This window comes from Phaethon aethereus (assembly GCF_964289735.1).
Source record: "Phaethon aethereus genome assembly, chromosome: 19".
In the NCBI taxonomy this organism is placed as follows: Eukaryota; Metazoa; Chordata; class Aves; order Phaethontiformes; family Phaethontidae; genus Phaethon; species Phaethon aethereus.
The window spans coordinates 8,381,524-8,620,501 of record NC_138595.1 but is presented as its reverse complement, the minus strand read 5'-3'; the positions used below and the strand labels follow the sequence as shown (position 1 = coordinate 8,620,501).

General features: G+C 46.8%; 9 protein-coding genes across 10 annotated transcripts; 6 read left to right on the top strand and 3 right to left on the bottom strand.

Annotated features, from left to right (window-relative positions):
* Positions 1–332: 332 nt before the first annotated feature.
* Positions 333–12,643, top strand: P2RX1 (purinergic receptor P2X 1; the record flags this gene model as incomplete). Its single annotated transcript, XM_082008377.1, has 12 exons — positions 333–1,086; positions 4,415–4,562; positions 5,085–5,156; positions 5,616–5,685; positions 6,247–6,343; positions 7,062–7,142; positions 8,715–8,856; positions 9,904–10,034; positions 10,703–10,793; positions 11,242–11,307; positions 11,969–12,061; positions 12,599–12,643. Exons 1-12 carry the CDS (start codon positions 950–952, stop codon positions 12,641–12,643), a joined length of 1,173 nt encoding a protein of 390 aa, XP_081864503.1. The 5' UTR covers positions 333–949.
* Positions 12,644–67,535: 54,892 nt separating this feature from the next.
* Positions 67,536–127,415, top strand: CAMKK1 (calcium/calmodulin dependent protein kinase kinase 1; the record flags this gene model as incomplete). Its single annotated transcript, XM_082008511.1, has 15 exons — positions 67,536–67,991; positions 77,897–77,944; positions 79,395–79,448; positions 87,143–87,194; positions 87,762–87,895; positions 88,492–88,528; positions 90,938–90,959; positions 92,907–92,995; positions 108,740–108,939; positions 109,650–109,703; positions 111,314–111,387; positions 115,835–115,922; positions 118,567–118,695; positions 119,745–119,848; positions 126,907–127,415. 15 exons carry the CDS (start codon positions 67,536–67,538, stop codon positions 126,977–126,979), a joined length of 1,614 nt encoding a protein of 537 aa, XP_081864637.1. The 3' UTR covers positions 126,980–127,415.
* A 14,306-nt stretch (positions 127,416–141,721) lies between these two features.
* On the bottom strand, positions 141,722–142,354 carry MIS12 (MIS12 kinetochore complex component; the record flags this gene model as incomplete). Its single annotated transcript, XM_082008476.1, has 1 exon — positions 141,722–142,354. The coding sequence occupies one exon, from the start codon at positions 142,352–142,354 to the stop codon at positions 141,722–141,724; it is 633 nt and encodes a 210-aa protein (XP_081864602.1).
* Positions 142,355–142,774: 420 nt separating this feature from the next.
* DERL2 (derlin 2) lies at positions 142,775–148,874 on the top strand. 2 transcript variants are annotated; one of them, XM_082008461.1, is made up of 7 exons: positions 142,775–142,953; positions 143,555–143,620; positions 143,901–143,974; positions 144,440–144,533; positions 145,063–145,258; positions 145,811–145,901; positions 147,924–148,874. In XM_082008461.1, exons 1-7 carry the CDS (start codon positions 142,864–142,866, stop codon positions 148,027–148,029), a joined length of 717 nt encoding a protein of 238 aa, XP_081864587.1. In that variant the 5' UTR covers positions 142,775–142,863; the 3' UTR covers positions 148,030–148,874. The 2 variants fall into 2 exon arrangements, with proteins under 2 accessions (XP_081864587.1, XP_081864586.1); XM_082008460.1 differs by having other exon boundaries at positions 142,775–142,956.
* A 1,353-nt stretch (positions 148,875–150,227) lies between these two features.
* Positions 150,228–160,925, top strand: DHX33 (DEAH-box helicase 33; the record flags this gene model as incomplete). The annotated part of the gene is made up of 12 exons (XM_082008785.1): positions 150,228–150,632; positions 152,499–152,659; positions 153,373–153,600; positions 154,333–154,503; positions 155,438–155,623; positions 156,357–156,468; positions 156,831–156,990; positions 157,426–157,514; positions 158,064–158,191; positions 158,757–158,960; positions 159,770–159,856; positions 160,617–160,925. The coding sequence occupies exons 1-12, from the start codon at positions 150,353–150,355 to the stop codon at positions 160,923–160,925; spliced, it is 2,115 nt and encodes a 704-aa protein (XP_081864911.1). The 5' UTR covers positions 150,228–150,352.
* A 3,204-nt stretch (positions 160,926–164,129) lies between these two features.
* C1QBP (complement C1q binding protein) lies at positions 164,130–169,010 on the top strand (the record flags this gene model as incomplete). The annotated part of the gene is made up of 6 exons (XM_082008694.1): positions 164,130–164,382; positions 164,616–164,766; positions 165,203–165,290; positions 166,308–166,403; positions 167,280–167,402; positions 168,665–169,010. The coding sequence occupies 6 exons, from the start codon at positions 164,130–164,132 to the stop codon at positions 168,812–168,814; spliced, it is 861 nt and encodes a 286-aa protein (XP_081864820.1). The 3' UTR covers positions 168,815–169,010.
* Positions 169,011–169,874: 864 nt separating this feature from the next.
* On the bottom strand, positions 169,875–172,736 carry RPAIN (RPA interacting protein; the record flags this gene model as incomplete). Its single annotated transcript, XM_082008608.1, has 7 exons — positions 169,875–169,904; positions 170,459–170,593; positions 170,704–170,767; positions 170,989–171,103; positions 171,591–171,654; positions 172,225–172,413; positions 172,659–172,736. The coding sequence occupies 7 exons, from the start codon at positions 172,734–172,736 to the stop codon at positions 169,875–169,877; spliced, it is 675 nt and encodes a 224-aa protein (XP_081864734.1).
* A 136-nt stretch (positions 172,737–172,872) lies between these two features.
* Positions 172,873–185,123, top strand: NUP88 (nucleoporin 88; the record flags this gene model as incomplete). Its single annotated transcript, XM_082008594.1, has 17 exons — positions 172,873–173,109; positions 173,992–174,161; positions 174,624–174,749; positions 174,969–175,055; positions 176,088–176,264; positions 177,331–177,514; positions 177,967–178,117; positions 178,826–178,924; positions 179,076–179,166; positions 180,131–180,232; positions 181,961–182,119; positions 182,557–182,682; positions 183,216–183,281; positions 183,504–183,584; positions 183,927–184,053; positions 184,408–184,526; positions 184,902–185,123. The coding sequence occupies 17 exons, from the start codon at positions 172,873–172,875 to the stop codon at positions 184,963–184,965; spliced, it is 2,166 nt and encodes a 721-aa protein (XP_081864720.1). The 3' UTR covers positions 184,966–185,123.
* A 4,199-nt stretch (positions 185,124–189,322) lies between these two features.
* RABEP1 (rabaptin, RAB GTPase binding effector protein 1) lies at positions 189,323–238,637 on the bottom strand (the record flags this gene model as incomplete). The annotated part of the gene is made up of 18 exons (XM_082008640.1): positions 189,323–189,424; positions 191,550–191,666; positions 192,462–192,560; positions 193,416–193,471; positions 193,765–193,954; positions 194,705–194,845; positions 196,294–196,392; positions 197,662–197,778; positions 198,467–198,571; positions 200,760–201,227; positions 203,867–203,992; positions 204,972–205,150; positions 205,926–206,061; positions 209,001–209,120; positions 215,220–215,380; positions 216,630–216,833; positions 218,951–219,079; positions 238,604–238,637. The coding sequence occupies 18 exons, from the start codon at positions 238,635–238,637 to the stop codon at positions 189,323–189,325; spliced, it is 2,583 nt and encodes an 860-aa protein (XP_081864766.1).
* Between the last annotated feature and the right edge of the window lie 341 nt (positions 238,638–238,978).

The window sequence follows — 238,978 nt, the reverse complement described above, 5'->3', positions numbered from 1 at the left end:
CGGGTCCCGCGTTCCAGTCCGGCACGTACAAATCCAGCCCCTTCCCGGCCACGGTCGCTTCGGGCGGCGCCTGCGCCACGCTGCCCAGCGCCCCTCGCTGTGACCCCGCTCGCCCGCCCGGCCCCGCTCACCGCCGCGGCTGGCGGGAAACGCAGGAAACGCTGGAAATGCTGGAAATGCTGGAAACGCTTCGAAACGCGCCCAGCCCGGCCCCGTGCAAGCGCTGGGAACCGGCCAAGCCCCAGCGGGGCAGCCTCACCGTGGGAGGGGACCAAGCTGGGTGCCCGGCTGCCCCGTGGGTCGGCTCCGAATTGTTGGGCCGGGGTTTCTGTGCCCCCACCCTTCCCTTTCATGACCCTTTTTCTGGGGCAGCCTTTGGGGGACAGAGCAGGACACGGGTTAGGGACCCAAACGGGAGTCCCACAGCCTGAGGTGGCTGCTGGGGCAGGATAGATGATACCCCAGCCCCAGTTCCTCAGATCCTCTCCCGGGACCCCCACCATCTCCTCCATCCCGCCGTCGTCCCCAGGGATGCCTCGTGGTCCCTGCTCGCCCCGAGCCCTGCCCGCAGCCCCTCCGTCCCCAGGGAGGGTCCCTGCCCGGGCGAGGGTGCATCCCTCGCGGGCAGGCGGCTCCGTCCCGGTGGCACGTGGGCTCGGCAGCGGGGTGGCCCGGCTCCCTCCCGCACCCCGTCCCACCCCCGGACCATGTAGGGCACCGGCTGCTCCCAGCCCAGGGCTTATAGGAAGAGGAAACCCCGTCCCCGCGCAGAGGAGGAAACCCGACAGCCCAGATGCGCGCAGAGCGACGCCGATAGCGTTTTTCTTTTCTTTTTTTTCCTCCTCTCTGCAAACAGAGGAGTCGCTCGAGCGGCAGCGGGCACGGCCCAACCCACGGCACGGCGAGCAGCGGGGCCGGCGGGAGGCTGCGGCACAGCCCGGGCGCAGCCATGGGGCAGAAGTGCATGGAGAAGGTGTCCTCCTTCCTCTTCGAGTATGATACCCCCCGGATGGTGCTGGTGAGGAACAAGAAGGTGGGACTGACCTTCCGGCTGATCCAGCTCATCGTCCTGGCGTACATCATCGGGTAAGGCTCCTTGGCGCCTGCTTCCCCCCGAATTAACGCTTTGCCACCAGGTTAAAAAGCAGTGGAGACGAAGGGGCTCATATATCCCCTATATCCCGACGCGGGGGGGTTATTGCATCGCATGCAGCGCATCCCCCTGGCCACGGCCACTCCTGCGCTGGCCGGTGCCCCACCATGGGTCTTCCAGGCAGCCGCCCGGTCCCCGTGTCCTGCCCAGACGCCGCTGCGTGTGCGGGCTGGAGGCTCATCCCTTCCCAGCACCGCTCCGCACGCTGGGGCCTCGGCTCCTCGCTGAGCCGCATCCAAATCCCGCTCGAGCTGCTGGACAGTGGCCTGAGAATCTGTTGATATTTTTATTTTCATTTTTATTAAATAAGAGGCAGCTGGGGCCAGCGCGGTGATTTGTGAGACCCAAGCGGCTCGAGACAGGACCATAAATCTCCCCGTCCACCGCCCCGCCGGGGAGGCAGGGCCAGCCCGGCGGCTGGGGCCGGGACGGAGCCTCGCTCCAAATCCCTGGTCTGCGTTGCCTGTGGGAGGCAGCTCCGCGAGCAGCCACAGCGCGAGGGCAGCTGCTTAAAAAAGGCAACGAGCGGAGCAGGCGGGCTCAGAGCCGTGCAAGGCTGCGTGTCCTCGGGTGCCCTGGGGCTGCCGCTCCTGCCACGGCAGCTCGGCCCCCGTCCCCTCCGCCGGGTACCGTGTGCCGTGCCGCGGACGCGGCGGTTGGCACCAGCGCAAAGACCTCTGCCGTGCCCCCACGGCTGCTGGGAGCTCAGCCCTTGAAAGAGGGACCAGCACCCTTCCGTCGGGAAGGGCCCCACGGCGGGAGGTTTGCAGGGAGAGGGGGTGTCTGGCCAAGAACTGGAAAAAATGGGTGTTTTGGGGCTGCAGGGTGCCTAGTGCAGCCCAAAGGAGAGGCAGGAGGGCTCAGGGCAAGGGAGTAGCTGTGGGGAGCAGCAGTGCCCATCCCGGCTTTTAGCCCAGACCCCCTGGAAAGGGGGAAGAGCTTCCCAAGGGGTCATGGTGGGACTCCCACCCTTCGGCTCACCAGGGTGATCATCATCCCAAACTGCTGCCAAGCCAAGGTCTCAAGGATGCTCTGCTGCAGAGCGTTTTGCACTGGCCCAGACCGGCGTTACTGGGAGCAGCGCTGGCTCGCCCAAGGGCTCCAGCAAACCTGTCGGGGCAGCCGCTCCTGCGGACGGGGACCCGGCAGAGGCGCTCGCTCAGAGCGGGACTTCCTAAGGAGACGTGGCTTTAGCAACCCCGCTAGAACGGGGCAGGAGGCAGCAAAAAGAGAACCAGCTTGGGGGTGACAGCCAGGGGCGGAGGGGAGGAGGTTGGCTTAAAGTTCACAGAATCACAGAATCACTAGGCTGGAAAGGACCTTCAAGATCTTCAAGTTGCTGTAAGCCCTAAGTTTTTGCTCTTTTGGTGAGGTCGGGCTCTGCTAGCAAGGGGCTGCCTGTGAGTGTGGCTGCCCTTACTCCCACCGGCCATTGGCATTCCCCCTCTGCCTGCAGCCTCCGGCTCCCTGCCTGCACTCCCTGCCCACGATGCCTGAGATTTCCTCTTCCTTGAAAGCACGTGTGGCAGGCAGATAATAGTTTATTTGCAATTACCCCGGCTTTGGTCCCCCTCGGCAGCAGGCGTGGGATGCCGGTGGGGACGCGTGCCGACCCACGGCTGTGCTGGAGGGATGCGTGGCAGTGCCACCAGCGCAGAGGAGGGGCGTGGGGCTGACCCCACCGCGATGCCCGACGTCACCCTTGGGGAGCAGCTCTTCTTTTTGCTGATACACTGAGATAAGGCGATATCGCTGCTGGCCAGGCGATGCCGGGCGCTCCCCGGCTGGGCATCGCTCTCTGCCTTTTGTTTCCCGAAAACCTCGCGTGCGAGGCTGAGCCGCAGGGTGGGGCCGGTGAGGGAAGAGGGCTTGGGGAGTGACACCAGGGGACTTCTGCCGCCTGGGCAGGGCTCGATGCGGCATTTACAGCACGCTGGGAAAATGATGCCTTGTTTGCCGTGACCACGGCTCAGCGGCGGGGTGGGGGCCGCATCCTGCCCTGCCACGGAGAGGCTGTGTCCCAGCGGGGCACCCAGCCCTGCGTGTCCGCAGTCACCTCTGCCGGGGAGGGATGAGGTGGCAGCGGCAGAGGCTGCGCTGGAGGCAGGTTTAGGGAAACACTCCACCATGCGAGGAGTGCCCCAGGAAGGGCATCCAGGAAGGTGTCCAGTGTAACCAGTGCAACCCAGTACGGCCCTCTGCCTCAGAGAAGAGGTTGGAGCCGGGGGTCCCACCTGGGGTGGCAGCAGTGCTGAATTTCTGCTCCCATCCCCAGGCACAGGGGCAGATGCCATCCCTGTGGTCCCCTCACCTCCTGCCCAGGGATGCCAATGGGTCCGCCAGCCAAAAAGCGCTGTCCCCAAGAGGTCCCCATACGGTCCAGCGCCGGGGCTTCCCCCACTTTCCCCCGTGCCCGTTGGTCGGGTGCCCAAGTTGGGGCTGACATGCTGGGCTGGTGTCACAGGCCACCCCACAGACGACGTGCTGCCGCCGTCGTGGCCAGCAGGACCGGTGCCCATGGCGGTGGGGACAAAAACCAGATCGCTCCTTTTTTAGCGCCGGGAACGCTGTGGGCCACCGGGAGCGCTACCCGAAATGGTTGCTCGCCCTTGTTTATAGTCTCCCTAAGTCAGAGTTAATCCAGCGGCAGCTTGTTTATGTCATAGGTTATATAGCGGCAGGAGCCGGCCCTAACGGCTGCGCAATGGGCTGGGAAACGCGGGGAGAGCCCCGGGGCAGCCGCAGCAGCGTCCCCCACCCGGCTCCTGCAGCCCTCTTGCACCCAGGGCCATGGCTCTGCCCTCCCCTTTGCTGGATGGGGAAGGGTGGCCCTGGATGTGAGCCGTGTCCAGGCTTTGCCCTGTCTTGGCCCAGGAGGCACTGATTTTTGGAAAGATCAGGAGGGGTTGGGTGGGTCGCTGAGCCCAGCAAGCTGCAAACCTGCCGCAGGCTTTAATCCCAAATGGCCGATGGCCACCTTGCTCCACCTGCCTTCACATACCCCAACCGCAACATGTGTCCCGGTCCCCAAAATAAACCATTCTGCTGTGGAAGCCAGGTCCCGCAGCTACCGCGTGCCTCGGGCAAAGGGTGGTAGAGCTCAGCAACACGTCCCTCATCCAGCTAGAGGAAATTTGGCAAAAAAAGGCCCAGGTAAGACTTGGTAGAAGAAGCCTCAGTCTACAGCAACGTGCTGGGACTTGGGACTCCTGCGGCTGAGCGCCGGTGGCCAAGCTCACCCCACCACCTTTCCCTGTCCAGATGGGTTTTCCTCTACGAGAAGGGCTACCAGTCTCAGGACAGCATTGTCAGCTCGGTCTCGGTGAAGATGAAAGGCCTGACGCTGACCAACGAGAGTGTCCTGGGCCCTCACATCTGGGACGTGGTGGACTATGTTTTCCCACCGCAGGTAAGGAGGCTGGGTAGGTGGGTTATGGGGGTTGCTTTTGTCCCGGCAGCCGCTGTTGCCCATGTGCCGGGGTGCAGAGGGGCTCCTCGGTGTAGGCTTTGCACGGGGCTAACCATGAGATGGTGTCCCCGTGGTGGAAAGCAGGTTGCTCCTGCCACACGTATCACCCTCGGGGAGCATTCGGTGCTTGGGACCCGCCATGGTTGAGGGGGCACGTTTGAGGCTGCCTCCAAAATGATCAAGGCTCCTCCGGTGCCTCCAGATGAGCATCTCGGGCAGCAAGGGGGGTCCTCCGCTGTCCCGGGGGCTGGTGGCACTGCAGCCCCCCAGGGCCACCACCAGCTTCCTGAGCTGCGGCAGAGCAGGGCGGGGGACCCAAAGCTAGGGAGAAAGGTGCCGTCTGCCTGGACATGCCCCGGGGGTTTGGGTGCCCTACCCCTCGTCCCAGGGAGAGGCTTCTCACGGAGCCTCCATCAGAGAGCGCCGTGCCGACTCGTGAGCTCGCTGGCTGTGTCTCCACAGGGGCACAGCTCGTTTGTGGTGATGACCAACTTCATCGTCACCCCTGGACAGAAACAAGGAACCTGCCCAGAGGTAAATGCACCGGCTTCCTTCAGCGGCCTCAGCTTCTGCAGTTTAGGGAGGTTGTGGTGGTGGCTCTGGGGAAGGAGTTTTCCTGACATTGGGAGGTTTAGTAAAAGCCTGAGCCTGGCCCCGAATTTTCGGTCCTGACTCGCAAGTGCTACGTGAAGGCTTTTATTCTGCTGAAAAACGGCCAGCATCCATTTAAGTTTTCTTCCCCTTGAGATGATCAAGCAGAGCAAACTCGAGGCTTAAATAAAAGCATCTGCCTGGAGTTTAAAAAATAAATCCCCCCTTTTTCCTGCTGAATCTGGACGTCCTTGGTTGGGAAGTGGAGTACAGACGAGGCTCTGGCTGCGGCTGAGCGGCGTTTCCCCCGCGGAAAATGCTGCCTGGTGAGGCAGGAGGGACGGAGGGACCGAAAGCGCAGGGTGTGATGCTGAGAGGCGGCTGCCTGCTTTCTCCAAACAGCTGCCGGACGCCGGGCTCTGCATGCAGGACAGCGACTGCAGCAAAAGGAAACGCAGCCGCCAAGGACAAGGTACGTATGGCACGGGGCCCCGAGGCTCCGGCACCGGCGTTTCTGGTGAGACACGTTGAGCAGAGCGTGCTCCCGCGACGCGGCATGGCAGGGGTGTCTGGCAGGGGGACCTGTCCCCCTGCTGGTCCCCGTCCACCCGCTGACAGCGTTTGGGAAAAGCCTCTGACATGCCGGGTGAGAGTCCCACCTGGGCTGGTCCTGCTTTCCTCTTCTGAAAGATATCTGAGCTCTGCAAAAAGCTCTGCCAACAAAAGGCTAATCAAGACCAAACCATTTCCCCCAAACTGCTACCCTTCTAACAGCTCGGCATTTTCTGAGGTGTATTTTAGCAAGAAAAATGCCCAATTGTTCCCGGTACAATAGTGCAAGAGAAGCCACTGCCCCGAGTTGAGAGGCCACAATTAATTACCCTTTTTATAAAGGGGCACCAAAGCCCTGAGTATTTTGTGCCTTGGATGTCTGTGGCAGGACCGAAGCTCCAACCCAGTCCCATCCATCTCAGCGTGAGGCTGGAATTTCCCGGTATCCAGGGGTGTGAGTAGCTGTCTCTCTTCCCCGTAGGGCTCATGACGGGCAAGTGTGTGCACTTCAACAGCTCTGTGAAGACCTGCGAGATCTTTGCCTGGTGCCCCGTGGAAGTCGATGACCATGTGCCCAGGTAAGGAATGACGCTGTTGTCCCCTTTTCCACCCCGATCCCACCCCAGCTGCACCAGCAGCACTCGGTGTAGGGCAGAGCAAGCCAGGGCTCTGCGAGTCACTGCCAGGACAGCCTGGGTCAATGCAGACCCCGTGGCTGTACACGCTGCCCGGCGTCCCAAGGGGGTTTGTGCCTCTCCTGCTGTGGTTTGCTCCTCGCCTTGCTGGCAGCTTGCCCCATCTGTGCTGGGTGCTCTGTGCATGGACCCATTGGTCCCGTTTGCCTTCGGAGTAAAGTTGTGCTCTGTCCATGACGTGTCCTCCACCTCCAGCCTCCACGGGCCACTGCGAAGCACCTCCTGGTAGGTGCAAAGTCCTTTTCTTCCTTGCCTCCCGTCCTCACAGGGGGGCCACAGGGACAGCCATGGGTCCACCAAGGAGCCCAGGGAAGCATGCAAGCCCTTGAGCTCTCTTCCAGCCACCTCACTGTGCTTTTGGGGTTTCTCAGCTGAAATCCCAGCACCTAATTCCCTGTCTGTCCCCTAACAGGCACTTCCATCCTTCACTGGGACTTTTCTGAACCTTGTTGGGCTCTTTCATGTAGAAAGGGAATGGATGAGATCACCAGTTTTTCTGGGTCCTGCTCATCCCAGTTTGGGTGAATCTCCACCAAATGGGGCTTTCCCTAGAGGCTAGAGAGTTGAGTGATGGACATAGGTCAACACTTGTGTTTTTCAGCCCTGCCCTGTTGTCAGAAGCGGAGAAATTCACCTTGTTCATCAAGAACAGCATCACCTTCCCCAGGTTCAAGGTGTCCAGGTAAGGGGAGGTTTGGGAGGATGGCTTCTGCTTGGTTCCCCCAGCCATGTCCCTCAGGGGAAACCCGTGGGTGTAGCTGGATGCTTGATATAGAGGATGCTGTCCCTCATCAGCGAGCCCAGGACCACTCTGACTGCTGCACTGATCGCCAGATTAGCTGATAGGAATCGAGATGTTTCCCTCCCAAATCTGTCCCACCTCAGCTGGTAGCTGTGGTTACAGGAAAGAAGGTTTCTGGAATTAATGTCCCCTGAGTTACCCTCACATGATGCACATGAAAATTCAGTTTCTCTGATTCTTCATTTTTCTTCTCCCTTTTCCTCCCTGAAGATAACAGTAAAATACTACATGGAACAGTGGGGTGCAAGCAAGCTGAGCGGAGCGGAGGTCCCTCTTAAATCGTGGTTCCCACTTGTTTCTGCAAGGGGTTATAGGGTCGTCCCCTTCCAGGCAGCGCTGGAAACGGTGCTGCTGGCGGAAGGTGCACGCGTAAGAGGATTTGTGATGACCCTGATCATGTATCTGATTTGGAACAAATTCACAGAAGCTATTTGTGCTGAAGGTGGCGGATTCTCCCCGAGCCGTCCGCGTCCCTGTGCTGTAGCCAAGGTTAAATGCCCTGGCAGCCGGCACCCTTGGCAAAGTCTCGAGCAGACCTCGCGCTGCACCCCGAGAGCTGGCTGGGAGAGGGGACCCCCCCGCAGCAGGGAGGGGTGGCAACCCGGGCGGGGGCGGCAGGAGAGGGGACACGGTGGGGGGAGCAGGGCCGGGGAGGTGAGGACAGGCCGGCTGCTGGCTGGCGGCTGCCGCAGGGGCTGAGCCGGAGCCAGCGGGGCCGTGGGGAAACTTCCTGCCTTTGATCACTGCTGCTAATTAACTGCTGAGCAAAAACGATGGGACGGGGTTGAGCAAGGCATCAGTCTTACAAAACCATCCGGGCCAGGGAGACTTCGCAGAAGGACTGTTTTTGGGTGAAAGAGCAAAAGCGTTGTCTTTTCCTTTCCACCCTTTCTGGAGGAGATAGCAAATTTGGCTAAATGTAACAGCTACGGGATACCCTGTCCATGAGCTGTCCCGGCCGAAAACTGTTGGTGCAGGGAGCACTGCCCGGCAGAGCCCGTGGACGAGCCGACGGGCGAACGGGAGAGGCCGCGGGGAGGGACGGTGGAGGCCACGGGAGGGTTTGCGAAGCCGAGAAGTGAGGGAGGGTGTTGCTGGAAGAGGCGAGGACAGGCAGACGTGTGCTGGGTTTGGGCCGCAGGCAAAGCAGCGAGCCCAAGGCCGGGGGGGAGAACATCTGCAGGGGAGGAAGCAGCAGCCAGGCCGCCGCCATGGCGGGAGCTTCAGGGGAAATGAGCTGCTGATGGGGTGGGAGAAACCAGGCAGGGCCGGAGGAAAGGGCCCACTCTCCAAGTGTGGAGTCTGATGAGCACGCCGGGGAGGAGGACGAGGCCCTGAGCTTTGACATTATCCAGCTTTATGCAATAGGTTGGACCAGGGCCCTCCAGAGGTCCTTTCCCACCCAAATGATTGGGTTATTCAGACTCTTTCTTGCTCTCGTTTCATTCACAGGCGCAACTTGGTTGAGGGCGTTACCAAACAGTACCTGAGGAAATGCACCTATCACAAAGTCACCGATTCCTTATGCCCCGTGTTTGACCTGGGATACATAGTGAAGGAATCAGGTCAAAATTTTACCTTCCTGGCTGTTAAGGTACTTGGATTTCAAACGCTGCTTCTTGCTGACATGGAGAGGGGGACACCGGCAGAGCAATCATCCCCAAGCCCTTGAGACACAGGGGATCTGTTTTCTCCAGGACTCGCGAGGCAGTGTCAGAATTAGCTCTTAAAAATTATGAGTTTCCTTGGACACGGCCTAATATTTAAGCTTTTCTTGGAAAGTCCCCCGTAAGATTGACAAGATTTGACCGTAAACTGACCGTAAACCCAGGGCTCAGTTTGTTTTAATTTGTGCAATGAATAACTGGAGCCGAGTGACCGAATCCCATCCGACTGAGCTCGGAAACCTCAGCTGGATGGTCAAATACTGGCCACTGCACAGTGCAAACCGCAGCCTCTCCCCAGGCTCGGAGATGCAGCCTTGCCCAGCGCTTCTCAGGGTGGTACGCGAGAGTATCTGCCGTTTCCGCGCTGTAGAACCTTAAACTAACTTTGCCAGGCATGAAATAAAATCAGAGGCTCGCGTATGTTAAAGGAGCAAAAAGAGGAGCCTCCGGGGCGCAGCTGGTTACAACCTGGGGCGAGCTCTGGAGGGACTGCTGCATTTCCTAGAGGGTGGCCACTGCTCTCAGAGGAGGTTTTCTTCTGATTTTCATGGGTTCATTTCACTCTCCTCTATGACCGTGTTAAATCGTCTTTGATTTTCCCTGTGACATTAGTGGTTTGGTGCTGTTAAGCCACAGGAGAGGTGAATCTCCTGGGCAAGGGAAGGGAATCTCGGGCAAGGGAAGGCTGTCCCTCAGGGACCGTGAGAGATCCGCAGTGGGCACTGTTTCTCAGGACCACCAAGAGGGCATGAATTTAGTTGCGTATCCAGCAGCCAGAGCAGAAGCAAGCGCCTCCACACAGGTTGATGTATAGGGCACAGAGCCGAGGCTGTGGCAGTGGTGGGGTCCACGTACCCTGGAAAGCCAGGGCACCTCATAGCGTTGAGAAAGGCCACGTATGAGGAGGGAAAGCATTTCTCTGTGTGGGCCAGGTCCAAGGAGGGGCAACCTCGTGACTCCCCTCTCGGCTGCAGGGTGGAGTGGTGGGCATCACCATAGACTGGAACTGCGACCTCGACTGGCCCATCCGGTACTGCAGACCCATTTACCAGTTCCACGGCCTTTACAATGATGACAGTAACGTTTCGCCAGGCTTCAACTTCAGGTAAGGAGAACCCTGTTAACTCTCCAGGCAGATTTCAGGGGTGACATCTTTCAGGATCCTACAGCACTCAAGGGATGGTGGAAGACCAGGGACTGTTCTCCAAAATACTGTGTACCTTTGCAGTGACAGACAGCAGTGCTGTCTTTAGAATGGCATGAGAAAAGTGATAACCCATCCCTTGGCCTCAAAATTACCCCATTGCCTTTCCCTGTACGTCTCCTCCCCCTTGCAGACCCTCCTGCTCAGCTGAGCGCTCGGGAAGCCCTTCGAAAGACTGGAGATGGTGCGGGGCCATCTTACGTGTTCCCACAGCGCGAAGCGTTCTGCCACAGCATGGCAGTTAGGCGTGAGCTGCTGCTCTGCGTGAAGCTGCCACCAGCGCTGCACTAACACCCACTGTCACGTAGCTCTGGGGGTCACCAGGCACCAGCACACGCAGGAGCTTTCACTTCAGCTTGCAGGCAGGGAAACTGAGGCACAGAGGGGAGAGGTGCCAACAGCCCAGCTCCTTCGAGGGGGCTAAGGAGAGGGTCGGGAGCAGCTCTGTGACAGCACATTCCCAGATCTTTGTCCCGCTCTGCAGCCCACCAAGATCCCGATGCTGTTGGGTTGCAGGGGGCTGTTAGACCCCCTGGCAGGCCATTAATGCTCACCATCCAATCGGACAGATATGCCAAATACTACAAAGACGATGGGACGGAAAAGAGGACTCTCTACAAGGTGTTTGGGATCCGGTTTGACATTTTGGTGAATGGCAAGGTAAGGGTGGCCAGGTGCTGGGTTTGTCCCAAAAAAACGTCGTGATGAGTGGGGGGGGGAACTGTGGAAAGTCAAAACCTTTTATTGATATTTCCAAAAGCTGAACATTTGCATTTTTCTATTTTGTCTTTTCCCTCTGGGAGAGAAGGCTTTCCTCATTGTGTTCCCACTGGCAATATTTAGAGGGTATACTTTTTTTTACATTAAAAATACAGGAAGCAAAGTAGTTTCAATTCATGTCAGCCTAAAACCAACCTACCATACTTTTTGGTTTGACCAATGAGCTTAAAACCAGCTCTTAGCCAGCTCCTGTTTCTCTCTGTGCTGTGGTTGCGGTTTGGGTTGCTGCAAGGCACTTTAGCTGAGCCCCACCTACCTATGGCATCCTTTTTTTTTTTGCCCCTGGGCTGATTGTAACATGTCATCTATTTTCTCCAATTTTATTCAGGCAGGCAAATTTGACATCATCCCGACCATGACCACAATTGGCTCTGGAATTGGTATTTTTGGCGTGGTAAGTTCAGGTATTTCCAGCCTCTATATGGAGACTCTCGAATTATTCTTCCTCGCCTGTGACATCTGTGGGGAAGTGGCCTTGAGCTGCAGTGAAATACTGGTTCCTGCTCAGGCAACAGGGGATGGGCAAAAGGGGGAAAGGAGGTGCTCTCCTGCCTCGGTAGCTCAGGAGAAGATTCCTGCTGGCCACCAGCTGATGTGAATCCTGCTAGCGGGAGCCTCTGCCCAGCTGAGTGAGGGGAAGGCAGGCTTTCGTGGCAGGGCCATGTCTTGGTATCTTGATAGTTTCAAGTCAGAGCTGGTATTGAGGGGGTTTTGGAGGTGATGGACAGTATTTCGTGCATGACAGAAAACCAGCAACCTATTTTGTTATGGTCTTTAAAGACTTGGGCATGACCCAAAGGGTGTTGTGCTCTGCGTATACCTAAAGTACAAACACTCAATTTGTGTTGACTTAAATTGCCCAGTATTGAACCCAGCGCGCTTCACTTCTGTTCTAAGTGGGCATTCCGGGGCTGTATCTTCTTTAGCAGCTGCCATGTTGTGGGCTGAAGCAGAAGTGACCCTAATTTGTGGGGCAAACTGAAACAAGCTGGAAGTAAAGGTGGCACAGGCAAGCTGGGAGGGCAGCCCCAACCCTAACTGCACTTTGATTTAAGGCTTCTGTCCTCTGCGACCTGCTCCTGCTGCATTTTCTCCAAGGACGGGACTATTACAAGCAGAAGAAATTCAAATATGCTGAACAGGAGCCTGTAAGTAACAGCGAGTCCCTCCCCTGCGGAGGCTCTCGCGGGTGCGTGAGTGTGGATGTGTGCATGAGTAATGATGCTGCAACACAAACAACATTTATACTGAGGAGCAACCAGGCGCCTTCCTGAGCTAGTGGGGATCCTGAGCCCTTGGCACTGTCAGAGTCTGGGATCCATGAATTTCCTCTCCAAAATTACAGAGACCTTCTGTGTGACTCACTGTTAAGAGCTTTATTCCCTCCCTTTATCCCCAGACATTCCAATACCTGGTAACGCTTGCATTGCTTTAAGGGAAGCAGGGGCAGACCAGTGCGTTAGCAAACTGGAAAATGTCCCCTTTTCTGCTTTCTGATAACATCTCCATGACCATGGGGTGTTTTGTGGCCTTTCATAGGACACAAAAACAGCTCCCCTCAAATTAATCTGAAAATATGCTTATACATTGGGGGTTAGAAGTTGCTGTTCAGCCACATTTTTCTCTGGCGTTAGGAAGGGGGAGGTCTGTAAAAGAATCATTGTTTTCTCTCATTTAACCCCCAGTCGAAGTCACATAAGAAGGAAAAGGAGCTGGACAACACTCAGTGAGAGGTGAGTGGTGTTTCCCCAGCCCTGCTAGTGTACGGCTGGCAGGGGTGAGGGCTATGGGTCCCGGGGCTATCCCAAAGCGGCAGGGCTCCAGGGAAGCATGGAGGAGACCCGAGCTGTGCGCTGTGATGTCCAGCCTGTGGTCAGCTGGGTGCAGGATGTGGGACTGACGTTGCGTCTTCAATGGCAGCATTGCTTGGAGAGGGGCAAGACACCAGAAGTCACTGTGCTCCTCTCTCTCGGCAGAATCCACACTGACCGACAAACCTGCACCCTCTCCCTCCTCCTCTCCTACAACACGGTTGTCATGCCCTGTCACCGCCTGCACTCGCCCCACGGCCAGCAGGAGCAGTGCCCGGCTGGGGGGAACACGGCACCCCACAGCTGGGACAGGGTCCGGCCGGCCCGGCGCCCTGCCTCCGGTGCGACACGCGGAGGTGCTGCGGGTGGATTAAGCTCAGGGACCCTCGGGGCCCTCCACCCATCCTGCTGCAGGGCCTGGGGCCTGCCGCCTTTGCAGGCACTGCCGGAGGGCTCCCGCTGCACCCAGCCCGGTGTGCCGGGGCCGTGCCCGGGCATCCCACACCTTGACGGCCCTGGGGAGAGCATCGTCGCCTCTGCTTCCCCAGAGACACCCTCGGGCAGCTCCAAATTGAGGAGAGGGGGAGAGAAGGAGAGCTGGCAAGAACCATGCCCAGTCCCTCAGCATGGGAGAAAGATGGTTATTTTGTTAAGGATGTATTTTATTAAAAAAAAAAATAAACCTTTAGTTTTTCTACTACATCCCTTTGCGGTGCCCATGCTTGCCCCCCGAGGCGCAGGGTACGCAGCACTTTTCGGCGCTGGGGTGGCTTTGTGCATGCCAAGCAATCCTGGAAGTCGGGCTGGAGCATGGGGCCTCTGCGACAGGCTCAGTGCGGGCTCCCCCGGCTCTGCCTTCCCGTGCAGGGCCCCTGGGCCTCCGGCCACGAGCAGGGGCTGTTACCAGGGCTGTCACTTGGGTTTCCTCCTCAGGCAGGCTGGCTGGCGGAGAGCGCTGGCACGCGGCCGGCCATCGAGCACGGCTGCCCTGTGCCAGCTCTGTATCCTGCTGCCCACGCTGGCCAGCACTGGCCGGTCAGAATTGACCTTCTTGGCAGTAGCCTCACAAAACCAACTCTTTGCACCCAGGAACAAAACTTCCCCTCTCCACTAGAAGATTTGCACTACTCGGCGTGTGCCGTTGGACGTCGTGATCTACGCCTGAGCCCCACATCGCTACGAGCAGCCCCTGCCCTGTGCTGCTGGCCCTGTTCAGTTCTCCGGGACGCTTGTATTAAAGACGCAGAGAGAGGGCGAGGGAAAGCTCCCTGGTCTCTGCAGGAGTTAGTCCCTTCTCAGCGGGCGCCGAGGGCACGGGGCCGGTGGCATCCCCACGCAAGGCGCGCTCCGCTGCGGCGCGAAGGGCTGCACAGTCACTGTCTGGTGCAACGGTGCAGCTCTCCAGCGAGCTGCGACCAGCAGAGGGGACTGGAAGACCATTTCCACACAGACGTGCCTGGGGGAAATGCAGTTGCCAAAGATTAGAAGCGAGAGCGTTCGGGCAACCTTTCGCAGCCAGTTAAACTGGGTCCATCTCCAGTCATAACTTAAAACAACCAGCGCGAGGGTGCAGGTGGAGCAGGGGGCTGTTTCTGCCTGCTTAATCTTTCAGGCTGCTTGTAATGCAAAGCCCCTATTCTTTCCTAGGAGTTATTAAAAGGCAGAATAGGAAATTAGGAAAAATGCTACTTGTAAATGATCCCCTGTAAGTGCTATTCAAAACCTCTGAGCTGGGATGCCTAAAAGCCCCAAGACTGCTTTAAAAATCATGGGAAGGTTTACTTTCATCTCCTTGCTCGTCTTTTAAAATGCACAATCTTCGGGAATCCTTTTCTTTGCTTTTCATTCACCAACCGTTTCTGCACCCAGCAGAATGGGATAATGTAATTGTGATCCTTTCACCAAAACAAGCTCCTTCTCTAAGCCAGGGCCCCCAGGGCCCATGGCTTTCAGGTGGGTGCCATGCAGAGCGATAACCGTCTGGAGGAAACTAAGCACATTTCCTCCAGATTTTAACATACACTTCTCCCCTCGGCGGTATAAAAAGGCAGGGAAAGCTCACGGCAATTGTTTCGGTCCCTCCTTTTGCCCGAGGAGCTGGAGCTGGTGCTCAGGGGTGGGAGAGCGAGGAGAAAGGGCTGGTCTGGGAGCCTGCGTTGGCGTAGATGCCCTATTTCAGCATTGCAGCTCCCAGCCCGTTCTCCTGGTGCCTTCTAGTTCGCTAAAATTCATGCAAGCTTACTGAATGCAGGATAGTACGCAACAGTTAAGAGTCCGCACATCTAAAGCACTGAAAAATGGAAATAATGACAGGTTTAAGGCTTGTCCTGAGAAAGGCTGCACCCTGCAGTGTCCTGGTGTTGCTATGGAGGTCTCCCACTGCAAGTCCCAGCGGGGAGGTGTGGGTGACCAGCAGGACCATACTCCTGTCCTCGTGGTTTGACTTGATCTTCCTCTTAGGGTCAGGGAAGAATTTCCTGTACTTGGCATCCGTTGTGGCCAGAAAGCAACTGTATTTGGAGTTGTAAAAACGCGGCCAGCGTGTCCTGCTGCTCTCTGACCTCTGAGCAGCGAGCCAAAGCATCACAGGCACCCAAAGAGGTTTGGTCATTGTGCAAAGACCCCTTCAATGACAGTTGGCTGTGTTGCTTCCTATTTACATGGCAATTGAGAGTTGGGTTGTTGTTTGTTGTTTTTTTTTAACATTCCTTGTTTAATTGTGTTTTGGTTTTTACATGTTATTTAACTAATAGAAAAATACTAATAGAAAAGGAACCGTCAGCAAATCAAACACCGCCTCCAGTCCTTTCAGCTAGAAAACACACAAGAAAGAATACGTATTCTCCAGCTAATCCCTAATCGTTACAAACAGCGCTAACAAGCCTGTGTATGCGATGTTGTCGGTACGGTGCTCTAAGGGTCTAACAGAGGACTCTCGCACCGATCACGGGTGTTAGATGAAGAGAGCGAGCCATGAGTGCAGGGTTACTATTTCCATTTCACAGCAAGGGAAACCAAGGTGCAAGCAAATAATTTCTGAACGTGCATGCACATGTGGTGAGCAGATTTTGCCTCTGACCAATTATCATTATCTGTGAAGGTTACCAGGTTGGACCTGGTACAAATATATCTTTTCAACCCCTCAGGCATGGTTACTCTGAAAGAAATCAAGTGGCACAGATATTCCAGAAGAGCAATTGCAGAAAAACTGGTTCGGCAATAATTATGCTGGTTAGCGGTGCTGCAGAGATGAGGAATTATATTTCAACCTCTGCAGAGCTGGCAACATTTAATCATTACGTTTGCGCACAATTCCCAGCACAGTGAGGCCCTGAATTCCACCTGGTGCTTCCAGACACTATAACAATGCAAATTAAAAATGAGTAACACTAAAGAAAGAAATAGCTCCTTCCTGTGCAATCTCTCCTATCTCTAATCCCACTCATTCTCTGGCACAGCAGACTCCCTTTTTAATTTTTAACCCAGTCCTCCACTTAGGACACTCATGGATTTTTCCCTAAAAAAGCACCTGCCTTTCTGGTTACACTAATTCCCTTTCTCTTTTGATGTGAGAGCGTGTTTTCAGTCGGATAAATCCTCTGGCTGACACACAGTAAAGGACTGACAGGAACACTTCTGTCCTACCAGCTCTAAAGGATGCTTTTATTTCCTTCTGTCCCAAAAACGTGCATTCTTGGGCCAGATTTTGCTGGGTGGCAAAAGGACCCTCTCTGCCATTAGAGCACTAGACATCTGCAGCTCAGCCTGCAGTCATATTCCCGGTGACAGAACGGTTGTTACAGCTCATTTTTGCCGCTGCCAGCTCTGTATTAATTATGCCACGCTCTTTTCTTTTGTTTTCTTTGGTGAAGTGCTCTCTCCTTCTGTTACATGTTTCTAATTGCTTTGTTGCCTTATTTGAGAAAGCGCCAAAGTCAAAAGTGTGCAGATGGATTCTCCATATAGCAACTGCGCAGTCAACCGATGGGCTCTTTAGCAGGGGTGAATCAGGATCGTTCCACCTAACAGAGCTCTGCCTACCGGTACCAAGCACGGATCCTGCTCAGCTTTATGGGACCACGAAGAGATTTGGCCCAAGCTGTTCTTAAAAGAAATGATGGCTTCAACTCTTGTTTTATCTAAACATACTCGTGAAATGCCTGGGAAATGTAAAGTCTCCGTCCCATGACTGTAACTCAAGGGCAAGTTAAATAAACACCCTCCCAGTCCTCGCACCCAGAAAACATGTGGGAAATTACAGTTACAAACCAACTACACCCAACCATTATTGAAGAGAAATGCCAAAGTCTTATTTCAATGTTGTTATAGCCATCATGGTCCAAGCATCAGAGAGACATTATGTGGGACTCTGGTCGTTGCTGCTTTGCAGCGTAATCACCTGTGTATTATGAAAAGGGAAACTAAGGCATGTGATTTGAGGTTGGGTTTTTTTTGTTTTCTGGAAGAAATAGCAGCTTGTGACTGAGACTAGCTAACCAGGTTATTTCATTAGGTCAAGTGCTAGCAGCCTTTGCCAGAGGCAATAGTTTCAATCCTGATGCTGGTGCTAAAATTGTGCTTCAGACGTCACTGGTGATTTAAATTGCTTGATGCTGAAGGAGACAGGTCTTTAGGGGACAATCCTCAGCACTTTCCAAACAGTCAGCATCTTCTAGGCATCTGGAAGCCAAACGTGAACCAGCCCAAATGACTTCTGAAACCCTTGAAAATACTTCTCAGCAGTAATTATGGCAAGAGGAGCAGGAGGCTGAAAGTTTTACTCGCTGCTCAGGAGAAGCTAAGTTGTCTCCGGAAAAGCAAGGCTCTACTTGACTGAATTGAAAGCCCCTGTGGGACCCATATTGACCCTGTGGGTCAATATTTTATCTTCTATATGTTACAGTCTTTCAGAGCATCTTTTGCACCTTGGAGCCACAGGAACACAGTCTCTCCACAGGCACAGCCCCATTCCTGGGTCCTGGGCACTTAGACCCAGGCATCCGAGAAGGAGGTTGCTGGGACCTTCACTGCTCAGGGCTGAGAGGAGGCTTTGCTTGTGCTCATGGGCACGTCTGTCTTTTCCTGAGGGTCCACCATGGCCAACAGACAGCCCAAGAGCTCAGGCTGGTGGCTGTCATGAGATGATGTCTAATTGATATCTAATTGATATCTAATCAGAGATGGTTATCTAATATTTGGAGCTACTGGAAGAAGGCAACAAGTCTGGAAGCATGAACTCAAGGTGATGAGGCTCTCTGCTGTCCTGTTGCAAGGAACCAGGGAACTGCTAGAGAGACACTGGCCAAATCCCTACTCCTAAATGCCCTGATTTTTACCCAAATGAAGCTCTACTGCCTTGCGCAGGGACTGAACATGGGCTGGAAGGGAGAGATCCCAGAAAACCCGGGTGTGTGAGATGCTGGAAACCATTTATGCTAGGCTTTGCTGTCAAAAATAAACACGAGCATTTTCTTGCCTTCTTATGTGTCACAAAGGCTTTCTGCATGGAAAAAGAAATTTTAAAGTATTTCCAGCTGCTGGTGGTTTATCCAAGGGTAGGGAAATGCTGTCCCAACTGTCGTCCTCCAGAAACCATGCGCCCTCAATGCATCACATATTTTTGTTTTGGTTTCTATGCTCTGGCTGCTGCAGGAAGGAATTGTGTCTACCTGAAGCACAAAACTGCACCAAATAACATTTAAAGACCTGAGACCACGGAAGCACTGTCAGAACTATAAATAAAATACATTGAAAGGGGCTAACTGACAAATCGCCAATAATAAAATCTAGAAAACACATTTGTTGGTCACTCTAAAACATGGCGGGCTCTGCCACCCTCCCGTTGGTTCACATCACACTGCTGTTCACCTTCTCTGCTCCAGTGTTCCCTGTTCATGGAGGATCTTTGCTGGATGTTCTTTCTGATGAGCTGTAAGAACAATGTTTAGAACCATACAAGTACCAGATTTTTATCTTGCTGGTTAAAGAAAAAAACCCACCTTTTTTTGTTTTCTTCCTTGCAAAATAAATAAGGGGACAGAGTATGCTGTGGTCATATAATTGGATCCATTACTTTATTAGCCAATTTAAAGATTAACAGCAGGCAAATAAGGTCTCAAAAGTTTCAAGCGAAATTCAAAACATTTTAGTTCAAAGTATTTTTGACTGAAAATTCGCAAACAGAATGGACAAATATTTTAGGTGGAAGTGAAAGGGCGTTAGCCCTGGATAAACCTGTTAATCTGTAGAGAGCTGCTCAGCTGCATATGACCAAGCAGGGTGAAAAAGCACATTTCTGCAGGAAACGTAAGACGTGGATGCACGTGGTAAATTCCAGCAGGGAATGCCTGGTTGTAAGACGCATACCCACAGAATGAGTAAGTGAAAAAGTTCACGGTCTTCGCAAGGCTTACAGACGACTTTGCTGTTTTAATGATTGGTGTCTCTTAATTACATTTCAATACTTCTCTAAACACAGTGACAACCCGAGCAAGGCTTTTTTGGGGGCGGGAAACAAAACTGATAGTAAATCACAAGCTGCATTGTTATATATGTTGAGTTGTTTTGAGATGCGAAACCCATGTAAAGAAATACATTTGTTTCCAAAGTAGAGGGTTATTTGAGACCCACTGGAAGTTGGCGCAGGCATTTCTATCCACTTGCTGTCACAGCGGGAAGGAGCAGCAGCCTGCAGTGGGTTGAGTCAGGATGTGGATTTAATCCAACTCTTGCTCCCCAGCTAAAGCCAAGATCCCCCGGTGGGGACCCTGACCGCAAGCGCGGCCACAGCGGAGCCCAGCGAGCCCGGCCGCGAGTCACTTGTCACAAAATCAACATCCTCACGAATCCCACAGGGAACACACTTCACGGCTGCGTGCGGGGCTGCAGTGGGAACCCCTCGACCCAGGGGCATGGCCAACCGTGAGCCAAGTAGGTAAAAGAGAGCTGAGGGGAAAAAGTAAAAGCCAAACCATGAGTCATGAAACAGAGAGAGCATTTGCTTGTAGGAATTCCTTGCATGATGGCAGTGGAATTAGTTGATGTGCGACGTTTCTCCCCATTGCCATAAGACTTCAGAAAACGCTTGTGCATACGGTCAGGTTTGTCCATTAGAGACAGAGCCTGGATGAGAGGACACCCGTCCATGCGGAGGGCGAGCAGGTGCCCCCGCGCCAGCACCCCAGAGAACAAGGCCACCCTGCCCCGGGAGGCGTGCTCTCACCACCGCCTCCTTGGTGCCGGGGAGAACACGGGCACAGTGTTTTGGCACAGGGAAAACCACCGGCGCCCACAGCCTGATTGCCCGTGACCCAGGGAGCGGCCATCTTGCTGCCTGTCCCCACGCCATCAGGGTCCCCCACACGGTGTCCCTCATGCCCCAATCCTCTGCTTGGGACACCCCCCCGGGCCCAGCGGACCCTCCACTCCCCGCCCTGCCAGCACCACTTTGCCTGGTTATATTGGCAAAAATCCCCGTGTTTTCACCCAAGAGCCTGCCCCCAGCCCAGGTGTGCTTCTGGTTGGACACCACACGGCCACACGCCCCCGAAAAAGGGGGCTTTTGCCTCAAAACTTCGACTGTGCCTGGCAGGGCCGGGACAGGCCGGGGCCGCCTCACGCTCCCGGCCACACGGCGGCCGCCGGGCAGCGACCAACGGCCGCCGCGCGGGCCGCGGGAGGCGCGGCCGCCGCCAGCCAATGGGAGCAGGCGCGCGGGCAGTTATTTACACCCCGGGGAGGCGGGGGGGAAGGCTCAGGCCTCGCGCGGCCAATGGGGGGCGGGCGGCCGCGGGGGCGGTGCGCGCTGATAGGGCGCGGGCCGGGGAGTTTCGCCGGGCGCTGCAAACAGAGGCACGTTGGGGCCGGGAGCAGCCGCCGAGCACAGGTGAGCGCGGGGCTCGCGCCCCTCCGCGGGGCTCCCGTGCGGGACGTTGCCGCCGCCGGGCGGCGTGAGGGGCCGCGCGCCCCGACTGAGGGGCCGCCTAGGCCGCGCTGCCCGCCCCGCGGGTCGCCCGCCTTCAGCCCCGCCTGGGGCGGTGGCCCCTCCGCGACCTGAGGCAGGTGAGGCGCGGAGGGACACGCGCGGTTTTTTCTCCGTGGGCGGCGTCCCGGCGGCTGTTGAGGGGGTACGGCGGGCAGGGCGCGGGTGGGATCCGAGCTCCGGGTGTCGGAGGTGCGCACCGGCCGAGGGGCAGGTCGCCGGTGCGGGTGGGTTCGCCCAGGCCGGCGTGCTCGGGCAGCCGCCTCAGCCCCCCGGGCTGCGGGGAGCCGCTCGCCGCCGACGTAGCGGGGCCGGGGCTGCGCTGGGCCGCCGCGGCTCCAGAGCTTTTCCTTCTACCAAACACAGAAATAAATGGTGGAAAAAAAGAAAAAATCCTTTCAAAACCAGGGATTTTGAGCAGTTTTCCCGTCGCACCAGTCATCTCTCTCCCATTTCTCCAGGGAGGGAGGGGGCAGAGGAGAAGGTCAGAAGCGTGATGAGCTCCATGCAGGTCTGTTGCTGCTTCCTACTGCTCCTTGCTGGCCTTGGATCAGCCTGAGCTCTCAGAGTTTGGGTCTTCTCATGGGTCAGTGCTTTGGTCTGAGCTGTCCTGCCCTGGCAGTGTCTCAGAGCACACACCTTGCAGGCAGGCAGGCGTGAAGAGGGTCTTACCCTCCGCTCTCTGCTTACCTTGGCACCGAGGGAAAATAAACTGCAGGTCTCAAAGGCCTGTATGCTGTGAACTAGGAAAACTGCTGATCTGGCAGGGATATCACTTTCTTCAGCTGCTCTGATGAAGCTGAAATTACCCTTCTGTTGTAGTTGTAACTTAATGGAAAAGGTTTTGTTTAATAGGAAACTGTTGCTTTTCTACTTAGAACAGTCTGTGATTCCAACTAAAGTGTACAGCGCCACTTCCCATAATGTGTTAATTCCTCCCTGTGAGGCATCCCTGGCAGCTTCAATTTGTTCTGGTGTTTGACATGGGATGGCTTTGAAGTGTTTCTTTTGAAACTGGATAAGGCAAGCGGAGAGCTGTTATCTCAGTTTCTTCAAGAGGAAAAACTGAAGCCAGCGTGCTGGGGCCGTGCTCCAGCACGTCCCTGTGCATGGCGCAGCTCGCTGCGCTGCACCCTGTGCTCAGGCTGGGGTGTGTGGTGTGAATAGGATTAATCTATGGCATAGCAATAAATTGCTTCTCCCTTGGCTTTTGCCTGTAGAAGGCCAGATCTTAGCAACCAGGAGTGTAAGCACCAGCCTCTTATCATTCCAGTGAGGAGTTCAGGCACGTTATTGTTTGATACGGTATGAAGGCTGGGCTTTAAGTCACAGTAGGTTCTGGGCTGCTGGGTCCTGATACTTTTCTTTTTGAGGCAAGCTGTGTTCACTGGCATGAAGTGCCTTCAGTCTGGAACTGTCTCCAGCTATTTCTTCTTCTTGCTTTGGCGTCAGAGCTGGCATGCTTGGAGTTGGACATGTGTGAGTGTATATGGTCCCAGGACAGCTGCTGGCCCAGAGAGGGTGGGCAGAGCTTTTCATCTAGCCTCTTCTGGAGCTGAGCTTCAAGGGGACTTCATCTGTCCCAGCATTGCCCCAGGGAGCGCTGAGGTTTCACATTGCTTCACACAGTCTGTTGGTGCTTTACTTCTGCCATGGCTTTCAGAGCCTGTTGTTAATTAAACCCTAATGTCTTTGCCCAATACAATTGTTCTTGCACTAACCAGACTTTCAAGGCCCAGCTTTCTTTTGCTGGAAGGGGGTTGTGAGATTTCTCTTCCCTTATGGGCTCTTGTGAGGTGGCTAGAGTGGGAAGCTCATCAGCCTGTGGCAGAGGAGGTGTTTGGAAGGATAGTGCAGCAGTGTTCTGTTTGCTGGAGGAAGAAGGGCTGCTTAGGTAGCAGTCACCACAAGAGCTTACGTGGTTTAGACCTTGGCTGGGTTTGAGGAGGTGGCACTATGCTGAGTGTGTCACTCTGTACTTCAGCCAAGGGTCTGCTTGCCAGAGTACAGCATCTCTTCTTGCTGGTGTTTGTTCCCTGAAGTTACTGAAGGGTGTATTAACCCAGTTGTTCGTGCCAGCCTCTCTTGAACTGTGGAAAGAACAGTGCTGTCTGAAAGCCAAGCCTTCTGTGAAGTGTCAGTGCTGACCTTAGAAGAGCCTTTATAGGGTCATTGCTGCCCTGGAGTGGGGGAAGGAGGCACTTCTTTTTTTAAGAGGCTTCAGGAAAAGGCTGAGGTTGCTGGATGGCTTCTGTAGACTATTAGCAGGGTGGTTTGGGTCTCCAGAGGACATATCTGCCTGGCTGAGGGCCAGAGAGGATACATCTGATGTAAATCAGGGCATGCCAAGCTAGTGGAGGGGAAGGGATGGGTGTTGGTGGGCAGCTCAGTGTGAGGATTTTGTCTGTGCTGGAGTTGTGGAAGGCAGTTTGTTTGATAACATCTGAAATCAATATGTGCAATTACTCTGCCTTGGGAAGATGCCTGGAGAGAGCATACCCCGTATTGCCCAAAAGTGCGGCGGGTGATGGGCAGCTGGAGTGCCTGTGGATCTGTTCAGCAGCTCAAAGCCCTGACAAACACTGGGTGTAGGGAGGCATAGGCTCTGTGTACATGGAGGTTGTGCTGGGCTTTGGGAGTCTGAGGATGCTGAGCACAGTGTTGGGGAAAATGGTTTGTGTGAGATCAGCAGCAGAGCGCAGCTTTGGGCAGTATTAGGCTGTAATAGGAGTTCTCCTGACACCTGGGTGTGAAGGAGGGTGGGCAAACAAAGCTTCTGGGTGGGTTTTGACCCACCTTTAACTCAGGGTGTGGGGACACGTCTTTCTGCACAGTCTCTGGCAGATGCTTGCTGCTAGTCAGCCCTGCCACTGTTGCTGAAGTTCGGCAGTTGGAGAAGATGGGAAGCTGCGCCAGTCCCTTTGCTGAGAACCAGTGAGGAGTTGAGTTACTCCTTTGTCTTTTGGATGAAAGCGAGGCCTGAGCTGTCAGTGTGAAAACCAAGTATGCACTTGGTATGAGATAAAATGTTATTGGCTTATGCCTTAAAAAGTAAGAAAGCAGACACCTCTGAGGAATACTAGGTATAAAGTTACCCTTATCAAAATTCTTCCTCTTATGTCTTTCCCTTCATGGTCTCTTCTGCTCTGATCTTCAGTCCTTTATTTTTGGCACAGGATGTCACTTGCTTTGAGAAGCAAGCATCCAACATGCAGGGAGGTGACCCAGTCATCAGAAAAGTGGTTGAAGAAATGAGTGTGGGTAGCTGGCTGTAAAAGCAGTGGGGATGATTGAAGTGTACAGAAGCAATTGTTGACACAATGCAGTCATTGTGGCAGATCTGAAGGTTAGTTAGTGATGCTTGTGATAGATAAATCATCAAAGCATTGGGTACAGCAGATAAATGAATGATATCAAATAATGTCATGTCGTCCAGCATGTTGTTTTAATTAAGACAGTGGTTAAGCTCAGCATGGTTGGAGAAAAATGTCTGAAATCTTCTAAACAGAAGAAGTCCTGATAATTGATAAATTGGGGTAGGATGCTAATCTGAAAGATAACAGTGGGAAGAAGCTGCAGTGACTTTATGGATGTGTAGGAGGATGGCTGCTGATTTGTGGTGGCGGGTGAGGTGTAAGTATATGTGCATGTTTCCAGCTCTTCAGAAACTCAGATGTTTCTCAGGCTTGTGTAGTTGGCCACAGGTGGTGGCTTTAAGGGTTGAGTCCTTAATCACAGAAAAACATGCTCAGTTAGGGACATCTGTACCAGACCAGGATGTTGCAGGTTCCTTTGGAGGATGTTGCAGAATTGTCAAGAAATGGAACTGCTCAGGCCCTGGGCAGCAGCCCTGCACTAGCAAGTGTGGTGTGCCTCAGACCCAGAGCTGCCTGCCCTACAGATGGGGGCCCTTGGAGTTGGTCTGGATGAGAAGCAGCACCTGGTGACAGGCACAGGGGAGAAGGGATGAAACCAGAGATGTGGTGAAACAGGGAGGTCTCCTGTGGGCTCCTAGAGAAGACTTGTGCCTTACTTCGAGGGTTGTTATGAATTAGTAAGTGTAGCATCTTTTTTCCAGACTCAAACATCAGGGCTATCAAAAAAATCCATCTGAAATCTGATTCAACCTTTCCTATTTTCCTAGTTTCCAGCTATGTGTTGCTTTCCAGTCTATATGTTTCCTGCACCAACATGGTCATTTTACAGACTTCATCATCAATGATGGAGTGCAGTCAAGTACTGCATACCTTGCAGTTCTAACTTGTTTAGGAACTTGCAGTCTGGATTTGTCGGTCGCTTTTCCTACTGGGTTAAGTCTTTACAAACACTTTCCTGTTCTATTGCAGTCTTCAGGTTTTTTTTGTGTGATATGGACAGAAACAGAGGAAGAAGCGTAAATATTTGTCAAAGTGTCAAGTATATGACATTGGAGAATTTTTTTTTATTGCTTTCATGTGCTTGTGTCCCTGGATGGGGAAGTTCTCCTGAAAGGTCAAAACCTTTTGAGGACGTGGCTTCTCAGCGGGCTGAGGCTTGTAGCTGAAAGGCAAGGCTGTCCCATGGCAGCTGGGAGCTTCTTATCCCAGAAACTTGCTGACTTAGGGAGTGGACCTGGCTGAATATGAACCCTTGTATTTTATTTTTTGATGGCACCCAGTACATGAACTGAGTCATGACTTGTGGATAAAGGTGTGGTTTGTTGAGGACTTGTTTCTCTTGGGTTGCTGCCCTGGGCAGGCATCATTTTAGGGTGAGTACCTCTGTGGATCTTTTTGCCAGAAGCCACATGGGATTAATTTAGCCTGTTTGGGTGGTTTCAGTGTTTCTGCACATTGGTGGCTGTGTTCAGGGAAGGCTGTGGAATGTGATTAATTCTTCACTATTGTTCAGAGTTTATGGTAAAATTGTTAGCTAGTTAACAGTGACTGCTCTAATTATTCTGGTGTGAGTGTAAACAGTGAGGCTGTGATGTGCCACTGTCTGCTGGAGCAGCGCTCGAATGTACATCTTTCTGAGATAGAGGCATCCTTCCCTTTTTTCTTGTTTCCATCCTGTATTCTCTGCAGAGCAGCCATGTGTATGTCTTGGACTAGCAGGAAAGCCATGGAAGCCCAGCCTTCCTTTCTGCTGATGCTGGTGCCAAGTGGCAACTGCTCCCCTGAGGCTGGTAGAGCCAAATTCATTTGCCTCACTTTTTTTTTTCAGAGGGATCTGTATTAAGCCATCAGGAGCAGAGCGCTGTGTGCCAAGGTGAAGGGAAGAGAGAAGCTCCCTGAAACCTGCAGTTCCTGTGCAATATCCCATGAAAGCTTCTGGGGTATGCTGATTGCTTTTCTTAGCCAAGGGGCTTCCATAATTGTGTGACCTTGTGAGGACAAAGCATTAATGACACATTTTGGATGGCTGTTAGGCCCTTATTCTGATGGGGAAACTGTGGAGGGCAAGGCTCCTGACTTTGCGCAGCTGTGCAGGTAACATTTTCTTCAACCTTAGAAGAAGAAATCCTTCCCTCTAGTGTTCTCACTTTACATGGATTTCTGCTATGGCTGTTGAACTCTAAGCATGCTAAGTGGAAGCAAGTCCTACAAACCCACAGGGCTTTCAATTGGAGAAGGATTGAATGAGTTCTTCAACAAAGATGACTCATTAAGTTGTTGCATCTGACTACAGATTTCCTTGGTAACCTGGAGCTTCAATGCAGATAGACCCAAACATTGAGTGCTTAGCTTGGGTGTTAAACTAGGAGCAGATGTGAGGGTCTTGGCAGGGGTGGGAAAGGGAGGAATAAAGTACTGTGAAAGCCCAGGCAGAATAACACCTTCTGAGGATGTGTTAGTGTTGGATTTGTGACTGTGGTGAAGGTGTGAATCGGTGGTACTAAGGGGTGTGAGATCATCATACTCTAGTGACTTGGACTTCAGTGCCTACATTTGACAGTTTGATATTGTATTGGCACAGCACTCTGCAGTCAGATGCTGCTGTCCTCCTTCTGGTGGCTTGTGTTTCTCAGCTGTCCCTGTGCTGTAGAGATTATTCACAATTTCATCGTGCAGTCTTGTGAGTGCAGCAAAGTTTGGACCAGCGACCCCATAGTTTCTTTGTTTTGCCTTGCTTTTGTACGGTGTACGTATTAATTACTATCTTGCTGTTGATCTCTTGTAGTCATGACAAAGACATTATCATGGGTGTCTGTCTCTTCTTCCCTGCTCCCACTCTAGGCAGTAGTTCAAGTTTCTATTCTGTAGAATAGAAGTGAGTCCTAAAAACACAAAAGAGCTGGTGATAATAGGATTTTTTTGCACACAGGTAGCATGGGCACAGCCTCATGAAGCCCACAGTTGCAGGCTGTCACATCAACAGTAGATAAAACTGAAGGAACCGGGCAGCAGCAGGGAAAAAAGTGCCAGCACAGCTTTGCAGAGTACTCTGTGCATGCATACCTACCTGAGGCTGGCTTTCATTACCAGCTCCCATGCTGTTCTTCTGCTGCATCCAGCTCTGTCAAGTCACTCTCCACTAGCTCCTGCCTTTGTGCTGCCTCACCATGGTACTGGCAACATGCAGGCATCACTGGAGCTCTTCTCCTGCCTCTGTACCTCCTTGTGCGCTAGATGCGGCTGATGGTCTTAGTCTGATCTGCTGCTCTGATGTGGGCTCTTGAAGAGAAACTGGGATGCTCAAAGGGACCCTTGCTAGAAGAGGATTTGTAACTGTTGCTTCATGCTGGGTGTCTGCTACCAGACCCTCCCTTCCCCTCATACAACCCCAGCACATGGGGCCTTGCCTGTTTGTGGATGAGAAGCTGGAAGATGTGTGAGCTGCCTCCTTGTTAGGAGCCTGGGATGGATGTGATCTGAGGATGAATCACAGCTCCTTTTGGGAAGGAGGCTTCCTTGCTGTGGCAGGTGAAAAGTGATTGATGGTAACATGAAGGAAAAAGGATGAATTTGCCCTTCAGGGGAGTTGAGTGCTGCCTTGGAAAAGTGTGTTCTGCTGCTTCTGAGCTTCCCTCCTTGTCTTTACGAATGGTTACAGATAAGTGTGGAAAAACTGAGGGGAGGAGAGAGAACTGGGTTTGGGTACTGGTCATATAGAAAGTGATAGCCCTGTGCCAAAGAAATCAAGATACTTGAAAGGCAGCAGGACCTGGTGCAGTGTTCCTGTGACAAAAATTATTACAGTCCACATGCATAAGCCATCCACTTAGACAAGTCAAGTCTTAATTTTGACGCTAGCATCTGCTTCTGGTAATGCTGCCTGGGTAGTGCTGTTCTGTGATATTATTTATGCTGGAACCAAGGGTTTGGGTCTGCTTGTGCTAGCAGCGTGCCTGCCTCAAGTGGTAGTATGAGGACAGAAGATACATCAACTGACTTCTTACTGATGAGATGCTTTGATGCTGAAGTCTGGATTGACCCTTCTATATAGCTGTCAGGTAGCTTGACTGACAAAGGTTAATAACATCTGCGGCTCCCAGCTCAGCGAGGCAGAGTGTAAAACAGGCCTGAGATGAGGGTTTTTTGCCTTGCTGTGTCAGCACCTCATCCCCAGGCTGAGATGGGCCTGGGGAAGTGGAAGATGTCTGAGTGCAGCTTGTCAGGCCAACCCTTGCTGAGTGCAGAGGGAACAGAAACGTGTGCTGTGTGTGCAGGGTGCGATTTGTTGGAATGGTGAAAACGAGGTCCTCTGTCTCAGCTTGTCTAATGTGCACAGCACTGGCAGAGTGAAGGCTGAAGAAGTGTGAACATCTGAGGAAAGAAGCAGAAGGAAGAGTTATGCAAGCTTGAGAGTACCTTCCTCTGCAGTGCTGTCAGCTCAGTCCAGACTGCTCAAAGGTGTGATGTAGGCTTTGCCTGCCTTTGTCCTGTAGTAGTGGTCATGAACTTCAGGGCTCTCAGCTGCCAAATCAGGCCATGTTACTGTGTGCTTACAAGTTGGAGAGATCAGGCATCTCTTCCAGCACGTTTCCATACTCTAATGAGGCTTCTGCTTTTCTGTTCTCATAGTATTGATGTGAGCAGTGCTTGTAATTTGCCTTGAAGCAATAGTAAATAGGCATGGTTTACTCATAGTATTTGCTGGGAGTCCATTCCTTAATGCCAGATAGATTGATTGAAGTCAGACTGCAGAATGGAACTGGTGTTTTTTTGTTAACTTTCAGAATCTGCTGTATCCAAGAAGGCAAGAAGCGGCTATGCTGCACCCGAATGCCACTGTATCTAACAGTCTGTCATCCAGAATTATTATAACAGATGCAAAAAGGCAATATAAAATTATGCCCCACTTGTGGGAATCAGTTCTTCTGTGGCATGTCGTCCTAGCCACCAAATGATGAGCAAAACCAGTACAGCTTTTCCCATGCTCTTCCAAACGCCCGTCTGCTTGCCTCATAGTTTCTTGTGTTAAGAGCATAAACTTCACAGGAGGGACCAGTGTTTTCTCTGTACAGCATCAGGCAGAGGTGATAACTGAGTCTGAAGTGCCACGGCAATGGAAAATAAGCCTCTAGATCCGAGTCAGAGGACTGCAGATGCTCTGGGGATGCAAGGCCAAAGAGCTGTTTGTTAGCTGAAGCCTCAGATTTGCCTCCAGGGTAGCATGTTGCTGGGCTGCCTTTGGCTTAGTGCCTGCCTGGCTTTCCTGGGGAAGCCCCCTCCCTTCATTCCCAGAGAGGCCCCTGGCCCTTGCAGCTCTCAGGGCTGAGGCTGCTTGCCCTTGCTTGCTGCTCGCAGTGGGTGCACCAGCCTCCTGCTAATGGCATGGCTGCAGTGCCAAGGTGTTTTTTATCCAGCTCACAGCAAAAACTCAAACACCTGGATTCATTGAGAGTGTCTTGTGGTTACTGCAAAGTGCTGACAGTCTCATTCCATTAAGATCGTGTGGAGGAAAGGAAACCTTCCGGAGTCTTTAATATTCCATGCTCTTTAGGTATGAATACATATTTCACTGGCCTGAAACATTCTCCTGCTGTGAAATCCACTCCAGTCTCTTAGACAATCAGTCTCCTTCCTTCCCTCTTTCCTCCCGTGCCCCAACTTTTATTAACCCAGAAACATGCTGACACTTCACCATCAGACTGGTTTCTAGCATGTTTGGAAGCTTTGCAGTGTCTTTGCAAGTTGTCAGTGTAACTGCATGCAAGAGAAGAGGATGAGGGCTCAGAGCTGTTCATCTCCTGGGGAGTTTCTCTTCCTGGCTGATGGCTTTCTGCAAAAGCATCTGACAGCTCTGTCCATGTGTATCTGTTCCCCTCTGAAGGAAGGGTGTGGGATTGGGGAGTCGGTGAAGAAAGATATTTCATCCTTGTAGTTTAATAAATTTATTTTGGCAGTGCTCCCTCCTGTAGAGAATCCCTGTCCCACCATGCAAGTGTACTGATCCGAGCCTCTTTGAAGCTGTCTGTTCCACTGGCATGACCTGTGGATCACTTGGTGCCTCTGCAGTTCTCGTTCTATTTTCTTGGCCAGAAGCCTGTGACTCAGACTAAGCCCCTTCCTGCTCCACTCCCCAGGAGGCTGAGCTGTCTGTCTAACACTCTCTCATGAAAAAGTTGTTTTGTTCACTGGTGGCATTTCTGCAGTCCCCTGATTTGGTGGCAGGAGTGGCTCCAGAGGGACAGCAAGCCTGAGTGAAGCCCCTGTGCTTTTCAGGAGCCGGTACAGGTGACCACACTCCTGCCAGCAGCTGAAGGCAGCTTGCTTGTACCTGGACAGTTAGTACCTTGAATCAAAGTCATCCCAGCCACTCCTCACTTGCTGACATTGAGAAGCACCATGGTCCTTGACCTCCTCTGAACCCTTGTGCAGCCCTGATATCTCCCAAGCTGAGCACTGCTGACTGTTGGGAAGTCCTGTGTCCAGGCTGAGGCACTTGTGGTCAGCCAGCTCTGAGGCAAATGGCATGTCTGCTTGCCTCATGTCTTCCAACCTCACAGGCCCTGACGCTTCCTGCCCTGCACAGCCGTATCCTCTGGCTAGACAGTCCTATAGAGACTCACCAGAGCCAAAGGCTTTGTGGGGATCAACTGAGCAGCTCCTGGAGGCAGGCAGGAAGCCAAGAGCTTGAGCACAGGCTGCGGAGCAGGAGGGGGAGTGGAGAAGCCTGCCCAAAAGGGACTCTGAAGATGTTCCAAAGTCACTGTTACACCTGAAGAGCCACAGCAGCACTCGCTTGGGAACCTGACCTGCAAAAGCTGGAGCCTTAAAGAACATGACAGGGAAAGGAGTGAAATAACCCTCTGTCATGGTGAAGACCTGGGCTATAAGGCCTTGGGAATCCACATCCTCCTGGCCTTGTTCCTGTGCAAAGCTGGGGCTGTTGGGAACACAGTGGCTGCCACTGTGGCCAGCTGAAACTGGTCAAGGAGTAAGTGTGACACCAGCAAAATTCCAGAAGCAAACCAGTCTTCTGATTGCTGGGTCACTTATTCAGAAACAGAGCTGGGTGCTCTGTGGGCTTGTCTGTGGGAGATGTCTGTCTCTGGCAAAGCATAAACCACAGCCTTGCTGTTCTTTGTCCTAGTCCCATTCCCCATACCGAAACCGCCACAAGCTGTGATTGTAGTAGAAGGGATGACCCAAAGCCTTCTGAAACTTTGGGCCCTTTACTTCAGACTCCTCTGAAAACTGCAACTGAAATACCTCCCAGGCATCTGAGGGTGATGTTGATGAAACAAAGTTCCTAGCATTAAAACCAGCTGGACTGCAGCTGCACCTTCATGTATGGAGCTGGAAGCTGTTGGGCTTGCCACACCCCTCTCAGATGCTGGGGAGCAGCTAGCTGTTCCTTCCCCCGGTGCCAGGCAGGTCCTGCATCTGGCTCTGAAGTGTATTGAACCAAACCTGCTCTGATTAGGGTGGACAGAGGTGCTCTCCTGTCAAAACTGCTTGTTCTAGCTACAATTTTGAATGCTTGGAAACTTGTCACTTTTCTAGCCTTTCAGGCCCACCTCCCAGAGAACACGGGAGTTGCAAGTATTCAGACATATAATAAGAATGATGTAATTAAACCCCTTAATTTTATTTTTCTTGTTTGAGTTTTTTAATTCTTTTGATTTAAAGGGTGGTAGTAGCTAATTGGATTCTGGGCCAGACTTGTATAGGCAGCTGGGGGGAAGGGACTGCAAATGAGCCTAGCCAGGAAATTGCACATTTAAATATAGTTCTTGGTAGGGTCAGCAAAACACCCAAGGGACAAATTAAGAATGAAATTTCTGCTGTAATGTGTTCATTTAGCTGCAGACATCTTAAGGGAAAGGAAAAAGAAGCTTGGGAGTGAGGGGAGCAAATTGAAGGGTAGGTTTCCCTTCTGCAGTGCATTTGTGCACTGCTGCAGGTCTCTCCCAGGCAGTAGCATCCTGCTTGGTACTCCCATGGGTTCTGACCAGTTTCCCTGAACTGGTATGCTGGGAAGGTGATTTGAGTTGGTGGCAGGAGGTGGATTCAGCCTGAATAAAGGGAATTCAAGGGAGTGAAGCACCCTTTGGAAATCTGCGCCTTGTTTTTCCTGTTGGGACCTGTGGCCCTTTCAGCAGAAGGACAAGGCTGTTGTCCCTGCTGTGGACCTTGGTGAGGAAAGCAATGTGCAAAGCAGCCAAAGCCCAGGATGCAGGACACGGAGCACATCTGGAGTAAACCCTAGATGAAAGCCAGCACCGCTTCTGAGTTGGACTAGTGTGGACATTGGTTTTACAGCCTTGTTTGTGCCTTGATTCCTCCACGGCTGGTGAGATGTGCAGCAGAGCTCACTTACTCCTTGGTGGCACTTTAAGAACAGCCTGAATTAGTCCTTTGGCAATTCTAATTTCTCCTTAAGGCTAAGATAAAGAAATACTGCTGGTGATGGGAGATGCAGAATAGCCCCTTGTTGTGTGTTTCCCAGGACCTCAGACCCAGCCCTCCATCCTCTCCCTTTTGTTTTGACTGTCTCCCAGGGGAAGGCCATGTGCTCAGGGAGGCAGAGCTTGTCAGGAATGAGGCCTGATCCTACATCTTTCCTCTCTATGAAGGCCTGCAGAGTCGTTGGCTGTTCAGTCTAACTAGAATAAGATTTTACAAAAGCTGTACACCCATGAAGGGGCAATGGGGAGGTCATCATCCCACCTTGCCTGCAGCTCTTGAGCGTTCTCTGTATCATGCTCTCTGGGCAAGTTTCACAGAGACAAATTAAGAGCTCTGTGTGCAGCCAGAGCATGGTATTTGGGTGCCTTCAAGACATGCTGGAGGCCTGTAACTGGGTGACTTTCACCTTGTCATTTATAAATGGCATACAGAAATACCTTGGGATGACAGAGAAATGGTTGAAAACTTTAACTTGGAAGGCTCCAAGCCTGGAAGACAAATGAAGCATTAAGGAACGAGTGAAATGTTATGTTTTTTTATTGGGAGTGTGATTCATCTACTGAGTGGTCAGTGTGTCACAGATGCTGTTATATTGTATGAGCATTTTGAAAAATCACACCTCAAATGGTAACCCTGTCATTTGGTAGGGTTTTCCTTGCTGCTGCTTGCTAAACAGACACATTAGGCTTGTTTGTGCAGGTGTCAGTTGGGGCTAGACTTTCAATGGAGTTCAGCACCCACTTAAAGACACTGGCCTTTTGGGGATAATTTCTTAAGCTCTCTTTAATGCCTGCTTTGATTATAAGCTCTTTGAGCCAAAACTTGCCTTCCAGTGTGCCTTACAGCATTAAGCACAGTGGGGCAGTGAGCTCTATATTAATTGGTGCTGTTGCCGGGCTATTGAAAAGTTGTAATAACCTGGCCAAATTTTCAAGTGCTGGTCTAGGCTCTCTGCCCGGATGTCAAAAAGGGAAAGCTAATTACAGTGTGAGCCAAGGAGAACAGGCAGGCCTGAAGGAAATTTTGTTAAGGTTCTCCTCAGGCCCCAGGTCAGCCCATGTCAAATCACAGCTGCATCAGCCTTTAAATTTCTTTCTCCTTCAGTTAAATTACCACCAAGTAATTTCGTGCAAGTGTAACCATCTTTTATAGCAAGAGAATGAATACCGGCTCTTTTCTCTAAACCTGAATAATGGAGGTTGGGTTGGTATTGCTGAAGCAAATAGAAGAGGACAGTTTCTTCCCTTGCCCTTCTGTCTTGCTCTGTAACACTGTACAAAGTATTTGTGTTGGTTTCCTGCTGACCCTGTGTTGGGGTCTGCCATGGCACGGTGAATGTGTGTGTGTCGGGTTTATCCTTTCTAATACCATACGAGATGGGTGTTGGCGGTGCCTGAACTTCCCCGCATGGCCAGCAGGTATGGTACAAATAGTGCTTTCTGTGCAGCGCCTGTCACGTTGCAGAGCTTGATTCCCTCCAGTGTTGTGGAGGCTGAAAAAATAAATAGCTTCAAAATGGTGGTAGAGAGATCTGGAGATGTGCTCTCAGGGCTCCCTGAGAGACTGCTTGAAGCTGGGAGGTGCTGTCAGGAGGACAAACTCTAAACTTTTCCTGATTATCATTACTATTTTTAAGCTCTTAATTTCTGCACCAGCACCCCTCCAAGTGTCTGCTACTTGGCCCCTGTTGGAGACAGAAATCAGGACAAGGTGGATATGTGGCCTGACTCAATATGGCTTTTCCTATAAACAATCTGCTAGTTTGTTTTCTAGAAGCTCTTGACCTACATCTCAAGCTTAGTGCTGGTTGAGGAAGAAAGTGCAGTCATGAATTCATAATGCACATGAGTGCAGAGTTTCATTGGTATCTCTTGTAGGCCCTTCTCAAGGTGGGAGGTCTTGGTGTCAGCTGGGGCCAGGAGGTGACACTAGAACCAAGTATATCGGAGTCTACTTAAAAAAACTGGTTTCCTTCTGAAACCAGACCCTGTGCGAAAGACAAACCAGACATCTGCTGTGTATCTCTGTCAGTCCTGTCTCCCACCTTGTCACCTGTCAGCTTCTGGAGCCTTTGTCCTTCTGGACTCAAGAGTCTTGCAGTGGTTAAGTCTTCAAAAATTAAAGTTTTCATGGAAATGCATGGCTGGGTAGAGGGAGAAGATGCTATGGTGAGGGAAAGATGAGGGGCTCCAGTCATTAGCTCTGCTTCTACTAGGACAGGGTGACTTAATGCTGCTTCTCTCATCTTCAGTCTCTTTCTTGCCATCCTTATAGCACCATTCTTTCCCTTTGCCTGCCCACAGTGCTTGGTCCTGAAGGATCCTTGTCCTGTGACCATTTCTGAGGCTGAGCAGGGACTGCTCTGGTACGGGGCTGTGCTGCTTGGGGGGCAGTGCTAGTCAAAACTTGGGTCATTTTGGAGGAGCAGTGGGGCAGCCATGCTGGGATATGTGGAGACCGAGCCTCAGAGGTGCTGCATGCTCTCTGTGATGGAGCAGAGAGCTTGGGGAGAGTGGTGTGTTGGAGGTCCAGGATGCAGGTAGCTTGCCTGACTGCAATTTAGTACAGAAACCTGAACCCTAAGACGACACCTTAGAAGCCTTCACAGGACTGCCAGCAAGGCTAACTTGGTGGTGCCGCATGGCCGTGCTGCTGCTACACCAGTTCAGTTGTTAGTTTTCATCCTCTAGGATGGTCCATCTCGGACTGTGGTCCCAAGCCTTTCTGAGACCATTTTTCCCATTAAAAGTTCATATGGGGAATAACTATGCAACAGAGATCCTACAGTCTTCAGCTGGACACAGCTCCCCAGGAAAAAGAATTTGTGGTACTTCTTTAACACTTCATCATCCTCCAGCAGTCCATGGGCAGTATTGAACCCATATTGTGCAGAGGGAGGAAGATGCTGTGTTTTGAGGTCAGGGTGAACTGAACAGTGTCAGATCTAGGCACGAATTTATCTCAGTGTCTTGGATCACACACCACTGAAGGAGTCAGTGGGGTGTTTGCATATGTGTAAGGAGTGGGCAAATGCAATTTGACTTGGGTGCTGGCTAATAAAGAGTGTAGTAGGGAAATAAAATCCTTTGAGGAGACTTAATAACTGGGGAGAAAATTGTGAAGTACTTCAGAATATTAACCAATGGCTGAATGCATCTAATTAGCTTAATGAAGCTGGGTGGTTGGGTTCTTTTTTAATCAAACAGATGGGAAAAACATTATGCACAAAAAAAGAGATCCGAATACAATGAACACATTTAATTAGCAAATAAAAGACAGAGAAGGATTTTGTTTTTCAACTTGATAAGTGAGAGATTCTTCTTCACTGAATGCTTAAAAAGAGCCTTAAATGTTTCTTGGAAGTCTCAGATTGTAAGAGTTATTATTTGCAGTGGGTGTTTGAGATGCGAGTCAGCCTGGGGCTGGCCGCACCCGCGGGGAGGAGGGGGCCACTGGTGGCAGCAGTGCCTCGCCAGCCCCAGCACTGCTACAACGCCGTGGAGCTTCGGTGGCTGCTGCTGTGGGTTGGATTCCCCAAGGACAGACTCAGTAGCAGTAATACTGCTTAACCCACTGCTCCAAAGCCTTTTACCTAAGTGTTTATGTGTGATCACCCCTATTTTGCAGAAGGGCAAAGCAAGGAAGCAGTAGCCTGAGTTTAAGCAGGGTGTAAGTTCAGGGTCAAACATACGGTGCTGGTCAAAGTGCCCTCTGTTCAGAACACCTGCAGAGCATTCCCTGATGGCCTGTGCTTGCGTTGTCAGTGTTTACAGTTTCTGCAGCCACCCATCTGTAATGCTGCTGGCCCTGGGCAAAGAGATCCATTCCTGCCACTGACTTCCTGGCCTTGCTGCAGTGCTGGCTCCCATCCCTGTCAGTGACCATTACAACATACGTGCTCTTCTGCTAATCTGCCTAAGCAGTTTTCCTGTGCCATGGAAACCTGGTGCAAATCAATTCCTTGCCTCTCCAGACAGGAGACTCCTCTCCATATCAACCTGAAGTGCTTATGTAGGTGTGTAATGTAGATCTGTAGTATCTTTGAGTCTTGCCAAGGCTGGGAACTTTTGCTCCAGTCTAACGTTATAAGCTGAACAAGCCATTTTGATATTAAGCCTATAATAATAATAACACCTTGTAGCTAAAGTGTATGTTTTTTTCCATTGGTGGATTACTCAGCTTTGTTCTTTTGAGGCAGTGTTTAACAAAAGCAGAGACTTTCCCAGACTATATTTAATTAAACAGAGCTCAGAGATCTCTTCCACTACATTTCAAGACTGTGACTATATTGCTTTACAGTCTCATCTCTGGGGCAATTAGAAATGGAGCTTCTGCTCTGCCTGCGCACAGGCCAGGCGGGTCGCTGTCTCCTGCCCAGATGTGCCCCATGGTGTGCTAATCCTGGAGGCCCTCACGTATTTAGGGAGTCACAGGCTCCAGCTGCTCTTTAGTATGATAGGGAATATGGCACTTGGGGCAGCCTCTGAATCTGGGCTGGATGTGGCCCATTCAAGTGGCAGCTCAACTAACATGGTTTTACATTGCAACTAGGATTTGGGGTCCTCGTTTCTACCTGTCTTATTTTTGTGGCTAATGTAGGTATAGGAGCATTTGGAGTACGATGGCTTGGTTATCAACAGTTAGATGCAAAGTGAAGACTTTAATTTGGAGGCTCCTTATTTCTGTCTTAGGTGATATCTGTAAGCAGATGGTGATATGCTCTGGTTTTGCTTATTGTTGCAGATTATTTGCCAGATAATTTTTCTGACTAATCCTTTGGCCTGTAGACTGTTTAAAATCCTGGAGTCAGGTTTCTGGTAAAAACACTTGTGTTTGCAAATTTTAAAATCTGTTCCTGTGCCTGCTTGCTGATGTCACTGTGAGCAGGAGACTTTTCTCTGGTGGCAGATACCCTCCACTCCGTGGGAGAGGGGCAACTCCTAAAGCAGAACCTCCTTCCCAGCAGCAGGATGGGAAGTAGCACCTTCATGCCTGGTTTTGGGTTTATTTTATTTTGCAGCATGGTATGGCTGAAGTCCAAACTTCAGCATCAGTACTATCATGCTGACCTCCCCTGAGGTGGCATTGCTGTTTCATGTGGTGTGGTGAGGAGGCAGTCCTGCTGACATAGAGTTTGTGTTTTTGCAGGTGCTGCACAACTTCACCTGTGCAGAGCAGCAATTGGGTGATTTACCTGGGCAGGAGATGGGTAGCAGCACTGATGGGGGCACTGCATCCACCAGCACAGATTTTCCTCTGCTGAAAGGCTGTATGTTTTGGGTTTTTTTAATTATTATTTTTTTGTTCCCCCTCATCTCTTGACACCTCTCCCTTTAAAAAAAAAAAAAGCTCATGGATGTCTCTGGAGAGCTGTCTATGGCAAGTACTTGACTGATTTATTCTAGTATTTTAACATTTACTGGATTTACATAACAGCCAAACAATCTGTTTCAGGAGTTTAATATAAACCCAACTCTAGTGAGTCACATCCATGTTAGCAGTAAAGCAAAGAGAGGCAGCTGAGGGAGTGAGGAGGTGACTTTTTCTACGTTTCTGCAGGGGAATATCTGGCTGCCTGAAATATTTCTGACACCTCATAGCTGAGTGACGCTGCCAGTTCTCCTCTGCCATCAGGGAGTTCTTCTGAAACTTTGAAAGAGCTGTGGATGCGTCACATCAGTGCTCCCCTTGGTGGCTTTTCCAGAGGTACCCAGGCAGTGCTGTGTGCACCTGGCGCGCCGCAGCCTTGTGGTGTGTGCGGTACCTGTACCTGGTGTGTGCGTGTTTGAAAGAGGAGTGTAACTGTGAGATAAAGCCTGTAGTGATTCGCTGCTTGTTTTTTCAGTTAAACATGTAGCCCTTGCTCGTGGCAGGACTTCGTGGGCCAGGTTCTCAAGGCGTGCAGATCAGCACAGCAGCAAGCAGGCTGCTGATGTGTACCAGTAGGCATCCCTGCTTGCCTCCTGGGGTCTGGCAGCACTGACCCATGTGCGGGGTTTGGGGGCTGGAGTGGGTTTGAGCCCAGCCAGGTGAGAGCTGGCCCTGTGCAGTCACGGCAAGACAGCAGAGCAGTCGGGTTTTCCCTGCCCAGGCATGAGCCAGGTGAGCAGGGTTTGTTCCTTGGGGATGCCAGGAGTGAGATCCGTAGGATGGTTAACAGCAGAGGGTTCTCTAAGCGTGGTGTGTAACCTGCTGCTTCAGGTCCTATCCAGACAGAGTAACTTTGGGACTCCCTCAGTTGTCTCGTACCGTTGTATGAATGCAGCAAACCTCTGGAGCACCTCTGTTGTGGGCAGCCTGGCCCTCCCTGCTCTGGAGGCTCTGTTACCTGTGTAATGGTGGGGTTGGAATGTGGTCAAGCAAAAATGGGTCTACAACTTGAGTTGTCCTTTAGGAAAATCCAGAGCAAGAGACAGCAGGAATGGAATAGCCAGGTTTGCATTTGTATTGCTGCCTGTGTTAAAGGTTGGCTGTTCAGCTAAGCAAGTGCTTCTCTTGCTGCAGCTTGCTTATTTGAATTCTTGTCTTTAGAATTGAAAATAAATGCTGGCTGATGAGATCTATTACAGCACTAATTTTAGAGCATGTCAAACACTAGGAAATTGTTTTCAGCCTTCAGTCTCATTTCTCCTTTATTTCCTGTCTCCATTTGTGGAAATTGCCTTTGTCATTTTTCTACATGCCCAGTCATGTCCCGCTTATTGGCATCTTAAGGCATTCTCCTTCCAGCCCTCTCTTCTGATACTTCTTCGTTCAGCCACTTGACACTGCTGTTACAAAAGCACTCTCTGGGGCCGCAGGCAGCCGTGTTGGCACGCAGCAGGCCGTGAGCACTCGGCCGGCTGGTGTGAGATGCCGGCAGAGCCGCCTGCAAGGCTGTGGGTAACAGGGGAGGCAGCATCAGAGTGGAATTCCTTATCCTTGGGTACTCAGGGCTTTATAAGCCTTTCCAGCCCCACCCCAGCCTGCTTTCTTGATGAGCAAGAGGGAAAATATGAATTTCCCTCTAGTCTGCTGAAGAGTTTAAGGAAGCAGTCCCAAAGCGTCAGTGTTTGTCCTTGGCACTAACGGAAACCTGAGTTGTTGCTCAAGAGGATGGAGCAGGCAATGAGTTAGGATTTGAAAGGCTTGATCAATGCTGGAGGGATCAGCAGTGTGCAAAATCTAGTTTTTTAAAACATGATTGCTTTTCATCAGCTGGAAGCTCGCACTGGTTTGAGAAGAGCCTGGATGCTTAACTGGTTGTCTCCTTTGAAACCTTTAAGGTTACTGCAGACACCAGTGCTTCCTCTAGCACTGCTCCTTGCTCGTAGTGTTTATCAGAGTCTGACTGAGCTCCAGATTAATGTTGGTGGCGAAAGTCCAATGGTTTAACCCCATGCAGTTTTCAGAGGCTCCCTGGAATACGTGTTTCATGGGTTTGGCAACCAGACGTCCCTGATGGCAGCTGCTGTGTGACCATTAGCAGACAGATTGCTGAAAGACTTGGTGACTGTCCTGGAGGTGTGTTGTGGTTTAGCCTCAGCTGGCAACTAAGCCCTGCGCAACCACTCACTCCCCCATGGTGCGATGGGGGAGAGAATCGGAAGAGTAAAAGTGAGAAAACTCACCGTTTGAGATAAAGACAGTTTAATAGGTCAAGCAAAAGCCACGCACAAGCAGAGCAAACCAGGGAATTCATTTACTGCTCCCCATGGGCAGGCAGGTGTTCAGCCATCTCCAGGGAAGCAGGGCTCCATCACGGGTAATGGTTTCTTGGGAAGACAGATGCCATCACTCCAAATGTCCCTCTGCTCTTTCCTCCTTCATCCCAGCTTTATATACTGAGCATGACATCATATGGTATGGAATATCTCTTTGGCCAGCCTGGGTCAGCTGTCCCAGCTGTGTCCCCTCCCAGCTTCCCGTGTACTCCCAGCCTTCTCGCTGGCAGACTAGCATGAGAAGCTGGACTGTCCTTGACTGCTTAGCAACAACTCAAAACATCAGCGCATTATCAACATTTTCTCATCCCAGATCCAAAACACAGCCTCACACTAGCTTCTGTGAAGAAAATTAACTCTAGCCCAGCTGAAACCAGGACAAGGGGCCTTTGAAAATCTTCCCTCTACTGCCCCTGGCTCCCTCACCCTTCTCTTGTTTGGAGACCCCAGTCTGCTGGCAGTGGCCGTATCCCTCAAAAAGACCCGTGTCTTGCCCTGACTTCTTGTGCTGGAGACCAGTGGAAAAACTCCTTACTCCTAGTGATTACCATTTCATGCCTTCCCCGGGTGCGCTCCGAGCCCTGCGGCTGTTCGAGGTGTCAGCACGCGAATGTCTTCATAGTTAGCCTCTGTGAACGTGGCGGAGATAAACTCTTTACTGAACTAAATGCGGTAACAGCTAATCCCTTGGAAACAGTCACCTGGGCCCTGCGCAATGAAAAGAGGCTTTGCTGCTCTGATTAACAGCACTGGCAAGAACATTAACTCACTTTTCTTTGGAAATGATAAAGCACCTCTCCAGGAGAGTTTAAGGGATTAGGTACCAGCTGGAATATTAAGGTAGGTTTTTTTTGCACCTTCCTTCTAGATATGTACCTTAAAAGCCCAGTCAGCTCTGATGGGATGGGTGATTATGGCTGAGCGTGCCCATGCCGTGTTAAAGAGCCTCGATGCGGCCCAGAGGCCAGTGTCCCCCAAGCAGCTTCCCGAGGATGACTGCAGTGGTGCGCAGCTTTTGGCACTGGCTGCCCGCACTGGGGTGTTTTGCAGGGCACCAAGGCTTGGTATTGTAAATTAAGCCCTGTCAGACTGGCCAGCCCCCACCTCAAGGGCTGACACTCATTTAAGCCTTGCTAGGAAACAAATGGCACTGACCTTTTCCAGACCCTTCTTTAGCAAATGCCAAAGACTGAGGAGAGCATGATGCTATTCCAGCTGTTTTGACAACTCCACTTTCCTTTTTTTGGGGGAGATTTGCACCAATTTCTTTATTAATCACAGTGCTTTGTCTCAAAAGCCTGAACTAAAAATTCCATCTTGTACTTCAGCAAAGGCCACTTTGGGCTGTATTTTTTAAGCTGGGCTTTTATCTTGGTGCTGGTTTCCATGAGGCTGCACACCCAAGCTTTGCCGTGGCCGGAATGCAGCCTGACCAGTGAAGGGACACTGATGAAGGCTGTTGACCAGCAGCCTGGCTGTCTGAAGAGACTAAAACAGGTATATAAAATTTGCCTCTAAAATTATGTAAAATCGAGAAAAGATTAAACACTTGTGTTAAGTATTTGTTGTTCAGAGCAGGTTTGAGTGCTCAAAATGTTTCCAAAATCCTGTTACCTTTCAACCTGTGTTTCTCCTACTGAAGTTTCTATTTTAAGTAAATAGCACAGAGTTAGCTCAGAAAAGAAAAGATAACAAGTGTCACTGTTCAAAGCATGCTTTGCTGGTTAGATATTTATGGCAGACATTCAGGAAATGAGCAAACACTCAAAAGTATATGTATTATTTATTATTGTAGCTGATTAATTACCCTTTTGGTTGGTGTTACAGCTCTGTATACTCTTCACCAAGCAGTGCTCCAGCAATGTATACGCTGGCATTTGTCCCAGCTAAACATTGCAGGAGATGAAAGTTCCACTATTGATTTATGGAAGTTAGGAATTTGGGCAGTGGAAGATGACAGCGTGGCACTTAGTGCAAGCACCAGTGGAAATGAGTGAGATCTGCAAGTGGATGGGACCGGTGAGACACTTGGTAATATCACAGTCCTCCCAGCACTGGGATGAGATGTTGCTGGCCCTGTTTTGGGGACAGGCAGCAAGGTGGGGTTAACGTGTCTGACTTTGTGTGATGAACTGATGACAGTCAGGAGTAAAACTTGGCTCCCAAGCATCGGGCTGCTGGCAGGGACTTGAGCTCCCTGCTGCTACAGTGGCAATTCTTCATCTAGACTGGAGTGGAGAAGTACAGAGTAATGGCTTGAAAAAAGGAGGTGACTCTTACCTGTCCCAGCCGTGCAACTGGTTCTGATTCCCTGGGCTTGCAGAGCATGCTATGCCGCAATCTGCTGGCTCCACCTCCTCCCTGGACCCATCATTACATGTTGCTATATGTAAGACTGTGCACCACCATCTCTCTCCCTGCCCAGGTTGCTGGGCTGTGACTGGAAAACCTCTTTAATTCATGTGAAGAAGCCCACCCAAAGCACTGGCTGAGCAAAGCACAGATCCCATCCGGTCATTCCCTAAGCAATACATGCTCTTAAGCATTTGCTTAGCTTTAACAAGACCTAAGCAAATGAGGCATGTGTTGAGGTAGTTATTTAGTTCTAATCTGCACATCTGGAAGAATAATACAATAAAATCACAGTGGAAAGGATGGTGGGACTCCCTGTGCCTTCAGCAAAGGACGTGCGATGCTCAGTTTCAATGGGAAGAATCCCCTTCCTCTTGCTATTGCCGGTGTAGCTAAAGGTGGGCCCTTTCCTCCAGTGTCGGCCATCCCTGCATGGATACACACGTTTAACCCTTCTGCAAAAAAAGTTTGCAAATGCTGCTATCAGAAAAGTTCCTTAATCAAATTACTTCTGCAGGAGAGGAGTGAGGGGGCCTGGAGAGGAATGAAAGAGTCATAAGAGAGATGTAGGAAAATGCTTTTTGTAGAATGAGTAAGTTTTGGTGCAGAGGTGGCAGCGTCGTATTTAATTCTAATTTGGGGATTTTGGGGGGGAATACATGATTGACACCCAGTGAGGGGTGGCAGGATGTTGCTTCTCAGTAGGCTGTCATTCCCGCGTTCCATTTACCTGTCAGCACTCCCGCGGAGACTTCTCTCTTTAGATGCCATTAACCCATTTCCCACAACACCTCCCTGCAACTTCTCCTGGGAGCCCGTAGCACATGAGGGGCCTCATCCAGTCCCCACAGCTGCAGGGATTCACTTTGGAGTTGTGCTATGGCTTGTTTTTCTTGGCTGTACCTTTGCTGCACTGGTGAGCAGGAGCCTTCCTGCTGCAAGTCCATCTGTGGCTTGCCACTGACAGGCCAAGTGCAGCGCTGCCCAGCCCTGAGCTGGCTGATGCCCTCTCAGCTCCAGGCTTGCTGCTGCCTATGCAATGTGGTTTTACTTATCTTGCATACGGGCATTCCTAGCTCTCCCCTCTCCCTGATGTGGCTGTGGCCTCCCTGAGGAAGGACTAGCTCTTGTTGTACGTGGGTTTGGTGCCTGGCCTGCAGCAGCGCCGGTACCCTGCTCGGCATCGTGCCCAGACCCTGCTGGGTCAGAGGAAGCGATGCTGGCACTGGGGCTCTTTTCTCTCCCATACTGGCCTTGCTCAGGAGAGGAAGGACTGGTAATCCTATCCTTATAAAAAGGGCCATTAAGAATTTTGTTTTGCTGCACTATAAATTTCAGCCAAACTCTTCCTCTTGGCCCTGTCCTGTGAATTAAGAGTGTGTATGTTAAATGCTGTGAGCCTGAGCAGAGTCTCACTGCAAAGTAAACCGAGAGTGTGGGACTTAGGTGGGTCTTTTGTTACTGCTGTACAGGGCTTATGCTAATAACAGCAGAGATTGAACCCAATCCCTGATGAGCTTTCCAAGAGTCTGATTAATCTGTTTAACAATGGATCTGAGTTTTTGTTTTGATCTTTTTCATGAGAGTTAAATTTTTGTCCCTTTCATAGTAGCTGTGGATCATGTAAGCACAGCAGTATTGCTTTCCTAATTGGCTTCAGGTTTATCTGTACCTATTATGTTAAGGGTTTACAAGAGCACCTGTCACCATGGTATCAGAATGCTTCCTACGCCAAAAATGCTTGATAAAAACATACATATACATGCATACACTTTTTTGGTCTGTTGGAAAGTGCGAAGACATTCTGCGGGAAGACCATGGTTTTATATGATTGTAATCCCCAAATAGTTAGCTTTGCAAATAGCTCTTTTCTGCTCGTGCTGGTATTATGGCTGTGGTCCATGTGCCATTGAAGAGAGACAGACATCTTTCCGATGAGCTTTGGAGCAGACACTGTGCAAGCAGAATTTTGCATTTCTGTTGTTTATGGTTCATACTGTGGGGACAGCAGGGCAGGGTCCTATCATGCTGGTGCTGTACAAAGATGGAGTCGGTGACCCTGACTCAAAAATGTATTTTTGAGACCCTGACTCAAAAATGTATTCTCTAAAGGTCATGATATAGCAATGGGAGGAGAGAAGGGTGGGGAAGCAGGGGAAAGAGTACAATTTTTTAGCCGGTCAGACTAGTGCCTCCCCGGGAAAGCCACAAGTGCTCTGGCTGGCTTTGCTGAAAAACACAGCAGCAGCATGGGGAAGCAAGATATTTAAAGTGAAGATGCAGATGTTGAAAGTAACAGGATTTAAAGGCCGCATGGCACAAAATACAATGCAGCATAGAGCTGGAGGAACCAGGCTATGCAACATGCACTCGGAGAAATGTTCCACTATTTATAGCAAAAGCTTCTTCCTCTCTTGATTTCACCTCTTCTTGAATGCACTCAGTGATTGCTTTTCATGTATGAATGCTTGTAAAAATGGAGCTCCCTAAACAGATGTGAAATGTTTATATGAGTTAATGACTTCAGAGAGCTCTGGTTGTTTAAAAACAGAGCAGTGATGAAGTTGCCTTGGCTGCAGTTGGCAGTCCTCCATGGAGCAGATCTGGTGCCGGTGGGGGGACAGCGCAGTGGCGGTGGCATACAGCTCCATCCTTGGGGAGCTTTGTCTTTACTGACTTTACTAATGTGCTTAATGCGGGGTGGGAAAGAGTCTTCCCAGGGGATGAGAAATCTGTGTGAAGTGCTAGTCTCTCTGGGATTTGCACTGTCACAGAGCAGAGGGTGAATGAAATATCAACAGTGATTTCCAGTTGGAGCAGGATGAAACGCTTAGCCTGAAACCAGGGGCTTGTAATGGGTGGGTCTTTATAAAGTGTTTTATTCTGAGTGTTTTCCTACTGCTGCTTTTCTTCCTCCAGTCTTTCCTGGTAGCTGAATACAAAGGGGAGAGCTGTGTCAGTGTGGTGCTGGTTACCCCGGCGGCAGGTCTGTCTTGCCTGCAGGTTGGATGCAAACAGCTGAGGGAGTATTTCCAGGGGCGAGACTGTCCTTATGTCTCTGCAGCAGACTTGCAGAGAAAGGGATTAAGGATAAGAGTAAGCTCCTTTCTGCCTACCTCTCTTTCCCCAAGGTACAGCTGTTTGTCTGCTGAGAGGATCTGGCTGTCTTTGGGTTCACTTTTCACCAGCGCCAGAGGCGTAAGTGCCAAGTGCTGCAGTGGCGTGCTGGTCTGTAGTCCTCTGGCAGCCAGCGAGTGCCTTATGTGATGCCTGAGAGGCGGCTGGTGGTGTCTTGCTGTCTCGTCGGTGCCTGGGAAAGTGGCTTGGACAGAGACAGACACACCAGCGGTTATCCCAGCAGGGAGCAGACAGATCTCATGACGTTGTAACTGTAGCAGGAGAGCTGTTAATTACCCTTTATTTTGAAGGATGCCTTTTGTGTGGGATAGGGGACGTGTTTGCAGCAGTGTGAAGTGGATTCACAGTGGAACTGCTGTGTGCCCTTCTTGGAAGGCTGTCGGATTTTCCTCCCTCCTGGAGACTTCGTTTGTGCAACTGGTTAACGATCACCACGGAGAGCAATAGATGATGATGTGCTGGTGGGATCTGAGCTGTTCACTTAAATTTATGTGCACTTGTGCCTCTAAAGGTGTGTGTAAGTGCATGTACCATCCTGGCAGCAACTGGGCTGTGGTCACAGCTGAGCTGTCAGTCCCAGGGCCCTCCATCCAAACCCTTCAGAGGTGTGTGTCAACCCATCTGCAGCTTTAGTAGTGTTTGCTTTAATGATGCTGAAAACCGGCTTATCCCTTGCTAATCTTGCACCTGCAGGCGGCAGTTGTGAGTCTTTGTGTAGATTTTTTTTTTAGCCTTTTCATCCTTCCTCATCAATGCTGGCAGCTGGTGCTTCTGCTTCGTGGTAATTTTGGCTAAGTTATAACATCCATTTCTTTCTGGGCTGTTTCTTTGGGTGTAAACCTCTCTATCGTCAGGCCAGCCTGTTGTCTGGGCTCTCTTCAAGGGAAGAACACCCTGCTACCCGAGGTGTCGTTTTCCATGTTAGGGAGATTATTTCAGTCGTGAAGTTGAAGTTCTTGGAGGGAAGGGGAGTATAGAAAGGTGGCCAGGAGGCATGGGCAGACATGGTCTAATGTTTCAGCTGAGGAAGATCACTGCCACACTCTGGCACTGCAGTGGTGCCAATCTGAAGGACTGACTATCTTTATGGGATTAAGTCCCTCTATGCCTTGACAAAGAGGGTGGCCAAACCCTGGCCCAGGTTGCCCAGAGAGGTGGTAGATGCCCCATCCCTGGAAACATACTAGGTCAGGTTGAACTGGGCTCTGAGCAACCTCATCTAGGTGCAGATGTCCTTGCTCACTGCAGATGACCTAAAAAGGTCCCTTCCAACCAAAGATTCTGTGATTCTATGTGACCTCAGTTTACAAGAGGTTGAACTGTGATCACTGGAATTAGTGCAAAGGGGTGCAAAGTCTTCCTCTGTGCCAAAGGGAATAATGAAGGCAGAGCGGCCTCAGCTCTGTGGAGGAAAGCAGGCAGGCGTTTGCAACTGTTACATCTCTAGTGCAGCTTTCTCGTGAGAAATCTCTATTCTTTTATATTTGTTTATGTAAAGGCAAATGCTCACCGGGGCGACCAGTTAGGTTAAAACTCTGGCTGCGTTCTGTTGCAAGACTGCAGAACAGATTGAACAGACTAATCATTTCTGGGAGTGCCCAGTGCTGGGCATGCTACTGCTGCTTTGCTTGTGGCTGCATGATGGAGCACAGTGGTGTGAGGGGCCGTCAGAGGAGAGACCAGACCTGCTGACTCATGACCTCACCTGGGTTTTAGGAAGAGGGCAGAAGGACAGTCAGCCATAGACGTGCTGTTGGATCTTAAACTAGCATTCCAAGGGCATCAAGGTATCTGTTGGGGTTTCTGAAGAAGTATTCATGGGAATTACATCTGTTCCCCAATGCTGTATTTCCCTGCCTGTGAATGTATTGCATAGGATGTTGGTGAAGGTGAGTGCATTTGTTTTGCAGAGTGCTCATACTCCTCCAGAATGGAGAGATATTTAAGTACCATAAGTGTTTTAACTTAATGCTTTTGCAGCTTCATATAAGAGTTTTTGTGAGAGTAACAGAAGGGTGTTGAAAGAGTTTGGCTACAGTCCTGCCACCTGCCTGCGCTGAACCCCGCTGGCTCTGGAGCTGGGCTCTGCCTGTCCCTGCTGCCAGGAGCAGGGCTTGTGTTTGCATTTGTGGGGATGCTGAGCTGCAGGAGCGGCTGGTGCCAGCAGCTTGTACATGCTTAACCCAAGCGTTAGCTGAGGTTGGAGGCGTCTCCAAAGTTGACTTTCAGAACACTTTAAATGCAAACTTGTGATGTGGTTTTCCTCTGCTGTTTCAGCACAGGGTTCCCTATTAGTGCTTTTAGCATGACAAGATCAGCAGCAATTAGACTGGCGTCAGAAACGGGAGCCCCTTCCTGACCTTGGAGTGCTGCTGCATTAACATATAAAATGGAAAAGTGATGTAGGTAATGAAATGATTTGGCCATGGATTGAATGAGACTTCTAGAGTCAATGTGCTTACTCATCAGATGACTCACATCTTAGTCACTTTTAGAATAAGTGCTTCTCTTTTTGGGTGCTTCCAGAATGGCATGGGTAGCAATGAGCTTAAAATTTCTACCTCCCCCTTTGGTAATTTTTTAAAAAGTATCTAAAAAAAGATGATTGTGGGAGGAACGATCATACAGTCAAATCAAGGCCTTTGGAAAGAACATGATGGGATATTTTATCGGATGGAAGAGGAAACATCTCTATCTGGCAAGTGAGCTGCACCTGAGGTACTTAGTCTAAATTTTACAGCACTGCGAGACTTTAATTTTGCTCTTTGCTTCCTGGTCAGGCAGGGTGATCTCACGCTTCAATTCTGACTTCTCAAGTTTTGTTCTCAGGGTACTTGAGTGATTCCATGTTGTGGGTAGGTGCAATTCTGAGCCTATTCTCAAATTCCTGTGCCACCAGCAGTGCATAAAAGCATTGTTAGATGGAAGCTGGCCCCTCAAACACTAGCAAGATTGCTGTGCAAATAAAACCCTGCTGTTCTGAACTTTTTAATATGTAAATATATTTTTCATCACCAAAATATTGAAGAAGTTGACTTGAAACCTGATTGTGCAGAAATGTGTACATGTTTAAGCAAGTGTGAATAGCATATCTGAGAACCAGGGGAAACAAGGAAAAATTACTTTGTAATCCACTACCAGCTTTATATAGATAGCAAATAAACTGGGATTTTTTTTCCTTCCTAATCTCTTTCTCCTCCTTTCTAATCTCGGTCATCTTGCAACAAATATAATGTAGGCTTATTCTTGATCTAATTAGGTTCACGATGAATCAGGTGAGCTCAGAGTGACATGGCATGGTCTCTGCTTCTTACCTGGGCCCTATGGCTGGGCAGCAGCCAAAGTTGGGAGAGCTGTGCAGGGAGTGACATGGGGCATTGCCGCTGGCTTAGGCATGGTCTTTGCTATGCTGGATGTGGTTAAACTCTCATCGGAGCTTCAAATGTTGAAAATGGGTATGCACTGAGGGTACTGTCAATAACAGATCTGGAAGCATGACTCCAGCACAGACCTTTTGATGTCTGTCATGAATGATGGTATAGTGTTGTGATAAGAGTAATTCTGGCATCATTTTTTATCAAGGGTATATTCAGTTATAGGGAGCATACAAAGTTAAATGAAGTAGCCAGAGGTTGGGAATCAGAAATTTGGGATTGTCTTACTGAGCATTGCGGAGCTGTCTGGGTGACCCTGAGCAAGAGTGTCTCTTCCTAACTCCTCTCTATAAATGTTCTCTTGGCCCTTGGTGAATAAGCACCATCTGTAAAACACGGGTAGGTCACAGCAGGTGACAGATACATTTCGATGGGAAATTCTCATTTACATAGTATTAGGCTACAATTTCAAAAACAGGAAGCTAAAGAATAGGGTTTTATTGTTAAACAGAACTGGTGAAAGGAAAGCCAAAAATTTTTTTACGAGCATCCTTTGCCAGGTACTAGAGAATAATTCACAGGCTCATAGGATTTAGGGTCTCTATAATTGTCTATGCTAAGTCTCCTGGGTAACAAGCTGGAGGATTTTACCAGCAGTCCCTTTTGGAGAATTCAAATCAAGAGGACTTCCTCAAGAAGTTTTCTAGTTTGTTTTGCCTCTTAATTGCAGAAGTTTCTTTGTGTTCTCTGTTTTAAAATGTAACTAATTTGGCTATAAGCTCTTCCAAAGGGATAGAATGGGAAGGAGAGGCGGTGGGGTGGCTCTGTATGTTAGGGAGTGTTTTGATTGCATAGAAATCGAAGATTGTGAAGACCAAGTAGAGTGCTTGTGGGTAAGGATGAGGGGGAAGGCCAATGAGGCAGACATCCTGCTGGGAGTCTGTTACAGGCCACCCAACCAGGACGAAGAGACGGATGAGACATTCTATAAGCGACTGGCGGAGGTCTCGCATTCGCTGGCCCTTGTTCTTGTGGGGGACTTCAACCTACCGGACATCTGCTGGAAGTATAACAAGGCAGAGAGGAAACAGTCTAGGAGGTTCCTGGAGTGTGTGGAGGATAACTTCCTGATGCAGCTGGTGAGTGAGCCCACCAGGGGAGGTGCCTTGCTGGACCTGCTGTTTACAAACAGAGAAGGACTGGTGAGAGATGTGGTGGTCGGAGGCCATCTTGGGCTTAGCGACCATGACATGATAGAATTCTCAGTTGTGAGTGAAGTAAGGAGACAACTCAGCAAAACTGCTATCATGGACTTCCGGAGGGCAGACTTTGGCCTGTTCAGGTCACTGGTTGAGAGAGTCCCTTGGGAGACAGTCCTGAAGGACAAAGGGGTCCAGGAAGGCTGGACAGTCTTCAAGAAGGAAATCTTAAAGGCGCAGGAGCAGGCGGTCCCCATGTGCTGTAAGAAGAGCTGGCGGGGAAGGCGACTGGCCTGGCTGAACAGGGAGATTTTGCTGGGACTCAGGGAAAAGAGGAGAGTTTATCACCTCTGGAAGAAGGGGAAGGCAACTCATGAAGAGTACAAAGATCTCGTTAGGTCAAGCAGGGACAAAATTAGAAAGGCAAAAGCCCAGCTAGAGCTCAGTCTGGCCACAGTCGTAAAGGATAATAAAAAATGTTTTTACAAATATATTAACAACAAAAAGAGAGGCAAGGAGAATCTCCATCCCCTACTGGATATGGCGGGGAACATTGTCTCCAAGGACGAGGACAAGGCTGAGGTACTTAATGCCTTCTTCGCCTCAGTCTTTAATAGCCACTCCAGGTATCCACAGGATATTCAGCCCCCTGAGCTGGAAGACGGGGATGGAGAGCACAATGTACTCCTCATAATCCAGGAGGAAGCAGTCAAGGACATGCTAAGCCACCTGGACACCCACAAGTCTATGGGGCCTGATGGGATCCACCCGAGAGTACTGAGAGAGCTGGCGGAGGAGCTTGCCAAGCCACTCTCCATCGTTTATCAGCAGTCCTGGTTAACAGGGGAGGTCCCAGAAGACTGGAGGCTTGCCGATGTGACACCCGTCTACAAGAAAGGCCGGAAGGAGGATCCTGGGAACTACAGGCCTGTCAGCCTGACCTCTGTTCCAGGGAAGATTATGGAGCGGTTGGTTTTGAGAGTGCTCACAGGGCATCTGCAGAACAGCCAAAGGATCAGGCCCAGCCAGCATGGGTTCATGAAAGGCAGGTCCTGCTTGACCAACCTGATCTCCTTCTATGACCAGGTGACCCGCCTAGTGGATGAGGGAAAGACTGTGGACGTTGTCTACCTGGACTTTAGTAAAGCCTTTGACAGCGTCTCCCACAGCATTCTCCTGGAGAAACTGGCGGCTCGAGGCTTAGACGGGTTTACTCTTCGCTGGGTGAGGAACTGGCTGGATGGCCGAGCCCAGAGAGTTGTGGTGAATGGCGTTAAATCCGGCTGGCGGCCGGTCACGAGTGGTGTTCCCCAGGGCTCGGTTCTGGGACCAGTCTTGTTCAATATCTTTATAGATGATCTGGATGAGGGAATTGAGTGCTCCCTCAGTAAGTTTGCAGATGACACCAAGCTGAGTGGGAGTGTTGATCTGCTGGAGGGTAGGAGGGCTCTGCAGAGGGATCTGGACAGGCTGGATCGATGGGCAGAGGCCAACTGTATGAGGTTTAATAAGGCCAAGTGCAGGGTCCTGCACTTTGGCCACAACAACCCCATGCAACGCTACAGGCTTGGGGAGGAGTGGCTAGAGAGCAGCCCGGCGGAAAGGGACCTGGGGGTGCTGGTTGACAGCCGGCTGAATATGAGCCGGCAGTGTGCCCAGGTGGCCAAGAAGGCCAACAGCGTCCTGGCCTGTATCAGGAATAGTGTGGCCAGCAGGAGCAGGGAAGTGATTGTGCCCCTGTACTCGGCACTGGTGAGGCCGCACCTTGAATACTGTGTTCAGTTTTGGGCCCCTCACTACAAGAAGGATGTTGAGGTGCTGGAGCGTGTCCAGAGAAGGGCAACGAAGCTGGTGAGGGGTCTGGAGCACAAGTCTTATGAGGAGCGGCTGAGGGAACTGGGGTTGTTTAGTCTGGAGAAGAGGAGGCTGAGGGGAGACCTTATCGCTCTCTACAACTACCTGAAAGGGGGTTGTGGCGATGAGGGTGTTGGTCTCTTCTCCCAAGTAACTAGTGATAGGACAAGAGGAAATGGCCTCAAGTTGCGCCAGGGGAGGTTTAGACTGGATATTAGGAAAAATTTCTTCACTGAGAGGGTGGTCAGGCATTGGAACAGGCTGCCCAGGGAGGTGGTGGAGTCGCCATCTCTGGAAGTGTTCAAAAAACGTGTGGATGTGGCACTTCAGGACATGGTTTAGGGGACATGGTGGTTTTGGATTAATGGTTGGACTTGATGATCTTAAAGGTCCTTTCCAACCTAGTGATTCTGTGATTCTGTAATTTACAAGACTGTTGCTAAACCTCATAGGCAAAGGAATTATACTAATACATGATAATAATAAAGGCAAATGTTACTAATTTGGTGGTGTTACTGTACAGAAGATATTCCAGATGAGGTTAGTTCATGTGCAGAGAATGCAGACAAAGCTGCCTCCAAGTACGTTACCTTTGTGGGCTTATTTGTACTTCTGCTTGGTGTTTGGTTGATATTGGGTGTTTCCGGCATCCCTTTCCAAATGAACACGTGTGTGTGTGTGCCTTCCAGACATCAACAAGAAACTAGGAAAGCATGGGAGATTACCATACTCCCTGCGGCCCCATGCACCTCTCATGGGCTTGAGCGGCCACAAAGCCATGGTGGTTTAGGGCCGGGGAGGGACAATGTGAGAGTAACTGAGCAGGGGCTGCATCCAGGAGTGATCCTGGAGCATCTTCAGCCTATGGTGGGAGCAGCGATTTTGGAAGCCTCAATCTGCGCATAGCTGATATGCACAACCGGGTGAGACCTTCCCGCGGCCTTCTGCCACCCCATGGCTGGATTGCATCCTCACTCCCCATATCTCACATGCAGGCAGCTGCAAACTTGTCCGGACCGAGCCCAGCCCTGCCTCCGTAGTGTGTGTGGAGCCTGGGGGCTGATGGGGAGTGCTGGTACCACGGCGGAGGTGCTGCAGTGCTCTCTGCTCGCTTGCCACACAGAGCTCAAGCTGTTTGTGTGTAGCAGCTTGTGCAGGTGGAAGGAAGAAAGCTGGATGGAGGTGGACCCCATCTAAGAGGATGAATGCAATGGGAATTATTTCTGATGCTTCCTTGATGTGAGCCCTACTAGTCTAGACAGAGCTGTAAGTGCAAATGTGGAAGAAAATGCTGTTGTCATCCTCTCCTACTGGGAAAGGATCCCTGGGATGGCTCCAGGGTAACTGGGCAGCTCTCTTGTTTAGACACATGTGAAACACATTCACCCAGACACTCGCATGAGTATTTCCACATTTTTGAGGCTGAGATTTTCAGAGTTGTTCACACTTCAGCACGTGACTGTTGTCCCTTCTGATGTCCTGAGACCACAGTTAAAGTTCAAATATGTGCTTAAGGGTTTTGCTGAAGTGGAGCAAACATCTCCATCGCAGAGAGCAGCAGTATATTGGGAAACTCCGTGGCTGCATACAGACTAATTGTTCTAAGATGCATCCTGGAAGGTGCGGAGCACCCTGGCTGGGAGCCAGCAAGGCTTTTAAACACATGCTTCACTTTTTTTTTTAATGTTGTTACCAGTTTTATTCTTTCTTTTCCTCTGGCAACTAGAGAAAGATATTTGAGTAGCCAGAGCAGTGGAATTCATCTGCCAATGATATCCTGACTTGTACCACAGGGGTGTCTCGTGGGACATGGGATGGCTGATGAGAGCAGGTATTGCTACTGGTGCCCAAGTCAGTTGGCTTCAGATTTTTCTCCTCTTCATTCTCCTGCTGGGCATGGGGCAGGCCAGGCTGCATGAGCAGTGCTTAAACTATATTTGTAGACCACATCCCACATTTCCCCATGTCTTTGCTTGCTATGAAACTGCATAGATCATATTTCCTCCCCCCCTTTCCTGTTAGGCTATATTTATCTTTCCCCCTGCCTTGAAAATTTTGTCACCAAATTGCCAAATTCAAGTTGTGTTTGGAAGTGGCATCATCTGCAGTGAAGCCCAGGGCAGGGAACAGCCTAAAAACCCTCTGGGGTTTGCTGGCTTCTAACCACTATGGGGTTTTCAGGACATTGTTCTTCAGCTTTGCCTGCTGTGTGCAGGAGAATGGTGCTATGGCCCCAGTTGGAAACTGGGAAAGAGGCTTTGATTCTGAGCTGGCCTGTGTGTGCTGCCGTCGATACCAGCTGTGCCTCTTCTGTCCCTGTGTCTTCAGCTGGGGAGGAACTCCTGTAGCTCAGCTTGCCTCTCGGGGACTGGGACAGGGCTGGGGCAGGTGAAGCAAGAAAAAATCCTGCGCTGCCATCAAAACTGTACCTCCCTCAGCAGAGGACATCTCCTTGCCAGCAGCCTTACTCCCCAGTCCTCCTCCTACACCTGCTGCCTTAATAGCCAACACCGTGCCTTTTTCTTCTCTTCGTGTTGCAGCTCTGCAGAGGTGATAGCTGAAGGATGGGTTTACATCATTTCTCATTGTCCTGGTTTCAGCCAGGATAGAGCTGGTTTTCCTCACAGAAGCTAGTGTGAGACTGTGTTTTGGATTTGGGATGAGGAACTGTTGATAATGTGCTGATGTTTTGGGTTGTTGCTGAGCCGTCAAGGACAGTCCAGCTTCTTGTGCTGGCCTGCCAGCGAGCAGGCTGGGGGTGCCCGGGGAGCTGGGGGGGGACACAGCCGGGACAGCTGACCCAGACTGGCCAAAGAGATATTCCCTACCATACGACGTCATGCCCAGTACGTAAACTGGAGTTGGCCGGGGGGGCGGAAATCGCTGCTCGGGGACGGGCTGTCGATCACGGGGTGGTGAGCAATTTCTGTATTGGGCATCACTTGTTCTTATACATTCCTTTGTTGGTATTATCATTATTGTTCCCTTCTTTCTTTCTGTCCTATTAAACCGTGTTTATCTCAACCCACGAGGTTTTTCCTAATTCTCTCCCCCGTCCCGCTGTGGGAGGGAGAGTGAGCGAGCGGCTGCGTGGTGCTTAGTTGCCGGCTGGGGCTAAACCACGACACTCATGCTTCAGAAAGGGTCCAGCTGGTTGAGTACGGCATGCAGTACTTGTCCTGAGCCACGGAGAATGGGGGAACTGCTTTGGTGTCCTAGGGCAGCGTGGCACCCCGACTGTGGCTGCCGCTCAGCCCCAGGCTTGCTGTGCACAGCCAGGATAGCTGGGGTGTAAATCAGGTGCCACAAGGGTGGCATTTTCACACTTGTTTTTCCAAGTAAAGCTGCACCTAGAAACTTTTGTTGGTATTTTGGTGCTACAAAGCCTTTTTCATGCTCTGACAAATGCTGAGATTATCATCAGCCTCAATTTCTGGAACAGCATTGCAGTGACTCAAAAGAACAGCTTTCTCCCCAGCAGCCTTTGCCTAGTGATTTGCTCTCCAGTCATTGACCTTGGGGCTTTAAAAGTGCATTTTGGCTTAAAGAGCTAAAGCTTAAGATGTCAAAGGAATTGGGAAGCCTGCTACCTTTTAAATTTCCAAGCAGCGTGGATTATGTGTGCACAGACAAGGGTAATTGTAGGGGCGGTTTACCTGACTCTCTATCTGACTCCCGAGGGATCTCTGTAGCTCATCTCCCCGGAGCCTGTTCCCTCCCTGCCACCACCTTTGATTTTGTGCAGGTTAACTGAGGCTGTGTTTTAATGTCCTGGGGTTTCTAAAGATGTGAGGATTATCAGAAGATGGGAGTTATCTATGTGGAAATACAGCAAATACTTTTGAGCTCTGAATTTGAAGTCCATTTGTCTTACAGTTTTCACTGCTTTTTGTCTTGCCCTGTGTAGTTCTTCTGTGCTTTGCCTCTCGCCTTGGGCTATTGCAGATTCGCAGAGTTGATGAAGACCTTCAGCCCATGGGCACTTAGAGATTGGTGCTGGGATCCTTTCCCTGGTTAAAACTCTTTTCAGAGATCACCTTGAATAGGAATCTCCACCCATATTTGAACTGCTGGAAAGAAGAAAGCCTGTTGTGTTCTGTGCTGTATGCTTTTGTTGTAGATTGGCAGTCCTGGGATGCTGGAAATTAATGTTTATAAAATACCGGAAAGACTTTTCACTGCAGCTGGCTTACAGAACTGAGCAACTCAATATATCCCCTGAAATACCTCCAGATCTCTGAAAGGCAGCTGAAAGGTTTTTCCTTATCTGGGAGGAAGATAAACCTCTAAGACCAACACATATAAATGCAGACTTGTTCTGCCTGGTGGCTTGTTCAGTTTGTTGTGGATGCTTTTTAAACAACACTAACTTTAGTGCTGGTCTGTGCTGTGAGATCTGAGGCTGGCAAAGGTATCTGATGCTGAATTACTTTGTTGTACTGGTGATCTGCACGTGTGTTTTCCCAGATCCCACTTTGCTGTGTGGGATAAACTGTACCAGCATTGTTTCACAGTGATTGCTTTTCTGTCATATGAATTTTTATGTATTGTGCAGCAATAGGAAATCTGAGGATCACCTCAAAAAACAGAGTTAGCCATGGCAGTTGGTATGGAAGGTGCTGATGGGTGCAGGGGAAGAGGCAGGCAGGACTGGGAAATACACTGGTGAAATAAATTGAGGAGGAGGAGGAAAGAAACGGCCCGGAAATGGGCAGGCTGCCTGCTGGGTGCTGCTGTGCAGCTGTGGGCTGAGACAGCACTGCTGAAGGAGCAGCGTATCTGCACAATTTCAGGTTGCTTCTTCCCTCCTCCTTAATTTGTTTATTTACTAGTGTATATCATAGGCTCTGCTGAGGAAGCAGAACCCTGCTCAGACTCGCAGGGCCTTGCTGCAGAATGTATCCCAGAAATTCAGGAGTTTGAGTAGAAAAACAGGGCCTCAACAACAGGCCCTGGGTTGAGTTGGCAGCGTTCATGGTTGGGAAGCCCCTTGGTTGACTTGTAACCTGTTGATGCAGAGTGCTGAAAGCAATGACACTTAACCTGTTTGTTACAAGACTTCTGTAAACTCATCCTGGCAGGAGGAGGGAGTTGTGTTTTCCTCTCTGCTCCTCCTCTCTTTTGAATCCAGTTGGGCAGAGGAGCCCTTGGAGGTGTGAGGTGTGGCAGACATTGGCAGCAGTAGGGCATGGGGCTGAAGGAGGTCTTCTCCACCTCTAGAGTACCCCACCTCCTTCTCCAATACTCCACTGTGTACGTGCCTGATGGGGAGAGACGGTAAAGAAGATGGAGCCAGATTTGTCTCAGTGGTGCCAGGGAACAGACAAGAGGCAATGGGCACAAACTGAAATATAGGAAACTCCATTTAAAAAGAAAAAAAACACCTTTTTTTTTCCTTTTTACTGTGTAGCAGGCAGTTGAAGGGAGACTGCCATGCTTGATCAAAATTGCCTCAGAAAGGGAGTAGGCAGGCTGTTCCTTGTGGTCAGTGGAAGGTGGGGGCAGCCATATACGCTGTGGGGTCTTTGTGGCTTCTCGTCTCCGGTTCAATGTGTGCCAGCACCTACTGCAGGCTCCTCGTCACACTCTGGTGCAGGAGGGAGCACATAGCCCCACCAGGGAGCAATCCCAGAAGAACGCCTGTTGCTTACACTTGTTTTCTGCTCTTCAGGGTCACAGATTGGTGTGCGAGAGCTGGTTTGCCTAGTTGGCAGGCTCCCCTGCTTTCCTGAAGCTTTTGCTGCAGGCTGGGCTTACCAGGCTTAAAAGACAGACCTTACACTAAAACCAGAGGGCAAATGCCACGTGCTCTGTCTGTTCATGCAAATCTGTGCATGTGCTCACTGCTGTGCATTGTGTTTTAGTTCTATTTCTCTCATATACCCGTTTCTTTCTCTCCATGCCACAAGAGATGCTTTCCATAGGCTGCTTGCTAGTGCCCTGGGCCTGTTTTGATATGATGTGTCCCGCTTTCCCGCACGATTGCCCAAATTGCACGCAATTGCAATCGTTTAGAGACAGATTTGATTTGAGTGTTCAATTCTGCTCCCATGAGATCAGAGGGGATTTGGCCATTGGGAGGGTTAGACCTTGCCCTTGCAGACTAAAATGCCATTCAACTCCTCTTGAATTCTTCATTTTGGTTTGTTCATCATTGTATGTTCTGCGACAATTTTGAGGTGGTATTATAGACTGCAGCAGAAGATGGCTCATCTGAGACAAATCCCTTTGCCTTAGAACAATTCAAAAGCTTTTTTCTTTAACTTGCCATTTACCTTCCCATGGTACAGGCTGGGGGGTAGGAGGGCTCTGCAGAGGGACCTGGACAGGCTGGATCGATGGGCAGAGGCCAACTGTATGAGGTTTAATAAGGCCAAGTGCAGGGTCCTGCACTTTGGCCACAACAACCCCATGCAACGCTACAGGCTTGGGGAGGAGTGGCTGGAAAGCAGCCCGGCGGAAAGGGACCTGGGGGTGCTGGTTGACAGCCGGCTGAACATGAGCCGGCAGTGTGCCCAGGTGGCCAAGAAGGCCAACAGCATCCTGGCCTGTATCAGGAATAGTGTGGCCAGCAGGAGTAGGGAAGTGATTGTGCCCCTGTACTCGGCACTGGTGAGGCCGCACCTTGAATACTGTGTTCAGTTTTGGGCCCCTCACTACAAGAAGGATGTTGAGGTGCTGGAGCGTGTCCAGAGAAGGGCAACGAAGCTGGTGAGGAGTCTGGAGCACAAGTCTTAGGAGGAGCGGCTGAGGGAACTGGGGTTGTTTAGTCTGGAGAAGAGGAGGCTGAGAGGAGACCTTATCGCTCTCTACAACTACCTGAAAGGGGGTTGTGGCGATGAGGGTGTTGGTCTCTTCTCCCAAGTAACTAGTGATAGGACAAGAGGAAATGGCCTCAAGTTGCGCCAGGGGAGGTTTAGATTGGATATTAGGAAAAATTTCTTCACTGAGAGAGTGGTCAGGCATTGGAACAGGCTGCCCAGGGAGGTGGTGGAGTCGCCATCTCTGGAAGTGTTCAAAAAACGTGTGGATGTGGCGCTTCAGGACATGGTTTAGGGGACATGGTGGCGCTGGATTAATGGTTGGACTTGATGATCTTGAAGGTCCTTTCCAACCTAGTGATTCTGTGATTCTGTGATTTGAAAAGTCTGAAAAAAGGGGGAAAAAAAAAAAAAAGGAATGAAGACCCTAAATATTAAAGACTCCTTAATTCTGAGGTAGTTATTTTGATCATGAATCAATGGGGTCTGGCTACTGCCATGCTTGTTAATATTTTACAAATAATCTAAGCCTTTCAAACTTCTGTAATCTGACATTCTCAGTTATTTTCTTTTTTTGAAGCACCCCCTCGCCAGCTGTTTAAACGCCACCTCCAGAAAGCTGTGCTCCCTGCCAGTGCTGCCCGCTCTCCTGGGAATCATGCTGCCTCTCAGTTCAGCAAGTGACAGAACCCATGACCCTTCTTGTCCTCTTCCTCCTCCTCTTCCCAGCTCAGGTTCAGCCCCAGGAGTCTGCTCCCTTTGCTGCACAAATTCTGCACTGACCCTACAGGGAGCCTTTCTGTGTGAGTTGATATTGCTCATGCCCACCTGTACAACTCCAAGCTGTAAAAGCATGTGCACTCACAGTTGGTGGTCAGAAGGCTGCTTTTCCACTGGATTACGGGGTTCAGCTTTCTCTGTGCAAGTTGCACCTGGGAAATTTCGTGCATTCTTGACAGGTTTTGGAAGAGGAGGTTGGGGTGTGCAGGCTCTGAGGTCCGGGTCAGCATCATCTGAGTGCCAGATGGGAGCATGCACAGGAGCAGCTTTGGAAACAGGGATCTCCTCCTGCGTTTTTTGTTCTCCTCTGACATCAAACAGTGGTTCAGATGTTCAGCCTGTGTGTGCTTATTAACAAGCTTGATTCCTTTGTATTGCGGTCCCTAGGGTCGCTTGGAGGTAGGGCAAACCATCCAACGTGGCTGGGGACATGCTGGGACATCCTGTGTGTGGTCACGCAGCATGACTAGACTCAGTGCTTTCTGCCCACAGAGGCCTCCTCCATCTTCCCATCCTTCCCTGCCGCACTGTCAGGGGCCAGTGTCAGGGGATTTTGTGTCGCTTGTCACAAGGGCAAATGGGATTTGTTATAATCTGAGCTCAGGTTGTCTGCAGGGATGGTGTGGACATGTGGAGTTGGGTGTTGGGATGTGCTGGGTTTGTGGTTACTACCGGCATGTTGCAGAGAAGGTGAGTAGAAGCACATAGCATTGCTGCAAGCAAAACTTGTGGGGTATGTGGGCTGAGTGTCTCTCATTGACCATTCCCCATGCTTTCCCAGATGTAACTTGCAAAATGAAAGCACCTCCAATACTCATATACTGATAAACAGCTTTAAAAGACTAAAGCAGAAGCAAATATCATCCAGCATCAGGGTGTGATGTCCACAAGTCTCACTGAACCTCTCTGCTATAAAACATGACAGCCAAACCTGCCACATGAAAGTAGTTTGTAGCCAGGGCTTGAGTACAAAGGAGCACAACTCCTTTTAGATTAATTGGTGTTGTCCCCACCAGAGCCATGCTTGACATGTGCCAACATAGCTGCATCCAGTTGAATAATGTTCTGGCAGGGCTCCCGTGTCACCGGCATTGTCTGGAGTGTTTAATGCTAGTATCGCTCTCGCTTAAATAGATTTGGCACTCCTCAATGTTTTCTTGTTACAGGAATTTCCTTAAGTAGAAACTTTTTCTTCAGAGTAATTTTTGGTTGATTATTGGTTATATATGCAATTAGTGTAATTGCATCTGATTATGCAAATGTATTTAATCATATAATTAGTACATGGAGGGATGAAATATAATGCAATTGGGAAATCTTTTGTAAAACTTCCTGAGCTCAGTACTCTGCACAAGGTGGTTGTTATCTCTTGTGTTGTAGGCTGATAGACTGGAGATTTCAATTCAGCATCCTGGCTAGTTTCAAAACATATTTACAACATGCTGTTAGTTGCTCTTAAAAGTAGTTACATGGTCTTTGTGGTGTGAAGGTGTTTAACTTCTGGTTTTTTACATGATAATATCAGGGGCTCACTACCGAGCTCAGCCCTGCTGCCTCACATCTGCATCCATCCCTTACACCCAGGGACGTGAGAGCATCAGTCCTGCATCGACCCAAAGCCTAGATCTTGTCTTCAGCTGGGGTTTCTCATGGGGAAGAGGGGGAGAGCAGGACAAGCATGGAGTGACTGGCCCTTGGAGTGCTTGTTGCCCATAGCTCAGGGGCTGAAACTGGCCCCGAAATCCCTTTTGAAAACACCCTGCTTGAGGACGAGGAGGTAGAAATGGTGCATTTTCCAGATTGTGGCCTGGAGATGTTTGGTTGTCATTCAAGAAATCTGGCAGGAGCCGGGGCCTGAACCTGCTTTTCAAATTTGTCACGCAGTGCTTGAGTTGCAAAAATACTGTTCCTTGTCATTCAGCGGTTACTTTTAAAGCTGTGCTAGCAGCTTCGCAGAAGTAATCAAAGCGCCTCGCTTTTATGATCTAATTTTCAGCTGTGGCACAACAGCCGGGCTCACCGCCAAGAACTGTGTAGACAAGAGGGGAAAAAGACTAGGGTGATTATAGCAGGATTGAGTGATTTCTCAGCGAGACACAATTGTCTGTGCTCTGCAACAAGAGCTTCGTAAGCTGCAGGATAAAGCAAGTGTATGACGTGTATGCAAAAAGCACAAACAATATATTCTTATTTATTATTTGGGTTATGTTAATGACTCCTGGTTCTACTTGGGAATCTGTACCAAAAGTGATTACCCTCTTCCCAGTGAGAACACAGTCCAAATGGTCGGTCTGGTGTACATCTGTCTTGATTATCTCTGCAAGAGCTGCAGGGATTTGCTTTCTTTTTGGCTTCACAGAGCTGCAGCTTCTCATCATTCTTTGCTGCTTGGTTTGGGCTGCCTTTCAGCCAGTGGATGTCTGAAAGTGATTTTCATAGATACCAAGAAGCTCGTATGCTTCTCTGATGCCGGATTCTTCGCAGCAGTAATGTGAGTGGAGGCGGGCAGGAGGCAACCTCATCTTCAGGTGCCCTGCTTGGTGTGCTGGGCATGAGCAGAGCTGAAATGAAGGCCAAGATGTTCTGAGTTGAATTGCTGCATCAAAAATGAGCTCTGTGGCTGCTCTCTCACCATAGCAATGAGACCCATAAGTGGCTGGCTCCTTAGAACTGAAGAGCCGTGTGTTGCAAACCACTTTGTGCTTGTGGGGCTCATTGCAGCTCAGATGTTGCTAGAGTGCATGGCTGCGGGACATAAGTCCCCCTTAAGCTTCTCCAGACTGAAGGTGTTGGAGTGAGCTGGCTGGACTTTGGGCAAGTGCCTTCCCTATCTATAAAAAGTTGATGGGATCAGGGTGGGGAGCATGGAAATATCTCTCCCATGTCAGGGTAATGGACTAATGCCAAGTGCCTGGGGAAATCCTGCAGACTGGACTGCAGAACAGGGAGCACAGGAGACACTCCAGGATGGAAATAGTCATAAGCTGTATTGCTTGGTGTGGGGAGACAGCTCGGGCTCTGGAAGGGACTTGCTGACCTAATATTTCAAAAATGTCATTTGAGGAGCTGTTCAGGACTTGGCAGCCCAGCCCAGGACTTGCTGCTCTCTCCTTAAAGGGAGTTTCTGGCGCTGGTCGACAGCAGTCAGAGCAGATTCTTCATCCTGGCTGTGCCGCTGTGGGGGAACATCTGAAGGAAACACAACACAAGCACAAGGTGATAGAAGAGAGGGCTGGATGTGCAGCCCAGCTGTGCCCCAAGGCAGGACTGAGTTCCTTAGCTGAGGGATGCTGGTGATGGAGATGACATCCCCTCTGCAGGCAGCCTGTCCTGGTTGTGGCTAGCGGCACCATGTCAAAAACTTGGCCTGATTTCTGACCTTGCTAGTGTATATTAAAGTGGTAGACTAAAGCCTTCTGTGATCTTTGGGACCTCTCTTTGTGAGAGTGCCTGAGGGTCTTTTGTGTGGTCAAGAGGCACCTAATGGATGTGGCCTTCAAACAGGGTTTCAGTGTGACATCCCTGCCGGTCCCCGTGCTGCCACGGAGGATGCCATCCGCAGGCATTTGAAGAAGTCTCCATCTCTGAGCAGCAGCAAAATTGCTGCCTGAACGCTTTCCATGCAAATGCTCATTGTAGTTGTTACTCGCTGTGACTTATTTTACTGCAGGGGCCCTTGGTGCCTCAGCGCAGGGCAGTGTGTTCTCAGAGGCAGAAAGGGGAAGCGGGGTGAGGTGGGCTGAGGGCAGCGTCTTTCCTCTTAACCTAGGAACGGTGGCAGGCGAAGCTGTAAAGTCACTTTTCTGGGTAGCTTGTAGCAAAATCGGGAAACGAAGCTGGATATACTGAGACCCAGGGCCTTTTAGCCTCCCCATCCTTTCTCATAGGAATGTTTCTAGTTAGCCAAATGGATGGACCAAGCAGTAAACTAGATTTACAATTTTTTATTTTTAAAACAATGCTTTGAAATACTTTATTGAGCAGTGAAATTAATTGCATTCGTTCATCTCCTGCTCCCACGTACAATACAGAGAGATTTTCTCCAGAATCATATTCCTTTCAAAAGGTTTTTTTATACTATGGTCTACTCAGCGCCTGTCTGGGAAACATGTGCAGCAATTTGATAAATATATTGCAAAAAACACCATTGAAGTGGCAGTCTGCCTGCAGCAGAGGAAGAACTACAGGGAAAAATGGTGAATAAGATATGTGTAAGTATATTAATTTTGCTCATATAAGCTTGTTTGCAGTGTTAGTTTGTGTCTGCAGCATAATCCTCTGATCTACAGCAGGTGTTTAGTGTTGGGGTATTGGGCTGGTGACTGTGTGAAGAGCATCAGGCCCAAAGCTGCGCAGGAGCTTGTAGAAGGTAGTGGTGGTGTCTCTGTTTTGCTGGGATTTCCCATCACAAGCTGCGCTTGCGTCACAGGCTGACCAACTGCAAATCCACCATTGATTTCTGCAAGGCAAAATCAATAATTGCCTTTTGTACTGAGTTTATGCACAGTGAGACTGATCTGAGTGTAACTGATTTGCTTATTCAGAAACCATTGCTTTCCAATACACTTTTGGAGGATTTATCAGTAAAAAAGAATCCTTCAAAACAACAGAACCTAAAACAAAGCCCAGCTCTACAGATGAACAATTATTTTTTCCTAAGTCTTGCTGGATTTTTCAGCATACTTTTAGCAGCACTGTATTATTTGTTGTGATGCTGTATGGGTCTGTTTGTTTTGATTGGATGAACTGATTTATGGGCTTTGTCTTAAGTTTATTTAAGTTGTTAATTAGATGAAGATTTATTTTGCAGCCTGAGCTGTGGGTTAGAGCTGTGCAAGCATGCTTCTGCTTTTGAGGGGCTGTCACCTGGGGTGCCTGATCTGGGCAGTGAAGAGCTGTGCGGGCGGCTAACACAAGCATTGCTGTTTGTCGAGACCTGGCCACTGTTCCCAGCACTTCTGGTTGCTTTTCCTGTTGTCTGAGCAGTGTGAGATGCCCAAGTGTTCAATCCAGGTGGGTGATTTGTGGGTTCAATCCAAGTGGGCTTTCATGGCCAGCCGCAGAGCAACATGCACAGATGCTTACCTCCCCTCGCTCCTGAATGTGGGGAAAACCTTGTGGCAGGAGGAGGGAAGAAGGTGGGGGAGCTGCAGACTTCAGTGGTGGGTTGATTTTCCCCCTGATGCTCCCTAGGAGTGAGGTGAGCTGTGAACTATCTAGAAGCTAAAGCTGCTGCAAGGAAAGACCTTGGGTTTGTTTCTCTTTAGGCAGAAGAGCAAAGCCAGGCTTTTAACGCGGGGTAGAATCGGAGGTTTCCTCCTATTCTTTGTGCAAGCTGGATTAAATGGTGAAACCATTTTTACTCCCTCTCTTCATTTAAAATCGTTTCCTTGATTGAAGGGAACATGCAGGCTGGAGCTTTGGACTGTGAGGAGAGCCGCAGCTCAGCCCTGGCAGCACAGAGGGTGGCTGCTGACAGCAGAGATGAGGACCGGTGCTTTCCTGGCCATGCAGAGCAGCCCTGGGAAGCTGCTGCCCTGCAGGCAGGGCTGGAGGTTGGTCTGTGCTTCCCAGGGGCCGAGGTGCTGACCTTCACCCAAAGCCAAGCACGCAGGCATCCCATGAGGAGTCCTCATGAGTGTCTGGTCAGGAAATGTGCTGCTCCGCAGGCTCTAGAGTGCAAGGAAAGCCTCTTCAGAGATAGCAGGGTGGTAGCAGGCTTGCAGTTTCCCTGACTTGATGCTTCTAGGTCAGCTCAGAAGCTTTCCAAGTACAAACCTCACATGAATGTTTTGCAGACAGTAAGCCCTCTGCGGGCTTCCCACAAATCCATTTTGAAGGACCGGATCATTGCTGAGGCAGTGCAGGGCTGCAGCTGGCTTTCTAGCTCGCAGCTTTGGGGGCTTGGGGGAGCAGGGAGGTCTAGCAGAGAGGAGGCTCGTGCTGCTTTGCCTGTGGGTTTGTGGGACCATGTGCAGTAGGTGCTGGACCGAACCCTGCACCCCTTCCCTTGCTGCTGCGAGCCACCCCCAGCGCCTGCATCCTGCCTCTGAATGGTATTTGTGCTTTGGGATTGAAGGGTTTAAATATAGTTTTAATAGAAGCTTTTAAAGCTGATCTAACAGTTTCATTACTGTTTTGAGTGAGTGACACTTCTGTCAATTTGTTTCAAACAAGCCTGCAGAAAAGCAGGGAAAAGGGGAAAAATTGTACCTGGGGGAAGGAGGGGAAGAATGTGAGCAGCAGGCTGCAGGGAGGAACGTGTTAAATTTGGATGTTCCCTTTCTGTGACACCGAGTGCCCAGTGTGTGTCCCCCGTGATTGGCACACGACCGAGGGCGAAGCCTCCTATCCAGATCTTCCTCTAGATTCCTTACTGATATAAAAGATTGCTTGAACTTGGCTGCTGTGCTTCTGCAGAGGACTTGGGAGGCTGTCTCTCTTTGCAGCAGAGTTCAACTGTAGCATGTTTAACTGAGCATTGTTGGGCAGCTTCGAGCCAGGCTCAACCTTTGCTCTGTGTCCCTCTATGAGGGTGTCGTGTATTCCCAGGCTGATGCTGGATGGGGCTTTTTGAACTTGCTTACCCCCACCCTTCCTCATGTAAATTAAATGTAGCCAGTGTGAAAACAGGGTGATGCAAGTGTCACCTGGCTTGCAGGGATTTTTATATATAACCTGCTTTGCATGTAGAGAACCAAAGGTTGCAACATTTCAGAGTTAAGCCTGCACTGAAATTCACTGGATGCTGTGCAGGATGCTGTGACTAAAACTAAGTTCTCCCCTGCTGTCCCCAGAAACTGGGCAGAGGGATGAGATGGTGCACCCTGCAGCACTGCATCTTCAGAGGTGATTAAGGGATGACAGCCATGTGCTGCAGAGGATCATTTCCTATTCTGGACTGTGGTGGAAGACTGAAATCTGTTTTAAATTGAGACTGAAATTAGCATCCAGGAAACAGTGATTTTTATTCAGCAGTTTTAGCTTTGTATTGCATTTTTGTGTCCTGTAGGTCTCTTCCAAAGGAAAAGACAATTCCCACATGCTGGTAATCATTAAGCGTTGTTGATTTGCAACTCAACATAGCTTTTATTTATGGTGGGCAGCATGTTTGCACACAGGCTGCAACTGTGGGGGGCCGGGGTGACCCTGGAACCAGGCTTGCTTTTAAGTTCTGCCTTTGCTGTTGACTATGTTGCAAATAACTGAGAGCGTGGAAGTCACCAACCCTGGCTTGGCTTCCAGGCCGCTCTGTGACACTCTAGGGCCCTACAGGGCAACAGAGAGACTTCCGAGGAGCCCTAAATGGCTATGGATTTGTTGTTATGCACATTGGGTTTGGATTCATACCAGAAGCTCTTGTACCCTATAAATAAGAATTCAAGAAGTCAAAAGTTTGACTCTTTACCCTTGGCTTGTTAAGAAGCTGTACTTCTCCCTTTATTGTAAGCTCTGGTTGACTGTTGGTCTAGCTGCAGAAGGAGAAATTCTCTTTAGCTGTGTCACTTGTTGCACATCAGATTAAAATCTCATCTTTATCTCTTTCATATCTAGCTCGATGCTTGGGTTTGCCTTTCCTTCTAAGTGTTTGCAACTTGTTTACAGCCTGCCAGTGTTTTGCCTTTTGCTTTCTTTTATGTTGGAAGAAGCCAGAGATGGGTGTCTTGGTTATGTTTGTATTGAGTGAACATTATTATTCAGTTTACCTCTGTTTGTGTTTCCTTTTAGGTATTTTGTGGAGAGATTCCTTCATGCCACATGCTGTCTGTGAGTGCTAGCATCGCAGCTCTCTGCAGTGCCATCTGAGACCATACAAGCTGGACACAGTGATGGGGGACTCTCCAACAAATGCTATGGATGGAGGCATAGACACGTGCTGCAAGGACACGCAGACTGAACTGTCAGAGCGGGTAGCAGCCATAGATGTGGCTGTTGGCCCAGGCAGAAGTGACCAAAATGGTGAAGACGGCACTGAAGAAAATGACACAGTCTTTTCTGATAACGTACAAGACATCCAAAGAAATGGAGTCAACAGTGACGTGGGAATGAATGAATTTCTGCCTTCCCAACAGTCAGAAGATACTCACTGGAGACACGTTCCCAAGAGACCTCTCACTAGACCCCTCCTATCAAGTAGGAAGTTGTCTCTTCAGGAAAGATCATCAGGAGGTTGTTTGGCTTCTAGCAACACTCCAGGTTATGGTCCTTATGCCACAGGGCCATCGCCACGTATAATGAGGAGACCAACGATAGAGTCCAATCGAGTCTCCATATCAGATTCTGAGGTAGGCATGTTCTCCCCCATAATTGTGGTGTCGAGGTAAGGTAAGTCTTTCTTAACTGGTAATGGGAGTCTTTGTTCTTTTGTGCTAATAGATCTGAAAGCACGGTTTTTCCTAAGGGGGGAAAAAAATCCCTGAAAGCAGGGGTTGTATTAGCTTGGAATGGCTGAGCACCTTTGCATCCATTCCCAGACTTCTGCTGGGTGTAGTGCTGGTCCTGACATGGGCTCCTTTGGCCCCCCACCTGCCTGGGATAGTCCCGTTGGGGGGCTGGGACCCATGTTGCGTAGTGGTAGCATGCAGAAGGCCTGTCAGGCTGTTCAGAGAAATGGCTGTGGCCAAATGGCTTTGCTGTAGTGTCCCTGCTGTATGTGCCCTTTGGGAGTTTATCAGTCACAGCAGCTTTGCTGCTGGTATTTTATGGATTTAAGCTTCTGGAGATTATGTATCTCCTATTGTGTTTTGCCATTATTGAAGGCATGATTTAATTTTATAAAGAGCTTAAATGCACTGGTGTTTCCTACTCCTGTAAGGATTTCCCTTTGTCTTTAAAGCATGTATAACAGCAGTGGTAATGGAGGGCCATGACCCCACATCCTTCAGAGGAGTGTCTCTGGGTGTCTGCAGCAGTTCCTGCTCCTCCATCTTGCAGCTGCTCTCCCAGTACCGGACCTGGGCTCAGACGTGTCCCAGAGGTGTGACACGCTGTTAGTGGTCAAGTGTATTGAAGGAAGCAGCTGCTGGTTGCAATTCCATGTGTTGTGCTGGGTGAGGAACCTGTCCCCTTCTGCTGTCTCGAGGAAGGACATGGAGGAAAGCATCTGCAGGTGCAGCTTTTCTTTCCAGCCTTTCTTTCCTGCCAGCCTGCATGCCATGGCATGCTGTCACAGGGAGCAGAGAGAGGGGCTGCTCGGACCACGCTGCCTGGTGGTGTGCCGAAGATGCTGAGCCTGCAGCAGTGCCTATGGGAGAGGGGCGTGCATATCAAACCGAGACTTCACAGGGCTTTCTCTGAAAGCCAGGCGTGATGGAGGTGTGGTGTAAATGAAGCCAAAATGTTTTGTAAAATGTTACTGGCTAGGGAAGGATTTTAAGTAGGGAATGGGCTGTCTGGAGTATTGGAGAGGGAATGTCATCTTTGTGGGGCTGGCAGCTGGTTTGGGAAAAAATATAGGCTCGCACCTGAATTATTCCCCCAAGCCCAGGCTGTGTGTTTCCTGAGATTATCTGCTATTTGTGGAGGAAACCCTCCGAAGTTTTCCTTGCCTCGCCATTTCTCTTCAGATGCTCACCCACTGAATTCACCTCTGCTGCTGTGCCTGGGCACTGAAGAGGGACAGAGACAGCAGCTTGGGGGCTCATGAGCAGTGCCCATCTACTCTTCCTCACCCAGTTGATGAGGAACATGTTGCTGAACATGGCTCTGCCAGTGCCACTGTGACAATATGTTGCTCTTGGGCACTGTGCTGCTCCCAGCTACGATGCCCAAATCCTGCAGTGGTCCCGCCCTGTGTCATAAGGGACCAAAATCACGGGAGTTTAGATTTTTGCCAGGGTGGGTCTAAGTGACCTGGAGCATAACATGTGTGTGGCTTGGTGTTTCCCTCCTGAAAAGTGGGTGTTTTCCCCTTGCACATTTGAGAGGACGGGTGCTGTGCATGAGCAAATCAGCTGTTGTCCTCTAGGAAATTTTGCAAGTCACTTGAGCTGTGAGATGGGTCCTGGCATCCCGGGCCAGTAAGAGCCTATCTGCAGAAGGTGCACTGCAGGGGTTGCAGCTGCTTTGACAGCAGCCGTATGCTTTAATAAGGGAGATGTGGAGGGAGGGGAGCCAGTCCTTGGAAGCAGACGTGACTCGTGTGCCAGCTCTCCCATCCTGCAGTACTTTGTGTCAGGAGTGAGGCTTGTCTGAAATCTGTTTCAGAGTAACTGCAGTCGAGTGTGACTAGCACAATCCCATCTGCAAGCAAATTCAAAATACTCCAGTCCTCTTCCACAGCATCTGCATCCTGGGGAGCAATAGTTACTGCCTTAGGGTAGGAAATGCTTAGTTTGAAATGCAGATGTGGAGCCCTTCATTTCCCTGCTCCTGCAGCAATTCTTTATGCAGTACTGCGTTTTTAATGGTCACTTTGATATAACTATTTAAAGCCCTGCTCTGGTGCAGCCCAGATGCTTAACAAAGCTGTGCTCATTGGAAACCATCATTCATATTAATCCTGCTGCGGTAGGAGGGGGAAGGGAGCCCAGGCAAGAGCTGTACGTGTTCGGAGGTGGGCGCTCGCCCGCGCAGTGGTGCTCTTGAGAGCTGTGCTTCATCTTCCTAGCTTATAGGGACAGTATATGGATCCTGTAAGGAATAGCAAAAGGTCTAGGAAGATGCTTGTTTATAGGATAAAGTTTGAGGCTGGCCACTGAATAATGAGCAATAAGTGTTAGGTGTGTGACAGCGAGGTGAGGATGCAGCCTGTACGCAGTCCAGCTCCAGCGTCCTGCGTTATGACCTACCGGTTGCTGCTAAGTGGTTGTTGCATTTATGGCTGTGAGAGGCACTGACAGTCCAAATCTGAGCTATATGGCTAACCAAGATACAGCAGGGAACTCGGAAGAGAAATGGAGCGGAGAGCTTCTGCTCTTACGTGCATGTGCTCAGGACGTTTGCTGTAAGCAATTAGCAGAGCCTTGCATGTGGGTGGGGAAGACTGAGCAGAGACAGGAGGTAGGGGCAGGGCTTCCAAGGCGTACGGGGGACCCCATGTTGAGGCTTTTGGTCCTATGTGGGATAAAATAACCCTGTGATGAGAAAGATGATTGTGGTGTTCTTAGCAGCAGCTGCTGTTGTGTTTTCTGTTGATCGTTTTGATATGCAGAGCCTCATTGAGCAGGGAGGCTGGTAGGTCACTCAAGATCCAGCTCACTGGTCACGGCATTGCCCCTGGTCTCCCTGCAAATGACTCTTTGACACGTCTTGTTCTAGGCAAGCTCCGCATTTGTAGTCGAGTCAATGTCCCTCACCTGCTTAAAGCCATCTTGGAGTTGCTCCTTTCTTCTTGCATTGAGTATCCGGCATCATCAGTCAGTGCCTTTCAGGAGGCAGGACACCCATCGCTCCAGCTCATGGCTGCTGCCGGGTGAATTACAGTCTGTGCAAAAATGAAGATGAAGCTCATGCGCATTTGGGCTTTATCAGTGGCACATGTGCAGGTGCCATCCATCAGGAGCAGAGATGGATGGCACAGCTGCGTGTCAAAATTTCCCGTGTTATGCCGATAGCCATCTAGGATTGAATCTGCTTTCTCTCCAGCGATAACAGGAGTGGCAGCTCACTGCCTTGCTGTCAGCGGTTCTGTATCCTTCCCTGATCTGGAGAAATAATGGAGAGATGTGCTATGGGGAGACAGAATATGGGGATACAGCAGAGGGGAATTTTCTGTTGTTCTTTGCTGAATTATGGAAGAACCACGTGTTCAGTGAGAGAGACGCTGCTGAGCTTTTTAATGCTGGTTTAATACTTGTGCACAGGCTGGGAGGAAAACTTAGGGATCAGAGGGCCAAGAGCTGAAGCTGAGCATGACACTGCAGGAGGATTCACCCAGTGCTGTGCGCGGGCAGCGAATTGGGCTGTCCCGTCCCCGGGACAGATACTACAAATGCCTGCTTTCCTGAGTGGGATTTCTTGGCTTTGTTATTTAGGAAGATGGTGGCTCCTGAGCTGGCAGGGCTGCAGCAGAGCCATGACTTGTTGTCTTGCAGGGAGGCAGTTCCAGATCAACCGAGCAGAGCCACCAATTAGCTAATTGCCCTGGGATAAAGAGTTGGCAGCTGCTGGTGTCTTGCAGCTGCTGCTGACAAGTCTGGATCTGCAGTATTAACTCTGCAAGAGAAGTAACCCATTCTGCTCACGTTACTGTGTACTTGATTAACCTGATCTGTCATATCTCTATCAAAATTGATCGGTAATTTAAAAAATTTCCTGCTTGTTCCCCTGCTTTCTTAGATTATTCATGGACTATGGCCTGGGAAGTCCTTTCAGCACTGACTTCTCTGATAGGAGTGCCCACTATACTGGTGGGATTTCTGCTGCCTTTGCTGCCCATCAGTCCCTCTAACAAGGGAATGGCTTTGCCTTTAGCTGTGGCACAGAAGTGCTTAAGCTGAAGCTTAAGGGAAGATAACTCTGCAGAGCTGAGGCACAGGCCCCAGAGTTTACGTCGCTGGCCCCCATTGCTTCTGTTCATGTGATGTTCCCAGCTCCTGCTTGGTGCTGGCAACACGGCGAGAGGAGAGGGTTTTCCTGGGGCTGCTAAAAGCAGATCTGCTTTGCTGCACAGATGATGCTCTGGTGCTTATATGTACCAGGGCAAGACTCTCTGAACATGTTTGTACAGACTGGTGGGTGTCTTGTCCCCATGTTTGACAGAGCTCGTCCCACCTAAAATGGCAGGGCTTGTATCTGTGGAAGGGTAGAGGTGCTGCTTGTTGGAAAGTGGCATTTGAAGATGCAATGCTGTTTGTTGGGTTTTTTAATTTATTCTGCCATCCCAAACCAACCTCCAAGCCAAGAAAAGTCTTACTTGGGGAGTGACTAGAAGAAGAATAAAAGATGTCTTTTACCAGACTTTGTCCCCAGACCTGCCAGCACAGTTTTATACTTTCTCTTCTACAGTCTCTTTTGGCTGAATTGTCCTTTGTTTCACACGTTCCCTTTCTCTCCCTGCATCCACCCACTCCCTGGCATCCCGGTGGCTCTAGCCCCAGCATCCTGTGGTCTCTCCACCCTCTGGGATCAGCAGGAGGTCGTTCCAGCCCCCTGCTGCCTGGGCGGCCCCACACGTAGTGGCAGCGGGCTGGGGCTGTGTGTGTTTTAGCAGGAGTGGAGAACATGAGTCAGGCCACCCCTCGTTGGTGCTGCTGCTGGCCTGAGCATGCAGGGAGGAGGACGAGCTGACAAAGGGAATTTTCCTACACTTGATGTCCATGGCTTATCCCAGAGGCATGCAAAATAAATCACTTCTTTGTCCTTTCTTTCCTTGGCTTTCCACATCTTTATCGTAGGCCTCCTGCTTGTTCGGCCAATTGGTTTGAAGCAATTGGTGACAGGAGCTGTGAGAGGCAGTGCTTCAGTGCCGGGCTAATCCAGGTCTCTTACTTGTCCGGTCTATGGGAGCTGCCCAATTTTCTTCATAAGGTCGTGATTTGCTTGCCCTGCACAAAGGTAAACCCAGGTGGGGACCAAGGCAGTGGCAGAGACGAAGCTCCTAAGCAGCGTGGGCTAGAGAGCTTTGCCTTCCAGCTCCACGAGTCCCCCAAACTAGTTTCTTCTAGAGGTCTTACTGTGGTGCTCAAGCTAGATCTTGTTTTCCAAGTATCTTTGATCTTTTCATTTCTTCAAAGAAGATTCCCCCACAGGCACTGCTAACTTCTTTTCCTTGGGTTAATTAACCTTTATTTAAAGTTGTATTTCCAACTTAATAAGGGCAAGGTTTGAGAGCAGGAGAAAGCCCAGAGCTGCAGTTGCAGAGGGGCTGGAAAGGGGCTGCCTTTGTCCCACCAGTCCCAGTCCCCTTTTATTCTCCTAGTCACTCTCCCAGTGATACCCTGCGGGTGCCCGGGCTCCTGCATCCAGCTTCGGGGTCTTGAGTGGGTGAGCCCAGACAGCAGTGCTGAGTCTCGGTGTTGCACTTTCTGCCCAGCCGTGGCCAGTGCTCGTGCCAGCAGCCAGTCATAGTGCTGGGCTTCCAGTATTGCACTTGTTTTTGGATGTTGTTAAAAATCTGTTTATTTTTCTGACCTCCATGAGCACTGGGCTTCCTGTGTTTCCTTCTCTGTCCCTGAACAACTTTCTAATTTGTATTCATTGCTGCCCTAATACCCCTTTTCTGGCTTTTATTTTCATTTTGTCTGTTTTTAGAACTGCTCTCACTTCCCCTTCAAGAAAGGATGAGTTTAAACCAGTGTTGTCTTCATTACTGGCTTTTAGTTCCCAATTTTCTTTCCCATGCTTTTCTTTAAAGTGTATCTCTGAATTGCTGAAACTTATAATTCTTTTCAGATCGGTGAATTTGGCTTCTCTTAGGGGGCAAAATTCTCCATTATATATGTGTGTAGGTAGGCAGTGTGGTTGTTTTCAGAAATGTCTTACTTTGGAAACCAGCTCTGGCTCTTCCTTCCCATCCCCGTGTCCCCCCTGGACAGCAAAGGCTCAATTCTCAATTTCTCAGGGTTTCTATCACCCAGTGGTGGCAGCAGTGGATTTACGGAATTGGGCCTGGACTCTGGATGTCCCTGTACTTTCATGATTTTTTGATCAATTTTTGTTTTCTGTGGCATTGATTTCCTCCCCTTGTCTCTCCTTAAGTAATACCTTGGATATGTTAACAAATGGGTCATCTTGTTTTTTAAGGCAGAACAATTATTGCACACTTGGACAGACAGAGCGGTCTAATTTGCTGAAAGCTTTTCATTAAAGGATCTCATTAAGGTTCTTGCTCTGTTTGTGTTTATCAGCAGTTACAAATACATTGGCGTGATGAAATCAAGAGAATTGTACAATGTTATCTTTAAGAAACACTTGGCCCAGAGATAGGTGTTTCTCTCCGATAAAGGAGTAGTACAATTATCCCACTTCCTGCAGGAGAACCAAATAATAGAACAACCATGCCAGTCTGCAGTGACATGTGGCAGGAGTCGCTTGAGCTGTGAATTATGGTCTTCTGGCAATGGGGAAAAAAAAGGTAGAAAGCACCTATAATCTGGTTTGATTTTTGCTACGCTCAGCTCAAGTGCTCGAAGCATCACAGAAGCTAAGACAATAGTGCTTCTATAGTACTTATCTGAGCGGAGAGCGATGGAGGTGTGGATCAGGTAGGGATGCAGCGATAGCGAGTGTGAACTCTTGGAGGCTGTGCTGCAGACCCTGTCATTGCCTTTCCCTTGGACCCTCTCTGGGTGTTCCCATCCCAGTATTTATCCACCCTTTTCAAAAAAACATCCCCCAAAGGTGGGTGTCTTGGCATTGCTCACAAGCTCCGTTTAGCAGCAGTGAAAGACCAGAGAGATGCTTCAGGAGATCAGTCTGGTGCAGGATGAGAGTGGTAATTTCTAGCCAGAGGTAAGAGGGATGGTGGGAAGGTGATGCTCAGGGTCGAAGGAATTGGTGCCTCGGACACACGGACAAGGCATAGTCCCTCCTCAGTTGCACTATGTGCTTTGTAAGGGGGTTTGCCCAGCTGGGTGGACTACATCCCACCCAAAGGACTCTGCTCCTTCAGGAAGGAGGGAAGAAATGCCGCTGTGGCTCCCTCGTGTTGGCAACAAGCAGCAGTGAACTTGGTGCTTTAGAGATGCCACCTTGACTTGAAACAAGGTACTGAGTGCAGACCAAAGAGTATATGGCTACATGTAAAAGCCTGTATTTACTCGTGCAAGTAATCCCCACTTGGGGGAGGAGGCCTGATAGCAGGACCAGGTCATTGCATGCTTGTTTGAAGAGCAGGAGATACTGAGGTCGTTGGAGGCTTTCTCAGTGGGGTAGCCGCTTTGCCTGCCTGTCTCAGCCACACTCTTGAGCATTTCCCTATCTCTGCTGCACTGCGGTTTTGCACAGGACAAGGCGAGGGGTGTGAAGCCGAGCACGGGTAAACGCAGGGCAGGAGACATCAACAGAAAACTGTTCCAGCTTAATTCGTGAAAATCACCGCGATGCAAAGCGCAGCCTCGGGCTGGGAAGTGAATCTGCTGGCCTGGGGTTTTCAGGGGAATTTGTCCTCCACGTGCCCATACCCTGGGCTCCTATGTGCTGACCTCTCCTTTGGGGAGGAGAGTCCTTTCTATAAAATTCAATGGCATTTTTCTTTTCCGTGTAGTTCACTGGTCTTCTGTTTTACATCTTGGCCTTTGCTGGGTCATGGTCTCTCCTCTCTTGTCGCTCCTAGTTCTGATGGATTGGTTTTTGACTTTGGAAAGATACGTGCTTTGCTAGCAGCAGAGTTAATACACTTCTACGGTCCTATTACTCACAGTTGGCTCTTCTTCCCTGTCAGGGAAAAATCTTCCTTCACTGGAAACAAAATCGAGATTTAAATAATACCTTGTATTCCTGGGAAGCCACTGCTTGCAAGCTTAAAAAGTCATTAGTTCCCCATTCCTTTATTCTCCTGCACTGTGATGATTGTTTGCATTAGGAGTGTTTTCTGGTTGGTGATGAGAAAAAGTCAAAATTATCTGCTGCATCCATGCTTTAATGCATCCTGAGAGACAGAGGAGTGTGGCTTTCAGTGAGGATGGTGCACAGGGATGGGGCCATGGCACCCCCTGTTCTTACAAAGAGTGAAGGCATCTGGCACTGGCTTTGCTGTCCTGGCACTGCTTCTGTAGATTGCAGGACTATGTTGAGGTTTGTGGAAAGACTAACCTACCTGCCTGCATGTTTGATATCAGCTTTGGTCCCAAAGAATTGCCTGGTGCAGAGGTTGGAAGTGAATTTCCAGCCTGCATTTAGTGCTTTGGCAACCTCAGGGAGAAAGAATGTGTTTTAAAATGCTGCGTGGGGAAGTGTGTCCCATCTAAGGCTCAGTCCACACTATATGTGGTGGTTGGAAACTTCCCCCCTTCTCTCACATCACTGCGTTTGGGGCCATCCCCTCCCCTGAAACACAGTTAAGTGCTATCTGTTAAGTCAGGACCAAGGCAAAAGCCACTGCAGCCTACCCTCCCCAGTGCTGGCGCTGCAGAGGTCCCCACAAGAGCACTTGGACTCTTTGCCAAGAGCTTTGCCCTGCAGCGAGCTGTGTGCTGTCCTCCTACGGACCCCTTTGCAGTGGCTGAGCCGGGCAGGTCCCCTGGGTGTTCCTGGGGAGCCACAGGGAGAGCTCGGTGTGGGCAGCGCATGGTGCCCACCCTGCACTCGTGGTCTTGAGCCTCCCGGGCTTCTGTGGCTTCTGGGATTTTTTTCCTGGAATTAGTGAGGGTGGAGGGGTCATCTCTGGGTGAAATGCAGCTGTGGAGGTTTTGCTGCTGCGGTGTTTTCTGTTAGGTAGTATGATGCTAAAGGAAGTGGTGGACTTAACGTCAGATGGCTGCACAGCTCCTCTGTTCTCCCTTGGCTTTCAGCAGTTGGCACCTAGGGCCACTGTCACTCTCTGCATGGCTCCCGGTCTGTCAAGTAACTCAGCACCCCATCATTACACCCTTGTCACAGCTTGCTGGGGGGGCTGCATCCACCACCCTTCCACCCCTGTGGGTTTCATCTCTGTGTAGCTTGCAGACAGATCAGGCCTGCTTAGGGGTGATTTATTTTGGTAAATACTGTGTTGGCTGAAGGGAATCCATTATTGTTTGTGTTGCATTGCAAAGGAGCTCAGCTCTGTGTCCTCCTCAAAGAGCAGCCTGTGATCCAGGTGAGGGTTCCCCTGGGTGCAGCCCCAGTCTTCGTGCACAGCCCGCAGAGGGTCCCTGTCTTTGCCAGGCTCATGTTGGGATGGGTATGGGCTCATGCCGCAACCCTGGGTCTTGCGTGGGTGCCTGGGTGCTGGGAGCTGCCGGCCCATGAGAGCCCCATGAGCTGGGGATGGGTGTTTTTCTGCTTGGTATTGAACACAGTCCAATGTAGATGGTTAATGTAAAGAGGCGGGGAGCTGCTGTCAGGCTCACAAGGACCTGGAGCGATGCTGGGGAACGAGGGTGGAGGGGCCTCAGGCATTATGCCAGCACAGCCAGAGTCAGAATTCAGCCCATAATTGCTTTGCCTTGGGCTGCCAAAAAAATTCAGTGCTTGTAGTGTAATATATACTGGTTTAAATAAGATTTAGTCTTTCATTATTCAGCACTCTGCCTCTACTTGATGCTGATTCAAACTCTGTCATTTCCTTTTACCAATACTCTAATTATGTTCTCCTTTTGATCTGCAGGACTGTGTGCAATTAAACCAGTACAAGCTGCAGAGCGAAATAGGCAAGGTACGTTACTGGAGCTCCTGTTTGTCGCAAACGACCTGCATGCACAGAAGCAAGTACAAGTGGAAAGACTGTGCTATCCTGAGACTCCTTGCAACTTGTGTTTGGTTTGGGTTGGGTTTTTTGTCTTATTAGTTTGAGCAAGTTTTGTTCAAGGTCAAAGTGGAGCTACCTCCTCTGGAATCTGAATTTATTTTCCTTCCCTCTGAAAGTGGTTAAGCTGGCTCCCTTCCAAGGTGTTTGCTTGCCAAATATAACACTAAGAGCCTTTGATGCGTTAATGCAGCTCAACAAGGGAAGAAAACCAAAAAAAGATCAGGGCAGGTGTTTGGTCCCCATCAGGACTAGTTTAAGTTTTTATGCCCCTGAAAGAGATGCTAATTTAGTTCTAGTCCATGTTTAAAAGCTGCAGAATGATTCAGAAGAGATTCCTCCAAAGTTATTTAGAGGTCTGGGCTGGTGAGCAGTTCAGACACCTGCACATTTGGACATCTGCCACCATTGCAGATGGGTCCATGAGTGACAGTGCTGTCTGGAAACTGTACCTACCTTTGCAGTTGGAACATTGCAGTCAGAAGATGCTGCACCCTGAGCTGCCGGGACCTTCACCAAAAGTTTCATTAGCCCAAACTTCTCTCTGAAGCAAGAGGCCTGTGCCGTGGGAGGAGGCACCCTTACCACCTGCACAGCAGGCTGTGTGTTTGGCTGCTGGCAGTCAGGGTGTAAGGCTGGAGATACCACTGCTGGTGGTACAGTAGATGTCATCTGAAACTCACACACAGCTTCAGACCCACTTATGGCTTTTGTCATTGGCTTAAGTATGATTTAAGGAGAGTGTGAGGCTGCCTATCTGGTGGATTTGCCCCTGCTGCCTCCTTCCCTGTGGGTCACAGTGGGCAAATAGGCACCCAGAGGTTGACAGAAGGTCTGCTGGACCTGCAGCAGACCAAGATCAGTCAGGTGGCTTGTCGGTCTCCTCTGAGATTAGGACCTTCATTCCAGCTCTCAGTGAAGTCAAGAGAAATGTTTTGAAGCCTGTAGTGTTCATCCCACTCATTCAACAGGCATCTGTCAGGGATACCTTGCCATGGTGTCATGTCTCGCTTGCATAAAATGTATAGTGCTGCCACAGAACTGTGAAAAAACAGTGATTTGGATGGAGTTTGCATTCAGGCTGTCACTGGAGCTGTGGATACAGCAGCAATCCAGGTCTGCATCTGCCTGGACAACGTCCAGTTGGTGGAAAGCAGGCAGCTGGTCCTCACTGAAGTCCATTTGCTATCAAGACATGGAGAGGTTTTGTGCTGGAAATGGTCTTGTGCAGAAATACACAAGACCTAGGGCTCTGAAGGTTTTTTTCTCCCCTGTGTAAGGCCACAATCTACCAGCCCTGAGCAGCAAGGACACAAGGTGAAGCTGCTGAACTGACTGTGCAATTTGTGTTTATTTTTAGGGTTCCTACGGTGTTGTGAAACTGGCCTACAACGAGAACGATGACAAGTATTATGTAAGTGTCTTTCTTCTCCGCTCCTTGTTGCTGCTGCTCCTCATTCCCCTTTGCTCCCATGAGAGCTAGGTCCCCTCTGCCTTGCTGCTTTTAGCATATGCATTTCTGATTTGGGTAGCCTGCAAGGAATTGAACCTCCCTGCTGGGCATGGAGCTGCTGCCTGCATGCCTGCGTGTGTGCAGTGCCAAATGGGAGGGAAATCGGGTGGGCTGCCTTATATAACAGGCGGGGATCTTGGAGGCAGACTGCAGGAGTGTATTGCTGATATGTCTTGACATTTTCTAGCTATGAAGCAGGTCACCTGAAATTAGAGGCGTGTGGGTGGTGGTATGCAGCACCTGCTGTGCATTGGAAGAATAGACTGGAACTAGCAGGTGTGTTTTGCAAGGAAATGGGCATTTATCAGAAAGGCACTGAACAGTGTGGCCCAGCTGGGCAGTGCCTGGCTCCCCAGCATTTAACCCCCTTGCGGGATGCCTCTCTGTACACCAAAAGGGACCTCATTGTCAGGTCGTAAGGTGTAGGGTGCAGGGCAGAAGGCAAACCTTGGCTTTTAAATCTTTTGCTGAGCTGAAGCCAGAGTTGGAGGGTTTCAGGTTTAAAAAGGCTGCTTATGCTGAAGGCTCCTTGTCTGTCCATCCCCTTTCAGAGGCAGGTAAATCCTAACCACCTCAGCTGGGATTCCTGCAAAATCTGTCTACAGATGTGCTCATGTCCTGTTTTCTTTGGGCTGAGCGCGTGAGCTGGACAGGTGGCAAAAGGAAAGCTGGCTTGCTGTGTGTGGCTGTGCCTGAAGGCTTATGGAAACAGATTTCGGCAGTTTCTGGTGGATCCCAGGACAGGTATCTGCAGAGCAGATCTGGGTGATTGCAGTGCTGTTGAACCCAAACTCTGCTGCCCTTGACGCAGCCCTGCCGGTCTGTCCTTGCGCTTCAGCTGCTCCATACTGTGTTTGGTGAGAGGGGTCCTGCTTTCGCTGCCGCCATGGAGTGGCCTCATGTGGGTGAAAATGGGACTGTCAAAGCACCTGGGCAGACTTGTGTGCTGCTCCTTGTCCCAGTGCATAGAGCTGTTGGCCTTTGTACAAAGGGGAATAAGAATATGCTGTGGAGATGTAAAGCATGCTCATTCCCCGCTACTCCCCAGCTAGCTTTTCCTCCCTGACTCTTGGATTTCCAAGTGACATGCCAGGTTGGAGAGGTTGGGTGTGAATTGTATGCCTGTTAGTATTTGTTAGCCGTTCCATGCTTCCAGCAGGCATGAAATTGCAGAAGAGTCTTTAAATGAAGGATGGAAGACATGAGACAGAAATCTGGACAAGGTGCCCTGGAGCTGGCCAAGCAAAGGAACCACAATTCTTTCCATCTGCTGTCCTTTCCAAACTGACTCACCCACCGCTGCAGAGCGGTTGCTGTTTCCAATGGCCCCCTTTCTCTGCTGCCCTCTGAGTCCTCCCTCCCGTGCCCTGCAGCAGGATGGTTTTGTTGAACGATGGTGTCAGCCGTGGCTTCCGTGATCCATCTGTCCCGCCAGCATAGGCAGTGCCAGGACCAGCGGCACAGCGTGGGAACACATCACATCACACATTTCCAGCTGAAAACTTTTTTGCTTTGAAAATTGTCATCTTTACATTTTGGCACTGCCCTTTTGTTCTGGGAATCTTGATGCTGTGCTGTGGGCTGCCCAGAGTGGGCAGGGCAGTTGTCACAGCTCAGCAGGAGAGAGCTAGGTTTAGGATAGCATTGCCTGCTGCGTTCTTGTCCGTGTTTTGGATGTAGGTTAACGCTCTGGATGTAGATTCAGCTGGTCAAATCAAAGCCAAAAGTGAAAGCCTGCGTCCAGGTTAGCCTGGTGTGTGGTGGTTAATCCCCACTTAATCTCCACTTCTTTTTCTAATCTAAGCAAACGCTTTAAAGCTACTGCAGCCCAAGAATGGCTCCCATGCCTGGGCACTGTTTCAGCCTCGCTACCTGAAGAGGGACGGGGTGTGCAGACCCTCTGACCACCGGCATTGCAGGGACATGCTCTTTGGTTTGCTCGATCCCCCTTTTGCGGGGGTTAAGGCAGGGTATGAACCAGATCTCAGCTGGGACCCTGGGGCTGTGAAGGCGATCCTGGGAGGTGCATGGAGTGCTACAGCAGATGGAGAGATGGGACCAGAGCAAGAGCATAGGCAGTGTCTGCCTGTGTTTCATCGCAGTGGATGTCAGCATACGGGAGAGGAGAGGGCAGATGGCTGTGCTGCTGCCAAAACACTGTGATGCTAAAAGCCTGTGTTTCATGTACTTGCTACACTTTCGGCTGGGGCAGCGGGAGCTTTCCCCCTTCCCCAGCTGCAGTCACATGCAGACAAGCTGTCACCCCTAACCCTTCCAGGTGCCCCTGCTTGTGTTTTCCAGGAGGACAAGCCATGATCGAGACACCTCCACTTTTCCAAGGCATTAAAACAGCGCAGGAGCTGGCAGACTTTTTAAAGCTTCAGAGAAATTGTAACCAACTGCATAACTGGCTAATGGTTGCTTAGCTCCCCGTGCCTCCCAGTGTGTCTGACCCACGTGTTCTCCCAGCGCTGAGATAACTTCCATGCTGCTCTGCTTACCGTTCCCGTCCAAGGCTGCATTGCAGCAATGCACCCTGACCCCCTGGGTTTATTTTTCCACAGATTTAGCTCTGGAGGGTTGTTTTTCTCTCAGTAGCGAAAAGCAATAACAGATAATTGGAGGAAATCAGCCCTTGGTTGGCCTTTAGTGAGCAGCCCCTAATAACCGATTCACATGTGCAGTGTTTTAGCATGAGGCCAGGGTGTTGCTGCCTGCTTTATTTTCTTCAAGCTAGTGTGCTGCAATAAAAAGGAGCAAAAGTTTAAAGAGAGAAAAAAATTTTTGTTTTGGAGTATAATTTAGAGAGTGACTCCTGATTCTTGCTGAGGCATGGGGCCCTTTGCTAGCTCTCTTGGAAAAGGCAGAGTTTATATGTACCGGGAACTGAACCTAGCTCCTGACAAAGCAAAAGGAAAGATTTCTATTGCTTTTAATGAGTTTTGGATCTGGCCTAGAATTAGGAAAAGCTCTCAAGGAAAAAGCTGATCACCACATTTAGGAAAAATGTAGATGAGTTTTATTTACTTTGTGGGTTTTTTCACCTTCCATTAAAGATGAGAGAGTGCTTCCAAGAGCTTTATCCTTCATTGCTGTGAACAACCACAGTGCCGCGGAGGGCTGTGAAAGTGTGCTGGCTTACGTCAGCAGATGCAAGGTATGTATTAGACCAAGGAAATTGAACTTTCAGCACCAAATATGTGAGCCAGTGCTCCCTCCAAGGAGGAGACCCCATTGGGATGGGCTGGCTCCCAGAGGAGAGGTCCCTGTCCTGTGCTCGGTCCCTGCTGCTGCTAGGCCACGTGAAGTTGTTACAGCAGCATCCGCGAGGCTCTGCCAAGGAACCCTTTACAGCTGGAAAGGTTTCAGTGTCTCAGTTTACAGGAGATGCTTTGACAGTGACTAGGGGGAAAAAAAGAAGAAAAGCCAAGCTCTGTGAAAAAGCAGAAAATAAAAAGCAAAGGCAAATGTGTCCAGGCAGAGATCTAGTTTGGAGTAATTGTGCTGATGGAATTTGATTCTGTGATGCCTCAGGTCATGTCTCCTTCCTATTTTCAATCTCTAAATCAGCTTGCAAAGAAAAGTGGTTATGATACTTCTGGACAAAAGCAACAGCATTGTAGGTAGTCAATGGATTTCTCTTTTTTTTTTTAATCTGGTTTCTAAGAAACAAGATTTATGTGATTGTGCTCTCTGCCTCTGTACCTAACAACCTTTGCATGGAGGGCTGTTTTTTACCACCCCTCAATAATGGGGGGAAATTCCTTCCAAGTTTTTGAAAAGACATGGCTGAACAAAGTGATGCTGCTGAGAAGGTGGCCAGCAGCACACCTTGAACTTTCTAGCCCCTGAAGAACTCACTTTGGTTGCCATCCAGGAGGGAAGGGAAGGAATGGCTCCCATGTTTCTCATCTTCTTGCTCACTTAACAGCTACTGAACTGCTGCCAGCTGCACTCCAGTGCAGTGAGGACCAGGGACATGATCTCTGGTTTGCTTTAACACCCCGTGCTGTTCAGCAGTGGGGTTGTGAGGAGCTGGGTCACCTGGGGTAAGAGCAGGAGCCTTCGGGAGATGGCTGGAGGCAGGCAAGCACAGCTGTTCTGGGAAGGCATCCCAGCTGCGGTGCTGCCAGCCCGGGGTGTCGTGGCGTGGATGGGGCACAGCCTGTCAATGTAATTCTGCTGCCAACATGACAAGTGGTGTCTGGAACAAAAGGTGACAGAGGCAGAAGCAGGATTTTAGGGGCATGGCAGCTAAACCTGTCTGGTTTAGGCTTTTCTCTCTGTGCATAGCACTCCTCTCTCCTAGCACAGCTTCCCTCTTAGCCACTTTCTCTGAGGGATGTTGTTGTTCAGACAGAACGGGTGAGGACGGGCTGGAAATGCTCTCTGGTCTGCTCAGCACTACCACAGGGTGCTGTCACACACTAGCAGACGATTTAGGTAGTGACCTTTGAGCAACACTCCACTCCCCTGCAAGCTGCAGGTAGGGACTATGCACAGGTATTCTGCCCTTGCAATGCAAGCCTCAGCAAATAAAATGACATCTTAAGGGCTGTGAGAGCATCACAAGGGGTAGATGATAAGTTCCCTTGGCTCAACTGATTTTATCACCTTTCCCTCCCTGAAATAATGGCCATTTTGCTGTTGTCATTACCAGTAACAGGATGCAGGCTGGAGGTCTCGCTGTTGTGAAAGCTGCTGTATACCAGGCATCCCTCCTCTCTGTAAACCTGGGATCTCCTTTCCCTCAGGCATCCTCACAAAGCAGCTTCGCTGTGGCTTCCAGCTGCAAGGTTGCTAGGAGGAGTGCAGTAAACTTTAGATAGTAAATGTACATCAAAGGAAAGCACAGGGTTCCTGCTGCCTCTCAAGGGAAAATGTCACGACCCATGTCCACATGTGAATAGCCGGAAGGAAGGTGGGTGCAAAGGCATGTGTGGAGGAAATCTCCTAGGGTCCCTCTTTTCCTGAGGAAACTGAAGCAATGCTTGCCAGTGCAAAGCGAAAATCTCTTGGCTTGGCTCTGAGCTGGTTCTTTATCAGAAAGACATTATCTGGGTAATTAGCTCTGCTTGTGAGTACAAATGTCTTTGGCTCTTTCATGCGTGTGAGCCTGGAAGGAGAGGTTTGCTGAAGCATCCCTGTGTTGCTCCTGTTACGCGCAGCTGCAATTCAGGGAGGAAGTGTTGTCCTGCCAGCTTGTGCTGTAATTAAAGTGAGGCTTCACTGCCATGTGCTCTCGTCTCTGCTCTTGTGATAATTAAGTGGCTCTAGCCCATTGCATGATGAAGTTTGCTCTTTGTCCCCCGTTTGAGTTTGAAAGCGCAGTGGGACAGGTCCTCTTTTCCGATCCAGCCCTGCTTGTGTAGTAGCAGATACTGGTACTTTGAAGTTGATATAAACATGTCCTGGTGCTTCTGCCACAGCAGTAGAGCTGGTTTACAGTCAGCTCACCTATGACACAGTAACCCCCACTCATCTCCCCATCGCCCCTCACAGCATCCTTCAAGGAGTTTGGGTGACAGCAGTAGCTCTTGTTCCCTTTGTTTGTGTCCCCGGGAGCAATTCTTGTCTTTGCTATTGTTCCTCTCTGTACCTTCCTGCTCCCTCCAGCTGCTCCCCAGAGCCTGCCCTGGGACGGACTAGCCTGAATCAGGCACGGCTGGTGGCAATGGCTCAGTTCCTCAGGCTGGGTTCCCCAAGCATTCATGCAACTTGAGAGCTTTCAGCAGCAAATTGCATCTTCTATTTCTTCTTTTTCTAAAGCTCCTTACCAGAAGGCAGGGAGGACTCAAGGTGGGATTGGAGCAAGAGGAGCCTTTTCCTCCTGGGCTGGCAATGGCTGAAAGAGAAATAGGTGTACCAATTGCTTTGATTTTTTTCCCATAAATTTTCATTATGAAGAGATAAAAATGGGGAGTGTGGGAGGTTCTTCAGTCTTGGTCCTGGCCATCCTTGGAGGTGGTTGCACACATCTTGGATCCTCTTTCAGTAGACCATGAATCATTTGGCTGCCTGTATTGGACACAGCACTGTGCTAAGTAAAAGATAAGCATTTCTGAGTCTGTCTCTCAGCACTGTTATTTCCAACAGTTGGCTCAGGAGCTGTCAGGCAGGATTGAGAACTACACAGTGTCTCTTCTCAATTACACGGGTGCAAATCCAGAGGATTTCATTGGATCAGTACCAAAAATAACAATCCTTTCAGTGAGCCACGATCCTGGCTGCAACAGGAACACTGACAGGAGGTGGGGATCCTGGGGCATGCAGTGGCATTGGTGCCAGGGAAAACAGCTCAGGAAGGAGCTCACCAAAATGGTTTTGGTGACCTGTTCCTGGAGTACGTGTTAAAAAGAGGTAGCGTGCAGAGAGCCTGCCTCCATGGTATTAATGCAAAATTCCTTGACATTTGACTGTATCCTGCAGGAGTCCTTGGTTAACTATATTTTGCAGGGATCACTCCAGTGTGAATTACAAATTTGGATGCTTAATTAGTAGGTGTAACTACCTATTCTAGGGAAAGGAGCAAGTGACCATCCCAGCTCCTGGGAGTGTAGACTATTTTCTTAAGCAAATTGTACCATGAGCTGGTTTCTCATGAAATATTTATCTGCTGGGCCAGTTGGGGCTGTTTGAGTGGCCCTCAAAAAGGTTATTAACACACAGAGCAGATGGAGTTGCAGAGACTGTTTTATTAAATATCGATTGCCTTTTGCCACCATGCTAATGCCAACTGGATGGCAGTAAAAATTACCCTAACTCCCTCCCATGCCTCAGCTGCCTGGGTTCACAATGGTATCAGCATACAATCGGGTATGAGAAGGGAGGGAAGCCCTTGGCAAAAACCCATTTCCCTCCCTGTGCCTTCCCCGTGCTCCTGCACAGAGCTGGCTTTGCCATTTCTGATCTTGCGGGGATGGATGCCTACGAAGTATCTTGTTCCTGGTCTTGGGTATGGTGCTGGATCACACTACAGGTGCGCTGTATTGTTCTGGCAGCATGGAAGAGGTTTATGGGGCAAAAATAGTCTCTGGGAATACAAAAGGCTTCCCCAGGCAGTGCAGAGCTGGTGGAAGGGCTGTGTTCTCACCCCATTCCAGGTCTGTGATGTAGGTTGCAAGGGTGTTAGCTGTATGGCTGTGACATTCCAGCTCTTTTGCTTCCTAGACCCTCTGGCAAAGCAAAACATAAGGTGGAGCATCCTTGAAGTGGCTGACTTGCAGCATGGCCGTAGCATCATCAAAACCAGCAGGTACATAAAGGTCAGCTAGAGGAACCCACCTCTTCCCTCAAGCTCCTGCCCCAAATGCAGAAATTTGGCTCCTTTTTCTTTGTCCAATTTAAAATAAATCAAAACCATTTGTTTTTTCATGGGAGAAAGATGAATGAAACAAATGGTTAGCAGTGCTTTTGGGAAGGCCTTGGTCAACATCTGTGTGTGTCTGTTGTGGCCACCGCTAACCAGAAGACTTCTCCTCTAGGTTGAGGAACAGACCTGAGCCAGTCCCTGATGCCCAGCATACTCCCGGGTCACACCAATGAACACTTTGGCTCTTGTTCACTTTTAACACTGCTTTTTCTTCTTCCTTCAGGCTATGAAAGTCCTCTCCAAAAAGAAGCTCTTGAAGCAGTATGGATTTCCACGTGGGTATCTCTCATTTGGACGTCTGCCTGTTGTCCTCAGCCAGGCAAATCCCTCTGTAGAGATGTCTGCAAAGACTGCAGAACTTGGCCTCATTTGAAAGCTGCCCAAGTAGTTGGGGGTTGGTTAAAATGCATGGTAGTAAAAGGGCAGGCACAACCACAGAGAAATTCAATGCACTTGGTAATTAGGTTCTTGGCTTTGATTTTCTGAGTCTCTTTGAAGTGCTGATTCTTCCATGTTCACCATCTATGAAGCCTACTTAAGTGCTGGAAGTTAGGCCCTCCCCTCCTCCCAGGGGCTCTTCTACCCCCTCAGATAGCACCTGGCTCCAGTGGCTGGGCCATGGAACCTGGCAAACAGACCAGGCTGGGAAGTTGGGAGGAGGTGGTCTGAATGGGGCTTGGAAATCTCAGTTCCAGGTGGAGACTGTAATGCTTTGGGATGACACCAAGGTGATGAGACCTTCCAGAATAGCTGGAGGTATCTGCAGAGGGGCCAAGCTGCTCACTCTTGCATGCCAGGTGCTGCTGAAAAATGAGTTTTTGATCATGTTATCACACTTGCAGGTAGGCCTCCTCCCAGAGGGTCGAAAGCATCCTCTGGAGAGCAGCCAAAACCCATGGCACCACTGGACAGAGTCTATCAGGAAATAGCCATCTTAAAGAAATTGGACCATGTCAACATCGTTAAGCTGATAGAGGTAAGCGGCTTTTCCACCTTCACCTACACTGAAACAAGTCTGGTTTGTATTGCAACGACAGGATCTTTCTTCGACTGCTCCTACTTCAGCCAAAATTGGTTTAAAAGAGTTGTGCAGAAATTTAGGCTGGTGATTCCAAGAAGATCATACCAATTACATATGACAAACTGGCATACTTACCCTGGGCTTTGGGCAGGTGCCCAAGAGAAGGCAGCTAGCTCTGCTGGTAGAAATAGCATCCAGCTTTGACCAGTGAAACTTGCATGTAGACAAGCCTGGGAAGATGCACAAGTGCAAGGCTTCAGTGCCATTTTCATTATTGTCTGACACCAGATTAGGATAAGCTGTGCCTTTATGGTTAGCTGTTTCTCCAAATACAGGCAGAAGCCCAGATCTTTCAGGAGATAGGAAAACCTGTGTCCTTCGAACACCTTCTCTCTGCAGAAATCTCTGAATATTAGCCTAAGTCATTCTCAGTGCTCTGCAGCTCAGCACAGTGTCCAGGGAGTACTAAAATGTTACTTGGTTAAAAATCTCTTTTTATTCCATTTTTGTCTTTTTCCACTTTCCTCTTATTTCTCTGTTATCAATTACAGGTCCTTGATGATCCTACAGAGGACAATTTGTACATGGGTATGTGAGTCATATATGCTAACAGAACCATCTGGGCTTAGACCTAGTGATGCGAGTCACATGTGCCAGGGCTCGGGGTCAATACCAGGAGGCAATTTTTACCAACTTCAGCAGACTTATGTTTTTCAGCAGACTTATTTTTTGGGATGGGAGGGCCCCTTGCAGTAGGGTAAAGCAGCCTCATGTCTTAGTACAGCTGTGCACATCTCCTTGCCTTGAGGACACTGAAGAGACATGACAGCAGCTCTGCCCTCCCCTGTGTATGTGTCAGTTCCAGTCCTAGAGCCAGGAGAGAAGGGAAGGGTGCAGGATGGTTTCTCATCCTCCTGGTATGAGGTTGGTCTCTCCAGACTCGTCCTGTAGGCTGTGGATAGCGGTAGTGACTCTGGAAAGCAGTCTTGTCTCAGGGTGTTCCCTCTGACCCCTGCAGAGACACTGACCACCCTGCTGAGCCTTGGGACCTCTTAAGACAGCAGCACTCCTGCCTTTGGCCTCTGAGCCCAGACCCTGCTGTGGGGTGCTCAGGTGGGAGGCCATAGCTGACTGTGTTTATGCGGAGGGCAGGGAGTTTCCATCCATTTTGCTTTCCTCTTCCCCAAACCTTGGAAGTGCCAGACACAGCCTAACCCCCATTTGGGCAAAACCTGGAGGCACTGGCCTGAGGCACTGAGATACCTTCCGAGATGGGCCAGAAGAGGGGGATGTCTAACCTGTTGCATCTCTGTTTCCCCGTGATGCTTCCTGATGAGACAGGCTCAAAGGCTGCTTCTCATGAAATAATTACGGGATGCTTTTGAAGCTGCCTGTGAAAGAGGGCTCGACCGTGCGAATGAAGCTCTTTGCTTTTGAAAGGCCACTTTTCCCTTTTGGCTGAAGGCCCAGTGGCTCTCAGTAGCTGCACGTGTGGTGGGGAGGGGAGTTGAGGCTGTTGTTTAAAGGCCTGAACTCCTGGAGATGGAAAGAAGGGGAGAGATGAGATAGGAAGTTTTTCTTTTTTTTTTTTTTTTTTTTTTGTTGAATGAAAATGAATTCATAAAGTTGAAAAAGCAAATGAAAAGAAAAAACCCACAAAACAAAGCTTTCCCTGTGGAGCGAGATAACAGTCCCAGACACGGCAGTAATAACAGCAGGACAAGTGGGAAATCTCTTTGCCCCACTGGGGCTCTGGGGGAGGTTGCACTGGTCCCTGGGCAGGTAGCTGTGGCTGTGTTGTCTGTGCCCCATCTCCTCTTTGCTCCCCTTTGCTCTGCCTCAGATCCTGCGAGCGGTACAGGCAGAGCGATACAGGCAAATCAAGCTCCTGCCTCTGTGGTTCCCTCGGCAGCAAGGGGAAGCTGTGGGTGCTCAGCGCTGCTCAGGATTGAGCCTTCTGCAAGTGGGTTTCCTCCCTCCTGCTGCTGACCCAGCCGATGATAACAGCCCCTTTCTCCTTCCAAAAATGCCCCCCACTACAAAGCAAAACTAGAGAAGGTGGAGTTTGCTCTTAGCTAATTACTGCTGGCATTAAGTGCTGCTGTGAGCACTCTCTGCTGCGTGCTCATTGGGAAGAAAGCAGGGGATGGAGGATGCCAATAGAAATTGAGCAACCTGCAATGGCGCAAGATGCTTGAATAATGAAATGCTGCCACAAGCTGCAGCCTGGACAGCAAGATGAGCCAGTGCACGCTGGCTTGTTGCGTTTGTACCTTCAGCTGGTCTAATGTCACAGCTGCAAGCAGGGCTGCCTGGTGCTTTGGGGAGGGCAATCTGCTTGGATTTCTTGGGAGGTGCAAGAAATCCCTTAGTAATTTGTGAGGAAAGAGCTTTCCTAGTAGATAAAGGCAGATCCTTCTACTGTTTGCAGAACAGGTCAGACAGGATCAGAAAAACACATTGCCACTAACTCCCTAATCGGACACAAAACCTTATGTGCTCTACAAACCTCAACTCGCACCAACAAATCCTCTCCAATTGCTCTTGCCAGGAAGTGTTTACCACTGACAGCCAGGTAGCTGTGCTGCTGATTGACACAGCAGAAATGGAGCAATATGTTCGTACAGCATCTTGTTCGGTATCAGCAATTTAGCAGAAATATCACACCACACACCTTCCCTTGAATATATTGAATAAGATGGGGCTCAAATCAGCAAGGGCTGACACTAGGAGCAGCAGAAATGTGGTTGATAAATTAGCACCCGCTGTCTCTCTGCGTAGAGCTCATGGGAGGTGGGGATATTTGTCTTTGCTGAAGAGATGGATATTTTCATGTTGCATCCTCTGGTGCCCTTGTCATGGGTGAGGGAAGAGAAGTGAGCGGAGATAAATTGATTTTGCAGATATGGGAATGGATGTGTTTTTGTAGATGCTAAAAAACCAAGTAAGCCCAGTCTCCTCTTCTGATTCTGATGGTTTGATTTCGTTTTCTTGCAGTGTTTGACCTCCTGAGGAAAGGGTAAGTAATCCTCCCGGGATTCCTTGTGTCAAAATTTTTGGTGTTCAGTATTAGCTTCCTAGGTGAAATGGAGGCTTGACATGTACAGTGGGGCAAACTGTTGTCTACAGGCAAGCACAGAGGAGGCAAAATCCAGCTGTAGTTGCCTTTGCACTGTTACAGCCTGGGATGATGTGGTGAATAGTAATGGGCCTGGGAGGACGTGTCCTGGTTTGATCTGGAAAACAAATTTGATGGCAATTCCCCATCAGGTGCCTGGAAGAAAAGGTTTTGATAGGAATACTCTGCTGGAGTAACAGCCACGTCATGGCTTCCTCTGGCACAAGGGGTGTGTGGTTGCATCAACATTTACTTGCCATTCGCTGCCTTATTTTGCCCTGAGCACTAACATATTGTGGGAGGCTGTTTTGTTGTCTCACTTTTCCATAGCAGGAGAAGCGATAAGGTGGTAGGAGTCTCCTCACTGCTTTTTGCTACTCCTGTGCTGATTCTGCAAGCTGTGTGGAGTCACAGCAAGGTCGGGACAGCTGTGCCCAGGATGGGGGAAGATTCCCAAAGGGCTTAGTTTTCCCTCTGGTCCCATGAACAAGCCTCTTGCAGGCTGCCAGCTCCAGCCGGTTGCTGGTGAGAAGCTCCCCAGTCTCCCTGGTGACCAGGCTGATGACTATCTTGTACGTGAGCGGGGGGAGGAAAAAAAGCTCCAGTAATCAGCTGTGGCTGGGGAACGTGCAGCCTGTCTGCCTCTAGCAGAAGGCAATTAGACTCCATTAGTGGCTCTGCCAGTCCTGCTGCTCACACTATTTCTCCCTGGTTTCAGCAGCAGAAAATTGTGCATGAAGAGGGAGGGAAGGCAGTGGCAGAAAAATGCAAATGGGAGATGAAGGTCATCGATCAGATGGCAGCAAGGGAGAAGAGATAAATGATGCAGGAAGGATTTGCTTCTGGGTGCTGAGGGGAAGAGCTGCAGAGCCTGGTTTTGGTGTCTCAGCCAGGGTTTGGCTTGCAAGGATGGTGTCTCAGGAGCACTCACTTAAATCCAGCTCAAGCTAGTGGGCGTATGTCCAAATGCAAGGTCAAGCTGCCAAGCACGAGCAAGATTAACCCCCAGTGCAGTGAAGTCCTTAGCTCCTCCTACTCAACTGTTGGGGAACAGAAGATGCTGAGAAGCTCTTACGGCCTCTTTGCCCTCAGCTTTCAGCAGGCACAGGCAGAAGAGGGACTTTTACAGGATACTGTGCATGTGCATCTCTCAGCAGTGGCGGCATGCAAAGGAAAGGAGAGGAGAAGCTGACCAGGTAACCTTGGCTGTAAAGGGCTGAATGGCTGAGTTCTGGTGGTGGCTGCTTTGAAAATCTATTTATCAGTTTAGCACCATGCACTGGAAATATTCCCACTTAACCTTTGAGCCAGTGGTTTATGTGTAGATTCTGCCTTGGTTTAGACTAGTTGCACACTGATGTTGCTTCAGGACTGAGCCCCAGCAGGCATGAAATCCAGTGTATAGCAGCAGGCACTCTGTCCCCTCTACTGTCTGGTACCCCCTGGTGATGCTGGTGCTCACAGCCATGAGCAGCTTTAGGAGGAAACCAAAGGCCAGATCCAGTTTTGTTCTTTCACGACACTTTTCTCGTTAGGACTCTCAGTGAATAGTGTTTGACTTATTTTGTGCAGACAGCAGCAGTTAATCCTGATGTTGACAAGGGCTCTGTGGCTCATACTGGCTCAGGGACTGTGCAAAGCCACCTGTCACCACTAGCCAAGTTCACTAACCTAGACGTCACCAGGTCCAGAAAGGATGGCTACGCCATCTTGTGTCACAGTACCCAGAACCTCTTGGGAGCCTGGCCCTCAGTCCTGGGGACATGGTGATGGAGAAGGTGAAACTCCTCCATCAGGGAGTGTTACTGCCATTTTGCAAAGTACTTAGCTACTACCTCTTCCTAACAGGCCTGTCATGGAGGTACCAAGTGACCAGCCCTTCAGTGAGGAGCAGGCTCGGCTCTACTTTCGAGACATCGTCTTGGGCATTGAGTACTGTGAGTACCACCAGCACTGACAGCAGCTTTGCAGAGTGTGTGCGTCAGCCTTCTGCTCAGCTGGGGAGAAGCCTCTTGACTCTGGTGGGATGTCAGTTGAGCGAGTGAGGTCCCCTCTAATTGCATGTGATGAGGTTTGCAGTTGGTGGTGGCCCCACTCAGCTCAGACTTACTCAGGCAGTACCACAGATGCCAGGAGCAGGTGTTCCTTAGAAAGGATGTTAGGAAAATAGAGGCTTCCTTTTTTTCTTACGTTTATCTCTTTGGAGAGTGCCTTTGAAGGCAATAGCAGAGCCAGAAAATGGTCGTTTGCAGTGACACGGACTGAATCAGTTAGCTTCAGCTGGAACAGATTGCTGTGTCTATCTTAGCAGGGCGAGCGCCAGCCATGAGGAGAGCTGGCGAGCGGCATGGGGAGGATGTCTGTCCTTGTACGCTCCCTCTGCACAGCATCAGTCTGAGTGATTCCTCGTCACTGCTGTGCCCTCCCAGGGAGGTGGCTCAAGTGTGTTCCCAGGCTCTGTCTGAAGACTCCAGCAGCAGTGTTCTTCTTTGTAGCCTATTTGATTATCACCACCTTTTTTTAGTAAGTCTTCTCCCAGTGTGGATGAGGCCAGATTCTTTGCTGAATGCCTGTCCTGAAGAGTACAAGGAGGCCATGATAGGTCTGTAAAGGACAGCAGAGATTTTTCTGGCCCTGTGTAGTTGACAAGTCCCTGCTGGCATGAACCTGGCAGGGGTGGGAGAAGAGGAGTCCCTGAATTGAAGATATGAAGTAGAGCTGGTATCTTGTGAGCGTGGGCCCCGAGGAGCAGCTGGCTGGTGTTTCCCCTCATGGACTCTCAGCAGAGCTGGCATGTCCATGTAACCTCTTGCTTTCTGCAGCGGGGGATCTGAGGCTGTCAGATGGTGCGTTTTGCTCACTACAGATCTGCAGACCTTGTGCTGCAGGCTTCATGGCTGGGCTTCTCTTCTGACCTGCGCCAGCAGTGGGAGGATACCCATGAAATTACTGGTTGTTTTCTTTTCTAGAAGACAGACCTCTGAAAGTAGCAAGCACAGTAGAGCTGGGCATTTATGGGTGCAGGACATGTCTGTACAGTGCAGGGGGGTGTGGGTCGGAAAGCCTGGTGCTTTGATGTGGTGTGGTGCTGGTAGCTGGTATTACTGCCATGCTGTGTCTGCATTACACAGCCCTTTCCCACTCCTCCTGAGCCTCCTACCAGCATTGTGACCGATTCCCTGCTGCTTGCTCACCTTAGGTCCCTTTATCCTCAGCTCTGCTGCTTGCACTGGAGCAGTTCATGCACAGGGTGCTGCCAGGGACCCACGTAGCATGGTCTCGTATGTGGGAGATACCCATGAGTCGGCTGGTCTGCAGTTACTGCTTCTGTACCAGCTGGGAACATTGTCAAACTGCTGGTGAGCTGTGTTTGTGTCTGTGCCTGTTTGATTCTGCTGTCCTCCTTGTAGACAGCCTTCCACAGAGGTCAGTGATCTCGTCGTTGACTGCTTTCTCTGCACACTGAGGCACTAAAGAATTGGCCATGGTTGGACGGCTGAATATGTAGAGTCGATACAGCTTTTGCAGAGGCAATTCATGCCTCACAGCTCTGTTAGTTTTCCAGAGAAGACAACACACACGTAGATAAGGTGATCCTGTTACTACATTGTTTTGATTGCCAAAAAGCTTTTGATTAGATCCATTAACAGTAGCTCGTAAGTCTCTTTGGTTGAATGGCCTCTTGTTGATTAGTAACTAGACAATTGGGAAAGTAGGAGTATAGCTTTCACACTGGAGAATGCAAATTAAACAGGAATCCATAACGTGGCCTGGGATGTTCAATATATTGCTACATTACTAGAAGAAGGATAGAGTACAATAAGAGAGATTGGCGATGACATGGTTATTCAGGATAGTCATTGTTAGAATTGACTGCAAAGACTGCCAGGAAGATGCCATGATAGCAAGTGACAGCGTGATAAAATGGCAGATAAAAATTCATGTTGCTGACTGCAGGGTTATGCATGAGGGGGAGAAACAACACTAAAAATACGTACATCGTGACAGGTGCTAAATTAGCTGTTCTCACTCAAGCTTCATTCTGGATAGTTCTCTTGAAAATGCCAGCCCATTACTTAGTGACATTCAACAAAGCTAACAAGATTTGAGGAATTATTGGGAATTAAATAAAGAAAACAGAAAATGTCATTATACAGTTATAGGGATCTGTAAGAGCTCTTTGGTACAGGTGTGGAGTATCTTCAATATTTTCTGCAACTCAGCTCAGCCTGTCTTAAAAACAGCTCTCTAGAACTGAAAAAGGCCCCAGAAGGGTGATGGAACATCTTATGTACAGAGGTAAGACCAAAGCTCTTCAGATTTGCGAATTATCATGGGAGGGGGTGATATGACAGAGGCTTATAAAATCCTAAGCGTTAGGGAAGTGATGAACAGAGAATGAATCTTCTCTCTCTCTAAAAACACAAGGACTAAGGGGTAGCAAATAAAATAATCAGGTGGCCAGTTTAAACAAGAAGGAATTACTCTTTCATGTAGTGTGTAATTAAACAATGAAATTCAGTGTTAGGGGAGATAGCAGGTGCCAGAACTAAATGGGCTCCGAGTGATTAGACAGATCTGTAGAAGAAAAGAGCATCAAGGGCGAGCAGATCTGAGGGTACAGGCAGAAGTTTGCCATCAGGCTGCCTAAAGCAGGGAGTGTGTGTACTGGACGTGTTACATCTCTCTGCCTGATGCTTTTTCCCAAGGTATTGACCCCGGCAGGAGATGGGGTGCTGGAGTAGGTGGGCCTTCAGTTTGGCTTCTCTTCCATCCTCGTCTCTCCTCCAGCAGCTTGTCCACATTGTCCTTGAGGTCATCACTGTGCTGACCTGAGGTAGCTGCGCTGTGCTGGGTCCTCTGAGACTGATCTAGGTTAGCTGGGCATCTCTCAGGCATGGCAACCTTTTATAAACCTGGCTTTGGCAGCACAAACACACGGTTTTGGTGGCAAATCTGAAGGCAGGGCAGCCAGCAGAGCAAGGGACAAGGACACTCGAGCAAGTGATTATCACCCCCAGTCAATGAGCAGTGATAAAGTCAGACATGTGCAAGACAGGGTCATGTCACCCTCCCTGTTTAGTCCAACGTGAGATTTTCCCAGCTGTTTTAATCTTAGGAAATAAATACCTGCTTCTTTCACAAACCACAGGGAATTGTTTCAAATGTGCTTTCAAAAAGCCAACGTGTAGCTGCATCAAACTCAAAAGTAACATTCCATGCTGCCGTAGTGCTTTGAGCCATGTCTGCCTTAATTTCACTGATCTCCGGTGGCCCTTGCAAGCTCAGAAGCTCCTCACTTCTACAAGGCCTTTGTGGAAGACTCACCTGGTTTCAAATACCTGCAGAGAACAAGTGCCTGAGCGTGACTGACCTTGCTGAGGCAGAGGAAGGTGGTTTGCAGTGTCCTGGCCCATCTCCACATTGAAATGCAACACCGTCTCAATTTTTTTGTCTAAAACCAGTGAGTGGGAATAAAATCAATGTTTGCAAGTCTGTGACAGCTTCCAGGTGCTGCCAAGATCAGTGAGGTCACCCCAGGAAGTTGGTGGAAATGTAGATATGAATGGGAAGCTCAAGACTCTTTTTCAGTAGAGTTTGAAGGATGAAGACTGCAGCTTTTTATATTCTCATTAGCATTCATACTATAGCAGAACCTGTATGCCTCAGCTGGGAGATCCAAGCTCTGCTGTGCTGGATGCTGCTGGCGTAACAGTTCCTGCTCAGAGGAAACTTTGAGTTTAGAAGATAGTAAAAATAATTTTAAAAAAGTAGTAAAGTGTGGATAGTCCTAGGCAGAGGGAATGAAACTGGGCAATAAATTATAGGATGCCCAAGTACTCCCAGCAACAGGAACAATAGGATGCTTTATTTTGTGCTATTGAGTAACCACTTATTTTATTAGCAAATGAAAGTTAAAAATGGTGTTCTCTCAGAACTGTTGGGTAAATGCATGGCAATTATTATGTAATTACAGAGGAAAAGCATGGCATTTGTGCACACTGAAGGAAGAATGTTGCCAGGCAATCTAGAGTTTGCAAGGTAATTTTAATGTAAGCAGACATAATTGTTATGTAATTTGGGAGACTCAATAACTATGCAGCTGCTTGAAGCTCACAGTCATCAAAGCAGCAAATGCATCATTGCTGGTTGGGTTTTATTAAATTAGAAGTTGCAAACTGGATTCCTGTTGGAGCCTGCAAGGTGTTAATCCAGGCCACTGTGCTGCCCTCCATGCAAACAGTCTGTGTTGAGTGGGGAGGGGGCTGCAGGAGCCAAGCTGGTGGGAAATGTGGGCTGACGTTTTAAATCACCGGTGGTGGCACACAGTCCACGGCTGCTGCGTGTCCGTGGGAACTGAACTCCACTGGTTATTCATGATGCTTCCCTGGGGCGGAGGCCTCCTGCGAGAGGGCTGGCTCTGGGGAGATGCGTTTGGAGGGAGGCAGCGGTCAGTGTGATGAGAACAGAAACATCCCATGCTGGGTGGGAAGCCTGGCTTAGGCACAGTGGAAGGCAGGGACAGATGCCCTAGGGAGAGCAGAGAGCTCTCCCATCCAGGCAAGGGCACAGTGCCGCCTTGCTTTGTCGGCTGCTTTTGGCTGGGTCTTGGGTTTAGTATGTTTAATACCAGGACGTGCACTTTGATACACGCAAGGTCTCGGCCTTGTTCACTGATCAACGAAGAAACAGGCAGGTTCAAGGTCTGAGAGCCGGGGAGATCTGCCCTTAGTAGAGTATTACTTCCTCTGGCCCCCAAACTGCTGGGAAAATATTTTAAGCTTAAGCGTGGTAATATTACTTGTTCACCTGTTCTATTTTCTTATGCCTGTCTTAGACCTGAGCTCTGTTGTGTCAGGAGTTATGTAAGCACATGTAAACTTTAATTCCCATCCTGGTGAAATGGGCCCTGCAAAGGAAAGTGCTTTTGCTCCTGCTTGCAAGACTTCCCTAACACTAACGGCATTGCACACACACCCTCGTGAACTGGGGAGGCAGGTTGTCTGTGTGTTGTAAGTACCACTGAGTGGTGATTTCAGAACGTACTTAAGTGCTTTGGATGGAAAAGTTTTGCTGGAATATTTATGTCATTAACTAAAGCATGTGTTTAAGCGTCTCTGTGAATTGAGGATATGTGCAATTACCTCCCTTTCTACTTGTAACTTCCCTCTAGTAGTGCTTATCTGGGGTTATTTAAGGTTCGGTCTCCCTTCTAGTAAGGCAAACATTGCTTTCCCAATGATACTCAGCAGAAATAGATGCGCTGGGTAGAGAATAGTTGCTGAAGGAGTTAGCAGCTGCGGCAGGAGTCATCCCGAAAGCCAGGAGGTGGGTACAGCACTCCCTTGCAGAGCCAGGCAGCGGCAGGTCAGCCCAGGGTGCCTCGCAGCCAGGACCCGCCAGCAGTGCCAGCCAGGCGGGCATCCAGCCATGCACCCTGCAGCATGCCTTCCAGCACCCTGAGGTCAGTGGCTCAGGCATTTCCTTGACCAAAGGTTGTGTCTTTATCTAATAGCTTCTGATATTGTTCCATTAATTTGTCCAATTCCTTTTTAAACTTGTGTAAATCTTCATCTCATACTTACTGTGAGGAGCAGTTCCCATTCAGGGTTGAGTCTGATCCTGCAGGTTTCAGCTGATGCCAGGAGTGACTTAGGAACGATCATGCCCTCTCTGTGCCACCCCGGTTTATAGACTTCAATCACATCTTACTCTAGGGGTGGCTTTTCAAGGCTGCAGTGTCCTTGTCTGTACCAAGTGTCCTTCTGTGCCTTTGACCATCCGTTAGAAAAAGCTAGCAGTCCTGGAGCCCCCCCCAAGCCTTATTACTTGAGGGCACAACAGTATTTCAGAGTTGTCTTCTACAGTGGCTGAAAATACTTACTGCAGGAATTAACATATCCCTCCCTCCAGCAAAGCCTACAGGTTTTCTGTGTAAAGACAGATATTCTGATGTTTTAATTCAGATATCCTGGGTATGGTGATACCTGAATACAAGTTTGGCTTCTTGAAGGCAGTAGAATTTCCTTCTGGATTGACTTAGCGGTGACTTACATTTAATAACTGCACAGTAAATGGTTTTGCTGAATGAAGGTGAATTTGATGTCATGCCAGTTTGCTTTGGCAGATGAACAGTGGAGACTAGTACCAGGTGAAGCATGTAATGTGAGGATTTTCCTCCAGTGTCAGGCTGCTGTCTGCTGGCCAGGAATGTTTTACTTATTGTGAGCAGATGTTTGGTTCAACACAAGAAGTAAATGACTTACGTCTCTCACCACTGGAGAAGAGTTTATGTGGGAGCCACAGGAGAGGTGAGAGAGAAGCGTACTACATCAAAAGTTGTGAGGGATATGCCAGGCAGGTATCCCAGTTTGGTTAAAACTTGGGACACAAGCAGCTTCATCTTTTAGGAGCCTAATTAAGGAAGAAGAAACAGCAAACAAAAAGTCTGTCTAAGGAGGTAGCCTGGCTGTGACACTAGCCAGGAGCAGGCACATAGTGCAGAACATGCACGCAAGCTTGACCCAAGGGAAAACCCTGCTGACTTGCACAGTTAAGATGAAGCACAGCGGCTGTCCCTTCTGCTGTTTAGCTGCGAGCTCAGTGTTTTATCTGGCTCATGAGAAGCTGAAACAATGGCTGTCAGTGTGGCTGAAAGGAAGAAAAAACATTATTTCCTGCATTCTCTGTAGAAAGTGCACAATTCCCCTACTGCAACTGTGTCTAGAGAAACTAAGGGTGTCAATTCTGGTCCCCTCCTCAAAGGAATGCTTGTCTCATCTGTATGAGCTATTGGGTCAAAGGAAGGGTCATGACACGCAGCTAAAAGCTGTTGGGAAGTTACCTTTCCAGCAGCAGTTCTCTGCAGGGCACCTGTATGAATGCCTGTGATGCTCTGGAGCCCTGTGCGCTAAGCCTGGAGCAATAGCGAAGTGCCTGATATGCAGATCAAAGCTGGCTTTTCTGAGATAAGACTTAATCTACTTTGATCATCAATATGTGAGTGTAGTTTCCATTAACTTAAAATTTAAGCAAACAAATCAACAGCTGTGTCAACAAGGGCTTGTCTATTCAGAGGACTGTCTACTGCAACGTAAGTCTGGGGCAGGTGCTTTCAGGCGTCAGTGGTGTAGATGGGTTTGATCGGCTTTGGCACTTGGTGGAGGTGAGTTCCTCAGATGTCATGTTGGCATGGGCCAGCAGAGCTGGGAGGTCAGACTGTGATTGAGCTGCTGCATGTTCTCCTGTGAGTCCCAGCAAGCTACTTGATCCATCTGTGCTTCTGTTTTGTGTGGAATGGAGACATGCTCCTTCCTGGCTCCTGCCTCTTGCCTGCACAAGTTCAGAGCCCCTCAAAACAGAGCATGTTGAGGTGGGGGCTTTCAACTGCAACTACAGCTGCAAGGTGCTGTGGATTATAAATGACAACCATCAGGAGAAGAGGGGCTGGCTTGTGTTTTATCACTTGCAGATCTCTATTAAGATGATTAAAAAAGACCGAACAAAAAACCTTTCATGTAGCTGCAAGCATTGCTGGTACTGATCGATGAGGACTTTGTGTAAGATTGAAAGCAATTAGCTGGTAGAGCAGATCAGAGATGTGCTAGAGCCTCTTAAGAAAGATCAGGCAGTTTGATTGTTGTTGTTTGATGCAGTTACGTAAGTGATTGTGCTTGGGGTTAGATGCATCCATGGCACAGACTGTGCAGGTTGTTTTGGCAGTACTTGCTGCCTGTACCCTGCTCCCCACTTTCCCAGTGCTTCCTTGAACATTGGCATGTGTGTAGCTGTGGCAGGAAGCTCTGCATGTCCTCTGTGACTGGTGAAATATGATGTGTGCACATGGGCAGGAGGGCATGTGTAGAAAGGCAGCCTTTGGCAAGACTACCTCTCCTTCCTCTTCCCCGTTGCTTCCTACCAGCAGTATCCCATACCTTATCCCTTCTGCCAGGAGCATGATGGGCAACCAGGTGCTGAAGCTGGAGCACTAATGGAAGCTGAACTCTTCCAAAGGGCTGGGCAATGCTGGCGTGTTGGGATCCCACTTTGTAAAACTTGGGCTTAAGCAACATATTCAAGTGGCAGAGGTTTGATGGACGCAGCAAGAGAGTGGCAAAGTAGTGAATAGAGCTGAGACAATTGGAGCTGGGAGCCTGGCCCCAGCTGCTACGTGAAACCCCTGCAGGGAGCTGAGCGTGGGGAGGAAGGTGTCCCCCTTGCACAGCCCACTTAGATCCATGTCCTCCAGCTCTTTCTCAGCAGAGCACTGCGGACAAGTACAGAGGCTCGCGTCAAAGAGCAGCCCTCTGGTTTAAGCTCTGGATGGTGGTGCAGCAGTTTCCTTAGGAGGGTGTTAAATCATTTCTTTGCTACAGGGGTGATGTGAGAGTAATACTAAGCAGACTCTGCAGTAGCACCATATGGATTGCTTTTGTCCTTGAATGGGAATAGGATTCTGTTTTTAATCAAGTATAATTCAGCATCGGCCTCAGTAAATAGCAGGATGTGTCAGTGCATTGCAAAGTTTTATATGTATAATTTTTAAATGAGCTTTTAGCAAGTTGGTATTAACCTGCTGGAGCTCTGAGGTTTCCAGAAGGGAATGCAGTGAAAGGCCCGGGAATGCAGTGAAAGGCCCCTTTTTTAAAAGGGCCAAGGAACAATCTCTCTTTTTCTAGCACTCCTATCTCTGCTCCCTCTTGGTCTTCACTGGCTGTTAATCTAGACAGGCAGTTCCCAGGCATTTGCTTCTGAATGAAAAGGAAAGCCTATTTAGTCTCCGAATAGCCTGCGGTATCTGGGAATGAGGAGCATTTGTCAAATGTGTTGTATGTTGCGAAAAAGCTGCCTCATCCCACTGAAGGCAGTAGAGGGACTGAACAGAAAGAAATGATGTCCTCAGCGGGGCTCTGCTAACGAGCAGCGATGGAGCAGGGAGGCAGAGCAGCAGGAGACCTGCAGAGAGCCCAGGCTGTGTGCTTGTGTGCACAGGCGGGAGTCAGCTGGCCCAGCAGCAGAAATCCTCCCCAAAATCTGCCCCTTTCTCCAGCCCCATCTACTGTACCACAGCTATGGAGGATTCACCCTTGCCTGAATGCTGCTTTGCAATATGAGTGCTGCAAGGATCTCTAAGCCACAGCACAGTTTACAGCCGTGATGCTCCAGGACCTCAGCCCTGCCCCATACCTTGCCAGGGTACAGCCAAGCAGTGAATCACAGAATCACAGAATGGTAGGGGTTGGAAGGGACCTCTGAAGATCATCTGGTCCAACCCCTATGCCAAGGCAGGATCACCTAGGGCAGGTTGCACAGGAACGCATCCAGTTGGGTTTTGAAGGTCTCCAGAGAAGGAGACTCCACAAGCTCTCTGGGCAGCCTGTTCCAGTGCTCCATCACCCTCACAGTAAAGAAGTTTTTCCTCATGTTGAGGTGGAACTTGCTGTGCTTCAGTTTGTGCCCATTGCCCCTCATCCTGTCACGGGGCACTACTGAAAAGAGACTGGCTCCATCCTCCTGACGGCCACGAGGTGAGATCCTCTCAGGGGCAATGTGCGTGCTAACAGCGGTGAGATACGTGGAGTACTGGCTTTCTGCAAGAGTTTCATTTTGTAATCATTGAAGTTATTTGGCTCTGACTATTGCAAGTTTGGTTCTGCAGGGACGCTGACTGTAGTTCAGAGGCACGTAAGCCTCTGCTTTCCTTTAATACCATTCCCACATCACCCGCTGGCTTTTCACAGAAATGATGTTCAGGGTGTGCCAAAGCAGTGTCCTAAACGGGCATGCTTTGTGACCTGGAAGTACAACCTAGCTGCTCATTCCCTGGGCAGTCAGCACCCAGAGTGTTTGCAAACTTGGAGGCGTTTGGATGACAGAGTACCACCAGGCAGCTGTGACAGCCTCTTGGCATTAAAGACACGCTGTCTACTTGTCTAGGGCCATGGTGAGAAACCATATTTGTGGTGCTGATGAAGTTAAGGGAGAAGTGGGTGCAGACTGCCTGAAATTGCTGAAAGGATGTGAGTAATCTAGGTGTGCAGCTGGAGAGGCTTTCAGGCAATCTGTCCTGGGACAAGGTCTGTCCTAAGGACGAACTGCAAGGTCACAGGCAGCTTTTCATGAAGCTGTGGGTGCTTTTTTTCTGCCCCTGTTGGAGAAGGTGTGAAAGCAGGAGAAAGAGGCAGCTCCAGCATGGCACGCCCTGCATCCTCATTTCTCTGAGAAACTCTGGTTTACTCCGTTTTATACATAAACACCAAATAATTGTAACCATGCTGCTAATACCAACTGTGTTAAAACACATTGTAATGAAGGAACAAAACAAAGCCCTGAAAAGCCAGATTTTCTAGGAGACCTTTTATTTTGGGTGGTTGTTTCATACAGGCTCGAATTTGAACACCCAATATGGGTTCATCCCAGTCACTATAAGGCAGGAGGTGCAGTGTACCTGCTAGAGGCTCTGTCTGAAGTCGAGAGGGACAGAAGAAGGCAGTCCTTTCCCAACTGTTGCTCACACCCCCAGTGCCGTGAATCCTCCTCTGAGGCTGTGTCTCTTCACCATATAGCATGAGCCTTCAGCAGGCTTTTCTTAGGTGCCTGCACTCCATGCACTGTCAGGAGACAGTCTGGACTTTTAGGCACGATTTCCCTTGTTTCTGAGCACCCCGGGGCTCCAGGGTTTGACTAAATCCACCTTCGGACGTGCCTGGTCAGCCTTTCTAGCATCAGTTGTGATGAAAATGTGCCTTCACCTGTCATACCGGCTTCGTTCATGGGGTGGCTGTGAGATTTAGCAAACGGGTATTTCTAATGTGCTTTGAGATCTTTGCCTAGACAATGCTCTAGAAATCCATGGGGTTGTTATTCAGATGCAAATAGGCCTGAAATACTGTTACCTTTCCATGGAAGTGAAGGATGGGTTTAATAAAACCGAATTTAATGGAGTGCTGCAGAATCAGACTTTCTCCAGAGGGCTCTGTAATATCTTACATGGTTTCATTTTCATTAGGAAGAGGTATTGATCTATTCTTTGAATCGGGTCTGTCAGCACAGAAAGTGCAGAGCATCTTGGAGTCCAGGGAAGTTGTTCCAGGGAGCTGCTGACCTCTGTTTTTAAGAGCAAAATCCTCTCCAGACAAAAGCAACATGTGGAGCCGTTTCGTCAGTTTGCCAAAGAAGCTTCAGTAAAGTGCTCTGCTTTGGCCAGCTCAGCATCAATTTTAACCTTGGGAGGGATGCAGTCGGGTACATCCCATACAGAGGGATGCATGGGAATGAGTGTTTTTTGGCTGTTGATGTCCCCCGTGTGTGTGGCATGTCGGGCCTGGGAGGGGAGCACTGATGGGTTGGTCCTTCCCAAGGCTGCGTGCATCCAGCAGCCGCATCCCGTGACCTGGACGGCGTGGATCTCAGGGCAGTCTCACTGGGGCTGACGTCTGCCTGCTTTGTGACTGATTCTGTAACATCAGAAGCAAACAACCCAACACCGTGTTGTGGCCAGTCTCTTTGAGCAGGACACAGAGTAGCTGAAAGTTTCCTGTGGCAGGCACGGACTCAGCTTAGGAGTTCCCAGTTCCTCATGGAGGGAGCTAAGGGGAGGTCATGGGTTGGTTTAAAAGAAAAATAATCCCCAAACCCTCATGGAGCAAGTTTAGGTGCAGCAATAAAGATGCAGTTATTTTGGTTATGTTTCTTTAAAGCACATTTGGGGTTTTATTCAGACATTGAAAGTGCTTTTCCTTCTCTACTGTGCCTGACACAGCCCGACTCCTGTTTGCTAGCAGCTGTCCTTAGTCCCAAGGACAGGATGAGTGTTTTGTTTCTGGGACCTCTGGTCCTGACTTCCAGTGATATTGAATAGCACTCCTAACGGAGCTGCCTTTCGTACGTGCTACTCTTATGTCTGCAGAGGGAAGAAACTTGCTCCCAGGCGCTTCGGGCTGGTGAAATTAGAGACTTCATTTGTGCTGGTGATTGTGTTTGACTGTGGCTGTCACGTACTCCTCTTGGGTGCCTCTGTGGGTTGTGTGCTCCTTGTGCCGTTGTGCCTTCTGTACAGTCATTAGCAGTCTGGGGGTATCATTAGTGGTAGGCTTTTATTTCTGAGATGCTTAGCTCTCCCTCTGGAGTTCTGCAGGGATAACATCTTTTCCTCTGCATGTTGTGCTGGAAATGCAGATCATGCTGGTTTAACAAGTACCTTTCCTGCAAGAGAGCTCTGTCCCTGGGCTCCTTTTGCCGTGTGTGGCAGCAATGCTTGTGTCACTGCAAGCACGTCCTGCTGCTTGGCCAGTCAGCCTTTGGCCAGCCCTGCTGAATTAATTGCTGCTTGCTGTTCTCTCTCCAATGCATTATCTGCAAGAGATCTGGACTTGCAGCAGAAGTTAGTGGGTTGGAAAGTTTTTATGCATTTAGTGGTGTTGATATCCTGCAGATGAGCAGTCCTGCTTACTTTCTGCAGCTGTGAAACAAGCCAGTTTGGTTTTTTCTGCCTACAAGCAGACTTAGGAATGAATTTTGGGGAGTCTTCTTTCTGCAGCCCTGTGTTGTACTGAACTGTACCAGCGGTAAGGCTCAGTGCAGGAGAGGATAAGACCGTGCACTTTGAAGCCGGAAGCCCGTTTTGGATAGCTGTGATGCCCATAGCAGCTGGCAGACTGAGACTTTAAGAATTGTGTTTCTTCAGAGCAGAAAAGGTATTTCAGGTTGCCTTCATCAGTTTGGCAGCTCTGCACCAAATCGTTTCTTGGCGGACATGAGGTCTTGCTCTTACAATTTTTATAGCTGTGATGGAGCCTTGTTCATTTACACCAGCTGATGCTCAGAGTACAATTGCTGTCCCCATCCTTCTCCCTTCATGGCTATTGCCTCTGCACAAAGCAGCTAGGCAGGGGAGAGGCTTTGTACATAGCGTAAGTCTTTGGAGCCAACTGGCACAAGACTTTCATTACTGTCACCCAAACAGCATGGCAAAGCAACGTGACGCGTGGGTTGGACACTACTCCCTAGCACCACCACTCCTGACCTGGCCAGCCACTTCCCCTCTGTGCCCATCTCCTTCCCATCCCAGTTTGCTGTTATTTAAATCATGTGCCAGGTTTGCAGAAGCGCCTGGCTGACACTGCATTGCGAAGCCCTGGGACATGTCAGGCTCACTTCTGAAAGCGCAGCCTGTGCTCCTCTGCCCCACAGGCACTTGTGCTAATTTTCTTTTCTGAGCAGTTGAAGTCAGAGACTGTCACTGTCCCCAGTTGCTCACGTCAAGCACGTGGATGTTCTGGTCTGGGAGGTGCAAATGTTTGTTGACCTTAGTGTTTGATGGTTTTGATTTTTGCAAAGGATGTGTTTCTTATTTCTTTTTTCAACATTCATATTGCTCCTGTGCCGAACAGCCAGCAGTGCCCAGGCCTGCTGGGTACCAGGCTGAGACGGGCACTGAACAAACAGAGCATCTGGCAAATGGCCTGTGTTTTTCCTCTACTTTATTAGATTGCACAAAGACAGGGAATGTGTTTTACAAGATAAATAGTTATTTGATATGGGAATTGGTTTGTGGGTTTTTGTGTTGTTTTTTTTTTTTACTTTCCTGTATGGAAGAAATAATAAAAAGCCTAGAGTAAGCCTAGAGTACCTGCTTGCCTAGGGTAACTCCCTCAATTTTCAGACTCCAGGGATGTACTTGTATGGCCCATGTATTTGTGGCTGTTTTTTTTTTTTGAGGCATTGGGAATCTTAGCCCTGTGGTATCAGGCATGATACCAGACACCTGCATAAAAGGCAGCTTATCTCCTGAAGGAAAACTTCACTGCTCCCCTCACTGGTTTTTTGCTCTCCCCATATTACCATAATGAAATGTCAGCTTGCCACCAGCTCTGCTGTGGAGCAGATGTCTCCTCGTAATTACTGTTGTTGCAGGGTTTTCAGTGTTTATCCTGACTGTCTAGCCAGGCTGTTATAGCGTTAACTGGGTCACATCACAGCGCAGCCACACAGTTGCTGCACATCTGGAAGAGGATGTACGTGTCGGTACGATCCAGCAAGTTTTTGTCTGCTGGGTCTCCAGATCAACTCTTTAATGTGCCAAGAAAGCATCGCCCAGCAGTGCTTTAAACTAAGCAGAGGTCCTTGCAGAAAAAGTATCTGCAAGTGTGACTTCCCTTCCCCAGACATGGCCTGCTGGAAACCTGGCTTGAAAAGAGCAGGACAGTTATGTGAAGTTTGCTCTTTCTTGGTCCTAAAACACAAGCTGGGTTGCTCCGTGAGGCAGGCTGCTTTTGTGGCAGTGTGTTGACCAGGTTTGTAAAGCGAGAAGGGATTAGACCAGCATTTCCTCCCACCCAGTTGCATATTTCCTAGGAGATATGAGAAGTGCTCATGGGGAGGTATAAAACCAAACATGCTCTGTTTGCAAGAAGGAAATGTGAAAATGGTGGTTGGGGCTGGGGGAAGAGGGAGGACCAGGGGTCCTGTTCCCCTGGGAAGGGCAGTAAAGACTTAGAAGATTTCCTTTCCTGTTCAGTAAAGTCTCTTGGGGTGATTTTCTGTTCCGAAAGTTGTTTTTTATTTAAAAATTTGTTCTCCAAGTTTCTGAGAAGCCAGCCACTTCCTGCTGCTGCTTCACTCAGTTGTCCAGAAATTGCTTTCTTGCAGCTGCAATATTGCCTCCCAGATAGCTTTTATTGAGTGTGATTTTTTTTTTTTTTTTTTTGGTGGTGCTGTTTTCAGTGCATCTCAGCCATCAAGCTCTTTGCAAGGGTTTCTTTCATTTTGAATGTACAAGCAATTCAGGTGGTACCTGTAGTTGGCCTTGTGGAGCCAGGACAGAGCTGGAGTCTTTGCTGCAGCCTCACGGGGCAAAAGGCCACATGTAGGGACAGCCTTAGCTCTGAAGGGCTGCGTGGCAGAGGTTTCGCCACGGCTCTGGGTGCCGAGAGTGGTCAGAGTGGCTGGCAGCTTTGTGTGGTGGTGGAGTTTGGGGTGATGCAAAACAAGTTGAGGTCATTTCTCTATTTGTGGGCAGGGGTGCTGGCACCAACCAGCTGGTGATTGCTTCATGGTCAAAGGCATCTTTGAGTTGGAAATACCCACTGATTTCTGAGCTGTTGGCTGGCCTTAGTGCTTGGCTGCTAGTTGTCTTTATTTTGCCTAAATATCTCCTTTGGGCCTGTTTCATTCTGCCTGTGGTTCTGCCCCTTTTGGTTAGCTTTATGGCACTGCAGTTTCAAAATAAACAAATTAAAAATGAACCTCTTTCTTTGGATGCCATAAGTCTTTAATACAGCAAGCTGCCCAACCCATCAGGTGGTTCAGTTGAGACCAAGCAAATCTGCAAGATTTGAGTGATTTCCTTCTCTAACAGCTCTTCTTGGTCCCGATGGTTGGTCTGTTTCTGGATTCATGTCTGTTCTTTGCATATTTACTGGTGATGGATGTATTCCAGAGTGTTGTGCTCTGTATATCCCAGTGAGGCACCGAAAAGGAATGGCTATAGGAAGTGGCACTTCTACTGCGTTATATTGCATATCCAGCAGCAGCCTTGAGTGGGATGCCCGAGTTTGCACCTTTATTTTCATCTTCCTGAAAAGGTTTCTCCTGGGTGGGTTGGCTACTGTGGCAGACTATGCTCCTTATTTTTATATATATATATATATATATATATAGTATGTATGTATTTTTTTTAGTGCACTACCAGAAGATCATTCACCGGGACATCAAGCCTTCTAACTTACTCTTAGGAGATGATGGGCACGTCAAAATCGCTGATTTTGGAGTCAGCAATCAATTTGAAGGGAATGATGCCCAGCTTTCCAGCACAGCAGGAACACCAGCCTTCATGGCACCAGAAGCCATTTCAGACACTGGTAAAAGTTTTAGTGGAAAGGTAGGTCTTTGCTCAGTCTTCAGAGACCCTCAGGCATGGCACAAAGGGCAGCATCACACCTGCATCCTTTGCATGTTGTCCACCCAGGAATTATGGTGCAAATTGGGGTTGTTATTAAGTAAAACCGAAGCTCTAATTCTGTGTTCAGTCCGGGCAAAACTCACATTGGTTGTTCTGTGCAGCGGGTAGACAGACTCCTGCAGAACTCTGCCCAGACAGGAGCCATGCTAGAGCCCTTTCCTTGCCCAAAGGGAAGGGAGAAAACTCCTGATGCCCTTCCAAAATAATGAAGAGGCACAGGGCACTGCTGGATGCCAAGGTCCTGTCTTGATCCTCTGAAGGCGAGGGGCACTGTGAAGTGCTGTGATGCAGATGGTGGAGATAGGGCCTCATGTGGGTTTTTTGCCTGGAAGAAGACTTTTGAGGTTTAGCTCCTTTTTGATTCAGCTCTGAATGGTGTTGTCTCCTGTAAGAAGGGGCTGCTTGCTGGTCACTGCGCTCTACAGCAGGGACAAGGGTGGGAGTGTCTGGCCCAGCACAGTCCTTATTCCCCAGGCATGCTACAGATGCCTTTAGGAGCCCAACTTCAGAGAGACTCTGCACAATAAAATAGAAAATGTTAAATGCATACAAACAATGTTCTGTGAGTCAGTGGGAAAATCCAGCTCTGCGTTGCATTTCATTTACTGCCTGCGCTTGCTTTCTTTCAGGCACTTGATGTATGGGCCATGGGAATTACCCTGTACTGCTTTGTTTACGGGAAGGTAAGCTGGCTTTCAGATGCTGGAGCCCTGTATGGCTCGCCTGGCTTTTGAATCATTCCTTTCCAAATAAAGGCAAATATTAGAAACAAGACCTACCTTCTGCAGCTCCTGTTTTCCCAAGTCACCCTGCGGATGAGAAGGGGCTGACATTGTGATCTGTGGAAAGGAACGTTTCTAGAGTTGGTCTCGGTACTCAGAGCAGCATCAGTAGTACCAGCCACACTTTGTCAGGGGGTTATCCATATTGCCTGTATTTAGAAACAAGCCAGATGCAGCTTGGAGAGAGGCATAGATTTGATCCCAAACCACTGTGGCACTTTAGCGATCCAGATTACAGAAAGCTTTGACTGCTAGAGCTGAGTTGGCCAGAGGGAGGCCACTTTAGCAGAGCCAGCTCTTCTGTAAACTCCATATTCTGTCATGGCTTTTCCCCCTCCTGTGCCCAGAAGGCCCTTGTCCCACCCATGCTCTCCCAGGGCGAGCAGGTGCATGTGGTCTGTGTGTGCAGATACGTTACCTGAACCTCCTGTCCAAGCATGGACCACTGCAGCCCTGCTGGGGAGTGACATTTTATGCTCCCACATAGGCATAAGGCATCCAGCTCAGGGGTAAGAAGTGGCTGGGGGAGATGGCAGAGGCAGAACTAGCTCCATTGCTGGTGTGATCTCACTGAGCTAAGTCAGGATGGAAGGTATTTGCTGACCTGTGTCTATAATATGTCTTATTTGGGCCAAATCCTCAAGTGAAAGGGTATAACCTTAATTTTATATTCTGGTATAACCTCACAGTAGTAGTAATATTACTTCCCTCTGTGGCAAGCATTGGAGGAAGGGAGGAGAGGATATAAAGCCAAGCCCAAGGACATGTTTGTCTCTTCCACGTGATCCTGTACAGTAAATATTGCACACTTTGTACATATTTTATATTTCATAATTTAATCTGGCAAGGCAGGCTGAGACAGAGCCTGCCAGCAGCACACAACGCACTAAAACAAGTGTACCTGCTCCTTCAGTTTTGATGCAGATACTCATAGGGCCTGTGAATACGCAGCTCCTGCATCCCCCACAGTATCACCGCAGTTCAGTTAAGCACCTGCCAGTCCTGCCTGCCCTGCCAGGTACGAAGAACCAGAATCTGGATCTAAATGAATCCAGTGTAAAAAGTTGTGCTGGAGAAAAATATGCTTTGAATCCAGAAATGTGAATTTAAAGTGGAAACCCAAGTGTTTTAATAGTAGTATCTAGCTCCAAATGATGCTTGTCACAGAGACTTCAAAGCAGTGATACAAGCCAGCTGGTACCAGTATCTCCATTTTGCAGGTAGAAGTGGAGCAAAGAAAAGGAAAATGAGTAGTTCATGGTCACCTGGTAGGCTGGATGGAGGGAGGTATCCCAATCCAATTATGTATTCTCTAGACCCTTCTGCTGCTGTTCTGCATTTTTTAATGAGGAACAAATCAATTTATTTTGTGTGGGGAGATTTTATTTATTTCCATCTCTGCATAAAAACGAGTGAGTGCAAACAGAGTATACTACTTTTATGTGAATGACAAATGCCTAAGCAGTGCTAGGATCTCTTGACAACTGGAAAATCTTTTGTTTGCTTTACAGTGCCCTTTTATAGATGAATATATTCTGGGTCTTCATAACAGGATCAAGAACAAGCCTGTAGAGTTTCCAGAAGAGTAAGTAAACTTTACTCAGCTACTGTATAATATCAGTTTTCAGTGTTATTCACTGTGCAGCATAAATGCCGGTAGGTCACCACAGAGGGACAGGCAAGGTGCTTTGTGTTCTCCTGGGTCCTTCATGTGGGTTTTGTGCAGATGTTATTGAAGCATTCCAGATGCCTCTGCTGCTCCTGTGTCCATGTTGCGCAGACAGGGACTTAAGGAAATGGGTCTTGAAATCTTTGGGAGTGGAGGGGTTTCAGTATCGGTCTAAGGAGTTCTGCCCCAGCTACTTGACCCTGGAGATGGTGGAAGCACGGCTTGGTTAGGGTTTTGTGTTTCTCCCATGTGGTAGCCACCAGAATGACTCAATGTATTAGTTTTCAAAAGCAGTGTGGTTTATAGACCTCGGTCTCAGCCTAAGTAAGCACATGCCTCTTCTGTGGACTTACCTTGGAGCTGAGGGAAGTGTCTGATGGAAGGAGGCTTGTCTTGAGATACACAGCCACAGCTAGGTGCATCCCTATGCCTCTGCCTCCTCCAACACACTCCAGGAAAATATGGGTTTGTCTTGTGTGCTGGTAGACTGGGGCTACTTATGAAAAAAAACCAGAAATTAATTTGCCTATTTGATATTGAGAGGCTGCCCCTGACCCTGCTTTGGTCAGTGAAAGCAAACCATGTTGGCCACTGTCAGAGCTGCGTGGTGGAGACTACTGGGCTGTGTTAGGTGGGATGGCCAGCTGCCCAGTCACAGCGCGTCCTCCAACCCACAGAAGTGCACTCAGTGGTGCGGGGGGATGAGCCAAGGCCACTCACATGCTGTTTGAGCAGTGGGAAGTTCAGTATCACTGAGTGAGCAGCGAGTGTTTGTGGTCTTGTCAGATGAGCCTGGTAGGAGATGATTACACTCGATGTGTGCTCAGTCTGCCACTGAGCCACCACGCATTTCCCTTCGTGTATTGGCCACTCTTCAGCACTTCATCCACCTTCAGGCCTCTGCTGGCTTTCTGTTGGTGATTAATTTGTTTCTTCTGGTTGCTATCAGATGAAGTAGCCAAAGCTGGACTCTTTTTTTTTCCTTCCTAAATCAGCAGAGTAGTCAGGCAAAGAATTTTTTACCCTCCTCACCCAATTGCTCATTCTAATAAAGAGAGATAAAATGACTTGATTTAAAACAAGCATGAAGAAATTAAAACTCTAATGAAAGGCACAGCTGGTATGAGAGAGGAAGGGAGGCATGCTGTCAGGCAGTCTGCAATACATGCGTCTATCCACCATGATTTTTTTTGTGATGGGCTCACTGAATTTTTAAGACAACTACAGCGAAGGGCTGGGCCTCTCTACCTTGGCAATCCCAGGCTTCCTTCTGAGTCTGCAGAAAACAGTGGGTACTCAGGCTGCCCTATTTTAGACATCTGCTTTAGATGGGGTGACTCATGCCCCAGGCTCCACGGGCTGTATTAATTACTTCTGCACTGACTATGGAGCACAGCCACTGCAGATGGCTCAGATGGAGCCATCTCTGCTCAGATTGGTGGAGCCCACACCGAGGACTGTGTGGAGCACACCTCCTGAGGACCTGCGGCCACAAGGTCAGGCCACTTGTTAGATGGCAAACACAGGCCCCAGTCATGGGTATAGAGCAATTCTGGCAAGCCAGCCCTGTGCCATTGGTGAGGTTTTACAGCTAATCAGGCTTCAGGCATTAAGAGCACAAAGGCTGGTCATGCCACATTGCCGTGTTCCCACTGGTTGCTCTGCAGTCGGGGCAGGACTTTGTCTTGACAGCACTGCACCAAAAAAATAAAACTGTTTATGTTTCCCTGGTAGTCTTCTCTCTGCTTGCTTGGGTCCTGGCAAAATGCCCATCCTCTCTCAGCCGTCATATATTTGGGTTAGCAGTCAGCTTACAAGTGACTGTTCCCATCTGTCTCTGCAGTTAGTTATTAACATTTAATGGGCTAACTGGGTTGTGCTAAGAACCTTTTCTTCATTCAGACGTTTCCTTCAGCAATAATTCGACTGCATGATTTATTTGGATTTCTCAGTGACCTGCTCTCCCAGTCTAAAAAAAGCTACACCCCTTGTTATGTTGTTGGAGGAGCAGAGAGTTACTGGGTGTTGACAGCTATCTAAACTACATCTATTTGTTAGATAAAGGCAGTAAGGGATGCACATAAAGCTGGAATTCACTGGACTGGGGCCACACTGGCCTCCCACAGAATTAGCACCTCTCTACAGTTAGGAATATTTTGGTTTCAATTTATTTCACCTTGGCTACAAAAGACACATTCCTGTTTGCAGACAGTCCATGGAAACTCATTGCCTGTTTCCTGACAAACTTTAGGACGGAGATGGAGCTGACTGTGCCGGCGTCATTGTCCCTTCCCGTCCCTTAGAGACGCTGGGATAAATATTTATCACTCTGGAGTTCTTATTCATGTCAATGAGTCCTTGGCATGACACAAGGTAAATGGGGTTAGCTCACACCCTGATGATCCTGGCATGACTAAAAAGCAAGCTGGAGAAGTTTCTGTCCAGATATGTATTGAGAGACAGAAGCTCTGTGTAGTCCCTCCTGGTGAAGAGCTGAAGTCCTGGACAATGTTCTCTGATCTGCGGGCAGCTGCAAAATGATCTATGGTGCTGGCAGCCCTCCCAAATGGGTGCTGAGCTCTGTGATGCTTGGCATTTTCCTGAGAGCTGTTACAGGACTGTGACTGTGAGAAATTCCAGATAGTGCAGGCTTTTCAGATGAAAAATGTCATCAGGTATAGCATGCACCCTGCCAGAATGCAGAGAAGGAAAAACAGAGACAGGGTGATGTGGTCTGTCACCTGGCTATAACTCACCTGACACTTTGTGATCCTGTTTAACATCATAAGGAAAAGCCCTGTAACCCTATGTTGTGTAGAAATCAATCTGTTGCCCAGAAATGTTAGGTGATTATATATAGTCCATTTCTTGTATTTTAAATAAAGCCATTGCCCATTTGGCACAGATCTGATGTTAAGTATTTTAAAAACACCATCTCACCTGCATCTCTGTGTGGTCCTCCCATAGGAGTCTGTTTATTCTGAGCTGCTAAATGCACTGTCACTCCCTGTAGCTGTTCCTCTGTGCCTGGAGCTCATCTCAAGAGCAGCACTGTTCTTCCCATTCCCACTGGAATTGGCACCTGCAGTGCAGCCTAGGAAGTGGGAAGTCTCTGAGGACTCATCCTGCCTTTCCCCTTGTCTGGGCCATATTGCAGACCTGCAGTGTACTGCAGACCCTTCACGCAACTCTGAAAGTGCTCAGACTTTAAACTGAACCCACTTTCTGCCCCTTCTCGCCGAATGAGCAGTGGTTCCTGGTTGTTTGTTAAAGATCCCATAACCAAAGTATTCTTAAATTATTAAACAGCAGCTCTGTTTTCGTTAGACTGAAATATCCCCTACTGTGGTGTGGCCTTCATTTAGGTTTATTCCTTCCTCTGCTTGTGGGGGGTGCAGAGGAGGTGGACATAGCACCTGGTCCTCATCAGTGTTTTCAATCTGAAATCCAGCCCTGCTGGGGAGTGACATTTTATGCTGCCAAATTCCATCTCCATGCAGAAATGCAGCTACTCAGAAGTCATTTGTGAGACAGGCTTTCAACTGCCTAATACGATTCTGTCATACGCTGGCATTTTATTTCAGTAGCACTTTGATCGTACAGATCAAGTGTGTTTTAAAGACGTTGCCTTGCATCATTAGCAACAGAAGTCATTGAAGCCTTTGGACTAGAGGGACAGACTGCAGGACCAAGGGCTCCGTGTGAATAGAGTGGCTTCTGGGTTCAAGCACACTAGCATTTAGATCTTGGAAATAGTGTTAAAAAATTGGATGTATTTCTTAGTCACATCTGTTCATTACCTCCTTTTGTTACCCCAAGGCTGAGCTATACAGGTGGGAAATACTGAGTTACCAAACTGGCTGCCATCCGTGTTCATGGAAGCAATTTAATTAATACAACCTGCAAGCTTAGCTGGGAACTTGAATGTCAAATGGGGATGTTTTGTCCAGCTCATGATGCAGGTTCAGCAAATCAAGTTGTGCCCTTCTTGTATCATAGACTTCAACTCCAGTTCTGCTCTCAGCAACACTTTGTTGTCCCAGAATCTGTCCTCTGAAATTCCCCTATAATGTGCTGTCTTTAAAAATGTCCTTAGATCCATTCACCTGATCCCTTGTCCTGCACTTTGAGAGTGTGCAGCTGTGTTAGCGAGCAGAGCAGGATAACCAAACCCCGTAGCAGTGACCGTGATGCCCAAGAAGGAACCAAGCCAATTAGACCTTCCTTTCTCCATCTGGGTTTGCAGAGAAAATACCTTCTGAGCAGAGCAGATTCTCCACCAAGTAACTGCAGTAAGGACTGTGCATGCCTTGAGCACTTACAATTCCCTTGTTAACTGTACCCTGCTATTTTCTTTACTCAGAGCACACATAAGTGAAGAGCTCAAGGAACTGATCCTACGCATGCTCGATAAAAATCCAGAAACAAGGATAACAGTCCCTGAAATTAAGGTAAATTGGACATTGATATTATAGTCTTTTGTCTCAGCTGATTTTCTTGTTTCTTTGGTACCTTCTAATGAGGCAGAGCTGTTCCCAGTGTTTGTTTTGGGAGCTTTCTCTGGCACGCTGCCTTGGAAAGGGAGGGTGCTCATTTTGCAGCATGTGTAACAGCTCTGTTGCTGCTGCTTGCTTGGGGAATATTGACAAAAGCTTTCTTGTTTACTTATTTAAATTAAAATTACTCAAAGCAGGCTGATCCTTGGCGAATCCCTGGGAGAATCAACATTGTCATGGGGACTGCTAGCTGCAGAGCCTGTGCTGTCAGCATTGGACCTGTGTTACGGGGGCTAGAAGTGTATTCCTCCTCTGGTTGCTTGTGTGATCAATGGCCTCAAGGCAGCACGTTTCCTTCTACCAGCTTTACTTGGGAGACACCTATTAATACAGAGAACGAATAGACCTGGTAGAGCATAATGTTTCACAAGGCTTGGCTTCGTTCTGTTTCTGCGTAGGCTTTCTGTCCTCATGTTACCCCCGCACCAAGGCCTTGGACCTGCTGAGTGCTCTCAAGATTTCCATAGAGATCCATCAGCATCCTCTGCAGGGCACACGGTTCTTCCTTGCTTTGTCTCAGGCCAACACCAGCACATTTGCCACCAAAGCTGACAGCAGGACAGTTGAACTTTGAGAAGAAATGTGATGTTGCTTCCTTCCCTGCCCAGGAGGCCACAGCTAGTGATGGTGGGAACTGCTTTGGAGCTGTATTTAAGTGATTTCACTTGGCAGCTCTTGCAGGCACTTCATGTGGAAACCTGAGCCCTGTAAGAACCCTGGGGAGAAGGGCAGAGCAGGGTGCTGGATCTTATCCCTGGCTGAGCACTGAAGGTGCTTGATGTGCTTGAGGACCTGTGTTGGGCACTGAAAGAGCACATGTCTCTAGCGCCAGGCTAGGCTCAGCCTAGGGCCTTGAGCACTGCTTTTCTCATGTTCACAACCAAGGAAACCATCCTATGAAAGGCAGTAGAAAACGGGTAGCTTTCCTCTGCTGTTCCTACAAGTAAGACGATAGCCAAGCAGCTCCTTGGCAGAGGTGGCTGTGGAGTGACTGCCACCATCACTGAAGGCCTTGGCCAGAGGAATCCAACCCAGAAATTACAGGAGAGCCCGACACTTGCGGCGGATGTACTCCAGACATCTCCCCCTGTATTTGTATTCACAGGCTAATCCCAAGGAGCTGCTTCATTGTGAAGTAGCATACAGTTGGCCTCATGGCATTGGGGCTCCAGCTTTGGCTTCTTGCATAGTTAGATGTTTCTAAGTGGCTGTTCCAGGCTTCCTTCTCCTCCTCCCTGGATTTCTTCCATTTTGTTTTCCCCTGTTTTCAGACTCCTCTCCTCTTCCTTTTTCGTCTTCCTTACTTGCAAGATAAAATCCTGACATGGCTACAAATGTTCTTGTGCTGGTGAGCATTAGCTCCATGCTGCTTCTTAGATGTGATCATTTATAGTTGATACATGTCTGATGTCTACATTGAAGATAAACATGGCAAAAGCTGGAATGAGGCAGTAAAATTATATATGGGGTTTAGGCTGGACAAATATCTTAACTGCTCTGCCAGCTGGGTTTGGAATTGCTGTTCACCATGAAAATAAATCAAGCAAATCGTTTTGCATGAGGAACATTGAACATATGGCTAGGCAGAGTCCTCTCCCTGGCTGAAATGTTTGCAAGCCCCGGGTAGACTGTAGGGTTTAGTGCGCTGCTTTCACTTAAGGCTGGACATGGTGATGTGCCTTTGAAAAGAGTTGTAAGTACAATTAATGATCTTTGAAAAATGTAACTTAAGCGCTGTAAAGAAGCTGATCACTAATCCCTTGGAGAACACTCTGGACACCTGCATCCAACTCATCTAAATGGCAGTAGGCAGTGCGTATCCATCCTAATTAAACTCCTCGTCCTGGAGGGTGAGGCAGGCATTTCTAGCCACCACACTGGAGGATGCTCTCCCTGACAGGCAAAACATCCAGCCCTGCATTTGGGTAGCAGAGACCCTCATCCCATCCTGCCGACAGCGCCGTTCCACAGCAGCACGGCAGCAACAGGGAGGGATGGTGGGAAACTGCCTTCTCTTTCCTTTGTGGGTGTGCAGAGGTTTATGTGCTGCCCAGGTGGCAAGGAGTGTTATTTTACTATTTATGTAGGCAGGAGGCCATTGCAGTAGCGTGAAGCCTCAGTACTGAGACCCATTTTAAGCACCTAAACCCATGTTTGTGCAGATGCATAGATGATCTTGATTCTTCCAAGTAGTGAGCACATGTAACCCTAGATGAAATGTGTGCCTATGAGAGAAAAAGATGAAAAAGCTCTGAATAACTCATATTTTCAAAGTGTTTCAAACTTGATTCAGAGGGTGCCGGGTTCCTCCAACATGCCGGTTGATGGCAGTGAGTGCCACAGCACTTAGCATTAGGGGTGCCATCTTGGTAATTCCAAGGGAGCTGGTTGAACCACATCGCTGGAAGTGGAAAATGGAGCAATACCGACAGCTTACCACTGTAACCTGTCCTGTGCCCCCATTTCTCTCTCATCACTGACATCATAGCGCTCTGTAGAAGGGAGACCTACAGCTGTGTCTGTGTTCCTCCCCATGCAGGTGCATCCGTGGCTCACCAAGAGTGGCGAGGAGCCGCTGCCGCTGGAGGAAGAGCACTGTACTGTGGTGGAGGTGACGGAGGAGGAGGTGAAGAACTCTGTGAAGACTATCCCGAGTTTGCCAGCTGTGGTATGTATAAACCACAACCGCATCCTCTGCATGGGTCAAGAGCATGGTACTATGCTGAAGCTCTCAACTAGTGGAGGAGGTTTGGAGAGGGTACATGTATGCTCCTGGCATGAGAAACTTGGCCTTTCAACCCAGTGTGAACTTTCTGTGTACTGAAGTATCCCGACTCTGCAGGGCCTGACTGTGTGAGCAGGCCTGTTTATATCTGTCTGGCTGCTTTCATAAAAGCTGTAGGGTGACACCCTCAAAGTGTCTGGCATCAGACATCCCAGAACACCAGAAGCATCCCAGGTGTTTTGTTTCATTAATCTAGAGGTTACAAGACATCTCATTTGGATCCTCAAATTGAAAGCTCCAAACCTGGAGGTGATGTTGCAGAGATGCAGGAACATCTGCCTGCAGAGTATATAGCTGGCACTTGCCTGCCAGCCCTGGGGGAACCACGAGTGGGTTCAGGGCTCTCTCGGCAGTTTGTGTGTAGCCAGCTGGAGGTCTGCTATAGGTAATTTACGACGATGCAGGTGCCTTTTGGGGGGGGTTTCATGGGGAGAGAGGTGCTGAGCACAACAAGGACCTGTTTTCCCAGCTCTTGTAGTGTGAAGTTAACATAGACGCTTGCCCCAACAGCTGGCTGGGGGAATGAACACCATCCTTTCCCCTTGATAGCAGGGCCTTTGCCTTTGAACCCACAGGAGCTGGTGGCACTCCCTGGGAAATGCCTGCCTGGGAGGGTGGCCCAGGGGAGCTCTGGTGCCTCCTTCTCACGGGCTTGGACCACCATGAGTGGCAGTCAGCAGCATCAGCTTCACCTCTTGCCAGCAGTGGTCTGCGTCCAGGGGTCTGAGCTCGCAGCCTGGGCGAGTGGCCTTGACACTGCCTGGAAGTCACATAGCTGTTCTCTGCGTTTCTCTAGTTCATGCTCTAGTTGTGGTGCTATTAAATGTCTGTTGAATTATTAAAGAAGCTGTTGTTAGACTCCTTTGAACTAGCTTCAACGGGGTGGTATGTCAGTCCAGCTGTTCTCACTGATCTGTTTTCCTTCCTCAAAGATCCTAGTGAAGGCCATGCTAAGAAAACGCTCCTTTGGAAATCCGTTTGAGGTTCAGACCAGGCGGGAGGAGAGGTCCATGTCTGCTCCAGGGAACTTACTGATGTACGTATATACAGCTTTACCTGGCTCTGCTCCACATGCAGAGTAAAGGTGTGTGGGGAGGATGAAGGAAGCAGTTTGCAAATCTTTTTCGTAGCATTCAAGGACAAAACTCCTTTCTAAGTCAATACTGAGGCTAAAATCTACCTCAAGTCCTCTAGGGTTAAAATCCAATGCAGTCAAGCAGCCTAAGTACTCTTTTTATAGATGCAGTTCTGTCTGTAAGATGGGTTTTGCCTAAACACATATAAGGTGCTAAACTTGGATCTGTTTTTTAACCTGTTTGTTTATAATACACTGTGATCGAAGATCCATTAGAGATTGGTGAACTAAAATAAGTTGAATTAGGGTCTAGCCTAGATATGTATTGGAGGGTTTAATTCTTCTCTTTTTTTTTTATGGACAACAGAAAAGGCACCAGATGAGCAGTTTGCATGTTTTATAAGCTGGAAATGAGATGATGTGGTTTGTCTGTGGTCTGGGGCCCAAGTCTGGGCAGACACACCATGGAGATACATGGACAGACAGTGGAGAACATTTTGACATTGCTCTTTCATTTGAGAAAACATACAGTATTTTTTCACACACCCAGTTGTGAAATGGAACACATTGCAATGGAATATTTAGGAGGCAGGATATGAATGACTATACTGGGATTAAAAAGGGAGTAGACAAATTAATTGCTATTAGATTCATCAACAGATTTTAAACACAATGGCCTGGATGTACAGGGATGGTGGCAGAATTTCTCTGTCCTTTACTTGGCTCTTGCCTTTTCTCCCTCATGTTGGTCACCCATCCCTTTCAGAGCCAGGTTTCGGGGCTGTCGGTCCAGTAACGTTTGACACACGTTCCTGCCCGTATCTTCACTATCATTCCTGGTCACTGTATTGCATTGCTCTGAGATGGAAGAACTTTTACTAAATTTGAAGATGTCCAAAAAAAAATGTGAATGGTCTTTGAATGTGCCGATTCTCCACTGCGCTAACCCCTATACTTAATTTCTTAATCTTATGCCATCGGTACTAGTTGACTTTATCCTAAATTAATTCATGCACAACTGGAGGTTTGAGAACACATCTCAAAACCCTTCTGTTTAAAAGACAGACATTGGCAAAGTCTCTTCAGCAAAGTGTTGTGTGTTAAACACTACTGCAGGGATGTCTTTTTTAAGGACTGTGGATTATTATTTCAAACTTGGAAAAATGCTAGACTGGTTGGATATAATGTTTTAAATTTAAAAAGATTTGTTGAATCTAATGACACTGATTTTTAAGTAAACCAAGTCTAAATGGGAATGTTCATTGGTAATCAAGAGTTATCTCTTGATTACAGTGTTATTTCCACAGGGGCAAAGAAAGCTAGACACTACACCCATCCAGTTCTTAATTCATAGTGGGTTGTTCTGTAGTAAAACCACCCTTAACACACGTATAAAATATAACATCTGTGCAAATGTTACGTATAGCACTGTGTTAGTTAAAATAAGTTTTGAGTAAGTTTGCATGACTATAAATATCTAGGACTTAGTGGGAACAGATAGTACTGTTGTAGCATAAAGGCTCTGCAGAGTTCCTGCATGTCAGGGACCATTTCCACACTCATAGCTGGACAGGGGACCCCAAAAGTGGGACTTGTCAGAAGGGCAGTGCCGGCAGCCGTCGCCGCTCTCTGGCTCACAAGTTCCCAAGCTCTCCACCACAGAGCTTCTCCTCCCCAGTGACAGTGTCTTTCGAGAGAAGTGAATCACCTCTTGTCATATTGCATCTCCTTCCAGTTATAGGTGGTGAATAACTTGTTGTGTTTCTATATAAGAAAAAAGAAAAGCTATTAGAAAACTCCAGTTTCACACTCAAATTATTTAATTAGGCTGCATGTGAAATTGCCAGAGCCCCGCTCACTGCTGCGTCAAGCATCTTACATCTGTGCCCATACTGAGATTATATTCTGCAGGAAATCATCTGACAGCTGATTCTGCTTTCTGGTATTTCTAATTGGTGGTTCTTAAAATGGATTTGTCCTTTAAGAAAATACAAAGAGAAAGGAGCCATTTTAACAGCTCCCTCTTTGGTATTTGGAGAGGAGGAAACTAAATCATGTGGTTGAATCTTATTTTTTAATTTCTTCCTGCATTACCTGTACACAGTGTGCTGGGCTCTGTTCTTGGAAATGCTTCATGCAGAAGCTGCATGTGCAGAAGTCTTTGTGATAGCGGGAGGTCTTTCATGTTTCCACAGCCTTTGTTCCTTTGGAGGACACCATTAAGACACCAGTGATTTGAAATAGTTCTTAAATTAGTACTGGGAGGAGAGAGGGATTTTTTAGCACTCCTTAGACCTGAAAGAAGCAAGTCCTCTCCTGGGTGTTATTTATTGCTTTGGTTAATAGCACTGAAAAGTTACAAAGGCAGCTGTTAAAATGGCAAGCACAATCACCAGATAGAAGGAACTAAAATGAAGATGCCCCCGTTTAGCAATTCTTGTTTTGCAATGTTTGCCTCTCCCACGAGAGCACCCTCCGCACGCCTAGAAGCGGGCTGTGAGTGCTGCCAACTGTCACGTTACCCTGCGAGCTGTGCGGTGGCTGGGTGGCACCGGATCCTGCCATTCGTGCAGGACCTCCCAGCAGATGCAGGGTTCATCGAGCCTTGCAGATCGTGCAGAACATGGCCAGGTTCAAGCCTGTCATTAATGGTGGCTGCAGAAGCAACCGATCGTTTTTACTTTTTTTTTCCCCCAGTTGCAGAGTATTTTTTAAATCCAGTTGTTTAGCGTTCATAGCTAGGTTCTGGGTTTGTTAGCAGTGTTTGCTACATTTCTTCTGCCTGCTCTAGATTTCTCCTAATTGAGTCAGCACTGGCTTCACCACATTTTATTACTCTCATTTATTGCAACTACTAACTATCAAATTAATTGCTGTGTTTTGACAGACCCAATTTACTTTCCCATTATGGCTGCTATTACTGTTGATGAAAGGTGGTTGTCAGCTCCTGTATGGGGGATCAGTCTGTATTTAGAAGGCCTACCCTGTTTCCAGCCTCTCCAAAAAGAGGGCAAAAGAGCTGTCACTGCCCTTAGGGCCATACTATCCATGTAGGCTAGGCATGAGCAAGCCAGGGGGAGTGGGAGGTAAAAAAATGGCTGACCCAGGTCTCCAGGCAGAAATAGCTTCTCCCAAAGCAGCAGAGAGGTACGTGCCTTGTGGGGGCTTTGTGCTGAGAAAGTCCTAGGGCTCAGTGCCATAGGGCTGCTCAAAAATAGGCTGAAGAGATCCCCCTAGGGCAGCCACATCTACAGCATCATCTGACAAGGGAATGGCTGCAAGTTGGGTTTAGATTTGCCAGATGTTTCCACTGAAGATGCTCCCTTGGTCTCTGCTAGTGCTCCGTGTCTGTCTCTCCAGTCCTGGGAAGATTTTGGGTAGGTAACACATAGATGCTATCAGAACAGAGTCAAACCCAACCAAAAGCCATATCGATTTTCACTGTAAAGAGAAGAACTCTGTGTCTCATGGGAAGAGCTGTGCCCCGCAGTGCCGGTGGGTATCACCATAGTCTATGTATGGACCAAGGCACTGACCGTGGCATGGGACTTTCCTCTGGCAAAGACCCACCATGAGCCAAACCCTCCAGTGAGTGGCCCCATGCTCGTGTGGCTCTGCCCATGCTGAGCACAGCCGCTGCGTGCCCCATTGCACGTGGTGGTGGTGACAGCATGACCGTGATAGGACACAAAACCCCCAGAGGTGCCAAATTACAGGAAAGGGAAAAAAAAAAGGAAAGCACAGCTGGACTTCAGCAGGATGCTGGAAGCAATCTGGAGCTTTCAGCAGCAGTAGGGGCTGGAGTGGGTCTGTACCAGTGCTACCAGTGCTACCAGTGCCAATCCTAATCTGTCCTTTGGGCTGCAAATAAACGTGGCTGATGCTCCATCCTCCATTTCACTCTGCTCGCTAGCCTTGTTGGGTACAGAAATATAACCTCCTTTGCCTGCTGCCATCATCTTCATGATTGCTTTCTTCCTTTGTCTCATTGTTTTGCTCTCAGGGACAGAGTCCTCTTAAACACATCTGTATACTTGCATCCATCTTTAAGGTAATTCTGTGTTTGTTTTTCCCCTGGGTGCTGTAGAAATGTGTGTCCTCTCCTCAGCCTGTGTGATTTGTGTGGTAGTGAGAGCATTTGGCTCCATCCTTCCTCCCTGTAGGAGCAATTTTACTGCAGTTTTTCTGTGTGTGACACTAATGTTTATGTATGCTTTTTTTAATTATTATTATTTGTGGTTCTTTGGCATTTCAGCCTTCTTTAGGGGAGGAGGGGTGAAAAAAGCCAGTTGGGTTTTAGCAGGAACTGCTGCTCAGCCCCACGTTCACGGAGGAAGAACCAAGAACCACAGAATTTGGGAGAGGTTAAGGCTGAACTTTGTAATTGGGGATTAGGTTTAATATTTAGTGGTTATGCAAAGAAATAGCGGCAGAGCCTTCTCTGCTCCAGCCACTCCACCATTCCCCTGCACTTCTGTCTCTGACGCCATGCTGGGAGGGCTCTGAGCTGACTGAAATTGTCCGCTCTGTGCGACCACCCACCCTGCCTCAGCCAGGACTTCTTTAAGTCATGGTCATTTGTCCGACCTGTTGCACAGACCCTTCTAGGAAGCAGTTGGTCCCATTAATTCTGTTAAATAACAAAATAACATTCAGTGCAAACTGTGACAAACTGCTTGCAAAGAGCTCAGAGTGTAAGTCCCAGCATCTAGTGCTTAGGCTGGACACAGCCTCCACCCAGGCCTGGGGAGATCTGGTCTGGGGTGAGAGACCAGGAAACAACCACAAGCCTCCTGATGACTTTGGGAGCAGCCGCACTGCTCTGGAGGCTCTGGCTGGTCTAGTTTACCGCTCCGAGACGAATGGATGAGCTCGAGCCGGGATGCTGCCTGCTCCGAGTGAGGAGGGACTTGCAGAGGTTCTCCAAAAATAGGTAGGAGGAGGCAGGCGGGGAGGATGGGGACTGACGTGGTGCCGCCAGTGGCAGCTGGTGCCACTGCCTGCTGCTGTCTTTTCCATAGAGAAGAAGGGGACATCACCACTCTAGACAAGGGCAGATTATTGGTATTTAACGGGGACTCGGTGGAGGAATGAAGCACTTAGCAGGAGTATGGGTATGCTCTGATCCAGCTCTTTGTAGGTTGTCGCACTCCATCCCCGTGCCGTGCTGCCTGCGTTTCGGAGGGAAGTGCTGTGAGGCTCGTTCCTTGCTGGGCACGAAACACACCGTGTAAATACTGAGTGGCTGTGATCTTCCCGCAGCTGTTACCAGCGGTGCGCTCTCCTGGGTGATTGCACGGGTCAGGCTTCGCTCGCCTCGGGTTTAAAAAATGTAGCGGAATTACAGTCTTTTTTCTTAAAAAGAATTATTTAATGGAGATTCACATTCGGCCTCGGACCTTACAGCACAAGCCCCAGCTCCCGTGCAGACTGCAGAGCGCTGACACCTTGATCCCTACCGCCGTACGTGTAACTGGAGTTAAGCTGATACCACCGCACGGGTGTTGTGTCGACCTGTTTTGCGTTGCACCCTCCTGCAAGGCGCTGGCGGAGGCAGAAGCCGCTCGGGGCAGCAGGGGAGCGTTGAATGCACCCGGGCACGGAGCAGGCTCGGCAGGACGCACCAAGCAGCTGCGGGCAGGGAGCCGTGCTGTGCGGGGCTGCCTGCGCCGTGCCGGAGAGAGGAGCCTCTGCTGCTACATGGGGTGATAAATCATTTAAAGAGGGTGATGACAGGCGCCGAAGATGGGGCTGTTCCTCAGCCTCCCCCACACGGAAACGGTCCACGCTCTGGGCTCAAGGTCATGTTTGTCACAGGGCTTTGCTGGAGCAGGGGGAGAAGGGAACGTGACTCTTTATTATTTCTGGTTTCTGCAAAATTTCATATAGGCCTACGTGTGCTTTCAGCGTCGTTCCCAGCCAGACAATAACCCCAGAGCGCCAGACCCACGCTTCCCGAACACTGTGTGCTGCAGGCACATGGAGCAGCACTGACTCTCCACTGCCCAGTTGGCTGGTCCATGCAGACTGATTCTCCTGCAGCCGGGCTGGCGTGGGTGGGGCCGGGCACCCTGGCAGACGCAGGTGCTTGGGGTAGCATCACCTCCGTTACCCTGTGGATATCTTCATGATGGAGAAACAAGCATTTTAGGTGCAAGTCATCTGCCTGCCATAGGTCTCTGCTGGTGGCTGTTGTGGATGGCACCTGGAGGTGTCACGTTTTCTCCGTTCAGTCTAGAGCAGCGACAGCTTTCTCTGGTCACATCTGAGCGATGGGCTGTTCTATGGATGGCTGGGCCGGGTGGAGGTGTTACTCCTCAAGGAGTAAAAAAAGCTCAAGCCGGCACGGGAAGACATTGAAAATTAGGAGTAGGAGGACAAGGTTGAAGGTGTCATGGTGTATGTACAATGCAAGTTAAGTTACCTTGGCTGTGTTTTAAGGACTGCTTCTCTCAGGTGCTGAGCTGTTTTGGGGACCGGACAAACTCACAGAAACTGAAATCAATCGAGCAGCTCTTGTGTAGGGAAAACTGGGTTGTGGTAGAAGCATACATTTTTTACTGCCATTTACAGCGGGGCTTTGGAGAAACAGTTACGGTATCAAGCCATCACTCTTATCTTTAAAAGTAGTTCAGACTAAAGAAAAGCAAACCAGAACTCCCCAAATACAAACTAGATAATTTTGGAGACATTTTCTGTAAGACTTTCTTCAAGAACCAGATGCCTTCTCATGATGCTGCAGATGGGAGAAGAGCCCTTGGGGAAATGCAATGCTCAGTCCTCGGGGCACGGAGACCAAGCAAGCGTATAGGCTTGAGTTGCACAGCACTGCAGCGCATCGAGCTGGGATACTGCGGAGCTGTTTAACGTGGCACCAGCACAACAGGCTGGTTTGTTGCTACTCCCTCTTAATATTGATGTTGTTGACCTGGGTTGTCTGTTGGAAAAAATAACCACCTGCTTTATTTCTTGCATTGGTATGTGCCTATAATCTCTTTATTTCTTTGCTGTTTGTGTAGAAAAGAAGGGAGCAGAGAAGGAGGCAGGGACCCGGAGCTGCCTGACGTGCGTGAAGATGAAGCTACGTCCTGAAGCTGCCTGGCTGTTGCAGGCTGGTTGCTCACGTGCTGCTGCTGTTGTACCCATCGTGGTGTTGTCCACACATCTGCCCTCATCGCCAAGTCCAGGGCCTGCAAAGCAAAAAAACCCCCAACAACAACAACAAAAAAAACCACCAAAAAAACCCCAACCAACAAAAAAACCCACAAAACAGACCAACCCAGAAAACCAGGAAGGAGGAACAGAGTGGCAATAAGGAGAAGAGTGAGCCCTTGGGCAGCGCGGCTGGCAGAGGGCTGGCTCGGCCTCGTGGGCGGCCGCGTTCCTTGTGCGAGGCATGCGTGTGCTCCTCCGTGTGTGCCTTGCTCTCTACTTGTGCTTCACGTGTGGGCTTTGTAGTTGGGTTTCTTGGCCGACGAATGTGGTTTTATTTTTAATGCAGCAAACCAAATGTTGTCTCATGGGTTGCTCGCCCTGGAGACTTCCTCCTTGCTTTTTTGGCATTCTCTATTTCAAGCATCAGGAAAAAAAAAATTGCATCAGAGCCAGGTCTTATTTCTGAGAGTGACTGTTTTATTTAATGCATGGGTAAAGGACCTCTGTATACCAGGACACATCCCGCTCCTGTTCGAGTTGACAGCAAAATTTCTACGGATATCAGTTAAATGGGGATGAGATCTTCGTTTTGGAGTGAGCACTGTCACTCTCTATGCCTTTTTCTCTTTTTTCCCCTCTCTTTTCTTATCCCTCAGTTTTGCACAGTGTAAATCCTGCCAGCATTGATGGCTTTAGTCAGGGCAATGTTGTAAAACAGAAGAACTACACGATATTCCCTGTAATGTGCAATGAGCCTTTGAATGTAGTAGAGATCTGGAGCCCTGGGATATGCCGTTACATGGAAAGGCTTAGTGCACCGAGGACATCTGCTAACCAAGCGTGCTCTTCCCAAAGAGCTGGGATTGCCCTCCATCAGCTGCACCCAGTCCAGCGCACATGGACGTTGTTCTCAAAGCTGAAAAGAAGTGGCAAGTTTGGGCTTATTTTATTTAAGGGTGATTTCCTTTCCCTCTTTCATCTCTTTGCTCCTTTAAAATTATGTACCTGATGCTTTTAAACTTTAATTTCCTGATAAATGACCCAAACTGGGAGAGCTCCCTAGGATGGAAAATGTTGGTGGAGGGTTTTTAGACTAAGGAAAGTTACAGAACACATGATCAAAACTTGATCTTTTGGGTTTTTTAAGGCTTTAATTTTTAATTTTATTTTAAGACTGTAATTTTTATGCACATGCTGATGCTGCTGTTTTATCCATAGATTGCTTCTAAACTTGGTATTAGAAGCTTTATCTCTACAGTTTGACAACAGGTGAGAGATTGCACTTAAAAGGGCAAATGCAGCTATTTCAGTGGCTGTTGACTATATGGACTGTGTGTATAATCAGGAACTTCACTTTTGCACTCAGAGAGCAAAAACCAGTGACATCAATCCGTCAAAATTTACGTCAAGATTTTCCCTTGAGCTTTGTGGGATCTGAACATGCCCCTGGGAAGCCAGTGGGTTTGGATTCTTATTTTATAGCACTTAAATAAAGGACACAATTAAATTTGGTTCCTACATAACCACATTACTGTCTTATTTTAGGTTAATTCTGAGGACTTGGCACTTTCAGTCCCCTAATTTTTTGTGCGAGGGGATGTTCCTATGAGGACTGTTGGAAGTGACCGGTGTACTGGTTGTTCCCATTCTCTTTGCTGCAGTCTAGTTTCGTGGTTCCCAATGTTTTTCTAACCAGGCTTTGCTGCTGGTGCTTTCTGCCTCCCCTCGCTCGTCTGCAGCCGCCTCGCTGGGATGCCCAGAAGCAGGCGCCAGCCTGAGCTCTGCCCCACATCTCGCCTGTAAATATCGGCAGATTGGGAAAGAGTATTGCAGCTAATGTATTTTATTAAGGAGTTCTTTAATTTTTTAAAGCAGGCGAGGGGATTCTGTGCTGTGAAGTTTTACCGCTCTGGGCTTGCGCTCTGCATCGCCCGTGCCCAGGTGGTAAATCCTGCCTGCGTTTGTGCATCTGCCTGCACCAACTGTGCGCTCGGCATCCTCCGAGGGCCTGTGGTTCTGCTTCGGCCGTGTGCCCCGATACCTCCCGCCGGCTGGCACGCTCGCGCGCACGCTTGGATCCTGCTGCCTTGTAATGAAGATTTAAGGACCTGGTGAAAGGGAGTGAAAAATGGAGGAGGGGACTTGGCGAGGCCAAGAGCACGAGGGGGCTCTGCAAATACGGGAGGTGGCCAGGAGGAGCCGCTGCCCGCAGAGGGGATGGTCTCTGGATGCAAACAGGTCTGTGCTGGGGACCGAGCGTGGGGGTGCCGCCGGTTCCTGCTGCGCACCAGGGGCCGAGCGGAGCAGCCCCGGGGCGATGGTAGGAGCAAGCTGTCCAACCTCCGGTTTGCAGGAACGTGGACGCTCCAGCTGGTGCCATGGCGGAGCTCTGCTGCAGCAGGGCCGGGCACAGAGGGGTGACCCTGGGACAAGGACGCGTCTTGGGAAGTCACCTTACCCATGGGGAGAAAAGGGAATACCGGTAATCCTTTTCCCTGTGGCTTTTCTGAGGTCTTAGCAATGCTCGAGTGGTGCTCAAGGAGCTCTTAAGGCTGCCAACGTGGGGTTATTTACTGTATTTTTAATACGGTAAGAATAACCTGGGGGGCAGAGAGACACTTTGCTAATCCAGCCAGTTGTTGGGATTATTCTAGCAATGCCCAAGGGGGTGGGAGCTAGCGGGGCAAGGCTGCAGGAAGGCTGTTCCCAGCCTCAATTAATGCGACCAAACATACTCATTTACCAATTAGCTCTATGTCATGTTGCTTTAGTGGTAGCCGGAGCGCCGCTTCAGTTTCGGAGGGGAATGGGGGAAATGGCTGTTTCTTATAATCATCCCAAAATCTGCTCTGGAAAAATTGCCCTTTCTGCTGAAAAAATCTTTCTGGAGCTGTTTCCACAGGTCCAAGAAGCAACCAGAGTTGCACAGCTGGGCTCGTGTCATACCTTGTTTACCTTATTTTAAAATAAGCATCTCCAGCAAGCCCAGCCTTCTATCCGTTCAGGAAAGTCCTTCTCTTTAGCTAGACGGCTAAATATTTGTCTCTCTTCCCTCTGGCTGAGGGTTCGGCATGGCAGGGCTCCTCCCAGCAGCGAGCAGCGCTGGCGTGGGCGCGCTCTGACGTTCCGTACGCGCGCTGTGTTTTTCCCTTCCAAATCCTCGTGGGCCTGTGCTGTCCCTGGAGCGTGGGCGTCCTGTCTTCTAGAACAGATACGGGGATGCTCTGAACTGCGTTAACTCTGCGTCCCGGGAGCGCTCCCCTTTTCCCCGGCCGCGTGCCGGCTCAGTTGGCTGTGGTCTGCCTCGGTTGGCTTTTCCAGCTCAGGGATGGGCCCAGATTGAGAGACCCTGAAGGAAATTTCTCTTTAGGGAAAATGGCACATCTTTTTGATCTCCGGGAGGCAGATATCTCTGTCTTGTCAATTAATTCCTCCAGGCCTTCGGTGTGGGAGGTAGTGCCAAGTAAAAACCCTGGTTCAGCCTCTCCTGTCTGGCATGGAGGAATACTGCAGTGAACGGCCTTAACCCTTCAGGCAGGAATGCGTCGCCGCGAATGTCGCACTGGCAAATAAATGAGCTCTTCGGTGCTGTATCGCAGCGTGCGAACAGACGCGTGGAGAACCACCGGCAGCGTTTATAACGCTGTACCCGTGCAGGGGCTCCGCTTCGGGCAGCGCTTCCCAGCGATGCGTCGGTGAGAAACGGCAGCCGTGGCGCAGCCAGCGCCGCGAGCCCGGGCTCTCGAGAGAACCGAATCACCTGCAGCAGTAAGTGTGACTGGGCTAAGAGTACTTTTTTTATTTTTTCAGTGCCTTGGGACACAAGAAGCAGGCTGTACAGCAAAAGACCGGGCTTCCTGAAAGGTCAAGAGCCGCACGTGTCTCTGACACGTTTTCTTTATCGTCATTTCGAGGGTGGATAAGTCAGGCCTGTCCTTTGCTGGCCACGGCGGCATCAGTTACATATGTTCGTGTCGTATCTGGGGCCAACATCTCCCGTCCGGATGGTGCTTCGGTGTTCGGGATCTGGCAGGTTGCCAGTTAGAGAAATCTTTGCGTTTCAAAGCTGGGAGTGCACCCAGAGGTTTGTGCCGAGCGAGCGGCGCAGTTCGGTCGCGGGTTTGCAGGTGCGGCCACGCCATGCTCCGGCCGGGGGGCTGCAGCCTGCCCCGTTCTCTGCAAGCCTGTCCTGGCCTTCCTCTCCCAGGCTACGGGCCAGAATCTGGCCCCCAAGGCAAGCGAAACGGTGCAAAACCCACTGAGGCCAAATCTACCCCCGGCCCCGCACAGCGTGGCGTGATGGCCCCAGCGGCGTTGTTTGGGGTCCAGGGGAGAGCGGCTTGGCAAATGTTGGAGGGTGTTTGCTGCCCTGGAAAAAATATTCCTGGGGTGGAAAAAAAAACCCATGGGGCAGCTGGTGGTCGGGCAGGCGTGGGGTTGTGGCCACGGGAAAGCTGATCTCGTGTACGGCCGCTTCTGAAGGGAGCCCGGCGGGGGATGGCGTAGCTGCTCCACGCAGAACGCGTTGCAGCTGGGTGAGATGACTCCCGGGACAGGGTTTAATTCCTTATTTATTGCCAGACTTGAGGGGGGGAGCTGGTGGGAGGAATTCTGTGTTCCTTCAGCAAGGCTCCGTATCCTGAAGCCGTCAGCAGCGCTGTGGCAGGGCCTGAGGGACGTTTTTCTCTGTTTCTGTGGTGTGTGGCCGGGTGAGCTCGTTTGCTCTCTGGCTCGCTGCTTTCCCACTCACATCTTGCCCAAGAAAACCAGGAGCTTCGTCCCACCAGCTGCAGGCACCGGCTCTCCCTAAGGGTCCCGGCTGCCTCGCTCGTGCTCGGAGCCCCTCGTCCCCGCCAGCTGCCGCGAGCAACGTCCCGTAGCTGGTGCTTTGGGCTTCCTTACCCCGAACGGCACGGCCAGACGCGTGAGAGGCTGTTGCGTGGTTGCAGGGCATCCTTTGGTGCTGCAGCGAGCGCAAGAGCTTCAAAGCAAACGCGGCAAGGGTTGCCGTCTCCGGGCAGCCTGGCTGCGCCAGGGTGCAGTCTGGGACGCCATCGGCCATCTCCAGGCACAGAGCCCACATCTCCAGTGCTTGGCTGGCTGCTCAGTATCGCTGTTCTGCTACGAGAAAAGATGGTCCTGCTTCGGGACGGGCGGTCTCACCTTTGTGCCGGCTGGCGATGGCAGGCGAGGCAGGGGATGGGGATCTCAATAAAGGTAGAAACATTTCCAAAGGCAGGAGAACTGTGCTGGAGCGCTGGGGGGTCCCGCTGAGGGTGTGAGCACGTCGGCTGTCCGGCAGGAATCTGGAGACTGGGAAGCAGACAGTGCGGGTTTTGTGCGTGTGTATAACTTAGTTTGGGTACCAAGCTTCTCCACTTTACCAGGGCACGTTACAGTGGTGGTTGTTGAGCAAAGCAGCGACAGGGATTTCTTTTTCTGGCCCAGAGCCTCCTACAGAAGACCATGCTCTGATCAGGTCCCTCCCAACCTGGATTATCCCGTGACCCCGTTATTCTGAATGCAGCCTCCTGCGGGACAAGGGAAAGGCAGGAGCTCGAGAGCTGAAGCCTTTTCCCTGAAGGAAAGGCACGTACGCTCAGCGTTCCTGCTAGCAGATGCCCAGGCCCTCGGTCAGTAACCACAAGCCATCAGTCAAAGCGTTCAAAAAAAAAAAGTGTAAATTCAAGAAAAAAGAAATTGCAATTTTTGAGGATATAATTCGGATCCTCTGTGCCGTAATTTTGCTGCTGTTTCTGATTTATAGGCCTGTTCTGTTAGCATTTAAGTCTCTTGTTATACTTGCTGTTCAATATATGACTCTCTCTGTACTCTGCTATAACTCGAGCATGACGTATATGCACTCAGTACTGTAATGGCACGTGGCTGTTACACTGTAAATATGTACCATGAATAGAGAGGCTATTTTTCGCATGCTTTTGTACTCTAGAACTGAAGAGGAAACAACAATAAAGTCCACAGGAGTGACGCTTGGCGTAAGTGCGGTTCCTGACGCGGCTCTCGTGTGCTCTCTGCTGTTCAAGCCCTCTCTGTGCTTTCAGCTACAGCGAAGAGGGGCTTAAAGGGCTCCCACCACGCCCTTCTCCCTGCCCTTTCCCTCTTGGGCTTTTCCCGGGCTGAAGAGGCTCGGGGACCCGTCATGCTTCGGTACCACATCACGGGCTGTCACAGCATCCCTCTCTAATGCCACCTGTGGAGTTGTCCGGCCGTAATTGCGTTTTCTTCCAAAGAAATGTGGAATTTGCTTTGAAAAAGAGGGGTTGGCCTGGGCTGGAGCTGACTCAGCACGGTTGTGGAAACCACAGCAAGCCCCGGGCTCGCCTGGTGCCGCTGGGCAGGACCGTCCGGCCGATCCCGCGGTGCCCTGGGGACCTTCCTCCAGGTGAGGCGCAGAGGTGCCGCTCTCCTCCTGTTCCTGTAACACCAAAAAATGGGGCGGGGGAGGAAGGTGAAGGCATCTATCTCATCACCTGTGGTTAGTGTTCAGCCCGGCCAGACACACGCTGGGCCCAGTGACTGCTAATGCTGAGCACGCCTGGTCACTTGTGGGTCTGTATGCTGCTACCACCCCCCGAGTCTGCGTGTAAACGGACCCAGGGTACAAAGTACTTGCAGTGAACCGGCTTGAGAGCTCGGTCTGTCCACCGAGGTGTCCTGGGCTTGCTTTGGTCTCCCACCACCTTCGCAGCCTGTTCCTGAGACCGCAAGGAGCTGCCCAGGAGCAGGAGGGAGCGGCCGGGCTGCGCGTCCCCTGAAAGGCTCATCGCTCAGGGGGCACGGCACAGGCTCCCTTAGGTTAAACAAACCAGGCTCAGCTTCTCACTCCCACAAGCCCATTGATTTTGACTTCACGGTCGGGGGCAGAAATGGGGAGACCAAAACCTTTCCGGCCAGGGACAGTCTCACACACCGGTCCAGCTCTTCAGCTGTGCCCAGACAGCAAAAGCAAATGGAAGAAGAAGAAACCTGGATGCCTCATATCCTGAAGCGTGTTTTTCCAGTAGAGCTGGGCCGTTCGCTGTTGTCTTGGCTGGAGGGGATGCGCTGGGGGGCGAACGCTCAGTTTTGACGGACAACCCATGTTTCTAGGTGGGCTTTGCCGTTTTATCTGCATCAGCGACGTCTCCGAGTGTGAGTGTAGCTTAGGAAATCCCGAACCTCCCTTCCCTGAAGAAAGCAGCAGCCCTCTTTGTGCCCTGAGCCGGTTGTTGTCTGCCGGGAAGCTCATCCCTGCCTGACCCAGCTCGCCTCTCCCCGGCAGCCGGCGGAGGGTAACGAGGCACGTCCGAGCTTCACATGAGGATGTCGCAGCTCCATCTTCCCGATCTGCTGGCAGCGGCAGGCTGCGCACCGAAACGATGACCGGTGCTTCCCAGCAAAGCACACCGAGACAAAAACCTCCTCTTGGTTTTGCAAACGCCGAGCAAAAAGCGCTTTGCGGCCCCGTTACTTGCAACGAAGGGTATCGCGATTACCGTCTTCTGGGTGCGGCCCCATCTAAAACAGAGAAGGTTTTAGAAAGAAACTTGAATTTTACAAGCCACGTAGCTTTATTTCTCACCTGGGGATGTTTATTCCTAAAAAGTCCAGTCTTTGCGTTTTTGTTAAGGGAATGACCCTCTCTGGGGTGGCGATGAGGACGGGCGGCTGCGGCTCTCCCAAAATTCCAGCAGAAGTGGCCGGGGCTCAGTGGCTGCAAGGGGCACGGGCTCCATCGCCGGCTCCTGCGGGCTCAAGGCAGCCACTGAACATCACTTTAGGCTTTTATCCTCCTGGTTTTTTTTTCCCCAGCTGGGTTTCCTAGCTTGTTTCTGGCACACCGACACCGAATTGGTGACCAAAGTGCCGAAACCCCCTTTGGGGCCGAGTCGTTCAGGGCTGCAGGGATCCCGACCGGCCGAGCCTTAGCAGGTAAGGAAGGGACCATGTTGCTTTGGGCTATCGGAAAAGCCATTTGTGTGATAAGCTCAGAAAAAACATGCCCAGATGTGCCCCAGTGCCACAGCGATGGGGCTGAACCCGCTGCGGAAGGAAAACCGTGCGGCAAGAGGGGCCGGCGGAGGCTCACGTGCGCAGCCGGGGCCATCGAGGACTCGCTAATGCACGGGCGCTTTGGCTGGATCCATGCCATCGCCCGCTCCCACGCCGGGTGGGCTCATACCCCAGCGTTTTGTCAGGCAGTAAATAAAACATCAAAGACACATAATTGCTTGTTCCCCGGGGATGCGGCGTCCTGGTCCCACCTCAGCGGGTCACGCCGCTGCCACCGGCGCGCATCCAGCCCCAAGACATGGTGGGTGACGTGTCCCGGGCCAGGAAATGCCCCCGGCTGCCCTCACCCAGTTTGGAAAGGGTTTTCTCCCTGTGTTTCTGGTCATTTTAGGATCTCGCTGGGGACTCGGTTTGGGTTTTGAGCCAGCCAGGTAAATGTCTTGCAAGCTGCACCCCTTCATTTTCTCGTAAACAGGCTCTGCTTCAAAATGGATTTCTTCAGCAGTAAATTATCATTTAGTGCTTATTATAATATTCATTAAGAACTGACTTCTGCTGTAGCGTTACACCAAATACCAATTATTAGAAATTAAGGTGTCAGGAGGGACTAATACTCTGGATTGTGTAAGTAGGAGTAATAACCGCCCGGGAGGGATAAGCGAGGCAAAGCAGCGGGAGAATTTCCTTTCTGCAGGGAAAGGAGAGGTGATAAAATGCCCAGAAGCAGCCGTACGGGAGCCACGGCTGCCCGGGCAGAGGGTACGTAGTGAGGTGCCGGGCTGGGGAGCTGCCGGGGCGAAGGGGACAAAAATAACCAGAGGTGCTGCTGCGTGTGAGGCCAGCAAGCGGCCGGACCGTCGGGTCCAGAGTGTCCAGTTTTGGGGCATCGCCGCTGGGCAGGATCCATACAGGGAAATGAGCTCCAAAGGCTCAATCTCGCCTCCACGTTATTTCTCCAGTTCGTTTTCTTAGTTTGTTATTATTTTTTTTTTTCCTCTTCAGGCTGAAATTAAATTTCCTACAGTGACTTCCAACGAAGGATGGGAAGGTGTTTCTGCTGGGTCTGACATTAGGTGCCAGTGCGTGTCCTTAGGAGCCGCAGGTTTGGGTGCTGGTTAGCAGGTGCTGCCCGGGCGTTGGACACGGTCCTGCTACAAATGGGTGGAGGTTTTAAAGCAAAATCCCGAGCCCTTGTGTACAGCCAAAGTGGAGCTAAACCAACCTCTGAGTCGCATTTTTGGTTACAAGTTTGGCCCTGAGAGCCACGACTGCCCCTTAAAACTAACTGCAGCGTTGTTGGGGTGGATGTGGAGGCAGGATGAACAGCCAGGGAAGCCCCCAAACCCGCGCCGGGCTGTGCGAGGGACGTGTTTTTTCCTGTCCCCAGTGAAGGGGGAATCATCAGCCCTCAGAAGACACAGCCCCAACCAGGAGTAACCCCATTATTTTTTTTTTATATATATATATATATATATATATGTATGTATATAACCTCATTATAAACTTCACCCTTTACCGTTACCCGTGCTGCTCCACACCAAGCTGCGCCACTGCCTCCAAGGCTCCCTCAGGCAAAGGCTGTTTAAATCACGTTCCCTCTTTCCTGTGGTTTAATTGGTGGTGCTGGTGGGGAAGATCTTACAGGCACAAGTGATCCCTTTGTTGTCAAACATTTCCAGGATTTGTCTTTTCGTCTCCTCGAGTAGGAAAAAGCCATTTACCATGTTCTTTTCTAAAGCAGTTTCCAGGGACATCCAGCAAATATGGGCAGGAGCCGCCAGCATCAAGCCCTGACCAAATTTCTTCGCTTGAGTAAATGAATGTTTTGCCACTAATGCGATCTGAACGCCCTTTTCTGCGCCCCATTTATTTTAACGCAGGGGCTGGGGTGCAGGGGGAGGCAGCGGCAGGGCAGCTCTCCCTAAATCCCACCCAGGTGCTCAGCGCTTTCACCCCCATCCTATTTTACGGTCTGTGATGTGCAAACACATTAAGGGAGAGCCGCCGCGCACACCAGCTGCGGTAACTCGCATCACCCGCGGTGCCTCGCCGCACCCATCTGCCTCCCTGCATCCCTGCCGGTCGATCTCTGGTTTTTTTGGCAGAGGAGGTTTCTCTGGGAAGGGAGATGCTCTGGCTTAGTCTGGGCCAGCCAAATCCCTGTGAAAGACAATTTTTTGGCGTAACATGGTTTTTTTTAATCATTATGATGGTATGGTGTTGCACAAGCATCTCCTCCCTGCCCTGTTGGTCCCTTCAGCCCTGCTGCAGGACGGGGACGGGGATGGGGACGGCAGCCCTCGGCCACCATGGGATTGCCGGCGAGGGAGGGAGCTGACCCGCCACCAGCTTGAGGGTGAAGCAATTAAGTGTGTGGCTGCCACCGGTGTTTCCTGCCTGTAATTAAAGCTTTTCATGAGAACGCATATGGGAACCCGCCACCCCCCTGCCCGGCCCCAAGCTGGCGTTGCGCCAGTGTAGGTTTATTAACGGCTGCTAATTACAGCGTACAGGTTGAGGAGGGCTGTATCGCCTGGCCCCGAGCACTCGAATTGGCTGTCAATGCTGCCAAAAAAATTCTTAATTTTATTTACCTTTTTTCCCCTTGCATTGGGAACTGACCCCCCAGGCGTTTGCAGGGCATTTTGGGGACACCATCCCCGCCCCGGGACACGCTGCCGGCCCCTTCCCCTTCCCTCCCTGCGCGGGGGCTGCAAATCCACCCGCACGTCCTCCCCGCAGCCGGCGAGCACTTTTTATTCCCTGGAGTGTGTTTTGCTGAAAACCTGGTAGTCCCGGTAGTCACAGTGGGGCTCGAAGCCTTTCCCCATCCCGATGGTGCATCCGGCTGCTGGGACGTCCTTGGCCCAGACGCGCTTCGGGGCTCCCGCCGGTGCGGTCCTGGTAAAAGCATCGCTGGCTGCGTCCTGCTTAGACCTCTGCTCTGCTGCTGGGGTGTTCGTTGGACCAAGCACACTACAGCAAGGCTGTTTTCCCCCTACAAAAGGCTCTTGGTAAAATTTTACAACAGGTAGTTATGTTTTTCACGTTGTTTTCACGTATATTTTATATTTATAAAATACCTCACACCCAGCCTGGGGCTCTTCCTGGGAATGCCCCTCAGGTACCGTCAGAACCGGCAGCGGAAGGACGTGGTGCCGCAGCGGCAGGCGAAGCTGGGAAGCAAAGCCCGTGGTCTCCGTGGGACGCCATAACGCTGCCAGGGTGTCTGAGGTTAATCAGGGGATTGCCCAGGCTCCGGGAGAACCAGCAATTAGGGATTCGGGCAGCCCGGAGCGGAGTGCTTTAGCAATGCTCAGAAATTGCAATTTCAGTGTGATTTCAATGCGATTTCAAAGCGATTGCGATGTCCAGGCGAATCCCAGGACAACTATCATGCCCAGTACCGGCGCTCCCTGCTCGCCCATGACTCGTTGTGAAGAATGTACTGGAGAAGACCTTGGTGCTGCGCAAGATGCCTGGTCGGGAGAGGAGAAAGTGCAGAGGTCTGGACAAATGAGTGAAGAAAAAGGTAATTCCTCTTTAAAGGAAAATACAGCATTGGGGTGTGTAAACTCGGTGCGTCCTGATCCAGCTCTCTGCAAACACGTGCGTGCTCTCACGGCGTGCGGCGCCCAGCGCGTCTCCTGCCTGTTGAGGGTAAAACAACAGAGTTAGCTGAGGAGACACTTGGTAATTCTCGGTGCACGAGGAATTTATGGAGAGGGGGAAAAATAAACCAGCCTTTTCTGCAAGGGAATCCTCGGGCCAGTCTCCCGACGACCTCTGCTGCCAACGTGTCTCCAGGCAGGCAGCGCAGCGAGCCCTCCTCAGGGAGCCCCAGCAGGGCTCCTGCCCTGCCGCCGGTGCTGGGGCTCAACGATTTGGCTTCCTCGGTGCTCATTTTGCCCCGTGACAGTATTTTCAGTTTCATATCATACGTCAGCATTGGGTAAGTGAGGTTCCCTGAGCGTCACCCCCTCTCCGCTAAAACTTCTGTGGATATACATCTCGTTCACCGTTTTCTTGAAAATGGTATTAAAAAGGACTTTTCATGCTTATTTGAATTTCATAGGTAAGCATTTAAAAAAATCGCATTATTCCCTCTCACAAAACAATTGTTCTTCAACATACTGCTATACCACATGTGTTACTGAAATATGCTGGATCTCCTGGTGAGACTTTTCATTACTTTTTGGGAAGGATTATATTTGGCAACATCCTTCTCCATGTATCCCAGATCCCCTCCAGCCCCCTGCAGTTAAAGATGTTTATTCTTTAAAATGATTTTATGAGCAAAAATGAAGAGGAGAAATTAGGTTACCGGATTTTAATAGCAGTTGAATTTAAGAAGCCAGTACCTCCAGAGGGGTCACGGCAAAGTTCCTTTTTTTCTTCACAGACCTGCTCTTCTCCATATGTCATTTATTTCAACTAAACGGTTTTGTCATCAGACCACCAGCACTTAATCGCAGCTGAAGAGAAGCCTAAACAAAGAGCCCAGCATAATAAATCTCCTGTTGAGTCTGTAAGCTGTAAATGGCCTAGGTGTTCATATTAATGATTTATTTATTCACCCCAAAAAACCCCAAACCACCCCTTTTTCAGGAATAAATACCTTAAAAGATCTAATTCAACACAGGAAGTCAGGTCACCCTTTAATCCACCAGTGCCTACATACCAAAGCACTCCACGGTGACACAAACCTGCACTCTGCAGATGCCGGAACGTTGCATGCGTATATGCGAAGACCTTCTCTCTCACAACTCTTTTTCCTCCTCTTTATTCCTAATACAAGATACCAATAATTTTGAAGGCTTCAACAAATACATCGTGACGTTACGAGATTGGGATAGCAATTACGCTGAGCCGCGCCCTGAAGAACAGGCAGCAATAGATTGTTTCATCCCCCTTTGTCAAATTCTTGTAATTCTTCTCTTGTGGAAACCTTCATGGGCTCTTTGGGTCCAAGTGATCACCTTTGTTTCCTAGTAGATTTTTCAAATGCTATTCTTTACAATTTAGCAATAAATGAAACAATATCTACATATTTGCAGACTAGTGGCTGCTTGGTTTCTGCAACAAAACTGATGGTAATGGTATAAAATGAAGACACATGTTTTCGGTAAGGTTATCTACAGCAGACGTTGTATTAATCATGTTTTTCTACTCTTCAAATTTCAAGTTAGAGAATACTAGGTAACTTTTAAGTCACAAAGTTGTTTCCTAAACAAGCAAGTTAATTTTTCCCTGATTCCCTATTTTTTCCTCCTCTGACTCTAGCCTCCACACAGACTAACACTACAGAAGTCTAGAGCTCAACGTCAGAAATTAATTTCCTCTGTGAGGATTTCAAGAGCGGCCACTGAGTCTCACAGGTCTTCAGCCACACATCAAGGCAATAGATGTTTAAAGATACTGGTTTTACCAAGCTGATTCTGTATGAAGCCTTTAGAAGTCAGAGAAGAAAAAATTGCAAAGGGTATTTTATGCTTTTGATAATTTTTTTTTATTGCAGCAACCTCTAAATTATTCATAAGTTTAATGTTTTTCAAACATCTATGCTAGTAAAGTAGAAACTCGTATTGCCATTTCATGATACGTCTGTACAGGAGATTCAAGACCTGCTGAGGCCAACGGAAAGGTACACACAGACTGTATCGTATTTTGAACCAAGTACAGATAGAATGAGCTTAATTAAGTGACTTCAAAGAACTCAAGCACATCAGTCAGTCTTCACAACATTTGTACAGGAAAATCTGACTAAACATGAATAAAATGAACTTCGCTATTCAGTAGAAAAAGGATACTGGACAACAAATATAAAAACAAACAAACCAACCAATCTATATAAAGCAACGTAAGCTAAAGCAGGACAGAGGGATTGAGTTGCTTGTTTCCTCCAGTGGCTTCTCCATTTCCGTCTACAGAACAGCACGCTGTCCTTGCTTAAAGAAAACATAAGCTCCCTCTTTGCAAACATATGTGGAGTGGTAAGTAACCCTGAAATTTCAGAAATCGGGTTGAAATTCAGTATTGATGCAAATAGATCTATTTTTCATTGGAGCCTTGACGACAGTGTCACTGTCTCACTCTTCTCTATGGAATTCCATAGTTAGTCTGGTTGTTGTTGGCTTTTAAAAAAACCCACAGCGAACGGCACCTTAAGCCTTAACGAGACAGTGCCTGTGCAATACAGGTCCTTCGGGAAACCGGTACAAAGTCCCGATGCCCTCACTGACAAAAACATCGACTCTGTTACCTGAACTGGTATCAGGCTGGAAATTCACTTACACATTCTTACAGGCAGATTTGTATAGGGTTTTTTTCTTAAATAATCAAAATAAACAAATGATATATTGCGCTCAAAGTTAATGTTCATAAGGTCAGGAAGGTACCTTCACAGTGAGGTTATCCAACCCAAAATTTATTCCCAATTACCACTTTCAGAGTTACATTTCACAGAAAAAACAAGGCTTTTTTATCTCCCTACTTCCCTAGGGAGGTGCTAAAGAAGTGCAAACTGTCACAGTTCAACAGCTTTTAGTCTAGATCCTGGCAGGATTAGAGGAGTAAGGGATTAGGGGAGAAGCTTTTGGAAAGATAAGCCCCTATCATTTTAAGCAAGCTGTCTAAATTACTTCTGTTGCCTTTTCATAATTTCCATTACAATAACTGATCATGCTTCTTTATTTTTTTGCTTTTCTTTTCAACATCTTTCAGCACATCTTGCAGTTTCTTAGAGTTCTGTGTCAAGAATGCAAAGCTTTCTTTGAAGTTGCTGGTCCCGTGCTCCCTACAGATATTCTCAAGCCCATCAAACCATTGCAAAATCTTCTCAAGCTCTGCCCGAACAGCCTTCTGTTCCTCCAGTTCGGCTCGCAGTGCCTGCCCAGCGGCCGCCTCAGCCCTGTACTGCTGCTGCAGCTGATGGATCTCATCCTGAAGCGCCTGGAACTGTTCTTTGCTGTAAGGGTACTGCTCATGGACCTTGTCCTCGGGAAGGAGCACGTTCTTCGGGATGTTTAACACCAGCTGCAGAAGCACCTCTTCCATTTTACTGAAGAGTTTGTCAAAGTGCTGCTTCATGAAGAGAAGAAATTTCTCCGTGCTCTTGCGGATTTGGAAGCGGCTGATCTTACAGTTGGGAAACCCGTCCAGCTTCTTCAGGATTACGCTCTCAACCACCAGCATCATTTCGAAGAGGTAGTCCTGGAACGCGATGTAGATGCGCAGCATGCACGTCTGGGGCGTGAAGCCGAAGAATTGCGCTTCGTAGGCCATGGGATTGACCGACATGGTGGCGGGTGAAAGCCGGTAACGGAAGGACTGAGAGAAGCGCAGGCCGCGGGGAGAGGGGCCTTGCTGCAAGGCGGGAAGGCCGAACCCGCAGCTGAGGGGAAGCCGGCTCCCACAGGAGGCCCAGCACAGCCGCGGCTTCCCGCGCTGTTACCCGAGGCACCGGGGCCGCTCCTCCCGCTCTCATGCCCCAGAGAGAGGCCGGTAACCGCCGCCGCCGCTTCCCGCCTCGTTCTAACTCCCTCAGGAGGGCAGCCCCGCCGGCAGCCAATCAGTGGCCGCGCGGATAGACGCACCGCCCAATCATCAAGCGATCCAGCCCTCGGGGGCGGGGAAAGCGAGGGGAGCATGCGGTTTGCACTCGCTGCTCGGCCAATGAGAGCGCAGCGCAATCGTCCGGGCGCTGCCGGCGCCGATTGGCTCCGCCAGGGGTTGGCGGCGAGTGTGGGGGGCGATGCGCGCAGGCGCAGACGCGTGACGGAAGCGGAAGCGGCGCGGGGAGCGCTAAGATGGCGTACCAGACCTTCCGGCAGGAGTACCTGCAGGTGCCGCCCGTTACGCGGGCCTACACCACGGCCTGCGTCCTCACCACCGCCGCCGTGGTGAGTGCAGCCGCCCCGCCCCTGCTGGCTGCGCTCTCCTCCGGCCCGCCCCTCCGCAGACCCTCCTGAGGGCCCGGCGCGTGGTTGGGGGCGGTGGGACCGGTGGGACCGGTTCCGCGGGGCCCCGGGCGGCCGCCCGCAGCTGAACAGAGGCGGCGGGGCGCGGGGGAGAGGAAGGCTGCGCGGAAGGTGCCTGGGCGGAGGGGGGGGGTGAGGATCGTTGGAGCCGTGGCTGCGGGCTGGGGAGAGGGGTGCGCTTGGGAATGGTGGAAGGTTACCTCAAGCGCTTCTCCCGCCCCAGGGCCGGGGCTCTGCCCCCCGGGGCCCTCTGGGCCGAGGGGGTCCCTTGAAGCAGCACTGCCAGGGCCCCCATTGCCTGCCCGCCGTGAAACCTGGCAAGGAGCAAAGCACAAGTAAATAACAACGTGAGGGGGCTGAAGAGGTTATCGAGGCTGGCTTTTACTAGAAAGCTCAGCGTGCTGACTGAGAGCTTGTTGGGCTCTTTTTGGCCCAGAGAAAAGGGATTGCTTATTTGGGTGCATATAGCTTTTTCTTGGTGTTTTGATTCCATCAAATATTCTCTTTTTTTTTTTTCCAGCAATTAGAACTAATCACACCCTTTCAGCTGTATTTCAACCCTGAATTAATATTTAAACACTTTCAAGTAAGTGTTTTCTAAAGTATGGGAGGTTTTTAGGGAAACTGTTCAGTTTGTAAGTGCTTGTCCTCTCAAAATTGAGTGTTACAAATGACTGTGACTTTTCATGTTGAAGTTATATTTTAACAAAGCTAATGAAGCTAGAGTGCTGATCACTGTACATTAGCATAGGTCTTAGATTTGTTGACCGTGAAGGAGATTTCAGTTACTTTGTTACTTGCTTTTGTATTTAGACAATAAAAGTAAGCTGTCATGTTTAAGGTCCTTGTATTTGTCTTATTTCCAGGTATGGAGGTTAATCACAAACTACTTATTCTTTGGACCAGTTGGCTTTAATTTTTTATTTAACATGATCTTTTTGTATCCTTCATCAAATTTGTTTTCTTTCCTTGGAAAGCAGAGCTCCAGAGAACGGAGTCCAGAGTACAGGCATGTTGCTATACATGCATATAGGCAAAGGCTCAGTTCTGCTCTACCGTGAGGTACCTGGGATTTTTGCAATGCCAGCTTTGCTGATGTCATGAATGGACATCAACGGGATTTCCTTCATAAGTTGTCAAGAGTTTTGCCATTTATTTCTGTGGTGTTAAGACTTTGTTGTACAAGCCAGATCCTTCAGGTTGGTTCTGGCATACTAGGAGAAAATTCCAAGTAACTTTTTTTCTCCTGGGTCTGCCCTCTCTGCTGAGGCACCCAGAAAGAGCCAATTGATGAAGTAAATTGATGCAAAACTACCAGCTAAGCTCATGTATAATTGAATCCTTTTCCATTTGGATCTTTCTTTAAACTCATTTGCAATCAAATTTTCCTGACCTGTGACTTCAGATACCGTTACTGCCGAATGCTTGAAGAAGGTTCTTTTCGAGGCCGGACAGCAGATTTTGTATTTATGTTCCTTTTTGGAGGACTTTTAATGACTGTATCCTTTTTTTATTCTAAACTGCTTTAGTGAAGCTAAAGATACGTGAATGAGAACTGAAACCATGATGTTACATTTATCTTATTTCTTAGGTGTTAATATATTTTGTTTGTAGTATGAGGAATAACGGTATTTGTTAAAGTAGTTTTGAATGCTTTGTGACTGTTGCTGTTAAATACTGGGCTGGTCTTTTAGGCTTTTTACTGCTTGACAGGATTATGGAAACTAGGTAATCAGGTAAAAGGGGAATGCTCCAGTGTGTATTCATGCTCAGACTGTTAAAGAGAAATGCTGTTGCTTCAGTGACTTCATGCTAAATTAAAGGGATAAGTCATTCTGCAGGTACCCTGAATCCTGCTATAAGTGTTGAATTTGATCGACAGTAGGCTTGATCTACTTCAACCTGGGAAAGCAGAGATAGGAATTTCATGGAAGATGTAGGATTATGGGTCAAGCTGGAGAATTCTTCTCCTGTTTGACCTCGCAACAATTATTTGGCAAACTGTTTTCTTTAACTACTCCATCACAGCTTTTTGGCCTGTTTGTGAACTTGGTTTTCTTGGGTCAGGCATTCACAATAATGCTCGTGTATGTATGGAGCCGCAGGAATCCCTATGTCCGCATGAACTTTTTTGGTCTTCTCATCTTTCAAGCCCCATTTCTACCCTGGGTATTGATGGGCTTTTCACTGCTTTTGGGGAACTCCATCATTGTGGATCTCCTGGGTAAGAAATTGCAAGAATCACAAGGATTTGTTCCTGCTAGTGTTTTACATGGAACAAAAAACATGGAAAACACAAAGGGCTAAATGTCTCTCACTTAGCATTAGTGTGGTGTAATGGTGCTATGTTTACACCAGACTCTTCTTGGCTTCTGAACACTGTAATGTGTTTTGTACTGTGACAAAGGTGAAAAGAGCTTCTGATGCTTTGGCATTTTATTGCTTGGAATCAGCCCAGGTACATAATCTCATTTTGGGCATCAGCCTATTGAAGTAAAATAGATTATATTATTATTTTTACCAACTCTAATAAAGCCGTAACATCAGTATGTTTAATAATCACAATTCCTGGTATTAATGTCTTGTAGCCTAAGTTAAGCTTTTCGTCTGATGTCAGCATGCTTTATTGTTTTCCGTATTTCTGTATCTCTTACCATATTTTCTGTGACAGAATCAATGGCGGGGGGGCAGTTCCTGAAAACCCCAGTGAAGCATTTGAAAGTTGTAAAGGAGCAGTATTGAAAAATCACCATTTGACTTTTCTTTTGTATACTAGGCATTGCTGTTGGGCATATATATTTTTTCTTAGAGGATGTCTTTCCCAATCAGCCTGGTGGTGGAAGGCTTCTGAGAACACCGTCTGTCCTGTAAGTATTGGTGTCTGATTTGGAACGGATGTAGAAAAAGTGCTTGCGTGGAAAACTGTTTATAATTCAGTCACATCAACTTCTGGGAAATTAGACAGCTCAAGACAGAACTATGGTGTGTCTGTACTTGCTCTTTTATTTAACTCATATGTTGCCAAAGGAGAGGGGTGTCTTACAGATGTGTAAGTGGGAACTAACTTCTTGTGAAGAAGGGCTGAAGGGGGTTTGATGTCTTTGGTAACATTTTTTAGTCTTTGGTAACATTTTTTAGTCTTTGGTAACTGAGTTTTGCCTGTTGATGGCACCAAAGATGTATGCTTTTACCAAGGTGTGAGGAATAGTAGAGTCCTGCTGTGTATGAACAGAGTGACTGAGGTATTAAATGTATCTAATATTTTTTTCATCTGTAAATCATTCTCTGTTTCACAACTTTGGCAAAAGACTTCAGTGTTTGTACTAGTGAGCGGCGCTACTCCTACTTGGTTTTCTCCTGCGCAGAGGGCTATAATCAACTATAATGCTGTACAGCAGCCTGGGTGAGCAACGCTTGCCTAAAAGATAGGGCAGTTGAGGCACTGAAAGTTGAGGTCTCTGAGACTCTTAGAATCACCTAGAGCTGAACTGACTCTTTTTTGTTTGATGTAGCCTCCACAAGCGTGAGTAATTAAAGTATCATATTCAGACCCATGCTTAGGTTACCTGATGGGTCATACCTGTTTGACTGGACAAGTACACTACATTGATAAGTTTATGTCTGTTCAGCGTAGGCTTTGTCTTCAGCAAGTAATTGTACTGAACCACAGAATCACTAGGTGATACTGGGTGATGGCTGCAGGAATGGCTGTCCCATTTTTGTAGGCCCACAGTTATCTAACCTGGCATAGCAGCTGAAGGCTGTTTCTGGTGAGAGCTACCTTCATATCAATGCAGCTCTAGACAAATTGAGTGTCCAGTTACACATGTGTGATAAGGATATGTTTGAGATTTCCCACTTTCACAGAGGGTGTGTGCAGGAGGAATCCTAAGGCTGTCAGAGCAATGCATGCTGTCTCAGTAACTCTCTTGCTCTGGAAGAAAAAGTGTCAGCCTGTCTTCAGGCTGCCATTTAAATCCTTTTATGTGTCTCTGTTCAGAAAGCTACTTATGATTCTCGTCTAGGTCTAGAATTGTGGATTTTTTTTTTCCCCCAGATGCTTTAATTTTCTTTGATGTCTTAGCTGTAATCCTGTAATACCCCTGGTGTTTTCTTTTTTCCTGTTCTGAAAACTTCTCTGAAATGGCCTGTCACTCTGGGTGAAGAGAAGTAATCCCGTTAGCTATTCTAAGAACTGTCTTGTTAAACACACTTTACTTATAAGACGCTTTGGATATAATGATTGCTTGTATGCAGCCTGTGATTTTTTTGTTTGTTTGTTTGTTTGTCTGCTTCAAAGAATTGATTACACTCATGTTTCTGGATAAACAAATCTATGGAGAGAGAACCTCTAAAACTAGTTTTGAGAGCATCAGAGTAATGTAGGAGATGAAGCATAATTTTTGTAATAAATGGGAAACCCAAGCCTCTAATGTTGTCTCAGATGCAGACTCTTCTGTGGATTTCAAGTCTGCCTGTCAGTGCCTGCATCCTGCCTGTGAGACTGAGATAATACTGCCTGTATCTGAGTCTTAATTTGTCCCCTTCTCAAGACGTGAAGAGCTCTTCAATATCCCATTCATGTTTTGCTCCCTTACCCTGTCCTGGGAGAACATGCTAGCTGTATGAAATTCTGCCTTACGCTGGAGGTGGAATTTTAACTTCAGCTGAATTTCATCAGTCTCGGTTGATTTAGGCACATAATTCTAGACCTTATTCCAGATGGCACCTAACTGGAGAGCAAGTGTGACTTGGATATAAATCACCAATGCTTTGGCGGGCTGTTTCTGAGGGAGGACACTGTGTACACATGCAGAATTTGAGCAGTCTTGGTCTTATTGTGAAACATGTATTCTAAAGGAAAAAAAAAGATCTTTTCTGTTTTCCAGGAAAGCAATATTTGACACACCAGAAGATGATCCTAATTACAATCCTTTGCCAGAAGAACGACCAGGAGGATTTGCGTGGGGAGAAGGTCAGCGCCTTGGAGGCTAAGTGTCTGTGCCAAAACCCAGCGATAACTGGGAGAGACTGACCTGAATGAAGTTCCATGCTGGGGGCTCTCTCATTCCCCATCGCAGAAAGGACACTGTTTGACAGCTCTATGGTTTTGAATACAAGCACTTTATGAAATGGCAGTCTAATCCAAGACGCTTCCAGACTACCAGTGTCTTTCCCAGTCAGGGAATTTATTGTGCTGGTAATGCAAATACTATTCCAGTGGAGCCAAAACCCTAAAACTGGAAACCATTTCCTGTTGACTTCAGTTAACAAGACCATGAGTACTTGTTTAAAGTGATTTCTAAAGCATTTTTTTCAAGTTATTTGATACAGGAAACTATATGGAGAACTTTACAGGGGACAAAACCAACTTTTTGGGTTTTAACTCACTTTTTTTATTCTTGGATAAAACAGCTACAAGATGGTTGAAAGTGTAAGTCCCTACTTCAGTGGCAAAAGTTTTTTTTATCTGAGATGCTATTGTCTCCAGTCACGTTTGAATTTTAAGAAAAACAACATGTAGTACAATGCAGGCTTTTCATTTTGTCAGTTCTGTTTCTGGAGTGTGCCTCAGTGTGAATACATTTGCAGGCTGAGACTACATTTTGATGGCTTTTCCCCCAAAGACTGTGTGTTCAGATGACCAGGTTTGAGTCTTAGTGGTTTGTTTAAGTAGGTAGTTCTGCAAAATCCATCCCCCATGCACACATGTGCACTGCTAACAGTTATGAAATGACTTGGAGCATTAGGGAAGAATCTGGAGTCAGAACTGCTCAAAAATCTCAGACAATGAGTTGAAATAAAATGTCTTGTGGATCCTTTTTGTTAATCTTTTGAGACAGTTGGTGAAAAGGCCGAGGTTGGAAAAAGCAAGTCCCTGAAGAGACGGCATTAATGCAGGTTTTTCCCACAAGTGTGTCTCAGAACTGCTGGGAAACAGGGTTGTCCCCCCGCAAGATGTTAAATTCATGGTCTGTGTATGAAGTTTGTTATGGGAGAACTGAGTGTCTGACACAGGTCAGTGACACTGAGCGGGATTTAGCGTGAAGTTAGGTTGATTATGACTTCCTTTCTGAGGAGCCTCATAAGGAATTCGGAGCACAGTTCAGCTCATCATGTTCAGTCACTCCTAAGATGCTGTGGACTGTACCGGGTAGCTCTTCATTGATTCTGTTGTCATAGATAAAGAGACATTGTTGAAACTGCATCTTCCTCCTAAATTTGGGAGGATAGGCTCACCCTTGACACACGTGTGATCATCTTGTTTAGTCTCAGATTTCACTGTTCTTAAACCTGGCTACAGGTTTTTTAACTCGTTTGTAGTCCAGGAGGTGAATGTGTTGGGATCTTCTGGGGAGATGCTTTGTCCCCAAGCAGTGCATTAGATTCTGATAAACAAAATTGGTGAGTCCATTTGTATCTGCATTTTATCTGTTGAAGGCTATAAAAACTTAAGGAAGAGGTTTTTTTTCCCAAAACGTGCTTTAAATCTTGCTTTCAGGTGCTGAAAATGGTTTGGGCAGTGTTGCTTCAGGGTAGCTTATGAGACAGGAATTGGATCGAAGACTTTTTTTTTTCTAGTTTGGTGTTTAAGAGCCTCTTCGTAGGCTGGTGGTGGGACATTAGGGAGTGGGGATGAAGCTGAAAGACAGCCCTGGGGCTGGGATAAAGCCTTCCGTAAATCCAAAGCCCCGGTGTGAAGTGGGCAGGAAGGTGATGGGGCCCTTCCTGAGGATGGCCTCCTGTTCCAAGTCGTGTATTGGTAAGACAGCTTGTCCACCCTTGCTCTTCCAGAGCTGCTTGCTTCGCACGCTTCCTCCCACTCTGGTGGAGAATTCAAGGTGGTGCTGCTCTCTTTGCTGAGTAATGCCATAGTACCTGTGTCTGGGAAGAACTTTGAGGTGTTGCTTACTCGTAGCCCGGGACAAAATTGTCTGCCTGTTATTGGCAGATTACTGTCTAACCGGGACTTTAATTGCCATCGAAACCGTTCTCGGGCAGCCTGTCGCACAAAGAAGTGGGAGCAAGTCCTCTGTGGAGAGTGTTCTCATCAGCCGTGTGTGATGTCAGAGATTATTTGTGCTGACAAACGGAAAATTGTAAGGAGACGGGTCTTGAACCTGCCTCTCTAAGATACGGTCTGCTAGGCAGCGCTCTGCCCTTGGTAGCTGGTGCCGAGATCCTGTGGATGGCCCTGCCGGGGCGGGGGGCTTGCTGAGGTCCCCTTGCTTCTCGGGGCGTTACCGGGCGCCGACAAGGCCCCGGGACGTCTCTCAGAACGCCCCGCTCCGTACGGCCAGTCACGTGCGGCGGCGCGATGACGCCTTGGCGACGCGCTGCGCGGACGCCATCACCCGGGAGACACACGGGCCCGAGCGGCGGCGGCAGCGGCGGGGCGATGCGGGAGGGCGGCGGGGCCCCCCCGGCCAAGCGGCCGAAGACGGCGCCCCCTCCGCGCCTCGCCAGCTTGACCGGCTCCCCCGCGCCGCGCCGGCACCGCCCGCCCGCCGACGCGCGGCGCCGCGGCCTGCCCGTCTTCCAGGCGCGGGGGGCGCTGCTGAGCCAGCTCCGCGCCCTCGACAGCGCCGTCCTCATCGGTGAGTGCGGGAACCGGGCGGTCTGGGGCCGTGTGTCCTGAGCCGGGCTCCCCTCAGCGCCGCCCCGGGGCTCCCGGGGAGCGGAGCTGCTGCCCGCTGAAGCGGGACTCGGCGGTGTCCCCAGTGCGGCCTTTGGGCTGGTCCTGGGCGGCGGGGACTGGCGCGGCGTGGGAGAGGTTGCCCAGAAATGGTTGTAAAAGGGTGGTAAATTAGGAGTCTTTTTATTCTCGTGTTTTGAGTGGTTAAGGCAGCCGGTGACTGAATTTTTGTGGGGAAGGCAAAAGTATTTCCCTCCCCTTTCTGTTTTGCCATCTGCCTGGAGTTCAGCCAACTTAAAGCCAAACGGGAAGACCCTGCTCTTCAGAAAAAGTGTCTCGTTTTCAGTGGCATTCACTAATTTTATTATGCTTTCTTTAAGCCCAAACTAACAAGCTTTTTGACTGCCTTTCAGAAGCTGAAGACATACAGATTCACAGCTGGAAGTCTAAAGACTCAGCGTTTATTAGAATTAAATGAGAAATGCTTTGTATTTCACTCCAATATGTGAATCCTTAAAAAAACCCTTAAAAAAAAGCACAATAGTCAGTCATGGTAACTAGATGTGACTGCTTTTATCTGCTTTCCCCTGTATAATCCTGAGATTGTTATTATTGTCTGCTAAATAGACAGTATAATAAACCACTTAAAATTCTGCCGCGGTGGAGTGAGTTAAAAAGCTTGCTTACACTATTTCCAGTCTGCAACTGCAATGCTTACAATTTGGCTTTCCGATTCTTCTCTGCTTGGTGGTCATCTTTCTGAATTTCTCATGCTTCTTCCTCCTCCTCTCCTCGGTTGTTGCCTCGCTCCCCCGGCATCCTCTGCGCCGTTGCTGTCTGGCAAACATTGAGAGTACAGGGCTCAGTTTTCCAGAGCCTCGCACTCTGTCCTGTGGAGCAATTCTAGTAATGGGTCAGTAGGAAGCTGAAGAGGATCTGATGGGAGTTACTGATCTGTTTGAAGCTGTAACAAAATGTGCAGGAAAAGTGACAGTCGTGTTGAAAACATTCTCTGCTCTTCCCTGCACATTGCGCTTCAGGACGGTTTTACTTGCAGTGCCTCCAAGCCCTGTGATTGTGCCTCTTTGTACTGTGCCCAATAAGTTACACCTCTTGTTGTCGATGCTGCGGTAAGTACTGATGAGAGCTGTCTGTATGCTCTTGCTGATTGCAAGAAGGGTCTACACAGAGTCTGTGTTGGAAATACACCTGGGGGGAAAGGGGATAGTGTTTGTTATGTTGTGCGCAGGTGCATGTATGGAGGGAGAAGACATTCCCCTCAGCCTGAAGGGACCGTCTCTGATTTCAGGAAGGCACTGAGGAAGACTTCCTAGCTTGTTGGTGCCCAGAGTGCTCCAAGAGAGTCTCAAACCATAACTGGCTACTTGCTGCTGTGATAAAAGCTTTGCTTTAATTTGCTTACAGCTTTACTTTGAAACTTCCTAGTGTGTAGTGTAAATATATAAATAGACACAAACCAGTGTCTGTTTCTTGCTCTGCATGATTATCTTCTGTTGGCTGTGTTACACAACAAACACTTCATATCCAAACAGACTGGAATACGTTTCTAAACCAGAGTGTGGCTGGAGAGAACCTGGGTGGAAAGAGTTTTGTAGAGGAGTGGTCTGGCAGCTCGAGCAGGGCATTGGGTTCTGTCCCTGGCCTGCCGTTGCTTTACGGTGTGACTTTGGGCAAGCTGTCCAACCTCTTCCTGTCTTCAGCCTCCCCATCCTGAAATATGGTTCAAAGTGAATATAAAAAAATTAGTTGGGACCTTTAATTTGAAGACGCTGTAGAAGGGAAAAACTATTCCTTTGATGTTCCTTAGGAGAAACAGGCTCAGGGAAGACCACTCAGATCCCTCAGTACCTCTATGAAGCAGGAATTGGCCGCCAAGGCATCATTGCTGTGACCCAGCCTCGCAGAGTAGCAGCTATATCCTTAGCTACCAGAGTCTCGGATGAGAAGAAGACAGAGCTTGGGAAACTGGTAGGTGGCTTTACAAAGTCTTTAGAGAGTTGGTTTAGTACTGCAGTGCCAATGGGACTGTATCAGGGCTTAATAGGTAACATGAAAAACAGCCACACGGGTAATAGGTAGCCTTCATTTAATAATATGACTGAATGGTAAAAAAAGAAAAGGCTTTTTACCTGCTTCTGGGGCCGGGGAGGGGCATGTTTGACTGTTGTATTTTATTTCTTGATTATCTGTGTTCCTCCATTTGAAAAAACTCTCGTTAGTGAATGAAACAAAAAATATTGCACTCTCTTCCATTGTTCCCTGTATCAAAATTCATTGTCAAAGAGAGCAGAGTGCTGAATCTTTGCACAACTATGAATCTGTGGGAGAAAAGTGGGGGAGAAGGACTTCCCCTACATAAAGTCTTCAGAGAGCATGGAGTAGTTTCTAGCAGGAGAAGAAGGAAAGGCAACTTGGAGCATTTGTGATGAACTTCTAGTTGGGAAAAAGCTAAATGGGATACAACGTTGGGAGCTTCCTTTGGGTGGATTATTAGATTTGCACGGCTAACTGCTCTCAGACTGCAGATGCACCGTTACGCTTTCCAGAGTCTCCTTGGAGTTCTGATTGTCTCTGTCTGATATGTTGACCAGAGTGCTTTGTAGTCCTTCTTTGTGGTACGACGACAATGAGAAATGCAAGTAACTTTGTGCTTGTACTTTCTGTAACGATCGCTTCCACAGGTTGGCTATACTGTACGCTTCGATGATCTTACATCTGATGAAACTAGAATCAAGTTTTTAACTGATGGAATGCTGCTTCGCGAAGCTATTGGGGACCCCATGCTGCGGAAGTACAGCGTTGTCATCCTGGATGAAGCCCACGAGAGGACGATCCATACTGATGTACTCTTTGGAGTGGTGAAAGCCGCACAAAAGAAGCGAAAGGAACTGGGCAAACTGCCACTAAAAGTATGTGCATCTAGGATGGCAGGGATGGGGCTTGGACCCTGAGGACTAGGAGTATCTGCCGGAGTTTTCCAAAGTGTTTGAAATTTCGGTCTTGACTATTTTCCTGTTCCTAGGAAGCCCCTTTAAATCTGAATAGAACTTACCGTGTGTGGGCCCAAACAAGGTATCTGGTCACCTCCATGTTGCCTTTTTTCATAAGAGCCCCTTGGGTGTGAGCTATAGACTAGACACCTTGTTTGGGGAAGTTTTGGTACCCTGGAGATGCAGGAGCCCTCTGTCTGGTACAACAGCTGTATGATGTGCTCACACTGGGGAAGGAGACTGCGTGTGTGTGTCAGGTGCACAAGAATTTATGTGAGTGCATGATGAAGTGTGTGAGAGCACGTTGGTTTTGATGAGGAAGGCCTGTAGGGGACTGGTAGGGTCATAGCACTGTGTCGTTCAACAGACCATTGTGCAGCCTAGCTTTGTGGGTACTCAGGTCTGTTTATTAAAAGTCGGAAGAGAATTTTAACATGTCTTAGCTCATTTTATCATACCAGCATGTTATGCTTGTGTGATACCAAAGCTTTAACACGGAAAGATCACTCTCTCCTGTCCCAAACTGTGTGCTTTTTGCTGTTCTGAGCATATATTTCAGTCTCGGGAAGCTGACTTGTGGCTAGTCGTTATCGGTAAGCGTCCTGCTCGGTCTGAACTGCAGTGCTAACCCATCTTATGCTCCCATTGAAGGTGGTCATCATGTCAGCTACGATGGATGTTGACCAGTTCTCCCAGTACTTCAATGGAGCTCCTGTTCTCTATTTAGAAGGCCGGCAACATCCCATTCAGATCTTTTACACCAAACAGCCTCAGAGTGATTACCTCCAAGCAGCACTGGTGTCAGTCTTCCAAATCCACCAGGTATGGTGGTCTCGTTGGGTTTGCACCTCCCTGGGGCCATCCAACAAGTACTGGTTGGGGGGGCTTACAGGTTGCTGTGGCAGGAGACGTGGCTTAAGCTTGATGCTGCCAAATAGAGATGTCCCTGAGGTGCCCCACTGCGTCCTCCGGGAAAAGGGGATAGGTGGGGAGCGTGCTGGCTTAGTGACTTGGATTGGCTGAAGGGAGGGGTTGACAAGTGCTGGTGTTATTTTGAAAGTGGAAAGAAAGATTGTAAATGGTCAGCTGTAAAGAGCCTTGGCTTGTGGCGGGAAATCCAGGCATAAGCTAACAGTAGTGTGAAGATGCTTTTAATTTACTGGCAAAGTGTAATTGCAGGGCAAGTAGAGATCTATTAAAATAACGGCTCATAGGCATTTTGTGACTAAATGTTTGAATGCAAAGCTGCCAGATGGTTAAATAATTTAATTAAACTGTTTATTGCGCTGCATTTAATGCTTTGAAGATGCTGCTGCTGTTAGGATTTGCGGACTTGTACATCAAGGCTGGAGTTGAAAGGAGACTGCTAAGCAAAGATCTCTGATGTCAGTTCATAACTAATACCGAAATGTTCCTCTCGCCTGAGTTTTTTGTGTTTGCTGGCTTGTACCTGGGTGCTTGCTGGCTCTCTTGTTTGTGTGTCCTGGACAGTTATTTAATAAAATAGACATGTGACTTTAAATGATTCCTCCATCCCCTTAAGACTCGATCCTGCAAAATGCAGTTTACCCTTCACGTCTGGTGAATCCATTGGAAAATTCAGGCTGTTGCAGACCTTCCACAGCATGTGTGTCTTTTCCTTCTTCCTTACCTGCTTTGCTGGCTTGCTGTCAGGACAACATCTTGGGACAATCTCAGTTCTCCCTCCCTATCCAAACCATCTTAACTTCTCACTTGCTTTTTCCTCTGGTTCCAGGAAGCACCCTCTTCTCAGGACATCCTGGTGTTTCTGACTGGTCAGGAAGAGATTGAAGCAATGACCAAAACCTGTCGAGACATTGCCAAGCATCTCCCTGATGGCTGCCCACAGATGATGGTGCTGCCTCTTTATGCTTCTCTGCCCTACTCTCAACAGCTCCGTGTCTTTCAGGCTGCCCCCAAGGTGAGGCAATATGATGGGTAAGCAGGATGAGTTTGTCTGTTTGCTTGCATGAGTGTTTGGAAGGAACATGTGGAATTTAAGGGGTTAAAGTGGTCTGTACTGGTAGTAAGTAATAGTCTCCACTGTCTGCTGACTTTAGGCTGAATGGTTCCAGTGTGATATAAGACGATGCAACTGGGATGGTATTAACAGATACATGTGACAAGTCATCTGGGGTCATAAAAAGAAGGAAGGATTAGGGGGCGTGAAAAGGGCAGAGGAATTGAAATTTGCCCCATTTCACAGAAATTTTATGTCCATATCGCAAAAAAATCTACAACAGTTAATGAGCCACCCAAATACTAAGAAAGCTAAAAACCTGGGCATATTTGGCTGGGCCATAACAAAAGCAAATTGCGTTGCCTCAGGCCCTTTTGTACCTCTTCAGCAGATGCACAAGAATTCGGGTCTTGTGCTTGTGCCAGAAGTGAAATCAAAGTGCTTTAAAGACATATTGATAACGGAAGTCCTGGGTGGTGTATTTTGTTGCAAGAAGTATAAGCACGCGCTTCAGAAATTGATTAGAAACTACAAATTGTCTTAATTTACGAGAGCTGGCATAGCAAGCATGGTATGCGGTCATAGCCTACAAGCCTACATGGCTTGGCCCATGCTGGACAAAAGCAGTAGCGTTTCTTCATTGCAGCTAATCTAAAATGGCTTTTGACTGGCTTGAGTTTGCTCTTCCTTCCAGGGCTGTCGCAAAGTGATTCTCTCCACCAACATCGCAGAAACCTCCATCACCATTCCAGGAATAAAATATGTTGTGGACACAGGCATGGTCAAAGCAAAGAAGTACAGCCCTGGTGAGGAGTTCTAAGGAACGATGCAGAGATTGTTTTCAATTTTTTAGAAGTTATTTGAGGCAATGAGCCCCACTGAGAGCTGATTTCAAACACCCTCTGCACTGTCTAAATTGATGTCCTAGTTTTTAGGGGTTTTTTTGAGTACCAGAAATGCAGGGGTAGAAAAAGCTGTCAAATTAATTTTCTCTTCATGGACAAAGTGCATGATAATTACCCTTGCTGGAGGATGCTAAACCAAGTGAAGTCTGAGCAGTATTTGATGGCAGACCCTGGTGTTTTTGGTTGTTAATCCTACAAAGTTATGTCTTTCAAAGCTGTGCGTTAGGCAGACAATGATTCAAGCGATGCTTTTCTGTACATAGAAAGTGGTCTGGAAGTGCTGGCAGTCCAGCGGGTGTCCAAGGCCCAGGCTTGGCAACGATCAGGGAGAGCAGGGCGAGAGGACAGTGGGATCTGCTACCGACTCTACACAGAGGATGAGTTTGAGAAGTTTGACAAAATGACAGTACCCGAGATACAGAGGTGAGAAAAGAACCCTGATACCGTTACACTTCTTGCCACACATCTTTTATGTACTGTTACAGCTGCAGCTGTGTAAAGAAATAAACCGCAAAATTGGATCTAGGGTCTGACTGGTTGACTTTTAAGGAAAATGAACTCTGGAGACTAAACAGAAAAACTAGGAATCGTTTGCTCCGGGTGAACATTTGGGCTCTGTCTCCAAATACGCATGGGCGATAGTTCTCTTGACTTTCCTCCAAATCTTGGACTCGCCTCCTACCCTTTGTGGCTTGGGAAGTAAGGCTTCACCAGCCAGCATTGGACTAGTCTCTGTCAAGTTGCAGCACGGTTTCGAGGACTGCATCTCAGCTTATCGGCAAATAAAACACAAGAAAAAATTAAAACAAAAAAAACCCAAACGAGAACAATCTCAGTTGTTTTTTTCTGCCTGTGCAGGTGTAATCTGGCCAGCGTGATGCTTCAGCTCCTGGCCCTGAGAATTCCCAACGTGCTCACTTTTGACTTCATGTCCAAACCATCTCCTGGTAAGTGGTTACAAAGGCAGCCTTGGAAAAAATTGACAAATGAGTCACTGAGGAATTGCTTAAAAATAATGTCTTCAGGCCAGCCAGGGAAGATAACGCATAGGTAGTCAGGGCTGTGAAAGGGGAGCTGTCTCTCTGATGCATCTTCTGCTGGTGGTGCGGAAGTCTGATTCATTCACTGCTTGTTGCTTTTGGTCAGCCTCATCGGAGCAGCCATGGTTATGGCACAGAGCTGGGGAGTCCAGCTTCTAAACAGAGCAGGGAGCAGTTTTGAATAATAAAGAACATGAAGCTGGGCCAAATTCACACGGCTCCTGCTCAAAGCTAGAGATGGCCTCTGTTTGCCTCTGCTTTTGCTCCATTGGAAAAGGTGATTGTCTACTGGATAGAAGGGAGATAAACCACAGGTTAGGGCACTACTTTCTCTAAAGAGAAAGTAATTATCCCTCTGGCCAGGAGAAAGAGGTACTGATGGTACCAGCTGATCCTTCACATTCCTGCCAGTGTCAGCCAGGAGGCCTCACAGCCTGAACCTTCTTGTTTTGACAGAAGCTATTCAAGCAGCGATTGAGGAGCTGGACCTGCTGGGAGCTGTGGAACGAAAGGAAGATCAGCTTGTCCTAACGCCCCTGGGAAGGAAGATGGCAGCCTTTCCGCTGGAACCAAAGTTGTCTAAAGTAAAAACTACAGGAAAAATTAGCTAATTTTTATCTTCTGTACTTTTCCCAGTGCCATTGGCATTTCTCTTTCAAACTCCTTAAACAAGGTCTGGAATTCAGGGTGGCTGCAGCTGTACTAGTGTATTTGCAGTACCTTAATGAAGCACAGCTTATATTTCCAGCAGCTGCGCTGGCTTGCTTGTCATCTGTTGTTTAATTCCGCGAGGTTTTGTTAAAAGAATTTATTTCCTCTGGCACCTCTGAAGCTGAAACAAGGCTAATTTCCTTGCAGTTTCCAGGATTTCTGGTAGCACTGTTTAGTAGTTTCATGAAGTGTCTGGTGCTGTAGTTGATTTTAGACACCATGTTTGTACTAACAGGAACTGGCCAGTCTCAGGAAAGAGCTGTTAAAGGTGCTTGGTGGGCCCTTAAGAGGATTTACAGTTGTCTCTAGGCCCAAATGTTTGCGAAATTGTCCAAAACAATGCTTGGTAAAGTTCCTGCGCTGCTAGTGAGCGGAAATGTCTGCCCATCTTAAGTGGATTTGGTCAACCAAGAATGAGTTTTGTTCTGTGATTTGCAGACCATCCTCCTGTCCTCCAAGTTCCACTGTACAGAAGAGATCCTGACCATCGTGTCGCTGTTATCAGTGGACAGTGTCCTCTACAATCCCCCTGGCCAGCGGGATGAAGTGCAAGCCGTCAGGAAGAAATTCATCTCCAGTGAGGGGGATCATCTTACCCTGCTCAGCTTGTACAGGGCCTTCAAAAATGTCAGTGGCAACAAGGTAGGATGCTCTGAGGATGCCAGTGCTGTCTGGGCTCATGGCGGTGAGGAGCTTTTTTGGCATGCAACGAAGGGACATCTGCATCCTTCACGGTTGATGCAGTATGTATCCTTCCAAAGCAATGAGAAGAGAGGACTTCCTCGTCCTTTACAATAGGGTAATTGGAGGAAGCTGTTCAAGTGCCAGAGGTTCCCCCAGAAGGCAGTAGCAAAACTGATTATCGAAAGCTTCATGAGGCCAGTTCTGTAATCAGAGCCAGGTCTCTTCCTTCCCTGGTTCCAGCTGGAAACAGTAGGGAGTGGGAGAGTTTTGAGACTTGCTGATAAATACCCTAGACATGCTGTTTGGCAGGATTCATTGCAAAAACACTGAGCATATTTACAAGCAGATTTTGATTTATCCTACCCTGTAGAATCCTCAGTTTGATTTGTAGATCTGTAGACTCATGTACCCCATTCCTTGCGGCATCTGTCATTCTTATGTAATTTGTTTTCACCACCTGTGAAACAGCAAGTGCTGTTTCGCAGCACTCTGTGACCTTGCAGAGCAATTCTGAGTGAGAAGAGAGTAACGGCGACGCTTCTTGGTACTGTGGGAGGGAATGTTGACACAGAGGAGTAATCGGGGGTAGAAATATGAGAAGGAAATGGGTTAGCACCTTCTGCTAATCTGGGAAAGCTTCTTGAGGAAAAGAAGATCCAAGATCTGGGAAAGATCTTGGAGGATTCTGCTTTTCATGGTATCCAAAGACTGTCGGGCTTCTTGGGTGAAGAAACGGCCCCTTCTAACTCCTGGTGTCTCTGCTGCAGGCATGGTGCAAAGAGAACTTTGTCAACAGCAGGAACATGATGCTTATGTCAGACGTCAGAGCTCAGCTCAGGGACATTTGTGTAAAGGTAACTTGTTGCCATACTGTATTTCTCTGTTTCACCTGTTTGTATTTTTCTGTTTATCCCCAAACGGATTTCGCTGTGCACCAAGCCCCAGGAGCGAGAAAATGTGGGTTTGTTTTCGGCCTCCCATGAATAGTCAGGTAAAATCCATGAGACTGCAGCTGCATCCCAAAATCTCAGAGCTGCAGGGCTCAGCGGGCCGAGGAGAGGTGAAGAGAGAAGGGGAGCTCTGGGAAGGCTCCTTGGGTAGAGGACAGTTTTTTCCGAAGGGATTTTGCTGCTGTGGTGTAGATGTGACTGTGCTATGTGTGATGCTGAGTGATGTCAGCCTCGGCAGCCCATGCTGGCCGGCTTCTTCAGTCAGGCATTCAGTTTAACAGCAGCTTTCACATCAGCACTGTTCTTGCCAGTCTCAGAGCATAGGGCGCAGCATGGGAGCTGCTGCCGAATTGCTTGTGGTCTGTATGTGGCATGGGAGCCACCGTTTAGCAACCCTGTTGCGCTGCGAATGCTAGTTGGCCTAAAACTCACTCCCAGGAGAGCCTCCATCCATTTTGTGGCTCGTCTTTTGTTTGCTCTTAGTCTGGATTAGCGTAACACCTACCTGAGCTGAATTCCTAGCAGTCTTTTTATATTTCCCACGCTAGCAGGATTTCTGGCACAATATTGCCTGACCTCGGAAGGCCACTAAAATGGGGCTGTGTTTCCCCACGAGGGTGCACACACACGCTTGCTTACTCTTGTGTGTCTTGCTGTTGAACAGCTATCGATACCAATCGAGTCCTCCCGCTCAGACACCGGAAACATCCGCCGCTGCCTGGCTCACAGCCTCTTCATGAACGCTGCAGAGCTGCAGCCGGACGGCACCTACAGCACCGTGGACTCTCACCAGTTGGTGGCCATCCACCCTTCCTCTGTGCTCTTCCACTGCAAGCCAGCCTGCGTGGTTTACAACGGGCTGCTTCACACCAACAAGTGCTACATGCGGGACCTGTGCGTGGTGGATGCGGACTGGCTGTATGATGCAGCGCCTGACTATTTCCGCGGGAAGCTCCGAACAGCCAAGAACTGACCTGTGGGTCTGGGACCAACAGGTGCAGTGTTTTTAGGCTCACCCTAAAAGACTATTTTTTGGTTTGTAATGAATGTACAGAAGCAGTATAGCTTTACCTTGCAAATCGGGTAAAAACATTAGAGGAAAATGGCTTCTCCATGAGAGCCAGACCTTACAAGCCTCCATGGCTTAGAACAATCATCCTTTTTAACAGTTAATCTGTAAAAAGGGAACATAGTATGTAATCTGTGTGCATATGTATGTGTGTGTGTGAGAAATCTTTACTGGAGGGAAAGGGGAGCCGTTACCAGATTCTAGTTTTTAACACTGACTGAAGTTTAATAGGCTTGTGTATGAGGAAATGAAATCTTAAGAGCTCTTCTGAGCAGACCTGGTATTTTTGATGATCGTGCTTGTATCCTTAGCAGGTTTTACGGGGAGAAAAAAGGAGAAAAAATTTTAAATGTGTACATACAGGGAAAAATATGCCTTTTTTTACTCTTTCTAGAAGGGAGGTGCTACTGTCTTTTACCTCATCAAACATCTTTCTGCCTGCATGTCATGTTCACCATCTGATTTGGGACCATATGAAGGCCGGTAATGGGAATGCCTGCTTGGACAAGGTCTTCACTGCTTGTGTCTAAGCCTCAGGCTGGCAGCGCTTTCTTGGAGGAGTTGTCCAGCTGCCTGCGTGTTTGACGTCATCTTTGTTCACCCTTTTTCTATTAGAGTATGTTGTTCCTCGGCAAATACTTCTGGCTTTTCTGACTTGTCCGTGCAATTCTAGCTTTGGAGTTGGCACACCATCCCTGACAGCTAATCAGGCCAACTTGAGAAAGACTCGGCAAAATGAGAATGGAGATGTGGTTTAGAGATTGGACTTTCTTTAAAGGTCCTTGATTCACCAAATGTTTGTGTCTGTTGCTCTGATGCCACTGCTTCTTACACCTTCTGCCTCCCCCAAGCCTGCCCCAGTTATACTTTGGTTTTCCATTAGAAGTTTGGAGCTTGACATTGTCAAGAACCACAGATCTACCGTTAGTATTTATTATTTGTTTTTTCTTCCATATTCCCTGGCATCTACCTATCTCTTTTTTCCCTCCTATTGGAGAAAAGTGGCAATATGAAACTTAATTGTCTTCTAAAATACAGGAATTAAGAAACTAGTGCCACTCTAAAGGGAGAACTTGTTCTTTAAGGTGAAGGAAAGTGGATTTATTCCATTATCACTGTGTGCTGGTCAGGGGAAAAATAGAAACTGTTTTTAAATGATATCCTAAGTAATTCTAAAATAGTAGTGAGAGGTGACTTCCAGTTTCAACAGGGTCTGTTGATGTAGCTTATTAATTTATACAGCTTTTTGGATGAGTTGAACTACAGAAGGTTAGGTGTCTGACGGGCTGGGAGAGGAAGCTGTTCTGCACCTGCAGTCTCATTGTGGAATATAGCAGGGTTTACATGGGCTGTGATGCGCTTGCGGCGTTTAGTCCTTGTATCCTTCAAATAGCAACTTTAAAAAGAAAATTGCTTGTGACATGAATAGGGCTGCTCAGGGATGCAGTCATATTGGCTGTTGGCAAGCCCTTACTCCATTTGCTTTGGGAAAGCTGCTGGCTTTGCTTCTGATCTGTGGGGACAAGCTGCATTCTCCATGTAGTAATTTATCCTCAATGGTTACATGCATCACAGTTACACAACACGTCGTAATATGCCTTTTCTTTGGGCTCTAGTATTGGCTTACCTCGGTTTTCTCTTTGAAAAGAGAAAACCGAGGCAAATACCTCTCTTGTTCGTTTTTTAATTCTTTTTTTTAACTGGAACGTCACTTGTGCTGATCTGCAAATTGCTGCCGCCTAAAGACTGAAAGTAGGTGCCCGGCGTTCCTGGAACGGTCTCGTGTCTCAGCCTGTTCCTAGGAAGGGCGGTACTGAATGTCTGCAGGGTGTAGTGGAAATGGACACACATCCTGTTGTTGGGCCTCTTTGCAATATTGTTCTTTGGTGGTTTGAAAAAAAGAATTAAAAAAAAAAAGACAAGTGAGGCACAGGCAAAACTTTTTGTATGTGTGACCAGCTGCACTTTTGGATTGGTATTTCAAGAGTATGCAGCTATTTCAATTGTTCTCACCCACACGAGTGGCAGGAATTATCAAAGCACTGTATTTATCTATTTCTTGGTTTTACAGACTCTGCATCTTTAGGGGAAAATAGAGTATAAGTGCATTTTGTTTGGGCAGTCTAATTTAACAGTCTGTTTAAGAGAGGGCATGGGTGTTTGTTTAGAAATAATTTGTATGTTTTTCCCAAAATAAAGAAGCAATGGCAAAAATCCAAGTCCTGGGTGTTGTTTTGTGAGACGAAAGCTGTGTGGGTGGAAGAAATGATTGTAGGACGTCCAGGTATGAGTCCCAGCGTTTTCCGTTTTTGTGGGAGTGTCTACATTTTAAGCAGTCTGGGGTGTCTGCGTGCAGATGTTAAAAATCAGATGTTAAGGCGGGTCGGTGATTCTGCTTCGCGTGCACAACGGACCCCGTCATTACACACATGGTGCTCAAACACCCGCCTGGTTTTAACCGGGAGTAAAAATCATGTCCCTCCGAGGCAACAGGGCGGTATCGATGCTCTCCTGCTACGGCCTTGCGGCGAGCAGCAACGTGCGCTTTCTGCTTCTGCTCAACGGTGGGCAATAGTGCCAGCGGTTAGACAAAGGGAACGCTTTGTGCCGGGAAACAGTTTGCCCCGGGCCATCTTCCCTCTAAAATATTTATTGTTAAAGGAGGAAAAAAAAAAAATAATACTGTTCTTTCTCTGAAACCGTTGAGAAAAAGCTGTCAATTCTAATACAGAGCGGGGGGGTGTACGGGAGCAAAGCTTCACCATGTACGCTGCTTTTTGTTGCAGGCAAGAGGGAAGCACCAGCATTTTTTCCACATCCCTAAAGCTTCCTCTGCGCCTTTGCCGGTGCCCCGGCCTCACCTGGTGCTCAGTGCATGGCGTCCCTGCCCCGTCCTCCAGTACTTGCTTTCTAATCTCAAGTTAAAATAGTAGTGAGCCGTCCGGTGGGCGTGGTCCCTTCTGCTGCCCGGGCCGGGACTCGAACCGTTGGCCCCGTCCCCGCCGCAGGGGCCGCTGGGGCCGGCCGTCGCCGGAAGCGCGGCTGGCGGTTCCGGGGCCGGCGGTGTCCTCTGCCCGCCCCGCCCCGCCGCCCTCGCCGCACCGCACCATGCTGCTCGCCCGGGCCCTGCGCGCCGCCGCCGCCCTGCGCCCGCCGCTGCACCGCCCGCCCCGCCGCCTCCTCTCCTCTTCCTCCTCCTCCTCCTCTCCCCGCGCCCTCCTGCCGCCGCCCGCCGCCGCGCCGCCCCTGGCGCGCTCCCTGTGGCAGCTGGGCGGCGGCGGGTGGCGGACGGCGCTGCTCCGCCCGCGGCGGGGCTCGGCCGGCGGCGTCTCCTGCGGCTGCGGCGGCCTCCACACCGAGGGTGAGCGGGGGGCGCGGACGCGGGGCCTTGTGAGGAGACCCGCGTTTGGGGGGGGGTGGGGGGGGGTGGTTGCGTTGTGAGGGGAAGGGAGCGCTCCCGCCCTTGGGGGGCGCGTGCGCTGTTCCACACACCCCCCCTCCCCATCCCGGGCAGCACGTGCTGGGGGGGGGGTGGTGGGTGGGCAGGGATCCTTAACACCCCCCCGTTCCTTAACACCCACCTCTCCCCGCCAGGCGACAAAGCCTTTGCCCAGTTCCTGACGGATGAGATCAAAGAGGAGAAGAAGATCCAGAAACACAAATCTCTGCCCAAGGTCTCCGGCGGGTGGGAGCTGGACGTCCGCGGCACCGAGGCCAAGCTGGTGCGGAAGATAGCTGGCGAGAAGTAAGTCTGGTCTTGAGTAAAGGATTCATCCGGGCAAGCACGCGTACTGGAGAGGGCTGGGAGAGGAAAGCCACCGGACTTCTCCTTGTGCCCCTATTGCTACCCGGTCTGCAGACTGGATGTTGCAGAAGCTTTTTATTTTACCGCCTTGGGTACTTGTTTTTTGCTACTGAATTGTGTGTTATAAAATGTCATGCGGTTTTCCTGAATTAAAAATAACAGTTTCATCCCGTAAAACTGGAAAAATGCTTGTTCATGAGAGCGATTGGAGGAAGCCTGCTTCGTTCTGGTGTGTCCCTGCAGTACCTGGTTTCATTCACGGGGTGTGAGTTCAACACCACTAATGGTCTCCCCACAACAAGAGCTTCCCACTGGAGAAATTTTGATGGATGTTTTTTGCATGTGTTCGAGGTAACCGCTTCTGTTTCTTTTGAAGGATAACAGTCACGTTCAACATCAATAACAGCATTCCACCCTCCGTGGGTGAAGAAACACAAGAAGAGCAGAAGCCTGATGAGCAAGAGGTAATGGAGTTTTGATGTGCGCTTTAGTGACGGGTACACGAGGGAGGTTAGAACCTTGCCCATAAGCTAAGGATTTTTTTCGCTCTCGATATTTGGGAGCATTAAGTCACAAAATGCAGCTTTTTCCGAGTTGGCTGTCACTTGGCTGTGACCCTCCTCTCTGCAGCAGAAAGGCAGAGCAGGGTGAGAGGGCTCTACGAGGAGAGAGGAACTCAGATACCTCCTGCCTTTGCAACTCCCTGCAATAAACACCGCCTTTTGTACTTAACTAGTGTAACTCAGCTGGTAGGCAACGTCAACGAAATGCAAAGCTAGTCGTAAGACTTCAGTTGTGTGGTTTTGTTGGCCAAAAGTGCCTCACTCCTCTTTAAAAAGTAAAAATACCCATAAAAACTGTAAATGAGCAATATCGTTTGAGGCAGGTGGCGTCATCTGCAGTGACACTGATGCCGAACGAGTCAGGAATGCAGCTGCTCCGTTTGCAGCAGTTAACTTGCACTGCCTGCACAGCAGTATTTATTCTGGTGCGTTGCCCTCCGCTGGGTGGGACAATACCGGGGACTCGCGTACACTGTTCCTTCCCGGGCGCGCCTGTATCGGCTGAGAAGGCGCAGAGCGCTTGGTCTGTGCACGTGGAGTGTGTTTGGCAGTCTCTGTGCCCTGCCAGGCTTCCTCCAGGAAGGAGGGCAGGCACAAGCAGCTCCCGCTGGCAAAACAGTCTGACTCTGTTCCCGGCTCCCGTCTCTTGAGGGACCCATCCAGGTGAGCTGCAGGCTCTCTGGGATGTCGGGGGGTGGCAGATGCTCCCAGCTGCCATTTTGCCAGCCGCAGAGCAGAGGAGGGGCTGAAGGGCCGTTGCGAGGCTGGGGGAGGCTTGGCTCGCCCTGGCCAGGTCAGAGACTCCAGGAGGGTGACAGGGAGCAACCTGTGCTGGACGGGCTGTGTTGCTGGGCTGTACTGCCCTCACTGTGGCTCCTGGTCAGACTCCAATGCTGATGCAACTTTTCTCTTATTTAGCCCGATCTTACATCAACTCCAAACTTTGTTGTGGAAGTAATAAAAGATGATACAAAACAGACCCTTGTTCTTGACTGCCATTATCCCGAAGACGAGGTGGGTACTGAACTGGTCGTGTGTCAGCCGTAGCCAACTCTGGGCTGTGACTCGCTGTGCGTTTCGTGCTTGACTGTAGCGTGGTTGTGCCGCTGTTGAATTCTAACTGCTCTTTAGTCTGCTGCTTTTCTGAATCTGCAGAAAATGCAGTCTCCTCACTTTTTTTTTTTTAACACACAAAAAAAGGCTTTGTGTTTGTAAGAACACTCTCTGGGAAGGAGATGTTCCATTGCACTCCTCACTCACATCCTGACCTGGTGTTTCTGATCGGTTGCTTATTGCCCAGTTTATTGAATTGCATTAGAGAAGGGAGGCATGGCTTAATTTTAACAGCATGGCAGCTTGAGGGGCGTAAACAAAGGTAGCCAAAACAAGAGAGATTTAATACGGTGTGTCAGTAGCTTGCAAATCTCACTGCTGTGAGGTGTCACAAAAAGAAGTAGGGATTAAAAAAAAAAAGGAGGGGAGAAAATAAAATCTCTGGTTCACGCTGATCTTCATGCTTTCTTTTGTAGACCTTAACAGATCACTTATGCAGCCAGTCCTAGCTGACAAATGTTAGACGGATGTGTGAAGCCAGATTTAGAACCACACAGAAGAGCTTTTTACATCTTTGTAAAAATCAAGCTGCTGATTTCCATCAGGTGGCTTCTGGCAGCATGCGCTGGTAGACTGACATCTCGGGGGATTTCCTGTGTTCTCCTGCATGTCTGTGCTTGTCTTCACAGGCACGCGTTGAGAGGGGAGAGGCACAGCTTTAATACCGGTTATGGGGCTTTGCCTGCGGTGTAATAGTTCTCGCTTCACGCTGAGATGGCTGAAGGTACCCAGTAGTGGGAGCTAATTGCATGTCGTACATCTCATTTCCTGTTTTAGGTTGGACATGAAGGAGAGGAAGAAAGTGATATTTTCACAATTCGGGAGGTCAGTTTTCAGCCCACTGGAGAATCGGATTGGAAGGACACCAACTACACCCTCAATACGGATTCCCTTGACTGGGTAAGTGCTGCTAAGATGCCGTGGGCTGCAGAGAGCACGTCGGCGTATCTCACCTGGCTGCCCGTTTGCTCTGGAATCACGAATGAGCCCTGTCTGATGTCTGAGATGGGGGATTCAACCCCTCTGCCCCAGCTGGTCATGAGGTAGTGTGGTTCTGCTGCAGGCTGAGGATTATTACGTGGTCCCAGCGGCACTACTGGCAGTCGGAGATAGATGTGTTGAAACTTGTTCTGTTCAGGGCTTCATAGGTTGATTTCCTAGCAGCTCTATTATGCTTGAGAGATGTTTTGACAGTTGCTCAGACATCTTTTGATCTATGTGTTTAACAGTGTAGCTTATCAGATACCACGTGTAGATGCCTTTGTTTTCTGGGGTTTCCAAGTATGTTTTTATAATAGTGACACTAAAAGCTAACGTGCCCAAGAATCTGACATCTGCTTCTATGTTCTCAATGCCAGGCTTTCAAAAGGTTAAATCTTAGTTGCAGGTTGTGTATCATATGATTAAAACTTTACTCCTAGAGCGTCTCCTTGGGAAGTATTAGTGTTCAAATTCATTAGTGCGCTCTAGAACGTCCCATACTGCTTTTTTTTTCCTTTCTGACTTGAGACAGAAAATAAATTTAAAAATGTATATGATTTGTGATCTCTTCAGATTACAGAATTCCAAAATTAATAATTTTCTCTAACATTGGTCTGTTAAAAAAAACAAAAACAAAAACCCAAACAAAAACCCACAACAAAAAACCCCCAAGAAACAGGTAATAGCATTACTGCACTAAGCACCAATAATGAACCTGTTCTCTTGAGGAGCGAGGGGGGAACCCACAACCATTAACATATGCTGGAGTTGCAACAGTTAAGTAGGAAGAAGAGTTGATGATTAAAGATTTAGTCTTCCAAACAAATATTGACATCAGATACCACCTTTTCCAGACACTGTTAAAGCAATTCACCCCCAAGGCCACAGTACTATATAGGGGGACAGGCAGAGCTTGGTATGTGTAATCTTCAACAGACTCTACCTGCTGACTTCTCCAGTCAGTTGGTAGCTCCAGAGTGCAGCTCGTTGGTGACACTGGGTTTACATGACCAAGTTTGGGTGACCTGTTCCATGGCCCCTTCCCTTCAACTGATACATACTGTGGGAGGCAGACCTGGTCTTCCTGGGAGAAAGAAATGCCAGTTGCCACAGGACACTTCAGAAGCAACGCCTACCCAGGTGTGCCCTGCTTAAGGAAGTTTCCTGTTCATTGCTTCTAGGCTCTGTACGATCATTTAATGGATTTCCTGGCTGATCGAGGAGTGGACAACACATTTGCTGATGAGCTAATAGAGCTCAGCACTGCACTGGAGCACCAGGAGTACATTAAATTCCTTGAAGACCTTAAAAGCTTTGTCAAATGTCAGTAGGTTAGACTAGGAAACTTATCTCCAAGTGTGGGTATTCCACAGCACTGCTCAGCCAGCAATACCCAAATATATCTTCACAACAGATATGAAGAGTAAGTAACTTTGAATTTGAAAAAGAGCATCATGGGAGAATGAGGATTCTTGCTTGTTTTTGGGGAATTTGTATTTATGTTACAGCCCAGATCAAGTTCTCTAACATTATGGTCCGGAATTGCCTCACCCTACCTGGTGGTTTTTGTACAATTAAGAATGAATGTATGTGAAGAATAAAAATCTGTTCAACGTATCACTGAAAACTTTTCTCTTCTTCCTGCTGACCAGAAAAACGATGGTGTTTGTGCCTGAGCCGGTGTTAACACAGCTGCCTGCACTGTGTGCCACCCCACAGTTCTCTCCAGGGAGAGCTGTTCCAGCACTTCCAGCCTTCTGCCAGAGCTGGGGCGGTCGGAGGAATGGTGCTGGCAAACAGTGCTAATTAGGAATGTGAATCTCACTCCAGAAAGCTTGTCTGGCTGGCTGTGTGTTAGGGAATAGAATTCAGGGTCTTTCTTAAACAGCATGGTTGAGGAATTGTTTTAAAAAGGCATGTGCTGCCATAGCCTATTACATTAGTATTAATGTAGCTATTTTAGAAAAACACTGCAGAGAGGCTGGAGCTGTTCAGTTCCAGCAGAAGGACTGAAAGGCTGTGGCTGCCGACGGCAGAGGCACTGCTGCAGGGCCACAGCTGCGCCCTTCTACTGCAACTGGTGTCTCCAGTTGTTGCCTGAAGGTCACATTAAGTTTAAACAGAACCCAAAGCTGAAGTCCAGCGTGAGCTGTGCGATCACTGATGCATTGTTAAAGACAACACAAAGGCTGAACTAAATGAAGTATATTTATTTCAAAACATACTGTGCCATTAAAAGTGCAGGTCAAGGCAGTACTGCACAAGGCAGTGCCTCTTCAAGTATCTTTGACACAGCAGATAGATAAAAGTATATACATAAAAATACTAGCAGCTCTGGGTGGATTTTTAGTCTTGAAGTCCTTCCAGTAAAAAAGCAGCAGCCGAATCAGCTTAGAGGAGAATTGTCCAGGAGTCACAGACCTTTACAAAAGGTAAGTAAGTTGAACAGAGAAACTGTACTAATGTATAAAATGAATTATTAATGTTCAAAACTATTTGAAATACTGTTCTTAACCCTGTCCTCACAGTGAGTTTATGTAAGCAGCAAGGCTAAGAACATGCTAGCCCTAGCATCCTTGAAGCCAAAGGAATAGTATTTTCTAAGAGGTACGGACGAGACTTTTGAGGAGGCTTAAACTGAAGTAATTTTTAAATCTTTCCTTCATGAACCACTTGTCTGAACAGCTGCTCCATACAAGACTTGGAAGGTGTTGGCCAAGGTGGGAGAACTGTAAGGCACTAAATTTAACAGGTCCTTGAGAGATTCTCTAATCCAGCAGTCAGGGTAAGTCCTGTAATTTGGCTCTTCCTTCTACAGTTACTGGGTGGTCAAAAGTAAAACCATTTCCAAGGAAGTTTGTGGAAAAACAGCAACACAAACCCCTGGAATCAATGGACTTGTGGTTTCTGCCCACATAATTGAGAAGTGGGATCCAACCAGAGATCCTTTCCAGGAACTTGACATTTAGACTCACCGGACAGGTCATGAGAAGACTGGCTTCCTCCTCCATTCCACTGGTAACTGTGAACTCTGGGTTGTGAAAGCACCTGTGACTGTGCTCTGTTACAGTGTTCTCTAGAAGGGACCGAAGCTTCCTTTCTGTCATACCCTGAGAAAAATTGGGTTAAAAGAAATCTTGCACTTAAGTTGCTGTCTGTAGCTTAAAACTGCCTCTTTGCAGCAGCAGATGTAAGATGTCACTTTTAACATGTTACTCACCTGCGTGCTGATGTATAGTCCACACTGGCAAAAAACCAAGTGATTACTCACAGTCAGGTTATTCCTAGAAAGAGCATAGAATGAGCATCACCACAACAACCAGAATAAAGGTAGATTTTAGCAAAAAACCCATTAGATTTAGGAGATCATTGCTGAGGTTTTTCTATTTTGCTGTAAGTCACACTTAACAGCAGCCTCTGCCCACTGAGCAAATCAGCCTGTTTCTAAGCCCAAGCTGCTCTTGGGGAGTGGAGAACCTCATTCCATTCCCAAGGACTTTCTTACTTTCTACACACTGGACAGATGACCTTGTCGCTGGCATCCAAGCCATCAAGCATTGCGTTGAGACATTCTTCATCAAACTGCAGACTTCGCTCGTACTCTTCTATAACCAACTGTTCTGCAATAACACAGCAAAATACTCAGGCATCTGTTACAAACGGAAGACAACGCAGCACATGTGACACTGCTGGGCAGATGGAGGCTGGGGCAGCCACAGCTTCTGAACTGAACTTTCTTTGGATCAGATTTCTACACATGAGGAAACAGTTTTTCCTACGGCTCCGTCTTTAGCCAGTCTCCAGTGGGTGACTTTCTAATCAACAATTTAAAAACATTCTGAATTGATTTATACAGGTTCCTACAGCTCCGAAACACTTTAGGGTTGTTTGTCTGGTCTCCTCTCTTCTTAGCTTCTCACAGACCTTAAAATGCCACTTAAAACTCTCAAAAAGGGTCTCCACACTAAAGAGGCTACAGAGATTTCTAAGGAGGCTCTTCTGCATCACGTGGCCTACGAGGAGCACAGCCTCAGCTATTTCAGGTTATTAGAAAGTCAGGAATATTACAAATCAAATAGGAATCGGGAAAACATGTAAAAGAATTACCTTGCAAGATCAATTCTTGTTGGATCTCTTCCAGTACTGCTAGCTCATCCGGGTCCTCTAGCATCTGAAAAGTGCATCAGTCAGTGATTCTCCCATTCTGGCTACTTTCTCACTTAACCTCCAGCAACCAACTGAGCTGCCACTGTAATGTAAATTCACTCTGCTTATTCATCTCTCTAGTAAATCTCTGTATTTGCAAAACCATGCACCATGTAAAGCAATCTATACTATAATCACCTGTGCAAAGCCAGCCACAACGGATCAGAACACAGCCTGTCCAAGAACTTGTTTTTTAAAACATTGAAGTTTTACTCCTGTTCTCAGGAGTGGTCACTGACAGACCAGCTCTGAAAACCACAGACGGGGAAGGCCACCCTCTGCTGCGATTCACACGCAGTTTGTGAAGGAGATAAGGGAGTTCCCCACTTGTGGGCCCAAAGGCGAGCGCTTTCTCAGCACAACACCCTGCACTAGTCACGGGAGCGGGAAACCCTTACGCTCCAAGTCTTGCCAACTCCAACCAGCAAGAGCCTGAACTTACAGCTGCAGAGAGAGGTACATGACACACCTGTGTTAGGCAGTGTGTTGACGGAAGGGTGTTGGAGGGCCCATCAGCCCAGGAGCCTGTACTGACCTGTGCCAGGGCCTCCTGTCCGCGGAGGGCGGGCAGGCTCTCCTGCGTGGCCTGCAGCGTCTGCCACTCCTGCTCCATCACCTCCTGCACCAGCAGCGTGCCCGTGGCCGGGCTGCACACCCTCTCCCCGGCCTGGCGGTACCGGTCCAGCAGCTTCGCCCGGCTGCTCCTCAGCCTCTCCATGCAGCGCTTGGAGGGAGCAGACCACACGGAGCCTGTTAGTGCCGCGCTGGGGTTGGAGACGGGACCCCGGGGCAGTGGCACCCCGGAGGGGTTGCACGGCCGCGGGGTGACAACTCCTACCGGGGGCGGGCCCCAGCCAGCCCGCCGCGGCCCTGGCGGAGAGGATTTGGGATGGGGCCAGGCTCGGCCCGCCCGGGCGGGACGGAGCCAAAGGAGCGGGCAGAGCCCCCCACCCCGGCAGCCCCACTCACGCGGCGGTAGGTCTCTTTCCAGGGCGGCGCGGCCGGGCCCTTGTAGCGAGCGCGGTGTCGCCGGAGCGACGGCTCCATCGCCCGCCGGAGCCGCAGCGCGCCTCTGCTGCGGGGCACGCCGGGAAATGTAGTCCCGGCGCGGAGGGGGCGCGGCCCCGCCGAGTGGCGGCGCTGGACGGTGACGCCACGGTCGCGCGGCGGTTGCGCGGCGGCGATGGCGGCCGAGTGGGGCCCGGCGGAGCAGTGGCGCGCGGCCCTTCCGCAGCACGCGGTTCTGAGCCGCCTGCGCGAGCGCGCCCCTGCCCCCGCCGCGCGGCCGCCGCTCATTCGCAACCTCCTCTTCGGCCTCGACGGCGACCTCTTCCTCTGGGACGGCGAGCGCAGCGCCCTCCACACCATCAGCCTCCGCCGCCTCGGCGGGCCCGACTCCGCGGGGCTCGGCCGCTACCAGGTATGCGTTATGAGGGGACCGTTACCCGGAGGAGGAGGGGTTGTGTCTACCGGGAAGACACGGCAGCCAGCAGGAATAGGGCAGTGATCGTGCCCCTGTACTGGGCACTGGTGAGGCCGCACCTCGAATCCTGTGTTCAGTGTTGGGCCCCTCACTACAAGAAGGACGTTGAGGTGCTGGAGCGTGTCCAGAGAGGGGCAACGGAGCTGGGGAGGGGGCTGGAGCACAAGTCTTATGAGGAGCGGCTGAGGGAACTGGGGGTGTTCTGGAGTCTGGAGAAGAGGAGGCTGAGGGGAGCCCTCATCGCTCTCTACAACTACCTGAAAGGGGGTTGTGGGGAGGTGGGTGTTGGTCTCTTCTCCCAAGTAACCAGCAACAGGATGAGAGGAAATGGCCTCAAGTTGCACCAGGGGAGGTTTAGATTGGATATTAAGAAAAATTTCTTCACCGAGAGGGTGGTCAGGCATTGGAACAGGCTGCCCAGGGAGGTGGTGGAGTCACCATCTCTGGAAGTGTTCAAAAAACATGTAGACGTGGCACTTCAGGACATGGTTTAGTGGGCATGGGCGTGTTGGGTTCGTGGTTGGACTTGATGATCTTAAACGTCTTTTCCAACCTTAACAATTCTGTGTCGGGAGTGGGGCTGAGGGGGGCCAGTCCCTGAAGGCCCCCAGCCGGGTAATCACCCTCCAGCGTGCTGTTGGTAGGTCTTTCCTCAGTGAAACCCATCAGCTTTGTGCTTGGCTGTGGCTGGGAGCAAGTTTTTTGCCTCATGCTGCATCTTGTAGGCACTGTGTAAATCACTGTCCAGAGTAAAGATGTGCCATACTCCTGTGAGCACTTTTGGTGGCTTGTGCTTAACTGTAATATTTGTGTTTTCAGACCCTTCTCTGCATAAACCCACCCCTTTTTGAGGTTTATCAGACGCTGTTAAGCCCCACGCAGCATCATGTGGCACTCATCGGTACGAAGGGGCTTATGGTGCTGGAGCTGCCTAAACGCTGGGGGAAGAATTCAGAGTTTGAAGGTGGGAAATCCACGGTGAACTGTAGGTGGGTGAGACCTCAGGTGGTTAGTGACATCCTTGTCCTGCCGTCATTCCTCGACAGCCTCTCCTCTCTTGGGGCCAAACAGATGCGGAAGACATTGGTTGTATCGGGGTTGTAGGAACAATCACAAGTGAAGTTATTTTGGCTCAGGGACTTGCTGATTGTCAAGTGACCCAAATGAATGACCTTCTAAACTTGTCGCAAATGCTGAGGAGCAGGGTGCTGCTCTCTAGTACTCCCTAGCCTTCCTGGGGGTCTTTTAGCTGTGGTAGCTAAAAGCACGTGTCCGGATGGCAATAACAGGGGACTTCAAGTTAAAGCCGTCCCTACAACTTTAAAAATAATACAGCTCATGGATTTGAAACCCTTTAATTGTGTTTTTAGGTCGTCTTGCCCCCACTTCCCTTTGGAAGTAACATCTTCTGCTTTTCTTGTAACAGTGCGTATTTGTGCTCTGTATTTCAGCACTGTTCCTATTGCAGAAAGGTTCTTCACAAGTTCCACATCACTGACTCTGAAGCATGCTGCCTGGTATCCTTGTGAGACATTAGAGCCCCATATTGTGCTCTTGACTTCAGATAACACTGTGAGGTAAAGCCTGTTTGTAGTTGACTATCTAAATTTTTGTGTGTGTGTCGTAGCCAGTTTGATATTTGCTAAATATTTGTGTCCTGCCATTCTTACCAGGATTACGAATAAAAAATAGGATGGGAGATATTTTAGACCGATACTAACTGACGTTCCTGCATCAGCAGGGACATCTGCAACACTGACAACTGAATGAACACTGCTGCTGTTTCTTTCCTCCAGGTTTTACAGCCTGAAGGTGCCTCAGACACCCATCAAAGTGATTGCTCTTTCAGACACTGAGGAGGAGACTCTTACAATCAAAAAAGGGTTTGTATGGCTCCTGGTATTTTGAAATGCTTTTGGCAGAATAAGCTCTGCATTCTTACTTGTGGTTTTAATGAATAAGTGATAAATTCACCCAAAAATCTGGTGTGAATTTTCTCATAGACTTCTTCTTAGCGCAGTAGCTGTGTTTTTTTTTTTTTTTAATTGCCCCATCTTTCTAAAAGAAAGCCGGAATAAAGTATACAGCCTAGTGTTTGTCAGAGAAGTAATTTGAAAAATACACACAGAAAAATCGGTCCTTGTTTCAGCTGGGGTAGAGTTAGTTTGTCTTCCTGATGACTGGTATAGTGCTGTGTTTTGGATTTGGTGTGAGGATAATGTTGATAACATGCTGATGATTTCAGTTCTTGCTGAGTAGTTGTAGTGCTTATACTCAGTCAACGATTTTCGATCACTGGGTGGTGAGCAATTGTTGCATTGTGCATCTCTTGGTTTTGTATTTTTATTGTTTGTTACTGTTATTTATGGTTATCATTGTTGTTTCCTCTTCCTTTGCTGTCCTATTAAACTGTTTATCTCAGCCCATGAGGGTTTTTTTCCCTGATTCTCTCCACCGTCCCACCTGGGCAGGGGGAGGTGAGCAAACGGCTGCATGGTGCGTAGTTGCTGGCTGGGACTAAACCACAACAACATCGTCTTTAAGATGGGATTAAAAAGGGCTTTTTGAGTGAGGAATGCAGAAGATAGATCATATTTTTGTTTCCCCCTTGTCCTAATTGAAAAGGAAGAACTCGAAGGTCCCTACTAGTCAAGTCACAGACTGATGTACTTACACAGGAAATTCCAATACGCCCTGCTTTCTTACCCAGTGAAACTGGGCTGGCTGGTGAATGTATTTCAGAAATGAGGTACCGTAAGAAGAATATTACTTGCATGCTTTTACAACTGAAAATAGCCTAAGTGAAAGGACCGACGGACAGCAGGAATTTGTCAGCACGTACTGACGGGCCTGGGTAAACACTGGTGTTCTCACAATCATTGCTGACCTCGGATCTTGTCCTGACTTGTCCCTAGGAGAGCCTATACAGCATCGCTGGGAGAGACCGCCGTGGCGTTTGACTTCGGCCCGCTGGTGCCAGTCCCAAAGAACGTTCTTGGACAGCGAGGGAATGAAGAAGTGTTGGCCTATCCGCTTTACATTCTGTATGAAAATGGGGAGACATTCCTCACGTATATCAGCCTGCTGCAGAGGTAGGCTTGCATTCATCCCTGGGTTTCATGGGGCGCTTGTATGTTTGTACAGAGCCATCTCTCAGTTTGGCTGGGACTCTGCAATGGAGGCTGGACTGAGTTTTATTGTACTGCAACCTGTTTTATCTCTTTGTGGCAGTGCTAATAGACTGACATCCAAGAATCATCTTTTTTTCGTTCTGACGTTAAGGGTGCAGTTTCTGCTGCTGAGTGTGCACTGTTGATGATTTGTTATCAGGAATCTGAGATGAAAACATGAGACTGTTGAAAGATCAGTGGGCCTAAGGCTGTTAGTTGTATTTTCGGGCTTTTAGTTCACAGTGCAGAGATTCTTAGCTATGGATGAGGCTTGAAAGACCCAGTGGCATCTTAGGAAAAGAAATGTTTTAAGATCATGGAGGGTTTTCAGGCATGTTCTGTAATGAAAGGTCAAGAATGTGAATCAAGAATGCAAACATGATACAAGAAAAAATTACTTCAGGAAACTGAGAAAATGGAAAACTTGCAAGTTAGATCTAGTGTAGCTGAATATTAAAATGTGGGGTATTTAGGTTAGAAACAGCACCATTTGCATCAGAAATGGTACAGCTCTGAGGAGATCCTGTCTGTAGGCAATGAAACGGGCTTAGTCTTTCAAAAGTTCTACCTAGAGAAATGCCAGGTCACAAAAATGCTGCTTGTAAAGTGCTTTATTAAGGAAGAAAACAATTAAGTGATAAAAATAATTAACCTGAGCTTTCTGTGAGTACTTTGTGTTCTTGTATGAGAATGTTTCCTCTTGAATTTGTTGAAATGTAGCTTGGCTGCTTTCAAAGCATAAAACGTTATTACTGAGTGGAACTGGAAGTTTCTTCTCTAAGATCTCCACCAAGCAGGTGTAGTTCAGACTCTTAATCTGCAGAAGTCTGGGCTGCTGCTGTCTAACGGAAATTAAACAGAACTCCAAACCATTGGGGTTTTTTTAATCATCTTTATTTTGTAGTTATTGTCCAGCAGACTCCGGCAGGCAGCCACAGGGAGCTCTCCTTGCACACCTTGTGTTGTGAACGCATCTTCTTTATTCCAGCACTGGAAATCTTGGCAAGCTGCTTGGCCCTCTGCCCATGCACCCTGCTGCAGAAGATAACTATGGCTATGACGCCTGTGCTGTCCTTTGCCTGCCTTGCGTTCCAAACATCCTGGTGATTGCCACTGAGTCGGGAATGCTTTATCACTGCGTGGTACTGGATGGAGAAGAGGATGATGAGCAGGTCTTGTTTTTATCTTGTTGGTTTTTTCTGTGTGTATTTTTGTTTCTTTAGTCAAAATTCCTGACTGCAAGATGGCAGAATGCCTGGCAGTGAATGCCAAGTGCCAAAGCTGCGTTCTTTTATAATGAGGTCACGAGTCTTCCTCCTATTCCAGCCAGTCCTGGTGATTCTCTGATGCTTTTATTTTAAATGTCAGTTCTGTGTATCCTGGCGGTGGATCAGTTTTTGATCAAACTTACTATGAACTATTTTAAAGAGGGTCTTCAAAGAAGAAACCCTCTTTCTGAGATAAATTTTTTTAAGTAAAAAAAGAAAAAAAAAAAGGGGGGGCCTCAAACTACTTTCCCTGACAATTAATACTCTTACCTATAGTATTTGACTCTCTCGATGCTGTTTAAGTTGGCATTTCTACTTAAATGATGTCTCACAGAAGAATTCAATGCTCTTTACAGTCAGAAAAGTCATGGGACCCAAGATCTGATCTTATTCCTTCCCTGTATGTGTTTGAATGTGTTGAGCTGGAACTTGCACTGAAACTGGCATCAGGAGATGAAGAAGAGCCTTTGGAGGCTGATTTCTCTTGCCCAATCAAATTGCACCGAGGTAGGGCTGTCATTCAGGTAGTTGGCGTTTATTTGCTTTATTTTGTGCATTTATGATCAAGCTATCTACAAATTATCATTGGTGTCAAACAAACAGTGGTATTAGAATAAGGATTTGCCTGATGTCTTCAACAGAGCTGTGGAACAAGCAAGCCTGGGAGGTGCTTTAGTGTTTACTCAAGGGCAGATTACATATGGTCACATCATACTAATTCTTTCAGGTGTGGATTATAAAGTAGAAGTTGTTGCATCTGTGATGACCTATGTGTGTAAGTAAGTGCTGTGGGGCAGGTGATCCTGAAGCAAGAATTGGTATCTGCTTATTAGACTATCTGATGCAATTATGGGGCAGGAGGTTGGGTAGGACAAAGTGTTTGGGTCTTTGTGAACAAGAAGCTTGTCAGAATGCTGGTCTGCTGGCTTTAATGGATCTTCCCTGTAAAATCTAGTGGATTGGTACAGATGTGGTGTGAGAGGAATAGTTCAAAGCATTTCGTCAGGTATTTCAAGCATAATTTAATTTTATACAGAACTCTAATAACATGGCTAATACATCTAGCTCAGTTTTTGGATGGGGATGAGTTAGTACTTGTGAGAAGATGTTAATGCTGACTGGGCAATAAGTTGATACACATGTTCAACAGTGCAGGTCTGCAGGATGTTCTTCTCCGTTCACGGCCTTCTCCTACATTTGCTGTTTCAATTTCAGATCCGAAATGTCCCTCTCGATATCACTGCACACACGAAGCTGGTGTCCATAGTGTGGGGTTGACGTGGATCAATAAACTGCACAAATTCCTTGGTTCAGGTGAGCGATGAGACTCTGTTGCATGTGGGGGGAAGCGGGGACTGTCTGAACACCTCCATTTTGCTAGCAGCAAGTTGGTGGATGTGGGTAATACTGAGAATCCCATACCCTGCCAAGTGGATGTCATGCATTCTGACAAATCTCTTTGTAGATGAAGAAGACAAAGACAGTTTACAAGAGTTGGGAGCAGAACAGAAGTGCTTTGTTGAACATATTCTTTGTACAAAACCGTTGCCATGCAGGTAAAAACCAAACCCTTTCCACTGTTTCCAAATCAGTGAGTTGCTATGGAAAATGTTTATGATTTGCCCTCTTTTGCTGCACTCTTGCCATTAAAAATAATGCAGCCAGCTCAAAAGAATTCAAATAATACAAATAAGCAATTTGTGCATCGGGATTCTTAATGCACAGCTAAGAAAGTAAGCTTCAATTCCTGTGTTACTGTCTGAAAATCATCTGTCAAATCAGCAGAAATTTTCACATCCATTTCCCTGACCCAGGACAACTCTTGAGGCTTGATTTGGCTAAAAGTCTGGAATGCTGACATGTTCCTCTTATCCACTTGTTAAGGATCAAACAATGCCTTCAAAGAACATCTGATTTTTGGGGGCTCCTGAGGTACCCTCGTCAGGCTTAAGAAGCGTCATTTGCTGGGACTATGTAATGTTTATCTACCTATCTGCTTTCTCACTTTTATAAGGCCTAATCATTTCTGTAGAACGCAATGTATTAAACATAATTAAAAATACAAAAGTGAAAAAGTTCATTAATTGGTGTTAGTCATCAAAGCTAGCACAGATGGTGAGTCTCCAGTGAGGTTAGCAGTTACCCAGGGAGAGGGCGTTTGGACCTCAAAAAGGTGGTGCACAGAGCACTGGTGTCCTCTCCTGAGGAGGTCTGTGCCTCGCACTAGACGTGGGTAACGTTTCCTGGGTCACAGCAGGTTTTTGCTTCTGTTCACAGTGGAGTTGTACAAGTGCTCCCTCTCTCCGGATGGATGAGTTTGTCCTGGTATGTCCGACTGCCAGGATGGGAATAATTATTTTGCAGGACTTATTCTGGGGAGCAGCTCTTAGCTTAGAGGAACACGTCTGGCTTAGGCTGATTGCTATAGCGAGGGCTTTTCCAAAAGAGTGAACTTGCACAACAACTTCAGGAACAAAGAGCTTTTTCGACAGGGTAATTCTTGTGTTTTCTTCCCTTTAGGCAACCTGCTCCTATTAGAGGATTTTGGATTGTTTCAGACATCCTGGGGCCCACAATGATCTGCATCACAAACACCTATGAGTGTATTACAAAGCCTCTCTTGTATGTGATTCTTAATTGGTTTGAAAACTGTGACTGTTGCATGAAAAGGATCTTAGGAAGATGATATTGTTGTTGTTGTTATTAATTGATTCTTTCACCCCAGACTTCTGTACCTCTTGTGACACAATGAGTTTGCCTTCTGAACACTCCAGCTGAGTACTTGGGTGTTGTTATAGTAGTTATTTACTACTGATAAGGAGTTTGCCCGGGATATAATTAATCTATATCACTTTTGATGAGTGTTAGGACAAGAGTTGCATCAAAAGGCTCTTGATGGTATTGTTGGGGTTTTCTCTTCATTTTTATGAGGCACCTGCAAATCAAAAACTTGTTTACAGACACTAGCATAGAGATTCTTAATGGGCACTGAGGTTATGTTTGTATGAAAGGGGGGAAAAAATGGGGGGTTCTTAAAGCGCTTTAAAGCAGTGGGATTTTAGTATGCGTTTCCAAAGCAACTTCACTTTGGGGGATGGGGAAGATATAGACTAGTGTGGTAGATTTGCATTTACACAATTAAGTGCACATATTGAGGGGAGGGCACTATTCAGTTTATTTATTGCCGAGAACACCATTTAACACAGGACAGGTACCTTCAGCAGAGGCAGTGTTGATGTCAGGTTCTCTTACAGACCTTTTATTATTAATTTTTTTAAAACTATTTCTTCAGCATTCTTAAGTAGGTTTTTCTTACAGCTCTTTTAAATCCCATTATCTGAAATTACAGAGGTGGATAGGGACCTAGCAGGCTGCTTTGAAAAGCAGGTCAATCTGCTGTTCAAGCACTTGCTTGCCTTGTTACAGAACTTTCTCCTCCTTAAGTAAAAGGATATTGATGATTCTTGCTTGTTTCAGCTGTGGCCAAACAGAAAGATCTCAGGGTGATATTATTATTAATAAATAAATAAACAGAAAGGGGATGTGGCCAAGAAGGCCAACAGCATCCTGGCCTGTATCAGCACTAGTGTGGCCAGCAGGAATAGGGCAGTGATTGTGCCCCTGTACTGGGCACTGGTGAGGCCGCACCTCGAATCCTGTGTTCAGTTTTGGGCCCCTCGCTACCAGAAGGACGTTGAGGTGCTGGAGCGTGTCCGGAGAAGGGCAGCGGAGCTGGGGAGGGGGCTGGAGCACAAGTCTTATGAGGAGCGGCTGAGGGAACTGGGGTTGTTCAGTCTGGAGAAGAGGAGGCTGAGGGGAGCCCTCATTGCTCTCTACAACTACCTGAAAGGGGGTTGTGGGGAGGTGGGTGTTGGTCTCTTCTCCCAAGTAACCAGTGATAGGATGAGAAGAAATGGCCTCAAATTGCGCTGGGGGAGGTTTAGGTTGGAGATTAGGAAAAATTTCTTCACCGAGAGGGTGGTCAGGCATTGGAACAGGCTGCCCAGGGAGGTGGTGGAGTCACCGTCACTGCAAGTGTTCAAAAAACGTGTAGACGTGGCACTTCAGGACATGGTTTAGTGGGCATGGGCGTGTTGGGTTGGTGGTTGGACTTGATGATCTCAGATCTTCTCCAACCTTATTAATTCTGTGATTCTATCAATCAACCTTGTCTAGAGCTGAATTTACCACTTAACTGAAATATTTCCTCTTAGAACACTTCTGACTTACTGCTGTAATACATTAATTCCACAGTGGACGAGTGTCTCACTTTAGCTACCATTTAAACTCTGATGTAGTTTAAATTTTTTTGGCTTAAACTGTGTTCTCTAATTTGATGTTCTTTGGTAGAAGTACAGTCCATCCTGCATCCCCTCCCCTGCTGTGTACCAGAGAAGACAGAGATGTGGCTGTTTCCCCTCTCCGTATCCTGGCGGAGTCACAGCATTCATTTGAGAAGCATATCCGAAACATCCTCCAGCGCAGTTCTTCCAATCCTTTGCTTCTGAAGTAAGTAGACATGTTTTCTGAGGGGACTTAAGGAAGAGGGCCAGCTCTCAGGAATACTGTGTGTTCATCGGCTCCCGCCTGAGCAGTGCGCTAGCTGGGACATAGCCCAGCCTGCTTGTGCCTCTCTGGCATCAAATCAAGTAACAATGTGGGCTGGGAGGGGGGATTGTCTTGCTCCCCTCCCCTGCTCAAAGCAGGGCTGACCTCAGCTGATTAGGTCGCTCATCGCTTGTCCCATCGGGTTTTGAGTATCTTAAGATACCTTGGGATTTTCTCATCTAAGAAAAATGATTTATAGCAACAGGATTTAACTTTAGTCCCTCACTTCCATAACTGAGCCCCCAGGAGCCCTTACCATAAATACTGTAAGTAAGTGTTTAGCCTTTCAGAGGAACGTGTTAGAGTAGGATTACAAAAACCTGTCTCATATTCTTAAGGTCTGCTGATAAAGATGCTGCTCCTCCCCCTGAAGAATGCCTTCAGCTTCTCAGCAGAGCCACACAGGTGTTCAGAGAGGAATATATACTGAAACAAGACCTGGCAAAAGAGGAAATTCAGCAAAGGTAGGAATTAAAAAACATCATAACGAAGTACTGTGCAGTGTCTCTGTGAAACAGCAGCACTCGGTATGGAGCATTAAAGCCTCCTCTGCAGGACTCACCCTTGGAAAGGAGCGAAGTGTACTGAGGTAAGACTAACGGAGTACCAGCAGTGGAAATGGAGTCGGCAGGGACGAGTGCACTACTTGCTCTCTAGAGGAAAAAGGTGAACGCACACACATAAAATACTTCGCTTTTGCTGTTGTCAGTCTGCCTGTGGGTGGCAGGAAAGCCTTTGACCTCAGCAATAATCCTGACAAAGGAAAATTGCATTAAGTCTCTGCTTCTTCAAATTATAGTTATTCATTTACAATATAAATTTAGGACAAAATGGAGGAGTTTGTTCTCACCACTGTCCATTTTTCAGTGTCTTTAGTCTTTCATGCTCCTAGGAGCATTCTTTCATCACTTCTGCCATATTTTCTGTGTGGCATAAAGCCTGATTCACTGGATTGCTGTTGTGGGTGGTTTGATTTTATGTATGTATTTATTTTAAGAGTGAAGCTGCTGTGGGGACAGAAAAAGAAACAACTGGAAGATCTTAATTACTGTCGAGAAGAAAGGTGAGTATAATCTGTCTGCTTTTATCAAGTCTTTGTGTAAAAAGTACTTTATGCAGAGTCCCGTGTGGAACAAGGGAGAAGCAAATGTATTTCCAGCGGTCATTAAGCTTGTAGGTTTACTCCCTGCTCCAGCTTGCTTTTTCAGGCTCCCTATCCCGTTCCTGTACAGACTGCCTTGCATGTAAATCTAAAGTAAACATTTTCTCACTTACTTACACAAAGGAAAAGTTTGCGGGAAATGGCTGAGCGCTTGGCTGACAAGTATGAGGAAGCCAAAGAGAAGCAAGAAGATATTATGACCAGGTGAGTGCAAACTACACTGTTTCCTCACATATCACATGCCGTTAAATAGAAGTTTGCAAGTGTGGTAGAACAGAGGGGGCAGCCAGTGCCACGCTGGTCTGTTAGAGGACTAGGCTTCTGAAATTCTCTTTGCTGGGGCTCAGTGGTGATTTTTCAGTACTACTTCAGGTCCAGACTGAGTCAGTGCGCCGTTTAGAAATGCCGTGCGAGACTGAAAGAGGAAAGTAAAATCTTGAGCCCCAGAGATGTAGGAAGAGCGACAGAAGTGCAAGAGTGTTGGTGCCTTAGCATAACTGGTCTGATGGGTAAGTTAATTCAGCAACATTTGCTTTGTACATCAAGGATGAAGAAAGTACTTCGCAGTTTCCACTCTCAGCTTCCTGTTCTATCAGACAGTGAAAAAGATATGAAGAAAGAATTGCAGACAATACATGACCAGCTGCAGCACCTGAGCAATGCTATCAGACAGGTGAGAGAAGGAATGAGCTGGCTGGTAGGTTACTGACACCACCTCACTCACACCCGATGACACTGCTGGTAAGAGTCGAGTCCTGCCAATAGATCAACTTTGTATTTTTGTTAAAATAAAAAACTAAAACAACTTCTGGTACTTGCTGGTAATACAGACAGAACCTCTGCAACCCAGTATAGACTTTCTCAGGGTTTATACATCTTCCTCGGTCCTAGCAGTAACATTCTCTTCTCTGAGGGAGCAAGCAAGCAGATTTTAACCCAAAGAGAATCAATTCACTGCAGTATGACACGCCTGTGTGTAACTGTACCAACCCTGACTAAGGTCATCTTTTTTGTACATGACTTCTAGGTTAAAATGAAAAAGGAATACCAGCAGAAAAAGATGGAAAAGGGTACCAGCCCCCGAAAACCCAGCATCACCCTCAGTGCCTACCAGAGCAAGTGCATCCAAACTGTCCTGAAAGAAGAGTAAGTTAAAGCTTGGCTCCTCCTCACTTACAAGAGCAATGCTATTCCAGTTCCTAGGGTGTAAGTTAATCGCGGTGCTGCCTGAGGGGCTGACTGATGCACCAGGGGCAGCTTGTTGGGATAGTCTGAAGCATAAACTGTGCCAGCTCCTGACAGGAGCACTGCCCATCTCATGCTGCTCTTACAGCAGGTTTAGTTTAAGTCTGCTTTTTGCCCAAGGGTCTTTTGGCACTCTGTGTTCAGCCTGTAATTAGCAAAATGACGTGCAATAGCGCTCCCATTCTCTGCTCCTACCATGTGAAGCATTTTCCTTCCCTAGTCGTTCCATGCAAAAATGACTTGCAGCCTTTTGACTTGGATTTATTTTTCTTGAAGGGGAGAACACATAAGGGAAATGGTAAAACAGATCAATGACATCAGAAGCCATGTGAACTTCTAACATGTCCTCGATGAGCAACTGACACTGAAAGGCTGGATGAGCTTTAACTTCCTCTGGTATTTCCCCTTGTATATTTAACATTTGTATGTTGAACAATATACCTTTCACTATTTTGTAAAGATGGACTGTGAAATAAAATACTTTTGATTAGCAAAAAACACAGCATGGAAGGAGTCTTTTCCCTGGGCAGCACGTAGTTCCCAGCGAGTGTGTTGCAGGGCGGTACTTACAGCTAGCTCAGGGCTGTGGGAATTGCTGCTTCCTGCAGAGAGCTGCCTGGGGTTATTCTGGGAGCCGGCTCCTGCCCCTGGGCCACGGGCACTGCAGGGGAGGCCTGTGGCAGAAGGCAGAGCAGAAGGACCAGAGAAGCGCACACACTTCAGCAGCTTTTTTTCTTTTTTTTTTTTTTAATTTGGAACACTTTCTCCATCAAGGACACACCTTCAATACAGTTAACAAATGGTTACACTTGGATCCTGTAGACAGCAGAATTCTACACCCACAATTGCACAGGACACCGGAATGCAGTATTAACTTCCAAACGTTCCCTTCGCCTTATCAGAAGATGGCTCTGGAGCCCGTCTTGACGTGAAAAGGCCAATTATTTATCTGCTGTAGACAAACTTTAGCAGACAATAAAGCATTGTTGTCCCCTCCCCCCACCCCTTACAAAAAGTGACATGGTCAAGCTCAGGTTTGAAAAGTAGTACTGCACTGCTACAAAAGTGGCACAGCAAGAGGTGCCGAAGTAAAGCTGTAGGGAAAGGAGGGCTGTTAGTACCGGTTAGGTAACGAGGTTACCAGACATGCTGCAAGAACACTTTTTTTTTTGTACAGATTAAGACTATACAAGTATAGGAATGCATACAAAACTTGATCTCGTCCCTTTTACAGCCTACACCAACAGATCCCCAGTCTGCTCACCCTGTGTACTGTAGCTGACCAGCCAGGTCAGAAGTGCCTGTTAAGAATCTCTTACTAGGCAAGGAGAACCTACCACCCCACTCACATCAAGCTCCAGAACACCAAGAGCATTTGTTTTATGGGCTATACCCCCATAATCCACCCTGTGAGTAGCTACACCAAGAGCTTTTATACTACACTTAACTGTCAGTGGTCTTTTAAGTTTGCTCTGCAAATTTGGCACACACTCTTTTTTGGTGGGTTTTTTTTTTTTTTTTAAAGGCCCCTTTAAGCTTTGGGAGTTTGGCAGAACCTGAAGTTACTGCTTCTGAAGCTGTGCCTTCTTGCCTCTCTGGCTTAGCAGAACAGCTGTTTAGTGAGCACATCTCCCGCTGCTTCTGTGAACAGTCGGGTTTCTAATTTAAAAAACAAGAAATTTGCACTGGTCAGTGAAAAAGGTCACTCATGTTCCAACCCTAAAACGGCCAAAGTACTTGAACAGGAGTAAAGGTGTTCGGGTGCATGATGGAGTAAGGTGGTAAAAAGGAAGACAACCGTACAATAATTGTGTTCCCTTCCTCACCAAACCAAAAGGAAGTTCCTTCACTGACTCGCACAGTGCCTGGTTTAAGCGCATGGAAGGCAGATGCATTCTCATCTCGGGCCCCTCACGCCCTACTGCGTTACACCTCCAGCCTCCTCTAACCAGACCAACATGCCATGGCTGTCCACTGAGAAAAATACACGAGCATGCATACAAACACACACACATGCACAACCCCATTCGGCAACTGTTCCATCCGTTAGTGTGTCTCTGAAAGATCACAAACTGCTTGCCCACTCACCTGCCCTCCCCTATGGGCTGCAGGTAGGCACCCCGCAGCCATCTGCAACCTGACAACACCACACCTATAGAAAGCCACGTCAACAATTTGTAAAAACAAAAAGACACTAAGGAAAAGCCACACCAGCCCTGTACTATTTGAAATAATCTAAGAGGGTCAGCTACGGCCGCGGCTGTGTAGAGCAGACAGGAAGGCAGGGCTGCCGAGAACAGGCAGACACACAGACCAGAAAGGGATGCTGAAGGGGCCTTAGCTGCTTTCCTTGCTCTCTTGCACTAGGAGGACAGTCCAGAAACTCAAACAAAAACTCATTTTCTGCATAGGTCTTCAGGTGCATTTCCTCAAGGGTTCAGCTTGCTGAAGAGATGTACAGGATTGGTTGTACTTTTGCCATACAACTGGCTTCCTTAAACACTGCCGCACAGGTTAAGTATCAGTAACCAGTTAAAGAGTTAGTTTTTGGGAATGAAGGGAAGGTAGGAAAAAAGCTTTTCATGCTGCAGCTCCTACTGAAAGCCTATTTTTTTCCTCTCCAAAGTTTATTCAACAGACCCTAACTCTTGGAAAACTGAATGCAAAACATCTGGTATTGGATTTCTGCATCAGGAGGCAGCTGCTGTCACCTCACAGTGCAGCAAATAGTAAGAAAGAGTAAATATTCCCACATCTGTTAATGGCCAACTAATAAAGCACCTAAGCCACATCTCAATTTCACTTTCAAGTGAAAATAAGAGTCATCTGGAAGACGAGAACTCTGCCCTCTATTAGTAATGACTAGACTAAGGCAGGAAAAATGGCTTTTGGGTGTCAGGATTATGAAAGGAATTAATTTCTAGGGTGAATAAAATGCTTTAATTCTTGCAGTGACAAGGAATTGAGCTTCTATGCTTCTTTTTGGCTGTTTTTAAGGCATTCCTCTTCAAAACCACCAGTTCTAATTTTATGTTAGTAGCAGGATATACACTGCTAAAAATAGCGTTTAAGCACTTAACAAAATATAGTCATGTGCATTACAGTTTGGAGCATCTTCTGTCATCTCTGGTTTTCTTTGTCACCTCCAAATTTACGGTCAAGTATGTAAACAAAAAACAAGCAATGGAGGAAAGTCTAAGTTATAAGTTTTGGACAGTAATGATCTGCTCCTTCAGCCTCCTTTCTCCTGATGGAGTTGTAAGTAGGGGCCAGTTCAAGATCTCAGTTTGCACCACCGCTATTACCAACACCTGCAACCGTACGTGAAACCACCTCCAACAAAAGGAGAAAAAGGAGGAGGAGTGGTCATGATACTGCTATACATTTACAGAACAAGAAACCCAAACCTAGCACCTGATTGATCACAGCCTCTGCTGTCACATTACATAGTATAATTTAAATGTATGGTTATAGAAATACAGGACAGCGTAGGAGTCAACTCTGAGCAATACCATGATACCATACTTTAACCTAAGAGATGCGCTGTACGTTTCAAACTTGAACCTGCAGAATAATGCAGCTCCAGCGCATTTGTGCTCTGAGACCGAGAGTGCCATCACCGTTTTGTAAACTACTAAGCTGACCCAGAGAGATGGGTCAAGCCGACTGCTTCATTCAGCGCCTTACCTTGCTGCTTTCAGTGAAGGCTAGTGACTTTACATCTGGTGTCATCCACCGGAGCAAAACAGACCTGCAAAATCTCCATGCCAATGCTCAGGCAATGCACAGGATTTAAACCAGCTTTTTCTTTTCTTTTCTTTCTTTTTTTTTTTTTTTAAACACAGAGAAGGGATTACAGATACTGCTCAGCTTTAGAGATGAGAAAGAACCAGTTGTAGTTCCATATTCTAAATTACATTTCTGAAAAGAGATTACAAAACAGTGCATTTCTTGTGCTTTTCTTTAAGGATCAGAATTCAACGGAAAAATTTCAAGGAGCTAAATTCTCAGTACATTTTTCTTTTTTTTTGGATTAGCATTTATCTATTCAGGAGACACACAGCTCACTCATGTCCACCACATTTCAGCAGCATTCAGATTCTTCAACACAAAGTCAGTGATATATAAAAAAAAAGTACTGAGTTATGAAATAAGATCAATATCCAGTGTCCTGCTAATAAAGTCATATTTTAATATAAAATATTCATACAGCATACTCTACACCTCATTCTCTCTGCTAGCTGAATACTGTTACTGACTATTCAAACAGAAAAACTTCAACCACTTTGCTCTTCAATGTTTTGGAGGGACAATATGGTTTCCAGCAGCTACTTTGATCACAGTAGTGGGGGGAAAGGAAAGAGGGGGTCAATGTCCCAAAACTCTATATTAGGTTACGAAGTCGGCTGAAAGAGGGGAAATTTTTCAGAATGTAAGGACTGATCCCACTCAGTGGAACACGAAACACCGCACTCATTAGTGTTTCCATTAGAAAGTTCTCCTTCCTACACTGCAAGTCATCCTTGTGCTCTCTTCCTGCCCAGTACGAAACCTTTTTCCCCTCTAGAAACAAAACTTAGTCATTGCTCCCCTCTGTCATCTTCTGCTCTTTCGGTTAGAGTTAAATAATAATTAATGTTGCTATAAAGATGAGTTAAAAACCCCAAATGCAGCCTTGGAGCCCGCTCATCAGGGTGTCATGTTTCAGGAAGCTGATTAATGTCCGTCAGTTTTGTGTCATTCAGGATTGCACGGATTCTCTCCAGGGAATCTGCCTGCCGGATCCGCTCCAGCTGCACCTACAGAAAACCAACAGACAGAATGAGTTGGTAAAACGTGCTGGCGCCAGACCACAGACCCATAACCAGAACTGAGCCAACAGGCAACGTTAGGAACCCCTGCTACCTGTGCAAGCCGAAGAGCTCTCAAATTATCATTGGCTGAAAAACGCAAGGTGTGAAGGAGCACAAGCTTAATTCAGAGCTAAGAATAGGGGGGAAGGAAGACATAAGGCAGTTGTGATTTTAAAATAAAAAGACAGTCTGCAGGGCTCAAGCAAGCCTTCATCATCGCTCTATGTTTTGTCTAATAACCAGTCACTGACACCACACTGGCCAGGCAAACTGGAGGAGATGTGCAAAGCAACGAAAGCTTTCACAGAAAGAATGTAAAGGAAGTACAGAGCTGCCTAACATACGCCTTCAAGCCTCTCAAGATCAAAGCTAAAATGCTCTTGGAGGAAACATTTCGAAGCTCACTCCCGTTATGTGCTTTCCTCATAATCTATCTTAAGCTATTTCTTACATGCTGAAAAAGTGCCCAGCAGAACTGTGTGGAACTGAATGCAAAGAGATCACTTCCTCCCTTCCACCCCCCTTCAAACTTTCACATTCTTATTCACATATTAGGGTCTGGGCTTTTAGTTGTAAATTCCCAACTAGTGGTTAATAGGTTTTTAGCCCTTCCTCTTCATTGCTGATACCTAATTTGGCCAGTGTACACCTCACACAAGTGACACTCACCCAGGCTCGCCACTGACGAGGTCAGGGCAGGAAGTAACCCTGTCTGGCTATGAAGAAACCAAAATCCTCATTCGATGGTAATCTCTCCTGATGGCAGATCTTGTACTAGGTACAGTGGAGATGGCACAAACCATTGTTTAAACTGAAAGCACTAACTGCTGAGAAACTAATGTGTAATAGCTGCTTAGTGGCAGAAAGAAAACACAAAACACAGAGCTACCATGCTCTTACTGAACTCATTACTGAAGGCCTACTAAACTACCTGCAAGTTTTGGAAGAATGCATCACACATCTTCAGAGTGCTGTGTATATTTTTGCTCTAAGAATTGCATACACCAGTGCATGCAGTACTTTAAAAAGAGAGGATGATGACAAGCAAGAAGCAACTTCACTAGCCAGGACAATTCAGTAGTGTCCTTTGTCCTACCTACTCCTCCAGAAACAGCCAGAACATCCAGCTAAACTTTCTAGTAAACACTCTCCTATATTCCTGTTTCAGCTTTCCAAATAAACCTGAATACTTGACTCAAAAAATTTGTATTTCTAATTCTACTGAATTTCACTGAGTAGACTGGCTAAGAACTCAAAGGAGACAGTGCTGAAATTCAGTACCTCCTCTGGGAGCACAACTTCTAGTAAGCTGGAACGTGAGAGGGGGTGCAAATTCCAACAACACAGACACTGAAGGTGAGACCAATCTAGTCTGGCTTCCCAAGAAGACAGTTAGTCACTCTGCAAACACAAACACTGCAGGTCCCTTCTTGCTCTCTACAGTTAACAGAGAGAGAGATCAACCTGACAAACTGGAATTAGCCTTGATGAACACCCCTGCCAAAACTCCTTCCTTCAGCCACCTCTTGGTATCTCATCGCCAACCACAGGTTCCACTTTTTGGAGGAAATAAAAGGATAGCAACAGTGACAATAGCAAGGATAAGGCTTTTAGATAGTATAAATAGAAAGCAGTAAATATAACACGAAGAACCACTTCATATATTCGTATCAAACAGTACAAGTTCCATATTTGTTCTCAAATATTTGCACCCTAATGATTTGCTATGAAAAGTAACATACCGGAAAAACATCAGGAGATGGACAATGAAATACTGGCGTCTAAAGGTACCATCATTTATTGTTCTCTACAGTTCCTTTTAGTACAGTAATTGTGTATCTTTGCTGCTGAAAATCAGTTGGAATCTAGTAATCAGAATGAAATCCCCAATAGGATTAAATACTAATATTATACTAGGAATACTTGATCAGTTTGTGATAGTAATAACTTTTAACATAGTTCATAAATACCAACATTAAAAAGTTTACAACTGCTATTTCTTGTTTTACACAGCTCTGAAGAAGTAAAGAAACAAAAGTGGCACCTTAAAAATTGATTGCACTTCCCTTACCTGAAGCGTCTGAGAAAGCTTTACAAAATCTCTCTGCACTTGCTCACTGACATCTAATTCAGTCTGCAACCGCTGAGCTTTATTCTTCTCTTCAAATACCAGCTGTTCAAGGTTTGCCTGAAGAGAAAAAGATTCTTTATACTATGCTTAAATGGAATAAAAGAGGAGAAGCTTGTATAAACTGAATAAAGCATAATACTGGAACAAAGCGGCATGGTTATTCTCAGAGTCCTGGCAAGAAATTAAACCAATCACTCTTTCTACACCTCAAATTTCCTAACTGCCAACATCAGGGGCTAATACCCATCAAACAAACATCCTCATTAATTTGGTTAAAGCACGAAAAAGCCCCATGTCTTTTAACAGCACTATGTCCATGGATATCAAAATAAAAAAGCAGATTTCTGGGTTTTAAACAAACATGACCATAGATGAAGGGCAGTAATCTGCTGGTGAAAATATCACTATCTTGCTGAATTGAGTTTTAGACAGAAAGGTCGGGGATGGACGAGGGAGAGGATCACGATTAATTCATCCGACTGCCAAAGTAGGGCTCCTTCCTACTGCAACACCAAAACGGCATTCATTCAGAAGTATTAAAGGATTCAAACCAGGGTTTGGTTAGTCAGGAAGCTTTCTAATGCAGAAATGTTACTGAAGCCTAACTTTGGAAGACAATCCAAAAGAGATATTCAAGTTAACAACAATTCAGATCCACCGCTTTACAAATCCAAGTGCTAAGTGATTGGGATGAGCATTTAAACCACATCCAGTAAACACTATTTCACTGAGAGAATCTTACCAACATTCAAAAGCTTCCTTTTTCATTCTTATGTGGTGACACATTCTCTGACCACCGTTTGATCTTCATAAAAGATGCATATATACTTCATACCTAGACATCATAGCTACCTTTGCAGCGGACTCCTTCTTCAGTTGTTCTTCTAGAGTGTTTTTTGTTTCCTGCAGACTCTCCAGCTGCTGCAGGTTTTCCTGCGAAGAACTTTCCAACTATATTATAATAATAAAAAAAGTATTAACTAAACCTCCTCACATTTCAATTTCTCACAGTCCCGCCATACAGGAAGTATACAGCCTAAGTGTCTTTCCTGGGAATACACCTAAGTAATGTCTCCTAGGGACACAGAAAACACCTAAACATCATCTCTTTCTCTCCATTTATTTCTTTTTGGAGCTGGAGAGAAATGGCCAGACCTGACATTTAGGTTATTATTAGGTAGCCTAACATTAGCTAGCGATTAGTTAACCCAATCTTTAGGTTACAGATTAATAAACAGACAAAACACCTTTTAAGGAACAGAACTATGAATGTGTCCCAGTCCTACACAGGCATCAATACAGCTATTCTGTCCTTCAAAGTTCCACACATGACCTTATGTGTTTCCTTTGAAATGGTCACAGAAGCTACACAGGTGCAGCTACAACACAGGTCCACCTACACCCTTAGCTGATACCAGGAGTTGCAACACGCTGTGTCCAGTACAGTGTCAGTGCCTTCAGTAAGAAAATGTGTGCAAATACATGGCCTGGTGTTCCTTCTTACAGGAAGGAAAGGTTCTCTAAGCAAATAAGGCAGCCCTCCAGCATCCCACAAGCACATTGAGATGAAGGAAGAATAATGTTAACGTGCTTCAGGATGCTCTGATACTAAACATCACAAGAAAATGTATCTAAAGTGCTACTGACACCTCAGATGCAGATGGGGAAAAAAGTTCATTTTCTTTGGTATGATGAGGTTGATGTCAAAAGACAGCAACACAGTGTCACTGATGGAACTAGCAGAAAAAAAGAATCCTAGTCTCTTCGTTAAAAAAAAAAATATCCCACAGTGAAAGGGCTCCTTACCTGCTCCTTTTCCACTTTTACTCTTTCCAGTTCAGCTTTTAAACTGGAAATGGAAGCTGAAAAACAAGAATATTAAAGCTTAAATGCAAGAAAAACACAGGAAACTGGACATACCCTGTTTACTTCTGTTAATATTTAAAGGAGAATTAAGCACATGTTACATCAAAGGTACCTCAAAGGTAAACAAATAATTATACTTTTGTTTTCAGCTGCACAGCTACATTGTGTCTGCTATCAAAAGTGGACAGTATTTAAAATTCAGGTACGTCTACTTACCACAAAATCAAGTCTTGACTTATCTTACTAATTTCTAACATTCCTATTTTGAGACTGTTTTACCCCTGCTCACCTATTTCCTCTTTGCAATTCTCTATTTCCAGCTGTAAAGTTTCTTCTATGTTTTCTTTCAAATATTGTTCAGCTTGAATCTGTTCTTTTAAGAATAAAATCTCCGCCTTAAGTTTCTCCTCAAGGTGATCTGCTGCTGTCCGCACACTAATTATGTCTTCACGATATTTTAAAATCAGCTCACGGAGCTCCTGAATCAATGATTAGCAAAGATTTGTATTATGATCTTCAGATACACACAGTACTGTATTTATCAGCATACAAGCCAAAGACGAAGTTATGCTACGCCGAGGTTTGTCCCACCATACCAGATCTTGCAAGATATTAAATACTTGCAAGATCTTGCAGTATTAAAACAAAACTGTTTAAAAGCAAACAGTTTGCTTGGCCGTAATAAATGACGAATGTGTAAAGATTCATGTCACCACAGCCTTATGATCCTCTCCCCCTACCCTTCACCCTCCCGAATCTTTTAAGCTTGATGTGCTTGAGCCTCAAGGAGTGGCCATGAAAAGGATGACAAGGCTTATCATTATCCAAGGCTTGGGATTATTACTGGTCTTAATGGCTGGGCAGAAATTAAAGTGACTAACTTAGCTTAATTTATTGAATCATATCTACATCGGAGCCATAGCGACTGAACGGTTGGGTGCCCAGTTGCAAAGTACAGCTGAAACTAGCTGAACTGGGATAAACCCCCACTCTACTGACAACAGAGCAGTTGTAGGCCATAGTTAACTCATTTTATTATTGTCTATCCATACCCGGAAGCATGCTCACAGTGGGATCAGACTGCTGATTTTGTACATCACAGACTTAGAGGGTTAAAATCATGATTATTGTTCATTGTGCTATTTGAGTCAGCTTTCTGATAAAGAAGATTCTTCCAGCAAGATCTAGTCACATGCATTATTTGTGTTAACGATTTAAAAATGTTTTACCTCTGCTGCTTCTGGTAGAATGAAATCTTCGGCTTGCTGTAAAGACACATGCAAGCTATGTTTTCCTTGAAGACTTTCATTATCTTTTTGCAGTCTCACCAACTCTTCTGAAACCTGCTCCCTTGACTGTGTCAGGACAGCCTCCAACGCAAAGAAAAGTATAAATTCTCACTTAAGAGTCATGCTCAGATCTCTTCGTGCCCCATTTACTATCATTGCTTTCATGAGTCAGGTGAAGTGATATTCTTTGTAAAGAATATTGAATAATGAAACAAAATGATTATGTGGATCAACACAAGCAGTTCTATTTCTGATGCACAGGCCAGGCAAAAGGCAAGATCAATCTTAACTGTACAGGCAGATAGAAAGAAGCAAGTGATAAATACAGCATTGTTAACTCTCCTAGTTTTTGTCTGTATTTATCCATTACCTAAATGTGCTCATGGAGGGGGGGCAGGGGATGAAATCACATGTGGTTTCACGAACTGGCAATGACGTTTATTAAAATCACCTAACAACTCAGCTGTAAGATGAGATTATTCAAAAACCTTAAACATTCATCCTGAAACTTTCAATGGTAGGAGTCTGCCTCCCACTGTCTTTTGAGGAAAACATCAAAACAGCTGATCCCTTGTGAAGAAAAAGGACTAAGAAAACAGTTTTGCTTGTATTACAAAAGAAAAAAATCCAGTGAACTTATTCTGAGAGGAATGATTGCTTCGGTATAGGGAAACAGGGACTTGAGCTCTGACAGAAGCTGCCCTTTGTATTATAGGTGGACAGCGTGAAAAGCATATTCAGATCAATATATTTTCTGAACCTCCTGCATCTCCATTAGGCATGCTCTCATGCAGAACATCAAACAGAACATTTCTGCAAGCAATGTCCCGATGTCCCACAGACAATCCCAGATCCCAGAAATGCAATACTGGGATTCATGAGAATGAATGCTCTTACTCCCCGCAATGCTGTACAAACGAGGAAAAAAGACGAAACTTGATTCTAATATAGAAGGGAATGAATTGCTCTAAGGAACTTAGACTTTGTTCTGCCCTAGAAAACAAGGTCCTATTCCTGTCCTCTGTCTTAATTCCTACAAGATGCTCCAAATAGTTTAAAAAAAAGTAAGTTCCCATACATATCTCTTCTTGTGTGTTAGGGCTGATACTTTAAGTCTGACCTGTATAAACATTGAGGAGTCATCTCTCAAACTTAAGAAAATATTCACTAGTGATGGTACTTGTGATGTACCCTAAAAATTGTCTTGAGATAATTCTAAGGTGAAATAAGATACTAAACAGGCATGGAATGTACATAATGAATATGGGGGAAAAGAAGTTGACTAGTGATCTTCATATTAATCAATATGCATACACACAGAAAGTATGACAGATTGACCCTACACACTGTTACAGGTCCAGCACTTGCTAACAGAGCTCACTTATCAGTACCTCTACATGTTAAGATGCACAGCTCGCTCTAGCCAAGCTTGGTTGGGCAGCAAGACAAAGTCTTTTACAAACACATTGAGCTCCAAAGGTTAGACAAACAGCGCTGTTCAAGTGAGCTCTGCGCTTAAGCTGTCTTACCATTTGCTCCTGGACACTCCTCTTTGCTTGCAAAAACGCCTGCTGCAGTTCGCTGAGGAAGTTCTCTGACTTTTGACATTTAGCCATAAGCAAAGAGATCTTAAAAAAAGACAACGCATACAGACAAAGATATACAGTATGAAACAGATTTTAAAGAAGAAATAACCACTGAAGTTCTCTTGCCTGTTATCATTACTAATATATACTTTGAAATTTCAAACTAATCCACTAGAGTTTATTTTGTTAATTCCGTACTCAGTAAAGCAGCCCAAGTCAGTAGGAAGAGATGCCTTGCTTCTATACCAATAATATACTTATGTTCTATTTACCAAACTGAAAATAACAAATAAACAATTAATTCTAATCAAACTTGAAGGTAAGCCAGTTCAGAGACAGTGAAGGGAAGGAAATTGCAGAGCTACTGCCTAAATTTTCAGCTTTTTTTTTTTAAGGTAATTTTTTGTACCTTTCTCTGAAAGCATAGATCTTCAAAAACTTTGCAGTTAAGTTATTCTACCACAACACATGCTTAATAATTAAGTAATGTTTAATTTTACTAAAAGCACCCTGGTACAGGCAAAAGAACGAATGTATAAATATATTCCTGTCATCTAAGACAGACTTTGTCTAATGACTACTGTTTCCTTAGTAAGGAAAAAAAATACTGGGTGGGATGGAAGACAGAAAGTCTTCCAGCTCAAGTGAGGTAAATTCAATGTCTTGTACACAGTATTTACCTAATATTGTAATCTTCAAGAGGTCAAAGATAATTTTTTTTTTTTTTTTTAAAAAAAGCTATGACTACCACGTATCCTATTTGGCTCCGCTGTTCCAGCTGTGTACCCATCTCAGACTGAAAAGTCTTTTCAGTGGGCTATTATTTTAAAGAAGTCTAGTGCATATTTTAGACCAACTACTGTTACTGCGTGCTCAGCTACTCATTAACTGCATGTGTTCGCCACAAGTCCATTAACTAGGTGTCAAGTATTGATGAGAGCAAGTGGTATGAATAGTACCACTCTTCTACTGACAGGAACGCAGGGCTGCTTTTGCATGTTTGGGTGACTTTATACACAGGTCACTTCAAAACTCAAACACTACTCCAATTCCAATTATCACATCTGTAACAGATTTCAAGATCAGAAATTAAACTTTAGGGCCAAAATTGGAGAACATGATATTAAAGACGTCAGACTTCTCTAGAAACTGTGTCAGACTCAAGTGGAGCATAGCTAACCCTAGAAATTCTCATTTTTGTTGCCTCTACACCAGGTAGTCCATCCGTATCTAACAGAAGACAAGTTTTTGTTACATAATTTTGTAGAATATTTCATGATTCCTATAATCTTGATTACAAAATGCTTGTACCTGATTAGAGGAGTCTTCAGCACTTTGTTTCATGTAATCCTCCAATTCCTGTTTATCTTTCACTGTCTTTTCCAGCTGGTCATTAGCCTGCCTCAGCATCACCTGCAGCTTTTTCACCTGGGTTGTTACAATAAAATAATTTAGTTTTCCATTCTTTTGGGGAGCATTTATTTCCTGAACACAAATATAACCTACCCCATCGCATCCCCAAACCTCAAAACAAAATCCCAACATGGTACATCAAACTGCACTGGACCACTGCCATGTAATAATTTCAATCACTTATTTCAAAGCAGAATGTGACTCATGCCTTCTGTACCCATCTGAAAATTGCTCTTCTGAATATAGCAGGCAACAAACATCCTCCAATACTTTACAGTCATTTTGTACTGCTAGGATGAGGTCCTCTAATTTTTTCTTTGCTGTTAACAATTCTTGCAGTATCAAAGACGATATAATTTAATGCATGACAAGCATTTTAGAATATAAATTATGAAAGATACTGACTTCAGCATGAGCACAACACTTTTAATAGAACCACTGTTCTATTGCATGGTCTTATGGCACTGGATAAAGTGGTTCTCCAAGGTGAATCCTTGAGAAATATGTACACGTTGGTGCTCATGACAACATACCAATAACAAATCAGGTTATGTCTATAAAATGTCAGAAGTTATCCAGATTTTAAGTATTATGACATTGTTCAGTTAAAACCAACGAATAAAACAGCAGATGGTTCATTGTTGCATCCTTAGTAGTTCAAACAGCTGCAAAAATCTTTCTAAAGCTAGAAGAGAAATCCCACCTGGTCTCTTGTCTCAGCCTCCTGAATCTGGATACCTTGCAACTGCTTCTCATAATTCGAGCACATATCACAGCGTCTACCCAGCTTGTTCCCTGCATTCTGCACCTAGAGAACACAGAGTTATCACCTGCCATAAAGGCCATAAAATTCTTAAAGGAATGCAGGAGTGCTCCATACTGTCAGGTGTGTTGTGTGATCACAAAATATTACAGACAAAAGGCAGTGGCAGAATCATGTAACGGCAAGATTAAGTTGCTCTAGAAGTAAAGGATAATGTAAATCAGCTGCAGGTATCAGCTTTTCCTGGCATGAGTCCCACTGTTAGCACAAAAGTAATAAGCCATGACATGCCAAGCCAAGACTACATCAAGTCAATCAGTGTGTCCTATTGAAATATATTACTGTATGTACTCTAATTACCTGTACAGAAACAGAAATCTCAGGAAAAAAAGCTTTCAACAGGCCATAGCATTTTTTCATGCAACTATTTTGTATTACAATTCAAATCATAGTTTGGTTGGTGGGGTTTTTGGTGGGTTTTTTTGGTTTTGTTTTGGGGTCTTTTTTGTGTGTCCGTGGTTTGTTTTTGGGGGATTTTTTTTTAAAATTAAAAAAAAAAAAAATCAACAAAAAGCAATGCAGTTCATCACGTCAGGACTTCCTTAAATCTTTTTCCTCCTGTAACTGAGCTTTGAACGTTTTTCAATGGCACGTACTAATTTTGTTCTCTAGTCATCAAGCTTTATTTACTTTTTAATACCCTCCTCCAGTATTGCTCAGTATCAGAGACAGAAAAAAATCAGCTAAAAGAACAATTGGGAAAGAATAAATAAGATGAGAGACAGATTAAAAAAAAAAAAAAAAGAAACCAAACATGAAGGGAAAAAAAAGTGTTGGGATATGCAGAAGGGAAGCAAAGCATAAACCTGCTGTCATTTTGAAATTGTAATGGTTTTGGCCAAGAGAAAAAATGGAAGTTTTATCAAAGCTGCAAGTCAGGTTTGAGCTGAAAATTTGTATTCGCTGCTCCATGTCCCACCCACACAGAGAGGCATTCACATACCCTGCCTTTACTCCTGCCTCCAGAAACACGAGGGAAGCAGCGCATTTCTTTGCTGAATGCTAAGAAAGGGTTGGAGTAAAATGTCATCCAAATGTCAACAGGGCAAGGAAACATTCAAGAGTAGAGGATTTAACTAAGCTCTGAGATCACGATGCCGTAATTCCTCCAGATATTACAAATTAGTAACAACACGAAAAATAGCAACTTTACAATAGGTTTGGAGAGACCGCCGAAGTAATGATTTGCAGATAAGTTGAATTCCAACAAAGCTGAGGAAAGAAAATATCACTAGTTCTTCACCTGTCCTTTGCCTGTCCTCTTCTCTTTCACTGCATTCTTACATTCCTTTTTTTTTTTTTACTCCCATCTTGTCTTCTGTTTCACCCGTTATGGATTGCATCTCCCTGTGCCCTTCGCTTTTCTTCCCCCTTAAGTGTTGCTCCTTGGCCTCTCTTCTTCTGAGTAACCACAGGAGCCCCAGAATACATCTCTTTTCAGCAATAAACCAAATGCAAGCTTTGAACTGGCATCATATAAAGCTGCTGAAAAACTGACGTGCAGAACATCCAGAAGCAATAATTTCCTTGGTCACCCATACTGAAACTGGCACAGTGTTAAGTCTAATCTGCTGCTTGTCACTCTGAGAAATTGCTTTCTGATGATGCAAGTCCCCAACAATTTTCTGAAGCTTCCTTTGTGGTAGCTTTGTGTGTTATGCATATCTTGCCTGCTCATTTCTAAATTGCACTCCATGCACAATCCTCAGTAAACTCCTCGGCATGCAAAACAGCACTGTTAGCTCTGCTCCTTTTGTTAATCTTTGCGCTTTCCTAGTCACCCCTAGTTGCACTGTAACATCCTTTCCTTAGCTTCCCATTTTCTCCTTTTCTTTGAGTTCTCCCATCTTTTTTCACCCTCACACATATTTGTGAGATCAACAGCTACCTGTGCCAGACCCTCCTCTAAGTGCAAAAATATCCTGTATTCAGTAAAGCCGACTTTCCCACAAATAGAGTCAGCCAATACAGTTTACATCAGATGTGCTTCACCTATAGGAGTATTCCAAGAGAGAAAAGTGAATAGCTACGTATGATGCTACAGATTTCCTTCCGTACCTGACTCCATGTAAAGCAAATCAGGAAGAGCTTTCACCTAGCAGGCAGCCCGCAGCGCGCAGGCAGCCTGTCATGTGGGCAGCGGTCACAACTGATGCACGCAGCAGGTACTCACCTCCTTCTGCAGTAGGTTCCACTCCGTCTCACTAACCAAGCGGTAACCGCTAGGAGATACGTAAGCGCTTTCTACCCCTTGTGTAACGCTGGAAAGAAGCGAAGCAGTCTCTTCTTGCTCTGGTGTCATTGCTTTGATTGCTTTTTCCTGATCTTTGGTTAACATGAACCCACTTGGCATTTGCAGAGACCCAAGGGAAGCTGTATCAAAGTTCTCAGATGCTGAATCTGCTCCAACAAGTGGTCCAAAATCTGACTCATCCAGGTTCCCAGCAGATTTTGCTTTGTTGTTGTATCCTAAAGCTTTGGACTGTAAAGATCCAGATGTCCCCAGACTGTCTGTTGACTGTGCCCTCCGTAGTCCATCTTTAAACATATCGTTATCCAATTTATTGAAAGATTCACCAGAAGAAAGAAGCAAGTCTGCATCCAACGAATGGACTGAGCCATGGGTGCTATTTACATGCACCTGGAATTGAAAAACAAGGAAGAAAAAAGTATATACTCCATTCTCAAAGCATAGTGCAAGAGGAATGCTGGACACTAAATATCCGGCATGGTAAAGACAAGTTTAAATTGGCTTTGGCAAGAACGTCTAATCACTGTGTGATGGCAGAGAAAAGGATAGAGAACTGAAATGTACTGGCGAGAATTAAAATGCAAAACAAACAAAGCAAAAAAAAAAAAAAAAAGTCTTCTGTTAATAGAGTGCTTTTGTAAGAATCTGTCTTCCTGCCAGACAAGCAAGGACACAGTCACCTTACATCTTCCAATATTTGAAACAAGGCGCTTCTTCCACTAAAGATACACACTTGCAATATCACCTCTAGAACTATAATCTACACAACAGAAGGCAAGTATTCCATATCCACAAATCAATTCAGAAGCCTTTCGTAAGCAAAAAACTTTACACTAGCATAAAAATAGAGAATGACATACTTAAAATCTACTCTATACTGACAAGTGAATATTTTTCTTCTATTTCTTTCTTCTGCTTTAAGTGTCTAACAAAATACTGTAAGAGAAAGAAATATTTTCTTTAAAAGATTATTTGTACATAAAATAAAATGAAAAGGGAAAAGGCTGGGTTTAAAAGGAAAGGCATCCTGGGGAATGCCAATACCAAAAGCCACGCTAACTGTCCTGTGACGTATAAGGCACATTAAGTCTCTTGATCTATTTTTATTTATTTGCAGCACTGGAAAGAGAGCAGTAATGCTTTATTTAAAAAGCATATGACTGCTTTCAAAATATCTTCCAATATATTATGCAATTCTGCTTTACCATTAGACATGTAAAGAAAATAACACTGAAAACAAGCCTCTGGAGAAAAATAGTAATTTCCAAAATAGTTCCATCAGAGACTAACAGGCAACTGGTACTTACATATAGGTGTTTATAACTTTTAACTACATATATGCACTACTGTTTTTATGACTGTTGTAAATGCCTTGTTTTAATCATTTTTAGGCAGAATTTATATTTACATGTATATATATGAGTTCAAGTTCACAACAAAAAGTCAAGAGAATAGAGACTTATATAAAATTGCATCTTCAGGCAACAACTGTTTGGCAATACAGTTAACAAATCTTTTGTTTGTATTGCAACCTGCTCAGCAGAGAAGAGCTCAGACGTCACATTATGACGAGTTTTGAGATGTGACTGATAATACGATTCATTACCACTTGTAAAACACATTCTGTACAGATAAAAAAGGTCATAACAAAAAACAAATCCATAAAGAAAACCAAAACCACTGTGGGAACTATACCCTTACTCAAAATGTATAATTTTCCATTCTGTATAATGTCTTAATTAAGGATTAAGGAACTAAAAGTATCCCAGGAACTGAGATTAAAGAAAACATCAGAAGACAAAACTTTTGTTCACCATCAATAGGTCTCATTTGCCCATCTGGATACAGAAGTGTTACTGTATAACATAGTATTCAAATTAGAAAAAGTTGTATTCTTACTGTAGGATAAAGGGTAGAGCTAGATCTCACCTACATTTAGATGTTACAATTCTGAACATCCTTCTGCATTCTGAAGTGTTACCCATCACTGATAACAGTGAATATGAAAAAAGTATATACTTTCCCCCCGTTCAAAAAGGATTAATAAAACAGGCAAAATACCAGCTCACACTGCAAATTCTCAAGTCTCTTGAAGCTTGCATAAGCTTCTACAGCATAAAAATTGGTTTGTTTTTGTCTCCATTTTGACTTTCAAAACCAAAATGGAACCTATCAGATGATCAGATAAACAAGCAAAATGCAGCGGAAAAGGGTAAGTAACTGCCCATTTTGATATTGTTTCCAAGTTCCAACTTGTGTACTCACTGGACGTGTTTCTTCAGAAGTGAAAAGCTTAGGCAAATTTCAAATACCATTTCAGCTTGTCCCAGTGTATGACTATCTACAACATCCAAAAGGCTTGCTAATGAATGACATCCAGCAGCATTACTTTTTCTGGCTGTTACACATGAGTCTACTAATACAGCTCAAGCAGTTTCCACAACAACAAAGTGCTGAGCCGCAGCTACTGGCTTGACTAAAGAAAGCTTATTTTTGGTTGCTGAACAAATGTGGCCAAAAACTTCTACTTGCACAGTTGCATGTCGTTTAATACATACAGATACACACATCATGCTATTTTGCACATGCTAAGCAAGTGGCTAACTTCACAATCGGTGATCTCAGACTTGTCTAACCAGGTTAAATTTTGTATAGAATTCAGTAAGTAGGTTAGCAAAGTACCTACTATACACTTGCTGAATGTTCAGATATAATTGGTTTAATTCTGAAGACTTAGGTTTGTTAGAATATGGTTATAAATCCCAAGAGAATTTACAGCAGTTGACATCCAGAATGCAAAAGGTAAATTACAGTTTTGAACAGCACCTCTCAGAGGATTTTACAGTATTGCCTTCCAATCTTTATTAGAATTTATATATTCAAGTGCAACTCAAAGATTTTTTCATTGCTTAATAATAATTATAAGCTACAGAGAATAAAGGGCACTAAGTGTGCATTTGTGTTTGTAATCAACACCCTGAGGAATGCATGAGTGCTCAAAGTTGCTTTCAGGTATCCAATTGTTTTACCTCTTCATTAGAGAGCTGGGTAAGAGTTTCCTCATGGGCTAGAGAACACGAAGCTTTCGTTTCATCATCCGAATCTTTTTGTTTCTGCTCCTTTCTCTTGCTAAGCCTCTGCTGATCATCTTCTTCCTAGAAATCAGTGGTCAATAGCGAACACATATAAGTGGGAATCAATTTTACTGTAGTAGTCACGACATCAGCTTTTCACGATAAACTAGGCTATAAAGGCAGCACTGGAAAAGATTACTTCGGTTAAAAACCCAGTATTTATCATGACAGGATTCTTTTGGTTAAAAAGCTAGTGTTCATTTCACAAGGTACCCAAACTGGTTTAAACAAGAACTTACTTTTCAAGTTTATTGGCCAATTCATGTCCTACACCAATTTTATTCAAAGAACCCATTAACTAGATCAAAATTCTTACTATAGGGATTACCAAATAAGTAACAAATAGCTGTTACACTGGCTATTGTACAGAACCTGGTAACATGCTTTCATCACTGAGGGCCCCACTAAAGGCCGTTACACAAGCATGAACGTTAAAAGAAAACGTGAAAATAAGAAGTGCCTTGATCACTCTAAACAATGGAATATAACATACAGGGAAGGAAAAGAAAAAAAAAAAAACAAAAGAAAGACATCCCAGAACACTAAGTCATAAAGCATGTACACAATCACTTGCATAAGCTAATTTAAAATTCAGTTTTTAACTGATGCTTGAGCTAGGTACTGTATTGGAAAAACCTAGAAAGAAGTAAAAGTTGCTATCCTAACATCCTTAACCCAGCTGTTTTGCATGACAGATGATTGTTTCTTCCTCCAAGATTAACTTCTGTATATCATTACTTTTTCATTTGACAATATTGGCAACATTACTTTTAAAGTTACTATACACATTAATATTAAAATATTCACACAAGTTGAGAGTTTCTAACTGCTAGCTGTCATTCAAATGGAGAATTTCTATTAGAACTGTCAGCTTCATTTTTTTAAATATTGACACACTTAAATAACTTGTCTCCAACATATGACTTTCATACCTGTTATACCACATTAAATCTACAGTATTAAAAAAAAAAAAGGGGGCGGGGGGGGAGCAGCAAGTAACCTGATCCTTTTTTTTCAGTTCTTCAACTTGTCGGAGCTGCTCAGATGTCAGAACAATTTCCATACGTTGCATGTCCCTCATCAGCAAACGTTGAGACTCCAAGAACTGGTCATTAGCTTTTTGCCATGTGTGTTTCAACTGGTTGTGCTGTTGTCGCTCTTGCTCTAAGAGATGGCAGACTATTCAAACATAGAAAGAGTCATTCTGAATCAGAATTTTTTAACGTCTTGTCCAAAGAGAAGCATTTTCACAAATAAAAGTAATTATTGTTCCAATCAAAACGAGTCAGGCTTTGTTCAACAACTATTTAGAATGAAATAAGACGTTTTCTTAATTCCCAAACTTGGCTTGTGAGTAGGCGTGTATTACTGACAGTTTAAGATTTCACAATTAGAAGACTAACGCCTTAACTTCATTCATGAATTCTAATAGGTTTTTTTTTTTTAGTGCTGGTTTCAAAAGACTATCTCCTACATCCCTATTCATTTCAACAGACTGTTCCATTTTTCATTCCTCTACAGTGATTCTGCTCTGTACTGGCATGCATGTACATTTATACATCCACTCTGCCTTGAGGCATTCAGAATTGACATACCTCAGGGAGACATATCAATACATTACTGAAATAATGCTCATAATTGTACACAAAGAAAGGACACCAGTAAAATCACTTTAATAAAAAGGAAGCTTGCAATACTGTAAGAACTTAGCAGAAATTCAATAGCATCCCCCGACAGAAGGAATGGCTTTGTTGTTTTTCTCTCTCATGAAAGAACTCCACATTCAACTCTTCTGTAAACATTTTAAGGGCTTTCACAGTTAAAAGTACTGATTCCTCCACCCACAATTTCTTTAAATCCAATTCAAATAAGAAATCAGAAAAGCAGGAACAGTTATGTTGGGTTTTGCATCCTTAGTGTCATAGAATGAAAAGAATTATTATTAGACAGGTACCTTCATGCAGTTCTTTCCGCAACTTCTCTGCATCTTCTTGCAGGACTGATTTTTGTGTGTTCAGAACAGCCACATACATCTCTAAGTCTGTCCTACATGACTTCTCAGCTTCCAAATAATGGTTCAGTTCTTTAACCTGAATAAAAACAGAGATTAATCCACCATCTCAGCGGAGGAACACTCTCAGGCATTTTCTTTTTGTTAGAAGTTAGTGTCGCGTGTTAGGGTAACATACAGGTGCTGAAGAGAAGTTTATTTCTAGAAATCATAAATATTCAACTACCAGTGTGCAAGCAGTATTTGTATTTATTTCTGAATAAATTACTCATTAAAATTTTGCCTAGTAACATATTTGGAGTTCCTACAGTTAGGTCACAACAGCAGCAGCACTGAGTGCAGAAATGGTAAAGAAGAAAGTATCTAGTAAGAGCAGACAATGAAGCAATCCTTTCATCAGCGCTAATAAGCCAACAACTAAGTAGGATGTGGAGACGTTCAAAACACAGCAACAATATTAGTCAGAAAACATGACTATGAGGCAAGTTTGAACTAAGCCTAGGAAAAAGAGAAAACTTGGGGACAACACAAGAAAAACATTCAAACCCACGAAAGGCTGCTGCAAAAAGAAAGGAAAATCTGTCCATGGAGGCTGGGATGAAAAGCAATTACAGAAAGAACAACTAAAGAAATATGTTAGGATTATTTTCTTTTTTTGTTTTTTAAATAGCAAAGTTAACAAAGAACTGGAACCAATGTCCTGCAGCGACTGCTGAATCTCCAGGGAGAACCTTTTAAGATAGGGTTACATAAACATTTGTCAAACATGATGCTTGTGCAAGTGGATCCCATCTTGGAGCAAGGAATGGGCTGAAAGGTTTCTTTACAACACTATTCAGTTTTATGGTTTGCTGAGTCAGGATCACAAGAGATTTTATTTTAAAGGAAACAAAAGCCTTCACGCAATCCTTGACTGGCTCCACAGCACTGTAGTTCATCTTCCTCAACACAGTACAGGAGCCACAGACACAGACTCAAGAGTTCAAGACAGCCCTTTGGCTTTAACTTGCCGTTGATGGTGGGGACAGCTTCTCCTACCCTAGGATACCAAGTCTTCTGTCTGCAAGTCTTTTGGCCATTGAAATGGAGAAATCTGACTCCCAGAGAACAGGCCTTGCGAAGGATGGAACAGGGGGGAAAAAAACAAAACCAAAAAAACACCAAAACAAAAGGAATGCATTGTTTCGCTAATCCAACTGAATACTTGACAGTGAAAAACAAAATTACATGACTCAAGCAAATCTAAGGGATTTCATCATGACCAACAGAAAGGCCAAATGTATTGCTCATTCTGCAGGTGTCAGTCCTCATACCAGTCTAGTAATACAAATCATGTAAATAATACCTTGCATTTTTATAGCACTATAATTGAAGTACTGTAACAACTTCCTAAGTTCATGCTTAAACATCTCCTTGCTAGATACAAAAGAGCAACTCCTTCTCATTAGGCTAAAAAGGTGACTTGAAATAGAACTATCAGCAACTTCAGGCAGAAGGAATAATGAAGTGGAATGACCACAGGTAAGAAATAAGGGCCTAAGTTACTTTCTTTGGTAAGAACCACCATCTAAAGTGAGACTTCTTTAAAAACAGCCCCTCAATGAACAAGAAACAAAGTGATTATCCTCTTTTTTCCAAGAGATGTGTGCTTGTGTTTTACTGCACTCATAGAATGACATTCTTAGATTTTAGAGGAGCAACAGAGAAACCAATATGATTCCTGGTCCTGAAACACTATCAATTTTACTGAGGCCTTGTCAGAGTAAAGGAAAGAGGGAGACAAGAATGACCTATGATTTTTATAATGAAATTCAGCAGAAAAGTTCTAAAAGTTCTAGACTACTCTTAAGAAAAGAAGAAGAAAAAAGCAAAAGAAAAAGCATTTTGAGAGCAAGCAAGAAGAGAAGGTTCACCCTCATCTTCCCCATATTCAGCCTGGCAATGAAAAGGAAGTACTATTTGCATCAAGAGAAAAGCAGAACTACCTGGAGAACTATTATTCCTAGGAACATTTCAATCTCAAAAATTTGACCTGCAAAGCAATTCACGAAGAATCTATGAAGAAGGGAAACACTCAAGCATGGGCTCTCAATTGAGTAAAATTGCTAAGACTTAAATGAATTACATTGCTTTCCCAAATCTCAGACAGACCTCTCCAAGCTGCACTAAAAGCAAAAAAAAAAAAAAAAAAAAAAGAGAAAGAAGAATTCCAGTGATGAGCACCTATTTAAATGAAAATGCAAGTGATCCAGAAGACAAGGAAGGTATTTATTTGTATGTCTTAAAAACATCAAAACAGTAAGTTATTTTGCAATTTCAGCCTATTTGACTTTCAAGATAAAATATTTGTTACAGAAGACATCTTCATTTCTGTATAAAACAGTACATTAAATTCAACTATCCTGCAGTGACGTAGATAGTATTCACTCTGCACAGCTAGTGAGAAAGTTCAATACGGGTTCTGACATATTTGAAGAATACAGGAATGCTGGGTAAATCACTTGCATTGATTTCTTGGCAGCAACAGCCAGTATCCCTTTCTATGAATCTGAGGTTTGCTTAAAGTTTAAGATGTAAAAATTCTGGTGATATTGCCTTAGTTTTATGCCCAGGATTAGAAAATTAAATATAGCAGATATTGGATGGATGCGGATTAAAAGAATTCCACGAAATGCAAATCTTTCTGTAGCTGCAAGCACATTAATCTAAAGGCCAGACTGTTAGAGTAGTGCAACACAGCTATTTTTCTACAGGTTTTTCTTTTTCATTTCTAATGGAGCTGAAGCCACACAATTCAAGGTAAGCATAGATATCACACACACACGTAACCCAACCCTCAAAACAGAAAGACAGGAAAACATATATAGGCCAAATAACTTATTTGAACTATAGCAGAAAAGATATACATGAAGAGTTTCACAATGCACCTTTTTCTCTTACAAAATTTGATTTTACTTACTGCATCAAGCTAGCATGACGCAAGATATAAATTAGGATACAGTTACAACTCCCCCTCACCTTTGATGCTTCTAACTCTTTTATTTTTTCTTCAGCTCCTGTCAACTTCTCCTTTAGCGCTGCAATCTCTTTCTCCATAGGCATCACAACTGAACGCAGCTTCTCAGCATCTTCCTGGGCCTGAAGTTAATGTAATAAATTATGAAGAACACATTATCATTGTTTTCACCACAACAGTTTCCATCATAGGAGACATTTGGAGAAAATCTCTATGCCAACAAAAAAAGCTGACTAAACTTCCACTTTCAATATTCATCTTACTGCTATTTATTTAGTTCAGCAGTCATCTTTATGACAACAGGCTGATATTATTCCATTCACAGAAGGCAGATAAATTTTAAACCCATGGGTGGATTAGGCCATGAATATCTGCTTTTAAAGAGAATGTTAGTAAATCTGTCATTCTCAATACTTGGGAGAAAATTTACAGATCAGGCATTTCAAAATACGTACACTTTTCTGTTAAAATAGGCCTAACTGTCTTGCAACTTGTTGCCACATATTATAGCACATATTATAAAAGTGCAACACAGGAACTGCTGGGTGAGTTATTTACCATTCATTTACTTACTCACAAAGTTAAAAGAAAAAGGATCTGCACAGTAATGCATAGTGTAGCTTTGTTCTGTTTTGGAAGACCATTTTTCAACTTTAAATTACTACAGATGTAGCATTAGTTTTTGATGTTACTGTACTAGGTATTTCAAAACCTAGTATATAACAGACAATTTACTAGAAACCCCATGGTATTTTCAAAAAGTACTCCTGAGAAAGATCAAAGCAGGACAAGAGAGTAAGAAGATTGATATGAGGGGGGGGAAAAAAGAGAGTGTGACAGGTAAAAATAGCGAGAATGAAAATGAGAAATAGTGTTCAGTGTTCAAATTCAAAATTGACCTGACATCCCCATTTCTTAAATGCTCCGGCTTTCCTTCATGGATACACTAAAAACTTTCCAAGTGAAAGTAACAGCTCCCACAGACTCCACAACAGCAATCAGAACACTCAAATATTCACAGCAGTAAAATTCTTCAAGCTACAAAGAATTTAAGCAACCTAATTTGGGTTGGTTTTATGTATGAGCATTCTGAGCCTTCAATTGTTCTCTATCTTCTACTAGAGAAATTCAGCAAGGGAGGGAAGGCAGAGAACTGTGTCCCAAGCTGAAGTTTCAGAAGATGACACTTTTCCTAACCTGATCAGAGACAGCTGCTAAAAGGTAACATCCACATCTCACTTTAAATCTAAACTAGAATGCAGGTCTTACGAGGGTACTCATGTGACTTTCAGTTTCTGGTGAGCTTACTGGCAACTGTATTCTGAGCAAGACTTTCAGGAAGACAATTAGACAATATTTTTAACCATTAAAATTTTCTAAACTTAAAACTAGCAGACAAAAATCAAATAATATTGTAATATCTGTCAATTATCCAAATGCTACCGGGCCCTTGGGCTCTGAAGAGCTTTAAAGAAAACTTTATGAACAAAACAAAATTAAATTTCTTCATGTTTCATTCCCCTCTGCTACATTTTGTCACTGCTACTTTGCTTGTCCAAAGAGTACAAATAAAATCCGTGGGGAAAGCGAGGGACATCACATGATGCAGTGAATTCAATACCAGGGACATGTGACAGTGTCACACGTACATATATATCCCGTCACTTGCAGCCAGCAACTCATCAGTCATAGTTTTCAAACAGATGGAAGCAGTTCAACGTCAAAGATTGCTTTATATTTCATTTATTGTATCCGTTCAATTCATTTAATGCTACCTATAGCCAGCTCATATGGACTAAAGATAGCCCAACATTTTTAGGACTGTTGAACAAGTTTTCTCCTAATTATTCATGGTAACTGCAGGAATATTTAATCGCCAGCCTGATTTCACATGGTTCTATATTCAGTGTTGAACAACACATGCATCCACGTTGGAGCCAACGAGTTCAGAGAAACAATCTGGAAGTTCCCTGAAAGCAAAATCAGACTGTTTAACAGCAACCAACTGGAAAGATAAATTGAGGTTAAAGTTTCCACTCAAACTCTTAATGAAATGAGAATATCTATCTTGTCAAAAAATGCTATATTAGGACACTGTCACATGTGGCAAGAGGTGCCACAGCATCACATTTCCTGTGTTAAAAACACGTTATTCAGACTCCTCCAGAGGCGTGACCATTAAAACGTTTATTTCCTTCTAACTTTTTGCCAAACTAACTTTATGGTCAAAGACCAAGGTTTTATACATTATCAGCTTGTATTTATTCATCACCTAATCAAAAACAAAGCACCGAAGCCACTTCTGCCCCAGCAAAGCGTGCTTCCCCCCAGCGCAGCGGCTGAAGAACATGCTGCAAGGGATCTACAGACTACAGCACGGTCTCCACATGCAAGATGGCTCCACAGAAAGAACACGCTAAAAATGAGACCAAATCAGCACACAAAACATTGCATTGCTAGCCTGACAGCTAGCCACAGCAATCCTGAATGTCCTTTACTGTTACTCTGACCAATGCTTTCAGAAGAACAAAAACCTGGGTGGAGAAGTCTCAGGCACATACTATACCCGAATTTGCTCCTTAAAAACAAGACAAGCGTAAAATACACAGACACGATTTGAGAATCTCTCTTTAAAATAGAATGTTAATGTTCGTCTAAATCTGTTCCACTGTTCTTTATCATTACCAACGAAAACAGCTCACTGTAGATCAGATTTTATGGCCAACCCTGTCACAGAAATCAGATTATCCTCCCCTTCCCATTTCCCCGCTTCTGACTAATAAGCACACTTCATAACAGGAGGTTCGTCCTTTCACGCTCGCTCTATATGCAAAATACCTGTTCTGCAGACTTCTGCTACTCAGAGCTTGACACAACTGTGCTAAGGAGAATCTTTATATTCATCACAGCTCCAACAGAAAACTAGATCATTTCCTGAATGGAAAATGAGGCCTGAATAAAAAGGACTAGCCACATTTTGCTAGTGTGCAAGACTCATGCTCACCAAGTCATTGTCCACAGGGAGCAGAGAGGACTTGCGTGGAAGCACACGTTGCTGTGGCTAGACCGCTTTTAGAATCTGTGATAACAAAAAACTCAAAACCTATCTGGTATTATAAAGCAACAGGAAGATAGAGAGATTTTTACAAATCACCAATACATTTTCTGAATCGCTAGGTAAGCATGCTCATCGTTAGAACAAAGCATTTACCTTTTTTGAGCTGAGAGGGGAGATTTATAGAATACACACAGAGTTTTCAGCAAAAATTTCTTAGAAATTGTTGCTTTGTTATAAAAAAAAAAATCACAGAACACAAAAGTTTTCTACAGTGATTTGGCTATTTGCAACTCAAAATATATTTACATGGAAAAGCAGAACAGCTGCTTTCAGACACATCCCAGTGCATGTGTTCCACCAGACGCACTCCTTCTGACAAGGGGATGCTCAAGAACGCCAAATACCATGTTTGCAGGCTAGAGTTGGATACCTCTGGCAAAGTAGGCACAATCTAGTAAATACAGCTCAAAAGAGTATGCTTATCAAAACATTACCCACCTACTCTAAGTACTCACAAACCAGGATAAATACCATGCACACTGGAAGTCTGAGAGCACACATACCAAAACTGTACACTCAACCAAATAAACAAACTTTAAATTCAAAGAGATATTTACAGAATTGGGAACAACATTGGTTATCTATCCTTAACCTCTTTCAGGGAAAAAGCATGCAGACAACAAGCATAATCGTTAGCAATTATTGTAGACGCAGTATTACATTTCATTGATTTTCTTTGTTGTTTAAAATGGATTTTATAGCCAAATTGAACACAACTGAACTGAGATATTATCCAGGCAACGGAGCCAGAAGGTTAGTGTCCTGGACTGCAACATGTAGCTTGCAACCTTGCCGCTGCTCTGCCCATTCTTCTCACCTCACCTCTCGCTGACAATGCTAGGCAATGGTATGGTTTTCTGCTAGTTTTAAAGAAATGTGATATATTATATGCTGGTACAGCACCTACTTATAACCCAGAGAGCAGACAGGAAAGTACTTTTTTTTTATTTTTTTTTTTTTACTCCTTTGAGATTTTTGGAGATTCCTTAGAACTGGCTAGAAAACAAAAATATTTTTAAATAACTCTTTCCAAGTTTACGCCTAAAAATAAAATAAATCCATCCTTACAGTGGAGCATATAAAGATGGAGGATGAGTACAACATTGTTGGCTGAAAATGCCATTTTGCATGAGGAATTGATCACAAGTCTTCAAAGAGCATATCCCAACTGATAAGAATATCCTTTCCTACTGACTGCTGAAAGATATCCTACTGAAAGATATTTCCTACTGAAAGATATCCTTTCCTACTGACTGCTGATGCATGAATATTCATTATTTTACTAGCCAAACACAGCTTTTTGTGGGCTTAGGATTTGTTTGTTTGTTTTTTAGGTGAAATGAATGTCCTTTTTCTAATTTTGATCTAATTCTTAGTCTCCTTGAGAAAAACCTTACAGGTTTAATGACGAAGAAGATTAAAAAACCCATGCAAAGCAGTTTCAAGAATTATTTCAAGCTCCACTCTGAAGACCAGATTTACCCTTCCCCTTCATATTACATAAAGTACACATTCCTCTGCTCTGCAGGCCTATAAAGATTTCCAAGTTCATATTAATCACAGATTAATAAACTGATCACCTTTTCTTTTAGTAATACAAGGGATATTGATTTCCTTTTCAAAGGAGTATAATTGAAACTGTTTTTTACCTGCCATACTAACCTTACATGCTAACAGAGACACAGTAAAGCCACCAAGGTCAGGGCAGCTGCTCTGTCATCTGAGCAACTTGCAGCTCCAACTGCTACATGATCAGTACATTCAGCTAAAAAAACCCAAAACACACAACCAAAGAAAACCCCCAAAAACACCACCAAGTGCTGAGATTTTAGGTATTGGAAAGACTCTCTCAGTCAAGAGAGACTGTTTTCTGAAAATTCTTACTGGCAGTTTGTTGGTAATGCACTGCCAGGACTTTTACACTATGAACTCTGCATCTTCCGGGTTGTTTCTACAAGACTCACCACACCGATCCAATTTTGAACCTTCCTTCTGGCTTCAACCAAAGTCTTTTTTCCTCTTAATAGAGTTAAAACATTCTCTTAAAAACAGCTCATGTCTTAAAGTTCCAGTGGCAGTAATTCTGTAGTCAGAACGTTGGCAAATAGGCTTTACTCTGACTTCCACCTTTATAAATCAGGACTACATGAAGAGCAGTCTCACTGAATTCCAAACAGGAATTATGCAACTGCAGCTAGCAGTATTCAAGAATCTGTAAGTCTCAGAAAAAGAATTCCATTTTGCAACACTGATTGCTTGTTACAACATAGTAAAAAGAGGTAAATACTTACTATGTGGAATGTTTGTGACATTCAATACTGCATTTCTTCTGCTGACAGCAAGCATAAACAAGAAAATGCAGTGATGTGGCATATTACCAGAAGTTAGTCTACTCCTTTGTTGAATATAGGGGCATTTATTACATTAAAATTGTCTTAGAATACCTTGAAGACTACTATAAGCCTACTGAGAAGACAAATTCACTTAAATGCAAATTTTTATAGTATAATAAACAAAGATTGCAAAACATTGTTCTATTATGACAGGTTCAGTTTCCTGCCTGCCTGAAAGAGAAATACACCAAATCTTCAAACTCAACCAAAAAAAAGTAAATTTCAAACTCAACACAAGGCACCACAGTCTACTTCAGCAAATTCTTCTGTCACAGAGCTTTGAACAAAAACAGAATTTTTCCAAACTCCAGGGCAACTATCTTTCATCATCTAGAGCCTGTTATTTTATGACAGCAAGGTCCTCTATTTCCTAGGAAGCCAGCAGCATGTGTTCCACAAACATGGCTTACCTTAAAGAAAGACAAAAGACATTTTAGATACAGTGGCCAAACCTTTACAAGCCGAAGGCCAAACCTTACCATCTTCTCAGGTGCAATCCTCTTACTGAATCCACATAATCGGATACAACACCTTTATGGATTCAAATGCAGGATTAGGTCATGATGACTTCCATGAACAAAGAGCTGAATGTTGGCAGAACGAGGCTATCTGTACTTCTGAGGAATTACAGCAGGGCACAGAAATGAACTCATGCATAACACCACAAGCGTACCTTGAAACACAAACTGAAGAGCTAGATTTCAATGTACCTTTTTCATTTCATTTTCTAGGTTTTCTTCCTCTTGACCTTCAGACAGTCGCCGCCTTAACTCTGCTATTTCCCGTTCCACATTTTCTCGATATTGATTCCACTGAGCTCGCTCTTGCTCCAACCTGTGATGATACTGGAGCTCATAGTCACGAACAGTCTCTATAAAACAGTATTTTCAAAGCTTATTTTTAATGTGAGTTAGAAAACAGAGCTTTAGGAACTCCATCTCCAACCAGTCAATGATTTATCATAATTGATCAAAATTAGGACAACAGTGATCTCTCCCCTTCCCTTTGACTCTTGCTCCAAAAAACAACTACACAAGCAAAAGATTCAAAGGAACTGCATCTCAATTTATCCCATTACTAGAAAATAAACAAACCTCCAAAACTGCGTAACTCCTAATTTCAAAACAACGTACATGTCTAACATCCTATTTAGCAGCACACTTTTACTTCCAGGCACATCATCCAAACAAACTACTGAAACCCTACTTGTTTTACTCCAAAATGCAAAGGATCTAGGAACTTCTCACATAGCTTTAATTTCCCTATTATTAATATTATCCCTTCAGGTAAAAGCTGTCTTTGTTTACATACGTACAGCCGCTGGCACAACTGAGCCTTGATCTAGGTTCATGTACCTATAAGATCATAAATAAACAGAAATTTTTACACTCAGCATACATGAAGATTTGTGTTCTCTGGGGGAAAAGCATAATCAGGTGATGGAATAACTGCCATAAGGCTCAGGATATTGTGAAGCTGTTTGTGAACCTTTAAGAAAACAGCCAGTTATGGCAACAGCCTGTCCTCAGTTTACATTCTGCATTTTGTTCCTTACACATAGTTTGCCTCAGAAACGTCAACAGCTGTGCAATGTGCAAACATAACAAAGAAGAGCTCAGAACTATAAAGAAAAAACAATGACACACGACTGATACAGAGCAGCATGTTCAGTCACTAGTCTGGGGAAAAGTCCATGTGATCGTACTGCAGGGACACTTAACTGTCTGACAGCAGAACTATGTTTACACAGAAGGAGAGAAGAGAATCACGCTGTCAGCCTAAAGCCATTTTCAGACTTGTCAAATTACATGCATTATACTTATCTTTGTGGAAGGATGAAGTATCACATTCACAGTCCCTTAAAAATGTTTTATATATATATGGCAGTTCCCATCGCCATGAATCCATCTAAATTCTGTCCTCATATTAACAGAAAAAAGAACCACCAAGCTACTTTTCACAAACTTAGGAACTACGCTTCATCCGTCACTTCTGTAGCCCAGTTCTGCCAAGTCATGAAAAGCAGCTATCCATATTCTGTGCCAAGAGCAGGCACAAATCACTAAACGCACACGAAAGAGGTGTCCGATCTTAGCAGCGGCAGCTTGCCTGGTTGTTACCTTTCATAATAGCTTGTAGTGAAGCTACTTCTTCTTGCCACTGTCTCTTCACCTCATCGATAGCTTCCTGCTTTGTATTCTCCGATACTGTAGCTATAGCTTTGATGTTCTCCATTTCAGCATGAGCTTCCATCAGCTGGGTTCGCAATTGTCCCAGATCGTCTTGGGCTGCTTGCAGCACTGCATTTTGTCTTTTCAGGTCCTCTGAAAAGTAGTAGTATTTACATTTAGCTTGATTAATTAATTCAACCTGAAGAGTATCCATAGTTGGTATAGCAAAGAACAGCGCTCTAACAAGGGGGTGAAGGAAGTACTGATATTAAAGCATTTACCTGTAACAACCAAACAAACTTTAGTAGGTGGCTTTAGTCTTTCCTGACCTTGCTTGTCCTTGCCTTTTATTAAAAAAATACCTTCTCATGGATGCAGCCACAAAGCAGACACTGTTGATATAACCTATGAATCAATATACCTGATGAAAGTGAACTCTGCTTTTAACTAGCTCCCTATTATTTAACTTATTCTGGTAATGAATCCAGAAAAGATAAGAACAACAGACAGACAGTTCTTTCCCCGTTTTTGTCACAAACTTGGTCCTGAATTTAGATAGAACACTTCATATTTCTTTAACAAAAACACTCTCCACTACCTGGAGCCCACATAAGAAACTATGCAGCCTAATTTGTTCTTTACCATGACTTTGCTAAAACTAAGCTTCTACTAAAAAAAGGTGATACATTCAATGGAACATCCACTATTTCTCTATTTATTGCAGCTATAAACAGAAATTAAACTAATTTCACATTATCCTCCTGATTTTTCAGTTAATCTGAAGCAAAAAGCTCTGGAAGATACATATTATGCAGTTCATGAGAAAAACACTAACACAAAATACAGTTTTATGCCCACATAGCCTATTTCAATGGCAATCACTTTTAGCAGAAACATCTGGCCAGTGTACAATAAAAAGCAAGCTATCTCCATTTATTTCCCTCAGTACCAAAATGCTTAATCCATCCTGGTGCCCAGCACCTTACCCTTTGATAGAGAATATGGAACCCCGAGCTAATCGGGTACTCAAAAGGGCATTAATCCTTGTGTAAAAAACCCCAAGATCTTATTACTTAGTGCGCAAATGACAGTAACAAGGATGGGCTGCCACAGTCCCAATGTACATTTAGGAAAGAGTCTTGAAGAACAGGGAGGGGGAAAAAGCTTGGGGCGTGGAGGCGGGAATTATGTAATTGCTTGTATATTATCCTCTGGTATTCTTTTACTTCAGTACATGTGAAAGTTGGGATTTATTTCTTTTTCTTCGCTCGTCACAATATATTTTTATTTTCTGTTTCTGGACTGTTCTGAAAGAGAGAGAATTACTGCTGATGTCATCAGCAGTGTCTTGTATCTTAAATTTCCTTTCATCCAGCTGTTAGAAATACAAAGAAATATGCCTTCTGTATGATCTGATCTTCATTATGCCTGTTGTATTTCTGCTCTCATAAGCTTATACAAGCAGCTGCAGTCTTAATGCATTATTTTTTTGGCTTTGCTTTCATATGTTAAGGACAGGAAAATCATCAGGATTAGAAATAAATCAATTTGGCTCTCAGAACAGCAGCCATCTCTACTCTCCAATTCTTCATCAGATATTTGAGCTCATATGGTTTAAATTTTCCTATAAAGACTGTGACTGAAATAGATGCCCTTGGCTGGTATTAAAACTTTTATAATGTTTGTCTGCGTATATTCTACTTCAGACGGAAATTTAAGACAAATTAATACTACATAAAAAAGCCATCCACGAAGTACAAACAGCACAGCATCTAGACTATGTCTTTTCACTTACCAGATCAGCTGCTGTTCAGAGAGAACGAGCACACCATGATTTCAGAATATTAGCACTAAAACTCAGTGGTGGTGTTTCTATGTGTCCATGCAGGCAAACCTTTAAATTAATTCTAAAAATTCATTCTAGGAAGCTAAATAGCCACCTATTGAATTTTACTCTCTGTTTGTCTCTTATGTTCTTATGTGTCTGTTTAGAAGACCACTGCCACTTTTTCATTTTTGACAGATCAGAAATAACAATCGTGCTGGATATGCAGTCGACTATCCCAGTACTGGGAGAAAAATCCCTTAAATCCTAATTATCCTTACACAACTTTAAAAAAAAAAACAAACAAAACACAAGAAAGTATGTGCTGTGCATAGGCAAATGGGGAGTAGTAGTTGGCATTACAGTTGTTATTCTTCATACAGGGATTATTTGAAGCTCAAGTTTAACTAAACTTCAGAATAATTCAGAGAATCAAGAACCTTACCTTCCTTAGCCAAGTATAACTCCTTAAATTTTGCTCTCTTTTGATTAAACTCTTGCTCAAGTTGCTGCTTTGTGCGCAGAAATTCTGCATTGACCTTTTCCAATTCTGCTACCCGTTGTAGAAGAGCAACTAAAATTAAAACAGAAGATAAGGTACATCACTAATGGTTAAGGCATCCCATTCTGCAACTTTGAGGTTCGGGGCTTATTCTTTTTACAATATCTTTAGTCATTAGCTCAGCTGTTGCCCCATGATAGATCAGGACAGCTAGTCAGAGTCCATTAAGTAATAAGGGAAGATAAATTTTCTTAGACTGAAGCACCAAACTGTAACAAACAACTTCACAGCACTAAAGGTGCATGTGGCAGGGAAGTCTGTAGAAAATAGCCAATCTCCCAAAGAAAACCATAATATCTTATATACAATAAAGGAAAAAGAAAAAACAAAACTCCACCCAACCCAGCACCAGAATTCTTTCTATTGGTGCTCCTTTCCAAAACACTGGGAATTTAGTCACCAGGCACAGGAACTGTGTGTGAAGTCTGAACAACAAAGCACGAAGTTCTCAAAGGCTGAGGTCAAAGAAAACAGTGACAGCTGCTCAGCTAACAACCACAGAAGAACAAAGCACAGAAAACCCCACACACTAAAAATGTGATGCGTTATCTTTCCTGTCTTCAGTTCTGCATGTTCACCAAAAGAAGGTTTCTCAGACTATACTCAGAGAAGTTTGCCAAGAAGGTGACCACAATCTATGGAGAAATAACTGCTCATAAGATAAAATTCTCCTTATTTCCAGCAGGTAAAAATCCTGAAGGGCGCACATACGTCACACTATTTTCCAGTATTTACCACATTAGCAGTTGATCTGGTGGTACAACAAAGGAGCGAACAGTAGGAAGTCCACAAGGCACTTGAAGATTGTTACAATGCGATTACTATTGAAAAAAACATACATACAATACCACTGTACAATGCTATGAAGATCACCCACAACCTATAATATTGATCTTCATGTGCACTATTAACTTCTTTGCACCTCAAGAAGCATAAGCCTGGTTTAGATGCCAGATGGTTTCACATTGCACACCTCAGAACTCAAATATGAAACAGAAACAAAAGACAGATGAACTAGAACAAAATCCACCTCCATGCCGCAATACACTGAGCAAATAATGTTCCTCCACACAATTCTCTATTTGTTCAGCAAAAGTATTTTATGGACATGTTCCAACTCTGTCATGCAAAGTTGAATCGCTTCTTTTCAGTTATAGCCTCTATATAGCACAGACCAGATATATGTAAAATATTGATCTATCAGAAGTATTTACACATCACACCCAACACACTTCCCACCAGAAGCAAGTAGTGAAAGCATAGTACAAAGGCTACACAACTTCAGCATCAAACATTTAGACTTACAAACAGACAGAATCAGATCTAGAGCTTACAGTGCTAAAATACTGGATGGTCAATGCCATTGAGACTGAGAGAGTTATAGTTATTTTTAGTACCAGATGACTTAGAGTAAGAGCAGACACAAACAAAAGGTCCTTTTAAAAGCACAGATATGTTTTACTGATTGCTGATTATGAGGGCTTATGGTGTTACAAAGTACAGAACTTAACCTGTCCAACTCTGCATCAGATACGTGTATACGGTATATGTAAATACAGGACAGAAGAAATCTTAATGTTACTTTTTCATTGAAATCCTCATTTTGGTTTTTTATCACCTTAAATAGCAACACATCAGTTTGGCCAGCAACTCCTACCTGGCTAGTGCAAAGCCAACTGCACAAGAGTGTTCTCCAGAAAATGAAAGGAACCTGTAGCAAAGACGACACACTGAGAGCAAAGCTTCAAGTGAGTTAGGAGAGCGGCTGGGTCAAAAGCAGGAAAGAAATAGCACACATGGAGCCAGGCCCAGGTAGCAAAAACGCTCCCCGAGGCTAAAGAGCTGCCTTGGATCTCTTGCTGAAGTCTTCCAAAGGGAAAGGGTTTGCCGACGTTTCCACTCCCCGCTGACTTCTGAGGGAGGGTGACGCTGGCAGCAAAGCCGCTTGCCGCAGCCCAGGGGAGAGCAGCTCGCGGGCTGGCCCAGGCCAGAGCCCCGGCACGGCCCGCTGCTGCAGCGCCTGCTTCACACCTGAGGAACGGAACGTGATGCTTGGCTCTGCGGAGGTGGTTTTGATCTCATGGTTTCAGCTCTTGAAAGGAAACTACTAGAAGCACTAACGCCTAAGTGAACTGTATGCCATGGTTAGGGACAGGTCGCTAAACCCTACAGGACCGGTCAGGCAACTGGGCATCTGCAGTTACCAGCCAGGAGGCCCAAAGCCACACACACATGTTCAAAACAAACCAAGGAGGAATTTGGACATCGCTCACCTTACACACACTGTTTTGAAGGCCATATAAAAAAATGTGTATAATTCTACAATTACTAATTCTGAAAGTTAACAAATCAACTGCAGACATCAGTAAACCTCCCCCACACCCAAAAGAAGACTCAAGCACTCCTTGTTTACTTGTTTCCCTTTCCAGCTTTCTTTTGCAGAGAGACAGCAGCAGCTGTGCTCCAGCTCCCATCAGAAAGCTGTTGTGCAAAACAACCGAGCTGTATTTCTTCCAAAGGTGAGAGTTGCTTCTGCTGAAGATGGAAGGAAGAGAGGGCACCACAAGAGCAGAAACTTCCAGTGCTTTAGGCTGGGGGAACAGACTCATCCTTTTTAAATCCTCCCACCCAAAAGGAAAGAGGGATGGCAGAATCACCAAGCAGTAAATGCAGTTTAAACTTCAAATATTTACATTCACACTATTCCCCTTCTCTACAAACTGGCAGTTATGTATAAAAAAGTAATGAATAAATAATCAACCCCCACCACAACAAAGCCCTGGCCACTGTCAGGACCAGCTGTAGGCATTCAAAAAACCGAACTGTTGAAGATCTCAACTGCAGGTCACACATCACTGCAACTGTGTGTTAACATCATTCTTTTGTTCGAGATACTAAGTTCAAAGTCTTTTTACCACCTGCACTATGTGTGTGGCAGAGGACAGACCTTGGTGCTCCTCACACAGGAGAGGAGTTTGTCCCTATTACCAGTACCCACACTGCAGTGGTACAAGGCACATAAACTTGGGGACAATAAGCTATGTAATACATCAGCCCCCTGAAACTCATGCGCAAGAAAGTAAAAGCAAAGGAAGGTTTATTTTCTAAGATGTCATGACAACTACCTTCTTTCTACTAAGTATGAATACATTTTCACCAAAACTACTTCCTTCTCTGGGAGTATGATTTGTATGATGGCCATACAGACTCTCCACTTTCCAAAATGAAAGCATGAAACCAAATGCAAATTGCCAGACGCAGGTAACCTCGGGCTAAAGTCAGCCTGGAGGCACACTGAAGTCAATGGCAGGAAATTGACTCATTCATAGATTTTCAATTAGGCCTTTGTCATTTATAACTGACTTCTTGCTCTGAATTTAGGTCCAACTCACCCCAGGTCTCTAACAGAGCTGAAAAAGAATACTGTGTTTACCATCACAGGCTATCAACTTAAAACTGAACAACAACAACAACAAAAAAAGCCCAAAAAAGCAAAACATACATTTTGCAATTACAGTATTCATTAACTTGCCAGAGTCCCTGTCCCTATGCTCCCATTTCCATGCACGGAAATGCAGCTATCAATGTTTAACAACAGCTATTAAGTATATAGTCAACAAAGCCTGATAGATGGTCACCTCTTGTGGAGCTACACCCGACTGAAACAGGATCTTGTGTTACACATGAGATCAGAACAGGCACAGGACATGCTGTATTTCATTAAGAGCAGTAGTGTAGAAGACCTAATTCCCTAATTAGGGCCCTAACTCATCAAGAAAGAAACAAAAACTATAAAGACCCAATTTCTTAACTCCTAAAACAGCATTGAGAAAATTTTAAATTAAAATTGATATGCCAAACTGAAAAACAAACAAGCAAACAAGAAGTCCCTTTGGTCAACAACATATTAGCTGTAAATAGCACTTTTTTTTCCAGAGTATTGGGGCAAATAGACTACTGATGACATAGTTAGACATGCCGATTAAATTACTAGCTTTGTTTCTAATGAATAACACGGATTTTGTAGAGACATTTCAGGTCAGACACAGGGATCACCATCTCCCTGTTTAACATTATAGCAAAGTACAGTGTATACTATCACATGGCTTAACCAGGTAGAAGAACTCAGAAGAAGGGCAGCAAAATTCATTTCAGAGTGGAGTCATCAATTTATAGGAGAACCATGAAACTACTGGAGTACACAAAGAGAAACTCTAGTGAAAAAGATACAACTACAACTTTCTTTTAACCCACTAAATAGCAACATTTCAATTCAAGGAAAACACAGGAACAAACACACATTTCTTATTGACTAGTTACTTAAATGCCGCTTCACAGATCAGCTCCCAAAAGGATTAAATTTTATGTATGACAAAGTTTCCAGTTACACAAACATGTAGGGACCGTTCCAGAACTAAGACAGACAAAGCTGATTATCAATAAGACTATTTTTGAATACTAGGTCTATTTATAAAATTAATGCCACAAAGCTTTCTTTGATATTTAACGTGTCAAACATGACATCAGTCCTATATAGCTGAAATCTGAAAAACAAGTCAAAACCCCCTATACATTCAACACATTTTTTGAAGACAAAAAATAAAAATAAAAATCACTTCTGTCAGAATAGTTTGGGTTGCAAGGAACCTTTAAAAGCCATCTAGTCCAACCCCCCTGCAGTAAGCAGGGACATCTTCAACTCGATCAGGCTGCTCAGAGCCCCGTCCAACCTGACCTGGAACGTTTCCAGGGATGGGGCATCTACCACCTCTCTGGGCAACCTGGGCCAGTGGTTCACCATCCTCATTGTAAATAAATTCTTCCTTACATCTAGTCTAAATCTGCCCTCTTTTAGTTTAAAACCATTACCCCTTGTCCTATCACTACAGGCCGCCCCCATCTTTCTTATAAGCCCCTTTCAAATACTGGCCGGCTGCAGTAAGGTCTCCCCAGAACCTTCTCTGCTCCAGGCTGAACAACCCCAACTCTCCCAGCCTGTCCTCACAGCAGAGCAGAGCTGTTCCTGCCCTCTGATCCAACAGATCCATGTCCTTCCTGTGCTGAGGGTACCGGAGCTGGACGCAGCACGCATATACCAATCATTCTTCTGTCATTTTCCACCTCTTTTCCTGCACCTTCTGCTTAAGACAGAAGTATGGAAAAATAAAAATATATGACTGCCTATTTTTTTTCATTCTTATTTCCTAAGAGTACTAATTTTCACCTATCATGGCATCATATTTGAGCCACAATTACGTTACTATATAAATTTTTAACCTAAGAGTCTGCCACCAGGATGCATATTTAGACTGCAAAAAGCTTTTCTTTATTTTCTTCAAACAGGATTTCATTAAAAAAAAAAAAACAACCCTCCCCAAATCCCAAATAACAACAACAAAAACAAATAAACCCACACCCCCCCCCCCTTAAAGTATACTCTAATACAATTGTTCTGTAACAGGCACCCAGAAGTAAAGGATTAGATTATGGTTCTTTTAATAAGCACACTGAACAGAAACAACTCCTGACTTAGGAAATAGAGGTTGCTTTAATTTCAAGGCACAATATTTGCCCTTACACAGAGATATTCAGCAGCGGTAGACCAAACTGAAGAAAAAAAAGGAAGAAAAGAATTACTTGCTTTTCCCAAACTTGCATTTGGAAGCATCTTTTTATTTTCCCTGCACAAATGGCTAAAGCTTACTGGTCAGCGTACACTTTTTTAGTTTTATTTGAGGACAGAGAATTGCACCAGAATTCTCACTTCCCACCTTTGTTTTCAGAGTGGCAACAAATCCCTCTGGACTGTCACAACTCTCCTTTCCAGTGTACTTACTGCATGCAACGATAATAACTAAAGCACAAAAAGGGAAGGAAGGGAAGAAGAGACTAACCTGCAGCTGTGCAAGGGAGGACATGTTGCTTGCCAGTATTACCAGCAGTAAGTAGTTCTGCAGAAGTAACTCTTAGGCAGTTCCCCATTTCGGGCAGCGTGCCTTTCAGAGGCATTGTTGCATGCACCCAACAATTTCTAGTTTATTGTACAGTTGAAGGTTATTTGACATCCACAATTTATCTATTGACTAAGCATTCACAAGCAAACAATCCAGTACAAATCTAATGCCATACACATAAAGACTCGGCGTTGCTGACAAATGCAGGTATCACTTGCGAAGCAGAACTGAGCCTTGCTGCACCGTATCCGTTACAGTATCTTTTTATTTATTGCAGTAAATCAATAACTGCAGGATCAAAAAAATTCATCTGAGCAGTGCACATTACAAACATCTAACCACACTATAAAGAGTGTATTAACATCAAGTGGAACTTTGCAATATACTATTGAAGTCTGAAAGTAATACTACTTTTTCATTGAACGACTGAAGTACACCTTTCCACTACAACTTATGGTCTCAGCAGTGCCTATTCCTACTCTTTATTTCCCTTTTTTATGTTAAACACTGTATGACATGCTAGATTAAAGCTCTCAGAGAAAAAAAAAAGCCACCAGTGAATTAAAATAACTAAAATCTAAAGAAATGGAAGTGTTTGAATAAGTGGGAAGATTCTCTTCTATAATACAATCAAGAAGAGAATGAAAACAAAGGGAAGAGGAAAAAAGGGTCCTTTAAATGGCTTAATTAATCCTGCACAGTTGAATAGATATATGCAATAATAACTAAGTAATGTTTGACATGGTATTGTAAAAACTTGCATAGCAGTTTATATGACCATCTTCACGGCATTTTATGCGACTTGCTTACATTTCACAGGTGCAAAATCTCTAAAGATTTTGTTCCTGATTCCACCAGCTGGGGTAGCTGCCATTCACTATGAAGCGTTGAAGATCAGCACCAAAACTACATCTGGTGCTGCTGTTTTACATCGACCCAGAAGTGTTCACCTGCCCGCTGTACACGAGAGCCTTTCTAGGTTCAGGTCAAACACTGATTACCAGAAATGACACTTAGTACTTGTTGGTAAGACAGTGTATTGTCCTGTATCTTTCATGTGCAACCATTTTTACTGAAATCTTCCTCAAAGTTGTTTATACAGCAAACATCTTCATGCAGAATTACAAGGAAAAGGGCCAACATAGTGTTTCTCCTTCCCCATTTTTTCCACTTCTCACTTTTTCTCCCTTTTCATGGCACTCAGAACACATTAACTACTTCCTTGCTTTGTTGTCACCTCCCTCACCTTCTTTTTTGGCTACAAAATCAGACAGTTGCTGCTGTGGGGTCCAGTCTCCATCCCCTGACACTCCATTTGCAGTCAGCAAAGGGGAATCACACGTGACTCCCCGCCAAGCTTTGATAAGCCCACTTCATATGATGAATAATGCTCCTCACCTCTTCTACACGTTTAGTCATTCTGGCCCCAGGTAGTCTAGTTTTAAATTTATGCTTAGTTAAACATTATTTAAATTAGACAGCAATGGAACAGTGTTCACTCACATCAAGTATCACATGAACGCACTTAATCACAGATGTCCACGCTGACAGAATTGGGCTTGAATTTTTTTTCCAGCCATTATCTTTCATTTGCTAAAAGCACCATTTCTTCCCAAGGACAGTCCCCTACCTCCATTATTATAACCTGGCTTTTCCTACATCCTTTATCACAGTAGCTGGTTCTTTCCTTCACCGTTTAGCATTGCCATCAGACCTCTCAGTTTTGTGCACGTGCTTAATTTTCTCCATGGAAGTTTCAAGTCGATGTGTGATGGGTTTTGCCATCATTAGTTTTTATTCTATTTAATTTCTGCCATTGATATCTTGACAAGTGGAGAAAACAATCCCTCATAAAATTTCAGGGGAACACTATTTGTTAGCATTTTTTCAAGATAATCCACCACACTTTCTGCCTCATCAATTCAGTGATAACTTAAATAAGGCAGCAGTGGATGAATCACAGTGTTGGAAAAGACAACCAGACATCACAATAGATAGTATCCTATGAAAAGCATTTTGGCTGCATGCTGCTGCAACCATCAGTGAATCTTCTCAGAAATGCAGTGCTGGTAAGCTTGAATGCATATCAGAGTATCTCAAAAGTCAACGGCAAGCTACAGTCTGGTGAACACAGACACTTCAAATTCATCTATAGCTACACAAAATGGAGAGAACCACGTTATCAATCTTACCACAATCATCAGCACGCTCCCTGCACTCTCAGCGCTTGTATCTTATTCCCCTGGCTTTAACAATTTTTCATTTTTATAACTGCTCTTTACAAGAGGATCAATTTCTAAAAAAGACTGCAGGAAAAGAGCTGAATGACTTCTTGAGTTTATGAAGGGTCTATTTACTCTACAGGCTGTGTAGATTTACTCAAACTAGTCACTGCTTGAGCAAACAAGAGCATGGTGATGGCAGCACAAAACTCAGGGAAGGTTAAGCATCCAAGTATTGGATTGTTATCCAAGTACCCAAATTTCTCTAAAAGGGTTCACAGCTTGCGCTGGGTGTCATTGCTGCTACGATTACAGCACTATCAGCTCAAAGCTAGCCCAGGTAGACCTACATACCCTGCAGTCACAGCCTGACTTGATCCCCTTGACAAAGCTTTTCAAACATTTAATATATCTAAGCTCAAACAACGCATCTGTCAAACAGGTCAGCATTCATGCACACTTTCATCACTCCTTTTATTTCATCAGTCTGACCTACCTCATTAACTGGTAAGCTAAACGTTCTACGTAAAATATTTTAAGCAGACACACAGATTAGGCTCCTTCAGCCTGTAACAAGAGCTCCAGCAGGGTTACCCTTCCACAGTAACCTAAAGCAAGTCCCCCAAAAACTGTCAAGCTGCTTCATTCTTCTTGATCAAAGCAATACTGAAAATATTAATGAGTCTCTGTATTTACGCAGGAATGCTTCTGCCAAACTTTTCCACACTACCACATCTCATCATTTGTATGATAGAACCACAAAATCCAGAACAGGATTAAACTACTTCATGTGACAATTATACTTGACAGTGAGGTTTTCCAGACTAGCTTGCCTTGCAAGAAAAACAGAACTTAAATAGAGGATATTGTCTGTTTTAGTAAACCATCAGAAATCTGCTGTTCTGATCAAGTGAGAACATTTCTGATTGACAGACATTTAGGGAAAGATTCTGACACACACCTCACTATACAGGAGACCACTTATACAGTTTATCACTCTGAACACTACTTAGTATAAATGTTTTCTTAAAATGTAAACATTTGCTAAATCCAGACAAAAAACTTGGTACTGATTTTCTTTCAAGGTAATTTAATTGCTGAGTCATTTTCAGTGGGAGAGGAAAAAAATAAATCCCTTTGACTCCTTATAATATGTTTATCACTTTGCCTATGGATTTATTAAAGACAATCTTCTTTGGGGAAAAAAAAGTGAATAAAGTATGACTCAGCTCTCAGGGGAAAAAAAAAACCCCACAACCAACAAACAAACCCTACTGCATTGTTCTCTTTGATGAAGTAATTTAATATATAAAACAAAACCATTCCATTAATTCAAAAATTCCCCAAGATACCACTAGCCTAAGATCTCATGCTGTCTTCCCATTTGTCACGAGGACAATAATTGAGGTGTAGCTTTGAGAGTATTCAGGCTACAGACCACCCCAAATACTCTGCTCCACAATTTCTGTGCAGAAAGAACAGACTAATGATGACCTAACACATTTAAAAATTCAAAGGAAGGTAACAAAAGTGAACTTTTAAATTGGAGAGACAAGCCCATAGCTAGACCAAGAAAATGATGCAGAAAAAAACAGAAGTCACTGTTCGTGACATTTATATAGGCAATGGCTTCTCTAGTTTACCATTGCTACAAGTATGAGGAGACTGCCATTTAAAACAAATCAGCAGCTTTGTGGACATTTTCAAAAGCTGACATAATCAATAATAGCATACAATCTCATTTCCACATGTGCAGCTACCAGACAGCACAACTGTACTTTTACAGGAACCAGAAAAGCTTCAGAAATAGCAGTAATTCATATGTAACCCAAGAGTTATGAATGTGAACAAGCAGCACAAAAGGGAGTTAACCCCAGATTTCTTTCCCTCTGTGATTCCATACCCCTTCCTACATAATTTGGCCACCCAAATTGGTAGAGAGAGAATTAACTGAGAAAGGGAACAGGTGAAGCCTTACTTTCAAGAAATAGTAATTTAAAAGTGTTAGTTGTCAGAAAAGCAGGTTGCAGGCATGAAAACACAGTGCCTTAGAGTAACAACTTAAAGGATATAAATCTTAACAAATGGCCTGGAAAATATGGTTGCCAGATGTATTTACAGAGACACTGTAGTGATAAATACAGTATGACAAATAATAGAAGATGATTAACATCTTTATTTGATATGAAACAGGATATAGTTCCTATCATTTGGAGTAAGGTTTCTACAGCAATTTAATAGTTTCCCTGAGAACAATAGACTACTACTCCCCCAAGCCTCTATAATCTATTTCTTGGCAGAAAACATTGGTATCATTCTATAAATTCAAATTTTTTGCTACCACTTGTCAACCAAATGAATTCCTGAACAGTTAAGAAGGAAGAAAATCCTCCTCCAATTTAAAAAAAAAAAAAATTAAATATGCCTGGGGTATAAGCAATATAGAACATGAAAACTTTACTAAGCCTGCAGTTATGATCATTTTAAATCAACTTAAGTATTGGCGGTCATCTGAAAGGGTAACTCAGCACTCCCACCTCACCCTGACCACACAGACCTTCTATGCCCACCACGCTACAAGAGCCTTTAAGGCTGTGCAGTGATGGAATCAGAGAAGTGACACGGCAAAAAGTTGGGGGGAGGTGAGGGAGAGTGAGCCAAACCAATTTGCAGCCAAACCAGGCCCCTGATCACACTCATCACCTGGCTGAGCATATACCAGAACATGACACAAACATGACAGCAAAGGATGTAGACTGGCTGAAAATGTGAAAAAGAGTCTGAACACTCATATTACTACTGTGTGGTCTCCACCCCTCCTTTATGCCAGCTCTAATGCTCATCAGGTCTTTCACTAAATCAATTAAACTCATTAATCCAGCAGTGAGTAGTTCTCAACTGGGCGACTGAGCTGAACTGGCTCAGCAATGGGTCCAATGTGCAGAGCTGGCACAAAGGAAATGACGGGAACACGATTGTGGGAGCAGGAAGAAGAGAGCAGGATCCCGCCTTGCAGCAGCAGCAACCTTCTAGACTGGCTTAGGTGTAACATGAAACTACAGCCTATGGGTACAGCTTGATAATCAGCTTAAATCTAAGTGCATGCTGCTTGCCAAAAGAAATAGCCTGGCCTTCCTTCTGTCCTGCACTCTCCCTCGTGGCAACTGAGATCGATGTAGTCATGCAGCAGAACTTACTTTTTAAGACTTGATGACTGTCACCCGTAAGTGATAAATGACCTTCCTCAAATCCTGATTTCCATTCAGACTCTCCAGGGGAAGCTTACAAACTTAAGCTGTATCAGAAAGCAAATTCCAAAGCTCAGATTTCCCATCAGTGTTTGTATACACACTGATTTTGAACAAATGCTTCTGAAAGGGTGTCTGCAGTATAGATGCATTTAGACTGGTACAAAACCTAGAGCTGTAGATAAAAATGTATCAGAAAACATTTGTATTACAGAATAAGCTTAGGCTCACATTTACTCTTACTTGAAAGCAAATATGCTAGTAGAAAATATGCAGTTAGATTAAATCCTGTAACGTGCCATTACAACCCTTCCTGATGCATCATCAGCTAAATGTAAGCCCCAGTGCCTCAAATGAATGTAACCTTTGTAACATCAGGAGTTTCTACACCATTTAGAGATTTAGCATCTTTATCTCCACTTTCATCTAAAACTCAAACAAAACCCGTGAAGACCAGACAGACAGCTATAATATGTTCACAGCTAGAAGCATCAGTCAAGCACAGAATCCAGAGTTTAGCTAATTGCTTTCCCATTAATTTAGCACACATCTCTAGATTCAGCACAAGGAAGAAGATATAAACAGACATTGAGAGCTGGCAATTAAGAAAACCTTATTTGAAACAAATCTTTATAAGAAAATTTAAAAGATGTAGCATACAACGAAGACGCCAGCTTGTCAGAAGATTTGAACTAACAGCCAAATTTATGCTTCACATTTCACTAAAGTAAACAAACTAACACCACAGCTAAAATATATCATAGTGTTTTTGGCACAGGCTACTGTTAATTTAAGACGAATGTTCCAAATCCTGTGTCTGAAGACAATGGGAGTCTAATATGACCTTCAGTAGGCCTTAGGAAAGACAGTTTTCTTCAAGGGTACCAGACGTGAAAAATTATAGTGGACGGTTAACATAATTATTGCTTGAGCAATAACTTCTAGCACTCATCTGTGTTTCTTCCTATGTAGATTAAACCGATTACACTGAAAATACAGATGTAAGGATTGTTTTATACTCTGTGGTTGTATCCAAGTTACTGTATCTTTTTTCTTTTTTTGAAAGCAACCAACCATGGTGCTAGTTTAACCCTTTTGCATAGCACTGATGTAGCACAGATTAAAATATAACACAAAAATCACTCCTGTTGGGGCATATTTTAACGGTGACCACCCATGCAAGTACAAAAAGTTACCCTACCAAGACATGGGTGTGGTGGGTAAACAGTGATACATGGCAACACTTAGAAAAAAAATAAGAGAGCACTCTTTCTTCTTTCGTTTTGAGTAGTATTCTCCTCTGATGCCAATTAAATAGAATTTCAAGTCTTGTTGCAATTATCTGGAAGTTAAAAACATGTATTGACAAAAGATGCAATAAAAACCATACAGTCTATTCAGGTCACTTTCTTAAAGGCATGGGCAACACCGCTAAAAACAACAGAGCTGGTTCGGTTTGATCCTCAGTTAATCCTTTTCTCTCACTTACAGGCCATTCCCACTGGAGCACCACACAGTTAAAACTTCTGTTGTCTTTCAATTATTGATTCTGATTCACTTTGCCATGTATAACTTCTATCTGTTATTGCATTTTTGCTCCATAGTTTTACAAAAAAACATTTTCAGAAACCACAAAATATAACAAGAAGATAAATATTAATAAAAAAATCCCAGCTGAATTTAAATTTCTTCTCTCTGTGTGACTCACCACAGTAAGACAAGGCTCTTCTGCTTATTAAGTAACTAAATCAGGCTGCCTTTTTTTTTTTTTTTTTTTTTTAAGATCTTAGTTATTTTTCAGTTCTTAACTCTGCCAGACACACAAGACAGGACAGGGCTCTTAACTGCACTGAGAACAAAACAAGCAAATTGCAGCAGCATGGGTTTCCTGCCCTGTTCTCTACCGACACCAACTTTCAGAACTGCTCTGATAGACAAAAGATCTTGTATTTTTCTACCTTTCCAAGAGGCATAAGTTAACTTCTAGCCGTTAATTTTTGCAATCTGTGAGGCACTTAACTGCTCTGGTTTACAAAGAAAGATACCAAGGTATTAAAGAATTAGATGCCATCCAACCTCATGATAAGTTGGTAACTGAAATTCATTGTCTGCAAAATACTATAACCTGTTCTGAGAAAACACTCAGAACCTGAATATGTGAAAGGCAGGGTTGAAAAGCAGATGAGTACCTGCTCTATACCAACAGTAAAGCACAAGATGTTCTCTTCTTAGTAAAAGAAACTGGAAAGATCTTAAAGATATTAGAACACCAGCAAACAAGCTAAGATTCAGCACTGCTAGGGAGCAATGCTGCTTGGAAAGGACCTTTTTCACAGAGGAAGTTTGTAGGGTCATGCGATTTTCTCTAGAAGAATGGAGGCATGGAGGAAACGGAGAGCGAGGGTGAGCTAACTGCAGAGCAGAGCAAGCAAAGACCGGAGCAGCCAAAACAAGGGCAAGGTACATGGGACATTCACAGACCGGAGGTTGCAAAAGGCCTGCGAGAGGGAGAGCAATATTTAAAGAAGATGAGGTGATGGCTGGGAAGGAGGACTGAGAAAAACAGAGGATTAGCTAAAGAGAAGTAGTTGCCTAAGCCAAGGTCAAATGACTGGCTGTTTGACCGGCAAGGAAAAATCTGTGACCAAAGGTCAAATAAGGCCACATTTCTGCCACTTTACTGTATGGAAGCAGAAATTGCCAGTGAAGATGGAAACAGATGTGAAGTGTGATCCGAAAGCTTTTATTTTCCCTCTTTGTTGTATTTGGAGGAGTCAGGCCAGGGAAGACAAGCATAGGATGGGAATAGGAAGGAGAAAAGAAGCCCCACAAGTCAGCTGAACGCCAGCCGGAGTCGTGGCTGACAGAAGCAGGCATGAATGGAAAAAATAAGTAAAATAAACACAGCAATTCCTCATCATATTAACAGTCATGCCACAGTTCTGCATTCTTAAAGTACTATAGGCACTGCTAATAAAGCAACAGGACAACACAGAAGTTTTCTCAAGCATCAGGTATATTTCAGCAAAGAGCTAAAAAACAATTATCTTCCTTCTAAAAGACATAGAAATATTAATTAAGAGTATGCTACTCACTTGTTCCTCCGATGCCAATTTATATAAAGATATCAAATGATTTAAATTTTTCCAGAGATAATTCATGATCATGCTTAACTGACTATACCATGACTAAAATTACACAATGCTTACACTATTTATAGAATAACTTGCAGAGGCTAGTACCATTAACTCAGGCACCTCCAAATCAGATACTGAAAACAATTCTGCAAGTAAAGACTACGAACCACACAGAAGCACTACACCTTTGGAGTGAAAGATGTTCCTCCTAAATACAAGCACAATGGCACTTATAGATAGAATCTTTTTTTCCAACCATGCTGTCAGAGACTGCTTAGAAGTCTGCCTAGTAAGTGCTGCTTATCAATGTCACCAGTTCTTATCTTGGAATACTTCAGTCAGAGTAAAGCCATAACCGCATGCTGCTTTTTTTTTTTTTTAAACTACACACTTTTATTTCAAAAAAATACCTAAACATAAGAAAATACCTAAATATAATATAGAAAACTTCACATCTTAAAAGTATTTTTTAATAAAGTGCCTGGAGTGAAAACCCAGGAAGTCTGCCATTCAACCACTACATGTTAAGAAGCCTATGAGAGGTCCACTCCCACGCTGAAAGACATTGTTTGTTTTAGCTTCCTAGAAGTTTTAAAACAAAATTCCTTCTTCAATCGTTTTCAAGGGAGCGCACACAAACTAGTCCCACAGTGGGAATCCGCTCCACCCACAAAGGGCCATGGGAAAGCAACTAAGCATCTTGAGACATCAGGCCAGAAAGGGAAGAAAACATTTACTAAGGCCATTTTCTCCGTGACGATGGTGAAACGGCCAAGAACCAATACAAATGAGCAAATAATTTATATTTTCCAGTGCTCAAAATGCAAGAGAGTCAGTCCACGTGTTAAAGTATATTTATTGTGCCTTCAGGCGCGTCAATTACAAAGAATAGGGTCATGGTATTTTTCAAAATTAAAAGAGAGATTTGGGACTTGGCTTCGACAGGAAAAGAGACACCCTGAATGTGCATATTTCCAGTCCGGAGCAAACTGACCTGCTGAGCAGATCAAAACTTCATTAGAAATTCTAAAAGGTGGAAACATGTATGTTCAAGGTGTCTGTTTTGCTTTTGAAGCCAAATGCCAGATTTAACCATTGAACTGACATGGAAAAGCATACAGCTTAAAAAAGTGCAAATGTTTCTGTTTTTTTTAATTAAAATATATTTGTTTAATAATTTTAATAACTATTAAATAACATAATAAAACTAAGGCAAAGCAAAATGAAAGCGAGGGAATACATTTTTTGGCTCCTGGAAAGTACCAACAATTTTGAAGTTACTCCCCAAGAGAAAAGAATTTAACATTTGACAGTTACATCACCACCACAAAGTTGAACTTCAGTGCCCAAAACGAGTCCCCTACCAACCACACCTAGCTTTGAGATGACTAATAGCATTTTTAGATACTTCAATTTCATTTAAAAGTGATACCTATGAGGAAATAACTAGAAACATAAAAGCATCTAAGGCTTAATTTTTGTTATTTGATTTCCAATGTGACATCCCAGGCCCCTTTGCTAGCAATGCTCAGCCTCTGGGATACATGAAAAGTAGGGCAACAGCAAGGCTCAGCTCTTGTCAGGGCCCCATATTACTGCCACAGGGAATCAGTGCAGCTCCTGGTGCTGCCAGTACTACTAAAATCAACATGGTCCTTCAATCTCCTATACACAGCTGAGCAGGTCTCTCCACTGAGAACTGGCATAATCTCCGACCACAAAAAAGAGACAACATTTTTACTGGCCTAAGCAGAGGAGTAAGAACAAGTTACTCCAATACTGCACAAATTCTTTCTGCTGGCAAATTCTTATTAAAATATTTGATAGACTGTGTCATTAACAGCTTCCTTTATCACAGAACAGTATCACTGGATATGCTATTTATCAGTCTTGACTGTACTAATGGTTTAAATTTACTGGTGCAGTAAGAAGAGTTTAATAATTTGCATATCACTGTAATTAATTTTTCAGTCTTGAAGAATTAGTGTTTTATGTAACTGCCGTTTCTTCATTGAAGCATTTTCCAGATATGAGGAAGGGAATAATACTAAAGCTTGAGCATTGTGATTTCACTATTCATTGATAGTGAAAAACTATGCCAAAATATTTTCTTTGGTAACCTTATTTTCAGAAATGGCAAGCATCCAGATCCGAATTAAACCCAGGGAAGCTGAGAGTCCACCACCTTCAAAAATAAAAATATTTTTAAAACTTAGGCATTACTGTTCCAGTTACACAATCTAGACAACATACATATTAATTAAAATATCAAAAAAAAAAAAAGGCACCTTGACCAGGATCAATAAGAAGCACACAACTACTTGCAACACAGGCTGACATCATCAGCTAACCGTTCACAGTGCAGTGCACAAAGCTACAAAGCAGCCAAAGGACTCTGCACTTAGCCTTTCTGCGATTGTTATCACATGGAAACTCTATTACCCCACACAAAAGAATTAGAGGGTTATTAACACCTATGCTAAACCAAAGTACAAACACGCAGTAGGACCTGACGTCCGTTCTTTTCCTATTTCTTTGTGCCATTCTTTCCCCTCTTCTTGGTCCAATTTTCATTTCTGTATGGGCATTAGAATAGAACATACATTCTATATTATATTCCTCTGGTGTTGTTTCATACATGTTATTTCTACTATAGAAAAAAATAGTAGTTCTTTTATACTTGCTTTCAACAAAAAAATCATAGCTAATGTGTCTTGCACAAGTAAAGAATTCATAAGGTATTTATAATCAATATAAGTAATTATAAAAAGTCATTATTTTTCCTTAGGGGAACATACTAATCCAGTTCCATTTTGCCACATGTAATCTTAAATCAGACCTTAAACTATTCCTTTAAGCAATAAATTTACTGCAGAGAAGTAAAAATATTAAATAATTCCTTTCTTCAATATCTTCTGCATTTTGAAATACAACAGAGAAGTTTCAAGGCACACGGTTGGCAAGTTAGTTAAAAATAAAACCAGCACACATGAGAACAATAGTATCATAATCAAAGTGGATTAAAAAAAAACCCCAAACTAGTCCTATTACTGCCAAAGGAGGATGGGGGAGAGGAGCCATTTTAGAAGCTGTAATTCTTTAGTGCAAGGACACAGCAACCACTTTCAGAATCCATCCAACTTACAGCAAGTTCTCCCCGCCATGTGCCTTATTTACAGCATCCTCATCTTCCCACAGCTAGAAAGCATGAGAAAGACAGCAATCCATACCTCCTACAAGAAAGACTTCTTCAACTTACCAAATTACTAAATTTTACTTCCACATTTTTGCCTACTTTTTAAATAACAACAAAAAAATAAAATCTATCCAAATTGTAGCTTCTAATATACTACTAACATACAACTACCTTTCCTGATCAAGGGGTAGCAAACGTTTGTACAACACACAGTTCCAATGCATACCTGCAGTCAGAGACTCTGCAAGAGCCAGGAAGAAAATTTGTTGGGAGTTGTTTTGTAGCTCCCAGAAGAAAAGGCCAAAGAACAATAAACAATGGTTATTGACCAGAAAGCACACAGGAGCAACCCCTACCAACACTGATCTTACAAGCATGACAGCAAGTAAATTCACCTTCCCCTTAGTGCTCTAGAAGGACAAGCATGCAATTATTGACCTTAATGTAGGGAAAACCCCCACAATCTAAGTACCTTCATCATTAAAACTTTTAAAAGGTAGACTGAAATACTGAAATCCCTGAGGATAAGCACTTTCTCATGTAACTCCACAAAAAAAAAAAAAGCACACATAATTCCCTAGAAATGCATAATTAAGAATACATCACTGCCCTTTTCTAACAGAGTGCTTTCCCAGAGAAATTCATCTGCTCTCTTTTTATATGGAGCTCTGGCATAGTCCCATGGCTGGGTAAGCACCTATCCCTCAAGATTCTGCACATCTCTCTAGTCCTCCTATTTCTACATTACGTCCAGCCTGAACTCAGTCTTCTTGCTCTCACCCCTTCCCATAAATTCCATACACTAAACACTGTCCCTTCAATCCATCTTCCAAGCTAACCATTACCTACAGGTTTTCTGATATGGATACGGTTCCTATTCCAAGTGAATAAAATACTTCCTTGTCCATAATTCCTCCCAAACCAGAATCAAATAACCTTTCCGTAACAAAAACCTTCAGGGAAAGCTTAGCTCCCTGCTGCACAGGTAAATACCGTCTTGAGAGAAAGCTTGTCATCTTCTTTGTCTTTTCCAGTACAGGAGCAGTACAGTACAGTACTGCCCACTGCCCATCCTGACCTCAACCTCCTGAGGTGCCTCTTCACACACACGGCAAACGTGGCCCTACAACACCTGCCGTGGCCAGATCAATGACGGGAGGCCTGCCCAGTCCATCAGTGTCTACCTGGACACAAGCACCACTACCCTTTTCCTACCCTTCCGCGGTCCCCCCTTCCCCAGGGCGGGGAAGCCTTCCTCATCCCACCACACACCCCGGCTGAGAGCCCCTCTCCAGGCAGCTGCGAGCGGCGCGTCCTCCGCAGCATTATGGTCCCTCCTGCGCGCTAGGGAGCCGCCCTTGCTCCGCATTAAGCGCACTGAGACTAATAACCACCTGCCATGCCCCTTCCTCCTCGCAAGGCCTTCCCGACCCACCTCTGCCAGCCAAGCTCCCTCCCGGGCGCTCACTGCCCCCCCTCCCCTCACACGGCGGCTCCCACCGTCGCGCCGCCCCGTCGCCGTCCGGGCACGGCTCCCTCCTGGCCCCACAGGCCTCTCCGCGGGTCTCCCCTTCGTGCCACCACCACCGCCCCATGCACCCTGTCCCGGCCGATCCCACCACCCCGCCGCCGTCACCACCCACCGCCTGCGGCCCGGCAAGGCCGCCTCGCCCAGGCCGCTGCCCCCCGTCCCCCGCCGGCACGACTCCGCAGGCGAGCCCGGGGCTGGGCAGGCCGCGGCCGCCCGGCTCCGCGCAGCGAGGCCGCCTCCCCCTTTACCGTCCGTCGGGGGGCTCGGCCCGGGCTGGGCCATGACTCCGGCGGGCGGGCGGGCGGGCGGCGGCGCCGCCGCGGCCTCCTCCGCCTCCAGCCGCGGCGTCAGAGCGGGAACCGCTACGCCAGGGGGCCCCGGCGAGAGACGGGAGCTGCCGGCCTGGGCCTCCGCCTCCTTCGCCTCATCCTGACAGCAGCCGCCGCCGGCGGGAGGAGGAGGAGGAGGGGCGCCGCGCAGGCGCCCACGGTGAGACCACGGGACCGGCTGCCGCCACCGGGGCTGGGAGGGCTGGGGCCGCGCTGGCCGCCGTCGCGGCGGGGACAGGGGCAGGGTGGCTTTCCGCGGGCGGGCTGCCCCGCCCGGCCCCATGCTGAGGTGCT

Excerpts from the sequence above, each read along its gene's own strand:
- DERL2 (XM_082008460.1), top strand. The coding sequence starts at position 142,864 with ATGGCGTACCAGACCTTCCGGCAGGAGTACCTGCAGGTGCCGCCCGTT. Across the intron at positions 143,975-144,439 it reads TTATTTAACATGATCTTTTT|ATACCGTTACTGCCGAATGC; the intron begins GTATCCTTCATC and ends CTGTGACTTCAG. Across the intron at positions 144,534-145,062 it reads TTGGAGGACTTTTAATGACT|CTTTTTGGCCTGTTTGTGAA; the intron begins GTATCCTTTTTT and ends ACTCCATCACAG.